The following is a 284,969-nucleotide window of genomic DNA, read 5'->3' on the forward strand; positions in this document are numbered from 1 at the left end:
GAGGGCTAAAAATTGACTGAGAGGGCAGGACAAGGCAGGAGCAGAGAGGCAATTGTGGAGGCTCAGCAATAATCGGGGAAAGAGGAGACAGCTTAGTCTGGGGGTCAGCAGTGGGGAGATGGCAAGATGGGTTGAATTCAAGACATGTTTTATACTTTATTTGGTTTTTATTTTCTATTGAAGTATAGTCAGTTTACAATGTGTCAATTTCAAATGTGTTTTAAACGTGGACACCATGGTGTTTGCTTACATTGCCAGAGGATATGGGACTGAAGGTCAAGAGTGGAAGATGACTGGCCTGAGAAGGTAAAGGATGGACTCGCATTAACTGAGATGGGGAAGACTGGATGAAACAGATTGGGAAGAAGAAGACCAGAATTTCCATTCTGGACACTATCAGATTAACAGGTCCCTGGACGTCCAGATGGATTGTGAGAGAGGAAGCTCCCTGACTTGCCACCATCCAGAGAGCACTGGTACTATAGGAGTCAAAGGCAGAGGCCTGGAACTTTATTTAAAATTATTCGGAGACCACGGATTCACTCTCTTCCCAGGATAATGCTGATGCCTAGTTACATAAAACACTGTGTCCAACTCCAGGGGCTCATGAAACACTCTGTGTTGTGTCTATGGATCGTTCTAACATTTGGGGAGTCTGTGACAACTTTCCTAACGGCCCCTTCCAGCCCCACTCTGACCTTTCTGCCCCCACCCCAACATGTGCCTGCGGCAGTGGAGGGAAGACTAGCTCCCACTCAAGCCTTCGGCTCATCTGCGCTGTTCTGTGCACGTCGGTTCCTTCTTTGCACAGGGACTCAGGAGGGGGCTGAAGCTATTCTCTGTATGATCCACACCTGGTGCAGAGCCTGCCTTCACGAGTTTCACAACTGAAACGTCTTTGTGATTGATTGTTGACCACATAATGGCCTCTCCGTGAGCAAAAGAAGGAAACGTCTACTTGGGCAGCAGGGAGAACAATGGGTACATTAACGAGCCTCAGAAAGGTTTGTGTGCATTTGGGAACAATGTTTATTCATAATTTTATAAGCCACTGTGTTGCCCACAGATTTCAGTGCATTTATTGAGATTAGATCTGAGCAATGATAAATAAGATGTGAGAATTAGACCCGTGAGAAGGACAGCAGGGCTTCCTTGTACTAGGCTTCTGCCCCAAGGACAGCCTAGTTCAGGCCTCCTTCCAGGCCTGGGGCTGAGGCATAAAGGTCAGGAGACACGGACAGTAGGAACTCCGCTGCCAGTGGAGGTGCCTCCAGCTCTCTGCCCTTTGCCACTGCTTACAGGAAGATGCTCCAGCCATACTCCTTGCCCCGCAGGGCTCACGGGCTGTCCCTGCCCTGATGCCTGGTGCCTTCTTTCCCCACTCAAATTCTCACGGCTATCAGAGTGCAGCCCCCTCCAAGAAGCCAAGTCACTGCACCTATGTGACCTCTTCCTTCCTGCTGCCCAGGGCCCCGCCCAGATCATGCTTCAGCAAATGGCCCTACAGAAGTAGAATTTTCTTAGGGACTCTTTTGCAGACAATTATCAACCAGCCTGTGTCAGCTAGTTTGCTCATCCATGGCCTTAGATTCTGGGAAAATGCTGGTCCTGAAATAGGATTACAAAGCACAGCAGAATTTTGTTTAAAACCTCACCAACAGACATGTAAATGGGTACAACCACTTTGGAGGAGTATTTGGCAGTATTGGCTAAAGCAGAATGTGCCCTATGACCAGGGCTGAGCTGCTCAGTGCTTAATTGGCTCTGGGAGTGTGGTTCCAGCGTGACTACTGTTTGATACATTTGTTTATGTTAAAGAGCAAGATGGAAGGAATGACTAGACACATGTCAGAACTTCACTCATTTGTTAATGATGTGAGCAACTTCTTCCCTGAATTCAATACATCACCATTTTCCAATACTGGAGAAATATTTTCTCAATTTCTTGTGCTATTTACAATGTTATAGAGATGACAGATTTATAAGTTTCATCTGCATTATTAACATTTTCTCTATCACTTTCTTAAGTTTAATGCTAGACAGTCAATAAAAGCATAATCTGTTAAGCCCTGATTTGTAACATTTGCCAGTTTCCATGGTGACTGCTTTCATGTTACCAATGTGGATGGATGTCACTGAACATGGAGTTGGGAAGAGATGAGTAATAACACATTATATGGTGTTCCTGCCAGACAGATATAATAGACATAAATAACATCAAGAACAACAGGAATTCGAGGGAAGGAAGGTCAGAGTAGGGAAGAATTTTGCAAACTCCTGACAATCTAACAGCTGGCCTTCATGACCCCAGATGAGCCAGCTCCAACACAGCACTGCGTAGGTGGATGCCTGACAGAAATGTGTGCACCAAAAACACAAAGAAGAATGTTCACAGGAACGTCACCCCAAACATCCAAAATGTCTCTTAGTGGTAGATGGGATAAATAAATACCATAAGCTAAGCACTGAGAATTGCTGCTACCCACTATCACGTGACTGAATCTCACAAATACGATGCTGAGTGAAGGAGTTTGGATGCTAAGCTGCACCTGCCACCCGACTGCTTTTATATAAAGCTCAAGGACAAGTCCAATGGGCTTATGACATCACAAGATAGCAGAGTGGAAACTTTGAGGAGAGGCGGGAGAGTGACTGATGGGGCAGGAGTGGGGCTTCCAGGTGCAGGTAATGTGGAGGATTTTTTTCTTGACTTGGGGGGCGATTATGTGAGGGTGTTCATCTTGTGATAACTCACCTAACTGTACATATATTAACTGTATCCTTCTCTACATATATATTATGCATCAATAAAAAGCTTGGTTTAATTTTTTTTTGCAGAATTTTTTCTTTTTTTTTAAGGCTGTTTTTGGTTTCTGTGGGGGGCAGTAATTAGGTTTATTTATTTGTTTATTTATTTATTTTTAATGGGGGGTACTGGGGATTGAACCCAGGACCTCATGCATGCTAGGCATGCACTTTACCACTAAGCTATACCCTCCCCTCAAAAAGTTTATTTTTTAAAAAGAAGGAGCACGAAGACAAATGACTACAACCCTCAAAGGGGATATGTTAAAAAATGCTGCTCTCTGAGGCCCTCTGGAACCAGCAGTGCAAAACTTCCTTTGAAAAGCAACCTCCTCCTCCCTCAAATATCAACCCTTGACAATGGCTGAGGAGAGAAGGGGGAGGGGAGAGGAAGGGGAAGGATATTTGTAAATGGACAAAAGCCGCGGTTGCCCAAGCCACAGTGGGATGCTGTCTGAGCTGGGCATGGGCTCTGAAGAAGAAGGGAAGGGAGGGACGGAGGAAGGGAACCAGCATGTTTAGCAGACCCCACCCAACACCTGAGCACTGAGCCAGGTGCTGTTCTGGACGCCGTGTGTGCTTGACTCATTGTCCTCAGCCACCCTGCGAAGTGGGTCCCGCCATCATTCCGACCATCTCACAGATGCGGATGTTGCCGGTTGGGAGCGAGGCGACGACAAAGCGCCCTCTAGGCAGCCTCGGACCGCAGGGGCTGTTCTCTCCTCATCCCACCCAGCGCCGACCACTCCCCTAGGAAACTGTGTCCCCCTGCTGGGAAGGCAGTGCCAAGAAGCGCCTGGAATGTTCTGCTCCAGAATGTTCTGCCAATGTTCACCTTGCTCCCACGCTGGCACTGAGCCTTCATAATCTGGGGCCCCAGCGTATTGCTATCAATCAAAGTCAGCCGTGGTCGATGAAGCAGGGACATCAAAGAGGCCGCAGGAGGAATAAGGAAACAGGGAAAACTGAGTCAAATGTTCCCAGCAAGTGTTTATACCTGGGGCTTTGCCATTTGTCTCATCTCTCGCCCCCACCCCCACCCCCGCCCACCTCGGGTCCCAAAGGGCGAGAACCTGCCGCCTTGGGGCAGAAAGGCCAACTCTCCCGCGGCCCTGGGGGCTGTGCGTGAGCTCTAGACTGGAAAGAGTCTCCGTGACCTCCGGGCCTGGCCCCTGAGCCCACGCTTCCTCCTTGACCAGCCTCCTGCTCTCCCAAGTCCTTGCCAGACCCAGGGGGGACGAATCTTCTTCCTTTCCTTTTGTGGAGTAAATTCTGGGTTAAGTCGGGCCTCACTTCAGCACCCAGCTGGAGTCTGGGGGATCAGGGAAGCCAGGAGCAGAAAGCTCAGGGATGCGGGCTGGCTGAACCAGAGGTAGGGAGCCTGGAAGGTGATGACGAGGTCTGCTGGCTGGGTGTCAGGCTTTGTTCTCCTGGCTTCCGGCTGCGCTTCGGGCCCAGACTAGCCGGGACGGTTCAGACGGTTTTCCCCTGGGGAAGGAAACAGCTGGGGAGCAAGAGTGACCAGGAATGGGGGTGCGGGGCAAGGAAGGGGAAATGGTGGGAAACAGGGAGTCCCGCAGTGTAGGATGTCCCCCACGGTTTCTGTGACAGCGGCTAGTGGCAACAGAGGACCTGCTTGCTTAATGTCAGTCACTAAGCAAGAATGTTAAGGTCAGGAACTGAGGCTGGTGTTGCGTGGGTGGAGATTCCAGGGACCCGCAGGGCTCGGAGGGAGAGTAGGGGGCCTCCTCAGAGGAAAGAGGCTGTAGGAGGTACCTACTGCCTAGAAGACCCTCAAGACACACCCTCCCTGTGCCCAGCCCCTTCCTCCTCACAGAACCCACTCATGCTGACTGGCTCCTTTGCTGCCATGGGTTTTGGCAGTCACACCTGTGAAGTGTGTGTTTTTCCTACATCATCTTCCTCAAAGCTTCGGGTAGGGCTCATTGCTGTGATGCTGGCGGTTTGCGGTGCATTCATTGTCACTACCATCTGCTAGGTGGGAACCAAGGCCTGTCAGGTGGGTCAAGGCCCCAAACGGGGTCAGGGCAGACACTGGTGACACTGGGTGAGACGTGTCCACCTCGTGACTGTGCGTGTGTGGGCTCCAGTCCGCACCCCGGGCTCACCTCTCGGGGTAGGCGGGAGCCAAGGCAGCAGATTGAATTGAAGCTGGGGGCTGCAGTCAGATAGGCACCACAACTGGCCCCCTCCACACAAAGTGCTCAGGACGGAAGAGAAAATGTATTTGGGAACCTTCCTCAGAATCTTTTAAGGCCTGTCACAGCCGTGGAAGACGCAGGACAGAAAGGCCACAGGAGGAGGCTATCCTGTGCACTGGACGTGAGAGGAGTGAGCACAGGTATTTGGGTTCTGTGAAGAGAACACCCCCTCAGAAGAGCTCGTTCGCAGGGAAACCCCTCCCTCCTACAGGCCAGGCAAGAACAAGGAAGCAAGTAAGGTTTCTAGCTTCCTTACCCACAGCGGCGCCCTTTCGAGTAGAGGGGAGGCCCAAGGGAGAACTGATGCCAGGATTCGGGAGGGAGGGATGGTCCCAGGTGGAGCTTGAGGATACAGAGACCAGCCATAGGATGAATGGCAGCCTTCATCTTCCAACAGTGTACCTGGGCTGTAGGAAGGGGAGGTAATTAGTTTTATTTCTTCCTTTTATTTTTAGAGGAGGTACTGGGGAACCCAGGGCCTAATGCATACTGAGCCCATGCTCTACCACTTGAGCTATACCCTCCCCTAGCCAAGAGAGGTATTTCTAATTCATCTCTTTGAACCTCAGTTTTCTCATCTCTAAAATGGGAGTAATAATCTCCCAGGGCTGTAGAGAGGATTAGATAATTTATATTTCTTTATAAACTTGGCATAGTGTCTCACCCACTAGAGAAATGTTGGTTCCAGCTTTGGCCATTGGGATCTCTTTCAGGTTGGTTCCCCCGTCCCTTTGCCATGCCCTCTCCTTTTGTTTTTGACAACTGTCTTATTTTCTGGAACTACCAGATGCTCCTGGCTCATCTTGTATGTTCCCTGCCCCAGGGCTAGAATCAGCTCATTTACCCAGGAACCTCCATTCCTTCTACAGGAGAAGGTCATTTTTCTATTGGATTGTTCATATTTTTATCACTGATTTGTAAAAATTCTTCATTTATCAGTTAACCTTTTTTCTTTTGTGCAAGTATGTTAAAAATAGCTTCTACTTTGTGGCTTCTTTTTTCCATTTTTAAGAGTGTCTTATGAACGAAAGGTTTTAGTCAAATGTACAGCTCATCTTGTTGTGTCTTCTTTAAGCATGTAGTTGAAAAGGTTTTGAAATTTTGCTTTTTATATTTAGGTTCTTAATCCACAGGGAATTAACATAGGGGTTCCGGTGAACTTACTGGATGGCCTGGAAAAAATTGATAGCTCCACCTTTTCCTCAAAATCTTAGGTGCTACTTCTCTCATGTATCATATTTCTAGATATAGGTGGGTCAATTTCTGGACTTTTCTATTCTAGTAAATTTGGCAATTTTTGCACATTGCCTTGACTACTGTAATGTGTGTGTATGTGTGTGTGTGTGTGTTTAATGTGTTGAGATCTAGTGGGGAGAATTCTTGCTCCAGCTTGATTGTATTTAAGATTGTCTTTAAAATTGTCTTGGTTATTTTGGCCCTTTCTTCTGTACAAATTTTAGAATCAGACTTGTCAAGTTCCATAAAAAGTTCTGTCAGAGTTTTGATGGATGTTGCATTGAGTTTGTAGATTAATTTGGTGGGAAATTGACATTTTAAAAATTGAATCATTGGGCCCAGGTCCATGGGGTGAGATTCGGGGTTTTTTAAAATATCTTTTATAGAGTTATATAATTTTTCTATAACATTCTTCAATATCTTTTGTTAGGTTTGTTTTTAGGTCCCTAAATTTTGGGTTCTTATTATTGCTGTTGTATATGTCACTTTAAAGGGTTTTTTTGGTTTGTTCTTTAATTGTTTGTTGTTGGTGTCTAGATATGCACGTAATTTTGATCTATGCATCCTATATCCAGAAAATTTGTTGAACTCTTGATAATTCTTATCGTTTATCTCTAGATTATTTGGGGAATTTTTTTCCTATGTGAACAATCATGTTGTCTATGAGTAATGGAAGTTTCTCTTTTTCCCTTTCCAATTCCTATAACCATTTCTTTTAACAACTTATTGGGCTGCCTAGGACCTCTATTACAAAATTAAATAGAAGTTCACATGTCTCATGATGGTAAGTACTCTTGTCTTATTTCTGATTTTTAAGGGGGAGCTTTTATTGTTTCACCTTGTGGAATGATTTTGCTGTAGGATTTTATTAGATACTCTATCTGGCCAAGTAATCCCCTTCCTTTCCTACTTTACTAAGATTTTTTTTTTTGTCTTACATAAATGGATTCTTCTGCATACTGCTTCTTACTTGCATTTTTTTTTCATTTATTCTGAAAATTATGTTAATATGATGAATCATGATTATATGTTTTCTGTTAAAACATTCTTGCATTGCAAGAATTCCTAACATAAATTTAACTTGGTCAATATACATTTTAAAGTACCTTGCTAGATTAACTTGGCTGGGGTTTTTTGTTGTTGTTGTTGCACAGGTTTTTTGTTTTTGTTTTTGTTTTTTAATAAGTTAAGTTCTTGGTGACATTGGCCTATAATTTTCTTCTTGGTTGCTTTTTGAATCAAAGTTATACTATACTAATAAAATGAGTTATCAAATGTGATCTCCTTTTCTATGACATGTAAGATAAAACTGTGTAAGATTGGAATTACATTTTCCTTGAATGTTTTGTATAACTTACCTAGAGCACAAACCTAGATCATATAACCTACACCTAGTTTTTATAGTTTTCTTTAATAATTATGGGAACACTCAGCGAAAGGTTTAATGTTCCATTTTAATGTTCTATGATTTTAGGAAGCTATCCATTTCTTCTAGGTTTTATTTTATTTATTTTAGGTAATAAGTATTTTATTTTATTTTCATTTATTGCTATAAAGATCCCCAAAGTAGAAAGGTGAGGCATACATCTGACACATGTAACTGAAAAGGAGCCAATATAGAAAACATATTTTTAAAATTCCAACAAACCAATAAAGAAAAGATAAACAGCTTAATTTTTTAAGTGAGGAAAAGACTTGACCCAAATACTTCACAAATAGAGAATATCCAAATGGTCAATCAACATTATGAAAAAGTACTCAACTTTAACAATAATCAGGGAAACATAAATTTAAATCGTAGAAATCATAGTGTTATCTCCATGTGCCCACCAGAAAGGCTAAATTTTAAAAGAATGACAATACCATGTGTTGGTGAGGATTGGAGCAGTTGCAACACTCAGAAACTTTGAAAAACTGGCTTATCTACTGACGGCTAGCACGTGCATACCCTCTGACTAGGCATTTCCACTCTTGGTTATGGACTCAACGAAAAGGCATATAAAGGTGCACAAGAAGACATGTGTTAAGAATATGCAGAGCCTGTTATTCATAACAAGCAGACACTGGAACAACCCCCACAGACAACCACAGTGGTGTAGATAAATATATTGCAATTTTCATTCAGTGGAATATAGAAGATTGGGAATCAATAAATCACTGTAGCACGGCACCACACGGATGAATCTCACATACAAAAAGAAATGTTAAAAGATAAACTGAGGCACATTCAAATTTTTCAAGCATTTCTTTGAGCACATACCAGCTGGAATCAGGCAGCACCAGAGTGAAAGTGGCTGGGTGTGCTCCACCGGCAGGAACTGCGGGAGAGGCTTTTTAGAGAAGACATGGCAGCCAAGCAAGGAAATTGTTTGATTGTCTCTAGCTGACGTGGTTGCCTAAATTGGGAAAGCACAGTTGGCTGTTTGGGACAGGTTGTTCTTAAGTTTCATTTTCTCGGATTCCAGTGCATTAATTCTGGCTTAGTTTTCTGTGTGCTTACAAAAGCTACCCAGGCAGTGGAGTCACCTCAGTCTGATGGACTAATTGTCTAATTACTTTAACAGAAGCGGGGGCTGTGTTAAATGTTTTAATAATAACATTTATTTTAAAATAATGGTCATTTATGTTTTCACTTTTTAAAACACCATTAACAACAGAATTATGAAAAAAATCCCACCTCAAAACATAAATAAAAATGCCCCAAGAGAGGATAAAGGAACTGAGCAGTGAGGGCCACCGCCCAGTCTGGGAGTCCCCCATTTTCATGGCCAGAGCAGGCTGGGAACTCTGCTGTCGGGTACCTCAGGCCTCCGAGCACTCCTGAGCATCACTCTAGCCAGTACATCCCATCCAGAAGTTGGCAGGTGCCACTGTCTGAGCTGCCTCAACTCCTGTGCCGAGGAAGGGATTCCTGTGGCCAGTCCCTGAGTTTCACATTCATTCTGGATTGTTCATTACATAAGCCTGGTCCAGGCTCTGAATTTTAACTCAAAGGGTTGGTGAATTTCAAACAATAAACAGATGGTTAGTAATGGGAACGTTTATAGTATAGAGAGCAAGTCGTCTTAATGAGAAGTAAAAAAATTCTCAGTTGAATGTTAATAAAAATAGAGGTTCAAATGGAATTTTAAAAGTCCCAAAGATGGAAAATTCTGCTGTTAGGAATTACTGATTAGGAGACTTATTACAGTTTTCTCAGTCTCAAGGAGGAGCTAAATTGGTTTATAAAGTGGTTTTTTGTTTATTTGTTTGTTGTTTTCTCTCTCTTGCATTCAGCACAGGACAGGGATAGTGTAAAATGAAAGAAAAATAGTGGAAGATGTTTGTATTAAATTTGACTTAAACAGCAATTTCCAAGAAGGTATAGCTCAGTGGTAGAACACATGCTTAGCAGACATGAGGTCCTGAGTTCAATCCCTAGTACCTCCATTAAAATAAATAAATGAATAAATAAATAAATAAACCTAATAACCTATCCACCCAAAAAATAAAAATTAAAAAAAGCAATTTCCTTGGGGAATTAAATCCTAGAGGCTAAGGAGGCCAGATTTGAAAGAGAAAAGAGGCCTGTCTTGACCCAAAGGCTCTTAGTAAAGTTGGGGCTCTGAAAGAGGGAGTTATTTGGGGATTGGGGATGATGACAGGTCCCAGCAAGACCCAACAGAAAAAGAGGCAAATTATCAGAGAGGAAATGGAAATGATCCCCCAGAGAAAAAATAGATCCAGAAACCGTGGATAATTGCCCTCTAAAAACTGTGATAAGAGCCACTGTAGGACCATCCCCAACCCCCTTCACCTCCAGCCCCATCCCCAGACTCCAAATTGGGATAGTTTTATAGAAAGTCAGTGACAGAATCCGGACAGAACTCATTCAATATTCATTCAAGGAAATATTGAGCACCCAGGCACTGTTCCGGTGAATAAAAATTTCCTCCCCTCCTATTTCAGACTGGTCATTTCCTAGAAACTCAGGCTGTGTCAGGACATGATTTAAAAACAAACAAACAAAAAGGGCAAACAGAATGGTGAGAGGGAAAGAAGGTGTGGGAGGGGAGGAGGGGCTGGTATTCAATCTGGGGAGATTAAGGAAGGGCTCCCTCCCTACTGAGGTGACATTTGAGGGGCAACTTAGGAAGAACTAACTTAATGGAGTGAGCTGTGCTCCAGCTGATCGTGTTCAAGGAAGAGTGAGGAGGCCCTGCCAGGGGATGGCATCTGGATTTTTAAAAGAGTTCTATGGCAGCTCTGTAAAGGCTGAATTTTGAGAGAGAACACTAAGGGAAGAATATGAGTTAAGGGGCTATCAAAATTGTCCAGCCAACAAATAACGAGGGTCTTTTCTCATCATTCCAACAAATAACGAATTGGGAGTAGGTAGGGAAAGAAAGGAATGGACCATATGCTGGAGTTGTTCCCCGCCCCTTATAGCTGTTGGAAAAGCAGGCAGGTGGCCCCAGCCCTCAGGACCGCTGGGAGAGCCAGGAGAGTTTAAACACCCTGACAACCCCCAACCCCTGTATTCATTTCCTCACATACTACCACAAGCTGGGTGGCTTAGAACAATGAAAATGTATTCCCTGTGAGTTCCAGAATCAAGTTGCCAGCACGGTGACTCGCGTCTGAATGAAGCTCATCAGGCACATGTGTCCTCTCCACAGGGTGCATCGCAGGGCACATGTGTCCTCTCCATAGGGCTCATCGCAGCCTTCTCAAGCGCGAGACAGCACTTCAGCATGACACCTCCAGGCCACTTTAAATGACAAAATCACCAACAAAAAGCACAAAAATTCAAAAAACGTGACACAAATAGACCATGAAAAGGACACTTGTTTACAGTATGAGAGCTGAAGCAAGAAGGCAGTGTTGTCAGGTTCCATCTCAGCTTGGAGCATGGGCACCAGGCGCTTCAAACTTTCCCAACTCTGTGCATGTCCCAGGCTTTCAGAGATGGCCTCCTCCGAGCAGCTGACCCACAGCCCAGCCAGTGTTCAGCAAGAGTGTCAAGGAGTATCCAGGCGGAGCCCTGACCCAGTACAAAAGAGAATGGCCTCTGGGTTAAGAAGCTGAGATGAGTGTGCTCTAGCTGGTTCCCGCAAGGGGGAGACAGAACCCTGCCATGCCCTGGCCAGTGATGCAAGCTCTTATTTATGCATGTAAATTTCCACTTCAGGAGTGCATAGGTCCCTGTGAGAGTTTAGGATGTTCCAAATGAAGTCCTGGAAATTGCTTTTGTCAGGCTTACCAGACGAGACACCAACGTGGGCTTAAAGGCCCTTCTCTGCACCAGGCACGCAGAGCATCCTTCCACAAAAAGGCACATTTCATCTTCAAAAAGCCTGAAGTGACTTGTCTACTGTCATACAGTGGGTCAGAGCCCCAGACCAAAGACCCCGCCCTTCCAGTCCAGACTCTCTCCCCTGTAACCTCGCTCCCTTTATAAATCTTCTCCCAATCTGTCCAGAAGTTGATAGTAGGTGGCAGGAACACAAAAAGAGAATTTGAAAGAGAAAAATTGATTAAGAGGGCTCCCCAAATCCAGTTAATTTATGATTTAAGCGAAGTAATACAGACAAACAAAATCGGAGGGTGAGGAGAGCAGCCTCAGACTGCCCAGGTTGGACCCACTCTAGTAGGAGCTGAACTCTGGTGTAGCAGCGGGGAGGGCGGGGAGGGGGTGGCTGTGAGGTTGCCAAACGCTGCCAGGGCCACCCCTCCCCCCACTCCTTTCCTTTTCCTCCCCGCCTCTTCCTCCCTCTCTCCCTCTTCTGTCCCTTCTCTTTCCTCCTGCAGCCCACTTCTCAGACTGCCGGTGTCTGACCAGAAGGTGGAGGCCACAAGGCAGCCCTAGGACTGGTTCCCCCCAAAGCCGACTGTAAGGCTTGCTGCTTCTGCCACTGCGTTGCGGAAGGGAGGGACACCTCTGGCTGTGAGTCAGTCTCCCAAGTCTTGGCTGATTACTGGCCATGATCTCTCCAGATTTCCTTCCCTTTCACCTCCTTGTGTTTTCACCACCATAACTGAACATAAGAACCACTTGGCGGGAGCTTTTTAGAAACGCTGATGCCCAGACCAACTCCATGAGAGCTTCTGGGACTGGGACTGGCAGCGTCCCAGGGATTCGCGAATGGAATAGCCAGCTATCTGCAGTCCCTCGGGGTCTCGCAGACCTTGGCACCCCCACCCCCACCCCAGAAACCCAGAATTCTCTGGAAAACCAGGTAAATGATGTCACTCATGATGGTTAGAGAGAAGACATTTAGCCTGTGTTAATCTAAATGTGACAAACTCCCTCACACTCTTAAATACTTGTATTCAAATGTGTGTATCATTTAAGAGCACAGAGTTTTTCAATTCGAATATTCTCACTAGAGTAAGAGGCTAAAGGTAATCTTTACATGACCCCAAAACACTATCTGGGTATCTTTCAAGCTCTCCTTTCACAATTATTTTCAAAGGTGGTTTTAATGAAACAGAACTGGATATGACATTTTCACACAAGATTTCACACCAACTAGAAAGTCGGACAGATTCTGTTTAAATATTCTCTGGTCACTACCTTATCTGATCTAGCTTTATGATTCAGAAGAGCACCTGCATTTGTTCAGCTGTAGGGGGAAAGGGAGGAGGCCATTCTCCCTTCCAGAGGTTTCTTCCTCCAGCAGGAATTTCTTCAGTTAACACCAGGCAGGACCAGGAGGTGGACGATGGAGCAGGCACTGTGCGGCCCTTGAACTTGAAGGTGAGCAGGAGCCGTGGGAGGGAGGGAAGGCAGGTGCTCTGGGTGGGATGGACTTGAGTACAAGGCAGGAGGGCTGGGTGGGCAGGAGTTGTCAGAGGACGGCTCGGAGTAAAGGGCTGGGGCTTAGGGTGGAGTGGTGGGTATGGACTCGGGGGAGGATAAGCTTGGCAGAGCTGAGGCTGGTGGGAAGGCAGGGCTGGGCTGCGAGGGATCCGAATGCCCTGCTACAGCACTGTGTAGGTGGGAGTTTCCGCCTCTGGAGAGACCTGCAGCCGCAGTGTGGGGAGTGGCTCAGCGTCGCGGGGCCTGGGAGGCCAGGACAGAGGCTGTGATGCAGGCCTGAGCTAAGCCAGAGGCTGCCAGCCTGGAGGACTCGCTGAGGGCAGGGCTTTCCTCCTGGAAGATGGTCAGCGACGCAGGTCAGCGCCAGACTGTCTGTGCACGGGGCTGTGTGATGCAGACACTCAGAATCTTGCCCACCTGGCCTGGGCTGTCGCCTGCTTCAGCACCCACCACGGAGTCAGCCCCTCCACTCTCCTCCCTCCTTCCCAAGCCTTTCCTGGAGGAAGTAGGGGATGATGAAGCACCTCTGGGTGTGGCCATGGCCTCCCACCCACATGGGGACCTAGTAGCCTCATCTCCAGGGCACAGGGACTGCAACAGCTTTGGTTTCTAATGGGTGGGAGAGTGGGCGTGGGCATCGCCTTGAACAGCTTAGTGTCTGTGAAACACCGTTCCGCAGAGACTTGGTGCAAGCAAAGGAGTCAAGTGCCAGAGCGACGATGCAGAAATTCAGGTGAGGTCCCAGGATGGACTGTGTTCGTCTTTGCATCTCTCCTTCCACATCGTGGGCACAGCAGCCCAATGGATAACGATTTTCAAAGGTTAGAACTAGAAAGGGCAACTGCAGCCTGTCTCCACCATTTACAGGGCTTCAGAGGTAATAAGGTGTGTTCCCAGTTAAAGGTGGGCAAACAGCAGAGCCTGACCAAGATCCCCTCCTCCTGACAGAGTCCGGGACCCTTCTTTGGTTATATTCTGCTGCATGAAACCATGCATTCTGTGTCTCTTTCAAGATTCCCTGTGGAGTCTAGTACTGTTCTCTGAACTTGGAACCGGAATCAACTGACCTTTGTCCTCAGGACAAAGACCTGGTTTACTAGCCCAGTCCAGGGACACCAAGGGAGAGTGGGTCTGAACTCTTGCTCTCTAAAGTGAAAAACTTCACATCCTGCTCCACAGCCTGGGAGACACTGGCGCCCAGCTCACCACGGCAGCAGTGAAGGATCAGAACATGGAAGAAGTCTGGAAGCAAGTGTTCCAGGAATTAATTAGGGAAGTGAAACCATGGCACATGTGGACCTTGAAACTAGACAAAACCCTTCTTCCCAACATCCTGAAGCCAGAGTGGATACAATACCAGCATGGACCTGTGCCTGGTGAGTGGGGAATGTGACGGTAATATTGCAGAAAATTCTTGTTTATTTCTCACCGTGTGCACTTGTTTCTTTTCTTGTTCTGCTCATGCTTGTAAATTGAAGATTACAGAAAGTAAGGTGCCCACCATCAAAGACATTAAAGATTTTTTCCTTATTTACACTCTACCCCAAAACAGTAGCAGGACTGGACAAATGCCCAGATAGAGAGAAATCAGGGTGCGAGGGGTGAGGGTGAGAAGCAGTGAGGAAAAGAGAAAGGGAGGAACGGAGGCTATTTTCTACCCAAGTTCAGATCCTTTTCCACATGCACTGGAGTGAGAGGGAATCCAGGGGCCAGGTGAAATGAGAGTCTTTTCCCAGAGATGTCAGAAGTGCTCCCAGCCTTCTTTTGAGTTTCCTGAGTTCACAGAAAAAAACATCTCAAGGATCCTGAACAGCTTGGTGCGGATTCTGAAGACATGCTATAGGGAAGGATTTATGTTGGTGGAGATTCCTATGATTGAGGAAATCTCTCCTGAAGGGCCGCATGACAGAGACAACTGTGAGGCATGTCTGCTGGGCTTTTGTGCCCAGAGTGGCTTAGGTCTGGTCGTGCGATCACCAACGTCCCCATCACTTCCCACAATAAGCTGACCCACTCTCGGGTCTCAAATGTCTTCTCCCCCAAGGAGTAGTGCCACAGCAGATGCAAAGAAGTAAAAGAAGGTATTACCCAGAACCTGGTTTTCTGAGCCCATGCAGGCTGAGAGCCTCCCCACATTCTGGGGCCCTACAGCAAACACCACCTTCCAGGAGGAGAGAAGAGACCAGGCCTCCCCCTCCAATGAGGATTTCTACTTCCACACAGCCCAGAATCACATGCACAGGAGCTTAGGCGTGTGTTGCTGTTGTCTCATCCTGCTAATCATTGTCATCGTGGTTGCTGTGAAAATCACTATCTGAGCCTCGAAAACATGATGCAGAGTTTAAAAAACTCAGACTCAGTCATCCATTGTATAATCCCATTGATGTGAAATATTCAGAAGAGGTAAATCCAGAGACAGGAAGGAGGTTAGTGGCTGCCAGCCATGAGGATTGAGGGGAGTTGGGAAATGGGGAGCAACTATTTAATCTGTGTCAGTAGCCTTAAGTGAACAGGCCATGGGGCCCAGGCCAAAGTTCACAATAGCTTGCACCTGGTAAGGAGGGCATACACGCATGCGCCAGCTATGTCAGCCTTAGAAACAAAGAAGTAAAGGTACGCATTCGCTAGTAGCATTCTGTAAGCCTTAGGAACAAAGAAATGAACAACGCGAATGTGTGGGCAGAATAGATAAAAGCAGGACAAGTGCGCCATGCGGGTGGCACCATCTTGTTAAACGAAGAAAGTGCTGAGCGCCGCCGCTGCCACCGCCCCCCACCGCGTGCGCCACCCGCTTGTACTGCAATAAAGGGCTACTTTGCTCCATGTCAGCTCCTCGTGCATTTTTCCAGTTGGGCAACTCACCTCAAATCCCTCTTCAGCCCCCCTCAGCTGACAATCTGTATGGGTTTTTTGGGGGGAGGGTGATGAAAATATTTTAGAGATGATTGTTGTGCCACACTGAATGCACCAAATGTAAGTTGAATTATTCATTTTACAATGGCTAACTTAATGTAAATTTCACCTCCATTAGGTAAACACACACACACACACACACACACACACACAAATTTCGTTCATTCTGTAGAGAACTGAGACTGAGGAACTCTCATGAAATCCATGGCCCTTTCACCGGAACATTTCACACAGACCCCCTGATCTCAGTCTGTGGAGGCTTTTGCCGTCCAAAGCATTAGGCTGAAAACCCGGGTTCTAGAACAGTGGACTCCACCGCAAGGCTCCACACAGCTGAGGGCTGAGGCCGGACCATCTGCCGAAGTGGGGCGATATCCTTACAACTGTTTAATTTTTCTTTGCACTTTACTTTTTCTTGTCACATGTTTTATGATGTACGTTCATATATTAGTGGACTGGTATAGTGATGTGATGTACGAATAAATAGACACCCACCTGCAGTGCCTGCTTATTTCTCACTGACAGGGTTACACAATCAAAAACATTGGGGTGAGGGGGAAGTGTAAGTCAGCAGGGCCCTGTGGGGCCTTCCCAGGACAGACCCCTCCCCCAGATCGTCTGCAGTAACTCCTCTCTGAAAGGCCCGGATAATAGTATCTCAGGCATGTTTCCTGAGTTTGCCAAATCTAAAAACCACCACCAAATGGAATAAATTAACTACTTAATGATCATGAGCACGGAGCCCCCAGGCCTCCTGACATCTAAGGACTGATCACTGTCAACCAATCTGAGAATTGCGGGCAGCTGATCACAGACCCTGGGATGCCACGCCCTCCACTGAGCCTTTAAAAAGGCTCAAAAGGCCCACCTGAAACCTCTCAAGGAGTTTGGGCGGTTTTTGGGCAGGAGCCACTCATTCTCCTTGCTCAGCTCTGCAGTAAAGCTTTCTCTGCTCCAAACCCCAATGTCTCAGTATTGTTTGGCCTCACTGTGCATCTGGTAATAATTTTGACAAAGCCAGCCCAGGAGTGGTGGAGCTCATGGCGGGTTGACCCCAGATGGGGGCTGCCCTTTTCCTGGGACCCCAGCAGCTGTTGGAGCTCCCTTCACTCCAGGGAACTGGGAGAGACTCCCCCTGGCAGATGCCGGCTGCCCTGGGATGAGGCTATTTGGAGCCGAAAACATCCAGAGCTGCGGTCCACATTCAGCATGTCCTGGAGGTGAGTTGCTCCAGCTTGTCCAGCCTGGGGATTGTCTCCCCTCTATCTGGGCTCTTTCCCTTCTGCGTAGTGAGCCACTGTGGTCTCACTGGGAGTCACTCTGGGTACATTCTCTTTTGGGAGCCAGGCCACTCTGTTTGAGAGTGGACATGGAATCCTTGGCCTACACCTCGCCTGATGTTTTGTTTGTGGGACTGTTAGCAGGTGGAGGGACCCCTAAATTAGGAAGCCCACCAAAGTGTGGGTTCTGCCACCATCTGTGAAAGATTTCACACGGCAGGGTCAGAGGGACGAAGTGAAGAGCTGCTTTATTGCTCAGAAGGGGAAATGGAAGGAAAGTGCTTGAGCAGGGAGAAGGGGAGAGTCACTCAAATGAGGAAAAGGTGCTAGAGTGGGGAGCCATCAGCCAAGATGGGCAGTAGGGACTCCTCCAGCCTGTGTCGGGCCACATGGACTTTTATGAGAGGCTTCCACCATCATGTCCTAGTTCTGGGTGTGATGGAGGCCCCTTGTTAGTTTTTTTCAGTCCTTGTACGCATTTTTCCAGTTGTCATGACAATCGTCAACTGTCATGGTGCTGATGTGTCACTTAGCATGCTAATATATTACAATGAGTGTATAATGAGGCTCAAGGTCCACTGGAAGTCAACTCCTCCACCATCTTGGACTCCATGGGGTTCTAACCAGCTCTTGCTGCTTCTCTGCAGCTGCCTCCTGAGACTTCGATAAGAGTAATTGGTTTCTGTTTGAGGGAGGGGCAGGGGTATGATCCTGGGGGAGACAGCTTTGGTAACAAAAAGGAAAGTTGCTTTCAGTCAGAATGTCTGCAATCTAGTGCACCCAGCATTCCTTCCTTCTCCCCCAAAATCTCCAAAGATTCTATTCAGCCATGAAAGTTTTATAGGGAAATGAAGGAGTCGTCTCAGTAAATCATTGAGATAGGTGGTCAGAGTCCTTACCATCCCCTAGTGCCTGCAGGCTTGTCCTAATCAACTGCTGAACCTGTTCTTCTGTGATTCAGGGAAGCCTAGGAGACTTCAGCTGTTCTCTAAACAAGAGGCAGAGGTTGGGGTGGGGGGCACGCAGGGTCCCACTCCCTTTCAGGACTGTTTGTTGTTTATGTGTGCATGTCAGTACTTGCACTGGCCTGTTGAGATGTCTTCGGTGAGTAACGTGGCTCACCTGTGATGACACCAGGGTATCCTTCCCTATTGCATTGGCTGCAACGCAATGCTGTGTCGACTGAAATAAAATGCACAACCTTAAAGTTGAGAGTTATGTTTTATTTGGGGACATTTCTGAGCACTCAAACCCCTTCGAGCCTGGGATGACAGCCTCCCAGATCGCTCTGAGGGACTGCTCCGATGAGGTAGGAGAGGAGACAGGATATATAGGGGTTTTACAACAAAGACCAGGTAGTCAAAACATTAAAAGATTACTGTTAACTAAAGAAAACCAGACACCTCAAGTTAAAGAATTTAGCACTTTTCTATGTATGGGAGCAAATATCTGGGCTCATTGAAATCATTCCTTTGACAAGCACCTAGCTATCCAGGGCCAGTGTCCTGTCCTTTCACATACTGTGTACTCTCAGGATGCACCATTAGGGGTGGCTACAGAGGCTGGGCTGCCTGCTTATCTGCACATCCTGAGCTGGCAATAAATGCTGATGACTGGATGGATGCAGCGTTCTTTGTTTACTGATATGGCTTGCAGTATCTTTTGTTCACAGTTGGAAATCTCCCTTTTAGGGTAGGGAAACTGTGACCCTGAGAGACTGTTCCAATTGCTGATTGCTTGATGTTTGATAACACTGGTCATGAATAATTAAGTATAGATGGTAAGGGCTCTGTTCTATCTTACACTTTCCATCTTTTGAAAAACTGGTAGATCTTCAGCTATACTCCCATAAATGAGAGAAAATTATATATTTTTTCCTTTTTTGTTTTATTGAAGTATAGTCAGTTAAAATGTGTCAATATCTGGTGTACACAAAATGTCCCAGTCATGCACATACATACATATATTTGTTTTCATACTCTTTTTCATTAAAGGTTATTACAAGATATTAAATATAGTTCCCTGTGCTATATAGAAGAAATTTGTTTTTTTAATGTTTTTATATATATGGCTAACATTTGCAAATCTCAAACTCCCAAATTTATCAGTATGCACCCCCTTTCTGCCAGTAACCATAAGATTGTTTACTATGTCTGCAAGTCTGTTTTGTAGATCATTAGTGTCCTCTTTTTTCTTTTCTTAGATTTCACATATGAGTGACATCATATGGTATTTTTCTTTCTCTTTATGGCTTACTTCACTTAAAATGACAGTCTCCGGGTCCATCCATGTTGCTGCAAATGGCATTATTTTATTAATTTTTATGGCTGAATAGTATTCCGTTGTATAAATATACCACAGCTTCTTTATCTAGTCATCTGTTGGACATTTAGGTTGTTTTCATGTCTTGGCTATTGTAAATAGTGCTGCTATGCACGTTGACATGCATGTATCTTTTTGAATTAGGGATTCCTCTGGATATATGCTCAGGAGTGGAATTGTTGGATCAAATAGTAAGTCTGTTTTCAGTCTTTTGAGGAATCTGCATACTGTTTTTCCATGAGGGCTGCACCAAACTACATTGCCACCAACAGTGTAGGAGGGTTCCTTTTTCTCCACATCCTCTCCAGCATTTATGGTTCGTGGACTTTTTCATAATGGCCATTGTGACTGGTGTGAGGTGATACCTCCTTGCAGTTTTGATTTGCATGTCTCTGATAATTAGTAATATTGAGAATTTGTTCATGTGTCTATTGGCCATTTGTATGTCTTCACTGGAGAATTGTTTATTCAGGTCTTCTGCCCATTTTTGGATCGGGTTGCTTGTTTATTTGTTATTAGGTTGTATGAGCTGTTTATATATTCTTGAAATTAAACCTTTGTCAGTTGTATCATTTGAGAATATTTTCTCCCATTCCACAGGTTGTCATTTTGATTTGCTTATGGTTTCCTCTGCTGTGCTAAAGGTTATAAATTTAATTAGGTCCCATTTGTTAAGTTTTGCTTATAAGAAAATTATAATTTTATTGTAACATTGTGTGGGGTCAGCACTCCCTGAGATCTGGAGAACAATGGCCCCTAATTGCTCTGCTATTACATCAAAGTGGGCCTTTTGCAACTGGTTTTTTATCTTTGTGGGGGTGTGTGTGTATGTCTCAGTACTTGAGTACTGTTCTCTCTTCCTGGTTTTGCTGAAAGTGAGGCATGCAGATGTGAGTGAATGATATATATGTATTATTGCCTAGTGGATATTTGGGAACTAGAAAAAGAAGTTCCTGAAAATAGCCAAGATGGATTGGTTTTGTAAAAAGTTGATAAAGGAGGAATTAACATTTCTCTTTCTGTGCCTTTGACATGTAAATGAATACTTTTGCTCTCAGGGGGAAAAATTAGACTTTTGAAACTCAGGTGGAGAAACTTTGAGCTCTCTGGTTCTGTGTTTACCTGGGCTCTTAAGAGAAAAAAGGTTTCTTAAAACTCACATGGAAAAACTGAGATCTCTGGTTCTGTCTGTCTTTATGTAAAAAATTAACTTGTAAATGAGCTCTATTTCATTGACTTAAAAGTAAGTCACTTACATATCAAGTACTTCTAAGTATAAAAAGCTAGACAGATTTCAGGGTCACGTGATCTGGGAAGTATTCAATATTGAGTTAACATCTGTTATTAAAGCTAGCTTAAGCTTACTGGTATAGTCAATACAGACATGTCATTTATTGCAGCTAGGTTTACTGAAGGTCAGTAAGTTCACGTTGTTATTGTTGCAAAGTTTGTCAGCAGAAAGAAAAAATTAAGTTGGTATGATGAAATTCTTATCAGTGAATTAAATGCAGATGTTGCCACAAAACCAATCTCGGCAGTCTGAAAGCCAACTTGAGACTCAGACACAGAGTTTTTGGAGAAAAAGAACAGATTTTTTGCTTTGTCAGGCAACAGAGAGTCACAATAGGCTAATGTGTTAGAGACTGTGAATCCTTCTTGGAGGTGGAACGTTAAAGTTTTACAGAATAATTGGGTGGATCAGAAAAGATGGTAACAAGCAAGGGACTTAACAGAGTGCTGCAACCTTCCTCTTAACGTTGGTGTCTTGGGGAAACTGTGGAGGGTCTGTCCATATTTCTGAGATTATTGGCATATTTTCCTCTTCCTGAAGCACAGCCTCTGGGTTAAAACTATTGTAAAGAATGTAAGAAAGAAGTTTAGGGGTTGCTTAGCACAAGCAGTAAGGGAGAGAAGACAAATTGCAGGATTTCTTAGTCAGAAAGAATCAGTGAACTGTTTTAGCAGCAGGGGAGGTAGCTCCTTTCCTTCTCCTTCACAAGTGAGATGGAAGCTTTTGGGAGAACTCCTTGGAAATGATTGTATTTTAGGAATGGCTACCCAATATCTCGAGACATTTGGTAGCTTGAAACTTCGGAGCTGGCCTGAATTAGGTTGAATGATGGAGGTCTGTTGAATAACTGGGTCGTTCCCAGGTGTAATAAGATGCTGAGAAATTCATTGTTGAACACTGGCTTCCTTTTGCAGAGAATCTAGAAGTATTTAGGGTTTTTAAAAATTGAAATATAGTCCGTTACAATGTATCAGTTTCTGGTGTACAGCACAATGTCCCAGCCATGTATATATGTATATATTCATTTTCATATTCTCTTTCACTAAAGGTTACCGCAAGATATTGAGTATACAGAAGAAATTTGTTTCTTATTTATTTTTATATATAGTGGTTAGCATTTGGTGTTTAGGACTCCTGATGGATATTTGGTGCCACCCTGAGATATATTCTGTAAATAGCACATGTTTTTGGAAGTTATTAATGGTGTGTATTTGTCAATCTGCAGAATGCTAATGTAGGGGACAGTTCTTGGTTTTTATTAGAAATTAAGATTTGTAAGAGTTGAAGATTCTAATGTAAAATTGCCAGAAAAGCTGCTGAAAATAATAAGGGGAACACTTCAGTATTCAGTAGGAAAGTAGAATATGTGTTTTGTGTGAAGAAAAGTATGAAGAGAGGCATTGCATTTGGTTAAGGGAAAAGAAACTGATTTGGTCCTGGACTGGTTGTTTTTGGATGATGAAAAAAATAGTGGACAGACTCATATGGACATAGAAGGTTGGTGGTGGGGAGGTTGTGGGAAAGGAGCCCTAAAAAAAGAGTCCTGTGCATGGTTGGACAGAGATTAGATTAAACTTGATTAGGTGAATGGATTTTGTTACTAAAACTATTGCCAGTGGAAGCACCCGGTGTTCCAGGTTCTTGTCCTGTCCCAGAAAGAATTCAGAGATGATGTAGTGGTTAAAAAAGTAAAGTAAGAATTTATTAAAGGATGGATAGTACACTCTCAAGAGGAGAGTTGGCAGTCTTAGGTGAGCGGCTGCCCTGTGTTTCTTTGGCAAGTTAGTTACATAGGGTGTAAAAATGAATGGGTGGAATATTCACTGGGGAGGGGAGGGTTGGGGGTCATATTACCTGATTATCACCCCAACTCCACCTTTCCAAAGGGAGGAGGGATTTTTTTCCTTATTTAGTCTGGGTCAGAAGTGTCATTTTGTTGGTGCATGATGGGTACTTCATCTGCAAGGCTAATTTTATTGAAATGAGGGCATAACGAGGAAAAGGTTACATTTGGGCCCTGGAAATTCCTACCTTTTCTCACCTTTCTTTGTCGGTCTCCAGGCCACTCATCATGCCAAAAGGTGTGACCACTTTTCAATCCAAAGATTCCTGCTTTTCTTTCTCTGCCCAGGGATCCTTGGTGCTTACATGATCTATGGTTTCCTGCATTTGGCCTGTGCCCCTCCTTCCTGCCCAATTCCTGCCATTGATCTGTGTTGCCTTTTCTCTGCTCATATCTAGCTACCTGCCTGCTCTAACAAAAGTAGGCTGGTGCAGACCTAGATTTGATTCCTCTCTGTTAAGAGAACAAGTTTACTTAGAGTGCTTCCAATAACACATGGTGTGAAACTTTTGATATTTTTGACAAACTTCCTATCATATCCTAATGAAAGTTCTTTTGACTTCAGCTACCTTTGGGATGCTTCAGAGGGCCCCTGAGACATCTCAGAGAAAAATGTTCCACTACTTAGGATGGGTTAGTATGTTGAATTGCACGGGAAGCACTGTGAAATGAGTGCGAAGCCTCCTCAGGAGCTATGGTATGGGTGAGTGTAGTTAATGTGGGTATTCTAGAAGTTGTGGGATTTTGGGAGTTGAACAGGTCCTGGTATAAAGCTGTCAGTCCTGGTTGCCATTGTTGTTTTGCAATGTTGTGTCACAGCAACTTGATGGAGCTGCTTTGTCCAGGATCTTTGGCCTGGCAATTTTGGGTCTCTTGTCTCTCATGGACAGTTGGGCTGACTCTTTGCAGGACAGCTTCTGTTGTGGGCACACTGAGAGAGCCAGTTGGTGCCATGGTGACCCGTGGGTTGGTAAAAGAACTTACTAGAAAAATTGTGTTCTACACTGGAAATTGACATAACATTGTAAACTGACTCAATAAAGTAAAATAAAATAAAGAATTGACAGAGGTAAAATATGGGAATAGAAAAGGAGTTTATTAGGTGTGCCCTGCCATAGACAACAGGAAGGTTGTTGGGGTCTTTGATAAGGTCGGGTCACAAGGTGCCTGACTGGCTTGTGCACAAATCTCTGATTGGTTGTAGGTGAGGTAAGATGTTCAGGGTCTGTGAAGGGTTGAGGGGTTTGATTCTGATAAGGTGGGCTGAAATAAGCCAGCCTGCAACTATTGTGAGATTAGGCATTACCTAGGGCTGTTAGCTTGTTAGGGGAAACATGTCCAATAAAGAATGTACTTCATCTGTTGAGGGATCACAGGCAGACATCTGAGAGCCCAGAAATGGGGGTTGTTAGACTTTGAAGCACATCACTTGGCCCAGTATTGCCCCTGACAGATTGGCACTGATGAATGTTTGAAATGCGGCAAAGGTCTCTTCTTCCATATCTACTTTCTGCTGAACTGTGGGTGTTGCACTGTCCCTGCCTATGGTGCCAATCTGCCAGGGGTTATGGGGCCCCAATATCCTTGCAGCCTTAAAGATGGGAGCAGAAGTAGACATGAGCGGCATCCAAGGACTGTATCACCAGGATGTTGGCTTGGCTCATGGCAGTAATCTTGATAGGAGGGGTGTATTCCTACATTCTCAGATCTTGGACCTCAAAGGGAGACAATTGTTTTTGTATACAACATAAAAGTAGGCAGATGCCAAGATAAATAGCTAAACCCAGTAAAATCAGAGAAGAAAAAAATGTCTGAAAAGAACTTATCCTTTCAGGGATCTAGGAAAAAGCATTGGAGAACCAGCCAGAGACCTGTTTAGTGATGAATTCGCTGTAAGCTTTGATATACCTAACATATTGGGGATACAAGTACAGCACTCAGTACATACAACTGTGAGTGAGTGGGGTAAGGTGTTAAGAGCCTTGTGGTTTTGTAAGACAGCTCTCCTTAATGGCCAAAGAAGATGTTACCACTAATGAGCTTAGTGCTTTTCTAGATTGTGAAGAGATGCAAGGATTTAGGCAGATAAAATCTCCTGAAAATATCTAACTATCTGAAAGCCTTTTTTTTCTTTTTTTTTTTTTTTTTTTACCAGTTTTCTCAGAGCATCTAGTGCCTCATTCCCAACTTCCTCTCTGGGCTCCTTTCAGCATGCGCTGAAGGTCAGAGACATCAGTGGCTTGTGACTTAATTGTTGTAAAGGCAGGTGGCAAGTGCCCTCGTGATCATAAATTTGATCATGGTTTAGGAGGCATTTCATGACAATTTGTCCCACATTGCTAGGAGTGCTCATTCCTGGGTCAGGCGAGGATTACATTGACAGACCACTCCATGTGTTATTATGGCCTTATCAATAGCAGCAAAAGTCTCTGGATCCCCTGTCTTACTAGTCTGTTATGGTCCAGGAAAATATTCCCTCTTGTTGCTTCTTCCCGTATCTGGACTTACACCATTATAATCACAAACCTATAGAAGTATGTATCTGGTTTCTTTAGAAGGAAATTCATATTTTTTGGCCAGGATTAAAGCAGGTATGAATTGGCCAGGTGAGGGAATCCCACCTAGTATATTACTAGGGGCCTGAACAGAACTGTAATTTCTTTTTCTAGATTAAATTTCCTAAGGGCCTACCAATTAAACCCTTAGAGTGGAGAAATCCACCAAGGGAATCCAGAAATACTGGATATAGGTAGTTGACCATAAACCTAACAATGGGATTGACTTAAGTCTGCATAAGATCATGAAATATATCTAGATTACTGAGCTTTAGAAATAAACCTAGTTTTCTTTTAATGATTTCATTAAACTTTGTAACAATCCCCAGAGACAAGGCAGCTTCTTGTTGGCTGAGCCTTGCCCCCTTTTCAAAATTTGCATTTTGAAAAAATGGGGAGGTAAGAGTTCCTGGAGAAGACCAGGTAGAACATTTGCATCTCAAAGGAAAGTTCCTCCCAGAATGACTTTGTTCCCTTAGAATCAGAAAAGGGTTTTTTTTCTTTTTCTTCTTTTTTTTTCTTTTCCTTCTCCTCCTCCTCCTCCTTCTTTACTTAATTCGGGGAGGTTTGGGGAGTGGAGAGGATAGGTGGGCTTTGGGTTTTTTCTGGAGCCACTTCACTGGTCCTGGCATAGAAAGAGCAATGGCAGCGGCCACATATCTGGCCTGCCTTCTGTCTCTTTTCTTGTCTCTTTGCTCCAAAGAATGTTTTTGTTTTCTCAGGGTCAGAATTTTGAAAAGGTCTCAAACTGGTGTTTTGTTTGTTTGTTTGTTTTTTGCCTAACTACATATGCAAAAAGAACCAGTTTGGAATTTTTCTCTGGAATCTAAAAAATATTGTTATAATACCATCTTTTTCTTATTCATAGGCTAGTAACTAAAATCTTGCCAGTCAGACAATTTGCCCAAGAGGGCTCCATGGTGGAACAGAACAAGAATTTCCCATTGCACAAGACAGGGCACAAGGTACAAAACACATACATGCATGAACGTCACAGACTGACCAGTGCAAGTTCTAACCAGACACTTTTACAGAACCAGATCTGAGTTTTGAGAGCCATAAAAGCTTGGGCATATGGGACCTCAAACCATTTGCCCAAGTTGTGACAAGGGACTAGGCTGAAAGATGGTGTTACAGTTTAGGGTTCCATGAAGGGCCAAGTCTCCTGATCTGGAAGTTGGTCTTGGGGCCAAGCGGTGTTACAGAAAAAGACAGGGCAATGTCTCTTTAAGGTCTGGGGAATTGAACTTGTCCCAGTGTTTTAAAATGCAATGCAAAAATGAGTCCCAGGGAATAGAAGAAGTAAAGAGAGAAGGAAACCAGCACAGACTCTATTCAGTAGGGGTGTGTCCCCCAGAAAGAGAGGCTAACAGTGCAGACTCTATTCTGGGACATCCCCTAGAAAGAGACAGGCTAAATTTCTGGTGTCCTCTTACTTTGAGTGTCCCCCAAGAAAGAGAAGCCAAGATCTGAAAAGCTGTCACAAGGGACTGAAAAGCAAAGGAAAAATGGGGAGACTCACCACCGGTGACTTCTACTTGGTGCGGTGATGGAAGGCAGGAGGCACAGCCAATCTGGAGGCCTGATGCACAAAACAGTAGAGAAGGCACAGAGGTGCACCACGTGGTTGGGCCCGAGAACCAAGGAGTATCTCAAGGGCCAGAGTCAGAGGAAGGGAGAGATGGAGAGAAGGGTATTTAGAAAACATGCCTTTCCCAAGTGCATTCACTGCCAAGGGCCAGGGGTCATTTCCATCTGTCAGACCAAGTTTTCAAAGCCTGCTGAGAGTAGCCCAGCCAGGGTTCCTCCATCCACAGCAAGATTTCTGGGAACCTGAATGCTAGGGAGGAGCAGGAAATAATGAGAGAGGAAAGGAGAAAGGAAAACAGAAGAGGAAAGCCAGACTTGACGATTCTGGCCTTCAGAATGGAGCATCTGATCAAACCTAGGGGAGAGTCACATAGAAAGGGGCAGAGAGAGAGAGAGAAGCCCAAAGGGCTCCCCTGAAGCCCTAGCCCCATATAAGCCACCAAATACACAAAGACAATGTTTTATGACACAACAGCGACCAATCAGTGACATGGTGATGCATGGGTTGGTAGAAGAATTTACCAGAGATAAAGTATGGGAATAGAAACAGAGTTTATTAGGGGTGTGCTGCCATAGACAGCAGTGGGTCACACACATGAGGGGCGTCTGTGTGAGCTCTAAGGGATGGTTTGGGGTTTTTTATGAGGTTGGATCACAAGGTGCCTGATCGGCTTGTGCACAAGTCTCTGATTGGTTGTAGGTGAGGTGAGAGGTTTAGGGTCTGTGAAGGGCGGTGGGGTTTATGACTCTAAGGGGGGCTGAAATAAGCCAGCCTGCACTATTGTGAGATTAGGCGTTACTTAGGGCTATTAGTTTGTTAGGGCAAATATGCCCAGTAAAGAATGTGCTTTATCAGTTGAGGGGTCAGACATTTGGGAGCCCAGAAATGGGGGTCATTGTACTTTAAATCACATCAGTTGGCCCAACAGCTTCCTGTTCAGGAGGATGCTTGGCAGAGACTTTTTGACAAGCGCAGGTTCCTTTTGGAACATGCTGCTGAGCTGGGAAAGATATTTAGAGCCTGATGAAAACTCTGATTTCATAAAGCTGTTGGTAAACAGGATTGATTTCATAGGAATGAGTGAACTGAGGATATAGTTATAATTTTTTGGTTGTATAAAAATCTTACTGGCTTTGGATTTATGCTTCCTAATTGAACTATTTACCAAACGTTTGTCTCCCTATCAATATTGACCCTAATGTTTAAGATTAAAGAAAGAGAATTCTTGGGGTGAAGGGGGGAGGGTATAGCCCAGTGGTAGAGCCTATGCTTAGCGATCATGAGGTCCTGGATTTCAGTACCTCCATAAAAATAAGTAAATAAACCCAATGATCTCCCCCCCAAAATAAAATGAACTATAAATAGAAAATAAAAATAAATATTAAAAAAAAGAAAGATTTCCATAATGGATTTATCAAAGAATATAACTACTCATGAGGTATAACAATGCTCGCTTTAAGTTGATTGCTAAGAGCGCATGTACGATGCTTGTGTAACAATTGGGTGTAAGTAATAAAATGTTTGGCTTGTAAAGTGTTTCCCCATTAACATACCTCTGAGCCTGTTCCCGATATGTGATATCTGCTTTTCCCCCAATGCGGATAACTAGGCAGATATAAAGGAGGCCTAGCACAGAGGGACACGATCTAAACCAGGGGCAAGAGGCACCACCCCAGAATTGAGGGATAGATATTTTAATCTGTTGAAAGATATAGAATCAAAAGAGGAAATGATGGGGAAATCTGCACATATTGAGATATGGGGAAGTCATTCTGGCTTTTGCATGGTTTGACTTAAACTGTACTCATTAAAGCAGCCTGTCTTATGGCCTTTTGTTTAATTTTTTTTTAAGAGGAGGAGGTAATTAGGTTTATTTCTTTATTTAAGTGGAGGTACTAGGGATTGAGGTACCAGGACCTTGTGCATGCTTGGCAGGCACTCTACCACTGAGCTAACCCCTCCTCCCCATCTTATGGTCTTTTAGACATGCACTATACATCTGCTTTGGCCTTGAGAAGGGAAATGCATCTGAAGGTTGGAATGGAGTGGCTGTGGTTCGGATGTCCAGGGTGGAACTGGGTAGCCATTATAAGCACGATTTCCAACATGTTCCTGTATTGAGGAGGACTCTGATTTTGTGGGCTGTGTCGTACTCTGTGTCATACTCGGGATGCCACCAGCCACTCTCAAAGCAATGTCTGCTGGCAGCTGCAAGCTTATAACCTCAAGCTCTCTTCTTGTAGCTATTAAACTTTTAGATGATGAAAGTACTTTAGATCAGATGTTAGCAGAAAAAAAGGAGACATGTAGTAGCCAATAGCTCCTATTATATATATATTGATACCACATCAAAAGTTAAAACCTACTCAGATAAAAGTAGACATCTGGGTACCTGGCTACAAGTCTCCCCCAAAGTGCCAGATCCAGACTGGTTTTCAGGCTCAGTCTCCTGAATTCCTCAGGGAGTGAGAGCTTAATCATACAAGATTAGGACCCAGGACTGGGAACTCAGGAATATTTCCAACCCGGTGTCCATTCCCCAAATCGAGGTATTGCCGAAAGATTAGCCCCTGTCCCTGATGAGCTCAGTAACTCAGAGACACGGTCTTAGAAATTAGAGAAAAAAAAGAGACAGTTTTATTAATTTGCCAGGCAAAGGGGATCCACAGCAGGCTGCTGCCTTCAAAACTGTGAATCCACATCGGGGATGGGGTAGGGTGATTACATAGTCATAGCTCAAACAATATAGCATAGATAACAATCAACAAAATCATTTTCTTGTCATAAGGTGTAGAGTGGCATCATGGCGTCTCCAGGTGACCAATGCTACAGAGGCTAGTGATTGTCACATTCTCAATCTCTTCATCTCACAAACACCTGCCATGTGGGTTTCTTTTGTTCTGTTTTTGATAATTTAGCCTATTCAGTAGGGGTACAGACCTATGACCTTCTCCCTGGAGAACAATTCAGAAGCCAGGCATGATCATTACTTTTGATTACTGGAATAAAATAGAAAGAGTAAAATTGATAGCTTTGGTTTTAACAATGGGCCTGGAGCTATGAGTAGTAACTGGTCAGGTTTGTTGACCATTTTAAGGGCAAGCATAAAGTAAGAATTTGTTAGCCTAAGTGCAACCATTTTATTATTTATTCTTCAGAGATAGGACTAAGCCCCATTTCAGGAGAATGCAGTCAGAGCAGTCACTGCTATTTTACTTGAAAGATTTGTGGAAGGATGAAACAGGATTGAAGATTGAAACTATTTACCAAACTCTGAGTTTATGATTAAGCTCTCTGTACAAAATATGACTCCCCTTCTTGTCCAACACCTATTCTCCTCAAAATTGAGGCATGTCACAGAAAAGGAGGGAATTGTAATGGAGCAGGGCTCTGTGGGGCTTTCCCAAGACAGACTCCTCCCCCATATCCTCTGCTGTAGCTCCTCTCATGCATGTTTCTTGAGTTTTTCAAATGCTAAAAACCACCACCAAATGGAAGAAATTAACTACTTGATGATCATGACCAAGGAGCCCCCAGATTTTCTGGCACCTAAGGATTGATCACCATCAATCAATCTGAGAATTGTGCACAGCTGATCAGACTCTGGGCTGCTCCACCCTCCACTGAGCCTTTAAAAGTCTCAAAAGGCTCAGCTGAAACCTTTCAGGGAGTTCTGCGTTTTGTGGGCGGGAGCCACGCATTCTCCCTGCTCAGCTCTGCAGCAAACAACCACATTTCAGCATTGTTTGGCCTCACTGTGCCTCCAGTAACAGTTTTGACAAAGCCAGCCCAGGGGTCTATGCCTGTGGCAGGTCAACTCCAGGCGGGGCCACCCTTTCCTGGGTCCCCAGCAGCTATTGGAGCTCATTTCACTCCAAGGAACTGAGAGAGACCCTCCCTGGCAGACGCCAGCTGCCCTGGGATGAGGCTGTTTGGAGCCGAGAAACATCCAGAGCTGTGGTCCACATTCAGCGTGTCCTGGAGGTGAGTTGCTCCAGCTTGTCCAGGCTGGGGAATTCTCTGCCTTCCATCTGGGCTTATTCCTTTCTGGGTAATGAGCCACTGTGGCCTCATCAGGAGCCACTCTGGGTACATTCTTTTTTGGCGGCCAGGCCACTCTGTAAGCCTCTGTGTGAGAGTGGAATTTTAGGGCTACACCTCATCTGATATTTAGTTTGTGGGACTGTTACTGGATAGAGGTACCCCTAAATTAGGAAACACACCAAAGTGTGGATTCCTGCTGCCGGCTGTGAAAAAAATTCACACAGCAGGGTCAGAGGGTTGAAGTGAACGGCTGCTTTATTGCTCAGAAGGGGAAATGGAAAGAAAAGTTCTTGAGCAGGGAGAAGAGAACAAAGTAACTCAAACAAGGAAAAAGTGCTCGAGCTGGGAGCAGTCAGCCAAGATGGGCGGTAGGGACAGCTCCGGAGGCTTCCACTGTGAAGGAAAAGCCCAGCTGGGCTAACGAGCTAAGTCACAAATCTAAGTGTGATAAGTGTCAGTTTACTGATATAAGTTCTGCCGGGCTAACTCGTAAATCTGAAGTTTAGTGTCAGTTTACTGGGCTAACAAGCTAACTTGTAAATCCAAGCTCAACAAGTGTCAGTAACGTGATCTGTTCCAAATTGAGAAGTTCCAGTGTACTGATTCCTTGCTTTTTGTTGTTTGAGCCTTATTGGCTAATAGCCCCATACTTGTAATTAACCCTATAAAACCTCATGCGCACGTCTTGGAGGTGCTCAGAGCTTCGGAGCAGAAGCCCCTCTGAGCCCGCCGGCGTAATACATCTGAGTACTCCAACCCTCCGAGTGGTGCTTGTTTCTTGGCTGGCCTGTCATTTCCATAACACCACCATCACATCCTCCTTCTGGGTGTGATGGAGCCAATTAGTCCTTTGAATTTTTCAATCTTTGTGTGGGCTTTTCTGGTTGTTGTCATGGCAATCATCGACTGTCATGGCACTGGTGGGGGTCACTTAGCATGCTAATACATTACAATGAGTGTATAATGAGGCTCAAAGTCCACTGGAAGTCAAATTCTCCACCATCTTGGACTCCATAGGGTTCTAACCAGTTCTTGTTTCTTCTCTGCTGCTGCCCCCTGAGACTTAGATAAGGGTAATTGGTTTCTACTTGAGGGAGGTGCAGGAGTATGTTGACTGAAATAAAATGCACAACCTAAAAGTTGAGAGTTATGATTTATTCAGGTGGCATTTCTGAGGACTCCACCTGGGATGACAGCCTCTCAGACGGCTCTAAGGGACCACTCTGGAAGACGTAGGGGAGGAGCCAGAATATATAGGAATTTGACAACAAAGACCAGATAGTCAGAACATCAAAGGATTACTGTTAATTAAAGAAAACCAGACATCTTTAGTTAAAGAATTGAGCACTTTTCTATGTATGGGAGGGAACAAATGTCTAGGCTCATTGAAATCATCCTTTTGAGAAGCACCAGTGTCCTCTCCTTTCACATTCTGAGTCCCCCCAGAGAGCACCATGGTGGGTGGCTGCAGAGGCCGGGCTGCCTGCTTGTCTGCACCCTGAGCTCACTATGGGGGTGGTGGTAGTGACTGATGGCTTGATGGCTTTTGCATTCTTCGTTTACTGATATGATTTGCAGTATTTTTCTCCACAGGTATGATCTGGGGAAAACAGCCTTGGTAACAGAAAGCAAAGTTGCTTTTAATCAGAATGCCTGCAATCTAGTGCACCATGCATTCCCCACCCCCCTGAAAAAAATCTCCAAAGTTTCTGTTCATCCATAAAAATTTTAAAGGGAAATGGGGGAGTCATCTCAGTTAATCTTTGAGATAGGTGGTCAGACCCCCCGCCATCCCCCAGTGTCTGCAGGCTTGTCCTAATCAACTGCTTGAGCCTGCTCTCCTGTGGCTCCGGGAGGCCTGGGAGACTTCAGCTGTTCTATAAACAAGAGGCAGGGGTTGGGGTGGGGGGCACGCAGAGTCCCGCTCCCTTTCAGGACTGTGTTTGTTTTTCATACGTGTGTGCGTGTCAGTACTTGCACTGGCCTGTTGACACGTCTTTGGTGACTTCTGTGATGACCCCAGGGTATCCTTCCCTGTTGTATTGGCTTCAGTGCAACACTGTGGCAGAGCATTGGGTGGGACTTTCCCTGTTAGGACTGGCCTTGGGCATTCATTCAGCTTCATCTTTGATGGAATCTTGGTTGGGGGTTCTCCCCTTTTGAATTGTTGGAGCAGTTGTTAAAAATCTCCCTTTTGAGGCAAGGAAACTGTGACCCTGAAAGAGTGTTTTGTTTCCTGTTTGACGTTTGATTAACATTGGCCATGAATAATTAAGTATGGATTGTCATGGGCACAATGGCTGGGCGGGAGGTGAACCAGTGACACTCGGGATGGCAAAAGAATTTATTAGAGAAAGTATGGGAATTGAAAGGAGTTAATTGGGGTATGCTGCCATTGACAGCAGTGGGCATGAGGAAGGACACGGGAAAAGTGTAATAATTATGCTGCTATCGGCAACAATGGTCCACACAGAGGAGAATTGCCTGTGTGAGCACCGAGGGTCAGTTGTTGGAGTTTTTCTTGAGGTCAGGTCAAAAGGTGCTTGTTCGGCTTGTGCACAAGTCTCTGATTGGTTATAGGTGAGGTAAGGTGCCCCTGGAGGGCGGTGGGGTTTATGGCTCGGATAAGGAGGGTATTACCTGGGGCTATTAGTTTCTTAGGGAAAACTTGCCAGTAAAAAACATGTCAGACATCTGAGAACCTAGGAATGGGGGCCTTTGTACTTTGAAGGATGTCAGTTGGCCCAACGTGGGTGATCAGACATCCGCTCCTTCATGTAGTCCCTGTGGGGTATATTTTGCAAAACTGGGAGATCTTCAGCTATGCTCCCATAAATGAGGGAAAAGTATATTTTTATTGTAACACTGTGTGTGCCCAGTACTCCCTGAGATCTAGAGAACAGTGGCCCCTAATGACTCTGCTATTATATCAAAGTGGGTCTTTTGCAATTTGGCTTTTATCTTGGTAGAGGGTATATGTGTCTTGGTACCTGAGTCCAGACCTATTCTCTTCCTGGTTTTGCTGAAAGTGGGGCATGTGGATGTGAGTGAATGATATATATGTATTATTGCCTGGTGGATTTAGGGGGACTGGAAAAAAATTCCTGCAAATAGCCAAGATGGATGGGTTTTGTAAAAAGCTGGTAGAGGAGGAACTTGCATTTCTCTTTCTGTTACTTTGAGATGTGAATGATATACCTGGACATTCAGGGTAGGGGAAATGGTTTTTGAAACTCTAGAGGACAAACTTTGAGATCTCTGGTTCTGTGTTTACCTGGGTTCTTCATGTGAAAAGGGGTTTTGTTTTATTTTTTTAAACTCAAGTAGAAAAACTGAGATCTATGATTCTGTGTTTATGTAAAGAATTAACTTGAAAATGAGCTCTATATAATTGAATTAAAAGTAAGCTCTTACATATTAAATACTTCTAAGTATAAAAATCTGGACAGAATGGATTTTGGGTTCATATGATCTGGGAAGTATTCAATATTGAGTTAATATCTGATATTAAAGCTTAGCTTAAGCTTACTGGTATAATCAATACAGACATGTCTTTCATTGTGGCTAGGTTTACTGAAGGTCAATATGTTAATGTTGTTACTGTCACAGAGTTTGTCAGCAGAAAGAAAAAAATTAACTTGGTGTGATGAAATTCTTACCAGTGAATTAAATGCAGTGTTGCTTCAAAATGGGTCTCTGCACCCCAAAAGCCAGACTGAGACTCAGAGGCAGAGTTTTGGGAGATTTATTGCTTTGTCAGGCAGAGAGGCGTCACAGCAGGCTAATGCATTAGAGACTGTGAATCCATCTTGAAGGTGGAGTCTTGAAGTTTTGTAGAAAAACTGGATGGATCAGAAAAGGTGGTAACAATCAGGGGGCTTTACAGGGTGCTGCTACCTTCCTCTGAACCTTGGTGTCCTGAGGGAACTGCGGAGGGTCTGTCCATTCTTCTGAGATTATTGGCCCATTACCTTCTTCCTGGAGCACAGCCTCTGGGTAAAAACTATTGTAAAGAATGTAAGGAAGAAGTTTAGGGGCTGTTTAGCACAAGCAGTAAGGGAGAAAAAGTAAATTGCAGGATTTCTGAATAGAAATAATCAGCAGTTTTAACATCAGGGAAATTAGTTCTTTTCCTACTTTTTCACAAGTGAGATGGGAGCTTTTGGGTGAACTCCTTGGAAATGATTGTGTTTTAGGAATAGTTACTCAGAAATGATATCTCCAGATATTTGGTAGCTTGAAAGTTTGGAGCTGGCCTGAATTATGTTGAATGATGGAGCTTTGTTAAAAGGCTGGGTCATTCCCAAATGGAATAAGATACTGTGGCATTCATTGCTGAGCATTGGCTTCCCTTTGCAGAGAAGCTAGATTTATTTAGGACTGCTTTTTTTGTTTGTTTTAACTGAAGAATAGTCAGTTACAATGTGTCAATTTCTCATGTACAGCACAATGTCCCAGTCATGCATTTATATATATTCATTTTCATATTCTCTTTCATTAATTTTTACTGCAAGATACTGAATATAGTTCCCTGTGCTCTACAGAAATTTGTTTTTAATTTATTTTTATATATAGTTGTTAACATTTGGTATTTAGGACCCTTGAAAGATATGTTTGGTGCCACCCTGAGATATTTTCTGTAAATAGCACATGTTTTTGAAAGTTACTGATTGTGTGTTTGTCAATGGGCAGAATGCTAATGTAGGGGACAGTTCAGAGTTGCTTACTTCTTGGTTTCCACTGGAAATTAAGGTTTTTAAGAGATGAGAATTCTAGTGTAAACATGTCAGTAAAGCCACTGAAAATAATAAGGGAAACATTTCAGTATTCAGTGGGAAAGTAGGATATATGTTTTGAGTGAAGAAAGGTATGAAGAGTGGTGTTGCACTTTGTTAAGGGCAAAGAAACTGATTTGGTCCTGGAGCCGGTTGTTTGTGGATAAGGAAAAAAACAGAGGACAGGCTCATGGGGACACAGAAGATTGTGGAGGGTTTATGGGAAGGGAGCCCTAAGAAAAAGGAGTCCTGTGCATGGTCCTGCAGAGATTAAGCTTAATTAGGTGAGTGGATTTTGCTACTAAAAGTAGGTTGGTGTAGGACTAGATTTGGTGTCTCTCTGTTAAGAGAACAAGTTTGCTTAGAGTGCTTGTGATACTAGACGGTGTGAAACTTTCTGATAGTTTTTACAAGCTTCCTATCACATCTTGTTGACTAAAATAAAATTACACAACATGAGAGTTGTAGGTTAAGGTTTATTTGGAACAAAATGAGGAGTATAGCCTGGGAGACAGCATCCCAGATAGCTCTGAGAAACTATTCCAAAGAGGCAGGGGGAGAACTCAGTATTACATATGATTTCACTAAGAGGGGCATGTGCAATCAGGCACACGTTTAGGCAGAGGCTTGCTGCTAGTCACCAGGAGCAGATGTCACCGTTAATGATTTTAGTGCTTTTCTAGGTATGAGGAGACATAAGAGTTGATAAAATCTTCTCCTGAAAAATAGCTATCTGAATGCCTGTTCAGTTTTCCCAGAGCACAGAGCGTCTCATTCCTGACCTCCATCCTGAACACCTTTCAGGGTGTGTTGGAGGTCAGCGGCTGTAGTGGCTTGTGATTTAATCCAAGCAGAGTTAGATGGCAAGTGCCAATATTTAGTTAGCAAGGCTCCCTCATGGTCATTAATTTGACCATAGTTTGGGAGGTATATCATGGCCATTTTGTCCCATGGTGCTAGGAATGCTTATCCCTAGGTCAGGCGAGGATTTTGTTGACAGGCCACTCACTGTGGTGTTCGGGATGAGGCCTTTTTAACAGTAGCACCAAGTCTCTGGATCCCCTGTCTTATTAGTCCGTTATGGTCCAGGAAAATATTCCCTCTTGTTGCTTCTTCCCATATCTAGACTTACACCATTACAGTCACTGGCCTCATACAGAACTCTGTATCTGGTCTACTGCTTCAAGTTGTCTAGTCATTATTTTATCAGAGGCTCAGTCATATATTTGGTAATGCAAGAAACCACAATTTTGTAAAACAGGCAAAATACAAATAATTTAGTTAACTGTATTAGTAAGGTCATAAGTAAGAATTTATGCCAAGAACTTCCATTAGGTGTGGCCCAGTGTATCACCAGTTCATCTGACTCAGCCTTTTCTGTACCAATCCTTATCTTTTGAGTAAGATGTTACACAGGCATCGTTCATAGGGCACCCAGCCAAATTTTCTAGCGTTATTAGGTTGGTTACCCTTAGTCTAGTTTAATTTTTCCCAATGTAAGGGAGCCTTTACACTTAAATGTCCACAGCCTGGTGTTAACCATATAAGTCTTTCCCATAATTAAGGGAGGTTATAGTCTTTCCCTGAAATTTTACTTGTTGCTTTGATTGAGCTTTAGTGATCTTATAAGAAAACTCATATTCATGGCCAGGCCCAGTGTGGGTATTATTAATTGGCCGGGTGAGGAGATCCCACCTAGTAATATCAATAGTGGCCTAAACAGAACTATGCTTTCTTTTTTTTAGAATAAATTTTCTAAAGGCTTGGAGTGGGGAAACCCACCACGGTAACCCAGAGGTACTGGATATAGGTAATTGACCTTAAACCCAACAATTGGATTAAATTTAACTCTGCATAAAATTGTGAAATACATTTAGCTCATAAGCAAAGGCATGAGCTATTATCAAAGTAATGGGTATACAGGCCTGGACCAGTGTCTTGGGTCAGCTGTCTACCTCAGATGTCGTCTTCTCATCCTGGTCTGGTAGCTTCTCTTTTGAGCATTGTTTTGGAGTGATTGTGATGTCAGTAGTCCTCTATATAGGTTAGTCTAGTGCAGAGGCCCTTTGTAATTGGAAATATTAATCCAAGAGTCAATTCCCTTCAGTTTCACTAGCACGAGCTAGTTAAGAGTACCTGATAAAGGTTCTTCCATCTCGGTTGGAGATAATCCTTAAACTGTCTTTTCCAGTGTGCAAAATCTTTTGGTTGCAGGTCATGGGGCATCAGATCTTCATCCAAAGACAGATTTCTGAGATAAGCTTCAGAAACAAACGTACAGTGTCCTTTTAATAATTCAGTTAAACTTTACAAAACAACAAAGATCTATCTGGGAAGTGAGTCCTAGGCAGTAAATGCAGACCTCCATTAACAAAACTAGAATTTCATATTCACCAAAACATAATTTTTTCTAAGTTATCCTCATTTTTATCAAATACAGCAAAATCAATATTAATTTGTCTGCAAGTTAGTCTGATTATTTGATCATATAGGCTCTTTTATATTGCCTGTGTCAGAACTTTTCATAAGGAGACTCAGGCCGAAATTTTAATAAGGACTTCTAGGTCCAGGAAAACCACATCAAGGGCTTGTCACAGGTTTTGCTGTACAGATCTTTTGGAGGTCCTCAAAATACCTTCAGAGTCCTATGTTAGGAGGTGGTCTTGAAGCCACTGGGGACCTAAGAGTCTCCCATCTTTAGAGGGATCAGATAGAAAAGATGACTGTTCCAAGCCTGCTTACTGCTTACATAGGTGTAATAGAGCAGATGGCCCTGAGCCATAATTAGCTTAAGGAGAAGGGTTTCTTTATATCTGGAAAACACAGGTTAAACAGTAATGTTTCAGACAGGAACCATAAAAATTACACCCATTATCAGCCAGTTCACTCAGTCCTATGTAACTAATCCTTTTTTGTTATTAGTTTTACAAAGCCATCAGATTTTCCATTAGAATTCTTTAATTTCTTACCAAATTCAACATTAAGGTCTGAAAGTTAACAAAAACCTGTACTTATCAAAGAAGTCTTTTCTATAAAAGCTTCTTGAAGAGGAGGAACCTTGTAAAGGCATCACAGTAAACCATAACTATCTATGAATGGTAAAACAAGGCATGATTAAAAACTTGATTACAGAGCAGTTGACAAGAAACTTGGGTACTGCTGTGACATAACATTTTAAGATAATAACTAGAATTATGACTAATAGCATTTTACCAGGATATGCCAGATTTTTAAGAGTTCTATATACTTTCTAGGATATCTATATTAATAACATTTTTCCATGCAGTATAACCTAAGAAGATTTATTATTCACTGGACAATAGTTCCCATGTAATTTAACATACCAATGAAACTTACTAGTTTAAAATCTCTCTTTGGGATGTTCAGGGACCCTCTGAAACATTCCAAGGTTAGATGGAGGTCAAAAGAACTCTGATTAAAATTTGATAGTTGGGAAATTTGTTAAAAAGCTTGAAAATAATTGATGAAAGCATAGGTCACTATGGAACAATACTTATCCCCAAGATAACAATAAAATATTTCAAAGGCAAATGCAGAACAGATCCCCTAAGGGGTAAAAGAAAGTTCACAATCTGTTACTAAAAGAAGATTGACATTTTAAGAAAAGTTTGTCCTCTTAACAGAGAGAGAAAACTGAATCTAGTCTTGTACCAGCTTACTTCTAAGATTCATTTACTCAACTAAATTTATTGTAAACTTAGCTAATCCCAACTATTTACAAAACCCATACCTTCTTTTACACACTCATCTTACTATCCCTAGCACACTGAGATGTTTCCCTTAATAACAATATTTCAGGGTGGCACCAAACATTTATTAATATTTCTAAATACCTTTAGTTTCTCTATGAGAAGTCAATGTTCAGTCATTAACATTTCAATATCTTATATTATCTGAAAATGACCTAGCTATTTAATAAACTTTCATCATTTAACTTAATTTAGCACAATTCTAAAATTTCAAGTTACCAAATATCTGGGGAGACCATTTGAGTAGACATTCCTGAAATAATCATTCCTAAAGATTTTAGCCAAAAGCTCTTTCTCATTTGCATTTAAGTCACTTATAAGAATATTATACCAAGTTATTTTTCTTGCAGACATATTTGTAATGGATATGACAAGGTCTTATTGGACTTCTGAACCTCAGTACAATAGAAGTTTTCTGCTTAACATTAATGAATCCAAAGACATGTCTATATTAATCAAACCAATAAGCTTAATCTAGCTTCAAATACCAGGTATCGATTTACTACTGAATATTTTCTAGATCACGTCAGCCTGACTTTCTTTCTTTCTTTTTCTTTATTTTTCTCCTGGGGTAACTTTCTTTTTTATTGAAGTATAGTTGATTTACAATGTGTTAGTTTCTGATGTTCAACAAAGTAATTCAGTTATACTCATATGTATACATCTACTCTTTTTCAGATTTTTTTCCATTATAGATAATTACAAGCTATTGAATATAGTTCCCTGTGCTGTACAGTAGGACCTTGTTATATATCTATTTTATATATAGTAGTTTTCTATCTGTTAATCCCAAACTCCTAATTTATGCCTCCCACCCTTTTCCCCCCTAGTAACCATAAGTTTGTTTTCTATGTCTGTAAGCCTTTTTCTGTTTTGTAAGTAAGTTCATTTGTGTCTTTTTTTAGATTCTACAGATAAGTGACATATGATATTTGTCTTTCACTGTCCAGCTTATTTCACTTAGTATGACAATCTCCAGGTCCATCCATGTTGCTGCAAATGGCATTGTTTCATTCTTTTTATGGCTGAGTAGTATTCCACTGTGTATGTGTGTGTGTATGTGTGTGTGTGTGTATACATACACACATATATATGTAGATATATGACATATATGTAACATATTCTTTATCCAGTCATCTGTCAATGAACATGTAGGTTGCTTCCATGTCTTGGCTATTGTGTATAGTGCTGCTGTGAACGTTGGGGTGCAGGTGTCTTTTTGAATTGGAGTTTTCTCTGGATATATGCCCAGGAGTGGGATTGCTGGATCATAGGGTAACTCTATTTTTGGTTTTTTAAGGAATCTCCATACTGTCCTCCACAGTGGCTGCACCAATTTACATTCACTGAGTTAGCTTTTGTTTAAATGGTGATTATGTTAGACTCAAAAGAAACAGTGCCTTCCCATTTTAGCACTTCCCCCTCCCCCACCCCAGGCGTAAGCTTTGTTGTTGTTGTTGTTGTTGTTGTTAGGAAGTGTGGGGTGAGCCAGCTTTTACTTAGATGACGATGATGTGCAGGCTTAGAAAAATTTATGAAGTTCAAGGATGATGACTACTTGGTTTCTCACCAGCAGGGCCACAGCGTTAGGGCATCTTCTCTGTCATAGGCAGGAGATCTGACACACTTGGGAACCAGGAGCTGGATGCTGTGCACAGGGCTGCTTCTGGCAGGAATTTTATTATAACCACTTCAACACACCTCTCTGCCGCTGGTCCCTCAGGAAAATAATGATGACGTTGTTGTACTGATTGCATCTTTAACTGCATCTTTAACTCCGTTTAGCTTTAAGGGAGTTTCCCTATGCCTCCAAGATGGAATTGTCCCCCTAAAGAGCATAGAAGGCTTTTCTTGGTGAATTTTGATACTTCACTAACATTGTAGATCAGCAAAGGCTGGGCTTTCTGACTTGTACGTCAATCTCAGGTTCCATTTGTGACGGGGAGAGGTGGGCGTTAGGCGGGAGGGAGAGTGAAGACTATAGAAATGGCCTCAACCAAATGAGTAACTAGTTGTTAAAGCTAGCCAGTTTCTTCCCTAACTCTGCTGATCGGCAGGGTGTGTGGCGTGTCTCCTGGCTGACGGCAGCTCCTAGGAGATGCATTCGCATTCAACCCACCCATCCTGCTGTCTTCTCTTCCAGGGAGCTATAGATTTCACTGCCTCCAGCGGAGACCCCTGAAACAGCTGTTCCCTGCAATACATCTGCCCTGACCAGCACAAGGAGTACCTAAAGAGGTTTGCCAAGACTGTGACAGGTAGGAGACTGCGTTGGCCCCAGCCTCACCAGTGGCTCCTGGCTGACCCTTCGCAGAAGAATAGAAATTTCAGTCTGGCACTGACTCACACTGAAACTCATGAAAGAACAGAATAAAACCTTGCCCCAGATGTGTTATCCTCTCCCAGCCTACAGAACTGAGTTTGTGCCTGCTCACCCGGGTCACCCAAATAATTCCTTCTCCATTTTCTTCTCTTCATTGGCCGTCAGGACCACTGGATGGTGATTTGGGTTTCCATGTTGTAAAGTTTTAGGAGGTGTCTTGTTATGTAAAGTCTGGCCCATGGACCAGTGGCATAATATCACCTAGGGACTGAGAATGTCAGGCCCAACTCGAGACTCTGAAGCAGAATCTGCATTTTAATGAGATTCCCAGATGACCTGTGTGCACTTTGAAGTTTGAGAAGCACCAATTTATTGGGAACTATTCTCTCCAACCCTTGCAGGGACCCTTCTGTAGTAACGGGAGAGGAAAGCCATGCAGGAGGGAAGGCAGTCTGGGCCCTGCCCCACCACGGAGGCAGATTTAAACCCAGCTTAGCTCACTCCGCAGCTGAAGCTGGTAATTGTGTGGTCTTGCTGACCACAAAAGCTGTTGGTGACTACAGCAGAGGGTGTGTGTCTGCCTACGAGCACACGTGTACGTGTGTGGATTTAGAAAACGTGATTTTGAGGTCAGCTCAGCATTATATTTATTTTTACTTGATGGTAAATATTGACCTTTCCAGCAAGAGAATTCCTTGTAAGAAGTAATTTGCATAAATTACATTAAACTGAATTTATTCTGCCTTTCCAGCATTTCCAGGTTGAGGTGAGGTCATTCACCTGTTTGTTCAAGAAGGCTCTTTGAGGTAGAAGCAATGTAAACATAAATATGGGTGAATCTCAGTTGAGTCCTGGTGGGATTGTAAAACAAGGCTGGTTAGTAATGAGCAGTAACAAGCTGACCTGTTAAACCAGGAAAACAAAGAAAGCGACTCTGTCTTCCAGTTTCAGGAGATATTATAGGATAGCCTGATTTCTGCTTTTTTAGCCTCATAATTAGTGATAACTGTATTAAAAACCTGGTATACAGGAAGTGACACAACCTAGTGACCAGAATGTGCAGAGAAACCAACAGGACAGGTAACAGGTAAGTTTCCATCAGGATCCTTCCCACTGGTGAGTCCCTGAACTCAACTTGGTCATTGTCAGAAACAGGTGGACGTCCAGCCAGTTGGGGATGAAAGAACAGGTCCAGTGAAATCAGACTGCTTTGAGCACTAAGGCCCTTATGCATTTGGAACAGAGGGCAATAAATAGCACTTTAAATTATCTTGTTGAAGTGAGCCTTACACTTAACCATGAGATACTGACTATGAAACGTGAACCCGATTTTCATTCTGGCCAGCTTCTTTTATATTTTTGAGTGTTTATATATAAGCATTTAATTTTCTTTAAGCCAGTGAAATAGAGCTCTTTTACTAATTAATTTTGGTTATGCCATACATCTATGACACACAAACACACAAAGCACAAAGACCTCATAGTTCTCATTCCAACACTCTAGCCATGAATCGGGTACACAATGTAAAACCCATCAGTTACAAGTGGTTGGATTCAGACTGGGTTTCTGGCAGATGGAACAAATCAAAGTTGCCTGTCAAGATAGATAAACATTTTTACTAAGTTCTATGGAAGACATGTAAGACTCTTTGTCCTTGACAAGCCAAGTTCCAAATTACCCCCTTTCTCAAAATTTGCAATCCAGAGGTTGTAACAGTAGTTGAGTCATTGGTACCCCCATAATTCCCGCTACTGGGACAGAAGTTTCTGATAGTGTTCCCAATTTACAGTTCAGAACTGAGTATGCCACTCCAGTATTCACTAGAAAGTCCACTAGTTGAGACCTACTGTCAGTTGTACCTGAGGCTCCTGGGTGGCAATTGTTACGAGGGTCTTTAACATGCTAGGAGCCCTGGGCCCCATCAGTCCTCACCATCTTCCTCATCTATGGTTCCTTGGGTGACCAGTACATTGGAAGGTACTTGTTCTTCATTTTCTTTGATTTTAGTTTGGGGCAATCCTTTCTGCAGTGTCCCTTCTCTTTGCAGTAGACACACTGATTAATCATCACAGCTGGCTTTTTCTTATCTCCCTCTTGCCCTTTGGGCCTTTGTTGACTAAAGGCCCCTGGGTGAGTTGCTATCATGACATTAATTGGCTTTCTGTTTCTCTCTTCTCTAGCATTATAAACCTTAAAGGCAATTTCCAGTAATTCTCTGGGGGTTTTTGGCTCCTGCTCCTTCAATCTTGTTTAATTTATGCTTTATACCACCTGAGCTCTGGCTGATGGAAGTCCCAGTTACCACGCGTGCATCTTCAGGATCATCAGGATTACGGTGCTGCACTTTTCATAAGCCTGATGGGTCCATCCCAGAAAAGTGGACGGTCTTTCTGTTGGTTCCTGTTTCAGGGCTTGCACCTTGTCAAAGCTAGCCTGTTTTGGGAAGCCCTTTCTGAGGCTAGTTAGGACACATTTTCTACCGTGGGCATTTGTGTGTTCCTTTGATTTAGACATTGGGCCTCCTTCTGAGTGGCCTCTGAAACCATTCTTTTTCTTAGTCGTAGGTGGATAACTACAATTAGACCAGTCATTCAAGATCTTATCCAGTGGGCTACCAGATGGACTAGATGTCACACCCCCCCCATAGTACCTTACTTCAAATATGTAAATACAAATACACATTTCAGATTGTAATGTCAGGCCTTTGTCAGTAAATAGAAGCACAATCTTACAAATGACAGGTTAGTCAGTATGGATACAGAAAAAAAGAAAACAGATTCAAAATCTACTTTTGCTTCCAATCTCTTAGCCTGAGATCTCAGTTACAGATGAGTGTCTGTTACTCAAATTCAGACAAGGAGTCCCCCACCTGTCTAACCAGAGAGCTCCCAATGGGAGGTCAAGGGGCCTTGGTCATCACCAGGAACTTACCCTAGACCTGCTGATCTGATGTAGCACTTCAAAGAAACAGAGCCATCTTTTCTTCCTCCAAGGGGTTAGTTTGGGTGACTGCAGTCCATTGATGGGTGGAAGGGCGAGGGATGAAAGGATCCCCAGAGCAAAATTGGCCCTGGCAGCTGCTGGGCTCCATTCTCCATCATCCCTCCCATCAGCACAGAGGGGCAGTTATTCAAGCCTTGATGGCCCAGCAATGGGGTGGAAACTGAAGCTCCTCTTAGAAAAGAGGGTGGTCTCACACCTCACATTGGGTGCCATGAATTTGTTGCCAAAAGATTGGCCCCTATCCCTGATGAGCCAAATTGAAACTCAGAAACAAGGTCTTAGAGCTTAGAAGAAAGAGACTGCTTTGTTGCATTGCTGGGCACAGGGGACTCACAGCAGGCTGGTGCCTTCAAAACTGTGAAGCCGGGGGGAGGGTATAGCTCAGTGGAAGTGTGCCTAGCATTCACAAGGTTCTGGGCCCAATCCCCAGTACCTCCTCCAGGCATAAAGAAATAAATAAAACCTAATCCCCACCCCCAAACAAAAACAAAACAAAACAAAAAACCTGTGAACCCAACTTGGGGATGGGGCAAGGTGATTATATAGCCATGGCTCAAACAATAAAGCACTGATAACAATCAACTGAATCATCTTTTGTCATAAGACTTGGAGTGGTCTCATGGTGTCTCCAGGTGGCCAGTTTTATACAGGCTAGCAGTTGTCACTTTTTCAATCTCTTTTTCTTGTAAGCACCCATGGTGTGGTCTTGGTAATTCAGGCTATTTGTAAGTTTACAGTTTCATGACCTCCCTGGGGAACTCAGAAACCAAATATGATTATTACTTACAATTACTAGAATAAAGCAGAAACATTATAATTAATAGCTTTATTTTAACAATAGGCCTGGAGCTGTGAGTAGTAACTGGTCAGTCAGGTTAGTTGACTGTTTTAAGGACAAGCATAAGAATAAGCAATCTATTAGCCTAACTGGAACCATTTTATTAATTCCCCTTCAGTTAGAGAATGATCCAGGTGCTGTAACTGAGCAGGACCCTGTGGGGCCTTCCAGGGTCAGACCCCTCTCCCATATCCTCTGCTGTAGCTCCTCTCTTGAATGGCCCAGATAATAGTATCTCATGTATATTTCCTGAGTTTTCCAGATGCTTAAAAATACCACCAAAGGGAAGAAATTAACTATTTGATGATCAAGGGCACACAGCCCCAGACCTTCTGGCACCTACGGCTTGATGGTGTTGACTGCCCTGTTACCTCCACATCAATCAGATAACTTCCCACCTTCTTTACCTGGCCTTTAAATATGCTTTGCTGAAATCCTTCAAGGAGTTCAAGGTTTTCTTGGGCATGAGCGACCCCATCCTCATTGCTTAGCTCTGTAATAAACCTTTCTCTGCACCAAACTTCAATGTTCCAGTTTGTTTGGTCTCATGGTGCAGCAGGCACATGAATTTGCCTTCAGTAACAGTTTTGTGAGCCAGCACAGGAGTCTGTGTCTGTGGCAGGTCAACCCCAGTCAGGGGCAGCCCCTTGCCTGGGTCCCAGCAACTGTCAGAGATCACTTAGCTCCAGGGAACCAGGAGGGACAATTCCTGCCAGGTGCCTGGTGCCCAAAGGCATGAGGCTATTTGGAGCCAAGAAAAGTCTGGAGCTATGGTCCGCATTCAGTGTCATCTAGGGGTGAGTCTTTCTAGCGCATGCAGGCTGGGGAGTCTCTTCACCCACTCTGGGCTCACTCCCACTGGGAAGTGAGCCACTCTGGGTCCATTCTCTGCTGGGAGCTGGACCCATCTGTTTGGAGGCCTCCATTTGGTAGCTGAAGTGGAATTCTTAGACTACGTCCCCTCTGATTGTCTGTGCAACTGTAGCTTATTTGTTGTTTGGAAAATTCTACCCTCTGCATCTGGGTTCCTTCCTTTACTGAGAGTAAGCCCCTCTGGTCTCACTCTGGAGTCACTCTGGGTCCATTTTCTTTTGAGAGCTGAGCCAGTCTGGGAAGCCTCCATCTGGGAATGGAAGTGGAATTTGGGGCTACACCTTGTCTGATCTTTTGTTTATGGGAACATGTCTGTTGTGTATAAGTGTATGTGTCAGAACTTGCACTGATCAGCCGAGATGTCTTTGAGTAATGGGGCTTGCCTGTGATGACACCAGGGTGTCCTTCCCTGTTGCAATGGCCTCACTTGTGCAGAGTGTTGGTCAGATTTTCCCTTTCTAGCCTTGGTCTTTCATTTTGCTTCATCTCTGATGGGGCCTCAGTTGGGGTTCTCCCCTTTTGGATTGACGGGGCATTGGTTAGGCATCTCCCTTTGGGGCTAGGGAACTGTGACCCTCAGGGACCATTTTGAATTGTTTGCTTAACATTTGATAACATTGGCCATGAATAACTAAGTGTGGATGATCAGAGATCTTTTCCTTCTTATATATACAGTCCTCCTAGAGTATATTTTGCAAAACTGGGAGATCTTCAGCTATGCTCCCATAAATGAAAGAATATGACATATTTATTGCAACACTGTGACCTCAGCACTCCCTGAGATCTAGAGAACAATAACCCCTAATGGCTCTGCTATTATATCAAAGTGGGCCTTTTGCAGCTTGGCTTTTATCTTGGGGGTGTGTGTGTGTGTGTGTGTATTTGAGTGTCATGGTACCTGAGTCCAGATCATATTTTCTCTTCCTAGTTTGCTGAAAGTGAGGCATCTGAATGCGAGTGAATTTTATATCTATATATATGTATGTGTGTGTGTGTATGTATATATATAATTTGTATGAACATTTAGAGGAGGACTTTATATTTCTCTTTCTGTGCCTTTGAGATGTAAATGATCTACCTGGGCTTTCAAGGAAAAAAACTTTTTTCCCAAACTCAGGCACAAAAACAGATCTCTGGTTCTGTCTTTCTTTATGTAAAATTAACATTAAAAGAATTCTATTTAATTGACTTAAAAGTAAGCACTTACAACGTAAATACATCTAAGTATAAAAGAAGCTAGACAACAAATTTCAGGCTCGTGTGATCATTCATGTGATCATATTGAAATTTTCAACATTAAATTAATATCTAATATTGTCTAGCTTCAGTTTGTTGATATTCGTTGTGTCTGGGTTTACTGAAGGTCAATAGGTGCATGTTATTTGTGCTGCAGAGTTTTTCAGGAAGGAAAAATTTCCACTAACTTGGTATGACATAAGTAAATCAAATGCAAATAACATAATAGCTATTGGGTGAACTCTTTTGAAATAATTCTGCTTTAGCAATGTCTACTTAAAAATAACGTCTCCAGATATTTGGTAACTTGAAATTTTAAGAGTTGTACTAAATGTGTCAAATGATGGAAGTTTGTTCAATAGCTAAGTCACTCCCGAACAAAGTAAGATACTGGAACACTATTGACTGAACACTGGCTTCCCTTTACAGAGAAACTAAAGGTGTTTAGGGCTATGATTAAATATGTTTGGTGCCACACTGAGATTTTTTATAAAAAGCAGATGTTTCTAAAAATTATTATTGGTATTTATGTTTGCCAACCTACAGAATTCTAATGTAAAAGGCAGCTCATAATTGCTTACTTCTTGGTTTTCACTAGAAATTAAGGTTTTTAAGAGTTGAGGATTCTAATTTAAATGTCATTAAATCTAGTAAAAATAATAAAGGGAATATTTCACTATATGTTATATAGTAGGAAAATAGGATATATGTTTTGAGTAAAACCTATGAGGAATGGAATTGCAGTTTGTTAAAGGAAACGTTTGTAGAAAGGGACCCCTAAAAGAGTTTAGTGTATGGTCGGACTGAGATTAGATTAAACTTGAGTAAATGGTAGATGCTTTTTAAATTATTATTGTTATTTAAAAGAAACTGGTGCAGGACTAGATTTTGCTTCTCTCTGTTAAGAGGACAAGTGTACTTACTTGTAATAACAGGTGCTTTTGAGAACAGATTTTGTGAAACTTTTTGATGTTGTTGATAAACTTCCCAGCAAATTCTAATCAAAGTTCTTTTGACTTCAGCTAACTTTGGGAAGCTTCAGAGGACCCCTGAGAAATCTCAGAGAAAGATATTAAGACAACTAGGATTGGCTGATACGTTAAATTACATGGCACTGTCAAATGAGTGATAAGCCTCCTCAGATTGTATGATACTGGTAAATGTTATTAACATAGACATTCTGGAAATTATGTCAGGTTTCTGAAGTTTAGGTATGTCCTGGTATAATGCTATCAGTATTAATTCTACCAGGTTCTAGTCATAATTCCAGTTCTGGTCTACTTGTTATCTTAATATGTTGTATGCCACAGCAACTTGAAGCTTTTGTCCAAAAAGTTATCAGATCTTTAACCTTTCCTTTTTTAGGTCTTTTGTCATTTATAGATAATTAAGGTAATGCTTTGCAAAACTGCTTCATTTCAGTAAGATTCATACAAAGAACTTTTTGATAGTACAGGTTTCTCTTAAATCATACACTGAACTTGGGAAGGTGTCTAAAATTCTAATGAAAACTCTGATTTTGTAAAACTTAGTAAAAAGAACTGATTACATAGGATTGAGTAAACCAGTGAATACAGTTACAGTTTTTTGTTTTGTCTGAAATTTTACTGGCTTTTAGTCTACATTTTCTAATTAAATTGTTTATCAAATCTTTGTCTATCAATATTTAAAGTTACTGTTTTTTGTTTGTTTGTTTTGTTTGTTTGTTTTTTACTTCCAACCACACTGTGGCCCCAAAGTTTAGGAAAGAAAGCATCCTGTTGCTAAAAGCACGTGTACGATGCTTGTGTAAGAATTGATTGTAAGTGATAAAATAATATGGCCTATACTGTTTCCCCATTAACAGACCTCTGAGCCTGTATAAGTTTATCTGATTAATTTTCTCCCAATGTGGTTAACTAGGCAAATATAAAGGAGGCCTAACATCAAAAGACATGATCTGAACCTGGGGCAGGATCCATCACCAAAACACTGAGGGACAAACATTTTGATCATCAATGTTTTCTGTTGAAAGATTTGCAATCAAAAGGGGAAATGATGGGAAAATCTGCATATAGTGAGAAATGGGGAAGTCACCCCAGCTTATACATAGTTTAACTGAAATCCTGATGGAAGCAGCCTGTTTTATGGCCTTTTGGCCGAACATTGTACATCTATTTGGCCTTGGGAGGGGAATGCATTTGAAAATCAAAATGGAGTGGATGTGATTCAAACATTCAAGGTAAAACTAGGTGGCCATTGGAGTGTGATTTCAGATATGTTCTTGTATCATTGAGAACTCAAATTTTCTGAGCTATGTCACATTTGGGGGAATCCCCAACCATTCTTGAAGTAGTGCCTGCTGGCAGCTGCAGCCTTATGACTTCAAGATCTCCTCTTGTAACTATTAAATTTTAGACAATAAAATTGTTTTAGATCAGACGTTAGCAGAAAAGAGATGAGTAATGGCCAATAGCTCCTGTTGTGAATATGTTAATATCACATCAGAAGTTAGAACCTGCTTAGATAAAAGACAAGAGGCTACCTGGCTACAATTCTCCCCTAAAGTGCCAGGTGCAGACTGGTTTTCAGGCTCATTCACCTGAATTCCTCTGGGAATGGGGAATAAGATCTATTTTGTCTATTAAAGTTCTGGTTGTCACTCCTCCAACTATTTCTAATTAGGTCTGCTGGCACCACAAGGGTGGACTAAAAGATTATGATCTTAATTATACAAGACTCAGATCAAGGACTTGAAATTTGGAAATATTTTCAATGAAGTGTCTACTCCCCAAAGTGAGGCAGGACTGCACCCCATTTCAGCAGGAAGTAGCCAGAGCAGTCATTGTCCCATTCCTTGAAAGATATGGGGAAGGATTAAATAGGATTGGAGATTGAAACCAAGTCCCCCTAAAACAGGGTCTTCTACTGAGTTTATGGTTAACTTCTGTCCAAAACATTATTTCCTTTCCTGTCCAACACCCATTTTCCTCAAGATTGAGGAGTATAAAAGAAAGGGGGGAGGTTGTAACCTAGCAGGACCCTGTGGGGCCTTCCAGGGTCAGACCCCTTCCCCATATACTCTGCTGCAGCTCCTCTCTAAAGGGCCCAGATAATAGTGTCTCATGTACATTTCCTGAGTTTTTCAGATGCTTAAAGCCACCACCAAAGGGAAGACATTAACTACTTGGTGATCCAGGGTGCATAGCCCCCAGACCTTCTAGGGCCTAGGGCTTGATGGTGTTGGCTGCCTTGTTACCTCAACATCAACCAATCTAGAGAACTATATGTGAGCTGATCATGTACCCTGTGACACCTACCCCCTCCCTTACCTGGCCTTTAAATATGTTTTTCTGAAACCCTTTGGGGAGTTTGGGATTTTCTTGGACATGAGCATCGCCGCCCTCCTTTCTTGGCCCTGCAATAAACCTTCCTCTGCTCCAGACTTCAATGTTTTAGTTCATTTGGCTTCATTGTGTGGCAGGCACAGGATTTTGCCTTCAGTAGCAGTTTCATACCTGAATATTGTTTAAAAGTTTTCTCAAACTTCTCATAGTAATCTGGAATTGATTCATCTAGACTTTGTTTGCATTGTTGAATCTTTGACCAATTTACAGCTTTTGGTAAAAGTCTGAGTAATTTAGGAGCTAATTCCTTGCATTCAGCTTGAGCCTGCAGGGTATGTACATCAACATCCATTCAGGCATCTTTCCATCCTGCCTGCTCTATCCAGTCCTTTCCTTTATCCTCAGAAACTAATAGCTGTATTAATTGATATAGATCTGAAAACCCAGGCTCATAGGTTCAGGTGTTTGGCTGACATTTCTTAGCAAATGGATCTTGGCTAGGTCAGGAAATTCCTTAGCTTGGGTCCAGGCTGTATACATAAGCACCAAGGACAGTTCCACTCTTCCCATAATGAGTTTCTCCTTAAAGAGAACTATGATTACTTCTGATTTTCTGTCTTCCTTTCCTGAGGAAGGGAAATGGGCAGGAGGCAGGATGGAAGAGAGAGGGAGACAGCCTCTGGATTAGACAGCTCAGATAAAAGAGTACAGAGGAGGAGCAGAGGGAGAGACAGGATTAATAGCTGGCTGCTTTTTAAAATTCTATCATTTCAAGCAAACTTTTGTTGGTTTCCTGCAAGCAAGTTATCATTTCCCATCTTAGAATCTTCTAAATACCAATCAAAATAAGCATTCCATTCAGTCTGTTTGATTTTATGGCTGGCTTTTTCTAGCTGTGTATGCAAAAAAAAAAAAAAGTTTTGGAATCTCCAAAGAGCCCCAATTTGGCCATTTTAGGTTGAGATCTCCTTTAGTATAGTTTCCCCAATCAAGTAAGTATGTGCAAGTAGAATTCCCATATGTATTGTACATGAACCTGGCTGGGGTGTTGTTTAGAGGCTGGCAAACTGTTGTTTCCTTTTCTTTGGTTTTGAAAGCCTTATTTCCCATTGTGAGGTCGGTATGTTGAAATAAAATGGCTAGTGATGATGGTGTGATGCACCCTTGTGCTGCTTAAGAGATTGATTCCTCTAGGTTTTTACTCCAAGTGGTCTCTGCTCCTTCCTGTGTGTCTTGGGTTCTCCCATTGGTCTCCTTGGGAGCAATTCTGGGTGCATTCTCTTTCAGGAGCCAGGCCACTCTGGAATCCTCCATGTGGGGTGGAAGTGAAATTTCGGGGATACATTTTGTCTGATCTTTTGTTTGTGGGACTGTTAGCCAACGGAGGGACCCCTAAATTAGGAAGCCAACCAAAGTGTGGGTTCTGCCACCAGCTATGAAAGAATTCACACAGCAAAGACAGAGGAACAAAGTGAACAGCTGCTTTATTGCTCAGAAGGGGAAATGGAAGGAAAGTGCTTGAGCAGGGAGAAGAGAAGAAAGTCACTCAAATGAGTTAAAGGGGCTCGAATGGAGAGTGGTCAGCTAAGATGGGCGGTAGGGACAGCTCTGGCCCAGGTTGGGCCACATGGACCTTGATGAGAGGCTTCCACCATCATGTCCTCATTCTGGGTGTGATGGAGCCAATCAGTCTTTGTTTGAATATTTCAGTCTTAATATGGGGTTTTCCTATTGTTGTCATGGCAATCGTCAACTGTCATGGTGTTGGTGGGTGTGTCACTTAGCATGCTAATATATTATAGTGAGCATGTAATGAGGCTCAAATTCCACTGGAAGTCAACTCCTCCACCATCTTGGACTCCATAGGGTTCTAATCAGTTCTTGCTTCTCTGCAGGTGCCTCCTGAGACTTAGATAAGAGTGATTGGTTTCTGTTTGAGAGAGGGGCAGGGATATGTTGACTGAAATAAAATGTACAGCCTTAAAGTTGAGAGTTATGACTTATTCTGGTGACATTTCTGAAGACTCAGCTTGGGATGACAGCCTCTGAGATCACTCAGAGGGACTGCTCCAATGAGGCAGAGGAGGAGACAGGAGATATAGGAATTTGATGACAAAGACCAGGCAGTCAGAACATTACAAGATTACTGTTAACTAAAGAAAACCAGACATCTAAAGTTAAAGAATTTAGCACTTTTCTGTGTATGGGAGGGAGCAAATGTCTCAGCTCATTGAAATTATTCCTTTGAAAAGCACCAGGCTATCTGGGGCCAGTGTCCTGTCCTTTCACATTCTGATTCCCCCTAGAATCAGAATTTTGTGGGTGGCCACACAGACCCGGCTGCCTGCTTGTCTGCACTCTGAGCTTGCTGTGGGGGTGGTGGTAGTGGCTGATGATTTAGTGCTTTTTGCATTCTTTGTTTACTGATATGACTTGCAGTACTTTTCCTCCACAGGTATGATCCTGGGGAAAACAGCCTTGGTAACAAAAAGGAAAGTTACTTTTAATCAGAATGCCTGCAATCTAGTGCACCCAGCATCACCACCTCCCCCCCCCCCACACACACACACACAAAACAAGCAAAAAACCTTCAAGGATTCTGTTCAGCCATGGAAGTTTTATAGGGAAATGAAGGAGTCATCTCAGTTAATCGTTGAGATAGGTGGTCAGAGCCCTTGCCATCCCTCAGTGCCTGCAGGCTTGTCCTAATCAACTGCTTGAGCCTGCTCTTCTGTGACTCAGGGAGGCCTGGGGGACTTCAGCTTTCCTATAAACCAGAGGCAGGGGAGGGAGGGAACAGGGTCCTGCTTCCTTTCAGGATTATGTTTGTTGTTTGTATGAGTGTGTGCGTCAGCAATTGCTTTGGCCAGTTGAGATGTCTTTGGTGGGTAACAGCTCGCCTGTGATGCCAGGATGGTGTCCTTCCCTATTCCATTGGCTGCAGTGCAATGCTGTGGTGGGGCATGGGATGGGATTTTCCCTGTTAGGACTGGCCTTGTGTATTCATTCAGCTTCATCTTTGATGGGACCTTGGTTGAAGAGTTTCCCCCTTTGAGGGGGAACTGGATGGATCAGAAAAGGTGGTAACAATCGGGGCTTTACAGGGTGCTGCTACCTTCCTCTTAACCTCGGTGTCCTGGGGGAACTGTGGAGGGTCTGTCCATTCTGAGATTATGGGCCCATTACCTTCTTCCTGGAGCACAGCCTCTGGGAAAAACTATAGTAAAGAATGTAAGAAAGAAGTTTAGGAGTTGCTTAGCACAAGCACTAAGGGAGAGAAGACAAATTGCAGGATTTCTTAGAATCAGTGAATTACTTTAGCATCAGGGGAGTTACTTCCCTTCCTTCTCCTTCACAAGTGAGATGGGAGCTTTTGGGTGAACTCCTTGGAAATGATTGTGTTTTAGGAATGGTTGCTCAGAAATGATATCTCCAGATATTTGGTAGCTTGAAAGTTTGGAGCTGGCCTGAATTAGGTTGAATGATGGAGCTTTGTTGAAAGGCTGGGTCATTCCCAAATAGAATAAGATACTGAGGGGTTCATTGCTAAGCACTGGCTTCCCTTTGCAGAGAAGCTAGATTTATTTAGGAATATTTTTTTTTAACTGAAGTATAGTCTGCTACAATGTGTCCATTTCTGGTGTATGGCATAATGTCCCAGTCACGCATATACACACATGTATTTGTTTTCTTATTCACTTTCATTAAAGATTACTGTAAGATATTGAATATAGTTCCCTGTGTTATACAAAAGAAATTTGTTTTTAATTTATTTTTATACAGAGAGTTAACATTTGGTATTTAGGATTCTTGATGGATATGTTCAGTGCCACCCTGAGATATTTCCTGTAAAAATCACATATTTTTGAAAGTTACTGATTGTGTGTTTGTCAATGGGCAGAATGCTACTGTAGGGGACAGTTCAGAGTTGCTTACTTCTTGGTTTCCACTGGAAATTAAGGTTTTAAGAGATGAGAATTCTAGTGTAAACATGTCAGTAAAGCCACTGAAAATAATAAGGGAAACATTTCAGTATTCAGTGGGAAGGTAGGATATATGTTTTGAGTGAAGAAAGGTATGAAGAGTGGTGTTGCACTTTGTTAAGGGCAAAGAAACTGATTTGGTCCTGGAGCCGGTTGTTTGTGGATAAGGAAAAAAACAGAGGACAGGCTCATGGGGACACAGAAGGTTGTGGAGGGTTTGTGGGAAGGGAGCCCTAAAAAAAGGAGTCCTGTGCATGGTCCTGCAGAGATTAAGCTTAATTAGGTGAGTGGATTTTGCTACTAAAAGTAGGTTGGTGTAGGACTAGATTTGGTTTCTCTCGGTTAAGAGAACAAGTTTGCTTAGAGTGCTTGTGATACTAGACGGTGTGAAACTTTCTGATAGTTTTTACAAGCTTCCTATCACATCTTATTGACTAAAATAAAATCACACAATGTGAGAATTGTGGGTTAAGGTTTATTTGAGGCAAAATGAGGAATATACCCCTGGAGACAGCACCTCAGACAGCTCTGAGAAACTGTTCTGAAGAGTCAGGGGGAGCACCCAGTATTATATATGGTTTTAGTGAAGCAGGTATGTGCAGGCACACGTTAGGCAGAGTCTTGCTGCTAGTCACCAGGAGCAGATGTCACCGTTAATGATTTTAGTGCTTTTCTAGATACGAGAAGATGCAAGAATTGGGCTCATAAAATCTCCTGAAATAAATCTATCTGAAGGCCTGTTCAGCCAGTTTCCCAGAGCACAGAGCGCCTCATTCCCGACCTCCACCCTGAGCTCCTTTCAGGGAGTGCTGGAGGTCAGCGGCTGCAGTGGCTCATTATTTAATCCAAGCAGGGGTAGATGGCAGGTGCCAACATGATCCAATCCTTGTGGAGGCAGATGGCAAAGCCAAGTTTTAGTTAACATCTTAATTAAAGTTCTTTTGACTTTAGCTACTTTGGGGATGCCTCAGTGGGCCCGTGAGACATCTTAGAGAAAAATGTTCTACTAACTAGGATTGGCTGATATGCTGAATTACACGGGAAGCATTGTCTAATGAGTGATCAACCTCTTCAGATGATATGGTATGCATAAATATTGTTAATGTGAATTTTCTAGAAGTTGTGTGGAGTTCCTGAGGTTTGGACAGGTCCTGGTATAGAGCTACCAGTCCTGATTGTCATGGTTGCCTTGGAATGTTGTGTCACAGCAACTTGATGGAGCTGCTTTGTCCAGGGCATTGTGATCGGATCTTTGGCCTCACCTTTTTGGGTCTCTCGTCACTTGTGGACAGTGGGGCTGACACTTTGCAGGGTAGCTTCCCCTTTCAGAGGACTCATGGCAGGGACTTTTTGACACGTGCAGGTTTCTTTTGGATCATGCTGCTGAGCTGGGTAAGTTATTTAGAGACTGAAAACTCTGACTTCCTAAAGCTGTTGGTAAAAGGGATTGATTGCATAGAAATGAGTGAACTGAGGAATATGGTTATAATTTTGGGGGGTTTTTATAGTGTTACTGGCTTTGGATCCATGTTTTCTAACTGAAGTGTTTACCAAATGTTTGTCTCCCTGTCAAAATTGTCCCCAGTGTTTAGGATTAAGGAAAGAGAATTCTCTAATGGAGTTGTCACAGACTATAACTACTCATGAGGTATAACAATGCTCGCTTTAAGTTGATTGCTAAGAGCACATGTATGATGCTTGGGTAACAACTGGGTATAAGTGATAAAATGTTGGGCTTGTAAAGTGTTTCCCCATTAACGTACCTCTGAGCCTGTTCCCAATATCTGATTAGCTTTCCCCCAATTTGTGGATAACTAGGCAGATATAAAGGAGGCCTAGCACCGAGGGACATGATCTAAACCTGGGGCAAGCGCCACCACCCCAGCATTGAGGGACAGATACGTTAATCATCAGTGATTTCTGTTGAAAGATTTAGAATCAAAAGAGGAAATGATGGGGGAATCTGCACATACTGAGGTGTGGGGAAGTCGTTCTGGCTTATGCATGGTTTGACATAAACTGTACTGACCAAAGTGGCCTGTCTCGTGGCCTTTAGGACATGCACTGTACATCTGCTTTGGCTTTGAGAAGGGAAATGCCTTTGAAAGCATACATGGAGTAGCTGTGGTTCAGACACCTAAGGTAAAACCAGGTGGGCACTGTGGATGTGATTTCAGGCACATTCCTGTATTTTTAAGAACTCGATTCTTAGCTGTGTCTTACTTGGGGTGACACCAGCCATTCTGTCTGCTGGCAGATGGCAGCTGCAACCTTATGACCTTAAGGTCTCTTCTTGTAACTATTAAACTTTTAGACAATAAAAGTACTTTAGATCAGATGTTAGAAGAAAAAAGGAGACATGTACTGGCCAAAAGCTCCTGTTATATATATGTTAATACCACATCAAAAGTTAAAACCTACTCAGATAAAAGTAGACAACTGACTACAAGTCTCCCCTAAAGTGCCAGGTCCAGACTGGTTTCCAGGCTTAGTCTCCCAAATTCCTTAGGGAGTGAGAGCTTAATCATACAAGGCGGACCCAGGACTGGGAACTTGGGAATATTTCCAATTCAGTGTCCATTCCCCAAGTTGAGGTGGGACTACGCCAGTTTCATCAGAAAGTAGTCAGAGCAGTCACTGCCCTGTCCCCTGAAAGATTTGGGGAAGGATGATACAGGATTGGAGATTGAAACAGAGTTCCTCTGCTGAGTTTCTGATTAAGCTCTCTGCCCAAAATATGACTCCCCTTCTTGTCCAATACCTGTTCTCAAGATCGAGGCATATCAAAGAAAAGGGGGGAATTGTAACCAAGCAGGACCCTATGGGGCCTTCTCGGGACAGATCCCTCCCTTCATATTGGCTGCGGTAGCTCCTCTCTGAAGGACTCAGATAATAGTATCTCATGCATGTTTCCTGGGTTTATCAGATGCTAAAAACCACCACCAAATGGAAAAAAAACTAACTACTTGATGATCATGAGCACGTAACTTCCTGGCACCTAAGGATTGATCACCATCAACCAATCTGAGAATTGTGCACAACTGATCACAGACTCTGGGATGCTCCACCCTCAGCTGGGCCTTTAAAGAGGGTCAGCTGGAACCCTTGGCACAGGGTTTTCTAGGGCCAGAGCCTCTCATTCTCCTTGCTTGGCCTAGCAATAAACCTCTTTCTACTCTAAACTTCAGTGTTCCGATATTATTTGGCCTGACGGTGCACTGGGCACAGGAACGTGAGGTAACAGGGGGACCCCTGTTCTGAAGGACCGACCATGGAAGTCTGTGCGTGGGTTCTCATCAGGATTCTGAAACCAAGTTACTTTTTTTAAGTTTCTGTTCTACTTAATAAGAAAAATGTTAAGATTCATTCTCACATCTTTTTAAATTTAGAATTAGGAATCCTGTTTCCATGGCTAAAATGAAAGCAGAAGTTGTTTACAGCAACTTTCACTCACGCCTGGTCCCCTTCTCCACCCACCTGCCCAGCTTATCGCCTCCAGTGGTTCCCGCAGGCTCAGGGCTGGTCTGGCCGAGCCCCAGCCTGCAGGCTGCTCCCTCGGAGGCAACCTCTAGAACTTTTTCATTTTACAGAACTGAAACTCTACAGCCATTAAGCAACAACTCCGTTTTTCTTTCCCCAGGCCCTGCTGACCAACATTCTTCCTGCTTCTTTAAACGCTGACTATTAGATACCTCATATAAGTAATGATCCAGTATTTGTCTTCTCGTGACTAGCTTGCTTCACTGAGCATAATGTCTTCAAGGTTCATCCACGTTGTATCGTGACAGGACTGCCTTCCTTCTTGAGGCTAAATAATACTCTGTTGTGCATTTTGTTTATCCAGTTATCTGTTGATAGACACTGGGGTTGCTTCCATCTGTTGGCTGTTATGAGTGGTGCTGCAGTGAACATGGGGGTACAAATATCTTTTTTTTTTAATTGAACTATAGGTGATTGATTTACAGTGTGTTAGTTTCTGGTGTACAGCATAATGGCTCAGTTGTACATACATATTTTTCATATTCTTTTTCATTGAAGATTATTACAAGCTATTGAATATAGTTCCCTGTGCTATAGAGTAGGACCTTTTAAAAATCTATTTTATCTATAATAGTTTGCATCTGCTAATCTCACACTCCAAATTTATCCCTCCCTCTCTTTTCCCCCTTTTTGTCTTCTGTATCTGTTTCTGTTTTGTAAATAAGCTCATTTGTGTCTTTTTTAAGATTTCACATATAAGTGATATATGATATTTGTCTTTCTGTGACTTCACTTAGTACAGTAATCTCTAGGCCCATCCATGTTGCTGCAGATGGCATTATTTCATTTTTAATGGCTGAGTAGCATTCCATTGTATAAATATACCACTACTTCTTTATCCAGGTTTCTGTTGATGGCATTTAGTTTGCTTCCATCTCTTGGCTATTGTAAATACTGCTGTTATGAACATTGGGGTGCATGTATCTTTTTGAATTAGAGTCTTTTCCAGATATATGCCCAGGAGTGGGATTGCTGGATCAGATGATAAGTCTATTTTTGTTTTTTTAAGGAATCTCCATACTGTTCTCCATACTGACTGCACCAAACTACATACCCACTGACAGTGTGGGAGGGTTCCCTTTTCTCCACACCCTCTCCAGCATTTATCATTGTTTTACAATATCATATTTTTTAAATTGAAGTATAGTTGATGTACAATATTTTATGTTACAGGTATACAATATTGTGATTCACAATTTTTATAGATTACACTCCATTTATAGTTATTATAAAATATTGGCTATATTCCCCATGTTGTACAGTACATCCTTGTAGCTTTTTTTTATCTTTAAAATAATATTAGACATTTACTATATGTTAAATATTAAATGCAAATTAGGTGTGTAGCAAAGGTAGATTAACATAGATTTGTTAAATATGAATAAACTGAATTTCCTCTTAGAAATCATGTTGAAACATACTACCTTTCAAAGCAAGTAGTTTCAGACTTGGCTTCTCAAATGTATACTGAGAAGAAGTTAAAGAAATATGTAGGGTGTTTTTACATGCATAGATAACATTTTTAATGAAAAATACCTATTTTCCAAAACTTCTCCAAAAATGTCTGTGAGAAGAATGACCTTATGGAGTTTTTTCCCTTAGGTTTTCTTTTGGGGGTGGGGAGGAGGGTTCTTTTTTTTTATTTTTTATTGTGGTAAAATATGCATAAAATTTACCATTTTCATCATTTTTAAGTGCATAGTTCAGTGGCATTAAATACATTCACATTGTTATGTAATCATTATCACTACCCACCTCTGGAACTTTTTTATTGTCCTAAACTCATTAAACAATAACTCCTCATTATCTCCTCTCTCAGTCCCTGGTAAACCCTATCCTTTCTGTCTCTCTGAATTTGACTATTTTAGGTACTTCATGTTAGTGGCATCTTACTGTATCTGTTCTTCTGTCACTGGTTTATTTCACTTAGCACAAAATCTTTAAGGTTAATCCATGTTGTAGCATGTGTCAAAATTTCCTTCCTTTTTAAAAAAACTTTATTTTTTATTTATTTTTAGTTGAAATACAATATTATTAATTGAAATACAATTATTATGTTAGTTTCAGATGTGCTACATAGTGATTTGACATTTACATACATTACAAAATGATCACTGTGATAAATCTAGTAACCATCTGTCTCCATACAAAGTTTTTACAATATTATTGACCATATTCCTTATGATGTATACAGTACATCCCTGTGGCTTATTTATTTTATAAATGGAAGTCTGTATCTCTTAATCCTCATCACTTATTTTGCCCAAAGTCCCCCACCCCTCCAAATCTGGCAACCACTCATTTGTTTTCTGTATCTATGAGTGTTTTCATTTTGCCTTGTTTTGCTTTTTAGATTTCACAAATAGTGAGATTATGTGGTATCTGTCTTTCTCTGTCTTATTCCACTTAGCATAATACTCTGCTTCCATCCATGTTGTTGCAAATGACAATTTCATTCTTTTTTATGGCTGAGTAATATTTTATTACACACACATCTCCATCCATTCATTTTAGGTTCCTCACATATCCTGGCTACTGAAAGTAATGTTGCATACCAGGTACATAAATCTTTCTGAATTATTGTTTTTGTTTTCCTTGGAAAAATATCCAGAAGTGGAATTGCTGGATCATTTTCAATTTTTCAATTTTTTGTTAAGTCCCCAAACTGTCTTCCATAGTGGCTGCACCAATTTACATTCCCACCAACAGTGTGCAAAGGTTCCCTTTTCTCCACATGTTAAACTTTTATTATTTGTGTGGTTTGGGTTTTTTGTTTTGTTTTGTTTTTTTGATTATAGCCACTCTGACAGATGTGAAATGATACCTCATTGTGGTTTTGATTTGCGTTTCCCGGATGATTAGTGATGTTGAGCAGCTTTTCATGTGTCTGTTGGCTCTCAGTCTGTTCTAGGAAAATGTCTGTTCATGTCCTCTGACGATTTTTTAATGAATTTTTTTTCTTTTGATATTGAGTTATATGAGTTTTTATATTTTTTGGATATTAACCTCTTATCAGATTTGTCATTTGCAAACATCTTCTATTCAGTAGGCAGCCTTTTTATTTGACTGATGGTTTCCCTTCTCTGTGCAAAAGCAAGTGGGTCTGATCTGGGCTCCTGTCAAATTGCCACCTCTGCACTGGGACTTGGAGCATGTGAGATTCTGCATGTGTCCCTTAAGAAAATTTTCCTTTTTAAGTCTGAATAGCATTTCATTGTATGGCTATACCATATTTTATCTATCCACGCATCCATCCATGGACACTGGGTTGCTTCCACCTTTTGGCTGTTCTGAACAATACTGCTATGATCATTGGTGGGCATATATCCATTTAAGTCTCTGCTTTCAATTCTCTGTGGTATATACATAGAAGAGGGACTACTGGATCACATGTTCATTCTGTGTTTAATTTTTGAGGAACCACCATACTGTCCTCCACAGCAGCTGCACCATTCTATACACCACTGACAAAGCACAAGAGTTTCAGTTTTTCCACATCCTCATCAGTATTTGCTTTTTGGGTTTTGTTGTTGTTTTTTAATAAGAATAATCCTTGGAGTGGCATTGTCTTGCACTTTTATAAAGCAAATCTCTGACTTAATGAAAGATAGTTGGATTCTTACATCTGCTTCTGCATTTTTTTTCTGTTTTATTGAGGTAAAGTTAACAAATAAAAATTAGATATATAAGGTAAACAACATGTTGATTTGGTAATGCATATACTTTGTGAAATGCTTACCACAATCAAGCCAATTAACACATCTATCACCTTACATAGTTACCTTTTTGTGTATCTGGTGAAAACACTCAAGGTCTACTCTCAGCAAATTTCAAGGAAATAATACGTTATCATTGTTGTTGTTATTATTTTAAATCACTGTACTTCAATTAAAAAGCAATCAACAAACCAACCCATTTAAAATATGGGCAGAAGAACTGAACAGATAGTTTTCCAAAAGAGGAAATGCAGATGGCCCACAGGAACATAAAATGTTGCTCAACATCACCAATATCAGGGAAATGAAAATCAAAATCACAATGAGATATGATCTAACACGTGTCAGAATGGCCAACATTAAAAAAAAAACAAACCCACAAATAACAAATGTTGGTGAGGATGTGGAGAAAGGGGAACATTTGCACACATTGTTGATGGGAATGTAAATTAGTGCAGCCACTATGGAAAACAATATGGAGGTTTCTCAAAACCCCAAAAATAGTACCACCACATGGCCCAGCAACTCTACTCCTGGGCATGTATCTGAGAAAAAGAAAAACATTATTCAAAAAGATACATACACCCCACTATTAACAGCAACATTACTTACAATTGCCAAGATATGGGTGCATCCCAAGTGCACAGCAATAGATGAATGGACAAAGAAGACATAGCACATATATGCCATGGAATACAATTCACCCACAAAAAAGTTTATTTTGCCATTTGTGGCCCTTCATTCACTTTTTTTTTTCACTTCCAAAACCAGAATTTTATAACTGGTGTTAACATTTCCATTGTATCAAGAACAATAAAATACCTAGAAACAAATTTAACCAAGGAGGTTAACTGCCCTCTGAGAACTGTAAAAACACTGATGAAGGAAATTGCAGATGATGCAAAGAAGTAAAAAGACATCTTGTGCTCTTGGATTGGAAAAATAAACATTATCAAAATGGCTCTACTACCCAAAGCAACCTACAGATCAAGTGCAACCCCTGTCAAAACACTCATGACAATTTTCACAGAACTAGAACAAACAATTCCAAAATTTATATGGGACCATAAAAGACCCCAAACTGCCAAAGCAATCTTTTTTTTTCCCCCTCTCTTTCTTCTTTTTGTTCTCTTTTCTTGTGGTTTGATGACTAGAGAAGGTCCTTTAACATTTGTTGTAAAGCTGGTTTGGTGGTGCTGAATTCTTTTAGCTTTTGTTTATCTGTGAAGCTTTGATTTCTCCATCAAATCTGAATGAGAGCCTTGCCTGGATAGAGTGTTCTTGGTTGTAAGTTTTCCCCTTTCATCACCTTATATAGATCGTGCCACTACCTTCTGGCCTGAAGAGTTTCTGCTGAAAAATCAGCTGATAACATACAAGGGAACTCCCAGAAGGTTATTTTTTGCTTTTCTCTTGATAATTTTAATATTTTCTCCTCATCCTTTTTGTCAATTTGATTACTATATGCCTTGGTATGTTCCACTTTGGGTTGATCCTGTGTGCAACTCTCTGCACTTCCAGGACTTGCGTGAGTGTTTCCTTTCCCAAGATAGGGTAGTTTTCGTTTATCATCTCTTCAAAAATTTTCTCAGGTCCTTTCTCTCTTCTCTTTCTGGACCCCTATAATGTGAATATTAGCCTGCTTCATGTTGTCCCAGAGTTTTCTTAAACTATCCTTATTTCTTCATTCTTTTTTCTGTTCTGCAGTAGTGATGTCCACTAGTCTGTCTAGTTCACTGATCTGTTCTTCTGCCTCATTTAGTCTATTCTTGATTCCTTCTAGTGTGTTATTCATTTCAGTGATTTTATTCTTCAACTCTGTTTGGGTATTCTTTATATTTTCCAACTCTTTGCTAAAAACTTCACTCTGTGCATCTATACTCCTCTTGAGTTCTCTGAACATCTTTGCCATCATTATTCTAAACTCTTTCTTGAATAAATTGCCTATCTCATCACTTATTTCTTCTGGGATTTTATCTTGTGCCTTGGCCTGGGAGCTATTTCTCTGCTGCCTCATATTGCCTGTCTTTCTTTTGGGGGGGGGTAGGTTAATTATATTTTTTGACCTTGGAGCAATGGCCCTCTGTGGAATATGTCCTATGCATCCCAGAAGTACATTCCTCTCTTGTCACCCTAGGGCAAGGGCCCAGCCTGTCCCAGCGTAGAGTCTGGTCTGCATTTGTGGATTCCTTCCACAGGCTTTAGGGTTGTTGTTTAATTACTTCTGGTATCTGCCCCCTGGTGGATGAGGCTGGACTAAAATCTTACTTAGGTTTCCTGGTAGGAGTCGAGTCATTGCCTGCCCACTGTTGGGTGAAGCTTGTTCCTGGACCTCTGGTGGGTAGGGCTGTGTCTAGAGGTGTTTGTGGCTCAGGAAGCCTGCTGATGGGTGGGGCTAGGTCTTGGTGTTAATGATCCAATCAAGATAGCTTCCAAGAAATCTCATGCAGATGAACAGTCCCGGAATGTCTGCCACCAGCTTTTATGCCCCCTGGGTGAGCCATATTCGTCCCCAACCTCCCCATGAGACCCTCCAAAACCAGCAGGCAGATCTGGTCCAGGTTCCTCTGAAGTCATTGCCTCTGCCATTGGAGCTGGTGCACGTGAGATTCTGTGTACACTTCCCAAGAGAATGAAGTCTTTGTTTTCCCCAGTCCCATGGGCTCCTGGAGTTAAGCCCCACTGGCCTTCAAAACCAGATGTCCTGGGGTCTCCCCCCACCAATGCCAGAACCCTGGGCTGGGGGACCTGACATGGGGATCAGAACTCTCACTCCTGTGGGAGGGCCTCTGTGACAATGATTCTTTAGCTTGTGGGTCGCCCACCCCAGGGGTAATGGGGCCTGATTTTATGATTAGAATGCCCCTACTACCATCCCACTGTGGTTCCATCTTTGTTTCCACTTGAAGATCTTTTTTGCTAGGTTCCAGTCTTTTTTTTTTTTTTCTGATGGTTGTTTAGCAGTCAGTTGTGGTTTTGCTGTAGTCGTGAAGAGAGGCAAGCTCGTGGTCCTACTACTCTTGTCAACTTGACTGGCAATCCTATTGTTTGTGGACTTTTTAGTGATGGCCATTCTGATCGGTGTGAGGTGATACCTCATTGTAGTTTTTGATTTGCATTTCTCTGTTAATTATTGATACTGAGCATCTTTTCATGTGCCTGTACGTATGTCTTCACTGGAAAATCTATGTTTTCATTGGCATTCTGTATGTCTCCATTAGAGAAAAGAGAAATGCCTGTTTAGGTCTTCTGCCCGTTTCTTGACTGGTTTTTTATTTTGTTTTGGTTTTGGTGTTGAATTGCAGTGGCTGTTTGTATATTCTGGAAGTTCAGCCCTTGAGGTGGCATCATTTGCAAATATTTTCTCCCAGTCCGTACGTTGTCTTTTCATTTTGTTTATGATTTCCTTTGTTGTGCAAAAGCTTATAAATTTAATTAGGTCCCATTTGTTTTTGCTCTTATTTTTATTGCCTTGGTAGACTGACCTAGGAGAAAATTGCTACGATTTATGTCTGAGATGTTTTGTCTATGTTCTCTACTAGATGTATGGTATTTAAGTCTTTAAAGCATTTTGAGTTTACTTTTGTGTATGGTGTGAAGGAGTGTTCTGACTTCATTGATTTATATGCAGCTGTTCAGTTTCCCCAATACTGCTTACTGAAGGACTGTCTTTACTCCACTGTATATTCTCGCCTCCTTTATTGAAGGTTAATTTGACCATAAGTATGTGGGTTTATTTCTGGGCCCTCTATTCTGTTTCATTGATCCATGAGTATGTTTTTGTGCCATTACCATGCTGTTTTGATTACTGTACCCCTGTAGTATTGTCTGAATTCTGGGAGGATTCTGCTTCATTTTCTTCAGAATTGCTTTGGCAATTCTGGGACTTTTGTGATTCTATTTAAGTTTTAGGATTACTTATTCTATTTCTGGAGAAAAAAAAAGTCCTGGGTAATTTGATAGGGATTGCCTTAAATCTTTAAGGTTGCTTTGGGGGGAATGGCCATCTTACTATTAATTCTTCCAATCCAAGATCATGGGGTATCTCTTCTTTCCTTCTTTTCTTCTTCTCCTTTTTTTTTTCTTTTTTTTTTTTAATAGACTTTATTCTTTTAGAGCAGTTTCAGGTTCACAACAGAACTGAGGAGAAAATACAGAGTTCACACATAGCCCTCGCCACCCACACATATATACCCCCCTACCCTCAACATCCGTCAGTAGTGTGGCATATTTGGTACAATTTATGAACCAACAGGCACATTATTATCAACCAAAGTCCGTAGTTTACATTAGGGTTCAACTCTTGATGTACATTCTGTGGGTTTTGACAAATGCATAATGACACGTAGCCATCACTATAGTATCATACAGAATAATTTCATTGCCCTAAAAATACCATTTGCTCCATCTATTCATTCCTCCCTCCCTCCCTCTCCCCAAACCCCTGGAAACCATGATCTTTTTATTGTTTCTGTAGCTGTGCCTTTTCCAGAATGTCATTTGTTTGGAATTGTACAGTTTGTAGCCTTTTCAGACTGGCTTCTTTCATTCAGTAATATGTCTTTTAAGTTTCTTCTACGTCTTTCATGGCTTGATAGATTTTTTTTTGATACGCATATATTTTTAAATTTACACATATATACTGTTCATTGTTTCTAAGAACACTTAGAGCTTTAGCTTTTTAAACTTACATAGTTATCAAAGGAATAAAGCCAACCACAATATAAGAATTAACTCCAAAAGATACATACACCCTGCTGTTAACAGCAACATTATTTATAATTGCAAAGATATGGAAGCATCCTAAGTGCACATCAATTGTTGAACAGATAATGAAGATGCAGCATATATATCTATGTAATGGAATACAGCTCACCCATAAAAAGGACATTTTGCCACTTGTGGCTCTTAATTCCTTTTTTTTTTTCCTTCACTTCAAAAACCAGAATTTTATAACTGGCAGAGACATTTCCATTACATCAGAAACAGCAAAATACCTAGAAACAAACCCAATCAATCAAGGAGGTTACCTATACTCTGAAAACCAAAATGACACAAAGAAATGGAAAGATTTCTTGTGCTCTTGGATTAGAAGAATCAGCACCATCAAAATGGCCACACTACCCAAAGCAATCCACAGATCAATGCAACCCCCATCAAAATACTCGTGACATTCCTCACAGAACTAGAACAGACAATTCCAAAATTTATAAGGAACCACAAAAGACCCCAAACAGCCAAAGCAATCTTTTGTAGGTCTCTTTTTTTTTCCCACCCTCTCTCCTTTTTCTCTTTTCTTATGGTTTGATGTATAGAAAAGGTCCTTTATCACTTGTTGAAAAGCTGGCTTGGTCGTGCTGAAATCTTTCAGCTTTTGTTTATCTGTGAAGCTTTTGATTTCTCCATCAAGTCTGAATGAGAGCCTTGCTGGATAGAGTATTCTTGGTTCTAAGTTTCCCCCTTGCATCACTTTGTACTTTGCCACTCCATTCTGGCCTGAAGAGTTTCTGCTGAAAAATCAGCTGATAACCTTATGGGTGTTCCCTTGTATGTTATTTGTTGCTTTTCTCTTGATAATTTTAGTATTTTCTCCTTATCTTTAATTGTTGCCAATTTGATGACCATGTGCCTTGGTGTGTTCCTCTTTGGGTTGATTCTGTGTGGTACTCTTTGCACTTCCAGGACTTGCGTGACTGTTTCATTTCCCAAGTTGGGGACGTTTTCAGTTATTATCTCTCCAAAATTTTTCTCAGGTCCTTTCTCTCTCTCTTCTCTTTCTGAGACCCCTATAATGCGAATATTGGAGTGCTTCATGTTGTCCTAGAGTTCTTTTAAACTATCCTCATGCCTTTTTATTCCTTTTTCTTTTTTCTGTTCTGAAGTAGTGATTTCCACTAATCTGTCTTCTAACTCACTGATCTGTTCTTCTGCCTCGTTTAGTCTATTCTTGGTTCCTTCTAGTGTGTTATTCATTTCAGTGACTTTATTCTTCAACCCTGGGTATTCTTTATATTTTCCAACTCTTTGCTAAAAACTTCACTCTGTGCATCTATACTCCTCTTGAGTTCTCTGAACATCTTGGCCATCATTAATCTCTTTCTCAGATAAATTACCTATCTCCTTATGTCTTCTGGGATTTTATCTTGTGCCTTGGCCTGGGAGATATTCCTTTGCTGGCTCATATTGTCTATCTTCCTATGTGTTTTGGATTCCTTCCACAGGCTTTAGGATTATTGTTTTCTTATTTCTAGTACCTGCCCCTGGTGGATGAGGCTGGACTAGAGGCTTATGCAGGTTTCCTGGCAGGAGGAGCCAGTGCCTGCCCACTGCTGGGTGAAGCTTGGTCCTGGACCTCTGGTGCATAGGGCTGTGTCTAGAGGCCTTTGTGGCTTAGGAAGTCTGATGATTGGTATGGCTGTGTTCCTATCCTGTACGTTGTCTGGCCTCAGGCTTCCCTACAGGCTGTTGGGTGGGGCTAAGTCTTGGTGCCAATGATCCAATCAAGATGTCAGCCTCCAGGAAAGCTCATGTAGATGAACAGTCCCAGAATGTCTGCCACCAGCTTTTATGTCCCCAGAGTGAGCCACAGCCGTCCCCCACATCCCCAGGAGACCCTCCAAACCCAGCAGGCAGGTCTGGCCCAGGTTGCTATGAAATCGCTGCCTCTGCCCATGGACCTGGTGCACATGTTTCCGTGTACGCTTCTCAAGTGAATGGAGTCTGTTTCTCCCAGTCCCATGGAGTTAAGCCCCACTGGTCTTCAAAACCAGATGTCCTGGGGTCTCCTTTCCCCAATGCCAGGACCTGAGCTGGGGAGCCTGATGAAGGGCTTAGAGCTCTCACTCCTGTGGGAGGACACCTGGGACTTAACAAATCTTCAGCTTGTGGGTCACCCACCTGAGAGGTATGGGGTCCAATTATATCATGAGCATACCCCTCCTACCATCCTTCTGTGGTTCCCTCTTTATGTTTTCAGTTACGGATCTTTTTTGCTAGGTTCGTCTTTTTTGAACGGTTGTTGAGCATCCAGTTGTGGTTTCATTGTAGTCGCAAGGAGAGGCAAGCTCGTGCTCCTACCACTCCACCATCTTGACCAGAACTCTCCAAGATCATGGGGTATCTTTTCATTTCTTTAAATCATCTTCAGTTCCATTTACCTCAATGTTTTAAAAAGTTCTCGGTGTATAAGTGTTTGACCTCTTTGGTCAGATTTACTCCTAAGTATTCTATTTTTTATTTCTGGTATGATTTTAAAAGGGATTGTTTTCTGACATTTCATTGTTTCTGTATGTTAATCTTGTATCCTCTTACTTGCTGAATTCATTTATCACCTCTAGTAAGTTTTTACATGGAGTAATCTTTAAGGTTTTCTATATAGAGTATCATGTTATCCACATATAGTGACAATTTTACCTCTTCCCTTCCAATGTGGATCCCTTTTAAAAAACTGTCTGATTGCTATGACTAGAACTTCCAATATTAGACTGAATTGAAGTGGTGAGAATGAGCATCCTTGTCTTGTTCCAAATTTTAGTGGGAAGGTTTTGTTTTACACTGTTGAGGATTATATTGGCTGTTTGTTATAGCTTTTATTATATTGAGATATTTTCCCTTTATACCTACTTTAGTAAATTTTCATCATGAATAGATGTTAAATTTTATCAAATGCCTTTTCTGCATCTATTGAGATGATCATGTGGCTTCTGTCCTTTTGTTGTTGGGGTGTATCACATTGATTTGCATATGTTTAACCATCCTTGTAACTTTGGGATGAATCTGACTTGATCATAGTGGATGATCTTTATGTGTTGTTGGATTCAGTTTGCTAATACTTTGTTGAGAATTTTTTGTATCTATATTCATCAAAGATACTGGCCTGTAATCTTCTTTGGCAGTGTCTTTGTCTGGTTTTGGTATTAGGGTGATGGCTTCATAGAATGAGTTTGGGAATGTTCCCTCCTTTTCAGTCTTTTGGAAGAGTTTGAGAAAAGTCCGTATAAATTTTTCTTTGTATGTCTGGTAGAAAACCCCAGGGCAGACACCTGCACTTTTGTTTGCAGGGAGGTTTTAAAATTACAGATTCTATTTCACATCTAGTGATCTTGTCTGTTCATCCATTTCTTCTTGATTCACTTTTGATGGGCTATTTATTTCTAGAAACTTAGTTATTTTCTAGGTTGTCCAATTTGTTGGCATATAAATTGTTCACAGCACCCTATTTTTTTTTCGTACTTTGTGATATTGGTTGTAATTTCTCCTCTTTCATTTCTTATTTTGTTCATTTGAGTCACCTCTCTTTTCTTCTTAATGAGCCTAGCCAGAGGCTGTTGATACTGTTTCCTCCTTCAGACAACTAGCTCTTGGTTTTATTTTTTCTGTTGATTTTTGAATGTCTCCTATTTCCTCCCTGACCTTTATTCTTTCTTTCCTTCTGGTAACTAAGTTTTGTTTGTTCTTTTTCTTATCTAAGAATTATATTTCCTTCTTTCATTCAAATTGACTCAGTCCATATGCAGCTTTGAGATTTTCATCTCTTATTATTTGTACTAAGGTGCTTATTCTACCTTAGAATCTTTCTGCATTGTTGTATTTATGTGAATGGTGGGGGGAGGATACAGCTCAGAGGTAGAATGCCTGCTTAGCATGCACAAGGTCCTGGGTTCAACCTCCAGTACCTCCGTTAAATATATATATAAATAAATAAACCTAACTACCTCCCTAAAAATTAAAAAAAAAAAATTTACAAAAAATTAATAGTATTTCTACAAGCCTCGTATTTAAACAATATATTTGTTTATGGGTATTATGTAACATGAAATGATTATACATCAATGTAGAACTTTTTCATTCATTCTTACATAGATAACAGGCAAGGTTTTTGCACAAAAGATTGGTTTTATTGAAATTTTACATAACTTATTGACAGTCAATTTATGTGGAAGCCCTTATTTCTCCCCTTCTCAGATATTTCCATTTGGCATGAAATAAAATTCCAAATTCATTCAAGCTGTATAACTAAATTTAAGTATTTTTAATGTGTTAAAAAGAAAAATACAACTGAGGTTCAATTAAAGTGATTTCTTGTTTTCCTACTCTTTTCATCTCTTAAAAACAAACTCTGAAAAGTAGGTTAAGTTGAAGCAGTGCTCTACTGAAGCATTATCATGTTTTAAAATGTTCTGCTTATTTTATGTCTGTTAAGAATAAACTATTCAGAATTATGATTAAGTCAATCAAGGCAAATTATTGGTTGTCAGTATTAACCCCTCTTGGGGTAGGCTAGTTCTTCAGATAAGAAAATAAAAACCAAACAAAAAATCTCCCTTCATTTCTAGCACAGATTAGCTTCCAAAAAACCCAACTGGCTAGACCTGTGCTGTCCAATATGAAAGCTACTTTTGGCTACTTAAACTTAAATGTAACTAAAAATTCTTCAGTCATACCAGACATTGCTCAGGAAGCACATACATCTGGTGATTACTAAATTGGACAGCATAGATGTGGAAAATTTCTATCACTGTAGAAAGTTCAACTGGACAGCACTGGACTGGACCATACAGGAGCTGACTCATCTATAACTATGAATATATGGGGTTTTTTCCCTTCTTAATCACAAAAGCTACTCGTTTAAACAAACTTTAACAGATTGGCAATCTTGTTTATTTTAGCCCCAGGTAATAGTATAAAAATAGATATTTGTACAATTTCTCCAAATCATACAACACAATGGAAAAGTCCAAAGCCCTGTAATAAATCCCTTCTTTACTAACGTAAACCCAGTCTCACAAGCTCCCTCTGGGCCGCAGCATCTTGGCCAGGGGCAGAGTTCTCCTGTGGCACGTGCAGGGAAGCCTTGCTAGGGACTCCACATCAGTGTGGACTAGTCACTCCCGCTGCCTTATCTGGCCTCCTTGGAGGATGGGTCCCTAGCAGCACCACCTCTGCTCCTTCCTTTCAGGGACGCCCATGGTGCCCACTCAAGGCAGGCTGACCATCCACGCAGGGCACACAAGGCTACCCATGACCAGCTAGGCCCACACCTCCTCCACTCAGGCCACCAGCACACCATCTGAGCCCAGTGCCTGGGCAGGTAATCCAGCCCTTCTACCTTTAAGGCCCAGATTATATACCTAAAAGTCTTTCCTGAGAGCCTCTCTTGTAAAATATAACTTAAAATATAAGAAAATAGCAATCTGTATAACAAACCCAAAGAAAGCTGTTCTCAGTTAAAAGACAGAAATGTATTAAACTCTTTAAAAATAAACTCTCATTTGACTAGTCCAATATCAGTATTCTTTTCACAACCCCCTTTTCCTTGGATTCGTGAAAACAATGCAATCAACTTCAAAATTTGGTCTTTAAGTGATACTTTTAAAAAACAACACATTTTCTAAAATATTAAATGTATATTATTTAGAAACAGGTGTATGCAAATACTTTTAAATATCAATATATAAACCCATTTATCAATTCTCCAGTTAACAGAAAGAGGTATTCACATGTTCGAAATTTGAAAATCATTTTTCCTAACTATGACCGTGGCTTCTAGACTTTGCCCTCAAGCACAAGCTATTATTCCTCTACGACATGACCCACAACACGAAGATTTATAGCCTCACAGGGTAGGAAGATTCTGTAGTCTTCCGCTGGATGGTATCAAAGCTGAAGGCTGAAAGATACTTTGGTGGTATAGCTGGGAACAGATTCTGTAACAAAAGGGAAAAACATACTCAACCATTCCATTTTGTTTTGAAATATAACTACATGCCCTGGCTATGTCACAGCCTATCAAAATTATGCCATTTTATATGCTTCAATTATAGAGATAAATGTATCTATCATCAAGTCAGGTGCAGTCATGCTTTAGAGAGATCTGAATCTAAGAAAAATACACAATTATTAACTCAATTCTTTTGCAATCTTCTCAGCTAACTAACAGCTACATCAGCATCCTGGAAACTCTATGACCCTAAAACAATAAAAGTTGATAAAAAAGAAATAGATGGCCAAGGACTGGGCACTGTGGATACCAGGTCAAAGGGAATATGGCTTGTAAGAGAACTTTGAGCTATCCCTAAACCAAGCAGAAGCTTAGGAAGTAATCCTTTTTATCAGTCTTGCTCTTCCCACTCGTTTCTCTCTCTTCCCCTCTCCCTCTCTCTCGACATATACAATGTGTCAAAGGATTGTCTATACCAATGGTTCTCAAGATGTGTTTCTCAGGCATCAGTATCACCTAGAAACTTGTTAGAAATGACCATTCTCCAGCCCCAGACCTGATGACTCAAAAACTCTGAGGGCAGGGTCTGTAGCTGATTCTTACGTTGATTTATAGTGTGAGGAACAGTGAGGGGCTTCACTTTGCCATCATTCTTGAATCCACGGTTGGAAGTCCATGTGGACTCCCTAAGTCTACTTTTGTTCCTTATAGAGATTAGTCTGACATTAACTCAGACATTAGTCTGATGGGGAGAGAAAAGAGGAAAGACACTAAAACAAAGAAAAAGGAAAAACAAATAATTAAAAGCATATGGCAGACCACATATTGATTGAACTATTGAGGAATCATTTTTGTAGGTCCAAACCAGCTGAATATTGGCAAGATCATTTGGTTCAACCTGATACAAATACATGAAGGATAGATTATAGTTAATTTAGAAATAAGTGAATAAACTGGAAATCTGTCATGACTAAAATTAACTTTTAAAAGCAAATTATTTTACTGTTAGCCACACAGATTCAAAGCTTAATATCTATTTTCTCTAATTGGTTTTTTTATATATATATATTTTTTATTGAAGCAGTCAGTTTACAATGTGTCAATGTCTAATTCATTCTTGAATCTTATTTAATAGCACTAAAATATAAATAAGCAATGAATACAATAAAGTTTTTCACAGGAGGAAATTTACAACCCAAAGATAAATTTTGGCAAATAGTTGTGCTATTTCAGTTTTGGAATTTCTAATTTATTTCATGATATTTCAGCATTCAAGATTAGGGATGGCCAAACAGATTAGATAACTGTATAGAAACTTTGTTTAATGGAAAAAAATTTGCCAATGAATGGTATTTCTCATTAACATCCTGAGACATCTGAATACCTGAAGGTGACGAATCATCTTCAGACATCTACCGACGAGGGAGGAGCAAGGTCACCTGTGTGATATTTTCTGAGGGAGACTGAGGGAATCTGCCCTCAAGAGCTTACCTTCAAAGTCACGGGAGTCAGGGCTCCCTCCTCCCTAAACCCACATGCAGGACATCTTTCTTTCAGGTCTGCCCCCAGCATTATCAACAAAAGAGAACTGAAAAATTAAGGACTAACTCGCAAGCATCCACACCCAGAAAAGAAATGTGGGATTAGAAGAACAAAGACTAATTTTCATTTTTTCCTGTGTCTGCGTGCGTGTCACACAGGAAGGGGCTCTAAGGCTTCAGGAGCATTTTGGAAATAGGCACGGGGGGTGGGGGGGGTGGCTTTCATCCTTTCCTGAGGTCCTGTGACTGCCCTGTTTCTCTGTATCGTCATCACCACCCTTTGGGAAACCAAAGCCACATGATCTGTTTACTAATCTGCCATCCTGGTTTCCCCTTTGTGCTTTTTATATAGATGTAGCTTGATTATACAAGAGATTACTTTTTCTAAAATGGATTTTGAGATGGAATCTTTCCCCATTAACTAGAATACTATTTTATCAATATCATTTTGTCAAAAACCCATGTAAAGTTAGTAGTGCAACCCTCACATTTTAAGTGTTATGTTTTCCAGCCTCTCTGTCACATAGTCAATGATGTGGTAAGCATTCTAGCGCACTAGGAAATTTTGATTATTTTAAGGAAGCTTTACTTTTCCATTTACCAAAAAAAAAAAAAAACAAAGTAGCCTATCCCTAACCAATTAACTTTTTATCAATTTGACATATAAATGTATTACATGAGTACATGGATTTCTATATATTCGTTTTAAATAACTTTAAATGAGTAACCTACCTCTTTCTTTAAGATCTTCAAGATAGGCTTTCATAAATTCTTTATCAAAATGCTGGCGATCTCGTTCACTTTCTATCATATCATCACCATCTTGATACTGGGTATTCTCAATGGGATTGTCCATAAGGCTTACAAATCTATTCAAGAGAGTATGGGAAATGTCATATTTTCTCCTGTGCTTTTGTAACCTTGTGAAATTTCTCTCAGAAGTCAACATTCGTGGCAGTAAATCTCAAGTTCTCACTTATTCTTGAAAGACACAGCCAACCGCATAACATTCATGTCACCAGTGGAATTCCACCACACAGTTCTCCAACAAGATGATGGAGTCAGTTTATGGCACAGACTATGTAGAGGTTTGATGGGGAAACGAGGGCAACGTAGCCACGGGCAGAGGGCAGAGAGCAGCCCTTAGTCTCCCTGTCACGTGTGCTGACTTACTGTGTTTGACAGCACTCCCAACTGGTGATCTCAAACTCTAAAGTGATGTGGCTACATTGAAAATGGCTCAGATAAAAATCCCCACCACAGAGGTATTTAAAAGATGCACTACTCCTGTTAAAAAAAAAAAAAAAAAAAAGCTAAAGGAGAGAAGCCAAAATGGCACTTAATCTCATTTCTTCATAACTTTAAAAGATCTCTTGATGTGAAAAATTATACAAATTTTTCAATTTAAAACAGGAAATCTTTCAAATAGTCTTTGGTTGCAATTTTAGGCCCTACTCAATCTTGGGGTGTTGGAGTTCTCTTCGGTTTGTAGAAGAGACGTCATATACATATAAATGATATGAGCCACGTATCTCAGATTTTAGTATGTGTATTTCCCAGTTCATTTTCATTTTAGCTTTATTTCACGTCTAAAAATGGGGAAAGCAAAAATGTTTTAATTCTTACATAGAAAGACTCATTCAACTTTTCCTTTGCAATTTATTTAATTGAATTTTTATTGCCCTTCCTATCCAAAGCTAAGAAATACTTCTTTTATCATTCTTCAACTTTTTTAAATCAATCATTGTCCATATCCTAAAATTTGAACAGAGCAATGATATTTTTTATGTAAAGCAGCAGTCTCTCGCCCTACCCCTTTGCATCCTCTTCCACCCAGAGAAATCTCTTTCATAGGTCAATCACTATTTTTACTTAATCTATTTGAAATGTCCTTTGTCACAGGACAAATGCTTTAATGTTGTTCAATCAAGTGGAAGTCCTCCCCTGATTTTCAACTCCTGCTACCTCCCTAACCCTTCCTCCTTCCAATTTTTACCTACACTTTACTTTTTAAACATTTTATTTGGAAAGTTTTCAAAATTCAGGGAAGTTGAAATTTTTTTTAAAGTGAACACCCCGGTACCCACTGCCTGGGTTCCACATTTAACACTTTACTGCACTTGCTTTATCACATAACCATCCCTCTATCCACCCGTCAAGCCATCTAATTTTTTGATGCACTTCAGAGCACATCACATACATTGTGAACTTTATTTTTTATTGCTGTAGATTTTATTCTAGTACATAAATTTTTTTATTGAAGTATAGTCAGTTTACAATGTGTCAATTTCTGGTGTACAGCACAATGCTTCATATTGGAACATTTATATATTCATTTTCATATTCTTTTTCACCGAAGGTTACCAGAAGCTGTAGAATATGGTTCCCTGTGTTATACAGTATAAACTTGTTGTTTATCTATCTATATATACATACGCACACACATACAGTAGTATCTGCAAATCTCAAACTCCCAATTTATCCCTCCCACCTCCTTCCCCCTGCCCCCAGTAATCATGTTTATTTTCTGTCTCTGAATCAGTTTCTGTTTTGTAAATCAGTTTGTTTGCTTTTTTTTTCTTTTTTAGATTCCACATATAAGTGATATCACATAGTATTTTTCTTTCTTTTTCTGGCTTGCTTCACTTAGAATGACAATATCCAGGCCATCCATGTTGCTGCAAGTGGCATTAATTTATTCTTTTTTATGACTGAGCAGTATTCCATTGTATAAATAAAGCACAGCTTCCATATCCAGCCATCTCTTGATGGACATTTAGGTTGTTTCCATGTCTTGGCTATTGTAACTACTACTGCTACGAACATTGAGGAGCAGGTAGGTTTTTGAATTAAGGTTCCCTCTGGATATATGCCCAGGAGTGGGATTGCTGGATCACAGGGTAAGTCCATTTTTAGTCTTTTGAGGAATCTCCATACTGTTTTTCCACAATGGCTGCATCAAAACTACATTCCCACCAGCAGTGTAGGAAGGAGGGTTCCCTTTTCTCCACCCCCTCTCCAGCATTTATCCTTTGTGGACTTTTGAATGATGGCCATTCTGACTGATGTTGAGATGATACCTCATTGTAGTTTTGATTTGCATTCTCTGATAATAAACATGGTACTGAGCATTTTTTCATGTGCCTATTAGCCATCTGTATGTCTTCACTGGAGAATTGCTTGTTTAGGTCTTCTGTCCATTTTTGGATTGGGTGGTTTGTTTATTAAGTTGTATGAGCTGGTGATATATTCAGGAAATTAAGCCCTTGCCGGTCTCATATTTTGCAAATATTTTCTCCCATTCCGCAGGTTGTCTTTCTGTTTTGCTTATGGTTTCCTTTGCTGTGCAAAAGCTTGCAAGTTTAATTAGGTCCTATTTGTTTGTTTTTGCTTTTCTTTCTATTGCTTGGGTAGACTGCCCTAGGAGAACATTGCTGAGATTTATGTCGGATAATATTTTGCCTATGTTTTCTTCTAAGAGGTTTATAGTGTCCTGTCTTATGTTTAAGTCTTTAAGCCATTCTGAGTTTATGTTTGTGTATGGAGTGAGGGAGTGTTCTAACTTCACTGATTTACATGCAGCTGTCCAGCTGTCCCAACACGACTTGCTAAAGCGACTGTCTTTGCTCCATTGTCAAAGATTAATTGACCAAAAGTTTGTGGGTTTATTTCTAGGCTCTCCATTCTGTTCCACTGATCAACGTCTGTTTTTGTACCAGTACCATGCTTCTGTGATTACTGTCGCTCTGTAGTATTGTCTGAATCTGGGAAGGTTATGTTTGGGCACTGTTTATATTTTCTGACTCTTTGCTGAAACCTCTGCTCTGTGCATCTATACTCCTCTTGAGTTCCCTGAACATCTTCACCATCATTCTAAACTCTCTCGGATAAACTGCCTATCTCCTTGTCCTCTGTTCCTTCTATGATTTTTGTCTTGTGCCTTGCTTGGCCTGGGAGAGATTACTCTGCCTCACACTGTCTACTATCCTTCTATTTGCATTTTGAGGTAGGTTAGTTCCGTTTGTCAACCATGGAGAGGTGGTCCTCTGTGGGAGACGTCCTATTTGTCCCAGCAGTACACTCCTCTCTTGTCGCCCAAGGGCCAGGGTCCAGCCAGTCCCAGGGTAAATTCAGGCCTGTGTTTGTGGATTCCTTCCACAGGCTTTGGGATTGTTTTCTTATTTCTGGTGTCTGCCCCCTGGTGGGTGAGGCTGGACCTGCACTTTCTGCTGGTTTCCTGGCAGGAGTGGGTGCATGCCCACTGCCAGGTGAAGCTTGGTCCTGGACCTCTGGGGGGTAGTGCCGTGTCTAGAGGTATCTGTGGCTCAGGAAGTCTGCTGATGGGGGGGGGGGCGGGGGGGAGCTGGCTATGTTCCCACCCAGCATGTTTTTCTTTAACTTTATGTATTTATTTTACAGTATCACATTTTTTTAATTGTAGTACAGTTGATGTCCAGTATGGTATGTTACAGGTATACACTATAATGATTCCCAATTTCGAAAGGTTATACTCCATTTATAGGTACTATAAAATGTGGCCTGTATTCCCCCATGTTGTACAGTACCTCCTTGTAGCTTATTTTATGCCTGATAGTTTGTACCTCTTAATCCTCCACCTTGCCCCCGCTTCCGTCTCCCACTGGTTACCACTAGTTCCTTTTCTTTTCTGTTATATTCACTAGTTTATACTTTTTTAGATTCCACATGTAAGTGGTATCTTCCAGTATTTGTCTTTGTCTGACTTACTTCCCTTAGCATCATGCCCTCCAAGTCTATCCCTGCTGTACCCCAGAAACTAACACAACATTTTAAATCAACTGTACTTCAATTAAAAAGCAAACAGCCAACCAACCCACTTAAAAGATGTGCAGAAGAACTGAACAAACATTTTTCTAAAAGAGGAAATGCAGATGGCCCACAGGAACATGAAAAGTTACTCAACATCACCAGTATCAGAGAAATGCCTGCTCAAAATCACAATGAGATATCATCTCAAAACTGTCAGAATGGCCATCATCAAAAAGAACACAAGTAACAAATATTGGCAAGGATGTGGAGAAAAGGGAACCCTTGTACACTGTTGGTGGGAATGTAAATTGGTGTCCTGGGTAATTTGTTAGGGATGACATTAAATCTGTAGACTCCTTTGTGTAGTATGGCCAGTTTAACAATATTCTTCCAATCTAACAGCACAGGATATCTTTCCATTTCTTTAAAGCATCTTTAATATCCTTAGTCAATGTTTTGTAGTTCTGCATGTGTAAGTCTTTCACCTCCTTGGTCAGATTTATTCCTAAGTATTTTATTTTTTTGGATGCAAATTTAAAAGGGATTGTTTCTTTACTTTCCTTTTCTGATATTTCACTGTTAGTGTAAAGAAATGCAACTGATTTCTGTATGTTAATCTTGTATCCTGATACCTTGCCAATTTCTTTTATCAGCTCCAGTAGTTTTTGTGTGGAGCCTTTAGGGTTTTCTATATACAGTACCATGTCATCAGCATATGACAACTTTACCTCTTCCCTTCTAATTTGGATCCCTTTTATTTTTTTCTTGTCTAACTGGCTAAGACTTCCAATGCTATATTGAATAGAAGTGATGACAGCGGGCATCCTTGTCTTGGTCCACATTTTAGCAGAAAGGCTTTCAGCTTGTCACCGTTGAGTACTATGCTGGCTGTAGGTTTGTCATAAATAGCTTTTATCATGTTGAGTATACTCTCTCTAGTCCCACTTTGGTTAGAGTTTTTATACTTTCACATTAATGTCAAAAACACTTGCGTTCTGATCTGTAACTATATTTAATGTTTCTATCCTGCCTGCAGTTTGATTCTAGAAGTGCAAATCAATACACAGCACTTAGACATTTTTGCAACAATTATCTGGTAAGGCCTGGAGATGCAGGCAGTGCTTGCCTAGCTGCCAGCCCTGCCGCGGGTGACCTCTCAGGGAGCAGGCCAGCACCCTGGGGAATACCCGAACACAAAAGCCGGCATCTTTGCTTCAGGGCCACCCCTGGTCGTGGGCTGGACGGCTGGTGCTGACTGATCTCCCGAGGGAATCAAGGAAGAGAGTGGAGGGCAGGGGCTCACCTGTTTCTAAGAGATTTTCCTTTCATTCCTTCTGTTTTTAGCACCAAAGTCTACACACCTCCCTGTACCTGGAATCTGACCACCACGCTTCTTCAGAGTCTTTTAAGTCAGATGACTCGTTTCTTGGTTTATTCTGAGCTTCAGCCTATTTCATCCTATTTCCATGAGCTACCACTGTTCCGGCTGCTGCATATGTCCCCAGAAACGTACTGGGATCTCTATTCTGTGAAGGCCTTCCCTGTTTCCTCCGTCATCATGGGTTTATGTTTTTAATTTTGTTCCCTCATTTTAAGGTGGGGGGAGGTCCTCAAGATGGATAGGTGTTAAGTACACAGTCAACCCCCTCATCAATACCATGGCATTTGATACTCTTTTTACAGTTTCTGTATTTAATTTGTGGCTTAATCCAGATTTCTTTTTGTGTACTATTTATGATATATAGTCTACAGCATAAGAAAGGGAATGAAGAAAGGCTTTATCTTTGTCTACCTGGCCAATTTCCACCATGCTGTATTAATATTTCCCCACTGGTTTATGAGAATTCCTGTGTCATGTATTAAGGTCAATTTCAAGACCACCTCTTCTAATAATGTATCTGCAAATCTCTGCCTAATATCCCATCATTTATTCTAGGCAAATTCTGTTGCATTACTCTTGTTTTCCAAAATTATCACTGCCCTTCTTCCCTTTCAGAGACATTTTCAAATCAGTTTCTCAGTTTCCAAAAAGGAAATCCCACCGGAGCTATGGAATCACATTATACTTCAGCCTAATTTTTGGAAGAAATCACCTCTTGACTGCTTTTCCAACCAGAAAAGATATAAGTACCTCCCAAAATGCAAGCACTCTTCGATATTCTTTTGGAACACTTCTTGGCTCCCTTCATATAAGGGAGTCATTCCTTCTAGGGTTTTTCCTAGATATTTTTTATTGTTGGTTATTAGCATTACTGCCATGATTTCTTCCATTGTTGTCTACAGGTTATTCCTAAGAAATCAGTAAGCTATTGAATTTTTAATGCAAAGTTTTTTTTTATTGAACTGTTATTAATTCAAAAAGCATCTGATTCTCCTAGATTTCCAAGTCCTACAGTTGTATCATTTGAAACAACTGTAGTTACCTGCACAGTCAGTTTTACCCTGACCAGAGGTCCTCCTCCTCCCCCTGGACGTGAGACTGCTCCATCTGCTCCCAGCTGCCCAAATCGGGAAAGGGTTTGAGGGGTGAGTTCTGTTACCCCTTCTCTTCCAGAATGCTGTCTAGGTATGAAGAAGTGGGCCTCTTCTAATCTAGACAGCATTCCTAAGTCAGCCAAGGACAGTGGATGGCCCATTCCGACGAGAGGAGCAGGGTGGAGCAGATGTCTTAATCTTGTGCTTCTACAGGACTGATTTTAGTCTCTTCTTTGCAGTATTTAACCTCTTTACTTCTGTTTGCTATGTATCTTATCACAGAGACTGGAAGATAAGGAAGACTCGTGCTAACAGTGAGCATTTGCTACTGTGAAAACTGGGAGTCCCGGGGAAATAAATATTCCCTCAAATGGTGGTTTTAACAAACAACTGGTGTTCAAAGCAGGTGGGACCCCAGACACAGTGAGGAAGTGGCTCTCACAGGAGTGGCCTCATGAGAAAGTTCCTGGGAGGCTTTGAGCTGCTGGGGGTGGGCCAAAATGGTCTCTGGGTGAAGGTGATAGGGGAACCCTAAAGCCCCAGATTCTGGCAGGATGGTAGTAGCAGGGAGCTGAGGGGACGTGCCTCAGGCGAGGGTAGAGCTGGGGCTTTTCCACTCCACATCTGAGGTAAGAAAGTCTATTTAGTTTCTTACCTTAGATTGGAGTCTATCACCTTAGTATGGATGCTTTTTCATAGTTCTTGGTGGTTTGCAGATACTTCCAAGGAAATCCAAAGAAGGGTGAGGCACCGAGGGAGGATTCAGCAGCCACTGACCCATCTACCCTGGCCAGCGGTGACGTGAGTGCCCAGTGACAGACCAGGGCACCCTGGGCCTTGGCACTGCGTGCCTTCAGCCAGCAGGCAGCATTTGCCCTGAAATCCTCTGAGCTTTACCTCCCCAGGCCGTTGGCCAAAAACTTCAATATCCTGTAAAAAGTACGAGAACGATCTAAACGGTTCCTGAGAAAGGCTCCAGGCGATTCTCACTCTTACCTTGTGTCCAAAAGGGTCTCTATTGGGGATCCTGGTCTACTCACTTTAAAGGTGTGGATGAGTCACAGAGGGCCGTCGGGAGCTCCACCAAGTGGTCCCCGCTGACAACTAACAGGGTGAGCTTCTTTAGGTTAAGCAGGGCATATGGAAGGTATGTCATCTTATTCTTATACAGGAGGAAGGTCTCCAGTTCCTCTAGCCTAAAGAAGACGCAAAAGAGATTAGAATAGAAGGATTTAGCCTCACAGCTAAGAAAACCAAAGTGGATTACAAATGAGGATTTCTTACTAGAATTTACCTAGTTAATTTTCATATGTGATCGTTACGAGAATAAACTATTTAAGTAATTTAAAGCCATGCCACTATCCATGACATGATTTGGGTTTTCTTTTAAGGTTTTGCTGACTCAATTGCCAACTGAAGACACAGGTATAGCAGAGGCAAAATCAACACGTCCCCATACCTCTACCAAAGTGTCTACTGTATTCCCAAGGATTAACGGGGCATGGGAAAGAAATCACATTAGAATTAGAGAATAGACAAATTTTGGCAACATATTTCTTTTGTATGTCTTCAAAACAGTTATTCTCCCATCATATTTTCAAACTTTAAAATAGGAATAAACCTGCAGAGGGAAAAGAAAAGGAGCAATATGCTCCAAAGGTCTTCCTCTGTCTTCCAGAGTGACCCTCTCTAGTTTTTTCATTCATTTGTAGAATTTTGACTGATCTCACAAATGCTTCACCAAGTTCCCCTTGTGTTTCAAACTAAAACAATTCCCACTTTGTCTCATAAACTTGGAAAGCATCTATCCACAGCAATCATATGAGAATGCACTCAGGACCAAGCCATCTTTGGCTTCTGCATCTCGACAGCTGACTTATGCTACCTTAAGAAGACTGGATTTCAGAAGGCTGGAGAGTTTGTTTCATCCACCACTCTCCAGGCCTGCCATGTGGGAGCCCAGTAATACTGGTGGAATGAATGACTCTTACATGAGTGAGTATAGTTATTTTTTAAACAAGAAATAGCTATGAGGATATGCTTAGGTTTTCTATCAATTTTGTTTAAAATGTTAGGTATAACGAATCAACAAATGAAACTAATAAAAACAAATGATATGTTTCTATTCCATACATAATGAATTTACTTTTCTACCTTTGGGGAGGAAGGGATAAATTGGGAGTTCAAAGTTTGTATATATACTACTATGCATAAAATAGATAAACAGGAAGTTTAAAATAAATATAGCACAGGGAACTATACATTCATTACCTTGTAGTAACTGATTATGAAAATGAATAGATGTGTGTATATGTATGTATGACGGAACGATTGTGCTGTAGGACAGAAACTAATATATTGTAAACTGTACTCCAATTTAAAAAAAAAGTTAATGGTTCCATTCTGTTGGACTGAGGTAAAGTTCACCAAGATGACAAAGATGTGTTCAAATGCATATAAACATACACACACACACATGTGTACACATACACATATATAGTTGACCTTTGAACAACACAGGCTTAAATTGTGCAGGCCCACATGCACGCAGCTATTTTCCAATAGACGTATTGCAGTACCGCGTCAGTCTGTGGTTGCTCGAATCCGCAGAGAAACCCCAGCTACGGAGGCCGACAATAAATTACGTGCAGATCAACCCCCTTGTTGTTCAGGGGTCAACTGTACATGTGTATGTGTGATGCAAACTATTCTATTCTATAAAGAGCCAAACTAATTTCCTAGAAACAAGAAACTCGAGAACATCAGTCGATTTCAGAGAGCATTCATGTGCTGTGCCTGTTTAAAATGTAAGTGATTCACGTACTTCACCTTCAGAGTGCAAGCAGCTACCTGTCTATGTCTTGGGGCAGATCGTTCAGGTTATTGTTGCTGATGTCCAACCACCGCAAATTAGACATCCGCAGCACACAGATCGGGACGCTGGAGAACTTGTTTACTGAGATATCTACGAAGGAAACTTGCTTCAAATTACTTAACTAGAAAGGAATCACAAAAATATTCGGATTACTTTTTAATAGGAATGTCTCTTCCCAAAGGCATTTCTATGAACACACGCAAATCCAATCAGCATTACAGGTATTCTGAGCACCTAATATGTGTCCTTCCCTGTGCTACACACTGGGGGTGCCACAATAAATAGCACACAGTGGCTGCCCTCAAGCCATTTACACTTTCATAAATAAGCAGTGCCATTTTATGTAGTAAGAACTAGTGTGAAGAAGTTTCCAATTTGCCACGTTCGGTAACAGAGAAGTAAGTGGTTAATCTGTCCAATAGGAGTGACTTACGTAGTGGACATGGGGGGAGGGATAAAAAGGTCAAAGATGAGTTGTCCCACTTCCAGCCTGAACATCTGAGAGATTACTGGGCCGCTTTCTAAAGTGGGGAGGACTGGGGACTGAGCAGCTTGTGCAGGGAATTGTGAGCCCTGGCTGTGCACCCGCACCGGGACTACCGCCCGGCGTTTCCTGGGGTGACATGGTGCTAAGAATAGAAGCAGCCACTTCCTCCCACCCTGAAGTTTTCAGAAATGGAGAATTAATATGCCTTCTAGGACTAGACAGAATCAGTGGCCAAGGCCTTGTCAGAGCCTCACCAGTGATACTATTTTCAGCTGATTCATTAGCAGGAGGATTTGAGAGATCCTTCTCTCTTCAAGCACAAGCAGCGTGCTGAGTTTTATTTGGCAGCAAAAACTGTTCACTTCCATCTGCTCATTTTATCAGAAAGTGATTTAAAATCATTTCTCCATTGAATATAATGAGTATTTTTTAGTTAATGGACTTCTCAATTCCTCTCTGCAGGACTGTATTAGTTACCTAAGTTTTGCTATGAATATATGAATGTTTTGAATTTTATCCCTTTATTTCAACTGTTTCCAATTTATTTAACCATTATGGATAAATAAATCAAAATCTGCATTGCAGAAAACTGACATCCCAGACATTAAATAAAAATATCTTGCATTAATATGATTTTTTGCCTAGTTTTCCTTTGACAGCATTTCTGAACTTAAATTCAGGTTGTGGACCAGTATAGTGTCATTTGTAAAGACTTTATAATAGCTGGTTTAGGGTGATTAAAATGTCAGGAAAATGTGATATAAATAAAAATGGATTTCATCTTTTAGAGCTTCTCCCCCATGTTATAGACCATTCCATGTCACAAACCAAATAAAAGCAAATTACAGTGCAAAAATGTTTCTTACCTCAAAGGGGAGCTCAGTTAATTCTAGATTTCCAGAACAGTCCAGTTTCTCTAAGCCTTCACAGTCTCCCAGTTCTGGAGGAATGCTTTTCAGACGGTTGAAACTCACATTGAGTTCCTTCAAGTTCTTCAAACAACCTGTCAGCAGAAAAAATTAATATCCATGGTGCAGGTCCTTTAAGATTTTTAAAGAACAAAAAACAAAACAAAGATGTATAAGACAGATGTAATAAATGATGGTAGGGAAGGCATTAAAAATAATTTTGCATTTCCTTTTAAGCACTTTTGCATTAAAAGTCTGCTCATCTTTTATCCTGAGCACTTTGGACTGTGATCAGAGCATTTTCTGCTTTCTTTACCTGTGTAGCCCTTCATCAAACTACAGGCAAGGTGACTGTAGGGGATATGGCCTCCATGTAGATTGGGTCAGGCCTCAGCAGCCAGAAAGTGCAAATCCCCTTGAAATCATGATGAATGAAATGACAGGCAATGGCTTTGAAGTGGTCCAGTTCCTAGGAAGGATGGTGGCCAGCTGTGGCCTATCAGTGGACTCTAATGGGATGGAGCTAGATATTGAAATATGCACAAAACTTAACTTACAAGATAAATGACTCAAAGTTTTTTTATAGACTGTATAAAATTCATTTATCTATGACTTCATATTTGCGTTGATTTAATTATGACCTGCGATGCTTAAATAATATGCTTTAAAAAGGCCTAAGTCCCTTTTACAGGCAGGAAGTGAACACACGAACAATATCACACAGTAACTGGATTGGTGGAGAAACATTGCATCCCGATAAACACACGACCTGCTCCCAACAATCAACCAGCACAAGACAAAATATTTTAATATTCTAAAAATCGTTGTCTCGCATGTTCCAAGGCATTAAATACTTTAACACTCAATCTAATTTTTAAAATTAGAAAACCAGAAGTATTGTTTACTTTTGGAGAGCAGGCACTCAAAATACAAATATCCTGCCATTCTATACGTGAAAAAGGGAAACTTACAAAGACAGCATATTGGAGGCAGGGTCATTCCTGAGTCAATTTTGTTCATCTCACTGTAACAAGTATAATGGTGATGCTGTGGAAATCTGGACCCTCTAACTTACCTACCGGGTACACTCTGCAACCTTTGTCAGCTACTGGTATCAAAACAGCTTGATGGATAAGGCGGGGTAATACAAAATGAGAAAAAAATTTCTCTTCTGGGGAGGATTGGGGAGCATGTGATCTAATTAATGCTCTCCGGAGCTCCAGATTCTGTAAAACACTGTATTACAAAACACTTCTTCAGTTTAAAGAAGCAAAGTAGAAGGTTGGCATAGATGGTGTGAATATTCTAAGCAGTCTAGTTTTCAGATACAGGAAAGTACATGTATTTATTAAAGTGTTACATAATCAGGTGGATGGAGGCATTTGGTCCAGTACATTTATATCAACTATATCAGAATTTGTTTATATAAGGGGATGCCAAAAGAAAATGAGATAACCCGAGAAAAAGGTGTATACTAGCTCCTCGTAAGCTCAAAGAGAAAGTCAATTTTTCAGCTCGAGAAGGAAAAAAAAAGTACTTTAGAAAGTATACCTCCAGTATAACATTTCAACAACTTATAGACAGAAAGAAATCATTTATGTTTGTATTCAAATCACTCTTCTTGCCATTTATTTCACCATGCCTAATCTCCTTCGATAAACACGACTTTTCCTTTCTCAGTATCCTGCTGAGAATTGGGCACTCCTAATAAAAACAGCATCATACTGGCATAAAAACAAACATATGGATCAATAATACAGAACAGAGAGCCCAGAAATCAACCCACAGACCTACGGTCAATTGATCTTCCACAAAGGAGGCAAGAATATACAATGGAGAAAAAGACAGTCTCCTCAGCAGATGGTGTTCGCAAAACTGGACAGCAGCATGTAAATCAATGAAGTTGGAACACTCCCTCACTCCACACATAAAAATAAACTCAAAATGGATTAAAGACTTAAATATAAGACACGCCATGATAAATTTCCCAGAAGAAAACATAGGCAGAACATTCTCTGCCACAAATCTTGGCAATGTTCTCCTAGGACAGTCTACCCAAGCAATGGAAATAGGAGCAAAAATAAACAAATGGGGCCTAATTAAACTCAAAGTTTTACACAGCAAAGGAAACCATGAGCAACAGAAAACAGCAACCTACAGAATGGGAGAAAATAGTTGCAAATGATGTGACCAACAAAGCCTTAATTTCCACACTATGTAGCCAGCCCACACAACTTAATAACCAAAAGACAAACAACCCAATCCAAAAAGGGGCAGAGGACTTAAACAAGCACTTCTCCAATGAAGACATACAAATGGCCAAAAGGCACATGAACAAATGCTCAATATCACAAATTATCAGAGAAACGCAAATCAAAACACCACGGAGGTATCACCTCACACCAGTCAGAATGGCCATCGTTCCAAAGTCCATGAACGATAAGGGGTGTGGGCAAAAGGGAACCCTCCCACATTGCTGGTGGGAATGCAGTTTGGTGTATCTGTTATAGAAAACAGAATGGAGATCCCAAAAATACCTAAAAATAGACTTACCATATGATCCAGCAATCCCACTTCTGAGAATATACGCGGAGGGAACCTCAACTCAAAATGCTACATGCACCCCAAGGTGCATAGCAGCACTATCTGCAGTAGCCAAGACATGGAAACGTCCATCGACAGATGAGTGGATAAAGAAGCTGTGTATATTTATACAACGGAATACTACTCAGCCATAAAAAGAATAAAATAATGCCATTTGCAGCAACAGGGATGGACATGGAGAATGTCATTCTAAGTGAAATAAGCCAGAAAGAGAAAGAAAAATACCATATGATATCACTTACATGTGGAATCTTTAATTAAAGAAAGAAACTTATTTACAAAACAGAAACAGACTCACAGACATAGAAAACAAACATGGTTACCCAGGTGGTGAAAGAGGTTGGAAGAGTAAATTGGGAGTTCAAGATTTGCAGACCCTGATATATATAATAGATAAACAACACGTTTATACTGTGCAGCACAGGGAAGTACATTCAATACTTTGTGGTAACCTATGGTGAGAAGGAACATGAAAGTGCATATATGCATGTTCACGTACAACTGAAGCATTGTGCTGTACACCAAAAATTGATACAACATTGTAAACTGACTATACTTTAACAAAAATATATTTAAAAACACAACACTACACACGGGGTGCAGCTAAAGTACAGTGAACCTGAGTTACCCACTCCTCTATAACAAGTGGTCAGCAAGTCTGCTGCTCGTCTGGGGGAGACGTCACCTAATCCTAGTCTGGGTATACAGGTGGTCTGGGCTTTGTAGTCTTTGCACACCCAGCAGGACGTGTACAAGAACCACTGTCCTGACGGATGGTGCATTTCTGGTCCGAAGGTGTGCATCGTGAGCGTGGAGCTCCATGCAGCCCCCAGACCTCTGCCTCTCACACCCAAGAGAAAGAAACAGTTACAATGATCACTGTGATCTTCACTTAAAGTGAAGCAGCTGAACAACAATATGACTGAAAATAATAAAATTTTGACCAAAATAACATAAGCTAAACTGACTTTATCAACTAATATGTGGACGCAATATAGTGTATCTTATGTTTACAGTAAACATACTACTGCATGTTTGTATTTCTAAAACCAAAAGGAGAAAAAGTTGCTAAACAGAGCATCACTCCCTCATGAGTCTTCTAGTTTCTGAGCACCTGGCAGATGTCAGCACGTTCCAGGTTAGGCAGGTAAGACTGTGGCATCACCACCCAGAGGGGACACTGTGAACCTGAAGCTCTGGGAACACACAGAACAGCCCTGCCCAGCAACTTCCGGGGCAGCGGGAAAAGGAAGCATTCCCAGTGTTACCTGCTTCCCAGACAAGGGGCCTGAAGCCTCCGGCTAAGGAACATACCAATTTCAGCTGGAAGACGGGAGATTTGGTTTTTTGGCAGATCCAGAATCCTCATGGCTTGAAACAGCTCGATATATGTAGGAATGATCTGAATCAGGGTATTGCTTATGTGCCATTCTTTCAGGTGTGTCTGCTCCTTCAAGGAATCTGGGAGCTCCTGGAACAGAATGGATTCCACCGATCAGAACTAGGCCCTCTGTGTGTTGGATTTCGGAGGCAGCGTGCACAAAGCAAAGGAAAACTGTGCATTTATTTCAAAAACAAGAAGCGAGGGAGCATGCATGACAGCATTAGCCTTAACTGCCAGCTCTACAGCCATTCCAAACAAAGCAAGACAATGCTGCTGTCATTAACTAGCAGATCAGCCCAAGTTCAAAAGGGCTGTGAATTCACGACAGTATTAAAATCAAATGCTGAGTAAATGCTGACAACCAGGCTCCCACCCAAAGCCATGACGTATTATTTATTTACAACGTACTAATTTAACATCTTCTAAAAACACCATCTGCATCTTTTCATTCCTCCCTCCCTCTCTCTCCCCAGACCCCTGGAAACCACTATATTTTTATTGTTTCTGTAGCCATGCCTTTTCCAGAATGTCATTTGGAGCACAAGGGATTTTTAGGGCAATGAAACTATTCCATATTACAGCGGTGGCTACATGTCATTATGTATTTGTCAAAACCCATAGAATGCACAACATCAAGAGTGAACCCTAATGTAAACTATGGATTTGGTTGATGATAACGTGTCCATGTTGGTTCATCAACTGTGCCAAATATGCCACACTGACTAGGGATGTTGACGGTAGGCGAGTATGTATGTGTGGGTAGGGAAGGCTATGTGTGAACTCTGTATTTTCTGCTCAGTTCTGCTGTGAACCTGAAACTGCTCTAAAAGAATAGTCTATTAAAAAAAAAGAAGAAATAAAAAAAAGTCATCTGGCCATACCCTTAGATTTTAAAATGTGTGCTGCATTTCCCTTCCTCCGAACTAGCGACTTTTAAAAAAATACTTGATGCGGGGAAGGTATGGCTCAAGTAGCAGAGCGCGTGCTTAGCATATACCAGGTCCTGAGTTCCATTCCCAGGACCTCGTCCTCTAAAAGTAAATTAGTAAACCTAATTACCTCCCCTTCCCCCACACAAAAACACTTGATCAACATCTAGTATTTGTTAATAAAGGAAACTTCTAAATGGTTTTAATGAGTCTACAACAGGGAAAGAGCCCAGAATGACACTGAGGAGACCCAGACACCAGGCGCAGGCTCTGCCATCTTCCAGGGACACCACCTCCCTGGCCCCTAACTTCTGAAGTGACAGAGAGGAACTCAGCCATATCCAGGGCCTCCCCTGGCTCAAGTGCTCTGGGATAAAATTGTAAAGGTGCTGAGAAGTGCTTAAGACTTCAGGGGGGCTATTTGTCCACTTGAAGAAATTCAGCTCATGAGTTTACAAGCCCCCACTGCAAGCAAGTTGTGCTGTGCATTGAGGGACACGCGTATCCCCTGACTTCACAGAGCTGACCACAGCGCACCATTAGCAAAGTGGGGCAGGAGTGCAGAGGGGAGAGGTCAGTGGGGTGGAGGCAGCAACCAGAAAGTCCACAATGACCCTTTGCTCAGTACCCAGTACTTGTAATGGGCTTTAAGATCATTGCTATTGGATATGTGGGTTAAGATTTTAACTTGCAAAAGTGCTTTCACCTTAAATATACTTTCACATAAACGTACCCTTTAAGACAGAGTGGGCATTATTCAAGCCCATTTAAAAGAGGAAAACTGAAACCCACAGACATTTAAATGGGTTACTTAGGGTAAGGGCAGACGACACAGCTTGACGAACTAGTACAAAATGAAAATGCAGGCCGCTTGCTAAAACTTATTCAGAATGTCAAGACGGTGACAGTAGAGCATTAAACCAAGCCCGCCCTGGGTGACAGGCCCCAGCATCCAGGCCTGGCAAACCCACCTTGGCACCTCCTGACCTGAATGCAACCCACACCAGACCAGAGGGTTTCCTCCTGCAGCTGAGACAAGATCATGAGTGGGGACATCAAGGAGCTGACCCCCAGTCATGACAACATTCTCTTTATTGAGGCTTCAACATCGAGGGCCTCATAACTAACTTCTCTCATATCGCTTTCAATCATGACATGTCTGGAAAGTTTATTATGCCTTCTAAAATTATATCCATAACTATTTTTAATAACATGAGGAAACTCTTAAGATAATGTGTTCAATAAAAATAAAAGGGACAGGGTGAAGATGGCAGACTGAATATACACAGACATTTGCTCCTCTCTAAAATTCCATGTGAGAGGACAGGAAAGGAATTCTTTTTTGAAGGCATCCACCTCACCGCAGGGCTAAGAGAAAGACAAGGGAGGCGGCAGCAGCAACGTGCTGGTAGCTGAAAAGTTGGAAGATGGTAACCCAGCTCCCCCAACCCACTCAATCCTAGACCAGCAGCAGCAGGAACGATCAGATACACCCCAAACTTCACACCAGATGCCCCCGAAGCTCAGGTAGTGGAAGACAGGGGCACGTCTGGAAGTGGAAGGCAGGGCTAAAAGGAGGAGGTCAGGTTCAAAGTCTGAGGACCAGATTCCCTGACCCTATCCATGTCACAGAGCCATTGCCCCTGTAGGAAGGCTTATTCATTGGACGGGTTAAATGGAATCCCTGGACTGGGGATCAGCAGGCATCTCTGAGGGGAAGGCAGCAACCACAGGATGCGTGAGGAGTGCTGAGACTTGCCCACCCCGGCTCTCCTCTTGGCCCCAGAGGCCTGCCCTGCCTGGAGGATGTGTGAGGACCCTCCTGTGCGAGCTCTCACCAGCTGCAGACAAATCATAAATGCCCACTCCCAGGGGGAGCACGCTGGTTAAATGGGGGCTCCACAGCAATGCCCTCACAAAACAAAAATAAAGCAAAACAAAAAGGAAGCCCCCACCTGACACACCCCAATCAGCGTGTCAGTGCTCCCAGTATCTCCAGAAGTGCGGGAGAGCCCCAACGTGCGGACCAAAACAAACCCTAAAAGAAAAAGGAGACTCTGAAATACGGAAACTTCCTCCAAAAAAGCTATTGATCCCAAGATAGGTAAGAAAAGCCCCCATGAAATGAAAACATGACACAATTTTTCAAGAAAAATTTAAGAGTTATCTATAAAAGTAGAAAAATAAAGCCACATCATAGGATTCATTCATTCCCAAAACAGGCAGCTCTTGGAAATTAAAAACTTGATAGTAGAAGTGAAACTATCCATTGAAGCACTGTTAAATAAAATTGGGAGAAATATCCCTGAAAGAGCAGGGCCCGGGGGCTTCCATCTCACAAGGAATGACCAGTCTGCCCGCAACAGGTACCAGAAGCCATAGATAAAGGTCCCACAGCCAGCCCTAAGTGACCTCAGCAGAGCTCTCACCACCCAGTCCCCAAGGTCCCAGAAGCTCCACCACGCTGTCCAACCCTTGGTGACCTCTTGCAGCAGTCAAGCAGGCAGCCTGGTGTGATGTCAGAGGCCAGAACTGCCTCACCACCAGGAGCACTCTAAGATGGTGAATTTTTCACTCCTTAATTAAAGATAAGGTTGAAACCAATCTCTCTGGGGGAGGAAAACAGCAACTGACATTCATACTAATGAATGCCTGAGGCCCTGGAGTCCTCCCTGGGGTGGGTACCCATCAGGTTAGAGCACCGGCTCAGGGAACCCAGTGGAGGGGATCAATAGGCTGTAAGTAACGAAGACAGCGTCCACACAGTTCCCCCTGGGGTCTCCTGCTGACTCATAACCTTCTTTCTGTCCCCCTTACCACACTAGGCACTCACTAAATGCTCTTTAAAATGCTTTTCCAAAGCCGCTGTGAGCCGAAGAGATGCAGCAGGTTCCTCAAGTGGGCTGGGTGAGCCGTCCAGCTGGGATCACGGTAAACGACTACACCTGAGGGTGATTTACCAGTGGTATTTATTTTGTTTTACTTTTTAACCAGTGGTATCTAATTAGAAATCCAGGCAGGCCCTCCCTCGCCCCCTCCTCCCCGCCAAAGAGGCAGTGTGCGCATATCCACTGATCTCACTGATGGCGATGCAGGAGGACCACCCAAAGGGTTTCACAGTCATAATCTCTCCCAATTTTAGAGGACTGTGTCCTAACAAGCCAGTGTCATAGAATATTCGCTCATTTCATCCTCACAACAGCCCTCAGAGGGGGTCAAGGCAAGCATCACATGACAGAGACGGGCATAAAATGTATACCAGTGGCGTCAACTGCCCTGGTCACACGGCCAATAAAGAAACAGCCCCAAATATTTGGCCTCCCAGTCCAGAGTCCTTTTCCCCACAAAATGGTGGGATAAAAAGAGATGGAGGGCAGATCCCTGAGAACCCATCCCTCTGAAGGGACCACAGCCCGAGCTCATCGGCCCTGGCCCCGCCCCCTGCACACCTGGTACTGCTTCAACCATGAAACGTCAGAATACGGGCAGCCCTGAGATGCCTCTCCAAGCCAAGCTGTAGCTGGAGGAGTGAGAATAGGAAGCACCTGAGGATAGAAAGAGGCGGCACCTTGGTCCTGGCGTCAGCCTTTCAGAGGAAAACTGGCTAAAGGGTTTGCGAAATTCCTCTGCTGCTTTACACCCTGTGACGAGCCAGCCAAGTCACGGCCCGCAAAGGGGTGTCAGAGAAGTCATATGTTCAGTGCATTAAAAAAAAAAAAAGTCGAGTTATTTTTAATGTAAGGCGCGGGGGGAAGGCAGCAAAATTAAGCATTTTAAAGGCTGTGCCATCCTGGGGGAGCCGCTGGTTCCCAATCCCTCGCAGTCTCGGAGGGACTCAGAAGGATCCCGCTGCTCCTTTCCGGACTACACAGTCCTTTACGGCGGAGGAGACGCGGGAAGCCCCTTAAGAGCAAGCAATGGCTCCTTCGTATCCAGGAGAAAGCTCTCGAAAGACAAGAGCGCGCACGGGGCCAAGGTCAACGCCCCGAGCTCAGCCTGGCAGCACACGCCGGCCGCCGCGCTGCACCGAGCCTCCACCTGCTGCAAGCACAGAAATGCATCGACTCACCTGCCAGTGCTCCCCCGAAAGTTCAAACACGAACTCACTGCTCCGTTTGTCTCTCTCCTTGGAAAGCGAACTCTGTCTTGCGAGAGACTTCCTTTCAATCTTATCCAGAAGCCTCACGCTGGTGTCTACGAAGCCATTCTTGCAGTACGCAGCCTGGGGGATGCCTTTCCTCCTGCACTCGGCCACGAAGTTCCACTCTTCCTTTATCCTAAAACGCGCAGCAGAAGTGGCAGTGACCTCCTAGTGAATCGCCATGTCTGCCGGAGACGGCGGGCGAGCCACCTCCGCGCAGGCGCGGTTCTCACGCCAGCCAATTTCCGGACAGCGGGAGACAAGCCCTCCCCCACTTCCGGCCCCGCCCCGCCCCGCCCCTCTTTCCTGCGTCCTCCGCTGTGGAACGGAAGGGGGTTGTTGAACCCGCAGAGTTGTGAATTATTAGCAACTCTAACTAAAAACGTAGAGGAGGTGAATTCGATGGCTAAAACTTCTACCAAAATTACCTATGTATTTGATTAATTACCATTTCTTTTGATACTATGAGGTGCCAACCCAAAATCTTTAAAAATACAAGGCTTAAAATACCTGATTTTAGAATATCATCCATCAGCTGCCTTGGGAAACTTCACTCCTGCAGGTGAACCTGTTATTCATAAACTCCAGTTCCAATCAGACACTGGAGCTGGCCCAGGACTCAGCCTCCCCACCACTCCCAGTACCTTCTGGTCACTACTTCTCTGATCTATCATTTTACAGTTTTCTGCATTTATGGCGTATTTCCCCAGCATGGTCATAAGCTCCATGCTGCCCCTCCAGATGCCCATGCAGTCGTTAGAACAGTGTTTTGCACCAGGGAGCCTTTCTCCATTTTGAGATTTGATATCTGCTTAGAGTCTAACAGGTGAACATCCTGTGCAGTACACAGAGTTCACTGTGGTTTTCCTTCAAATCTGTCACAGAGATTTTGTCTCAAAATAAAGTTAGCCCGCCTTTGATAGGAACTTGGTGCATTCTACACTCAGGAAGGCCTCTGGTCCTACTCAGCCCAACTCAACTGGGATTTGGTGGCAGGCAGGATTAGGGGCTTTAGAAACAGGCTGCAGATTCAGCCCTGATCTTTCCATGGTCTGAGGCAGTACAAATGCTAAATAAATGGAAAATAAACTCCGTAGTAGAGGGTCAGTCCTAGGATGGAAACTCTCGGCTAGTTCCTGAAAGAAAAGTGGGCTAAAATGAGTCAGCTCTGGGGTCTCAGGCATGCCTAGGACCCTGTGGTCAGGAGGCGCAAGAACAGAGGAAAGAGTCTAGGGCAGGAACATCTTTGAGGATTGGGCACATGAGACGTCCTGGCCTGGACTACCAGGCACTGTCAGTTGTAAGAAGAAATATAAAGCTGAAAAAAACAAAAGACTGCTGGATATCCTTTTTCTGGAATGCTGAAGTCTTGAGGATTTTATCTGATCCTATAGAAGTGTGCACCTTTGTCGCTGACTAAGCTATTTTACAACCCTGTGGAGACTGAAGTTAACTTGTAGAAAATTGACAGCAATGCAAATCATTCTTGTCTACAGACACCCAGGTCAATTCTGTCCAGTGGAGGGACTACCCTCCCTCGAACTCTGAAAAGCCAGTTTGTCCCATTTGCAAGTTCAGTTCATTATGACTGAATCTCTAAATGTGTCTGTCCTTTGGATTCCCCTTTGAACTGGTTGCTTCCATCATGTAAATTATGAGAAAAACAAAATCTTTAACATGCATTCCTTTCATATCTGCAACAGAATCATGATTTCACCTTTTTAAAAAATTATGCTTTAACATGAGGTAGGTGCTCTGTGAACACTCAGGGTTTCAGAAGTTGGGCAGGGGCACTGTGAGGTGGGGAGAGACAGCCCAGACCTTCCCGCCATGTCCCTTCTAGTCTTGGGATTATGTTCACCTCCTTATGGATGGAGCTTCAATTACGTTCGGTCCTGTCTGGTTTTTGTTTCAGCCACCGGGCACTCAAGATCAGTTCTTTGCTTCGTGCACTCATAATTTCCCATTCTTAACTAAATGCGACATGCAAATACTAAAAGAGAATGAGTCAGGAGGGTTACGAGAGGAGCAAAGCTGCCAAGACAGCAGGTAGAAGACAGGGAGCCAGCCAGAGATTTGTGATGCAGAGCTGGGACCACGCTTTTAAAGGAAATCACACATGTTGAAACACTCTACCAAGTGCTTCGTTGACTGAACCTTTCCTCTAATCAAAAGTTAGGAGCAGGACTAGGGTGTAGTTAAATGTCAGTAACTGGAGATAAAAGTAGACTCAATTCTCAGGTGTGCTGTGGGTGAGGGGTGGGGGGTTTGGGACACAGCTGAACCCTGCCAGTCACCAACCCTCTGCATTCTAGTGGATTTTGTCAAGATAATCTGGGTACCATATGATCCAGGCATTCCACTCCTAGGTATTCACAAGAGAAAAGAAAGCATATGTCCATACAAAGACTTGGACATATGTTCATGTTAGTTTTATAGCCCCAAACTGGAAACAACCCAAATGTACACTCACAGATGAGTGAATGAGCAAACTGTAGTTTATCCATACAATGGAATACTGCTCAGCAATGCAAAGAAATGAACTACTGATACACTCTACAACATGAATGAATCTCAACATCATTAGGCTGAATGAAAGTGTCCAGACCAAGAAGGATGATCCCATAAATGATTCTGCTTATATGAAACTCTAATAAATTTAAAAATCTATAGTGACAGAAAGTAGTGATAGCCTGGGGCTGGGTGGCTGGGAGGTGAGGGAAAAGGATTACAAATGATGAGAAGGAAGCTTTTAAGGTGATGAATATGATCATTATATTGACTGTGGTGATGGTTTTACAGGCGTATAAGTATGGGGAACTTTTCAAATTGTACACTTTAAAAAAAATACCGGGGTCTTTATTGCCAATTCTTTTTTAAATCTCATCCTTTAGATTTTTTGAGTAGGTTATATAATATGTTGTTACATGATATAACATGTATGATACTGTTACAGTTTAGTATAATAGTTCATATACAGAATTATGAATAAATTCACATATTGGGGGATACTTGGACAACCTTGGGCAGTTGCTTAAATGCTTTAAAAGTCTCAGTTTTTTCATATATAAATAACCCTGAGAGTTCCTTGTCCATAGTCACACAGTAAGTGGTACATAGACCCAGGATTTAAATCCACATCTGTCTTCACCTATTAGCTCATTTAATTTCACAGCCCTACAAGTAGGACATTATCTTCATTTCACACTTATGGAAACTTCTGGGAAGAGCAGTGACTTGCCCAAGGTACCACAGGAGGTGAAAGGCAAAAAGGCATTCAAACCCAGGAATGCCTGACTTCCTCTGTTACTCTGGCTGCTTCTCCGTTGGGCCTGCAAATCACTTGACTGTATTAGTATTAAATTTTTCTTCTTAAGTGGCTTTATGTACAAATGCCACTTCACATGAAAGTTGAGAGTTATGGATCTGGAATAGTCATGATATGGTACGGGAGCACTACAATGCATTCTCACACTTCACTTGAAGAATGAAAAAGAAACCCTGCTTAGAGAAAACCTGTTTTTTATTTTTTTAAGTTTTTTTTGTAAGGCTACTTAATATGCCCTCAAGTCTGCGTACAGACTTTAGCTGTTTTCCATATTACTTTTCCCTTTTATATACAAACAATACTAGTGTGATCAGTCCTATTTTCTAGTATTTTACAGGAGTAATTGGTGAGAATGACTTTTAGGATCATGTTATGAAGCCCTGCCTGTCAGAAAATGATTGAGCTTGCCTGTTCTGTGTCCTGTATTTGGTTTCCCTCCTGGCTTGTGTATTCACCCAGGAAAGTTGCTCCTCCTCTATTTCCTACTGGCAGCAGCACTGGGCCAAGTGCTGTGCTCATGGTAGAATTCAGTCATATAAATTGCACACTTTACTTTAAATATGTGTAGTTTCTTGTATGTCAATTACTCCTCAATAAAGCATTTGTAAAAACAAATTTTATGTTCTCATTTAATCACCTGCTGGTATATTCCCTCAACGCTCTTGCCCCTCTTGCTTTCTGATACTCACGGGCGCAAACTTCCATTTAGTTTACATCCACTTCTCCCCCTGCTCTGCCCCTGCACCCGCACGGTAAATAAGCGTGGAGGAAAAGTCACAGCCTTGCAGACTGGCCTCCTGTGAATTGATGACAACGAACCCAGCGTCCTCACTCTTGCTCATCAGTTTTATCACACTTCCCTAGTGCACTCCTTTGCTGGAGGCCCTAGATGACTGTTGGACATTTTTTCCCTTTCAAGCCAAACTCCATCACCACCTACCCCATCCTCAGCCTCAGCTCATGACCTGGCTTCCTAGCTCGGGGAGAAAAGAAATGAGAGAAAAATAGAACCTCACAGCCTGCCAGCACCACATCCATGCCACCTACTCGCATCCATTTGCGCGGATGCTGCCTTCCCCTCGGTTCCATGGGAGAACTCGCGATACCCTAGCCATGGGCGAGGTCCTAGCTATGGGCAGCCCCTCCCCATGCTCGCCAAGCCCGGCCTCTCCCTGACTCAGAGACTTGATCCGATGATGGTTCCTCTGTCAATGTTTCCCTCTCATGGATCACTCACGTCAGTGGACAAGCACACATTGCTTCTCACATCGTAAAGGGAACCCCACTCCAGCTTCATGTCTTCCATCAGCCTCGTTCCTCTGCTCCACTTTACAGCAAAACTCCACCAGAGTGTCCTTGTTTGTACCTGTGCTTCTCCTCCTCTTGCCCATTCTCTGATAAACCCACTTCCATCACCCTCACCACGCTTTTGAAACTCTTCTCATCAAGGTCATCAAGGTCCTCCACTTCACTAAGTCCCATGGTCAAACCCAGTCCTCATCTCGTCTGACCCATCTGCAGCATTCGGTGCAGCCCATCACATCCTCTTTGAAACCTGTTTGTCACTTGGCTTCCGGGACACCTCCCTCTGCTGATTACCCTCCTGTCTCTCTAGTCGCTGTGCCACCACCTCCTCATGCTCCCAATCTTCAAGGTTAGAAGTGCCCCAACACCCCGTCCTTGGGCCTCTCCTGAGCCCTATCCACACTCATTCTTTTCATGCCTTCTGGTCTTGTGGGTTTAAATACGTCTATACACTGGGAATGCCCAGTTATAGATCTCCAGCCAAGACTTCTTCATTGAATTCTCCTAACATCTCCACCTGAATGTCTCAAAGCCATCCTCAAGTTAACATGTTCCCACCCAAACTCCTGATCTCCACCTGCAAAACTTTCTTCTTCATCTCAGTAAAAGTCTTCCAGTTGTTCTGCCCAAAAACCTCAGGGTCATCTTTGACTCTGCTTTCTTTCATCTCTCACATCAAATCCATCAACAAATATAGTCAGTTTTACCAGAATCTGGCCTCTCCTCTCCATCTTCACTGTTCCCATCCTGATCCAAGTCACCAGCATCTTCTTGCAGGCACCACTCTTGCCTTCCTACAGCCTAACCTCACCCAGCCTTTTGAGTGAGCTCGTAGCAGTGTCAGTCACACCATGCCACACCTCTTCCCATACCTCTCATGGGTCTCTCATTTCACTCAGTAAAAGCAATGCCTCCCCATGCCTGTCTGACCTCGCCTACTACGCACCTCACTTACTTTTTCTGGCTCAGTCACTCCAGCCTCCTGGCTCCTCCCTGAACCACCCAGGCAAATCCCTGCCTCAGAGAATTTGCACGTGCTATCATAGCTACCTGAAGTGCTCAATCCTCGATTTCTGCAGGACTGGTTCCCTAGGACTGTGTGCAAATGTTTCTCTCTTAACCAGACTTTTGCTCTTCAGAAACAACTTGGGATATCACTGGAGTTTCCTGCTTGCCACTAAGCTAGGGGAAACAGGAGCATTTGAAAAAACTATCTTGCTGATGGCGTTGGCTGGCACGGCTCCCACCCTACCCAGGTCCTAGTCACGGGGAGCTGAGCTGCGGGAAAGCACTGGGTAATCAACTAGCTGGGGCTTCAGGATCTACATATGAAGTCTGTAAACAAGGTAATAAGGGTGATACATTTTTGAATATCAGCATGTGGAGAGATATGAATTTAATACCAGAAGAATGTGCTGGAAGAGTTAGAAGTGCTGGGAAATACTGGCAGGGGCTTGGGATGGTTTGCTTTCCATTATTAGCTCTTCTGTGTCATTTAAATATTTTAATATCGTATGATAATAAATAAATATCTACCTGTAGCTCTAGCTCTGTCTGAAGCAGTCAGGGATACAGGGCGGACCTGAGAGCCAAGACATGCTGATTGAACTAATAGAAGAAATCCTCCCAGAATTTTAACAACCAGCAGCACAGCCACAGCAAGTTCTTGTGTTCACTGAGCACGTCCCAGATTGACGTCTCTAACTTTTCTTTCCTCATTTCTTAGACTGAACCTGAAGGCAGAGCCTGGCAATGTAATAAAATGATACCCATTAAGCACTACATAACACGGCTTTCCTATGTCACAAATTACAAATCGATGTAACTATTTCACATATCTCGGCACAGCCAACATAAAATGGAGAAAAAAAGGAAATTGGATACCATGCATAAAATATATTTAAATACCAAATCTTTTTCAGATTTCTTTTTAAAATGTTTTGTCTTAATCCCTGTGAAACCTAATGATAGGGAAGGTTACAGTGAGAATATCAACTGTTTTTACAGTTCCATTCTCTTCCTTGAGAGTGGTTAACATAAATAAAATGGCATTGTGTTTCTATTTTATCACCCGTATAATTGAATAATCTTCCACCTGAGTTTTAGCAGAACTTCAAACACACGATAAACATACAAAACAATGCCCTTAGAGTTCTATTAATGAATTCAGTAAATGTGTAAATAAAATACTCTTTCCATAAGAATTGAGCCCACAATCTTAGCCTAGATGGCAAAAAGCCTCATTGGATGAAAAGTTCCTCACTTAGAGCCCAACAAAAGCACGCCTCTCCCTGTAAATGACTGAGTTTCCTTCAGGTAGAGCAATGTTCTGTATTTTATCTCTACTTACAAGTTTTAAGTGTTGGTATATAGCTCATGGAACAAATACAGAATTACAAAACTGAAATACCATGAAGTGAGGTAACAGAGCAAGTTAGAGGGATTTGCCTGGTTTAGTACATTTAAATTAACCAGATCATTGCCTTTTCTTAAAGCTTTCATCAATTTTTCAATATATTAACTTTCCCACAGGAAATAGATTTTGAGGAACTAAAGGTTAACCTTCCAACAGTCATAACAATCACAGTATGAATCATTTTGTGGAATTTCAAAAATACCTGCAAAAAAAGGGGTGAATTCATTGCATTCACTTTTGCAGGTCCTGGGAAACTAGTAAGTTTCTTCCCAAATCCCACATTCCTCTCCCCTCCTCCCACTTCCTCCTCACTGCCCAGCCAGCTTGGAGGCTGTTTTTCTTATCTTGAGCTAGAAAAGCCTAACAAGTTCCCAAGAAGTTTTCTGCCTCAGGCTAAGGTAAGACACAGCACAAGCCCCGTGGCACCAAGGCTGAAGTGGGTCCCAGCCTGCGTCCATGAGGCACGTGAATCTGGACACAAGCCGTTTGGCACCACAGGCGAAGACAGAGGTCAAGAGGCAATGCCACGGCAGAGAGGCTTACACAATGTGGTTCTCGGCCCCTGGCTCCTGCAGGTGCCTCCTGTTCCAGGAACTCTCAGGGGGTTACCTCGGCTACAGACACCTCCATAAACCTCCCAGGGCTTGGGTCTCCGCTCAGCAAGTTGTCCCACCCTAGAGTAAGCCGGGATGCTAGCAGTGGGAGGACGCTGGGGCAGGGCTGAGAGACACCTTGGCTCGGGGCCCTGAGACCTGTGTATTTCCTGCTAGAGCAGATCCTTCCGACCCACCGTTTCGCGGGTCGCCAGTTCCAGTTCTTAAATTCAAGGTTCACATCATATTGGATAACCTCAGATTAGTGGTAAGTGAAAACACATTCCAACTATCTGTGATTTCAGCATTACATAGAGGGAAAGGCCTGGCCAAATCCTTCATATACCAGTTGTGTCAACTTGGACAAGTTACTTAGGTCCCAGCTTTGTCTTCAGACTGGGGATACTGGTAACCACCTGAAACACCTATGATGCTTACAGGAGCAGCTGAATTACCAAGCAGGAACAGAACTGGTATTTGCTCAGTCAAAATATTTCATAGAAGTAGAGAACCAAGAATAAAGAGACATTCACACCCTACACATTTTGTTTTTAACTTAAAACATAGACATATGTCACCATTTGTCAACTTAATGTAGGGTCATGGACTGCCTTCAAGAGTGGACCTGCCAATCAGATCCCATTCCACCTTTCTTCTATAAACCACACCTATAGTACCGCACCCAAGAATTCCAGTTTTGGTTTCTTCAAAGAGAATAAAAATTACAGACGTGCAAAGCCACCGGATTATGCAAACTTACTAGCTCACTGTACTTTTATCCGTCTTGTGCAGTGTTAATTCAATCATGTGGTTCATGTCTATTACAAAGGTAGTTTTTCCAAAGCACTCTACTTAGTTTTCACATACACAATAACTCTTTTTGACTCGTGCTTCATGAGTTTGCATGACAGGAATCAAATCACATCATTTCAACCCAAGTCAAGATGGCATCAGCATAATGAATCTTGGCTAGCATTCAGCTCAACAGGTAAGGGTTGAGGGCATGACAGAGAACAGCCATCACATGGCTGACATGGGCGGAGAGCATCAGACAGCCTGCTGAGGGCAGAATTCACTGCACAGGAGTTCATCATGTCACTGCTATCTTTTCCGAGCCCAGCACAGCGGTGTCTGGAATGTGGGTGGCTCTTTAGAGCCATAAGTATTATCATTATAGGAATTGAATGTTCATTGTGGGCAACAATGTAAAGATTCTGAAGTCTAGGTAGTTAATTATCAGTGACAGGGAGAAATCTCAGAGGAAAGGCACCCCCATCCACAACACAGCTGCAGCCCACCCGAGCCCCTACTCGCTAAAGAAGCTATAGGACAAGTACAGAAAACACATACTTCTCCAACGCGCTCTTCTCGAGCCTTTCTGCCTCCTTCTTCTGCCAAGCTTTGTGCTTCTTGACACGAGTTTCCCACAAGGCTCTGACGACAGAGATGTCGAATACGACCACTTTATGTCCCATCTTGGGAGCATGAAATTACCTATTTAAAAAATATACATATGTCAGCTTCATGCACACACAGAAGAAAATAGTTTGAACTTGAAGTTTAAAATAAAATATGAAGGAATCAAGTTCACTGATAATGATGAAATGCCTTGTTACTGCCAGGATGATAGTTGCTAATACTCTTAAGGTCTGAGAGTGCTCTTGTCTGTAAGTCAGAGTTCAACACTCATCTGGGGTCATCTCCTTCAGAATGTCACACTTGTCTCTCTACCCTGAAGCTGAAACGTGGGTTCCCAAAGCCCCCCGGGCATTCTTCAGGCTTCATGTTTCCATATTCTATTCGATTGACTGGTGTGTGATCTTCCCCAGTAGGATGTAACATACTCAAGGGTAAGTTTGATGAGTTAATCAGAATTCACACACACACACACACACACACCGGTTATCTGAGGCTAACCACCAGCCACCCTTAGGTAACAAAACCAAGCCCTGCCAAGCACTTTCCCACCTAGGGCTGACCACACATCCTGGGCATTTGTCCTATGAGGTTTGCCCTGCGACATGAACCCTTACAAGCTGCTGCTCGCTGCTTATGTGGTTTATGCGGTTTTCTAAGCACGAGGGAAGTCAGACTCAGGTACACCTTGGTCATCACCTCTTAGTGAGACCTCACACAGTCCAGCACATAGTAGGCCCTCCATAAATATTCATTGAAAGAAGAAGTGAGTAAATGAATGAATGAAATAAAGACTTGCACCCAGATTGCTTGACTCTCAGCCCACTCAGTGAGCTTTCTCTCTTATTTTCCCACCTTATCTTTACTGTTTAAGTGTCTTTGTTTTCCTCGCTGCAAAAAAAAATTATTAGGACATAAAAATGCATTTCAATGTTCATTCCGCTAAGCTATGTTTATCTCTCTTATTTAAGTAAAATATGTTTCTAGATATTGTTTTAAACTTCCCCTACCTACAGCATCGAAATCTGGCTAAATTCATTTCCTGATTTGCATAAATACACAGAATGTCAGTTGGCAAATTAGTAGGACTGCTGAATATTCTCTGTTCCAATTCCGGACACTTCTACATAGCAATCAGTGGGGACACAAAACCAAATGTTTAATCTTCTGACTCAGGTTTGTGTTCTCCATAAATGACTTGCCGTTATGAGTGGAAGAACTGGTTCATGTGTGTGCAGCTGAATATTTGAGGCCCATAATTTTAGTCTGAGGAGCCAAAGATGCTGACCCCAGTTGATTCCCCTCTTTCCTTTAATGTCTGACATCTGGGACTGTCTTTCATCTCTCCTAAAACTCTTTTACCTAAACCTAAAGGGGATTTTTGAAAAAGATACAAATGGTGCACCTTTTTGTGTGGACATATGTTTCCAATTCTCTTGGGTAAATATATAGGACTGAAATTGGAGGGTCATATGATAACTCCATGTTTAACCTTTTCAGGAACTGCCCGACCGTTTTCCAAAGCAGCTGCACCATTTTATATTCCCACCTGCAGCCTAAGGATTTGGGTTTCTCCACATCCCCTTCCACACTTGTTACCATCTGTCTTTGTATTATAGCCATTCCAGTGGGGGTGAAGGGTATCTCATTGTCTTGATTTGCATGTCCCTGATAGCTAATGATGTTGAGCATCTTTTATGTGCTTATTGGCTATTCGTATACCTTCTTGGGAGAAATGTCTATTCAGATCCTTTGCCCATTTTTAAATTGGGCTATTTGTCTTTTTACTGTTAAGTTGTAATAGTTCTTTATATATTCTAGATACAGGTCCTTGACCAGACATATGACTTGCAAAAATATCCCATTTTGTGAGCTGTCTTTTCACTTTGATTCCATCCTTTTACTTTTAACCTAAATATATGGTTATAGTCACTGTGAGATTTTATAGGCAGAACCTTGTTAATTCATTAATTCTACATATTCTGATGATTTCTGTCTTTTCATTGGTATGTTTAGGCAATTTACATGTAGTACAGTTAAGGATATGTTTAGACTCAGGTCTACCATTTTATTGTTTTCTGTTTGATCCCTCTTTTGGTTTTTTTATTTTTCTTTTACACTTTCCTGCCTTCTTTTGTGTTATGTGAGCATTTTTACTATTCCATTTTATTTTCTCTATTGTGGTTTTGACTGTTTCTTTGTGTGGTCTTTTCTTCTTCATGGTTGCCCTAGTGAGTATAAGATTCAGGCTTAACATCTCAGTCTACTTAGAAACAGTATTTTACCACTTCGGGTGAGATGCAGAAAACTTACTGTCAGAGAGGTCCCCTATGCTCTCATCTTTACGTTGTAGTCGTCCTATGATGATACCAATGTTATCTTTTTTGGTTTCGGATCATCAAACTTATTTCAAAGAACTCATGAGAAGGGAGTGAGCCCATCATATCTACCCTGATATTTATCATGTCTGTTGTTCTGCCTTCATTCCTATTTTTCAAGGTCCCCTCAGGTATCATTTGCTTTCTGTCTAAATAATTCTTATAAAGGAGGCCTGCTGACAAATTCTCCATTTTCCTTTTGAAGGAAGGCAGGAGGCCTTCAGAACACACAGGCTACACAAAGGCTCTGTTTTCTGAGTCAAGAGAGCTGCAGAAAGGGTTATTGCCAGCTAAGGCTGCTAGGTTGCAAAGGGACTACATTCTGTGCCCGTGGCTGGGGCAGGCTGCTAGATGTCCCAGACTCCTGATGCACTGCCCACACTGCGAAAGGCAGGACACCTCTTCCTACTACACTGTCCCTCCAGCATCCTCTACTGACAAAGTTTAACATGGTATTTACTTTAAAGGACAAAGACTTAAAGGAATTCCATTGTATGTCACAGAGCACACACACCAAAGAGTGCATTCCCAGCAGAGAGGTAATAGGTTGATAACGGACACAGTAAATGATCCGTTTGGTTGGATTCAGACTTCATATCCCCACCTGCCCGCTGAGGGGTGCGATTCCCACATCAGATCAGCCTCCTGACTTGGCAGAGCAGTTCAGCTGTTCCACGGGCGCCACCCAGTGGCCATCTGCGAAAGGGGTGATGGTTCGGTTCTCAGACTTCGGCGTGCTGGTTAGTTAGGGTCAGAGCCACACAGGGCAGCTTGCAGCTTGGTGATGAGCCCACGAGCTCATACACAAACTTTTGGGGCTGTTCTCCCAAGACCTTCCCTCTCTGTGGTCTCCATGGTCCTTCTAGATTCCTGGGGCTCCCTTTTCAGTCCTCTGCCCGGAAACCTGGGGCTATAGCTACCTGGCTTTGCTGTACATGTCCTACAACTGCACCATGTCAGGGCCAAGCAGCAGGAGGACTGTGAGGAAAAAAGCAATGAGTTTCCTCCCCCTCTGGGGACCACAGCTCCTCTGTTCAGAAAGGGAGGATCCCCTCCCCAAAGTCTGGATGACTGAGGTCCTCCACTACCAACCTTCTCGCCACCACCTCTCACTGCTACTGCCCCACAGTCTTCTGGGGGCTCAGGCATGAGACGGTGGAGAAAAGAAAAAGAAAAAAGAAAAACAAGGATTTACCCCCACTCTCTGAGCATCAGGAGTAGACTTTCTTACTCCTGAAGCAAAATGAGATGCTTTGTGCTCAGTTCTGGGTTTCAGGCTGCCTTGAGTCCAGGGTGGGGATTACCAGGGGGGAAAATAGGGAAACACACCACAGGTTCTGTGCTGCTTTGGATTCTGGTGTCCTGCCCCTCTTCTTGTGCAGCTGTTTACTTTTCAGGGTCTTCATCCTGCTGGTCTGTGTAACCTGCCCAGGTTTTACAGCTGCATTTAGTGGGAGAGACGGGGTGAAATGTGCCTACTCCGTCCTACCCCAAACCAGAAATCTCTGCATTTAAGCTTTCTTTTACCACTCTTCTTGCTCTGTTATCTTCAGCTCAGGACACCTGAGCTGTAAAGGTCTTAAGGCTTTGACTTTTGACATAAACGCCTCCCTAAAGGACTGTCAAGCATCAGCCTGAAAACAAATGATTAAAGACTATAACCAGTGATGGAGAAAAGTTTTAAAAAGAGAAAGAATTAGGCAGCCTAGTTTCTTTAAGGAACTCTCTGCACATAATCCAAGTGTACACATAAAAGCAAACCAGAAAGCCACAGTAAACTGAGCTACTTGATTGCATTGTGGACAGTCATCCAAGCGGAATTCAAGCTGGAAGCTTCGCTCGCTGTCCACAGCGTGTGTGTTCTAGATCAACCAGTGCTGGCTCCAACTCTCTTGTTGAGTTTCTTTTATTTTCTTAGGCCAATAAAATCCTTGAGAAGTAATCAGCTCTGTTAATCTGTACGTTAATTGCTATGCACTAATTTGGAGAAGTGTAACTCAGTTTCCCGTCTTAGAGGAATGGTCTCTTCTTGGTGCCTTGGTATTCTGTTTTTTAATAGCTGTAAACCAACATTAGTCTCAGTACTTTGGTGGTCTATCTTGTCATCCAACCACGTTCACTATGTTCCCTGGGTTTTGCCAAAGAGAGAAAGAGATTCTATTCTTCAGCTAAGGCGGGGGGAGCAGGTTGAATGTGCCAGGACTTAAATCACAGTTTTGCCTAGCAAGTGTTCTGTTTGCAAACGTGTGTGATGAAAACTAGAGACTCTAAGAATGGTAAGCGGTGACCATGTTTGCTGGGATCTACATGTAACATCCAGAGGCCCTGGGAAGCTAAGGAATACCGGCTCCTAAATCCCAGGTCCAGCACTGCTGCCAGCATCCTGTGCAGAATAGGGCTGAGCCCAGGCCTCCCTAGACAACTGGACAGGTTCACCCTTAACCCAGGAGGCGGTAGCCCCATGGGTGGGAACTTAGATTGGGAAAGCGGTTTTATTGTAAGAGTCCATGAATCATTCCACCCAGGGGAAAAAGTCTCTCTTTGGGGAGCAGAGAGGAGGCAGATTCAGGGTCAGATGCAGGTGTCACTCACTTAGCAGCTTGGAGGAATGAAAGTCTGCAAATTTACAAAGCTGATCTCTTTTTTGTAGCATGAATTCCATTCAACTCATTCTTTCAGACGATTACGTAAAATGTAATTTTCTAAGCATCAACTTTCTGCGGAACTATAGAAATATTAACCTCTTCAGGATCCAGTCTGGAAACTCAACACAAATAAAGCATGAGCCTCTTAGAGAAAACTTTATAGCCAAGGAGCCCCTCCTTAGGCAGCAAAAGAATGCCGAGTTTTGCTTGGACCCTCAGTGCACTTGACAGAAGTTCCCTGGTTGCAAGAGGGCTCTGATTCCAATTCTCCGCTGGAGATCTGGCTTCCCGTGGTTAGAATAGAATTACGAGAACAAGCCTCTCTAGATTTGTCTACACTGTCCACGGCCAAAGAGCATCTTCCAGAGAGAAAACACCTGGGAGAGGGGAGGGAGCCACGGGGTCACCCACTGCAACAGAAAGGACACCCGCACAGAATGTCCTCAGGCTTGGTCCCCTCCAGGGCCTAGTGTTCGAGGCCCTGAGTGTAAATGTCAACAATCAGAAAATCTCAAAGGCTGGATTCACAATGGGAAAAAAATTCCTCCTGGGAAAACCTTTTGCTTTACTGCAAACTTTCTCATAAAGAGCAAAATAGCAAATACTTTAGGTCTCAAAGACTGACAGACAAAATGGAAGATATTATGTAAGTACTTACATAACAAAAGAGAAAACCCCTAGCCTGCCCCTCCGTGCTCGCCTGGGGTGGGCCTGCCCGAGCGGTGGGGCTTGGGTCCACTCTTCTGCCCAGCTGCCACCTCCTGCAGGCATTCTCAGGACAAGAGCGATCGGTCTGAGGGGGAAAGGCCTGGCAGGCCATGAGCACAGGGGCAGGGGGACCTGCTGCTGTCAGTTCTACTCTCTGCCTCAGTGACACCCAGATGCCTGCGTGTCCTCCCAGCCATCTCAAGTTGGGCAGCTGGCTGGAAGCTAGGCGACTTGCTAAGTCACCAACTCCTGAGCAGAGATTCCACTGCTTGGTGCCCGGCGGCTGCCAACAATAATGTCTCCAATATGTGAAGGGCAACCGAGTGGACCTTGGGCAGCAGTGAAATACACCTGGCCAGGCAGATAGGTGCTGAGAGATGAGGGGGAATCAGGAGAGAGGGGGTTACTCCATGGCTCACGGTGGCAGCGGCAGCGTCCACTGTGATAACTGTGGGTTATTGTTTGCTAAGCCCAGCTTTCGTGAATAATCAAATATAAAACTTTTTGCTTTGGTGGATAAGTTGGCTTTAAATTATATGCACAAATTCTTAGACATTCTTCCCTTAAAAAGGTAGAGATTAATTCCTGTCTCCCGGAGCATAGGCTGGACTTAGCGACTCACTTCTAACAAATACAACGTGGTGAAAGAGATGGCGTGTGACCCCTGAGACTAGGTCCTACAAGGTACTCCTCTCTCCTGGAAAGTTAGCCACGATGACATGCGGATGCTCAAGCAGCCCCTGTGGAGAAGCTTCATGATGAGAGAAACTGAGGCCTCCTGCCAACAGCCATGTGAGGGGAAGCTGCCTTCCAAGCAGGTCCTAGAGCCCCAGGCAAGCCTTCAGATGGCTGTAGCCCTGGCCAGAATCCCAACTTCATGAGAGACCCTAAGCCAGAACCATTCAGCTAAGCCACCCCAGGTTTCTGACCCTCAGAAACTGTGGGATAACAAATGTTTATCGTTTTAAGCTGTTAAGGACTGGGGTGATTTGTTATGCAGCAATAACTAATAAAGTGGGCAGTACAGTAAAAGGTATTTGTAAAAATTAACCTTAATTTCTAGTGACATCTGGAGTCTACCTCCAGCTGCTTCCTTGACATACCTACTTGGATATCTCACACTTGTCTCAAAAGAAACATGGTTCCCTCCAAACTTACTCATTTAGAATCTATCCATCCCAGGCTGCCTCAATTCCCCATCTGGAGAACGACTCCATATTTATCTGGAGGTCACTTCCTTATGCTTTGTTTGCTCAGCCTGACCACCCCCTGCACAAACACACACACACACACACACGCTCATCCACACATATGATTTATCCCCTGCGTCTCAGAGGGCACGTGTTTCTCACCACCAATTAGTGCCACATCTGGCCTCAGTTGTGCAAAAGCCTCACAGCTGTTCTCCAGACTTCTCACTCACCCACGTCCCATCCATTTGCTACACAATAATGACCCCCATCTTCCAACCAGAACTAGATCACACTGCCACTTGGCCCAGGTCCTCCAGAGCCTTCTCTTTGGAATGAGAGGGAGATCCCAGCTCCTCACCTTCAGCCAGCCTCTCCCACTTGCCCCCACCGCTCTTGTCCTCAGAGCCCGTTCGCCCCCGGCTTCTGCCCACCTCAGACTCAGCTCCCTCTGCCTGGAGGCTCTCCCCTGACTCATGTGGCTTCCCCCTCACATTCCCCGGACTCAGCCTCAGCGTTCACTCCTCAGAGTGGCCTCCCCAGCCTCTTCATCTAAGGTAGGGCCCTCTCTTACTCCCTCTCTCAGACTCGCTTATTTGCTTCATATCACAACACATAACACAAGCCGAACCATCTGACCATTTGTTTAATTTTACTTTATCTGTCCATGGACCAAGCCACAGGAACAGCCACCTGAGGGGCCCCTTGACCTAGGCTCAGAGCCTGGCCCCTCAAGTCAGTCACACCATCACCCAGTCACCCAGGAACTGGAGGGGCTGCGGGGGCTACAGATGCCAGGCTCCCGCTTCTGAACCTCAACACAGAAACCCAGGGTGCAGAGCCAGTTTCCCTGGTGTGTGTTTCTGTTCTTTGATTCCTGGGAACCCTAAATAACTGACATTTAGGGATACTCATTAAATGTCGAAAGACGAACGCCCTTGCCTCTGGGCTCTCCATCTGGCGGGGAGAGCAGATGCTTGAAAGGATACGTTTCAGTGCAGCGTGTGGAACTGACAGCAGAGGCAGAGGAGGAGGGACGCCCTCAGGTGTGTGTTGAGGGTGGGGTTGGGGATAATCCCACAGGGACCCCCAGGAAGGGGAAAGGACTATCAGCTCAGGTTTGGTTAAATATTTTTCCACGCTCCCTCCCCAAGCCAGGTATATCAGAATCACTTTACAGAACCCTCTGCTACCCGAGCCAGAGGGCATGACTGGAAAAACATGTCCTCTGGCACCAGAACACTAGTCTCACTTAGAAACATATGCCAGGGTTCCAGGTGGGAGGGGGGACTTTCCGGTCACCTAGTCTTCTCACTTCTTGTCAAGTGACAGTTTGGACTGGAGGGGGGCAGAGGGCTGGGTACAGGGCTAACATCTCAAAGAGTCTAAGGTGGGAAGGATCTGGGGGAGTCTGGGAGGAGAACAAACAAAGTCCACAGGACACATGCCAAGCTGTTCCTAAATGCTCCCTCTGCGAGGCAGGGAGAAGGATGGGGTTGGAGGTGGGGTGGGGAGGGGAGAAGGGCAGGAGCTGATGCCAGAGGGTCACCTGGACCAGACATGGGGAGAGAGGCTTGGCTCCCCTCCTCCCCACCGGCCCCTCAGAGCCCTCCAGATCCCTCTTTTCCTTGGACTGATCAGCCCCAGGCCCTCCACAGCATTCTTGCAGGTGTATCTGCCAGGTGCAGAGACACCTACCATCAGCCTTGCTGGATCCAAGAGACTGACTGTAACCCATGGGAACTTCTGGAGACAGCAAAGGACGTGGGGGCAATAATAAGGGGCTTTAGTGGCCCACAAATTCCATTCTAACCTCACATATGGCCACTGCCTGGACCCCGCAGTTGGAAGACAGTGAGTTTTCTGATAGGAACAGTGGAGTAAATAGGAGTTAAATATTTAAGTGAGGTCAGTCTCAACAGTCACAATATTTCAGCCAAATTCTAAATTAAATTACATTTTATATCAGCTGATCAGTTTCCTTGGGGACACTCATTATTTTTATGGTAATTTGTTAAGTTAGAAAAATCTGTCCAGGGGAGGCAGCTGCTACAGATAGGATTAAGAGGACAGTCTCAGAGTCAGCCTGCTGGGATGGAGTCCTGCCTCCTCCTCTTACTACTGTGTGTCGCTGAGATGACTACCTAACCTCTCTGAACCTCCGTGTTCTCATCCGGACAGGATGTAACAGCGGTGGCGAGCTCAGGATTAGTGGGACGATCACGTGTAATAACGTGTCATGTTCGTAAGACCTGGCACCTACTGAAGCTCAAAAAATGTGTTATGCTAAGAAAAAAGAAAGAGATTAAGACATTGTCCCCAAGGAAATGTTAGATAAGAAGAAGAGGTACGTGAGCATCTGGGGATTTTTCTCTACCAGGCATGGTTACAGAGGTTCCTTAGAAGAACACCCAGCCCCTGAGTTATGGGAGAGGATTTGGTCCATCAGAAGGGCCACCAGCACTGTGGAACTGCTTACAAAGCCAAACAATTCTCCTCTGGGTCTCCAGTCACTTTCCCACCCTCACCTCCAAGCCTCTCCAGGAGTGCAGACTTCCCCTGCCAGATATCAAATCATCCCTTTCAGGGCACTGAAGAAGCACAAACAAAGTTGATTTATCTCCCCTGGACAGCACTTTGGACTAGAAAGTTTTGAACTCAGCCTTGGGCACCGGGACAGCCCGCAGGGAGCAACCCACTAAACGGGAGCGGGAGGATGGGACCCTGCGGCAGCAGCAGCGGCCGCCGCAGCCCGGACCTGCTGCGCACGGGCCCTCCTTCCCCATTCAATTCCAGTCCCCGCCCGAAAATGCAGATAGATGAGTAATCCTCAGCTCAAGCTGGTTGGGGAGGTTCACCCCCGCGTGCCTCGGCCCAGCGGGGACAGACATAAACAAGGCGGCACTGTCCGCCACCCTCGCCTTCCCGGCAATCCCCCCAGCGCCAGTTTCAGGAGCCGCAGCGCCCTCGCCGCCCACGCCCTCCCCGAGGGCCACCTACCTGTGACTGAACTGCAAGCCCCGAGCCCCTGCCCGCTGCCGCCCGACTGGAATCCGGGCTACGAAGCCTGTTTACACCCCAGCAGCCACACACTGGGGCCGGAAGCGCTCCAACTACCCGAGCCTCCCTGCCGGTGCGCTAACGGGCTATATTTGTAAGCTGATAATATGATCTGCAGGACATGTGCTGATAAACGGTCTATCTATTCTATGTGACTCAGCCCGGCATGAGACAAAACAGACTTGGGAGCGGAGGGCTTGGCACAGAGCAAACGGCGAGCCAGCCAATCTGAGCCCTCTACCCCTGGATTATCTGCACCTCCCCACAGACGGCGGGGCCTTTTGACATTGGAAATCCTCAAGTGTGTTGAATAAAACAAGCCAGAGAAGGCAAAGTGTTCTGTGTCCTTAGCCCACGAAGTTAGGAACCAAACAAAACGCAGGGTAGGAAAGCCATATGACCAAGGGAATGTAAATTTTCCCCCAGTATTCGAAGCAACAGTTGTCCAAAGTATTGATTTCATCCTTACATTTTTTTCTTTTTAATTTCCTAAAACATATGGGAGTTTAGGTTCCCTTTAGAGATTTTACTAACTGGGCAAATACGTTTTTCTGATATCCAACACTGGGACAATATGACAGTTAATAATCAGTAACCATGTCCACACTACCCTCAGTGCCCCCTCATGGCAATAGTTCCTCCCATACCTTCCTATTAGAACAGAAAAACTCTTTTTGTCTAATATACACCAAGTTAGTAGAGCTCAAATAAATTTCTGACGGGGTGCTTTTTATTACTTAGGATAGAATTTTTATATTATGTTTCTCTTTTGATAGATAATTTAGTAGTTAATGTTTAGTTTGCGTTTTGTTTTTTTCTGTATCCTGAACCAAACAATACATTGAAAAAGCAGTTTCAGTTCAGATTCCACTTAAATACTATTTCAATTTATGAGAGCTAAATATTCAAAAGCTTAATCATATTTAAGTGGAAAATATCTTTTTCCTCACAAATGCATTCAAAATACAATGGGATGCTTTATGAGGCTGGTCTTAGAGGAACGGGCCATTGTGTAGTCCAGACTCCTCAGACTAGAATGTGCACTCAAACGGGACTGAGAAATTTTGCAAATAAAAATAACCTTCAGTTACATTTGAATTTCAGATGAATAAATAATTTTAATACAAGTGTGTCTCAACTATTACATGAATCATAACTATATTAAAAATTTCATTGTTTATCTGAAATTTAAATATAAGTGAGTGACCTGTATTTTTATCTGGCAACCCTCTACCCAAACCACTCGGGATCTTAATATGATGCTGGGCCTGATGTAAGAGGCCAGAGGCGGGCTGAGAGTCTGTTATCACCAACAAGTTCAAAGTGATGCCAAAGCTGCTGGTCCAGAGACCACATCATGAGCAGCAAGGATGTAGAATTAGCATCATCTGGTGCAGTGGTACCCAGGACTGGCTCCTCACTGGCATGACCTGGGTGGACCCCTCTGCCCCTCGGCAGTTCTGACTCCGTAAGTCTAAGGTAGGGTGGAAGGGACGTTCAGGGGTCAATATTTTCAGCATGCTCTACAGTTGCTTCTGATCCACATTCAGAGATGTGGACCAGGAAGTATTTTAAGATACAGAATGTACCATGTTCATGCAAGGAATTACTATTATTGTATTAAATTCATCGCTAGGCTAAGTGTGTCCAGAAAGATCTTCCAGTTTCTGAGCTACCAAGGGGCAATGAATAGGATTGTGCCCTGTCTTCTATTTCCAGGGTCCCCTTAAAGCTAGAAGGACCCTAGTTCCTGCACAGCCTTAGTGTTACCAACCCCATCCAGCTTCTCAGAGCTCAACAATTCTTTATGCAATTTGGCTCCAGCTGGGCCTGTAGCCTCTCATGAAATGCAATCCACAGACCACACGCTTTACATCTGCCTCTTGTCCAAAGGGGTTCCACACACAGGCTCCCCCAGACATCCACAGGGGACCAAATGCTTTCTGACAGCCACTGTGAGTCCAGGACTCCTGTTGGCACATTGAGTTACATGCACCACGAAGCTTTCTGCCACGTAAATCCCTGGTCTCATCAGCCAGTTGCTCCTGTTTCATGCCATAATTATAGAAGAACGAAAAAACCCGAAATTTTATAAACTGTTTCATTCGACTTCAATAACCATTACTCAGTGTTTCCCATCGAAGTGGGAGAAAGTGGTGAAAACTCCTGACTCACCCCTTCACATTTCCTGGCTGAAAGTCCCAAGCACCACACCCTCAGTTGAGGGGGGCTGCACTGGCCCTCATATTATATTAACTTATAGTAACTACATGATCAAATGATAGTATTTGGGATAGTCTGGGTTAAATTAAAACACATTATGAAAGTTAATTTCACCTGATTCTCTCTACTTTGTTAATGTGGCCACACATGAGGCTGGCATAGTATTGGGCTGCACTCCCCAAGTCATGGAGTCTAGACTTGGAGTCTAGACTTGGATGGAGTCTAGATTTGTCATCCAAGTCTAGACTCCATGGGCAATCCTGACAGCTGCTCCCCTCACCACCAAGACGGGCCACTAGGAACACTAAGAACCCACGATCAGAGCAGAACTCTGCACCCTTCCTTCTATGACATGTTTATCTAGTTTTTCTCTAGAGGAAGCCAAACCTCTTCACAAATAGAACTTTTTGCAACTGGAAGAGGCTGGAACTCAGATCTGTGCCAACTCCATCGCTGTGAGCAATGCCATTTGTATCCTGCAAGCTAATGACACATCTGGTCCACAGGCAGTCTTGACACGATGCTGACCAGCGCCTCCTGGAGTATGAGTTCACAGATGGGTGGGCTCTATTAGGAAACCCAGGGATGTTTTGGTCATTCCCATTCAGCCAAACTGTAATTATCAAGAATACCAATCCTAAAATTCCCATTGGAAACTTTTCATGTTTAGTGATACAATTGTGGATGGAAAGCTATTTTTGTTTTCAAGTTATGGTACAACCCTTGTAAGATTAAAATGAAGCGTGCACACACAAAGTCAAAACAAAACAACCCCCCCAACACACACACAAATAATAGCTAACATGCCATTTTTTTTTAAAAAAGGCTGGCAAAACTATAATGAGATCACACAAAGTACAGTTTAAAGAATATGTGCTAGAAATAAGCCTATTTCATACTAAAAAAACAATCTGGAAGCCATCAGGAAGATATAATAGTTCTAAATTTGTAAGAAGCTAATGATATCGTCTACATACATATAAAATGAAACTTCAAAAACTAAAAGAGAAAATGGACGAATCCACAGTGGGGTATTTTGACAACTTCTTTCAGTAAATGAAAGAAGACAAACAAAAAATTAGTAAAGGTATAGAATAAGTTAACATGAAATTGATACAATTAACCAAATATATATAAATAGAACACTGAACCCGAGAACAGCATAGCACAATTATTTTAAAGGACGATTTTTTAACTGAGTATATGCTGGGTCATAAAACAAGTCTCAACAAACTTTAAAGGATTGAAATCATACAAACTGTGGTTTCTGACCACAGAACAATTAAGCTGGAAGTCAATTTAAAAATTAATGACAAAATATCCATTTAGTATAAATTGATAATGTGTGGATCAAGGAAGAAATCACAATGGAAATGAGAAAACACTTTATAATTAACGGAAATGAAAATTAACTAATGCTATGCTGGTACAAACCTTACTTGCAAATAGTAGAAAAGAATAAATCTAGAGTCATAAATGAGTCTGAAAAATCAGTGACTAGGGGAGGGTGTAGCTCAGTGGTAGAGGGTGTCCTTAGCATGCACAAGGTTCTGGATTCAATCCCCAATAACTCCATTAAAAAAAAGAAAGAAAGAAAAAGAAAATCAGTGCTCCGAGCTTTCAAGTAATTCAAACAAACAAACAAAAAACCAGAAGAAATCCAAAAGAAGTAGAAGTTAGAAAACAATAAAGTGCAATGGATAATGAGGTTTAAAAATAAGCATACAGTGGAAAGGATCCACAAAGGCAGAGTTGTTTCTTTTAAAATAGAGATAACAAAAATTACATTTAAAACAAAAAGGAGCCATCATGACAGATCCTGCATACATTGAAAAGTCCTGAGATAATGTTATTAACGTCTTTATGCCTTAAAAATTTGAAAATGTGGTTAAGTGGACAAATTTCTAATAAAAAATAACACACCTAAACTGACAGGATGAATGGAAAATGTGAACATTGTTACAATTTATGAAAAAAAAGAATTCATAATTAAAATTCATCCCACTCCTCCCCAACAAAGCCAGGCCCAGATGGCTTCAGTGATGGATTCTACCATAGAGTTTGTGAAGAAATGACCCAACACAACACCAGCTCTTTCATCTAACAGAAAAAGGGAACAAATGCAAACTTATTTTGTGAGGTAGAGATAACCTTGAAACTAAAATGTGCCGAAGACATTCAAATGAACGCAAAGTTACAGGCCAGTCTCAATCACAAACGTGCATGCAAAACTCCTAAGCAAAACAGCAGAAAGCTGAATCCAGAAAAATATAAAATGTGCCCACACAGAAGACCACGGGAGGACGGAGCAAGAAGGTGGCCATCTGCGAGCCAAGGAGAGAGGCCTCAGAAGAAAGCAAATCTGGTGATACCTTGATCTTGGACTTCCAATCTCCAGAACTGTGAGAAAGTAAATTTCTGTTTTTTAAGCCACCCAGTCTGTGGTATTTGTTATGGCAGCCCTTGCAAATCAATATAATAAATAAATTTCCTAAAGGTACTGGATACAAGATCAATATAAAAATCAGCACCACAAAATTGGAAGTAAAAGATACCATTTACTTTAACATTAAAAAAAATAAATATTTAGGAATAATCCCCCCAAATTTGTTTTATATAGAGGTATACTACCTCTATATAAAAATACTAAAAGAAATAAAACAACACCTAAACAAATCTCATGGACTGGAAGGTTCAATATGATACAGATAGTAATTCTAAAGAACCAATGGACTCTAATCAAAATTCTAGCAGAAGTTTTTGGAAATTTAGAAAATGGTTTAAAAATTATATGGAAATGTAAAAAGTCAAGAATAGTCAATATAATCTTGAATATGAAGAACAAAGGGAGAGGACTTATCATGCCAAATATCAAGGACTTTTATAAAATACAAAGTACAGTACTGAATACAGAATGGTATTGGTATAAGAAGAGACAAACTGACCAACCAAACAGAAAAAAGCATTTGGAAAAAAAAAAACATAAAACACTCACACGAACATATGAACATCCCTGACGAAATGGCATGGTGGAGCAGTAATGCAGGAATGATCTTTTCAATGAGTGGTGCTGAATCTTTGTATAAATTCAATGCATTGGAATACTATATTGCAATGAATATGAGCAAACTTCTACAACAACATGGATGACTCTCAACAACATAAAGCTGAGCAAAAAGAAGTAGACCCACACACACACTGATAATTATATGAAGTTCAAAACCGTGGAAAACCAACCTGTGGGATTAAAAATCAGAAAAGGAAAAGCTCTGGGGTAGAGGGAGTGGGCAGTGATTGTGGAATAGCAGAAGGTAGACTTTCTGGGATGCCAGGAATATTCTTTTTCTTGACCTGGATCATGGTTCCATGGTACTCACTTTGGGATAATTTATTAACCTGTAAACCATATTATTTGTACACTTTTATGAATGCACAATATACTTCAATTAAAAAGTTTTGAAGTGTTTGTATTCAGTTTATACTGCCGTGTAACAAATTCTCACAAACTTAGTGGCTTAATACAACACCATTTTTATCTCATAGTTCCCTTAGGTCAGAAGTCCATCCTGGCTCAACTGAGCTTCCAGAGTTGGGGGCACTTCGAAGTGCCCAGGGTCATTTGCATACAGGAAATCTTCTCCCTGGAGCACTTTAACCCATTTCTCTTACAGCTTGGGTTTTGCACTTTGGCCTCCCTCCGTCCCTCCACATGCATTTATTTCATCCATTTCAAAACCATTAAGAGCTGTGAAAATGCCTGAATGCAATCAGATACAAAATCCACTTAAGAAGCACTTTTAAATGAGATCCTCCAGGTCTTGTGAAACCAAGTGAGACCCCAGCTTTCCTTCCCAGGTCTCACTCTCAGGAGTCTGCTCATCCACCTGTCTGCCCAAGGAGGGGGGAGCACTGACCTTGACCTGGTCAGCGGGCCATCAGGAAGTGACTGTTCCCTCCCTATCAGCAGTTTTTGATAACACTAAAATGTCACTTGGCATAGATTACTGGGTTTGTCCTATCTGGGGGGAAGAGGGGAGGGAACAGGAGTCCAATCTTAGAGATCTCTGTCTCCCACAGTATGCTCAGCACAGAGTAAATTTGATTGGAAGGAGAAAAATTGGGGTGAGCATTCTAAACCTCAGCCACGCCTAAAAGTCTCAATCAGAATTCCCCTACCCTAACATGGTTCCCAGTAAATGCAGCAAGACTGTCTTGTCTTGTACTTGATGGACTCTCCTGAACAAACTGTCCAGAATTCAGCGCTGCTTGGGGTACTTGAAATTCACTTTTTCTTTCCCCGTTGGAGGGAGAGAATATTCTTTGTTGTATTTCGTGGCTCAGGCTAGGGGGCGCTATTTGCTTTCCTTTGGAGCTTCTTGAAGACCTTGCCCTTGCCTGCCCCACCCTCCCTTTTAGAAAGTAAGGCTGAAACTTAATGTTTACTCAGTCACACATGCAGCAGATGGAATAAGATTCAGCCAAAAGGAAACCAGCACAGACAGACACTGCACTGGGGAAACTGAGATTTCAGGAAGACCAGGTTTATGGATCTCCTAATCTGGGGGATAAGGCATGGGCGGAGGGCTGGTGAAAGACAACAAAACCAGCAGTTTACAACACTGTTGACAAAATGAGGGAAACTCCAGTTCAAGTTCCTTCTAAGAACTACCTGTCTGCTCATAGAAGAAGAAATACAGGCATCCAATACACCTACGAAACAATGCAAATCCAAACAACCACGGGATACTATTTCACAAATAGAATTAGCAAAAAGTAAGATGCTTGCTGCAGCCAGCTGGTAAGGACCCAGGTGATGAGCAGGGAACGGAGGAGAAGGGAAGGAGGGGAGACTGGTGCAGACTTCTTGGAAAATAATCTGGAAAATATCCACCCTTTAACCAAGCAATCCCAGTGCTAGAAATTTACCGGCTAGGTATGTTCCCAAGCACTCACCACGACAGACATACAACCGAGTCCACTGCAAAATGCAGCAACACACCAAGTGTTTCTTGATAAGATAATTAATGCTATGCCTATGTAGGAATTCATACGATATAGCCCTCCATACACACACAAACGGAGTCCTCTCCTAAGCTCTTCTGCGTCCCTCTTACCCAGTTTCTGTAACAGTATGGCTCTGAGCAGTCTTCCCACTGAGACTGCAGATTTTTTGAGAGCAAGAATCTATTCTTCTAAACCCTGCACAGAGGTCGGTAGCAAACACAAAATAGGTTTCCAGTGGCTGTTAAGTTTACCAGTAAAAACAGAAACCAGTAACTTGCCAATGAATGCATGGCCCCACCTCTGCCAGAGTGCTGCTCAGGTTTTATCAGCAGCTTTTGGGCACTGAGCTTGGTGGGATCAAAGGCCCCGCAGCTGGAAGGGTTCCCCGGCCTGGCTCACCTCTCCCCCTCATGCCTGAATGTTGAGGGGACACGGAAGAGATAAGACACAATGTGTCCCTACGAGTCCTAGGATAGAAGTTGGCTTTAACCTTAAAACCTCATCTTTGCGCTGCAGAAATGGCTGTTCTTTTTTATCAACTATTTAATTGGAGTTTCATTCTAAATGGTCTCAACCACAGAAATGTTTGAATTGGTTTTTTAAAGCTAAAATCGATCCTATCTCCATATATGTTTTCTTCCTTGCAGTTGAGACAGACCCTGGAAGTTTCTCTTTTGATTTTGATGTTATGTTGGCTGGATGGTTTTAAGTCAGATTCTTATTTGTATGATTTTAAACACACAACCCTGTCTTTCTTGCCCCAATTTTTAACACAGGACAGCTCAGAGTGTCGTCAAACCCAAGATTCCTGAGACTGACTGATGCACATTTCATTCTGTTTGGCCGCACTGGGCCTCAGGCACACCAGCTTGGGCTGAACAAGAGGGCGCTACTGAACCACCCTGAGACCAAGAGCATTTGTCAGTACCCTTCATCAGGGAGGCGATGCGCTGCCAGAGACCGGGAGTCTTCTAATCCGAGGCCCAGCCCTCCTTGGGTCCCTAACATGGCATTCACGGCCCCGAGTCTGGGTGGCCATTTTCGGCAGTGAGCCAGCAGTGGTATCCAGTGGCCGTCCCAGAGTCGCCAATCAACTTCCCCACCCAGGGGCAGCAGCACAGCCACAACCATTGATGACTGTCCTTTCTCCCCCACTACGCGGTGGGGTCGCCTGTCACCACTATGTTCCCATAGCCCAGCCCTTGACTGGCAACATAGTAGATGCGTTAAATACTTGTTGAATCAATAGAACAGAATAGAGAGTCCAGAAATAAATCCACAAACTTTTGGTCAATTAATCTTTGACAAAGGAGGCAAGAACATACAATGGAGTAAAGACAGTCTCTTCAGCAAGTGGTGTTGGGACAACTGGACAGCTGTATGTAAATCAATGAAGTTAGAACACTCCCTCACACCGTACACAGACATAAACTCAAAATGGCTTAAAGGTAAACATAAGACAAGACACTATAAACCTCTTAGAAGAAACCAAGGGCAAAACATTATCCAACATAAATCTCAGCAATGTTCTCTGAGGGCAGTCTACCCAAGAAATAGAAATAAAAGTTAAAATAAACAAATGGGACATAATTAAACCTATGTGCTTTTTCACAGCAAAGGAAACCGTAAGCAAAACAAAAAGACAACCTGCGGAATGGGAGAAAATAGTTGCAAAAAGATCAGACTGACAAGAGTTTAATTTCCAGAATATATAAACAGCTCATACAACTTAATAACAAAAAAACTAACAGCCCAACCCAAAGATAGGCAGAAGACCTAAACAAGCAATTCTGCAATGAAAGCACATGGATGACTAATAGGCACATTTAAAAAATGCTCAATATCGCTAATTATCACAGAAATGCAAATCAAAACTATAATGAGCTATCACCTCACACCAGTCAGAATGGCCATCATTCAAAAGTCCATGAACAATAAATGCTAGAGAGGGTGTGGAGAAAAAGAAATCCTCCTACACTGCTGGTGGGAATGTAGTTTGGTCCAGCCATTATGGAAAACAGTATGGAGATTCCTCAAAAGACTAATAATAGACATACCATATGGTCTAGCAATCCCACTCCTGAGCATATATCCAGAGGAATCCTTAATTCAAAAAGATACCTGTGCTCCAGTGTTCATAGCAGCACTATGTACAATAGCCAAGACATGGAAGCAACCTAAATGTCCATCAACAGATGACTGAATAAAGAAGCTGTGGTGTATTTATACAATGGAATACAACTCAGCCATAAAAAAGAATAAAATAATGCCTTTTGCAGCAACATGGATGGACCTGGAGTTTGTCATTCTAAGTGAAGTAAGCCAGAAAAAGAAAGAAAAATACCATATGATATCACTTATATGTGGAATCAAAAAAAAAAAAAAGACAAATGAACTTATTTACAAAACAGAAACAGACTCACATAGAAAACAGCTTATGGTTACAGGGCAGGGGGTGGGGGGTGGGAAGGGATAAATTGGGAGTCCGAGATTTGCAGATACTAACTACTATATATAAAATAGATAAACAACAAGTTTCTACTGTATACCACAGGGAACTATATTCAATATCTTGTAGAAACTTATGGTGAAAAAGAATATGAAAATGAATATATGTATGTTCATATGTATAAGTGAAGTATTGTGCTGTACACCAGAAATTGACAGAACATTGTAAACTGACTATACTTCAATAAAAAGATTTTAAAAAAAAATACTTGTTGAATGAACAGCCTGTGTGTCCCCAGCCCTAGAGCAAATATCTGGCCACTCAGGTACCTCAGCCTTTTCCCTCCCCCTCATCCTCTTCCCACCCCAAAACTTTGCCCAGGTTCTGTCTACTACAGACCCTTGAATTTCTCTGCCCTCTGTACCTGTGGGGAACATAGATCTTTTCAGTGAATTCCCGTTTTTGGCTAAGAAGAGATTCTGTGTGGCAGAAAGGCTGCCCTCCTTGGGTTGCAGGCTGAACTCATCCTTCCCCTGAAAATGGGGAGGTGATTTCTAGGGGTCCTAATTCAGATGTAAAAGTTCCACAAGAGCCCCTTTATTTATTTTTTTGGAGGGGGGAGAGAGGTAATTAGGTTCATTTATTTATTTACTTATTTTCAGAGGAGCTACTGGGGATTGAACTGAGGGCCTCGAGCATCCTAGGCATGCACTCTTCCATTTGAGACATACCCTTCCGCTGGAAAGCCCCTTTAGATAAGTGTCAATGCAGGGATGCTGTCCTGCTGCCAGTTCTGCCTCTGTGGAAAAGACAAGGAAGTCCACAGATGGGATTCACTGTGTCATCCACAAAGTGAGACTCATATTGCCAACGCTCCTTCTCTACTGAGCACACTGGACTATCAACTGTGAAGCACAAAGTGCACTATGAATGTATCATACTTTCCTGTAATGTACTTTCTTCAAGCCTCCAGCGCAGCTCCTGTGGTTGGGTGGTTAGCCTTCTCCTTGCCCTCTCCCACATCCAGCTTCTAGAGCTTCAGGCCACGTTCCCCTATTCTCTCCGAATCTCTGTGTGACACTTGAAGCTTTTTAACAAGTAGAAAGGCCACCCGGGAAGTTGAAGTATAGCAGGAATTAGTCAGCTGCTTTGGAGTAAAAATGCTACCAGCTCTAAGTAAACATCCCACCGTTGCTCTGATGGGGCCCTACCTCCCAATAAAAGTAATTTGAAATTTACTTCTCCCAAGACACAGCTGTAGAAGAAAATCACGACTCCTCTTTAGCACACGTGGACCCGTCACATTCACACAGGTAGATACTGATGCTGAAACGGCCTCGGATGCTGCCAATTCATTCTTCTATGGTGTAAATCCAATGAAAAGACAGGGGACAATAAAATTAAATAAAGGCTGCCCGCTTGTGCACCGAGATAGGTAAGAGTGTTACCAAACTCAGGCTCGGCAGCTTGTTGCTCAAGAATCCAATACTGAGAGACAAGTGTTGGGTACGAGAAAAGATAGCTTTATTGAGGAAGCCGGCAATCCTGGGGTAAAGGTGAACTCATCCCAAAGAACCAACTCCCAACTCTCCAGGTTTTGCTCAGAGATTACACAGAGAAAAGAGGAAGGGGCTACGTGCCGGGGAGGGGCAATCTTCTATTTTCAGAGATGACTGTCTCCATTATGTGGTTCCAAGTAGACGTCAGTTCTTGCTTGCAGTTGGAACATTATCTGAGTCATAAATCTTTGGCCAGCTAGTCCTGATATAAGGACTAAAGCCCAAAGAAATAAGGAACAAAGCCTATAGAAAAAGGAATCTTCAATCTCGATATGCATCAACAGCCTTCTCCATCAGCAGCAAGCCAAGTGAATGGCAGACGTCAGGCATAGTAATAATTAAGAAATAGATTTGGAACAATGCTGAGTTACTGAGAGTCCCTAGTTACCGTCTCACTTCCTCAGTTACAACCCCCACTGTTAGATTTTCCTTTCATGTCTAAGGGGCAAAAATACGTCTTCAGTAACTTCTTCAAGCTGAGCACGGGCGAAATATTACTTGCTTTCTTTACGTGCCAGTTGAGATTCCAAAAGAGGTACCTCATTACTAACCTTTTTAGTAATTGTTTTGCAAAGAGTTATCATGCCAAGTATGAACCCCTTGACTAGAAGGAAAAAACCCACAATAATTAGTAAAAGAGTTAGTCCCAATTTCAGGATTCCTTCAAGCTTTGACTTAATCCCAGAGGGAATCCAAGAAAACAGGGTAGTAAACCAATCCCATCCACCTTGAAATCTAAGGTCTGTTGGAGCCAGGTGACCTATTGTGTCAGCGTCATCTTGATTGTTTTAAGCACAGTTAACCTTAAGCTCTAGGGTCAGTTTTTTTTCCCATTCTCTTGAGGCCTGTTCTTGGAATTGTGCAAGCCATAGATTCAGTACTGCTCAAGATGGAGCAGCTTCAGTATTTACAAGAACCAAAATGTGGAAGCCACCTAAATGTCCATGGACAGATGATTGGATAAAGAAGTTGTGGCATATATATACAATGGAATACTACTCAGTCATAAAAAAAAGAATGAAATAATGCCATTTGCAGCAACATGGATGGACCTAGAGATTGTCATTCTAAGTGAAGTAAGCCAGAAAGAGAAAGAAGAATACCATATAATGTCACTTATATGTGGAATCTTTAAAAAATGACACAAATGAACTTATTTACAAAACAGAAACCAACTCACAGACATAGAAAACAAACTGTTGACTAAAAATTGGCACTTGCCATCTGCCTCTACAAGGACTGAATCACGTTGGCACTTGCCATCAAGCCCTGCTTGGATTAATCACGAGCCGCTACAGCTGCTGACCTCCAACACACCCTGAAAAGAGTTCAAGATGGAAATCAGGAATGAGGCATTCTGTGCTCTGGGAAAACTGGTGAAACAGGCTTTTAGATAGATACTTTCAGGAGAAGATTTTATGAGCTCAATTCTTGCATCTTCTCATATCTAGAAAAGCACTAAAATCATTAACGATAACATCTGCTCCTGGTGTCTAGCAGCAAGCCTCTGCCTAAACGTGTGTCTGATTGCACGTACCCCCTTCACTGAAATCATATATAAATCTGGGTTCTCCCCCTGCCTCTTTGGAACAGTTTCTCAGAGCTGTCTGGGATGCTGTCTCCCAGGCTATAGTCCTCACTTTGCCCCCAAATTAAACTTAATCCACGACTCTCACACTGTGATTTTATTTCAGTCGACAAAACTTATGGTTACCAAAGGAAAAGGGGGAGAGGAGGGATAAATTAAGAGTCTGAGATTTGCGGATACTAATTATCATATATAAAATAGACAAACAAGGTCTACTGTATACACAGGGAACTATATTCAATATCTTGTAATAACATATAATGAAAAAGAATATATATATAAATGTATAACTAAATCACTATGTTATACACCAGAAACTAACACAACACTGTAAATCAACAATACTTCAATTCAAAAAAACACCTGGAGCAGCATATGTCATGGCTACAGTCTGGTCCTCATGCAGCTTTTCCCCTCTGGCGGCAGTTACAGCATTGGCAGCACAACTCAGGAATGTGCATCAAACACTGTTATCTATGTCTTCCAGGGAGGAATTGAAGATTCTGTGACTCTATTGTCCTAATCATTAGCTGCTTGAGCCTGCTATTTTGTGACTCAGGGGAGGGCTGGAAAACTACAGCTTTTCTACAAAAAGGAGACAAGGGACATGGAGGGGGTTTGGTACCTGGGAGGGCCCCTCAGGATCTTGGCAGGGTTTAAGAGGACTCCGGCTCAGGAACTCCGCCTCCAGTGGCGGGGCCTGGGGCCTCAGGAGAAACCACCAAATAAATAAATGCTTTTAGGATAACACAGATTAATGCTGGTGTCGTTGGGGGTGGGGCAGAGAAAGGATGCGAGAGGCCAAACTACAGACCCTGGGAGGCTGATAAAATGCAAGAGAAACCCAGTGGCAAGGCTGAAACGGCCTCCCGTACCAGACTGCCATGTTTCCAGAACTTTCTCCCGGGGCAGGCCTGGCACCCTGATTGCAGACCCCCAGGGGTTCTCCAGGGAGGCGCAGAGCCTGGCTGCACATGCACATTTCCCAACCCGCCTCCCCTCGCCCCGCACCCCACCTCTGGCGCCGGCTCCCGCTTCCTTCCAGCCGCTGCTTGCAGTTCAGGTGCGCCTGGAATTTACACCCTCTCACTCCCCGGGAGCTTGGGACTCCCCTCCAGACCCTAAACTTCTATCTGGATTACCCGCGTCCACGGCGGAGCACAGGCTCAACACAACTTTTCTTGGAAAACCAAAGATGAAAGCAAATTTTGAGAAATAAAACTTTTCAATAAAATATCAAACGCCTTGAGAGACCCATACGTGGGGTTTAGGTTTTCCTGATTAAAGCAATACTTTCCATCATTCCTCCAATCTGGAATTACTATCCCGATAAAACAATTGGTTTGCTTTATTTTTTTCTTTAAAAGAATAAATCGGATAAGTTTAACCCCAACTAATGATAGAGACATTAGGGCTAATTAACCACAGTTTTACAAGACCCAGCCTTTTCTCTCTTTGGCGGCTTCACCACCTCTCACCTCCACCCCAGTGTTTAAGCATTGTAATGCGCACGGGTCTCCGCCTCCCCGCCCACCAGAGGGCTGTCCCCGCCGCCACCACCCTCCACCCCCGGGTCTGTGGCTGAAGAAGGAGAATCTCCCTAAAGGCTAAAGTCAACGCGTTTATTAGGACCGACCTGTGTGAGGAACTCCCCAGTTTCCTGAGACATCCTGGCTCCTGCTTCTCCTAAGACCTTCTGGGGAAGACATAATTCTCATCTGGGATATTTTTCTTTTTAAATTCCCACTTTCACTTCAGGAAATTAATGTTTTCTTTTGGGTGTTTTGGCAATGACTGAATTAAAGCTAGGCTAATATTTTTTCCTTCTAAATTGTCAGGAGCTATGGACCGAAGGAAGATGGAGCACTTCTCTTCCAGGTATGAACCGATCTTAAGTGTGAATTTTGGATTACTAGAGCTTGCTAGCTTAGGAAATAATGTTCTACACCTCTCTGTTGTTTTATTTCACCTTGTTCAAATTTTAAAGAGCTCCCAACAGTGCTGCTGCTCTTCCTGAAAGACCTGAAACTTCACACTTAAAAGTTACATCCACCTTTGCCATTGGCTTTTAAAACTTTCCATCAGGTAACTGGCTCTGTCTATGAAATGATTACTGTTTCCTACACTTCTGTGTGAAAATGTTAGTATTACAATGAAATTTAAAAATCTGCTTCTGAGGAAGCTAAAGATATAGACAGGTTTTCAATATTTGGGAGCCATTAAAAATAATGGGAAAATTTTTTAAACTTTGAAAATCCTTTAAATGACTGATTTAAATGAAATAGTTTGTAAAATGTGATTCATGAATTACATAGCATGTCATCCAGCCATTTAAAAATTCCTATATGGAAAGTATGTGCAGAAGAAAAATATATCTATGTGACATAGAAGATAAAAGATTTGTACCTACTTAAAATTATGTGCAGATGAGGACAGAGCCTGAGAAGTAATAATATGTGTTAAGAGTTGGAGATTGGGTGGATTTTAGTCTCACCATTTTTCTTTATGTTGTTACATGAATTAATCATCCATTTAAAAAGAAAGAGAAAAGAAAAATGGTGTTCTGTGACTTCTCCCTTGTGGTCTATGGTCTTGTCCTTGTGTTGAGGAGACCCAGGTGTTGTTTTGTTTTGCTAATGGAGGCCTGATTTCCTCTTCCTAGTGTGATTTTGATCATGACCTTTTCCAAAGCGTTTGAACTGGGATTAGTTGCTGGTAAGGGATTTTTTTTGTTCTTTTGATCACTAGCAATTTTCACGTGGCCCAAAATACAGATTCCATACATTGACTTTGCCATTCAGGGCTGAGCCACCGTGAACTTGCCCCTCCGTCCCAGGGAGCCCTGGCCTTCGGAGATGACAGACTTCAGTCCCAGAAGGAGCCTGCAATTCGTCATCGGCTTTCGCAGTTCATACCATCCATGGGAATCCAGAAGAGTAAGACCCATCTGCCTTAAATCTGCAATGTGGTATCACTGTCCTGGTTTTTTGGCGTTTCCCTAGTATCTTTTTGACACTTTTGCCTATGAGAGTGGGCATCTGATTCTGGAGCTGGGCAGATGGCTGGATTTTTTTTTCTTTTTTTTTTGGGCGGGGGTTGGTGGGTGGGGAGGAGGTAGACTGGTTTTGACTATGGAAGTGAGACAAACATTGCGTCCTTCAACCCCCAGAGATGCAGTTTCCCTCTCCCATCCCACTTCACGCCCACCACTGGACTGTGCATGAAAAAAAAGATGTCTCTGCTCAAAAGCACAGGTAGCAAAAGGAACACTTAAAAAGCAGTGTCTTATTCTGTGACGTTTACAATGTTTAGACTTCCGGAAACACTTTGGGGAGATTAAGTCCTTACCGCCCTATTAACCTTTGCTTCCTGGAACTCAGCTTTGAAACCCGTCCACCTTCTCAGCCGCCTCTTAACGTTTCAGGTAAGGAGCTAAACAGAACTTGCTGTCTAAACGGGGGCACCTGCATGCTGGGGTCCTTTTGTGCCTGCCCTCCCTCCTTCTACGGACGGAACTGTGAGCATGATGCCCGCAAAGAGTAAGCCATCGGGAGGGGCTGGGGGCGGAGAGGGGAGCGAAAGAGAGGCGGGGATTTAAAATACGTGTGTCCCTTCATCGTCAGGAACTGCGGGTCTGTGCCCCATGACACCTGGCTGCCCAGGAAGTGTTCCATGTGTAAATGCTGGCAGGGCCAGCTCCGCTGCCTTGCTCAGACGTTTCTACCTGGTTGCGGTAAGCCGAGGTTTTCCTTTTTCGCCCTTTAGGTTCGTTAACAAGGTCTCTTACCTCTTGGCTTGCTAGAGACTGGCAACCCAAAATCCGCTTGTAAAGGCATCCAGGACTCCAGATGGGATAGTCACCTTGGCATCCTTGCTATTTAAGCCGTTTTGACGGTTTATAGTTTGTTAAACTCTATAGAGGAAAACAAACAAGAAAGGACTTCGCCTCTTAACACCGAGAGAGACGCTCTCTGGTGTTCCTTTCTTGAGGCGGGGAGACCCAGACAAGCCCAGGGGACAGTTAGTGACCACCCCACAGCAGGGTTGGGGGCGCCCAGCTCCAATTTATCACCCTTAAATTCCAAGGAGGCTTGACCCTACTTCTCCTTCCTTAGGAACTTCTTCCCTGATCCTAAAAGGCTTCTGTATGGCGCCCCCTGGTGGTTGGTCTCAGAACCCTTTCACCTTAGCTGATTTTCACTATGGGAAAGTGTGACAGGAAGGGCAGGGACATCGAAGAGAACCAGATGGGGGGAGAGTACAGCTCAAGTGAGAGCACATGTTTAACATGCACAGGGTCCTGGGTTCAATCCCCAGTACCTCCTCTAAACATAAGTAAACCCCATTATCACCCCCCCAATAAACCTAAATACAAAGAGAACTGCAGAAGAGGGTTTGCTTCCCCAACCTGAGCTAGATTCTAGGGTCACACTAGTTCAGAAGCCTCTCCTCGTCCTGACCCTGTAGATGTTAGAAACTGAATATATGTTCAACAAATTGAAAATGAAAGTAAATGTTTCACTGAGTACAAGGTGGGACCCCTGGTCCAGTCAGGGACTGGCTTTTCCGTTTGCATTGGGTATCAGGCCCAGGACAGGCGATTGGTAAGTGTGGGTGGAATGACTGGATAAGTGGGGACTCTGTTTTCTCCCTGGAACTTGGGACCCAAGATGTGTTCCTCACTATCATCAGAACCTAACCAAGTTCTGACTCAACGCCTGCAATTGCAGGTGTCACTGGCTGGGGTAGGCTACCAGATGTGAAAGCATGTATCCAGGAAAGAACAAGTTAACAGTAGGCCCCTGGCAACTTTTATTGAACTATTTTTTCAGGGGAGTCTGATTCCATGTAATTGGTACTGTTGATCCCATAAGCACACTGCACTCAGCAAATGTTGGGCCCTAACTGATTCTTGGCTTGTGTAGATGTGCCACTTGTGTAGGCAGCAGGATCAAGTGCCAGAGGGATTTCCTTTAATAACCAAATGTCCCTGCCTTCCAGATGGCCATGTGATGGATGATCAGCTCACAGCTTCCGGGACTCGAAAATTCGCACTGTCTGCATGCACTCTTATGCTCCCTGGCATCTGCCTTGCTATACAAAGTTATTATTAATCCACATCTGCATGCAACATGTGTCATGCAAATTTCATGACCAGTAAAGGCTGTCTTTCCAATATCCTAACAGACAGTCATTTGTTAGTCGCCTTGAAATAGTGAACAGATTTCCATATGGTCTCTAACATTTCCTTAAAACTATACGCTACTTTCCTCTGTCCTACCCTCTCCAAAAAACTGCTTTAAAAAAAGTCATCTCTTGTGCCCAAGTCTTATGTTTCTTGATACATCTAACTCTACCAAGGACTTATTATTATTTTCCTTTAAATTATTGAATTCTATCTTCAGATTGTTAAGGGTTACTCCTAATATGGAATTGAGCACAAAGCTTTGAGTAGAGTTCATCAAAATCAATTAAAATAGTATTTTGAAAAGGAAGCATCTGTAAGGGGAGCAAAGGAGAAGGGAGGGAGCAGATATTAAAGGTGAGAGATAGGATGCTGGAGTAATGCAAGTGTACGGGTGTCCCTAGGAGACTAGCAAAGTGGGAGCAAATAAGAGAAATTTGAGGGAAAAAAAGGGGATTACTTGATCGATGATGACTGCAGGTGCACAGAGAAGCAAGTTAAAAATCTAAGTTGAAGGACAAGTTTCTATCATCTATAGGAAGCTGTATAAGACAAGGACAGCTCTGTCTTCAAGGAATTGTAAAGAGAGTGAAATTTCCTTGAAAAAAAAATTCTATCTGAATTACCCCCATGAGAGTGCTTAATAAATTATCTTTTCTCCATACTATGCAATTATTTTAATGGTTGTAAAAGAAAATGTTCACAGTAATACTTAGTTGTAAACCTATATACATTAAATAAATGTTAAATGTATAAAGCTATACATTGTAAAGGCCGTTTTAAAACCACATTGTGTATATGGTATGCCCAGTAAAAGTGGGGAGTATGCTGACCGGTATGTGAACTGTGGTTATTTCTAGGTGGTGGGATTTTTTGCCCCCATGCACTTTTCTGGTTTCTATGGTAAGGGTGTATGACATCTGTTTGCACATGGTACATGATGACTACAATGGGCTTAAAACTGATGGATCTGGAAGAGCCGAGAGCTCAAGCCAGTTTTTTTTCCTGGCTTTGGTGTGTGTGCTTTGCTGGAGGGACAAGATTTGCTTCCATTATTTAAATCCTACTAGATGCACAATTCAGGTTTTTCCAAATTAATGCCCTGTAGATGCAAAATTCCAAATGAGTGGATTTTTTTTTTCAATGTCCAATGGACAGAAGGTGAAATAGGATAAGTAGGGAAACAGTGAGAGACACCCCAGAAAGCTCAGAGCCTGAGGGTGGGCCACTCAGGCTGGAGGGCTGTTCTGGCCACTTACTGGCAGTGGGGCCCAGTTTCCCATCTGAACCTGGGCTAGTCTCTACACTACCGTGTTGTTAGAATTAAGTGAACGAAACGGAACACTAGCACAAAGAGTTTCTCAACAAATGTCACGTTTCTTCTCTTTCTACCTTCCTATTTACCACAAAGTGCTTTAAAACATTTTTTGGCCCGGAAATGGAAAAACGTTTTAAAACAAAACAGTATTGAAAGAAGACTTCTCTTTCACTTGCATGCAGCTGCTGTGATCTCTAAGCACGCCAGGCTGGAACCACGTTTTCCAAACTTGGGCACTCACATTCCGCCTTGATTCGGGCCACGTCATCTATGCTTAATTTTTTTCTTTACATCAACTCATTTTTGTATTGTGGTAAAACACACATAACATAAAAGTTAACCATTTCAACCATTTTTAAGTATAAAGTTCAGTGGCATTCAGTACACTCACATTATTGGACAACTATCACCACCATATACTTCCAGAACTTTTTCATCTTTTCAAACTGAAATTCATCAAACAATAATTCACCATTCCTCCTCCCTGCAGCCCCTGGCAACCACTAGTCCACTTTCTGTGCCCATGAATTTATTCCAGACACCTTACATAAGTAGAATCATGTATATCATTTTGTGCCTGGCTTATTTCACTTAGCATACTGTCTTCAAGGTTCATCCATGCTGGACCACAGGTCAGATATTCATTCCTTTTAAAGGCTGAATATACTCTATTATATGAATATGCCACATTTTGTTATCCGTCCATCAATGGCATTTGGGTTATCTCCACCTTTTGGCTATTGTGAATAATGTGCTATGAACATTTGTATAGAAATATCCCTTCTAGCCCCTGCTTTCAATTCTGTGATATGTGTACTCACAAATGGAATTGCTAGATCAGACTGTAATTCTATGTTTTAATTTTCTGAAGAACCACCATACTGTTTCTCACTACAGCTTCACCATTTTACATTCCCATCAGCAGTGCACCAGGGTGCCAATTTCCCCACATCCTCGTCAACACCCATTGCTTTCTGGGCTTTGCTTTTTTCTCACAATAGCTATCCTAGAGGGTGTTGTGTAGTATTTCATGTGGTTCTTTTTTTTTTTTTAACTATTTTTTTAATTGAAGTGTAGTTGATTTATAATGTTAGTTTCATGTGCAGAGCAGAACAATTCAGTTTCATGTGGTTTTGATTTGCATTTCCCTAATGATTGGTGATGTTGAACATTTACCCACTTATTTTTTTTAAAAATGCTTTTTACTCATAAGAACAATAGCATTTGTGAAGTCCTGGATAATTTATACCAGTCTTGAAATTTAAAGAAAATAATTATGAGTAATAGCTTTCACCTGTATGCCATCTAAGATCATGAACCAGAGGCACATTTTGGAAAATGGTATCCAAGGGGATGTAAAAGATTCTATATTCTACCCTCAAAAGCCTTACAGGCTTTTCAAAGCAATGTGTCCACATGGGAACCACACCTGGGTCCACACACCTGGGTCCACACTGGCTGGAAAGCCTTTTACCCTTTGACCTTGTCACTCTGTGTGGGTGGACTTGCCCTGGTTCACTCAGAACAGTGTTGCTGACCCGGAGACCTAACATCAGAGAAGAGTTTACTGCACAGGGACTCAACCTTAACCTTGGACTATGACCACCTTTAATATGCCACCTTTAGAAAGAATTTTTAATGACATGAAATGTGTAAAACCCAATGTCAGGTAAGAAAGGCAGTGTGGCTTCAACTAGAATTCTTTAAAAGTAGGAAACATGAAAATATTGAAGTGGTCATTTCCAAGTGGAGGGATTATGGGTAACTTTTTATCTTTTTTTTCTCAGCTAAGTACAATTACATTCAATTAATTTTATAATTGGGAAGTTAAGATTTTGTAAAGAGTAAAGGCAAGGTTTATTTGTGATGTTTGTGCTTGTGAGGTCACAGGTGATCCCAGTGGGGTCCATGGAAGGGCTCATGGGAGAGGGAGGCACTTAGCCTGGGGCCAACTATGAAATTACAAGAAAAAAAAATCAACTTCAAGATAAGTGGCTAAATGTACAAGAGCTGTCACTGTTTCAGTGAAATTCATGATAGTTATGCTATAATGACATCAATAAATAAAAGGAAACTAGAGGAAACTGTGGCCTCATAAAAAAAAAATTGCTCTGGGATGAGCCTTAAGTCAGGTTCCCAGGAAGCTGACTTGGGGGGAGCTGAGCTGTCTGTGCACAGGAGGGGCTTCCCCGCTCCTGGGAGCAACACTCACAGGGTAAGAGAAGTTACCTGCCGTGTCGCAGCAGCAGCCGTGCTGGGGTGAGTGCCACAGAGCTGATGCCGTGGGAGGTCCGGGGCTGGTGTGACCATTCAGAGTTGTCCCCACCTGCAGCGAGGGGGCGGGCCTTCGGACTCCCAGTCAGCAAGTCATCGAACACAGGCTGCACCTGGGAAGGGGTGAGACCTTGGGTGAGTGGGCTCCCTTGAGACAAGGGCAGTTCCACCCAACGTGCGCAGCACCTGGGAGACCAAGTGCCGTGGTCCTGAGGGGGGAATCCAGACATCCATCCCAGTCAGCCCGTGTGATGTGGTTGCCACCTCCTCCAGGACTGCGATTGGTCCATTTTCCCCAGGAAACTTAAAGGGGGACAGGCTGCAGTCCCCAACACGGCAGCCCATCTCAGGGCACAGCTGATGAGTGACATTCCTCTCCTTGCTCCTCTCCCCATTCCACATCCCCCTAGCCTGAGCCAGCGCCTCTGCTGTTTCACATGGCTGGCTTGGTGGAGTCTGTGTGGATTCCTTAGGGGTCTGCATCCCTGATCTGCTGGCCCTTCTCAAGCTGTGGCTGCGGTATCTGCCCGCTGACCATCCAGGTGGGCAGGGAGAACCAAGACATGCCCCAGGGAATCCCTGCAGCAAGCAATTGTTAGGGGTTCTGTCCAGGGGAGGAAGCATCTCCTTGGCCTAGGTTCCCTTCAACCAATGGCCATTTCCAGGGAGCCACAGTTATGAGCCTCCCACAGCCAACACTCTCTTCTGATTCATCCGCCAGTGAGTCATGCCTCCCTGGGGGCCACTCCCCACTGTCTTTTCACACACTGACTGCTCGGCTCCTGCTGCTTCAATAACGATGAACAATCAGCTTCCATACTCCCAACTCCTTGATCCATAATCACTCATTCTTTTGCCTTATGTGATTTTATGAAACCTGTATACCGTTTCACACGCCACTGTAGCTGGCAGTGTTCTGCGAATAATGACACAACTGTTAATGGTTAACTGCTTCCTTCTTTTCACAGCTTAGACATTCATCAGGCATGCTGAGGAAGTCCCATTTAGTAGCGAATATTTTCCTTTAGGGGACTTTCTTTCCCCCTAATAAGATCCTATAACAACCAAAAACAAAACAGGAAGGGAAAAGGGGAGGAAACGAAACTCAGGGAGCCTGACTACCAGACACTTTGCCTGCAAGACTTCCCATTCTGAACCCAGATTAATCAGTACAGGTAGCTCACAACACACAATAGGAAAGCACCCTGGGCCCTGCTGGCCAGGCACTGGCCACCCAGGACTGACAACTTCAAAGGCTGGTCAAGGAGCACAGCAAGTATAATCCCCACAGTTTGAAAGCTGGCATAGATGTCCAGGCCTTAAGAAGTGGTCATGAACCTTAAGAATGTAATGCCCACTTTGGCAGAGGTACAGCTGGGCCTGTATATGCAAGCATTTTGCAACCAGGAGGATAAACACAGTCTGCATCTCCCCCTCCCACTTTTCTTATCTCCCCACCCCTCACCCAACCACTGGAGCTGAATCCCCTCACGGGTCTCTCACAGATTGCATGACACTCCATCACCCAGACTTGTTTTCATGTCTGTCTCCCCCACTGCTCTGTCAGCATCCTTGGCACCTGGGTGCCAACCGCTGGGGACCCTTGATCAGCTCCAGAGATGCTGTAGATGGAGGAGGGAGGGGGTGTGGAGAAGGGAAGAAGGGGAGGAAGGCAGGAGGGGGACTGGTTCCTTATCTTCTCCTTTCTCATTAACAGCTATGTTATAAAACAATTAGCACTTCTTGAGACCACTTCCACATCCCACCCAGAGGGAAGATGATAAAGGAAGAACAGGCAGCAGGCCCTTTGACAAAGGCGTCCTCAGCATAGTCTGCGGCTCCTTCAGAGGAGAGGGCCCTCTCCAGTTCTGGTTGCTTCCAGGAGCCTCTGCGTCTCCTGGCAGACCCGGCCAGCTTCACCCACTAGGTCAACTCTAATCAAGGGGGAAAAAAGGGGGCGGGGGGGGAATGAAAGCAGAAGAGGTGTTATCGAACACAAGTTCCCATGCCCAACTCACCGTGAGGCCAAAAAACAGCGAAACGTCGGAGTTCAGAGCGGAGAAAGGTTTACTGCAGCACGGAGCAAGGCGAAATAATGGCTCCTGCCCCCAAAAAACCCTCAACTCCCTGAAGGCTTTCAGCTGAGCTTTTTTAAAGACTAGCTGAGGGCGGGGCATCCCAGGTCTGTGATCAGCTGTGCACAATTTTCAGATTGATTGATGGTGATCCATCCTTAGGCACCAGATGATCTCTGTGCTCATGATCATCAAGTAGTTAATTTCTTCCATTTGGTGGTGATTTTTAGCATCTGAAAAACTCAGGAAACATGTATGAGATACTATTATCTGGGTCCTTCAGAGAGGAGCTGCAGCAGAGGATATAGGGGCTGTCCCAGGAAGGCTCCTTAAGGGTCTCGCTGGGTTACAGAGGGAGCTCACATTCTTCTCCTAAGTGATATAGGACTTGGAGGTCCCACAATTATTTCTTATGCTGACTGTGTGATGTAAATTAACCCTTCACAGATAAGTTCCAGTTGCATAGGGAGCTCTCCACGCACTAGGAATCAAAAGACAAGTGAGGAATTACCTGATTCTAAATCACTCAGTTTTGTTTTTAATTGGAAAAGGAAAAAAAAAAGCTAAGAACTATAGACTAGATAAATCAGAATGTAATCAATATCGATCAGAGAAATTGACATCAACTATTTTAGGATTTACCAGACTAGCCCATCAAAACAAAGCCCATGTGTTATGAAAAGAAAACCAAATCTTGTTTGGTATTGTGAAAAGTGAGATGTTCATTTTTCTGTAGTACTTGGAGATAGTTGGATAAAAGGTGATTCCCCCTCTAATGTGTGTCCTGGAACCATTGGTTGTAGAAATGCTTCAGTTACAAAAGCGTCCACAGCTCGCCCAGACAGAAGACGACCTCAGATAAGACCCTTTGCAAAAGATCCTTCCCTTAAAGCTTAAGGTTCTCTCTCTGCTCACAGTTGCTGACAGTGAACACCACCTACCCTTGGACTTAGCTTCATCTCAGTCAGCACAGGCATAGCTTAGCCAAGGGTCTTTGTTGCCCCAAGTCCAAGACTCCTCCCTCCCTGGGCAGAGGAAGGAGGAGGGAAGTCCACAAAGGGAGATAAGGCCAATTGCTCTGCAACTCCATGAGTCCCATAAAGCCCCAAGTGAGAAGCATCAGATGATGGCAACTGGGGATGTGCCCTCCTCACGTACCTTCTGGCACAATCCCTGTCTTTCCCTCCAGCCTGAGAAACACATGGAAGTTCATTCTTTTCTCTGCCAGAGTGACTGAAGGCAGCTCACTCTGAATTCACTTGTGTCTCATCTCGCTTCTTATGTGAGGGAATAACAGCTGCCTGGGTCAGGGAGGGTGGGGTGGGGGGAGTAAATTAGGAGTTAAGGATTAGCAGATACAAACTACTATGTATAAAATAGATAAACAAGGTCCTGCAGTTATAGCATAGGGAACTATATTCAATATCTTATAATAGGCTGTAAGGAAAAAGAATATGTATGTATATATGTATGACTGAATTACTATGCTGTACACCAGAAACTAACACAACATCGCAAATCAACTATTCTTCAATTTTAAAAAAGCTCAATTTTTGCTGCACCTAGAAATCAAACAAAAAGTTTCTAAGACAAAAAACAAACAAACAAACAAAACTCAGCTGCCCAGTGTATCCAGGGCCCACAACTACACCTAGTGTGCAGAATTGGAAAGATTGGACCCTCCTCCCAGATGGCCATGCTCCCCGAGTCCTCAGCCTCCTTCCAACCTGAAACTGCTGGGTGGGCAGAGCTGACTGCTGTTCTTTGCAATGGCTGTGGCCTTTCCCCTGGCGTCTGTCAATCATTGGGGCAGGTACTCACTGGGAAGTGAGTTGTCCCAACTTTCCACTTAGAAATGGCCAAAAGTAAATTGGGAGTTTGAGATTTGCAGATACTACTATATATAAAATAGATAAACAATAAGTTTCTTCTGTATAGCACAGGGAAATGTGTCTTGTAATAACCAATAATGAAAAAGAGTGTGGAAACAAGTATGTGTATGTATACGTATGACTGAAGCAGTGTGCTGTACACCAGAAATTGACACAACATTGTAAACTGACTATAGTTCAGTTTAAAAAAAAAAGAGAGATGGCTGAAAGGAGGCTCAGAGCTCGATATATACACATATGCACCCATTCAACATGTTTCTGGAGCTCATGCAGCAGCTCAGATCATTTTTATTGAAGGGCCAGGAACCCTTGGACCTGGAGGAAGCCAAGTGAGCCCTTTCCTGGCACATGGGGGGAAATCTCCTTCTTGGGTGGGGCCTCTGCTGGGAAGAGGAGTGGTGAGAAAGATGGGCCTTTAAAGAGGACTGAGAAGAGCAGGAAACCGCAGATGCACCTTCTCAGGCTGCCAAGAGCCGGCTGGCCAAACCTTGGTTTCTTTCCCAACACAGAGGGTTTGGACTCCCACAGCCTAAAAGGAAATTTCAGCCCCACCCATTGCTAGCAAGTCACCTAAAGGCCTGTGCTGCTGGCAGAATGAAGGTGCGGGCAGGCTGTTCATCACCGTCCCTGCCAGCATTGGTGCCGACATGGGAGTGGGGCTCCAGAAAAGTTTTGGAAGGGAGAGGGGGGCAGTCCTCCCACTGTGCTTCCCAGTAATCAGCTCCCTCCCTGTAAGGCTCTTCCCACCATTTCCCCTGGGCTGCCTCATACAGTGTGTGCTCAACGCCCCTCACCAATCACTGCTGAGCACGGGCCCCAGTTCTAAAGCAATGGCTTTAGAAATTGGGCAGATTAGGTTCTCGTGTAAATGGATTATTAAGAGGGTTATATTCCTCTCTTCTTTCCTTCCCTTTATTTATTTATTCTTCTGCAGTCATTCTAGCAAAACATTTCAGAGTCCCACCCTGACACAGTAGTGCTGAGTAACTTGAGTTCACACCTCAGGGCAGCTCACCAGTTCCCAGGGCCCTTCAAGGGCCATGGCGGGAGGTGGCCAGGCTCACCCAAGCCTTTCTGTGCCCGGCCTCTGCCTTGGGAGATATTTGGATTAAAAACCAGTAGATGATTCCCCCAGAATGTCAGGGGTAGCTCACTCTTCATTGTTCTTGCCTTAAAACAATGTTTGCTCCTGCCCAAGCCGGCAGCCCCAGCAGGTAGAGGGGTTCATCCTTCCCCAAGGTGAAGGTGAAGACCAGGCCAGTCTCCTGGCTCCCAGGCTGGAGGCAGGAGGAGCAGCAGCCGTCTGGGGCTCCGCTCTCTGCCCCAAGCTAGCCTCTTCCGACCTGCCAGGACAGCAGCCCTGTGACCAGGAGTCTGAAAGCTCAGCAATTCCTTCCCTGAACTCAGCCCCCAACTGTGGGCTCCCCAACTTTGACGTGAATGGGATGTCCCCTCAGTAAGGGCTCGCCCTCACCATTTGGGGCCCCACTGAGAGCTCTTCTTCTTAGAGAAGCTGGCCGCTCTGAGGTCACCCCTCCCAGGTACCCTCCATTACAAGGTGTTTTTTGCCCTGGTGTTGGCTCATTGTCATCATATTTACTTGCATGTTGTCTCTGTCCCTCCACAGGCACAGGGATTTGAGCTCCATGAGGCTGAGGTCCCCTGTGCTTTGTTCACTGATATATCTAGAAAATGCTCAGCACATAGCAGTAGAACTGAGCAGGGCATTCCCAGGACAGATCCCCCCGTGTCCTCCTCCTATCTCTTGTTTGTAGTAAAACTTTAGCCTCCCAGGCCTTCCCCAAGTTCCAAAGAGTACATTTAATTGGAGAAGTGGGAAAATGCAGAAACAAAGGAAAACAAAATAATAATAGTTTAGCCGTTAAACAAAATCAAGGACATTTAGCTCTTTCTCAAGGGTTATAGATAATATTCTTAGCCAAACCCTTTGAGCTGTTTTGCAGATACTGAAAGCTCCACCAGCAGTTCATTATACACTGCCCACAAGCCCGAAGACCAGTTGGAACCAGAAGGTTGATGCTGTTGACTCCCGATTACCTTACCACCAACCAATCAGAAGAACGCCCACGAGCCGATCATGCACCCTGCAACCCTCTCCTTCCTTCACTCTGTCTTTAAAAACCTTTCCCTGAAAGCCACCCAGGAACTGGAGTTTTTGAAGCACTGGCTGCCCGAATGCCTCGCCTAATGCCCTTCACCACAGTCCAGAGATGGCAGACTGATTGGCTTTACTGCATGTGGCCGAGAGGACACAGTTCAGTAACAGTAGGTGACAAACAAATCCTTGAAAGTAAGTGAAGGAGCCCTGCCTTGTATTGTTACATTGAAAGGTTTTGAGAATAGATAAACAAGATTATATGGTATAGCACAGGGAAATACAAGATCTGGTGGTGGCTCACAGCAAGAAAAAATGTGATAATAGATATATGTATGTTCATGTATAACTGAAAAATTGTGCTCTACACTGGAATTTGACACCACATTGTAAAATGACTATAACTCAATAAAAAAAAGTTTTAAAAAAAGGTTTTGGGTTTAGGGCTCTTCTTTAACCAGGCTTTCGGCCGTTTATTCAGCTACATTATAAAACTGTTAGAGCTGCAGCCCCCACCGGAGCCCCCATCTGAAGGGGGAGGCAGGTGACCTAAACTCACACACAGAGTCACCCGTTACCTTTCTTCCAGCTGATGTCATGACGACAGTACAGCAATGACTGGCACATGCCAAGTCCCGTGGGACCCAGGAGCGGCCAGGACCAGGCACAGGTGAGGGGCAGTGAGCAGGGCCTGGAGCACAGTGACCGCCGGGCTTCCAGGGCTCGGCTCCGCCTGCTGCTTCGGAGCCGAGGGACTGCGGGTGACTGCTGGAGGCGCTGCTCTCAGCTGCAGAGGGGAGAGAAAACGTGCCCGGCGGGGCCTGCGTGAGGCTGAGACCCGGGTGGAAAGTGGCTGGAGTTGCCATCGGCCCTCAGGAAGCCAGCTGTCCTTGTCTTTATCTTCACCGCACAGAAAACCAGTCTTTACTAGGCAAATGCCAAGAATAAAATGTGTCGCATCACGAATATATAATTTGGGTGTACTGCCAAAGAGGCATCCCGTCACAAGGGGCCAGGCAGTGGTGACTGGATTAGAGTTTCAAGTGTGTACTGCTTGTATGGAAACTTTCTTAACAAGGCAAACCACCGCTAGAAGCTCTGAACCACGGAGGGGCTCACTGTGAAGGAAACCCAGTGGCTCTATGACTGTGGGTGGACATTAACTGTCTAAATCTCACGTTCCTTGTCTCCACACCAGGGTTAGTATCAACACCCATGATCCAAAGATCGTTGTGGGGATGAGAGAGAGCGGGCAGGGGCCCTGCTGGATGGAGTCCTGCATCCAGAAAGGACACAATGCCTCATGCAGAGCCAGGACTCAGGACAGTGCGGGCAGGGACTGCATGCCCAGCAACGCCCAGGACCCACCTCCAACACAAGAAATGTGGGGGCGGGAGGAAGTGACTCAAAACCAAAAAAAGGGTTCATGTCCCCTCTGTCCCTCCCTGGCCATGAGGCCCCGGGGCACATCACGTCACTTCTCAGTTTCTTACCAGCGAATTGAGACTGGCTGACACATGGGCTCCAAACTCTGTGGCTCTGATTTTTCGCGTTTCTCAAAGCATTTGGAACTCGGTGCAAGATGGTTTCAGATTTGTCGCCTAAAAGCGCAAAGCCCACACCTTCCCAGACGACGGCCACAGACCTTTCTCCTACCTCTCCTGGAGTTCTTGAACCTGACTGTTTTCTCGAAGCTTCTCAAGGCTTTTTTCTCCCTGTTTCCTTCCTGACTTCTTAGGCTGCTCACTTTTTCTCCTTACTGTGCTTTTCCCAAGCTCACATGTTAGCACCTTCACAGCCCCAACTCCTCTGGTTGGAATTTTCCATCTGTATTACACTTTCCCCCTCATTTTCAGAGCGAGATGGAGAAGCTGCTCTCACCTTTAAGATGCTGTCTCAGCTCTTCGACTGCTCCTTGTTCTCCAAATGCCTGGCATTCGGACCAACCTCAAGGAGTCTCTGGCTCATGCCGACTCCATTACGAGGTGTTGTAAAATATGAACTAGAAGGGCCTGAGCCCACCCAACCAGTCACCAAGCGGTGGCCCCTGATGGCTGATGTGGGCTCCGCTGGGATGGCCCCCTGCCCCCATCTCAGCATAAGGGGCGCAGGGCATATGCAGGGAGAGACACAGAGGTCCGGAGATTCAGTGAGGTGGGGCGCACGGAGGGTAAGATGTACGGGCTTTAAATACCTCCTCCCTACCCTGGGGCTCTCCTGACCCATCTGAGCATCCTCACTTGCCACAGAGCCCAGGCTTCAGGAATTTTTAACCAATTACCTTTCATGGGGAGGTTGGTCTCCAGCTCTTTACTGTCTCTGCAAAGATCATCCTTATGCCCATATATTTGTACACTTGTGTAATTGCTAATTGCTTTAGTGGAATTGTAAAATTATGATACAAACTACCAAATTATCCTTAAAAAAATATATATATATATTTTTAAATTCTAAAAGTAGGCCCTCATAAGCTTGTGGTGAGAATAAGTCAGGACAACCTGACACGATTGCCTCCAACTGACCTGGGCTACACTTTGAATTTATCCCCCCGAGAAGAATTGCACGTGTGCACAAAGGTGTACAGATAAGGGTGGCATAACTCGTAAAGGCAACATTCTAGAAACAACTAAAGGCCTATCTATAAGGGAATGATTAAACAAGAATGGTGCATCCGTAACAAGGTAGATAGCCCATCTGAACACGCACCTGTTAAAATGACGAATCTGTGCATGAATCTATATGCACAGACCTGGAAAGAATTTAAAGTTGAAGCATGCATGTAGAACATTGCACTTATATTTAAAAAGCCACATGTCTTATTTCTACATAGATCTGTATTCGTACCTAGAAAAATGACTGGGAGACACATCAAACTCGGGAGTGGCTGTACCCAAAAAGGCAAGTGAGACTGAGTCAGGGTGATAGGATATGGTGCTGAAGGGAGGTGTTCGTGTCTAATTCTAGGTGTCTCTGTGTTCTTGCAACTTTTTATGCCAAAAACAAGAAAACAAACAAACAAAGAACTCATCTATTACTTATTATAAAAGTAAAGCAACTCATGAATCCTCATACATTAGCATAATAGGATAAGTTCTAAGTGTACATTTCCACCAAATGACTCTGAAAGTGCCCGTTTACCTACATCATCTCCACACTGGGCATCAGCACTTTTATTCGTCAGCAAATGCTTCAGACTACTATTCCATTACTATTGTCATTAGCGTTGTTTGAAAATGACGCTGAACATCTTTTTCTGTGTTTATTGGCTACCAGTATTTCTCCTTCTAAGACGGCCTCTTTGTGTCCTTTGCCTAATTTTGGATTAGACCGTTATCTCTTAAGGATTCACATTAACCTTCCGTCTGTGTATACATAGCCGACAGGCCTGCGTGGTTTTTCTATTGGCTTTTTTCCCCCACAACATAGTGTAATAGAACAAATACTGCTCACTGCATGAACTGGGGCAACTCATTTAACCCCTCTGGTTCTTAATGTTCTCAAAATAGCGTCCAGTACATTCATCTACTGTGGGCCTACTCTGCTGGGAACTTTGCCAGAAAACTTGTGCATACGTGATCCCACTTGATGCTTTTCACCATAGTGTTGGGTAACTTCACAAAGACATTGAGACTCAGAGAGGGTGACTAACCTGCCCAAGGCCACACAGCCCATAGGTGAGGACAGATTCCAACACCGACTCCACATTCCAGGCCCTTAAATCCCATGCTACACTGTAACTCTCCATCCCTAGCCCCATCTCATCCCAAAAATGTGGGTTTGGATCAAATTAAATCTAAGGTCACTGACTTTCTTTAAGCTAACATTTACTAGTGAAAAAAAAAAATGCTTGCTATATGCAAAGCATTTAGGTGCCCGGGGCAAATACACCAGGATGCACAGGACATAACCCCCACAGACAATGGTGCCCATAGCCTGGGGTGTGAAGAGACAACTAAACAAAGGGAAAAAGCACAGAACAGGAGGTGCTAAGCATGGAGCAGCTGGAAATAGTCAAGTTCACCACTCAAATCCGAAACAATAGTGTTATCACTCTGTGGGGTATGAATCCCCATTTTATGCAGCAGGTCACATCTCATCACTACAGTGAGCAGATCACTGACAGGAAATCCTGGAGAGCACAGGGTCCTGACTGGGTGGACGGAGGCCCTTGGGTCCAACTGCTGGCATCCCCGCTGTGCAGAGGCAGCCCTGGCTGGATGCTCACTCGTGAGCAACAGCAGCACTGCAGACACCAGGCATCAGCTCATCGCCACCTGCACATGTGTTCTCACCCACCCGTGTGATGGGGGGAGTGGAGGAGGAGTCCTGTCCCGCTGTCACCAGCCTGTCCCCTTCTCCACGCAGCCTGCCTCGGGGCTGGTCAGAGAGCTGCTCTGTGGGCCACCTCTGCCCTTCCTGAGCTGTACCCTTGAAACATAAGGACATGCTTAGCCAGACGTGCCTGGATGCAGCAGCCTCACTGACAGTGTCTGGAAAGACCCCAAAAAGTCCTTGCCCCAAATAATCTTCCTCACTGCACTGCTGGAAAATCTTCCCCCGTTCTCATTTTTCTTCAGAGAATGACAGGGAAGACTCCGGTGAAAATGCTGGTGTAATCCAGGCAGCTCACTCCCAGGCATCCCCCGCTCGGCCAAGCAGGAACGGTTTATCCAAAGGTAATGGAATATGGATCAGATTCATAAGGGAGTGGAAAAGGTCAGGCTGAGAGAGACACAAGCCCAGGGCCTGTTGATTCTGCAGCTCTTATCTTTTGCAAAGCACGATTCTAAAGAGGTTCTTAAAGATAAATCTCCAGGGGAACAAATTCATGCATCACAAAGTGGTCCCGTGGGCTGATCACACCGTGACACTAGAAGCCTCTGGAGAGAAGCTTCCATCAGAGTTTGCCAAGACTATCTCCCAGAGAAACTCAAGTTCCTGGCTCGGGGCTTGGGGTGTCAGTTGGGGTATGCGGCGGGCAAGGGTCTTGGAAGACAGGGCCTGTGCGTCGGTGATTCTTACTAATTTTACACTCTTTCTGACTATGAAACAATGGGATAACTAATACGTCACGTGTAAAGCATTGTGAGCTCTTGGAGGGAATGGAGCTCACTTTATGTTAACAGGAAAGTTTGGTGCTACCAGACCCTCTCAGTCTTTCCTCATCCAATCACCTTATGCCAGAAAAGCAGCTGAATGAAGGCTAGAAACACCATGCAGCCCATATAAATACCTCCAGTGTTGAAAAACCCACACTAGTAAGAAGTTGGTATCAGCTAAAGAAATGAGTTGGCTCTCTGATTTCTGTCTTATTGACCTTGAACTTGCCTATAAAAGGCCTAACGTTGTTGAGGGGCAGCACTTGCAGCTCAGTGTTGAATGAAGAATCTTCCTCTAATGAGGGGCTCCTCAGAGCCCCATCACAAAGGGCAGAGACGGCCCTTCCCGGGGCTCTGCCACTTCCTCAGTCTGGGTGCAGGCGTGTGTCCTGCCAGCCCTCTTTTGACCAACGACTCATAAGCTCTTCACTTCCACTCAGCCCCCAAGCTTAATAAAGCAGCCCCACCGTTATAAATGGGGTGCCTCACAAAGTCTCATTTGTGAATGTGCTGCCTGGATCAGGTCCCCACCTGCCTGGAGCTCAAGGACTCTCGGTGGCTAGGATTCCTGGTGTGCAGACTGGTCTCATTAGCCAGGTTCTCTGTGGCCCATTTGGAGCAGGGTTATCTTCTGCAGGAGAGCCCTGCTTTCATGCTCTTTATTTCGCTCTCTCCTTACCCACCCCCACACACATCTAATAGCTCAGCTCTCAGAGCCAACAGTGTGCACTGTGCTGCAGGCAAACATCTCAAGATCCAATGGGCCTTGGCAACACCTGGAATTTCCCTTCGCCATTTCGGGACAACCCACGGTCAAAAACTGAATCAGCATAAATCCCTTATTTCTAAGAAAGGAGAAAGAAGACTCTAGGATGACAGCAATATCAACAGTAACAGAAGCAACGATGTCTCCATCCGTCAGGGTCTCCTCTGGCCCTGGGAGGAGCGAAGCAGCTGTATTTTCCAAATGCTCTGCCTGGTGGGCATCGCATAGCTTCTCCTTGGGCTGTGGCCCCTTCTTCTCTCCTGTCCTCCAAGGCCTGTTTCAGCCCCACGGTCTTGCAGCTGCCCTAATCGGTCAGGCTGAGCTCAAGGAGGGAGTTGTCGAAACCTTCAACTCAGAAAATGTCCCATTTCCGGGGGTAGGGTATAGCTCAGTGGCAGACCACATGCCCAACATGCACAAGGTCCTGGGTTCAATCCCCAATACTGCTATTAAAAATAAATAAATGAACTTAATTACCACCCCCCAAAATAAAAATAAAGTAAAATTTAGAAAATGTCCCGTTTCCCCTGCAGTGGACTGTCTTAGGAACAGACTGACTAGAAAGCACCCAGGCAGCATCAGTTCAGCAGTGTCCCCACAATTCACTGTAGGAAGCCCAAGACCCAGGTGCCGAGAGGACTCCTTCGCTGCAACAAGCACACCCAGCACCCGGCTCTCGGTGTATCAACACCTTTCTCCACGATGAGGAACCAGGGCTCCAAAGAGAAATGGCTAATTCCAGGGCTGGGGCAGGAAAGGGACAAGATGAGCCTGGAACATCTTGCACCAGAAAGTAAGGAGGTGTTCGAAGAAGGATGGGGACCTGTCACAGAAGCCAGCCTGAAGTGGCTTCCCCTGGCCACATCTGCAACAACTGGGGCATCAGAATTAACAAAGGTAGTAACGGGCTGTGATCCATTGAATGAAATAATAATCTCTGAGTCCATACTGACAACACACAGACCAATAGACTGATAGGTAGTTGAGAAGAGCAGGCTCCTCTCTACTGTGGAATGACATCTAATGGATGCAGAAGGAAGGACGGAAATAGAAAATTACATTTGCAACCATCATAATAAAAAATGTTGCAGGCAGGAGTCACAGGCGGATGCCAAAACTGGAGGCTGAAAGTTTCATGAGCAACAAGATATTGACATAGTCTCATATTAGCTCCCCACAAAATACTTCTTAATTATGAAGGGAGAAATAACTTGACAGTGGCTAAAGCTGGCAGACACCACCTTAATCAATGATGGACATCGACACCACCAACACTGGAACAAATGGTTATCTGTGCCCCCTGCTAGGATGCCCTGAGCGGGAAATGTCACTTCAGGGGTGCTGATGCCAAAAATCCATAATCTGACTCTAACGATGACAAGCCGTCAAACAAAACCGAGTTAAGGGGTCTTCTACAAAATACTGGCCTATAATATTAAAAACTGTCAGTGTCATGAAAGACCTAAATAAGTAAATAAACAAAAAGGTCAAGGAAGTGTTCCAAATGAATGGAGACTAAAGAGACGTGACAAGTGACTGCAACATATGATCTGGGATTGGTTCCTGACAGGGGTGTACGGGAGTGAGGGTGGGGAACTGCTATAAGTTGCACTGAGAAAATTTGAAAAACGTGTATATTAGGTAACAATTGTTAAATTTCCTAACACCACTATATGGTGTTTATGTAAGTGAACGTCCTTGTTCTTAGGAAATGCACGCTGAAATACGCAGCATTTAGGAGGAAGAAGGCATGATGCTTGCAACTTACTTTCAAACAGTTCAGAAAGGACATGATAGATGGATGGACAGGTAGACAGATAAACAGAGAGGGTGCCAGGTGTAGAAAGAGAGATGCAAGAAATGCTACAGCAAATGTGGCTAAATTAACATTTGGTTACTCTTGGTGAAGGATATGGAATTCTTTGTACTATTCTTAAAACTTTTCTGTTAAATGAGAAGTTATTTTAAAACAAAAAAAATTTTTAAACAAAGAAAAGCATGAAAAGTGAAAAGGAAGATACTAAAATATATATATATATATATGCAGGATGGGAATATAATATGGTACAGCCACTCTGGAAGGTAGTCTGGCCGTTTCCTAGAAACCTAAACATGTACTTACCCTGTGACCCAGCAGTTGAACTCAGGTTTTCAGTTTCATTCCGGAGAATGAAAACTTCTGTTCACAAAAAGCCTGTACATGGATGTTCATAGAAGCTTTATGTGTAGTAGCCCAAAACTGGAAACAACCAAAACAGCTTTCAGTAGGTAAATAAAGAAACCGGTGCATTCACATCACGGAGTACTACTCAGCCAAACAAAGGAACAAACTACTGATACACAAAATCGTTTAAATGGATCTCAAGGAAATCAGGCTGAGTGCAAAAAGCCAATCTCAAAAGGTTACCTACTGCATGATTCCATTTATATACATTCTTGAAAGGACAAAACTGCAGAGGTGAAGAAGAAATTAGTGGTTGCCAGAGGTTGTGGGTGGAAGGAAGGAGGGATGTGGCTATGATCATAAAAGGACAATACAAAGGATCCTTATGATGAAACAGGTTTGTATCTTGACTGTGATGTGGACACACAAATCTACGAATGATAGAGCTGAATAGAGCTACACCCCCACCCCCACCCCTACATACACACACAAGTGCACATGACCCTGGTGAAACTTGAACAAGCTCTGTGGATGGTCCCCACGTCAGTCTCCTGCTTTTGCAATTGTGCTATAGTTATGCAAGATGCTAACTCGGGGGGGAACTGGATGTAGGATGCACAGGACCACCCTGTACATTTCTTTGCAACTCTCTGTGAAAATCTAATTATTCCAAAATAAGAAGTTCAAACCAAGAAAACAGCAAGCCCCAGACAGAGATTGTGTGGGCTGCCCTGCTAACACTGCCGTGACCCCTGCTCCCAAGAGATGTCCCCTGGGGAGTCTGGCCCGAGTGCTGTCCTCCCTTCTCACTTTGTCTGGCAGCCCCCACAGCTTTGCATGAAGTCTTGACCCCGTTTCCCATGTAACTTACCCCTGGGGCACTGATGACGGAAGCACAGGGCAGAGACCCATAGGAGTCTGGGTGTGACAGTTAAGCATGGGGTCAACTCTCCGTGCTTAAGAGCACACTGGGTTAAGGGTTTTGAAGTTAGAATGCTTGGGTTCAAACCCCGATCTGTCACTTAGTATCGATAAGAGCTCAGATAAGATGTTTACCTTTCTGTGCCTCTGTTTTCTCATCCATGAAACAAGGGGCGTGTTAGTCCCCGATCATAGGTGTACGATGTATGTGTACATATACAGCTTACAATAGTGTCAGACACCTAGAAAGAGTTCATAAATGTTAGCTGTTACTTCAAATACCATTTACCACCATTATATCTCTCTACAGGTCTGATCATCCCTGTTTTACAATGGAGAGGCTGAGACTTAGCAAAACAAATTAACTAGTGTGGGCCAACTAGTGACAGAGCTGAGATCCAAACCCCGAGCCTCAAAGTGTATGTCCTTTCCAGTATGCTTGTCTCAGTCAGTGAGTGTGGAAGCCTCACCAGAAAGAGGAGGGGGAAAACAATTCAGAAGGCAGAGAAAAGGAGAAAGAATAGATTATATTTTAGGAAGAAAGATGAGAAAGGACATCTCAGCTGACTCAGATTATAAAGGAAATTTACGTTCTCACTTGTTCTGAGTCCTAAGGTTGGGAGCCTCTGGGGTTGGTGAATTCAGTGGCTCAGCAATTTCCTCGCTCACACAGGTCTGTCTTTTGACTCTATGTTGGCCGTTCAAAATTCAGTGGAATCAGGAAAATCATAAATGTTTGTCCTTTAAAGTAAACAAATTATGGAGGCCGTGAAATTCCATGCTAGGGGATTAAGTAGGTCTGCAGATCACTTGTAAGCCCAGGAGGAGTAGCGCCCTTCAGAAGCTTAGTTTGATAAGTTTTTTCTTAAAGGATTTGCTAACGGCGTCAATAAAGTTGGAGGAACCTCTTGTAACCAAAAAGCCTTTCCCAGCATTTAGCAGGCTGGTGAGAAAAAAAAAAAAATCTTTCAAGATAATATTTCACCTATTAAATATTGTTCCACTGTGGATTTCTTTTCAAGATGAAAGCGGTATTAAAAACTTTCAGGGGAAATATTTCGGTCGGTTTTTTTTAATCCTATCCTTTCTGTTTGCATATAACATGTATCAGCAGAAAAACACTAAAAGCAAAATGGGTATCTTTACCTTTACGTGTAGTCCGGCAGTATCAGTGTTGCTCTTGCTACCATTTTGAATAAATGATGCTTTGAGGAGTGGCTTCCAAATCTACGCCTCTCTTACCTCAGTGGAAAAGCCCCCACTGCGTGATCTGGCTCTGCTATTCCGTTAGGCATTCACATTAAGAGGGGAAAGGCTATTAAAATACCCCTGCAGATTCAATGTCAGCTATTCCATCTTGCTTCACTGCCCTCGGACTTTGCGATGGAGTGTTTGGGCTTTGACACTGAAACTCTGTAACTAAGTTATAAGCAGGCTTGTTAGTGGCCCAGCAGGGTTTAATGATGACCTGACTGTTCTCAGACAGGCACCAGCCCAGATGTCAAACCCAAGAACACAATATGCTCCTTGAAATGACTTGAAGGTCCCTCTCAACTGAGAAGCCTTTCTCGGTTTAATGCCCGATGGTCACTGGTGTCTGGTTCCTGCTCTCGCTGAGGGAGAACTAAGCAGACTGCGAAATGTCATCACCAAGACCCACGTGTAGATTAGCAGCTCCAAAGAGCAACACGCCTCTCTAAGTCATCCTGTAAAGTGACCCCAAAGTGTGACTTGTCACACCATCCCGGGCTCGTTTATACTCTGAAGGGCAGCTCTGCCTGATGGACAGCAGGTTCAAGCTCATGGATAATCCAGAGCATATTCTGAACAATGACTTTGGTTCCAGCCAAGTCACGGGCCCTGCAGGGTCTGCCCAAGCAGAAGCTCACCTGCCCTGGGGTGGGTAGAGGGCATAGGTCATGGGGACTATTTTCCACCAGGAAGGAGATCACCATGTCCCTGGAATGAGATCTTTGTGATTCTGCTACTAATTTGGTGCCTGTAATCTTGAAAGGCTGAGGCATTTCTGAAACTCCTCCACCCTGCATATAAAGGGCTGAGGCCCTAAGGTTTCAGGACCAGGCTGTGGGCTTTGCAAACCTCAGAGTTGCAATACTCACCCTCCTTTACATCATATCAAGACAGCAGCTGATTCATCACAAAGGTAAACATGCTGAACTTGAGTGGGCCTGGGATGGAAGCTCATCTTGCTCTTCTCAGGGGAAGTGAATGGATAGACTCTTTGTAACTCTGTCTTTTTCAGCCACTAGGATTCATCTTTTGCTCTAAATCCTTACCTTTCATCTGCTTAGGGATGAATTAGAAACCTTAATGGAGCTTTTTCATATCTAATTTATATATTTAAGTGATGCAGGCAAAACAGGCTAGAACTCTATGAGAAAGCCAGAAATCAGTGCCAGTGTTCACTTAGCAAGGCTCTGATGAGATGAAATTCTATAAGCAAGAGCAGTGCATATTGAGGGAGAAATGCTGAACCCCCGGAGGGACCAACAAACCTCAAGGAATGTTCAAATGGAGACGCTCAACCACAGTGGGATTCTCTGAAGACCGATGTTTCAGAGGACGTACTAAAATTCTGGTCTTTGTAATTCTGAAGCAGAGCTTCTTAAACTTTCCTATGCACAGGAATCATCTGGGGGATCGAGCTGAAATGCAGATTTTGATTCAGATTTCGGTCTTGATAAATTCTGCGTTCATAACAACTCCCTGGTGACGCCCATGCTGCTGGTCCGTGCGGCAATGGAGAAGCAGGTTCAGTGGTGTGTCAGGGACGGTAAATAACCTTTAGACTTTTCAATGATGGCACTTTACCGAATCAGCAAAAAAGTCAAAATACATTTTACTAAAAACACTTCTATTTAAAAATCTTTGTTTTTACATTAACATATGGTGAAATGACTCCTCAATGTGTGCTCAGTTCTATGAACTTATCACACATTCAGCTCTGTGTAACCACCATCACAATCAGGACACATAACTCCATCCCCTCGTCCCCCAGATTTCCTCCTGCTGTGCTTCTGTCATCATACTCTCCCCAACCTTAACCCCAAGCAATTGTTACAGCTTTGTCTTTTCAAGAACATCATTTGAATGGAATCATAGCGGGTATATGCTGTTGAGATTGGCCTCTTCCACACAGCATGATGCCTTTGAGATTTAGCCAAGTTACTGAAAGTATTACGAGTTTTTCCTTTTATTGCTGCATAGGATTCCATTCTTTGGATGTCTGATAGTTTTTAATCCATTCACACGTCATCCCTACTTTTTGGCAGTTACAAATAGGACTGTGTATGGGTGCACAGGTTTTTGGTAGAACGTTAAGTTTGCAATTCTCTAGGCTAAATACCTAGGAGTGGGATTGCTGGCTCATATGGTGGGTATATGTTTACCTTTGTAAGTTATAACGTATGAGAGTTCCAATTGCTCTACACCTATCTTGTCTAGCACTTGATATTGTCAATATATATATATTTTAATTTGGGCCATTCTTATAAGGAGGTAGTGGTATCTCTGCATTTTTCATTTAATGTATATTTCCCTAGTGTCTAATGATGTTCAACATCTTTTAACGTGTTTATGTGATATCTGTGTATCCTCTTTGAAGTATTTGTTACAGTGCTTTGCCCACCTTTTAATTAGGTTGCTTGCTTTCTTATTGTTGAGTTTTGAGAGCTCTTCATATATACTGGATACAAATCCTTTGTCATATGTCATATGTCAAATGTTTTCTCAGTTTGTGTCTTGTCTTTTCATTCCCTTGACAGTGTCTTTTGCACAGTAAAACTTTTTAATTTTGATAAAGCCTGATTTATTAATTTTTTTCTCTTATGGATTGTGCTTTTGGTGTCATATCTAAGAATTCCTCACCTAGCTCCAAGCCACAAAAAAATTTCTCCTATGTTTTCTCTTAAAAGTTTTAAAGTTTTACATTTTATGCTAGGTCTATAATCCATTTGAGTTAATTTTTGTATAAGGTGCGGGGTTTAGGGTCTCTTTTTTTTGCATATTATTGTAGCTTTACAGTAGGTTTTAAATTAGATAATGTAATTCTTTCAACTTGATTCTTCATGTTCAAAAGTGCTTTAGTTACTCTGTCCTTTTGCCTTTCCATATACATTTTAGAATCAGTTTGTCTTTATAAAAAGCCCAGTTTGGGTTTTTATTAGAGTTGCAGTAAATCTATAGATTAATTTTGGGAGAACTGATTTCTGTGCCATGTTGTCTTCCAATCCGTTGACATGACAGGTCTCGCCACTTATCGAAGTTTTCTTTTATTTCATTCATCAGCATTTTGCAGTTTTTAGCAACAACATTTTGTTCACATTTTGTTAGATTTATACCTAAGTATTTAATTTGAGGGAATTATTGTAAATGGTATTATGTTTTTAATTGCAATTTCCAATTGTTCACTGGTAGCATATACTAATTTCCACGTATTAAACTCATATCCTGCATCTTTGCTAAACTCACTATTATTTTAGGAATTTGTTTGTGATTTGTTTCATGTGCACTTGAAAAGAATCCGTATTCTGTCACTGCTGGAGAGAGATCTATAAGTTACACTCAGGCTTAGATGGCTGATGGTGTTGCTCTGGTTTCCTATACCCGTGATAATTTCCTCACTATGAAGTTCTGTTGTTTGGGATCAGATCCACACATGTGCAGCCCAGAGGCCAGCCTAGGTGCTCAAGAGCAATTTTGAAGAAGTCTCTTTCATAAGGTCCACCTACCTCTGTGGTATCCCTGGTAATTTCCAGCTCCCTGAACTCCCCCTCTTCAGACCTTTGGCCAGAAACTTGCGGCTTTAGTTACCTGTTCTGCTGTGCACTTCTGGTGGCCAAAGTCACACTGGGGTAGCGTGCTGAGATGACAGAGAGAGAGAAAAGCAGCGAGGGTCCACTCCGCCCAGCAGGGCTTTGCGTCTCTGCCGGTCCTGCTGCCAGTCAGTTCCATTGCTGCTGCCACACTCCCTCACCTTGGAATTTCCTGGAGATCTGAGAGAAGAGAGAAAAGGAAAACAAGTGATTTCCCTCGTTCTCTGAGCATTAGGCATCTCCTTTCTCCCTAGAATCAGAGGACTCCTTGAAGTTCTCTCTGTCCACATTCCCACCTCTGGGTTTCCCACTGCCTTGAGTCCAGACTGGGGACACCAGAATGAAAGTAGAAAACTTAGTGCCATTCAATGGTAACTGGAATTCTGGTCTTCTTCTCCAATCCAGCTGCTACTGTTTACCTCTCAGGGTCTGCAAACAGACACACTGAGCAACCTGGCCAGGTTTTAGAGAGGCAGGGTAGAGTGTGCGTCCTTCATTTTGTCTGGAACTGGAACACTCTGTTCTGTTTCAAACCATGATCTTTATGAAGCTTTTTGAAATGTTGTAAAAAAACAAAATCACAAAATAGTTGCTCTTTTGAGGTGTTGGATATGCAAGAAGTACGTTGTTGGCATGCACGCTCAGCTGGGACGTAATGAGCCACGCTAGCCGAGAGTCATGGGAATAACTGGCATAAGCCAAAATTCTTACTGGAAAAAAACCTCCCACATTCTTCAGTTTGGATTTAGTGCTCTGAGTAACCAGAGACTTAGGAAATTAAGCGGTTGGCGCAGCAATCAGTGCTCACAACGGACAGATGTGCCTTTGTTTCAGTTGACTTACTAGCCTTAGTCGGCCCCTTGGTCAGCACAGATGCCTCACAGACGGCACCAAGTTCAGCTGAATTCTGCGGAGGTGTTCCGCGCTGCCGTTCTCTTTAAGCACTCGCTCATTTCGTGATGGAAAGTTCATAACTGTCCCTGAAGCTATGGCTTTGCTGTGTCAGTGGTGACCCCTGGAAGGAAGCCCTCAGTCTCCCCGTGGGCGCACAGGCCGGTAGATGGCGTTCCCGGCCAAGTAGGTGCAGGTAGAGGCCTTACTTAACAAGGACGATCCCCGTGTTTCCAAAGGGCTTTCCAACTATCAATATCTTCCTCGTCACATTCCTGCAAGGTAGCGTAGTTGTCCTCATTTCAGAAGCCAGGAAACCAAAGCACAGATGTTCCCAGACACATGTGCTACCTGTGAAGGAAAGGGCTGGACCCTCACAGTGAGATGTCGAGTCTCCCAGGAAAACAGAGCCAGAGAACTTGGATGAAACTCTAGTCCAAAGACAGATGACATCTGTTTCTCTACATTTATTGGGGCATAACTTATGTGTAATAAAATCCCCTATTTTAAGTGTACAGTTTGATAAGTTTCGGCAATTGTATGCAGCTGTGCAGCCATCACAAGAAACAGATACGGAATATTTCCACATCCCCAAAAGCGCCCCAGGCCCCTTTGTGGTCAGTCCCCTCCCCGCCTCTCAGCTGAATGCCAGAAACTTCACATGAATTCAAAATTAACAGTATCAGGGTCGTTTTGTAAGAATGCCCTCCGGTAAGCAACCATGCAAATGGGACTTCTCTCCTTTGCCCCCCCTGAGAAGCATGTCCCGGCCTGCCAGGTCCACAGGGACCAGGGTGCAGGCCAGGTCGTTCCAGGGTGTCCCTCACTAGCCCCACAGACTTTCCCTCAATGCCTGAAGCACTGCCAAAGGGACCACTGCCACTTTCAGGCCAGCTCTTCAGGATAAAGATAATTTGGAGGCCAGGGTAGGGGTGGGGAGCATTTATTCAATCCAACAAATATTTATTGAGTAGCAGTACATGCTTTGAGATATTTATTTGTTTACTTATTTATTTTACCTATTTCTTTTTTTTTTTAATAGAGATAGTGAGGATTGAACCTAGGACCTTATGCGTGTTAAGCACTCACTCTACCACTGAGCTATACCCTCCTCCATGCTTTAAGATATTTAAATAAATCATAAAATAGTTTCCATTTCTGGGGGGCTCACTGCAAAGTAAGTTGGATCTCTGCTATTCTGCTAGGAAAGTATGACCACTGAGCACTTTTAGGAGGTAAGAAAGTCACTCTTCTCCTCCCTAGGGGACAGTTGGGAGCAGGGGATGGGGCCTGGGCACTGAGTATGACAGCTGCCCTACTTACCAGCTTTACGACCTTGATAAAGTCAAATTGCCACTGCTGAACCTCAACTTTCTTACCTGCAAAACAGGAAAGTAGTGCCCACCCTGCAAGATGGCTGTGACTGTGACATCCCTATGCCAGCCCTCCCTACCTCAACCTCCCTGGGGCCAGCTCTGGACCAGACGTGACCATCGCACAAGAGGACAGGAACAAAGACCACATTTGGGACCTTGGTTGTGTGTTAGAATCAAAGGGGGAGCTTTAAAAATTCCTGATGCCCAGGCCACATCCCTGGCTGATGAAATCAGACTCCCTGGGGGAGGGAGCCCTGACATCTGTTTCTTGTAAAGCTCCCCAAGTGATTCCAAGGTCAGCCAAGGTCAACAGCCATGATCCAGAAGGAAAGAGGAGTGACACGGATTTATGTCACATCTATAGAAGGAAAGTTGGGGGAGGTTGTGATGATTCCTTACTGCGAATTACAGTATAACGTCCTGTATAACTTGAGGTTTTAGACTTACAAAAGTTATGTTCATTCAGAACTTTATAAACTGCAAAACACTTTCACATTCATGATCAAATGCAACCTTCAGAGAAAATTTAAAGATGAGGAGACTGAGGCCTGGCAAATAGAAGGTGCATCAAGTTAATAGACAAACGGGTCTGGTGTAAGCGTCTGGCTTCAAACTCCTCTCTGCTTCCTCCCTGTCCCCTCTGCCCCCGTCAGTCCCTCTGGGAGAGCTGTGACCCAGACCTTTATGATTTCAGACCCAGGTGTCCAGACACCCCTTCAGTTTTTCCCCTTGGATGTTAGCGCCCAGGCAACTCAAACTCTGACCAGCACTGCTGAAGGTCGCCCTCCACGGCCCTCCTCCTCTAACTGCCCACCCTTGCACGGGCACAGCCAGCAAAGCCTCCACTGACGTCCCCCATCCTCATTCCCCACGTGGAGCTGACACCTGCAGAATACCTGTGAACCTGTCCACTCTTTGTTAGCCTTGATCTACCACGGTCATAGTTTCTCCCTGGACATTTGCAACAGCCCGCTGACTCCTTTCCCTACACCCACTCTCACCTCCAGCCTCAGCTTTGACCTGTCTGCTGGACCCACTGAGGTCTGGGAGTTGGGCAGGGGTTTCTTCATGTAAAAAGAGTGAGCATTGAGTGTCTGATGTGAATAACTCCATACACAAGCGTGCACGCACACACACACGCGCACACACATCTCAAACCTCACACACCTCGTTTTCTGTGACAAACCCCTTTAGTAAAAGGCTTGAAAACATTCAGAAGTGCACAGCCTGCCTTCTGCCAGCTATACCTGTGGGACCACGAGCAAGTTCCATCACTCCTCAAATGTCTCACCTGGAAAATGAGGGAGGAAATGACAACTCCCGGGGACGTGGTGGTGACTAAAGGGACCGACAGCCTAAAATGCCTGGCACACACTACCTGCTGATAAATAGCTGAGAAGCCGCTCTTCTGTGAGGAGGAAGGAAGGACAGAGGTATCTGCCAGGTGCCTGTGACATGCAAGCTCCAGTGGGGAACTTCTGCATTCACATCCCTGTATCCTGTCAACAAACCATTGTATCCCCCTCGTGAGGTTCTGTGCCTGGCTGGGGTCGCCCTCAGATAAGCGGCAGGGTCTGGATCCAAACTGTCTGTACCTTCCGGAGTCCGAAGGACCGTGTTCTACGGGGGTTCAGCTGATATTTTCTTTTTCAGGGGATGAACAATCAGTACGTGCGCCGGGAGGTCTTCTGCCGGAACACCTGTCACGAGCTCAAACGCTTCTGGGAAAGGGAAATCGGCAAACAGACTCACTACCGAGAATCAGAGGAGTATCGCCTGGGAAGAAGTGCATTGAGAAAGTATGTGGCTTGTTTGTGTATTTTTTGGTGAATTAACTTTTTTAAAAAAAGACTAACTTTTAGAGCAGTTTTAGGTTCACAGCAAAACTGAGCAGAAAGTTGAGAGTTTCCATATCGCTTCGCCACACACAGCCTCCCCCACCAGCAACGTGCCCCACAGGAGCGTACACGTGTTACAATCTGTGAACCTACATGGACACGTCATAATCACCCTTGCTTGTCTGTTTTTTAAAGGCAAAATAGATTTCCCTAGAAGAATGCCAGGTGGGCATCCTAGAGGATGTAATTATTTTAATTTTCCATACACGCGGTCCTGCCACCATATGGTTATGGGCAGTAATTTAAAAATTCTTCTAAGTTAACAAATGTACACTCTAATTCTTATCTTTATAAACAGAAAAATCTCTCCTCTCCCTCATCATTTCTAGCACATGAGGGTTACCCTAAATTTGGGGAGCAGGTCAGCAGACATGTCTGTGAAGAGCAATCAAGCAAAGGAGACGGTGACCAGTTCTCAGTGCTCACCTGGGTAAAGTCCCAGGCTGCCTGCATGGATCTGGGTGGCGGGGAGGGAGACTGCTGTGCATCCCTGCTCTAGCCAAGGGAGTCGAGTGGCCAGCAGACCAGGGTTGCTGTCTCTGTGGAAACAGCGGCATCTCACCACCCTCACACATACTGCCTCCCAGTGGCAGCAGGGAGCCACCCACAGGCCACAGGGAGGGACCGCTCCAGTTCTCTGTTCCCTCCTAGGGAACAGCTCCACCACTGTCTGTTCGCTAAGACCACAGCTAGTGTGTGACCCAGGAGTGACAGGGCAGGTGTGTGCTGGCCTGACGGCAGGGCCCGTGACTCCATCCTGTCAGCCCATGGCTGCTGGGCTGAGAATATGGATAACTCACAAGAGTTAAACTCACTGTTTTTCTTCCAAAACCCCATCCGCAGCCCTAGAGGGGAACCCAGCCTCTCAGCCACATTCCTGGTCAGAGGCAAGAAAAAGCAGGCTGTCCTACCTGCTGAGGCGTTGTGTTAGGGCGTCTTGTCCGGGGATTCTCGGAGAAGATGAGTTGGGCAGCCAGTCATTTCTGCAGTCCCTGCCATCTTCCTCCCCCAGGCCAGGCCACTCAGCATGCTGCACACCAGAGGCCACGTTGAGTCTTACGTCCCTTGTGTCCCCCAGGGAGTACACAGAAGGCCTCAGGTGGAGGGAAACTGGCCTGAGAAAGATGCAAAAGCCTTGCCTCCAAGAAGGGAGCAAGCCAAGAGGTGAACAAAATAGAGTCTGACATAGAAAACAAACTTACGGTTACTGAAGTGGGGAGAGGGCCAGGGAGGGATAAATTAAGAGTTTGGGAATAACAGATACAGACTACTATATATAAAATAGACAAACAACAAGAACCTCCTGTATAGCACAGGGAACTATATCTTTTCCTATAATGGAAAAGAATCTGAAAAAGAATATATCTATATCTATCTATCTATCTCTATCTATCTATCTATATGTATGTATGTATGTATAAATGAACCACTTTGCTGTACATCTGAAACTAATACAACATTGTAAAGCAACTACATTTCAATTAAGATAAATAAAGTCATATAAACACACAAACAAAAAACAAAATAGGCTCTGAAAACAAACTGTGTGGTTTGTTAAAACATTAAAATATATATGTGCAGTATCTGTCTGTGCACATAACAGAAGACTGCAGGGAAGAAGCTTTCTGGCTGGTGGGATAGCAAAACTGTAACTTATTTATCCTCCTCCTGCCTCTTCTGATTTGAACCTGGATAGTCTGGCTCCAGAGGGTCTCTGCTGTTAACCATTCCTCCATGTTGACCCTTCACAAATTGGAAAAGACAGTCCTGGTTCATTAGGTTGTTTAAGAAAATGTGCCTACAGCATCCAGCATGGTGCAGGGCTGAAGGTCAGGGCTCTCGAATGTCAGTTCCCCTCCCTCTCCCATGCTCCCACTTAATCCAGGATTGAATAGAGCAACAGCGAGATGCCAAAGGAAGAGCCCTCTGGATGAGTCAGCAAGTCTTCCTGTGCCTCAGTTTCCTCCTTGTTGTTTGCATCATTGAGAAACAGACACAAAGAGAATGTAAGAGGGATGGTGGGGAGTTACTGTCTTTAATTAGTGGGGGGGGGAGTTGGTTGACAGTGTTGTTCAACTATATCCTTATTGACTTCTTGTCCACTTGTTTCACTGATGGTTGAAATATGGGTATTGAGGTCTTCAACTACAGTTGTGGATTTGTCTGTTTCTCCTGACAGTCCTGTCACATTTTGTTTTGTGTATTTTGAAGCTCTGTTATTAGGTACATAAGTATTTAGGGTTTTAATATCCTTTTGATGAATTAACCCCTTTATTATGTTAAAACAACCCTTTTTCTCTTGAGTAATATTCTTTGCTATGACTCTGCCTTGTCTGATGTTAGTATAACCACTCCAGCTTTCATTGATTAGGGTTAAGATGGGACATTTTTCCATTTTTTTACTTGTAACCTACTCATATCTTCATATTTAAAGTGAGTTTCTTGTAGGCCACATATATTTGAATATTGTCAATCTGTCAACCTTTGCATTTCAACTGGATTACTGACATCATTAACGTTAATTGGTAAGATTGGGTTTAAATCTAACATTTTGTTATTTGTCTCCTGTTACTCTCATCTGTTCTTTATTCCCTTTCTTTTTCTGCTTTCTTTTGGATTAAATATTTTTTATGGCTCCATTTTATCTCCTCTGTTTGCTTTTTAACTAAATCTGTGTTATTTCAGTGGTTGTTTTAGGACTTATATATACATCTTGAACTTATCACAGTCTACCTTCAAGTGATTCATCATTCCCTGTAGAGAGTGAGAAGCTTACTATTGAATAGTTCCACGGTTCTCCTCCTGGCTTTTGTGCTATTGTGCAAAGTACAATTTGACTTCCATATATGTTATAAACCCCAGATTACATCATTAACAGTTTTACTTTGAACTACTGATTAAAGAAAAAAAGTGTTACTATGCACACACACATTTGCCTTTCTTGGTGCTCTTTGTTCCACTGTGCAGATTTCCACGAGGTGTCATTTTCCACCTGCTTCAAAGACTTCTTTTAACATGTCACGTAGTGACAGTCTGCTGTTGATGACCTCTTTCAGTTTCTGCATATCTGAAAACAACTTTATTTCACCCCTGTTCTTGAAAGGTAGCTTTGCTGGGTAAACAATTCTCAACTGACAGGTTTTTTTCTTTTCTCCAGTACTTTAAAGATATTGCATGTTCAAAAGGAAGTTCAGAGACTAAGACTAGAATACCACTTGAATAGAAGTGAGACTTCATATATGTATATATTTAAATTTGCAAGTCCCCTGCATACCTTTTAAAACCTGAACACCCACACATACACTCACATGTACACACATGCATACACAGGCACCTTCAGAGTAAAAAGGAAAGGAAGCTTCCGTGAACCAAAAGCCATGGAGATGAATGCTCCATTTGTGTGTGTTCTGTTTCTATTTTCAGGCTCAGAGAAGAATGGAAGCAGAAACTGGAAACAAAGCTGAGACTACGGAACAGTCCAGATGAGACAGAAAAGCGGGCAAGCGTTGGCCAAGAGCTTCATTGACACAAGAGGACACAAACCATTGAAGTCACTCTGCCAGGAGAAGCCAGTGCAAACCCCTGAGTCCTTTTCCTACACCAAACAGATCCCATACTGTTGTTTCCCCCACCAGTGAGGGATTTACCTGTGACTCCTTCCCCAGTGCTAAGTGGGAATTATTAGCCAAGTCAGTCCTCTCTGCATGGGGGCCAGAATATGATCCCCAATTCTCTAAAGATGTCTTTTAACATCAAAGCTCCATGTAGCATACTTTATTTCCATATAATTATCTTCTGACTTTGAAATCCCAGTATTTGAAATCCTAAGCACATCAGGAGGGATGATCTTCATGGTCATCCATTAAATATTGCATAGTAGTTGTGCTCCACATTTCTCGTAGGAAACAGCATCATGTAATCCTTTCTCCTGTTTTCTTTTTATGAGAAGAAAAATGCATCTCTTCACAGGAATAGAAATAGTGTAAACAGTCATTAAAATAAGGCTTGCAAATTAATTGCTCTAATATTTTTCTTCACATGGATTTCATCAGCTTCTTCAAAAACCACTTAATAAGATCAGGATAATTTTAATAAAACTTGGTTGCCATGCCATCACTGGTATGTGTGCTCATTTTATTGCTTTATTTTAAATCTCCACATGCTGGCTAAAGTATATCTGGCCACTCCAACAAAGCGACTGCCACAAAGATCCTGGACTTTGAAATACCATTGTCACTGCCCAGCCATCTCTCAGGTCCTCATACAGGGTCGTTGCTTCTGAAAATGCAAACCATAATTGGGCCTGGGGCAACAGTTTCCAACCAGAACAAGGGAGTAGAAAGATGCATATTGTAAAGTACTTGATAGTTGTAAGCAGCACCTGCAAAGCCATATACATTCAGGGAGCAATGTTACCAAACGTAAGGGCTAAAACTATAAAACTCTTAGAAGAAAACATAGGGGGAAATCTTTATGACATTGGATTTGGCAATGTTTTCTTGGCTATGATAACAAAATCAAAAATAGATAAATTGGACTGCAGCAAAATTTAAAACTTCTGTACATCAAAGGACATGATCAACAGAGTGAAAAGGCAACCTGTGGAATGGGAGAAATCATTTACAAAATATATCTGATAAGAAATTTATCCAGAATTTATAAAGAACTCCTATAACTCAATGACAAAAATAAACAACCCAATTAAAAAATGGGTAATGGACTTGAGTAGCCATTTTCAAGTAGAAATTCAATAGAAATATCCAAAGAAGACATGCAAATAGCCAGCAAGCACATGAAAATATGCTCAACATCATGAGTCATTAGGGAAATGCAATCAAAATTACAATGATACGACCTCACGCCCATAAGATGGCTACTATCAAAAAAACAGAAAATAACAAGTGTTGGTGAGGATGTGGAGAAGTTGAAACCCTGTGCACTGTTAGTGGGAACGTAAAATGGTGCAATTGCTGTGGAAAACAGTGTATCAGTTCCTTAAAAAATTGAACATAGAATTATCATATGACCCAGTAATTCCACTTCTGCATATACACCCCAAAGAATTGAAAGCAGGATCTTGAAGCAATGTCTGCACACTCATGTTCATGGCAGTATTATTCACAGTAGCCAAAAAGTGGAAGCAACCCGAGTGTCCATCGAAAGACGAATGAATCAACAAACTGTGGTCTATATATACAATGGAACACTGTCCTTAAAAAGGGATGTCTGACATACGCTACATGAATAAACTTTGAGGACCTTACATTAAGTGGAATAAGCCAGTCACAAAGGGACAAATACTGTATGACTCCCATCAAGACTACATGGAATGGGGAAGGAGCAGTTTCTTAAAAAGTGGAAAGTGTACTGAGTAGAAAATCATTAGTCCCTACAGATCCAAGGGGACTATAACCAAATGGCAAAACTCATAGGTCCTCAACAGATCTCCTTGTTGGAGCCCAGTCACGCTCCCGCACTTAACTATTCTGAGCAGCGTCTGCCCAGAGCTAAACTCAGAGGAGAAGTTTCTTTTTGGCTATTTCTCTCCAAATCTGCGGCCCCCACCACAGCCACATTTGTACCCACAAAGCCCTGTCCTGACTCGGGTTCATAAGAGAGCATGGTGGACCCAGCAGAGTTTGCCAGGAGTCAGGTGGAACCAAGAAAGAATCCATTCTCTTCTGAGCATCTGAACAAATACCATGGAAATCTGAGAGCTCCAGGGGCTGCCACCATGACTAGAAAACAGAGAAGTCTAACTGCTAGGAAATAAGAGGGAAGCAGACAGCTGGAGAAAAACACGGGAGTGGCAAGTGTGCCCTCCAGGGTTCTCGGCAGCCTTCCACTCCCAGTTCTGGTCCTTCCTAGGGTCTGGCTGCTGGGGTTGATTTCTCTTACTCACAAAAAAAGTCACAAATAATACAGATGAAAAGGGGATTTCAGGGTCTGGATCTGGGAGTGGGGCTCTTCTTTAGAGACAGGGCCTCCCACGTCACCTGTGAAGTCTGCTGGGACCAGAGGCCGCAGATGTGGGCAATGCTCTAGAATGCCAAGCTACACCTCTAGCAGAAAGCGGCAGTCTGAGAAGTGTGGTTATGGGTTACTTACTGGGAGGAGAGCGCCCAGAGTCCACTCATCTCAGGACCAAATTCTGCAAATGAACCACTCACAGTTCATCTCAACGGCAGCCTAATAACCTGGGTTCTCCAGAGCAGTCCCAATTTCACATGTGCTGCCAATATCTGATCCTGTGTGAAGAAATGTGGTCATCATAAGTATACTCCAAAAATTTTTCAAAGACATCTCTCTCAGATGTACTTTTTTCAGCAAGTAAGTACTGTGCACTGCTGGAGAAAGGACCTAGTGATCAGGAGAAGCTACTGGACAGGGACACTGCTTCACAGGGACCAGGGAGCTGGTACTGTTTGTTCTGAAGTCACAGAACAGCAGGGGAGGAAATAGCTCACTGGTAGAGTGCATGCTTAGCACTACCTGGGTTCAATCTCCAGTACCTCCAATAAAAAAAAGAAAAAAGAACAGAAGTGATGAAGTCACAAAACACCTACAGTGTTGGGCTAACTTTCCATATAACACAAATATAAGAAAAAGAATTCTACCCTGCATAATTGTAGCTAGAGGCCCTTAGTCAAGTTATTTTAAGACCTGAGCTTCATATAGCATAAATATACAGAAAGAGAATTCTTCTGTGCCTAATTCTAGCTAGATGATCTTAGTCAAATTATTTAAGGTCTGAGCTTCAGCTTCCTCATCTTTATAATACAGTTAATAATAGTACCTTCCTTATAAGTAAAATACAGTGCCTGACACATAGTCACAGGAGGCAAACAGATGGTGTAAAACAACTGCAGAGGTAGCTAAGCTTCTATGAATGATAATTTCTTAGTTACAAATGGGCTTCAAAGGCATGCACTTAAAGGCTGTTCCTGCACTTAGACTTTCAAGATCAAGCATTCTTTCTGCTAAGATGTTTCCCGAAGGCTTTTCCATACCCACCCACAACTTCCACCACCCCTCAAGCTAATTATCGCCATGAATGGTGCCCCATTTGCTCGTGACTCAGACCCAAATCTAGTCACCCCGACTTCTCGCTTTCTCTTAAACCTTCCTTCTAAGCCACTCACAGATCCTGCCAGCTCCGCCCTCAAAATATCTGTTCTACCTTCTAAAGTATACAGGGTTTACAGTCAGACCACTACACCCTAGTTCCAGGGTGACAGCAATTTTAACACAATTAAAACTGACCGTCTTTAGACTGCCTAATTTATAAGAGAAGGTCAGTGTTTCCCATCCTTTCCAAGGTTACCTCCACTGGGCAGCTGCGACAGCTCACTCAGGGTAGGTGCAAGGGAGCGCGGGTTGTAGGTCACTCAGGAAGCTTGCTGCAAGTGGTACTTTTAAATGGAGTGTCAAATGGAGACAGAATTCTATTCCCAGGTCACTGCTCAGTTGTTGACGGTAAGTGGTAAGATATCCATTTTTAGAGTATCTGAAAAGTACCCTGAGGAGGTGGTGATTTGAGATCCCACTTCCATGGGGAAACGGTTTATGGGTGTGCTGGCCCGTGAAACAGTCAGTGAATGTCTCGTCTCTGCGTATTAAAAAGGGATGCCTATCTTTTGAAATACCCAAGTGTTGCTCTTGGGGCTCTATCCTATTTCCAGGCTGGATCTGTACTGAAGAGGTTTTTATTGATCGGTGTGTTTTGGTTACAAATGTTTTAGTTTAGTGTTTTTGTAAAGAGCAAGCAAAATGAAATTCTTCTCTTAGGACTGATCATAAAGTCAGCTTTTCATGCCCACCTGTATGGATGCAATTCATCATTTTAAAGCTCTAGTGGAATTCTCTTCTAGGAAAAACATGTATTTATGGAAAGTTGTTTATTCCTGGAAAATAAGAGATGTACAGATGCAACGTAGGGTTCGTTTGGTCAAGGCCAAAAGAGCCTTAGAGGATAACTCAGGCCTTGAAGCTCAGCTCTCAGTCCAGTCTGCCCTACTGGCTCAGTGTCCTCTCAGAGAGCCAAATTGTCCTGGTTGTGCTCCTTGGAAATGAGCAGAGACTGCTTCCTTTTCTCTAATCTATGCAAGGGTCACCAGGATAACGCATCCACTGGGTTGGAGGCTTTGGGAGAACGTGAGAAATGCAATGGGAGAAGATGGTGAAAGGAAGGTTCCAGCTACACGGTCTGGCTGTGGGGAAAGGAAAGGTAGGATAAGTTAGGGCCAGGGAGCCCGAGACCCCCTCAGCGGGCTCAGAGGCTGAATGTGAAGGCAGAAACCTTGGCCCCCTCGGCATCCCGTACAGCCCTAGGGTCTGGAACAACACTCATAATACGTTGTAAGACACAAAACTTATCTGTTGGATGAATGAATGGAGGGCTCGCATAAGGACACTGCTCTATGAGAAACTCCTCAACAACACCCCTTTCACAGCAGGGCTGAGGAGACTGAATAGTTGTCACCCCAGGCTTATTTCCTCCCCGTTTTAGCAGAGAGCTAGCTCAGCTTGTCTGAATTAGCCACACAAAAGAGGCTAATGTCAGTGGCTAAGCTTCAAAGGCTTCTCCCTTTCACAAGGGCACTTCCTGACCAGGAAGATTTCAGCATCTCATAGCTGTCCAAGCGTTTCCATTCAGCCTATAAAATGAAAGGCACTACAGGGCTGAGGTGCTTCTGCGACCTTCCCACACATGCCCGGTCCGGCTGGGCCAGGCCTGAGCCCACCTCCGGGTGTGCTCTGTGGCTTCTCAGCTGGTAATTTCTCCTTGATAAACAAAATTATACATTTGTGCCCAGATAGGATGGAGATAGGTGTCTGCATCCAACAGAACCATGGAAGATTAGGTCCTTTCCTTCTCTGAGTTTCCCCAGAAACGTCTCATGGAGAAAGACAGACCTCTGCCCCACCCCTAAGAATCTTTCTCCTTAAAGGAGCGGGGGCAGGGGGGGTGAGGACAGAGGAGGCTGGAGGGATCAATGCCTTGTCTCACTGATTTACTCCTGGTCTGCGGGTTTCCTGTGGTGGCAATCTTGGTGGTTTATTGACATTATTTTCACAGATTCTTAAATTCTATACTGTGTTTTCTGATGGATTCTTGAGTGAAAGACTGAAGTAACCATACATTGATTGTCAAGTGCATAAATTATAAGCAGAATTTTAGGTGTGTAATGTGCAAAAGACATAAAAGACGGGAAGCAGTGTAGGTAGACAAACATGAAATAAGTTAATAAAGTAAGCCTGTCTTATTATGTCAATTTATGACAGGCAACTTTAATAACTACAAAACATTGATTAAGGAAATTAAAGATGACTTAAAGAAATGGACAGATATCCCATGCTCTTGGATTGGAAGAATCAACATTGTTAAAATGATCATACTGTCCAAAGCAATCTGCAGATTTAATGTAACCCCTATCAAATTACCCAGGACAGTTTTCACAGAACTAGAAAAAATAATCCTAAAATTTACATAGAATCACAAAAGACCTAGACTTGCCAAAGCAATACTGAAGAAAAAGAATGAATCTGGAGGGATAACCCTCCCAGAGTTCAGACGATACTACAGAGCTACAGTAATCAAAACAGCATGGTAATGGCACAAAAACAGACATATGGATCAATGGAACAGAACAGAGAGCCCAGAAATAAACCCACAGATCTACAGTCAATTAATCTTTAACAAAGGAAGCAAGAATATACAATGGAGAAAAGACAGTCTCTTCAGCAAATGGTGTTGGGAAAATTGGACAACTGCATATAAATCAATGAAGTTAGAACACTCCCTCACACCGTACACAAAAATAAACTTAAAATGGCCTGAAGACTTAAACATAAGACAAGATACTATAAACCTTCTAGAAGAAAACATAGGCAAAACATTCTCTGACATAAATCTCAGCAATGTTCTCCTAGGGCAGTCTACCCAGGCAATAGAAATAAAAGCAAAAATTAACGAATGGGACCTACTTAAACTTATCAGCTTTTGCACAGTAAAGGAAACCTAAGCAAACCAGAAAGACAACCTGCAGAATGGGAGAAAATATTTCCAAATGATACAACTGACAAAGGCTTAATTTCCAGAATGTATAAACACCTTATACAACTTAATAACAACAACAACAAACAAACAACCCAATCCAAACATGGACAGAAGACCTAAACAAGCAATTCTTCAATGAAGACATACAAATGGCCAATAGGCACATGAAAAAAATGCTCATTATCACCAATTATCAGAGACATGCAAATCAAAACTACAAGGAGGTATCACACTGGTCAGAATGGCCATCATTCAAAAGTCCACAAATGATAAATGCTGGAGAGGGTGTGGAGAAAAGGGAACCCTCCTACACTGCTGGTGGGAATGTAGTTTGGTGCAGCCACTATGGAGAACAGTATGGAGATTCCTCAAAAAGCAAAACAGACTTACCATATGATCCAGCAACCCCACTGGGCATATATCTGGAAAGAACTCTAATTTGAAAAGATACATGCACCCCAATATTCATAGCAGCACTATATGCAATAGCCAAGACATGGAAGCAAGCTAAATGTCCATCAACAGATGATTGGATAAAGAAGCTGTGGTATATTTATACAATGGAATACTACCAGCCATGAAAAGGAATTAAATAATGCCATTTGCAGCAACATGGGTGGACCTGAAGATTGTCATTCCAAGTGAAGTTAAGCCAGAAAGAGAAAGAATAATACCATATGGTATCAGTCACATGTGAAACCTAAAAAAAGAAAAGAGGACACTAATGAACTCATCTGCAAAACAGAAACAGACTCGCAGACATAGTAAACAATCTAATGGTTACCAGGGGAAAAGGGGTAGGAAGGGATAAATTTGGGAGTTTGAGATTTGGAAGTGTTAACCACTACATATAAAAATAAATAAAAAACAAATTTCTACTATATAGCACAGGGAACTATATTCAATATCTTGTAATAACCTTTAATGAAAAAGAACATGAAACGAATATATGACTGGAATATTATGCTATACACTGGAAACTGATACATCGTAACTGACTACAATTTTTTAAATGGTCATTTTTAACCAAATTTGAGGATTTATTCTTCTGTCTCTTCTTCTAAAAATATTTAGAGTTTTATGTTTACCTTTTAAGTATTCAATTTATCTGGTATTCATTTTTGTGAAGATTTGTGGAGGAAGCCACAGCATCCCTTTCTGAGAGAACTGGAAGTCGTATGGTTTGTTACCTGCCCTGAGTGAGCTGGGTCCACATGACCAGAAGGACCTAACATGTAAGACTGAAGATGGTTTGGGGCTAAAAGTCCCAGCTTTAGAGAGGCTCTCCGTGATGACAGGGGAATCTATGAGCTTAAGATCTCCCAGCAAGGAGGAAACAGAATTTTGGCTTCCCAGGAGCCTGGAAATCTGCTGGGATCTGTGCCATGCAGGGACCAGTTACAGGTTATACAAGATCAGAGACACACAGAGGCTGCGTTGAAGACTTTCCTGCGAGTCAGAGCAGGTCAACGCGAGAGATAAAGGTGGGTGAGGTGGGGCCCGCCTTGAGCTCACACTGCTCACCATGTGAAGTGACGGGAGCACGCAGGACGTGAGGGTGTCTCTGCATTAGCCAGGGATGGGGAGGATGAAACTTCCCCAGCTACATTAACAAAGACAATTTAATATAAAAGCATTTACCAGTGTATGTGTTCTCTATTGCTGCTATGGCAAATTATCACAAATTAGGTGGCTTAAAACAACACAGATGCCTTATCTTTCAGTTCTGTGGGTTAGAAATCTGACACGGCTCTCACTGGGCTGTGTTCCTTTGTGGAAACTCAAGGAAAGAATCCATTTCTTTGCCTTTTCCAGCTTCTTAGAGGCTCTCACCTTCCTGTGCTCACACCTCCATCTCTCAGCCCTTCCTCTGTGGTCACGTCTCTGATTCTCTTCCACTTTTAAGGACCCTTGTGATTAGATTGGGCCCACCCAGATAATCTAGGATCAGCTCCCTAAACCACACCTACAAAGTCCCTTTTGCCATATAAGGTGACATATTCATAGGTCCCAGGGATTAGGTCTCAGATATCTTTAGAGGACAATTTTTCTGTCTACCACACCCAGCAACTGAAGAACTGAAAAGTCGAAAAAGGAATGCTCAGTTACAGAAAGCAGCTTCCTCCTGCCCTGTGCTTCTGTTCCCTTGGCTGATTTGATCCTGTATCCTTCCCCTTTAATAAACTATAACTGTGGGTATAACAGAAAAAGAAAAAGAAAAAGAGAAAAGAAAGAAAAGAGGAAAGAAAAGAGGAAAGAAAGGAGGGAAGGAAGGAAGGAAGGAAGGAAGGAAGGAAGGAAGGAGCTTCCTCGCCCTAGAGCTGGACGAAGACATGGAAGAGGCTAAAAATAAGAAAACATAGAAACCCATGGAAGATGGGCCCCATGAGGCAGGAACCCAGAACTCTGAGAAAAGGGTGCATCCCTCTGGCAGTCAAGGAAAGAATCCTAAATGTGCTGCTACATAGCTGAACTCCTTGAATACAGTCCATCAGACAATGACGCAGCCCTCATGGTCTCTGGCAGCAAGCAGCAGCAAGCAGCAGCAAGCAGCTCTCTGGCATTCATGGGACATTTCATGCCCAGTATCACCCACAGACAACAGGTTCCACTGAAAGATGAAGTGGACTCTTCAGAAATAAAAACTGGAAAGAGTAAGTGGACTGTAATTGTGGCAGTTCCGCAGAAAAGTACTACCCCTTTAAATACAATATTTAATTATGAATTGGGGAGAGGGGATAAGAAAAGTCCCACACAGGCTACAAGAGACCCCAGCCACATAACGCGCCTCCTTCTGCTTCCCCTTTTTCCCTCCCATGCCTACCTTCAGGAAGCGGGTGATGGGGCCTGTGGCTGGCAGAGTAGAGCTGGGGATGGGAGATGCTAGCCTGGGGCTTCTCTCACCTCCTGCCTGCGCTCGCTGGATCGGGCAGTTACAGATATTGCTGATACCGAGCAGGAGTACATGGTGACAACTCCTAAAGTGGACCCCCGGGCATGGCCACCACATTCTGACGTGCCGGAGGTGCAGGGCTGCCTGCAGAAGCCCCTTCCAAGCCCAGAGCCCAAGCTGCACTTCTTGCCTGCTCTCCCCAGAAGGCGTTCCGGGTCTCCTCCTCCTTCTGGGACGGCAGAACAACAGAGCCTGAGCTGCAACCTTCCTCACACACAGCACACAGGACCCAGTTAGCGGAAGGGCTTGGCAAAGGTCATCGATGAATTCACCGAGGCCTTGGCAGCCTGGCTCCACCCCTGGTTCTTGTTCACGACAAGAGTAAATGCCAGCGCTCAAAGCCTGACCAAGCCAACCAGGAAAGCCCCAACCGCACTTGGACCTGAGCTGACCCAAACCTGACCTCGACTCTCACTCTAATCTACCTCATCCTAAACTCTCACCCTCACTTCAGTCCTAACTCCTAACCCTAATCTGACACTGATCTTGACTCTGATCTTAACCCTAATCCCTAACATTGATCTTGACCCTAACCCTGAACTTATCCCTTCCCCAGTGCCCACGGGAGGGCAGTCCCCACCATCTGCTGACCCCACAGTGGGCAGCCATCCACCTGGGAGCGCCGACAGCTGAGGCCAGGTGGACTTCACTCAGGTTCCTGCTCAGGGAGCATTTGCTTCATATACACAGCATAGCCCCTTCTCTGGGGCTGCGGGGGGCAAGGGGCTGCCCAGGCTACCCTGGCTCCCAGCACCTCAAGGGTGGTCTGAATAAACAGCCTTTGGTCAGAGCTCTAGCTGTTCACCAGCCCCTACTTTGGATTAGCCATGGACTCAATTTCTTCAGCTCCCCCTCCTCTCTGCCCAGCAAGCACAGGCAGTCTGCTGGTGCCTTTTTGGCAGAGGAGAGCCAGCCCTTTTCACCTGAAGAGGGCTGGGATCTCATTTGATGTGTTCCAGACCATACCCCATGCAGGGAACAGGGCTGGCATCCAGGAGGCTCCTGGCAAGGCTCACTGACTGCAGGAGGGAGGCAGGACTCTCTGGCCCCCGTCCCCTTCAGGAGGATACCAGCTCCATCAACCACAACTGGGTTAACAGCTGAAGCCTGGCTACCACATCCTGCAGTGGGAGCTCAATGGCCTGCAGCAGATCATTGCATGGAGACGCCTGCCAGACCAGCAACGTCGCTGCCAGGTGTGGAAGGGGCCCTGGGCCAGGAGGACCAGGCCCGAGCCCCTGGTGCCCTGGAGAGCCTCAGAGACAGAGAGGACATCTGTCTTTTCTTCCCTTTCTGCTGAGGCTTTGGCATCAACTTCCAGTCTGTTCCTGGCACAAGTTTGACCGGGCCTCCATTCCCCTGTGGATCCCTGCCTGTCCTGGTCATGCCTGAGGGGCTTCTGTTTGCACAGATGCTACAGGCGCTGCCAGCCTTAAATGCAGACCTGCCCTGGGGACCAAGGACCTTCAGTCTGGCCTCTCCTGAGTCAAGCTGTTTCCATTCTTGGCTCCCACTGCTATTGACGCCAGCCCAGGGAGAGGTGGTGAGCAGTGTGCCTGCAGAACAGGGGAAAGCGGGCACCCCTCTGTCACACACCAGTAAGGTGATGGGGCTGGGGAAGGGGCTCTGGGGAAGAGCTGGGGAGTGAGGAGGCTCCTGCCTTGGGACACGGGGCTTCACAGGAGCTGGGAATGTGAGGACAGAGCAGCCTGGGACCCAATGGCACTGGAGGAGGACATTTCTGGGGACAGAACATTGAGAGGCAGGAGCTGGAGAGCAGGGGGTGGCAGCAGATAAGTTTGACTGTTGAGGGGGAGCAGTGGGCAGGGGAAGCCGAGGTTGAGAGGTTGCCTGAGCCTGCACACAGGTCCAGGGCTGCAGCTGGCGGCGGGGTTGGGTCACCAGGGCAAAGGTGGGTCTCCAGGGCCAGAGCTGTGAGACTCGGACACGTCTGCTCACTGAGAGGTCGTTTAATAACTCTCAGTGTCTCTGTCTTTCTCAGCCCCAAGTCCAGGCCCTTGAGGGCAGGGCAGGCGTGGTCCTTCATAGCCTGTCAGAACGCCACCTGTGGGCTGCCAACAAGCAGTGTCACCCTTGGCCTCTCTCCTGTCTGGCCCTGGTGATCCTCAAGTCCTGACTGAGATCTACTATGAAGAATTTTACCTCTTCCTCACGATCACTGCTGAAAGCCAAGTCCTCACTCTGGAGAAGAGACAGGGACCAGAAAGATGGAGGGCAGAGGGGGCCTGAACTGGGCCCCTCCAGGCTGCTTCTGATGCCAGCCAGCTCACGGAGGTGCTGGAGTCCCTGGTTACCAACCTGACTTGCAGAGCGGACACCAGTGCTCTCACTGTGGCCGAAGGGGCTCCTGCAGCAACCGGAAGAGATCATCACTGGGGTGTGGACTCGCCTGCCTGTGGGTAGTTATTTCCATCAGCCTCCCAGAGGCACCCACACGGCAGGTGGTGACCTGGCTCCAGGTGTCTCTTCAGTAAAGAAGCACTGCCCACAGCTGTCAGTTTGCTCACTCGCTAATGCGAAGGCTCCTGCCAGCTCTATTGTTTTGTTGAAAGGGTTCGACCCAGCAGCCTGAGCGGCCCTGGAAATCTTCTGAGGGCCTGTCCAGAGGCCCCAGTTCAGTAGGTGCAGGAGATGCCCAGAGAGAGGGTGGGTGGAAGGGTCCTGGTCAGTCTGAACTGCAGTGAGCTTCTGCTGATCCTGACGGAGGCCCAGTAGCATGTGGGGCTCTCTGAGTGAGGTTGCAGCATCGCACCAACTCAGGGCTGCCTTCAGGCACGGCTGTTGTCACTTGTCAAGGGACAGAAACTAGCTGATAACCATTGGAGAGGGCTAACATGCTGGTGAGCTGCCCACAGCATTCTGGACATCCTCACTCTTCATTAGTTCGACTCCCTTCCAGGGACCTCCATGGGACCACCACAGGGGTCTCTGACAAAACCAGAGCCCAAGACCTTTCTGCATTCAAGCTGCCATATTTGGAGGAACCAGCCAGAGAAAGCTCTCCCCCACCCCTTCCCCTGGGGGTGGAAGCGCAGTGGGCCAGCTGAGTCTCTCAGCCCACTGCCCCACATTGTCTCTGAGGGTCTTTGGGACACTGTCCCCGCTAGGCTCCTGGAGGGGATTCAGCCTTGGGCTCAGGAGGGCTGGGCTTTCTCAGAGACCCCCGCAGCCCTCCCCTCACAGGCCGAGGTTGGGGCTTCATTTATGGAAGGCACACCTAGAGCCAAGACAGGTGACCCAACGTGCTTACAGTCCAGGATGGGCCTGTCAGCTGGGCCCAGCTTGTCCTCCAGAGCTATGGCCCTGCATAAATCCACCCTCTCCCCATGCTGTGCCCCTGGACCACCTCAGAACAGTCACCCTGCCAGAACACTCACATCTCCCGTTAGGGCAGGGGGAGTCCCTGCAGGTCACCAGGCCTATCGGGAGGAGACACTGAGGCCCGGCAGGGATGAAGCGCTCCCCCCCTCCCCCGACAAGACCCAGCTCTTTTGGTCCCACACTAGACCCACTAATTAAATAAAGTCCTCCCCGCCCCAAGGCACCTGAACCCCCATTGCCTCCCTCCCCGACTCCTGGCAGGTCCTAAACCAGAGGCGCTTGACAGTCAGAGCACAGGCCAGCCTTCTGCCCCTGCTGTCCCTCCTGCACAGAGGCCCACAGAGGTCACAGGTGTGTAATTCCCATGGCACCTGCTGGGGTGAGGCAGTTAAGGTGCGTCTCCTCCCCCCACCTCCGCAGCTTGCTCCAGCACCGCCATGATATGTGGAGCGCAGGTCAGAGACCTCCAAGCCCACCCCCTCAACTGCATACCCGACGAGGGGCAGGGCTTGCCAGAGGCCACCCAGTAGGTCAGGTGGAGCTGGAGCTGTTCCTGCTTTGCAGCCCTGAGAGGCCAGATGGCCTTGGGGCAGAGTCGGGAAGGAAGAAGGTCCACAGGAGATGACTCGTGGGAAAAAGGCTCGATAAACAGAGTGGTCACTAGCAGCTTGGAGCCTCTGACCAGGAATGGAAAAACGGAACGACATGGACTGTGACATGAGAACTTCAGTTACAGCCCAACAGACCAAAGGCAGTCTTCCAGAAGGATGCTAGAATTCAGCAAGATGGATGAGAGGTCCTTTACAGACCATCTAGTCCACCATTTTACAGATGGCAACACTGAGGCCCAGAGAGGCTCAGTAACTTGGAGGCAAGGCTCAGGCAGAGGATGGGAGGAGGGGAAACCATCAGTTCTGGGGCCACACCCGTCACCCCCCACCCCTCATCCCAGTCAGGACAGCAGCAGCATTTCCTGAGAGAAACCTCATCTCCTCCAAGAGACACACCCAGAACCCATCCGGCCCTCTGCTCCCTGGGCCACAGGGGCCACGCTGGGCTGTGCTTGCTCCACGAGAATTCTATGGCGGCCCCTCTCAGTTCTGCAGTTTGTCCAGGAGAAGTCAAGCTACCAGGGCTCCTTGGAGTTCCAGCAGCCATATAAGCGGTGCAGCTTCATGTCCTTCTGGATGTGCTCGTAACAGGACTGGCGGGAGAGAGGCAAGGCTGAGGCCAGCTGGCCCCCCTGCTCCCAGCCACGGGCACAGGCCTGATACTGGGTTGCTTCCAGTTGGGCTCAGGAGTGTAGGGCCTGGACTACTATGTCTCCAACTCAGGCCTCAGCCACAGTCTGCAAGGAAATGGGGTCTTCCCTCTCCTATGGGGCTCGGGGATGCAGCCTGGAACACTCTCAGCCCCGGGGAGCTGAGAGCTGGGATGCACTGTGCCCACATCCCCGCACCCAGCCCCTTTTAACAAGGGCAGGAGCAGGGGCTCTGTGAGGACCCTTCCCATGGAGACACACATGAGCTGTGAATTTGAGCTTATCCCACGATGGTGTCTGGGGCCAGAAAGGGGTCTGCCCCAGCGGCCAGGGCTTTTCTGCCTGGGCCCACCGCCTCTGCCCCTCACCTCCAGGGCCGTGAGCAGGAAGTCATACAGGCCTCCTGTGTGCATGGGGTCCATCATATCACGGATCAGGTGGATCTCAGCTCCTAGGTGCTGGATTCTGGAGGACAACCGACCCACAGTGAGAGGGAGAAGGGGACCTCTCAGGGACAGGCACCCAGCAGATGGGAAGGAGCCCTGGTCTGGGAGGTTGGACACCTGGGATGTGGTCTCTGCTCTGCATCTGGCACCCATGGGACTCTGGGTGGGCCACTCTGGGCCTCAGCTTCCTCAACTGTACCAAGAAAGGCTCTGTCCATAAACCCTGACGTTCAAAGATTTCAGAGTGGGCCTTGGTTGAGGGTGGACAGGATGGGAAGGGAAACTCCTGCAGCCCACCCCCAGCTCCCAGCCTGGCTGGGACTCACCGGGCACGTGACACCACATAGATGAGCAGCGGCAGCAGGTCATCCATGGGCAGCTTGTGCTCCTGGCCCAGCACCCGCGACACGGTGGCCTCTATTTCCCCATACGTCCTCTCCAGCACCTCCAGCTTCTCCCGGGGGTCCATGGTGGTGCTGCAGCAAGGTAGCTGGCTCCAGATCAAGGCCCTCAGGTTCAATCCCAACCAGGGGCCTCAACACTCCTGCCTCCCACCCCACCCTCCCCAGGGTATAGACTCACATCATCTTCTGCAGACACTCCGTGGCTGACAAGAAGCACTTGTCCCTGACCAGGGAGTATCTCTGTGGTGGGGAAGCAGGTTAGATGAGGTCCCAGTCCCCCAGCTCTGTCACCTCCTCCCTCCCAGGGTCAAGGCTGGCCCTGAGCCCCTCATCACCCACCCCTTCCCCATCACTGGTTTCAGCATAGCTCTGCCCAAAGGGTTGAGTGACCCAGGGTAAGTCACAGCTCCACTGTAAGCCTCAGTTTACTCAACTGTAAGGTGGGGTAAATGGTCTCCAGGAGGCTGAGCGAATCAAAATGGATAAACATTCTGGTAACATGGATAAACAAAATGGTAACAGCCAATGGTCACTGGGTGCCACCCAGTTCTAAGTGCCAATGTCAATGGCTCTCGAACCCCAGTGCTTGTTGAAACACAGATTCCAAGTTCATTACCTGAGTTTCTGACTCAGTAGGTCTGGTCTGCGTTTCTAACAAGATCTAGGCTGATGCTGCTGGCCTGGTGAGCACACTTTGAGAACCACTGGCCCTTGTGTTCTGGCCTGCTTCCCCCCATGATAATTACATGAGTATTGCAACAGGGAGTACTACCACAGATGGGGAAACTGAGGCATGGAGATCGAGTATCTTGCCCGTGGTCGTACAGCCAGTAAAAGGGGTGAAGCCCACATGTAAGCCTGGTCACAGTGGCTGTGCACTCACCCACATGGGAGTCAGATGGCACAGAAAGCCCGCCATCTCCTCCATCACCCACCTCTGCCCTGCCCCGGCTCCTCTGCAGCCTCTGACCAGTGACCATGAGGCAGGGAGCTGCTTGGAAGCCCAGGCGAACCTGGGGGCCTCGCTCAGGCTCAGGCCTCCCTCTCCCGGGCAGGTGATGGGCTCACTGTCTCACCTGATTGGTCGTCAGTGTGAGGTCCTTGAGGGGCCACAGATGCCTGAAATTTAAGAAGCGAGATGAGAGGTTTTACCAGGATCAGGGGGCAGGGTCTAAGGTCAGAGGGCAAATTTCCTGTGTCCCCATGTCCCCCCACAGGGCTGAGCACAGGGAAGGGGCAGGGGATAAACAATGACATCCCAGAGAGCTTGTGTGGAGCCCAGGAAAGGGGAGGCCAGGAGGGGCTCCTTGAGAGGGCCGCCCTCCATGTGGCCCCAAAACACAAGCAGGACTTGGACACAGTGGAAGATGAAGGCTGTAGGCCAGAGGACCCTCAAGGGCAAAGTCCTGGGGGTCGGGCCAGACAGCAAGGTAGACTAGAGATAGACCAACAGAGAAAGAGAGAAGTTGCTTCCCTTTATCATGCAGTTAAGCACCTAGATCCAGCCACACCTGAATCTAGTCACACCCAATACACTCTAGAACTTCTTGGGTACATAAGCTAATTAACCTACCCCCCCCCTTTTTTTTGCTGAAAACAATTTGAGTTGAGTTTGTATCCTCTGCTACACAAGAACTCTGGCAAACGTGGTGTTTGAGGGGTGGGAGGGGTGAAGCTTACTTCTGCACGTCCAGGAACTCAAGTAGCTTGGTGTCGGGGAAAAGGCTCAGGTTGGCGATGCCCTGGCTGTAGAGACTATCCTCCCTCTCATGAAGAAGTAGGTAAAGAGTGAAGAGCTCCGAGTAGAAGCTGGGCAGCACAAGGGGCAGCACCAATCTATGCACCTGCAGGTCCCTGAGTGAGAGCCATCAGGACAGGTCGGGGTCAGCAGGGTGATGGTGAGGAATCTACTTGGGTTGCCTTTCAAAGAGCCCACAGAGCTTCTCGTCCACCACAAACAGTGTCCCTCCTCCACTCCTGAGAAGACCCTTCCCAGCCTGTTCTTAGTCACATCACAGTCAATTGATATCCAAGACCACTTCATTCTCTCATTTAATTTTGAGAACCAATATGGCAGGTGGGGCAGGATTTTGATCCCCATCTGATTGAATGCAAAACCAGGGCCCTAATGGACAAGTGACTTGTGGCAAAGCTCTCAGCAGCCATTCCAGGTGAGTTCGGTTCTGCCTCCTAGTTTTCTGTGATTCCTAGGACTTCGGGGCAAGTGCTCCCTAACGTCTAACCCCATTTCCCATGCCTCCTGCAATGCAATGACAGAACGGCCTCTCCGATCAGGAACTCCAGGCCTGGAATCTGAAGGTAAATTTTAAGGTTTGGTCTGGGGGGACTGGGAGAGACAGATTTAATAACCCACTTAACTCCTGCCCTGTGTGACCTCCGGCTCAGTCCCTGCCAGACCTCAGTTTCCCCATCTGTGCACAGGGAGAAGAAGGTGCCTGGGGCAGCTGCTCACCCTCCGTGCACCCAACAGAGGAAGCTGGGACAACATGCTTAGAACAAAGATGCATTTGCTGTATCATGCAGTGCCCCCTCCCAGGTTGATCAAGGAACTGAGGTCATGGGTCCTTCTGATCATCGAAGGGTCAATGAACAATGTTTGGTCAACAGCATGAACCCCAGCACTTCCCCTGAAATGCCCCTTTCCCCTGAGGGAGGCCCCAGGAGCAAAAGTGTGAGGCTGCATCAGGGGAGAGGACCTGCAGACTCCACGGGGGCGGTCACCTTGTCTCTGCATCTTCATCTTCCTCTGGGGCCTGGCCCTTGCGCTCTAAGGCAACCTGCAGCAGACCCCTGCAAACCAGAGAGAGAGGCGGTGAAACTGCTGTCTTCCACAGAATGCGAGTCTACCAAAGGCCAGGCAGGTGGGCTGCACCCCCCAGAACCACGGAGCATGAAGTCTGCAGAGCCCAGCCTCCAAAACCTCAGCAATCAGGAGGCTGGAAGTACTGGATGTCCACGCAAGAGTCCTGGAAAGCCATAGCAGAAGGAACTGCAGCGTCTCGAGCTCCTGTGTGTAATGTTTGATGACATCATAGCTCAGCAAGGACTGGAGATGGGGTCTAAGTCCAGGGTCAGGCTCAGCCTGCAGTGGCGTTAAGAGTTCCCCTGGGGTCAAGGGCCAGCCTAGGGCCTAACTGGGGCTTGGACTCTGGTTGCAGGCTGCGGTCAGGCCTTGTTATCACCTCTGACCTCGGTGTGCACCAGCTGCATGCTGACCAATCCACCCTCTGGTTTTTTCTTGATCCAGACCAAAGGCAGAGGCTCCACTCCTGCCCAGGCACTAGGAAAGAGCAGAGCCCCACCCTGCTGGGGTCACAGGGCAGTGGCTGCCCCCACGTGCCACCAAGCTCACCTATAGGCAGCCCAGAGTTCCTGGGCGTGCTGCTTCACCTCCTCCTGCGCCAGCCCCTGTAGGTGCTTGTTGGCCCCGATGCCTGTGTATGTGGCCTGGAAAGTCAGCATCAGCGTCTGGAGCAGCTTTCCCAGGGGGTGCAGTGAGTTGCTCAGAGCCTGGGCAGGTGAAAAGGCAGCAAAGAGATGCTCAGCACTAGGGGCCACAGCACAGCATACCCAGGCAAGACCACAAGACTGCTCCCATTTCTTAGATGGGAACACCGAGGCCCTCTCAGAAAGGGCCCACAGGCCTGTCCCCTCTGCTCAGTAACCTCCCCTGGAACCCTCACCTTCCTGAGGTACTGCTGCAGGGCCTCAGGCTCCCGGTGCTGCAGCAGCTCCTCCAGGATGTCCTCCATCCTGCCCACGCGGTCCTCGGGGTGGGTCCTGGGGCACCACGCACACGTGTCTCTCACTGATGCCCGGGCCCACCTCCTCTGGGAAGCCTTCCTCCCTGGCCCACTCAGAGTCCCACTGACCCCAGCACCAGCTCTCTGGATGCCCCATGGATACACACGCCCACACACGCCTGGGCCTCACCTCTCGCAGCACAGGTACTCCTGGGACTTGCGCAGCTCCCTCGAGCTCTGCACGTGGAAGCCCAGCAGGGCCTCCCGCAGGTCTCCGGGGCAGCCAGCACGAACAAAGTCCCGGAAGGGGCCATAGACGCCTTGCCAGCGGCTCTCCACAGGGAAGGCACCCAGACCCAGCTGCCTGCGATGGAGGTGGTGGGAAACGGGATAGGGATGGACTCACGTTGGGCAGGACCCTGTCCAGCCCTTGGAGAGATGGGGGTATCCCACCCAGCCTAGAGTCAGGGCCTGGGTAGGGTAGATGAACAGAGGAATGCAGAAGGGCCTGACCTCCAGGACTCCAGGAGGAGAAAGGACAGGCAGAGAAGGGACAGAGAGAATCTACTCCATGATAGAGAAGAGGGAGGGGGCACACAGAGCCCTGGAAATGAGAAAGAAAGAGCTGCAGAGCTGGACACCAAGCCCAGAGAGTGGGGTCTTGGCCTAAGAGAGACCAGGGCCTGAAGCCCAGGATTCCCTTGCCACAAGATCCCACTCTCCCTCCCACCACACCTGGTTCCTTCCCGAGTTTGGCCAACAGGCCCAGGGGTCTGGCTTTGTGTGTGTCTAGTGAACACTGCCCTCCATGTCGTGCTCACAGATTTTCCTACACCTGCACCCTACCCGGGCTGGGTAATGTCCCTAGGGTTTGCCGTCCACTTCTATGTCCTATCGTCAGGGAAAAGAAACATGCAGGGACGATAGGTCAAGTAATCACCTGTATCTCCTCCCCACATCCGAAATGCTAGCTGGCACCATTAGAACCACCACCCACACCTCAACAACATAACAACAGTCACCACTTGAACACAGTTTTCCAAGGAAGAGCCCTGTCCCTATTCTATCCCCTTCTCAGATATCCTATGATAGGGACAGTGATTCCACTTAACAAGTTTCCTTCTTCATCTTGTCTGCCAGGGAACTCAGAGCCAGGCCAATACATGGTCATAACTGTCGTAGGGCCTATCTGCGCTTCCCTTTCTTTTCAGTTCAACTCAGACTTTTATTTCCTATTTTATTCTTGTTTGTCTGTTTTGTTTTATAAACTGCCTTGTACCCTTCCTGGAAAAAAAGTAAGGTCTAAGCAAAGCCTACACATAATATTTTACTCCAGTTTTATGGCATATGGAGTTATCGCCACCCAGCCCTCGATTCGGTTGCATGACCTGAGCTCCCTGAACTCTCCAAAGAGCTAAGTGGAAGAACAGAGGAGCCCTTCTAATGAGACCTGAGTCCTTGGGGTGGAGACACAGACACACACAGACACACCCCCAGACAGGCTGTGGAATGCACAGCCAGGCTCTCACCTCTTGCAGGTGCTGCTTGGGTCTGGAGGGAGGGCAGCTGTGTCCAGCACGCCCTGCGTATGCAGTCCTCTCCCTGCCCCAGTGCTGAAAGAGCCCTCCAGGGTGATGCCATTGGGGAAGGTGACCTTGCCCTGGAAGTCAGGAGAGGATTACAGGAATGTCTGTCCATCTGTCTGTCCACCTGCCCTTCCATCCAATCATACCTGTCCATCCTGGGTCATAGAGGCTAGGGACTGGTGGGCAGCCTTCCCACGATCCATTCAACCTATCCCACCCTGAGGGGCCCATAATCCTCCACCCCTGCAGAAGAAGCTCCTGACCAAGAGTTGTGCCCACCACCAAGGGGCTCATCTCTGAGGTAGGAGATGGGAAGGGAGACAGAGAAGGGACTCAGAGGTCAGAGTGGAGAGGACCACCACTGTGGGGCTGGCATGAGGGTAAGTCCAGAAGTAGGCAGAGGCCTAGGGAGGGCAGGAAGTACGTCTGGCCTTGAGGAGGGCAACTCCTTGCTGCACGGGGCTATCCCATTCACAGCATTCCTGGTCTCCACCCGTTAGACGCCACAGTGACATCCAGTCATTAGGAAACCAAAACAGTCCCCACATTTTCAAATGCCCCACTAGGGACACAATTGCCTTTTGCTGGGTCAGCTTGGGCAGGAACACACTGAAAGACAATGCCTCCAGTCATTGATGGTGGTGATGCAACGGGGTGGATCCCCAGCTCGAGGGCAGTAGGGAACACAGCCAGGAGACCACCAGCACCCTCTATACCCAAGGCAAGCCCACCTGTCCCCTCTTGACTCACACCGCATCAAATCACACCTCCGCAGCAGGGAGGGGGTCGCTGCACCTGCCTCCTGGATGTAATGGAGATGGGAGAGCTCCTCCCCTACCTTCTCCACCCTCAGCCTGTACCCTCAGCCCTGGCTCCAAGCAGGGAGATTAGACGCCAGCCAAGGCCTGGGCAGGGAGTGGAGTAGGATCTCAGTGGCTCTCACCTTCCCCAAGAGGGTCAGGTCCCTGGTGAAGGTGCCCTCATACAAGGAGTCATCTTCAGAGAGAAGGATCCCTGGGCCCTAGGGAAGGAAGCCGGGGAGAGAAGCAGCAGCGGGTTAGGGAGGGCCAGAGACCAGGGGTTGGGGGTCAGGGAGGCAGGCAGTGACCCACAGCACAAGGGTCCTGAGCCCTGTCACGCCTCCCAGGACTGTGCCTACGTGGGATGTAGCCCTTGGCCCAGCCCCATGGACCTCGTCCCTGGGTTACCTTGACCAACACCCGGGGACCTGGCTCTCCCCTCCAGTGGTCTGTCTCAGGAAGCCTCCTGGGGGACCCTTCCTTCCCACCTACAGCTCAGGAAGTGCTGGGCTTCTCCTGAACCATCCCCACTTCCCTGCCGCTGACGCCGGGGACAGTGGAGCTGACCAGGCTCCCTTGCTGCACTGGATGCCAGAAAGCTCAGAGCCAAATGGGATCCAATTTGTGTTCTACTCACTTCTGATTCTATTTTATGTACCTATTCTTGTCTCTTCTTCCTCCTTTAATCCTTTCTAGAACAAAGTATAGATAAACAAACAAGCCACAATAACAGTAACAGCCATCAGGCCAGAGCCCCACCACGCGCCAAGAACCTGGCAGGGTGTGGGTGATGCAGAAGGTGAGGGCTCGTGTGCTGGCGGCTCTCAGCTCTGCCACTCAATAGAATGTGACCTTGGGCAGGTTCTCGGACCTCTCTGAGCCTCACATTTATCACTGACACACTAGGGACAACGACATGACCCCAGGGCTACTGGGAGGATCCCACGAGACCATGCTGGGAGGCTTAGCCCAGAGCTAGGCATCTAGTTAGGGGTCTGGGAAGGTCAGTTGTGGAGGCTGCCAGCATCACCACCACCATGCACTTTACCACTGCTATCTCAGTGATTCCTCACAACAAGCAGTTAACCTGAGCTACCTACGGGAAAACTGAGGCTGGGAGGGGCAGGGACTTGATCGAGGACAGGGTAGGCAGGTGGCAGAACTGGGCTCCTGCCCAGGTTCTGGCTCTGTCCAGCACCTGCTCCATCCACCCCTGACTGGCCCCTGCTCAGCTTTGGGACCCCCCAGAGCAGGGAGGCTCCAGAATTCAGCCCGGGTGGAGGGAGAGAGTACCTCACATGGGTCACGTCACTCACCACTATCTTGTCCGCCTGGAAGGTCCCCTGGTAGCAGACGCCTGCCTGGGTGACCATGACCCCTGGGCCATGGCGCTGGTTAGCCTGCCACATGCCAATATAGCGCTCACCCCTGCGGGGGAGTATGGCCAGAGTTGGACCAGAATTGTTCCCATGCACCTTCTCTGTGCTCTGCTGGCATGGGGCTGGGGTTGAGATGGGGGTCAGATAGGAGCCATGGCATGGCCTGAATCCACTCAAGTCAGACATAGGGCGGGTGAGAGGAACAGAGTGTGGAGGAGGGAGGGAGCCTGGCAGGGGGAGGGCAACCTGGCAGGCTTTCTGCAGGAGGTAGCAGGAAGTACAGATGGAGTGGGGGTCCATTTACACATGTGCAGAGCCATGGAGGCAGGAGTGTACAGCTGATATGTGGGGACGCTCAGGGCTCTAGAAGGCCGGGGATGCACAGGTGGCACAGCAAAGGCAAGGTCAGAGGAGCAGGCAAGGCCTCAAATGCCAGGCGAAGGACCCCAGGCTTTGTCTCACAGCCCAGAAAGCCTAGAAGGGTTGTGATCCTTTGATGGGAACAGATCAGGGGATCAGAAACTTCTCCAACAGAGCAAGGAGAGGCCAGGAGGTGGGAGGGCTCCTGCAGTCAGGGAGGTCAGGGGTCCCTCATCCTCAGCTCAGCAACAACCAAGGAGTGGAGAGGAAGTGAGGGGCTTCAGAGAGACCCTGGGGACAGACAGAGTGGACCCACTGACTACAGGGAACCCAGGCCCTGAGGCACTTGGTCTGCAAGGGTCCTCTCTGCCTCCTCGGTCCCATGGGGGAAGTGGGGAGCTGCGGGGCGCTCACCTGTCACTGTCTTCCTCGATGCCATAGCCACTCCTCTGACCCCTCTCCCAGTGGCCTGTGTACTTGCAGGGCTGAGGGGCCTGAGGGGCGCTCTCGAGGACCCCAAATCCATGCCGTAGGCCCTCTTGGAAGTAGCCCTTGTACACCTCGTTGGTGCTGTACCTGGAAAGGACCACCAATGGCTCGCCCTGCCTCCCAGAGCTCAGCCCAGGGGATGTGCCTGTCCCACGAGCCCACCCTGCCATCAGGCCGGGGGTCACTTACTCACAGATGCCATAGCCGCACATGGTGCCTTCCCGCCAGTGGCACTTGTAACAGTCAAACTTGTCCTCGGAGGCCTGGGGCACCAGGCGGATGCCAAAGCTGTCAGTGTGGGTGGGTGGGGAGGGAATTCAGCACAGGGCCTGAGACACCCATCACACCCCCTTTATGCCACCCAGAAGTGTCCCTGCCTCCAAGGGGCCTCCTCAGATAATGAGGAGAATCTGACAGGTGCTCAGACCCTTTTTCTTCCCAAGGGCCCCTCAGGACACCTCGCCTCCACCCCACCCACCCAACCCCCCATGCACCCTGAGAGGGCTTTCTGGCCCTGGGCCAGTCCCTCCATGACCCGTCCCCTCCTCAGGGCTTAGTTTCCCCTTTCGGACAGCGAGGGGAGCTGGAACAGATGGCCTCTAAGTTCCTGCCTGAGGTTTGGGAATTTAGGACAGGGCCAGGCTGGTGGTGGCAGTGGGGGAGGAAACCACTGCCTGCCCAACACAGTCCCGCATCAGCCCCAGCCTTACCCGTGTTCCAGGCCCTGGCAGAAATCCCCCACATGATTCTGCCCATCTGGCCACTTCAGGGTTCCCCTGGAACACAGTTGAGGTCCACAGGCATCAGGCCCACCAGACCCATCCTTCCACACATACAGGATCCCCAGCCAGCCTCCACCCTCTCTGAGACCTCAACTCCCCTTGGACTGGACTCTCTGCCCCTACCTGGTCCTCTTCTCTGAGCTCTATGACCCCACAGGGGCTCTCAGCCCTTTCTTACTCCTGCCATAACTGACCCAGCAGCCTCACAGAGCACACTCCACACCCAACAGAGGGAGTTCTGGAAGCAACCAGGTTCCCTTATCCCCTTGACCAAAAGGAAGCTCAGAGCTAAACTTCAAGCTCAAGCCAAGTGCTAGTCAGTGGGATCCTTACCACCCTCTCCTTCTATGACATGGCATTGCTTTTTCTGTGTTTCTGCTCACAAGCTTCCTTACACCCTTTCTGGAAGCAGGCATGGTATCAGAATCTAGTGGAATGCTTGCAAGTGTAACCTCAGTGAGTCCTTTCTGCTTTCTGGGCCCTGGTTTCTCTGGCTGTAGCACAGGGTGGTGCCACACGTTCTTCAAAAGCCTACCTGCCTGTGGGGTCCTGGAGACCTGCAATTGAGACCAGGCTTACTCTAGAACCTGCTCTGAGATCTTGGGCAAGTCATGCCAGTCTCTGGGCCTCAGTTTCCCCACCTCTAAAGGGGGTGACAACACACCCCTAGAGCATTCTTATAAAGATTACTGAAGACAGAATGTCTGCAAACCATTTCTACCACCACCAGACAATGCTACGTAGACGTGAGAATTATTCTTTCACCCGCCTGAGAACAGAACGGTAACTGCAGGTCCCGCAGGCCGGCTACCTGATGTCGGCCCCACGCTCTCCAGCGTCACCGCCAATATGACTGTGTTTGGCACAGACCTACTATGGGCCAGGTCCTGTCCAAGAGGACTTTAGAGAGACTCTGAGAGACAAACAGAATTGACCACAGGGAATAATAGCCTTTGGTTCATGTCCTGAGGCAATCAGGCCCATCCGGGTCCCATCTGCCCCTCAGACTCCCAGAAGGATCCAACACTGCCTTGCCTGGCCCAGAGCCTCGGTCACTCACTTGCCATGGGGCCTGCCCCAGTACCACTCGCCCTCGTAGGTGGCCTGGCAGTAGCGGCCCTCTGCGTAGAAGGTGTATGCTCCACAGCGGCAGGTGGGGGGTTCGGAAGGCTCGGGGCCCGCCCCCAGCACCGGGAAGTCCTTCTTCCCACGCAAGGCCTGGCACACAGCCTGGGTAACCTTCCACTGCCAGGCCACCTGGGGGGACAGGGAAACACAGGACAGGTCACTGCTGCTGGAGGCAGCCTCTCTAGGAAGCTTTCTGGGGTGGCTCCAGGTACCCCCCATCGCCTTCTGTCACTTGGGGGAAACTTCAACTGCTCCACGCTGTTCCCTAGGCTTCATCCAGACCTGAGATGCTTGTCTGCAGTTTCAGAGCCTGCCTAGAGGGGCCAAACAAAACCACTAGACAGGAGTCAACAAGGCCCCAATCCTGGCTTCACAAAGAAAAACACCTGTTCTCTGCAGCATTCTGATGCCTGAGCCTGGGCTGACTGCTGACCCACTCTGACCATGACCCCAGAGGCCTGACACTCCCAAGGAGCCTCCAGGGTTGTCCCCTGGAGCCGCCTTCCTTCACTCCCCTCAACCCACTCCCCAAATTCATAGTTCACCCACATTCACCTGGCCCTCGGGGTCCTTGGAGCAAAAGGAGAACGCTTCCTCGGGTGTGAGAAGGTGAAACGTGCACCTAGACAGACAGAAGTGACGGGTAGGCCCCAGCTCTGTCCAGGAGGGTGCTGGGGAGGGCCCAAGTCCGAGCCCTGGGGTGCGGGCAGGTTTCAAGGGGTGGAGGGAGGGAAGGCCTGGGTGTCGCTGGTTAGGAGTGCTCACCCGTCCTGCCCAGGTTCCACCCACATCAGCTTCAGATCAAAGGTCTGGACATTGTTGCCCTGGAAGAAGATGGGGCACAGGTGTCGTCCAGAGCCTAGATATTCACCTGCTCCTCTGGTCTGGCCTTGCTCTCATGCACCAGCCTGCTGGGCTGTCCCCAGGCTGTGCTCAATCCAGCATGCCCAGCACTGAGTCCCTCACCACCCCTGCCTGTTCCCTATCTTCAGGAGAGCACCTCTACCCTCCCAGACAGCACCTTTATCTCCCTTCCCACCTGAAGGCCTGGTGGGAAACCCGGGATCAGTTCCCCCCACATTCCCCCACATCCTGCTCCATCAGGGCCACCAGAGTAGTCTTCTGGAAAAGCAGCTTGGACCCTGTCAGCCCCTGCTGGAAACCTCCTTAGGGTCCCTACTGCCTGGGGGACAGAGACCTCACTGCGGAGCCTGACACCTGAGCCTCACGAACCACTCTGGCTCACGTGCACCCCACCTCACCTTCTCCGCACATAGCCACACCTCCAGCTCTCCCCAAACTCTCCCCAGTCTGAGCCTTCGCTTGCGCTGCTCCTTCTACTGGAGTGCCATCCCTGCTCTGAGAACCAGACTGAATGTCCCTTCCTCTGGGAGCTTTTGTGGAGCAACCGCCTGCCTGCCCCACTGCCACAGGCAGAGGTGACACCAGGCCCAGGCCTGAAGAGGAGGAGAAGTGCACCAGACATGAGCCATAGACAAGAGAGGGTCCAGCAGAGACAACAGGGCATGCTAAGCTCCAGAGGTGGGAAAGGACTCAGGACCTTTAAGTGGCAGTATCTCCTCAGTGTACCTGGAGCACAGAGGGTGGAGCCAGGAGTGGAGGGAAACTCAAACTGAGTCAAAACCCCAAAACCAGGCTTTGGGAGATACAGGTTTGGTAGAGCATGTAGGGGAGTTCCAGGTTGACATTCCAGGGGACCAGAGAAGACACTGCTGTGGCTATCACAAGGGCGGCATGAGTTCAGGCGGAACTGAGCACAGTCAAGGTTACAGGCCACATAACAATGCCAAACCCCAGGCCTGGCTCTCCTGACTTCTGTAATGCCGAGAGCCCAGGCCCTGTTGCTGCTTCTCTAGAAGCCTTGACGTGCCCTGAATGGTTCGTCCAGAACCTTCTCAGCCACTACGGGCCACCCATGATCTCCATCCAGGATTCCTCTTCTATTGTAGGAAGAGAACTGAGAGTTGTCCAGCATCTGCTGAGGGACAAACTCATTCACAATTATCCCATTTTCCAAATAAGGAAGCCAAGCTGAAGACATTTAGCAGGGGCACCAGCTGGAGAGCGCTGAGGATGGGTGCCCCTCGAGCAGCCTCTCCCCATGGCCCACACTGCTTCAGGGATGGCTCCACCTGCTGCCCCCACCCCAGCACCCTGCCCTTCCGCCCCATCACCCCCACCCCGGGCCCAAGTTCTCACTCCCACTTGCATGTCTCTTCCCCACTCCTTTTTTCCACCAGCCCCTAGACCCCCACTGTGGTCCCAAGGCCTCTGGCCAGCCCCCGCCCTCACCTGCAGCAGGACAAGGGCATCATCAAAGAGCAGTGCGCGCTCTGCCCGCAGCGGGGTGACCGTCACAGGTGAGTCCTGGCTATCTTGCAAGAGTCGGCGAGCGGGGGTGCAGAGCACATCCTGGTGAGGCGAGGAGGGAGGTGCAAGAATCAGGGACCCCTGTCCTGGACACTGCAGGCCACTCCACTGCCTGCCTCTGCCCCAGACACCTCCCCCCGCACTCTGAGCAACTCCTGGAGGCCCCCAAGTCCGTGATGGGCACTGGGGCTCTGAGGTAGGGGGTGTCATTCCTGGCTCCTCCCAGCAGGACAGCACAACATCTCTTGAAGCCTCATTTTGTCCTCCTCCACCCCATTTGAGCCACGGCCCCAGTCAATCCCACCAACCCTCATTCAGGGTTCTACCATCCCTGCTTCTCTCTGGCTAGTCTTATCCCCTTCACTTGTCCTCCTAAGAGTCGGCACTGGGCTCCAAGCCTGTTACGCCCACTCAGGGCACCGAGAACTCTCCCCCCTGCAGGGACAGTACAGGCCGTGGTGGGCAGTGATGCAGGGGTGTGATCATTCAGCGATATCCCAGGAGAGAGGGTGAATTCTGCTGACCACCCTTCCCCAGAGCCTGCAGCTCACATCCTGGCCCAGGAGGCACTCAGCAAATGGGTGAGGATGGCTGGACAGAAGGAACTCAGACACCTGCTTCAGCCCCCACCCTCCAGATGGGGAGGCTCAGGTGCAGAGAACACAGCAGGAAGCTCGAGCCACCTGGCCGGCCCCTGGCCGACAGGAACCTCTTCCTTGACCGCCCCTCAGGCTTCGAACTCACCCTCAGCCGGCTGCTCAAGGTGTGCCAGAGGGCCTGTGTGGCCAAGGCCTGGTCCAGCGCCTGCCTCATGAAGGACTGCAGGTTCCCAAAGACAGTGGCTGCATGTACCACCAGCTCTCGGGCGGGGTCACGCTGCGGGGGGACAGAGCAGCCAGGGCAAGGGGCTTATAAGAACCTGCCCCCACCCTGTGATGGCTGCCCCATCCTTGGCCTGGCCCCAGCTGGTCAGGAGGTCTGGGTCTAAACCAAAGTTTGCCTTTTTAGCCTTCGCAGCTCCTCCTCCAGGGAGGGGCCAGTTGGAGGATGCTCCCAGGGGATTCAGAACTATTCGATGATTCCCCCAGCTGGGTCCTCTTACCCAGTACATGATTCTACATCTGCTCTCTGGGCCTCTGTTGACTCACGTACCTGAGATATCCCAGGGCAAGGTCACATCCCTTCAAACCCCCCAGAACAGGGCTCTGTCCCCAAGGCATGGTCAGGTCCTTCTCAAACCAGGGTTCTGGAGTAAGGCAGGTCCCCTGAGCCAGGGCCCCATTTCTGCCTCCCTTAGCCTCAGCTTTCCCACAGGAGATAGGCCTGGTAACCAGTACCCGCCCCACCCCCAACCTCGTCACCCCTGCTACCTACCTCGCCGACAGCGTCCCCGAGGCTCAGCAGGAGGAGCACGTACTGCTGCACGTGATGGGTAAGCGGCTGGCGGAGGGCCTGGCCCAGCGCCGTGCCCACCGAGCCCTCTGAACTCATGCCCGACAGGAGCTGCCGCAGCTTCTTCCGCTGGCTCCGCCAGTACTCGCTGAGTGGAGGGAAGGCCACACACCCCTTCACTCTCCCCTCCTCCGTTTCCGCACCCACCACCTTCGACTCCCTGCCTGGCTAACGTCCCAGATCCCAAGTATCTCTCCCACAAGGAAAACACAGTGGCTGAGTCACCCCCTTGGAGATCTGGTAGCAGTATCTCAGAGTTTGAAGGGATCACTGATTACAAATGCCCACCCTGAGTGGGAATGCTTCCCGGCCTCAGGGTCGCTCCTCCCCAAGCTGGTATCCAGATTCTGCTCAAGGCCTCACTAGGCTTCCCTCCCTCTCTTCCGATGTGGATCAGCATGGAGCTGATAGAACTGGGAGTGCTCAGGACAAGTCCCCAGGGTCATGACACTTGCTGCTGTGGGAATGGGGCTTCCCCAAGCCCTCCCTCCCAAACACCCCCCAACTCAGAGACCCACTACAGCACCCCCATGCTCACCTCCTCCTCTTTGCTGCTTTCTGAAAGGCCTGCACCGCCACACAGCTTGTGTAGGAATCAATGTACCTACAGGCAGCACAAGGGACACCTTGCAGGCCCAACCCCCAGATCCAAACCCAAGTCCCTGCCCTTCTTGGGTCCCCAGATCCCACCCACTGAGTGGCTGCAGCCCTAAGGACCTGGCTCTGGGCACTGGTGACCTTGAGTCCTGACTGACCCAACTAGACAATTCTAACTCAAAGCCTTTCTTCCCTGGGAGACCCCCAAGCTCAGATCTGGGGTGTCTGAGCCTGACGCCAGCCTAACATCCAATCCCAAATCTTTGCGGAAGCCCGACCTAGGTGAGTCCCAGTGTCAGCCCCACCCCCGCCTCGGCTGTCTTACTCCTTGTGGGCCTGCAGGACGCGGTCAGCGCTGTGCAGCAGCAGCAGGGATTCCAGACCAGTAGAGTCCGGGTGGTGCAGCCTCTCCCGCAGTGACTGCAGGCTTTCCTCAGTCACCTTGCACAGTTGCTGGGAGCTATTCTGCAGCTGCTGCAGGAGACGGAGGCACTCTCTGCCCCAGGAGTCTGAGGGGTCTGGGGCTGGGGCAGGAGCACAGGCACACTGTGAGGGGAACAGGGCTGCTCCACCTTCCAGGGAGCACACAGAGGCCCCGTGTGGCCACCCAAGGGCAAGCAGCACCCATAACCCTGGAGCTGCAGTCAGGGTCCCACATCCCTTGGAACAGGACTAGAAACCAATGTTCCCCCTTGAGTTCTGCAGGGGACGGGCAGGCTGGAGCAGTGGGCGGCACCCTTGTGAAGTAAACAGGGGCACGTGTTCACCGCCTCACTAAACAGGGACAGCACTGATGACCTAGGGCCACCAAGTACACTAATTTCCCAAGTCTCTGAGCTTCCTCAGGTCTGGAACATTGAGTCATAGGGTCCGGTAGTCCCCTACATTCACAGATGCACCAACAAAGCCCCCAAGAGGAAGGCACCTGCCCAAGGTGACTGGTCACTTCACAAGTGAGATCCCCGCTGGAAGTAAAACCTGGGCATCTTGCCTTCTAGTCATGCCCTGGGTGAAAGCAGGATGAGAATCCAGGCCTGTGCCCTGGAAGGGGTAGAATATTGTCTCCATTCACAGTAGGTCTGGCCTAGCATGGGGTTCATGACCTGGCCCCTCAGGGTCCCTTTGAGAAGGGAGCAACCAACAACAACCAGGGCAAGGGCCCTGGTCACATCAGAAAATGGTCATACCAAATGTCACTGCTCCCATTACAGTTGAGAAAGCTGCAGCTCAGAAGGTCCAACAAGGGGAGGATTCCTGTTGGATGGTTCCTGCACCCCGCACCCTCCCCACTGGAGAGCCGAGACTCACCAGCTGTGAGCAGGGGCTGGAGGACAAGGCTGTTGATGCGGGTAAGGGCTTCCAAGAAGACCTCCTCCAGCCGCAGCAGGGCTGCCTCCTCAGGGCTGCACATGGCCAGGGTGCCGGACTCAGGCCTGTGAACCGGGCGTAGATTAGAGTGAATAGCAGTGGTGGGAGCAGGTTCAGTGCCCATCCTCCCAGGCTATGCTCAGAAGCAAGGCCCATGATCACTGTACCTTGGAATTGAGCAATGAGCCTAGGTCATCCCAAAGGGGAGTTCCTGAACTGGTCAGTGACCCCTGCCTGCTCTCCACCTGAGTCCAGATGAGGGGAGCCTGAAGGAGTGGGAGAGAGGGCTCAGAACTGCCAAAGGAAGCATTCCTTTTTACCCCAAAAGGCAGGTGCTCTTCAAGCCTAGTTCTGGCCGGCTAATTCCTGTGCTCAAACACTCACCAAGGTTCCCAATGGCTCAGAGTGAGTGGTGCTCTGACCTAGTCCCCTCTCCACTGGATCTCTGGAATGTCAGAGGAGCCCAGCCTTTTTCTTAAGGCCATGGCTCAGGAGCCCCCATCACCTAGTAGGGCTGTGTAAGCAAGGAGAGGTCTGCGGGGAGAGGGGAATAGCCTACTGGAGCCTTGAGCATGGGCAGGAAATAAAGAGGCAGAGAGGAGGCAAAATGTGCAGGTGAAGAACTATGAAAGCAAAGTCTGATGGGCATGAAGTCCACAGTGGGCCACCAAGAGCTGCCCACGCAGCTGATGGAGGAGCCATGGAGGGCCTCAGAGTGAGGGAGTGGTGGGATCCAAAGTCAGATCTGGGGAGATGGTGCCAAGCAGTGAGAAGGTGAGGTCAGCACGGGCAGGAGACAGACCCTCCTGGCTGACCCTGCAGGATGGGTCCCACTCAAGATGTGGGGGCCGTGGGGGTGGACAGGTCTTTGGACTTTCTGCCCTGGAGAGAGAGACCCTCCAAGCAGACAGGATCTCCTGGGAATGCAGCCTCCTGACTGGAGAGAGGGGTAGCAAGGGGCCTGGGTTCAAACCCAGCCCCCACAGCCAGGTTGCAGCCTCCAATCAGATACAGCCCTTTCCTATCCGACCTGGCAAGAGGTTATCTGCCCAGGTGACCAAACCATATGCCTCGGGGTTGAGAGTTAGAGAGTCTTTTAACCCAAGACCCTCAGGTTCTGCCTCTCCCTGGCTCTGACACTCTGAGGCTCCAAGTTAGTTGACCTAGGTTGGGCTGGAGACAAAACTGAGGCAGCCAATGATGGGAAGGCGACACAGATAGACCAAAAGAGCAAATGGGAAGGGTTCTTATCCCTCCCTCCCCACCCAGACTCAAGGACACCAATGAGCATTCTAGGTCCCTGGCAGAGCCTGCAGTTCCTAGGGAATTGGCTCTGGGGCAGAATGGGGCGGGTGCCTGAGAATTCTGGCCAACAGCCCAAGCCCAGACATTCCTGCCCCACCTTTCCTGCTGCTGTTGCTTCAGGAGGGTGAGGCCTTGGGAGGGAGAGGCAGGAAGGGGAAGCGGCTGGACATCCAGCTGCAGCCTCTCTCTACTGGCCCCTGCAGCAGCCCCAGCCCCCTGCGGGTCTCCGGGCAGACCAGGAAAGCCAAGCCAAGGGGTCAGTGGTGCAACAAGTGTAGCCTGGGCCCACTGCCTTTCACCTGTGTCTCCAGAAACCAGTGGAATGGAAAGGCCCTTTGGGAGGTGGCCTTTCCACCCTCAGCTGGCAGTCTGCTGGGGTCTGAGCTGAGAGGTGAAGACACCGGCTAAAGGTAAAGGGAGGAGGGTAAAGCCAGGATGGGAGGTGCAGACTAGGAACCAGATCAGGATGAGCTGAGAGGCCTTGAATATCAGATCCCCTACACTCACACTTACCTGGGGCTCATCCCAACCAATGCCATGCCCAGGGTGCTCCTCTCCCTCTCAGGCTTCCTCCCTTTCCCCCCAAGGGGCAGGCAGCTGCTCTCCTACCCCTGACCCATGGATCACACCTCAGCAGCTCCCAGACGGCCTTCTTCTGACCCCCGCCCAGCTATTCAGCCCTGGCCATGCCCCAGCTTATCCACAGCCATGCCTTAATCACCTCCTCTATGAAACGGGGTCTGACTAGACCACAGCTTTTCCAAATATTTCAGTCTTCCCTAGAAAGGATAAACTGGCAGAGAGGAGCTGCTCTAGGTATGGAGATCTGATCCTCAGCCTCCCTTAACTCTCAACGCAGCCAGGGGCCCCTCAGGATGAGTCTTACAGACCCAAACTGGCAACACTACTCTGGGACCCGTCCAGGTCTGTGGCCCCAAAGGCATCCCTAACCCTAGGGAACTGAGTCACATTGCCCAGAGGAAAGGTCAGAGGTTAAGCGTGGCTGGTGAGGTGGTGGGTTGGGGGGAAGACTGCAGTTGAGGCTCAACATCTGGTCTGGTGGCCCCAAGAGCCCATGCTCCAGGCTAAGGAGTTTTGGGGCTTCATCCTGGAGGCGATGTGGAGAGTGTGAGGGCAGGGAACAGGCCAAGCATGAGTGTACCTGAGTGTATATGTTGTCAGGGGAGGAGGAAGAGGTGCTGAACCTACCACAACAGGGACCCAGCAGAAGTCTCCCCCCTCAAACCCCAGTCCCACCTCCAACCCACTCCTCTCTGGTCAAGAGCATGGCCTCCTAACCCTTTTGCTCCAACCAGTTTTAAGGTTGCTTAGTAATAGCTGCACATGATGTACTTATGAAACTGAGGCCCAGGAAGGCATGAGGGGGCCCAGAGATACTAGAGCATGTACAGAGCTCAGATCCAGGCCTCTGGCTCCCAGTCCCACCAAGGTCACTAGAGCTAGGTGGTTCAAGAAGGCTCGGCAACTCACCCGAGGGCACACAGCAAGTACGTAGGCTCTCCAGGCAGCCTTCATGTTCACCATGGGGCGGGTGAGGATAGACCAGCTAGTCTTAACGTGCCCAGGTGAGTCAGCTGCCTGTCCCTGTAGCAATCTAACCAGCAGTCAGACCTGCTCTATTCCTTGCATTCCTGGCCTCTGACCATGCTAGATCCCTCTCAGGCAGGGTCACTGAGGCCTCCCCCGCCCTTTCCAAGGCCTGGCCCCTCAGGCCCCTTGGCCACACCCTGTTATGGCACCCACTGTTATTTCCTGGTCTGGACAGGCAAGGAAGTGCTGCTTTTCCTGAGCTGTGTTTTAACCCCCTTGATCAAGCAGAAAGCTCAGTGGTAGACAGAGGAGGGAGGGGCTGTCCAAGGGAGGGGGCGCTGAGCTGTCATAGCTCACCCCTCACAGTCTCCACCTCGACCTCTCCTCTGCACCCTTCCTCTGCCCCTCCTTGACTCCAAGGCTTCTTGTCCTAGACCCCATCCCTCACCCTCCCAATCTCTCCAGTCGCATTCTTCACAGCTTTCTTTCCTTTCCCCGGCCAGGCACACGCAGTTACTCTAATTTACCAAACATGGGGTCCTGTTCCAGCCATCGGGCATTTGCCCATGCCGTTCTCACTGTAGGCAACACCAGTCGGAGTCATCTCCTCCTGGCAGTCTCTCAGGCTGGGTGAGGCCCCGCGGGGTCGCCCTACGGCCCAGGCCAAGTCCTTAGGCACTACCTTCGTGCCAGGCACGGCACTGGGGCTGGGCGGGGGGGTGGGGGGAGCTGTCCCTGCGCTGCCCCTAAAGCGGAGCTGGGTGACCGCTGGGCGGGGAGGACGAAGCTGAACCCCGCTGGGACAGAGGGGCCTTCGGACAAATTCAGACGGCTCTGGGTGTGAGTGCCGCCGGGGACCGAGGAGTCGTGGAGAGCCGGCTACACGGCGGCCCGGGGGGGCACCGAGGCGACAGTCCCACCTGCAGCGAGGAAAGCGGGGGCAAAGGAGCCCGTCCCCAGACGCGCGACGTCCACCGCGCCCTTACCTGTGCGGTGCGGGGCCCCGCGCCGGGAGTGCCGCTGCGGTCGCTCGCTCGCGGACGCCCGCCCTCCGCCGCCCGCCCCGCCCCCGTGCCCGCCGGCCCCGCCCCGCCCCGCCTGGGGGTGTCGCTCGGGGTGGGAGGCTTGGGGCCCGCCTAGGAGGGGGCGGGAAGTGGCGTCCGTCCGCCCCGCGCACGAGGTTTCTCCTGCGGTCTCCGTCTGGCGTCCTCCAGGATCCCTACGCTCCTGCGACCCAGTGTCGGTGGGGAAAGGAGGAGAGGAAAGGGAGCTTAATCTCCCCACCCCCCGCTCTCCCACCCTCCCCGCCACACACACACACACACAGACACACACACACAGACACACACACACACACACACGCTTACGCCCAGGAGAGAAGGGCCATGTCTGGGAGGCGACCTCGGTTTCCCTGTCCTAGCTCCCTCGCGCCCCTACCCCCATTCTGACGTTCTGCCTGCCTGGGTGCAACCCTGTGACCTCCTCGACCCCCACCAGTCACAAGAGTCCAGCAGAAGAGGAGCGCCGGGTAGGGTGGTGAAACCTGTGGCCAAAAGTGGCCGAGGCTGCCCCCGTGGGCCTGGCGTCCGCAGTCAGCCGCCACTCCTGCCTGAATGACCTTGGGGAAGTCCCCTGCTCCCACTCCTGAGTCTCAACATGGTCCCGTGGAGCGTGAAGCCAGCGGTTGTCTGTGCCAGGGCCTGCGACCTTGGAAAAAGGTGGCGGGAGTCTAGTCCCTGCGGACCTCCCAGGAAGGGGAGGGGCCATGGTTCAAGCCTATAACAAAGGAGCCAGCTGTTAGCCGGCGGGTCCCCCATCACTTTGCTCCCGCATGCAGGTTCCAGGCGATGACCAGCTTCAGTGCCCCTTTCACAGAACAACACTGAGGCCAAGAGGCCCCGTCCAGAGACTGGCAATGGAAGAGAAAGAAGGGTGGCCCACCAAAATTCAAGTCTGAGGCGCTGGGAGGCATGCCCCATTCTGCCAAGCTGAAGAGAGATCCCCAGTGGAGGGGTGTACATGGAGGGTGTGAAGGGTCTCCTGGCATATGAGCAGGGTATTGGAGGGTTTGTGGATCCCCTGGCTCATGGAGGTGGGCAGGCAAAAGGTCTCTGGGGCTTGGGAGGAAAAGTCAAGGGCTGGCCACATGTGTAGAGAGCAAGTTTGTCCAGGAACATGTGTTCTCACCATGGGTGATAAATGGGACAGGGAGGCCAGGCCCTGAGAAGGAGGGATCCCATTTTGTGCTGGGTGTCTCTGGGCCAGCCCTTTCCCATCTCTGGGCCTTAGTTTCCTCCTCTGTACCTGCAGCCCAGGAAGGCAGTGCTGCCTGGACTCCAGCATGAAGGGAAAGGCCTTGTTGGCTTCCTCCCCAGAGCCCAGATTTCCTGTTCAACCATATATAGGGGAATTGGAAGGCTAGGGACAAGTCTTCCCTCACCCATTCTGTACTCACCAGGTGACATCACAGTCACTGCCAAGTCCAGTTTCACTATCTACCAGATGGCCCAGACTCTCTCCCAGCATCACTGGTAATTTGTTATGCCTAAAAGAGTGCCTCCACTGGGTCCACCTGCCCTTGGCCCCTTGCAGCGCAGCCAAGGGCCCTTGCCCAGTCCTATGACAGATGTGCACCTCTCCCACATCCCCCACACACATATACAATTCCACAGTCACGAGAATGTGGTGGTGTGTACGCTCACCTGTGCCACAGGGACCCATCTGTTATTGAACCCACTGGCAGAGCCTCCACGTTGCACAACTTGGGTGGCAGCCCTGTACATGTGTGCAGCTTCACAGACTCACACACTCCTGCCTGGAATACAAACCAAGACTCACATCTAGACACGCACAAAGGCAGAGTGCACATGCACTCCCTTGCACTCCAGTGCCCTGGGATACAAACATATGCTTATGCACACACAGGTCTCATCCAGGCCTGGCCCATCCCCAGAGCTATTCTGGGCCAGGCCCGAGCCCAACAAGGTCAGAGACTGCCAACTCCCAGCAGGCCCCAGCCACTGTGTCACAGGCCTAGACTGCCCAGCCCCCACCCCCAGTCCAGGCTAAGTCCAAGATGCACCAGATCCCAGCCTGGCTCTGAGACTAGGGGGATCCTTGCTCCCTATCCCCTGCTTCCCCAGAGCTGAATCTTGAGCCCTAGGGTTTCAGGCTCCAGAAGAGAATGTCCAGGAGGGTCTCCTGGCCACTGCCAAACTCTACCCACAGCTTCCAAGCCAGAGGCTGTGGAGGCTGGACTAGATCCCTACAGGAAACCCATAGGAGCTAAAAATATTACACAAGGGACAAACAGCATTCTGCAGGCCAGCATTCATGCCACCATACATGGAGGAGACACTGTCTTCCAGGAGAACCAGGCTGGAGAGCTTGACGCTCCTGAGCTCTGCCACCCTAGAAATGATGGGCCCAACTCAGGGTTGGGGTGCAGGGATATATGGAGACCCTCATAAGAAGTAGAAACTGTACTGGAAGGTGAGAAGAGCCCTGGGTTAAAAGCTGAAAGCTGAGTTTGAGGCCCCATTTCCTGAGTGACCTTAGGCAGGGCACACCCCCTCTCTGGGCCTCAATTCTTCACAAGTAAACAGGGGAGAGGAATAAAAAGATGGAAAAGGCTTTAACTTTCAGGATGTTCTCTCACGGTGGTGTTTAACATCGGAGAAATGGAAATATGAAAATGTTCAAGACTAGGGCACTGATTGAACAAGGTACAGTTGGCTTTTACAGAGTGTAATTTCACACTGCCTTTAATAATGACAGCAATAATCCTAATGACTCACATTTACTGAAGGCTGATGCCATGATACTGCAGTTACATCCATTTTACAGATGAGGCATTAAAGCTTGGAGCGGTTAAGTAGCCCACAGAGGGGTCACAGCTGTCAATATGATCATATCCAGAAGTCTTAGATTTAAGCTTGAATAATTTCAGAAGTTATAAAGTATAAAGCTACAAATTTATGAGAAACAGAATTTGAAAATTTCATTGCTTATATTTTCTTTATGCTAATTTCATTTTGTGAATTTTGGATAACTAATTTTTTTGTGTCAAGTTTTGCCATCTTCAGAGGGCAAAAAAGGAAATTTAAATAATTAAACTTTTAATTGTGTTTCTTATAAGTTTGTAGCTTTATACTTCTGAGGTTATTAAATAAAAAACTGAGGTTATTAAAGCTTAAAACTGCACTAAGCCTTGCAGGCCATCTTGTTATTTTAAGTCAGTTTGACTCCAAAGCCAGTATTTGATTCCAAACCTACAAAACTCTGGATCTGCAGGGTCCCCAGTTCTGAGGGTGGGCCCAAGACCCAAAGCATCCCAGCCTATGCAGGTCTCCACTGGTGCTTTTGGTGATGAGGAATGCAGGGGTCCAACGCTGGGCTGCTTCTGCAGCATTCAGCAGGCAGGAGATTAATAATAATGGAAGGAAGGAAAGGAGAGAGGGGAGGATGGACCAGAACAGTCCCCCTACCCAAGGCCTCCCTATTCCTCTTCCAAAGTCCTCCCCAGGTCTCTTCAGCTCCTCAGATCTTCCTTCAATCCCTGGGTTGTCAGGGCTCACTCTGAGATTAGGACCAGAGTGCAATGTGGGCCGGGTTCAGTGTGAGGTCAGAGTTAAGGCTCAGACTGGAGTGAGAGTCAGAGCTCAGGCTGGGGCAGAGGCTGAGGATCAGCCAGAATCAGAATATGGTCCTTCAGCCCTTCCCCGGGGAGCTCACACTGTCCTTTGGGGCCATAGATGCTGGCTCCTTCAGGAAGCTTCCATAGCACCTGCAGCTGGCTGCTCTGACCATACCATCCCCTGCTCGCCATCCCCCTACTCCTCTGCTGTGGTGTCCGGGTGACCAGAGCTGCCTCTGGGCAGGAAGCCAGCCCAGAAAGCCCAGGACATCCCTGAGTGACTGTCACCATAGCAACCTGCCTGCCTCCCTTCTCACCCACCCCAACATGGGTCCAGTACTGGTTTTTCTAATTCAGAACGTCAGAATGGGAAGGGCCTCCCGGATCAGCAGATTCCAGCCCCTCCCCTTGTCCCAATGGATAAACAGAGACCCGAGTTGGGAAAGGAGGATGGGACCTGTTGTTTGAGGACCTGACCCCAAACTGTCCTCCCACCCACTCCCACCAGTGTTGGTCTTGGTCGAGTTAGAGGTGGGGGTGGGGGCAGTCTGGAGTCTGATCTCCCGACGGGGGCGGGATCTCCACCCGCAGAGATGCGGGAGGCGGGCAGCAACAGGAACCAGACACCTACGATGAATAAATGATGCCCACTCGCAGCCTGCGACCAGATCGCCACCGCCGAGCGCCGGCTGCCCAGGGAGCAGTCACCAGGCCAACGCGGCCCGGCCAGTATCCCTCGGCTCCCCCGACCTGTGGCCGAGCCCGAGCGGCGCTGCGGGCACGAAGATGGCGGGGCAGCTCTGGGCGCTGGGCGGCGCCGCGCTGGGGGTCTGCCTCACGGCGGTCGCCGGGCAGCTGGTGGAGGTGAGGCGGGGCGGCGCGGAGGGGCTCGGGGTGGCTGTCACCATCCAGACAGAAGGTTGGGGGCGCCTTTCTGACCGGGAGCTGGCGTTTCCCTTCCTCTTGCCTTAGGAGACCTGTTTAAATGGAGACACAGCCCTGTCCCAAGCCCTTCCAGGCTGTGGGAGAGACTCAGCCCCCAATCTTAGTGTCCCTGGTCTGATGGAAGGGCACAGCCCCTGATTTCAGGAACATTAGTTTGATAGGAGACTTACCCTGACCTTAGGGATTCCCAGTCTGATTGGGGATACAGCTTGGCCCAGCCTAATGGCAGACACTTTGCCCCTATCCTTTAGTTTTTGGTTTAGTGGAGTCAGAAGGTGGGGGCGGTGGGGAGTGGTGCTGCATAGTGCCTTGGCTTCAGTGACCCCTAATCTGATAGGCGAGATCTAGTCATTGACCTTAGAATCTGCTGGAGGAAACAGCATCTGCTCCAGAGATCCTCCAGGGTCCCCTGGCTAATAGGGGAGAGACAGCCTTGGGAAGGACGTGAGTGTTTGTGCTTTCCAGGCAGGAGGATGAGAATACCCTTTATAGAGCAGCCGCGTGTTGAGTTTGATTACATGGGGTGCACTAGGCCCTGGAGAGGAGGGGCAGGAAAGGCAGGGCCCAGGGACTCAAGGGTCTTAACTTGGTCCTGGTGACAGCTGGGAGCTAGCAAATGTTTATGAGCAGGGAAGAGTCATGATGAGTCTTGGTTTGGAAGGAGGAGAATTAGTTGGAAGAGGACGCATAGTTGGGAGAACTGGGAGGAGCTGCTGAGACAGCCCAGGAAGAGGTAAGGAGGATGGCTGGGGGTTGGCCAGGAGGCTGACTGGGGCCAGGAAGGGAAGGGTGGGGGCCACCTGCAGGACCAGGGAGGAGTAGGGCTGGAGCCTGTGTAGGCAGGGGCAGAGTGGAGAAAGCAGAGAAACAAGTGTAAGAGATGGCAAAGTACTCAGGAGAGCCCTCGAGGTACTGGGGGACAGAATGGGAGAGGGAGAACAGGGCCTTATCCTTGGGGTGTGAGGGGACAAAGCCTTGAACTAAAGGGTCTAAGGGACATGGGGACAGAGTCCTGCACTCTCCATGCTAGCCTGCCTCTGCTGCTGACCAGGGGGCGTGATCAAAAGGCTGAGCTGGAGTCAGATGTCAGCTCGGGTCCCTGTAAGGAGAGCCAGGCTGGCTTCAGCCCCATGCAGTGTACTTGGGCCCCTCACCGACTGCCCTGAGGCCTTAGGTGCAGAAACTGAGCTGGTCGGGGTGCAGGAGAAGGCTGAGGGTGGGTATCTAATCAGTTATGAGCCAAGGACTCTTCCCCCAGTCCCTCAGGAGCACACCTTCTCCCAGTTTATCAAGGGAAATTGCATTTGGATTCTATCTGCCTGCCATCTGCCTACAGTCTGAGCAAGGGCCTGGCTGAGCCTGGGGGATCCAGGGAAGCACTAGAAAGATGGGCAGGGTGGGGTCCATGACACCACCTATCCAGCCCCTACAGGCATCATCTTCCATCAGCCTGTGAGGCTCTGATGCAGGCTGGGCCTCCAAGCTTCGGAGTCCAGACCCCTAGCAGTACTCACTACAAGGAGATGCCCGACTGTTACCTGTTACCCTCTACCCAAGACCCCTTTGGAGGTGTCTTGAACAAAGCTGGAACAAAAATGTGTCAGAAGTGAGCTCTTGGCTGCCCAGGCTCTGAATCTGAGATATTTACTCTGGCCTTGGAGTCTTCTAGTCATACAACTCAGCTGGGCCAACTCACTGAGCCTTACAATCAGGGAACCCTGCCACTACCCAGACCTTGGTCCTGACTCTACAGACATGTGCCAACCATATGCATGTGTGCCCCAACCATGCATGTGCCCTGTACCAACAGTGCCCAACCCCAGCCCCATGTGTGTGCCCCAGCCCCCTCCCATCTGCCCTGAACCCACACATGTGCTGGACCCCATATACATGTGTCTGACCTCACAAATGGATCCAGGCCCCAGAGATGATGCTGAGGAGGAGAGTCTTCTTATCAATTTTACCACTTAGACAGGGTAGAGCTTCCCAGAGACCCCTGGAACCACCTCAATCATGTTACAGATGGAGAAACCAAGGCCTAGAGAAAAGAAGGCTCCCACCCCAGTCCACCTTGGTTAAGAGAAAAGAACCAGGGAATCACATACCAATCCTGGGGACACAGATCCTCTGGGTTACCTAGGACAGGCTGCTGATCCTCTCCAAGCATCCCCAAAACATGCTAAAGGGTGGTGCTCATCTGATGACGAAGTATCTGGCTTTTGGTGGGTGCCCCATCCATGCTTATGGACCAGGGAAAGACTGGACAGGTGGTTGAGCTGTGGGTTGCCTTTCCTTCCCAGAGAGCTGGAAGAGATTCTTCATGTCTGTCCTTATTTGGTTAATCAGGGGACAACTCATTGCACAGATGCCCCAGGGTCCTCTCTCCCTCCAAGTACTAACCCCCATCCACACCCCTCAGCCAAACCTGGTGAAAGAGATAGGGTCATATCCCTCTCAGCCCCGCAGGTCAGGAACAGGTCTTGCTCAGACCCACCACAGCAGAGCCATGTCCACTCAGACCCCCAGAACAGGGTAGCTGGTGTCCCACTGGGAAGGTGGGAAGTGGCTCACGGCGCTCTACTTTTCTCCAGCCATGCTTATAACTTTTGGCCTCCAGGTGTCGCTAATGCATTTCGGACAAATTATTTAGCTAGTCCTGTCCCGTAAGGAATCTGGCCTAGCCTTCTGGTCAGAGGAGGTGACTCAAGTAGGACAGGCAACTACTGAGGCCACCTGGCGGGGGGTCTTGGTCAAGTAACAGTCACAGGGCCCTGGCTCTAGCTCCACACCTCACCCCACTGGGGGTGTGTGAGAGCAAAGTCCCCCAGGATAGTACAAGCCTTGCCTTGTCTCTGGCCTTGGTCCTGAGACCCCATCTGCCTGTGTGGGGCCCAGCACTGGAGAGGAAAGGAGGGGACTTGAACTTGATCGAGACAGACCATTCATGTTTGCCCCTTGGGGCCTTGGTTTCTTCCAAACATCAGCCACCCTTGTACTCTAAGTTCCTGGCTCCATGGTTCTGGGCCCTGCCCTCTTCTCTTGTTCTAAATCTGGAACTTCCCAAAGTTTGGGGCATTGGTTATGAATGTCTAAGTCACTTGATTCTAGGAGATTCTGAAATGCTTTTCCTTGTTGAGACCTGGGTCCCTCTCGGCCTCGGTCCTAGCCCCTGGCCTCTGCCTGGCTCACTCTGTTCTCTCTTGACCTGCAGCCCAGCACAGCTCCGCCCAAGCCCAAGCCACCCCCACTGACCAAGGAGACGGTGGTGTTCTGGGACATGCGCCTGTGGCACGTGGTTGGCATCTTCTCGCTCTTCGTGTTGTCCATCAGTGAGTAGCTGCTCCTCGCTCTCCCTGCCATAACACAGTGGGAGCATAGCATCCTTTTCCCCCTCAGCACCACCCCCAGGGGCTCAGAGCAGCAATTCCGGGCAGTGCAAGCAGGCCAGGCGCCCGCAAGAGGCCCGTTGTGGTTTCTGGCACCTCCTGAGCCACACAAAGTCCCTGTGGAGAGCTGACAGACCGGTGGTGACCTGAAGTATTCTGCCTGATCGGGGATGCAGCCACATGGCAATTACGGTAATTACAGGGGACTCCACTGAACCAGGACGAGGACGTGTCATTTTTCCCTATCACTGGCCTCCTGATGCTTTTCCTGTAGTTTGGCCAACTTAAAGTGCCCAAGCCCAGGGGCCCCAGCAAGGCCACTGTTGGCCGCAGTTCAGTCCTAAAGGCTCCCCAGTTCAGCCCAGCACACGTGGCTCCCAGGCTGCAAACCCTGCATTGTCAAATAACATTTCCCCAGAATGACTCACATCCACTTCAATTAAAAGCAAGAGACCCCTTTCTCCCTTGGACCTGGGAGTTGTTTGATGCGAAGTCATAACAGAAGCAGGCTTGGCATGCTCCCTTGAATTGTCCTTCCGGAGTAGGCGTCTGGAGTTAGAGAAAAGGGGGCCAAGAAATGTCAGCTGGATGAGGGAGGCCACCAGGGTACAGAGCATAGACTGATAGAAGTTCCTACAGGCCAAAGGGAGGAGCAGGGGCACAGGCAGTGAAGGAAAGGAAAACCCACGCCCCCGAAAAGGCTTCATGGAGGACGGGTCCTCTGAGCTGTAGATTGGTAGGATGGATGGGTGGTTTTGTCAGGTAGGCAGCTGGAAAGGCACCCTAGACAGGATAGTGTGGGCAGAGGTGGGTGGAAACAGCCTCCACCCAGGTCTCAGATAACCCCTGCAAGACATTTACTGAGTGTACCCTGGGTCAGGGGCTAAAGGGGCATTTAAGTTCCCAGAGGGGCAGAACTGATCACAAGGGCCCATCCAGATGTGAGCGCACCAGAGACAAGGACATCTAATTTGCATGTGCTTCTCCTGGCACCAGAAGTCCCCTACCTGCAAGAAAATATCCATTCCCCCCACTGCCATCGCTTCACGGCTAGGGTAGAAGGATCTGAGCAAGAGGCTTCATTTTGTTCCTAGCCAAGGCCAAGAATCCATCAGGCTTCTGAGTGGAGGACCCCACAGACAGACAGGTGTGGCTATAGCCCCAGCCCAGGTGTCCAGAGAGGGGAACAACCCCCAGTACCGAGGCAGGGTTGGGGGAAGCATCTGCCCTGCAGAAGCCACAGAACCATCCAGGGTGCAGGTCCAGGGAGCAGCTCTGGGGCACCCTGGGGAGTACAGGTAAGGGCACTGTGGGGCTTCAAGACACACAATGGTTTCTCCCCACCTCTGCTTGGCCCTAGATGGTGGAGGTGTCTGGGGCCACACAGGAAAGTTGCAGTGTCAGACCCAAAGAGGCACCTGAACCTCAACTACACAGATGAACTTCCACTCTTAACCCCATTTACTAGAGAAGGTAAAGGCCTCTGAGCAGCAGGTCAGCACTTGTTACCCTCCATGTAGGGCTCTAGGGAGCAGGGATGACACAGCTCCGTCTCTGGGGAGGAAACTTCTTTCTCGCTTCCCAGTCTGCCTGGACCTGGGTGGTACAGCTGTTAGCAGAGCAGCACCCCTAGAACCTTGTGGAGGGGCTGGAGCTGGACAGGGTGCTTCTGGAAGTCACCTCTACCCCCAGGGACTCCTATCCCAAGCCCCTGACTGGGCCCTGGAACTTGATTCAAGGAACTCTATTTCTCTGCTTCTTTGAAGAGAAGTAACCAGGCCAGGCTGGATGGGGCAGACCTGGAGTGAGGGGAGGTGCTCGCGTCCTGCTCTGGCTGCCAATAGCTGCCTCTGAGTTCCCCTTAAAGCCCAGGCCTCCCAGGGACTCCAACCAGCCTTTGCAGAGAGCCTGAGTGGGCATGGTCCTGAGGAGGTACCTGGTAGGGTGGCTGGGAGAGGTGGCCCAAGCCAGAAGAGTGGGGTTGGGGGCCAGACTTGGGCCTCAGGCATACAGAGGTCTGGAAGGGGGCAGAACCCAGCTCTTTGGATAAGAAAGGCCTGCTGTCTTCTCAGGCCTATCCTCGAACTGCAATGCACAGTCAGACTTGCTGCTGGGGCCCTCGTGCAGCCCCCCAGCCCAGATTGCCCCTGGATGTCGATGTCTGCCTCATCCATTCATTCAGGAACCCAGTCCTTTAGCAGTAAATTCTGTGATTCTGGGGGAGACTCAGTGGGGCCACAATACTGGCTGAGGGATTGCACAAGATGACCTCAGGGGGTGCTCCAGCCCAGGCCACGTAGGTCTGATCCATCTTCCCCAAAATAGGACTGGCTTGTCCTCCCTGGCCCTCCTGCTCCTAGAGTCTGCCATGAAGTTATGTCTGGTCATCTGATTTATAATAGGAAGCAGCTCCATTCCCTCCCCTGAGGCTAGGGCCAAGGTGGTCAGACTGTGGGGGCCTTAGAAAAATAAACTCAGTCCAGCCGGGTCCTGGCAGCCCTGCCCTGCCCACCCCTAGACAGGCCAACTCCATGCCCTGTCCCAGTTTGTGTGGGCACAGCTGCCCTGAGCCGGAAAACCACTCCTGGAATAACTCTGTCTGATGTGAACACCCCAGGGCAGGGTCTATGCCCTCTCCTAGGTTCTCACAGCCAGGAGGAGCCCTGCTAGTCCTTAGGGAGGTTGAGGAAGATGAAGCCACATTCTCCAAGGTCTGATGTGCTCTCAGGAGTCTTGGAAGAAAAAACTAGGATGCACCAGGAGCCCAGAGGCCTCGGTTGGAAGCACAGGGCAGCCTCCAGGAGGCTGTAGCCTGAGTCATGGTGCAGCCCAGTGCCCTGCCCTCCAGGTGCTCTCAGGTTAGTCCTCAGGACCAGGACTGATGACATAACATACAGGGCCAGTACACAAAGAAAATATGAGACCCCTTGTTCAAAAATTATTAAGAATTTCAAGATGGGGACAGCAGAGTGTTAACCAAGCACAAGGCCCTTCTGAGAGTGGGGCCCTATGTGAAGCCAGCCCTGCTCAGGAAACACATCTTGGGTGAGACACACATGGGTAGATGAAGGCAGGCCTGAAATTTGGGTACCATTCCTGGGGTGTCTGAGCACCGGCTCTGGCCAACCCTGCTCTGCCCTCCCTCTGTAGTTATCACTCTTTGCTGTGTCTTCAACTGCCGTGTGCCACGGACCCGGAAGGAGATTGAAGCCCGGTACCTGCAGCGAAAGGCAGCCAAGATGTACACAGACAAACTGGAGACTGTGCCACCCCTCAACGAGCTCACGGAAGTCCCCGGAGGTGAGCAGGCCTCGGCCCTCAGCCCAGCCACTATTTGACCCTGTCACGCCTACCAGCTCCTTGGTCCTGCTGCCTGGAGTTGCCCTATTCCTCCCCTGCACCTGGTTGAGGGCCAGGACCCTGCCCTGTCCCTGGAGACTAGAGCACAAATAACGGGTCAGAGTGAGGCAGGGAAAACAAGGAGCTATTCTGCAGGTAGGAGGTTTGGAAGGAAGAAAGAATGAAGGGCTGGACTGGGAGGCTCTGGCGTGGACCCTAGGACCCAATCTAACCCCTGTTGCACGCCTCTTTCCTCTATCCTTCAGAGGATAAGAAGAAGAAGAAGAAAGACAGTGTGGATACAGTGGCCATCAAGGTAGAGGAGGATGAGAAGAATGAGGCCAAGAAGAAGAAAGGAGAGAAATGAGAGATTCCTCATTTCTGGAAGCTCTGGAAGCTGGCCGGCCCTGGGGCTCATAGTCCTGGCCAGGGTCCAGACATCTTAGACTCTAAGCTCATACATGGACCAGAGGTGGCAGAACATCCTCTCCCTGCTCAGAGTGGGTTGCTGAGGCCCAGGACAGGGTCCTAGGACCTATCCGGGCAGAGACAAGACTACATCAGGTATGCTGCCCCCCAGCCTGGACTCCACTCCTTCCACCCATCCATGTGGCCACTCCGCAGAGGTAGTCTTGGGCCACTGTCCCTCTGTAGATCCAAAGTGGATCCTGTACTCACCCAAATGTGCCTCTGGCCCTCCTCTGCCAGGAACAGCAGTGGCTAAAGGGGCAGTGGGATGAGGGTTTCGTTCTGGAAGGGGAAGGCTGACACGGACGGGCTAGATATAAGGTCATACCGGGCTGGCCACAGAGAGGGAGAGGGTCGCTGGGGGACAGCTGTGGATAGCAACCCTGGTGGTGAGGGGACTGCCCCAAGCCTGGAAAGGGTTCTGGCCCAGGGCGGTGAGCAGAGGGTGACCAGAAGCAGAACCCCCAGCCCAAAAGATACCAAGCTCCAGGTAGTAGATGCACTTATCTTACACGTTGCTATACAGCTGAGGCTGCTGGGGGGCCTAGCACGAGGCCCGGGGGCTCAGGGCTGGGGGCTGCAGGGGTGGGTCAGGGTGCAGAAGGCTGAGGCCAGTATGCTAGAGGGAGAAGGGAAGAAAGCTGGCACCTGGGCCCCATCTTGGGAATCCAGGGAATATTTGAAAAGCCAAGGGAGACCTTGGGCTGTTCTGGTGGCCCTTTCTATGCTCAACTGTGGTGGGAGGTGTCAGGGCCCCAGGAGGTCACCGCTGCAGGCAGTGAGAGATTGAGGCAGCAAATAGCCTTCCATCTGCTGAATATAACAGCACGCAGCTTCCTCTTCTACTCTCAACTCCAGTGCCTAAAAGACGCACTGCTGCCCAGAAGGTGAAGGCCCAAATGCCACCTGGGGACTGAATCCTTGGGGAGGGGAGATACAGAGAGGGGTTTCTAGATGGCAGTGAACATCAGCTGAGGAACTCAGACCTGGGCCTGGAGACACCAGAGGTTTCCAAGCCAGGTGGAGCTGCTGGTAACGCTCACACTGCCTCTGCAGCCTGCAGAGATTCGTAAATAAAGCTGAGTGACTGGAGATGAGCCCTCAGATGCGCCATCCCTGGAGCATTTATGTGGAGGGTGATGCATTGATCAGTGATAGGGACGTTCCCTCCCCTGACTTTTCTCCCAGCCTGAATTCAGATGAGCTGGAGGGAGAAATGGTGGCCAAGAGGCAGAGGGTCAGCCGCAGCCAGCGGGGCCCGGCCCTAAGGCAAGGCATCAGGACCGGGGAGGAAGCTGCCTGCTCTCCACTTGCCTCTGCTCCATCCCGTGGGTTTCAATAGGCAGGTGCTTGGGACACAGAGGAGTCAAACCTGGATCCTGATCTGGACCCAGATCATTATTACACAAGGAGAAGGACCCAAGCTGATAAAGGGGAAGGAGCACCAGGTCTTAGAGCCATCAGTGGGCAGAGAAATTACAGAAGGCCCTGATATGGAAGCTGAGTACTCACCGTCAGTAGGTAGGAACCCTGACTCTGCCCTCAGGGACAAGCCAATGGGCTTCTCATACATATATGGTTGTGGCAAAGATCATTCTACCCACACAGGGCAGAGCCTTCCTGTTGGCTGGGCAGGAGAAGCCCAGAGGAGCAGGGGCCACTTGAAGTCAAACAGCAGCTGGTAAAGTCTGGGAGAAGTCCAGGCCCGAGCTCCATCTGTCCTGCCAGCTGCCTCTCTGACCTCTTACCTGGGCCTCCACTAGCCCTTTATGGACAGGCATGTCTGCTGATGGTAGGGATAATGTCTGATCCCAGTGGGCATCTGCCCCTGTCTCCAGCAGGAGGCTGGGCTAGAAGGTCAAGGTCCATTGCAGTGTTTCAGGGCAATGACAGGATGTGTTCTAGCCACTGGCAAGGAGACGGGCCAAAGTCAAGGAGACCATACTCACCTCCCTGGCGCAGACAGAGCTGCACGCTCACCCCCAGCCTCATGCTGTGTCCTGGCAGCCCCAGCTTCAGCCTGGGCAGTACATTCTAGGCCCTCCATCATCTGACCCCAATATCATCCCTACACACTCCCTCCACCTTCTGCCGGAGCCACCCTGGACCTTTGGAGGCAGATCCTGGGACTCTACACTTTTCAGTATAAACTTCCTGAGTCACCCATCCTAGCCATCCAGTTCTCTCATCTCCCACTTGAGCAGGACCAGGGAACGAGGGGCCGCCGAGGCCCAGGAAGGAGGAGGCATGGGGAAGAGAAGTGTTTAATCGAGCACCTACTCTCCACCCTGCCTTGTGGGGCTGTGAGAGCTGCACCTGTGGCAGTCTGGGCACAGAGGGTGAGGAGGGGCCTCGGCAAGGGGGGGCTCACCCAGGAACAGCAAGAGAGTGTCAGAGGACAGCAAGGAGGCTGAGGGGCAGCAAGAGTGCCACGAGTAGGACCCTGGACGGGGCTGGCAGAATCTGCCCATTGAGGCGCTCCCAGATCCACTGCTGGTAGGAGGAGATGTGTAGATAGACGGGTGGGAACTCGCTCTTCTTGCAGCCTGGGCCCCAGCTCACCATTCCCACCAGGTACCATATTCTCTCCACAGGACAGGCCAAGGGCTCACCACTTAATTCCTGTGGGGAGGGGTTGGGGAACAAAAAGGGTCAGGGAGGCTAGATGTGGTCCAAGGGAGACTTGATCCAGCTCAGGGACAAGCAGGGAACCCTCACACTGGACCTTCCCCACAGTCCCCTAGTGTCACACAGATGAGAAGAGGTGCCCTCGAGGTCCTGACCCAGGAGACCTTCCTCCAAGGGCTCCATCTCCCATCTCTCTGCCAGTCCTCCACCCACCATCTCTTTAACACCCACCCTCCACCTTCTCACCTACCCCCATCCTTCTCCCTCATCACAAACCTCCATCCCCAATCCCCATCACTCTGACCCCAACCCCCCCATCTCTTTCCTCCCAGTCTCCATCCCTCATCCCATCTCCCACCCCCGTCTTCCCATCTTCCCCTTCGGTCACCCCTGCTCATCCCCAACCCTCCATTTTCTGTTCCCCCTCCCTTCAGGTCCTGTCTCCCCTGTGCCCCATCCCACTCCTGGCCAGGTGCCCTTGGAGGCAAGTGAGCGAGTGCGAGAGGTGCTCACATAGCAGAACTGCTCCCTGTCGACGTCCTTTGCACAAATCATCTGGGAGTTGATGATCTGAATCAGAGAGGGGATTTTGGAGAACCTGTGGTAGAGGCTGTCACACTCTGTGCTGTTCAGGATGGTGACTTCCTTCTCCTGAACGGTCCGGAACTGGGGCCATACACCTGTGGGACAGGGGCCCCATTCAGGCTTGGCGGTTTCTTTCCTGCCCACAGCCTCATGTCCATCCTCCCTCACCACTCCTCCAGCCTCTTTTCCTTGCCACACAGCAGTCCTGGAGATCTATCCAGGCTTAGCCCACCCACTATTCCAGCTGACACTTCCCAAGGGCCCCTCAATATAGAGACCCTGGAGCAGGCTACCAATGCTCTGGCCTTGCTAGACCTGGTCTCACGTCCATTGATTGAGTCCATTCTGATCTCAGCATCTTGGCTTCTGCATTCCTTCTATCCCAAATGCCTACCAAGCCCATCTCAGGTCCAAACCCTGCCTTTTCTTCAAATCTTCCCCAAAGGTCTCTTCTGTCCCTAAGCTTCCCCAGACCCCCCTCTGTGGCTCCCAGGCACTCCTCACTCCCCTCCCCACTCTCCCAAGTGTGTCTGTCCCTAGTCTGAGCTCCTGGAGGACGGAAGGCTTCAGACTGTTCCCAGCCAGTCCCCAGACAGGCCATGGCAAGGAAGACAAAAAGCTGCCCCAGGCTGGAGACCCTGTGGGCTTTTTCAGGCACCGCGAGGCCACAGGGAAGGGCACCTCTTTTGTGGGAAAGGGAAAGGGACTCCCTGAAGGGGATGGACATTCTTGGGGCTCATAAGGAAATGAACTCTTGGATGACCCTGGGACAACACTCCTCGCTCTTTGGTCTTTGCTCCTAAATCAGGATAATGAGGGATTGAGGGCCACTGGCGGGGGAGAGAGCTGAGTAGACCCTCACTGATATCCATCTTCTGGGTGCACACTGCCCTTAGCCAGCCACGAGGGGGATCTGGGGAGCTTTTTACAGACACAGAACCCTGCTCCTCTCACCTTGGGTGTTCTGCTTCATGACATGGATGCCCTGGGATTGTATGCAGACAGCAAAATATTACTCTGTGCCCCCTCTGCCTTCAAGGAAGTCCTGTCTACATGCCCTGGCCTGGGCCTGAAGTTTCAAGGGCAATTTGGGTCCCTTAAGGTCTGAATGGCCACAATGCATTCACTGCTGAGACTCTCAGGGGGAAAGAGACCTCAGATATGAGAGTCTGACAGCAAGTGAGGGGGCAGTGGACTCCCTAGGGAAGGTGTCTCAGAAACACCCGTTCGCTGTAGACCTGGGCCTGCACCCAAGTCCTCTCCCACACCACCCACCCTGCTGTGGGAAGGCTCCAACTCACCGTCAAGCCTGGGGAGTCCCCAGCCTGTCACAGTGCACAGGGTGTGGTCCTTCACCTCATAGTCCAAGCCGGGCAGGCAGATGGGCCAGACATACTTGTTGTACTTGAGTGGTCGCTCAAGCTTAAGGAGGGCAATGTCATTGGCCCGGCCAATCCAGGACCAGTACCGATGGGACCGGTAATGGCGGTTCATGATGACCTGCTGTGCCAGCACGTCGACAGTAGTTTTCGATACCTGGTCAATCTGCGGACTTCCCGCCCGCACTGAGTAGGTAACATCACTCCTAGGGGAATAGGGAGGGGAGTCTGCCATCAGCTCCAGGAACCCCACCCCAGCCTGTACCCCCTACCTTTCACCCCACAGTTGCACTCTGAGCTAATCCAGGCAGGCCACCCACCTGCTTCAAGCCCCTTGAGCCCACTCCTCACAACAGATGTGAATAGGGCTCTGCACACACACTGCGTGGTCCAGTCCTCACAAAAACCCTTCATTTTATGGAAAGGGAAACTGGGGCCCAAGTGACAAGTTCAAGGCTACACAGCTAAGAGGTAGTGGAGCTGGGACGTGGACCCAGCTGTCTCTGGTTCCAAACTCTGGACTCTGTCCAGCATCCCATGCTGGGCCCTGGAAGTGACAGAGGTCCTGTGCAATCCATCAGCCATGCCTTGCCTCTTGGTCTCCCTTCTTAGTGCCCCTGGAGTCTCTATGTCGACCCTTAGGCTTGGAGCATGCTTCTCCACTGGCCAGCCCTCATGGCCAACACAGATGTGGCTCTCAGGCCACTCCCTGGCCCCAGAACATGAGCATGCCTGCTCTCTTGTCCCCCATAGACCAGACTCCTCTGTGAGCATCTATCTTCTTGTCTGTTTTCCCCAGCTACCCAAGAGGAGTGGTGCAGCCCCCTTTTGCCTCCAGTGCTCAGGCCAGGGCCTGGCTTCAAAGAGTGTCAAGCTGTTGGTTGAATGAAGGAAGGAAGGAATAAGTGAAGCAAAGGGTGTGGAACAAAAGAATATGGACCTTCTTTCCGTGGATAGGAGGAAGGAGGCCTAGACAGTGGGTTGCAAGCCTCCGCTTCCTATCTGTGGAACGACTGCACAGGACTCGGGGGCCAGGAGAGGGGAGCAAGTTTCCGGCTCCCAGCAAGGAATGTGCAGGGCTCAGCCCCCACCTGCTTGGAGCTGGGGTGAGGGGGGCTGGGACTATGGGGTTCTGCAGAGGACTGATAGGCCAGCTGGCAGGATGACTGGGGCCCCAGTGGCTCCAAATGTCTTTCCACCCACCCATCTAGGCCCCGACTCACTGGGTCATGCAGTGGGCCACGGTCAGCACCCAGTGGGAGGCAATGAGGGTGCCTGCACAGATGTGTATGCCATTGGCCCGCACACTGACCATCCATGGCCACCGCCGAGCCATGGCCTCCGGATCCCTGAGGGTGGGGTCCAACTCATAGGAGAAGCCACAGGCTGAGGAGGAAAGCAAAAGGAGCCTGATGAGGAATGGGCCTTTCCAGCCACACTCCATAGCACCTCTCCCTCCTCCCCTACCCCTCAGCCCAATCTCCCACCTAGCTAGCCACTGGCCCGCACCCATCCAGTGATTCTCCCTCAGCACTGGTCATCACATAATGATGCTGTCCATGTGAGGACGGGGGTCTCCAGCCTCGGAAGGGCCTCAGCACTCCCCAGGTATCTCTATCTCCCTGATCCCACAGACCAGGCCTCAGGGTCTTCCCAGTAGACCAGCCTGGTGTGCCACTGGCCCCTGTGTCCTGGCTGAGCAGACTTCAACTTTGGCCAGGCCCCTCACAAACTCATCTCTGTTTCCATCTGGTTCCCCTACTTCAGCCAAGGCAGATCCCTTCCCCTCTAAGATCCTCCTCCTCAGTGAAAGGAAAGGCAGATGACCTAAGAGGGAAAACTGGGCAATGTGCACAAACACACACCTCTAAGGATGAAACCCTAGCAGCAAATGAACACAGAAGATGCTCAGCCCCATTAGTCATCAGGGAAGTACGGACTCAAATCACAGTGAGGTTCTGCTCACCGCCACCTGCCAGGTGAAATTAAATGTCCCTGATACCAAGTGCTGGTGAGAATCACGGCCCCAGACTGCTCACTCACTGCTGGTGGGAGTGTCAGTGGGTGCAGCCACTTTGGAAAAGCTTTTATGGAAACGTTATTTAAACTGAAGATGCACATATACAACGTCACAGCAGCCCCACTCCTATGTGTTCCAAATGGATTAGCGGATTGTGAGATCAGTAGCACCAGGGGCACCACGACTAGCAGCTGTAAAGGCTAACACAGGAGAGGGAACAGCAGCACGCACAGCAGAGTGCTGCTGGGTTGTGTGTGAGAGACTTTCTGGGGCAGTTAAACTGTGTACACTGAGTTCCAGGGTGAGAAATATTTATGTGGACCTTACTTAAACATGTGTTAAAGCCGCTGCTGGAGAAAACATCTTGTGGGTGTGCCCCCGAGACACCCAATGGAAGGCTCCCTGAAAGCTATGCTGGAGATCCCTAAAGGCCTTGGCTGGGAGCCTGGGTCAGGGCCTGGCGCGGGCTGAGAGGCGCCGGCCCCACAGGCCATTCAGGGAGGCAAGACCATGCAGCCCACCCCAGGCTCTTTCCACCTTCCTTGCCTCCTAACTCACCAGGATGAGAGGCCTGGCCCACAAAGGTACTCAATAAACACCGGTAAAAGGAAGGTCTCCTCTCACTCTCCCTGCCCCCTCTTTCTCGGTCCCTTAAGAGCCTCAGGACTGCTCGGGCACCTTCCTCCCGCGTGGAGGGCACAGTCCTCACCAGGAAGTAAGTCGTCGTCGGCAGCTTTAGAAGCACTGTACTGCTGGGTCGTCTTGGCCTGTGGTGTGGTCCTGGGCGGCGGGCTGGTCCTGGGCGGGGGACTGGTCGTGGACTGCGGGCTGGCCGTGGGCGGGGGACTGGTCGTGGGCGGCGGGCTGGTCCTGGGTGGGGGACTGGTCGTGGACGGCGGGCTGGCCGTGGGCGGGGGACTGGTCGTGGGCGGCGGGCTGGTCCTGGGTGGGGGACTGGCCGTGGGCGGCGGGCTGGTTGTGGGCGGTGGGCTGGTGGACGCCTGCCGGCGGAGGCGATGCCCGCCGGAGGGACAGGTGGCATTGGAAGCACAAGGGGCGCCAGGTTTGGCCGGGGCAGCCATGGACAGTGCCGTCGACGCTTGGCCAGCGCCCAGGCAACCTGTGGAAGGACGCAGAGAGGATCAGAGGTGGAGGCCGGGCCTGAGCGCGGAGGGGCGGGGGCGGGCCTCACCCGCGGGCGGCGGCGGCAGCAGCAGCAGCAGGAGGCCGGCGTGCGCGAGGGCGAGGGCCCGGGCCCGGGAGGGCGTCTGAGGGCGCTGGGGGCTGGGCCTGCCGGCCCGCGGCCCACACCGGGATTCCATCCGCGGGAAGCAGCAACCGCTCCACTCCTCTTGCGACGGCTCTCCTGGGACCCGCTCCACGACGGCGCCCCCCACTGGCGGCCGGCGACGGCTTCTGTGGTGTGGTGGGCCCTGGCGCTCCCGGTCCCGCCCGCGCAGCGCCCCCCAGTGACCCCCCGCGATGGTGCTTCCGGTGTCTGGGCCGCCCTCAGGCCGGCTGGACCCGTGTGTGGCTTGACGGCGCCCATGACTGCCTGGCTTCTGGCCAGCCCTCTCCCCTCCTGGGACCCCGTCTCTCTCAGTCGGCCTGGCCAAGCAGTTTCCTGGAGACTCTTAACCTCACCTCGGCTGGTTCCTGCACCTCCTCCTCCGGCAGCCCATTTCCATCCCTACTGGATGAGAGGGAAGCCCAACCCCAGGGGCTGACATCCAGGATTTCCAAGCGGCCCCGCTTGCCTTCCAACCTGATGACTACAGTGGGGCCTTGCCCCAGGGCACTGAAATTAAGCAGACTGATATGTTTTCGATAGTGATTTTTCAAGAGTGCAAAATTTTAAGCAGCGTCTCCCTCAGCGTCCATTCAGCAAATACCCTTCCCTTACAGATCCACCTTTTTGGGAAAGATGGTGCAGGTGAGGTTTCCATTCACAAAGAATGCGTGATGGTAACCACTGGGCCCTTTTGGGAGCAGAAGGCCACTTTATATGTTGGAACTGGGGGAACATTTTGATGGCTCAGTGACACAGATAGATAATACAATTAAAAAGTAGTGTGGGGAAATCCTGTGAAATGCTTTGGTTCAAAGTTGTTAAAATTCTAGCCTAATAAAAGATAGGGTGAAAGTTAAATCAAGTCAGGACAATCTAACTTTTGCCAGGGCCTGCTGTCTTGGGAACGACACTAGGGCTGGTCATTCAGTGCTCCAGTCTCCTGCAAGCCATATCCACCACCCTCTGGAGCCCTTAGCCACTGTGAACCTGAGGCCCACCAGGTCTGAGGGGCCCCCACGCTACCTTTCACACCGTTGGCAGGGCTCTGCCCTCACAGTCTGGCTAGCTTGGGCTTGTCCTTGCTCTTCAGAGTTTGATGGAGGCCACTGAAGCAGCCCAGGAGTTGAGGATGCAGTCACCTCACACAATCACCCAAGCAGGTACTCTGCCTTGCTCCTCCCTGCCCCTCATCATCACCCACCCCTGCCAAGGATGGAAGAGGAACCAGTCAGGTTCTGTAGGTGATATGAGGGGTTGGGAGAGGTCCACAGGTTCCGGTCCACAAGTGCAGGTCTGGTCATTGTGAGTTTCGTGGGAAGAGGCCAACCCTCATAGTAAGACCTGAGGGAAACCATTGGTCAGAGACCCAAGGAAGGGCCATGGGGGCCTGGGGATTGCTGGAGTACTGGGATGACTAAGCAGAGAGTGGGGATCACAGAATCCAGCTCTATGTTTGGCTGAAGAGGAAACTGTAGCCCAGAAAGGGAAACACATTGAGCACAAGTACAAGGAATACTGTCGGGGAGGCTTCCCTTGAGAGGACAGCCAGGTCTCTTGGGGGTGGGGAGGCTTTGAAGGGTCTGGCCAAAGTCAAGAATGATGACTTCAGTGGTACAAAGTTCAAGAGCATCTTCATTGAACTACTGAAAAAACAGTGGCTCTGGGACCCTCCCCCAGGGTACTCTGCCTGATGTCCTGTTCTCTGCCAGTCTCCACTTCTCCTGAGGATGGACAGAGAAGAAGAAACAGCCTCCTGGGGGACTGCCCTGGAAACATCACTCACAGGAGCCACAGGGAGCCCAAGGAGAGCAGCAGAATACAGCCGGTGAGGAAGACTGGGCTCAGGAAGGCGGGCCCAGCCCTACTGACGAACCTCACGTCACCGATCTGCTTTTTGATCCATTTAGTGAAGTGGGAGGTGCTGGTGTAGAGGCCCGGGAAGCGGTGCTGGTTGCAGCTAAAGCTCCAGCTCATCACCCCCATTTGAATCCAGGTTTTGTTCACTTGGCAGACAAGGGAATTGCCAGATTTACCCTGCGGAGGGAGGGAGAGAGGGAGGAAGGCATAAGGGAGGCAGCAGGAGAGCCTCCCTGCAGGTCTTGGATAAATAAACTTGCACCTTCCTCGGCCATATCCTTAGCATGAGCTGTGTTAGGCCCGTGCTGTCCCTGATAATGAGGCTATGAACCTGCTCTATGACATGGAAGCACTGCATGGGGCCCATGCTCAGGATCACACTGGCCTCTCTTCATTCTCCTGCTAACTCTCTGACCGTAACCCTGGTTCCCTCCTCTGCCCTCCCTTTAAATCATGGTGGGCCTCCAAGGTGTTGCCTTTGACTTTCTTCCTTCCTACAATCCTGCTTGCAGAATGAGCTATTTGAAATGTAACCTTGCCCCCAGCTCTTTTTGTACAAAGCAGGTATGAGAATAATATTTACAACGCATACGTCAAAAGGTAATAGCTGTTATTTCTGCTGGTGGTGGGTTTATGATTTTTTTAAAACTTACTTAAACTCTTCTGTGTTGCTGAGAAGTTTTAAAAAATCAGAAAAACAGCTTGCACCTTCCTTTCCTCTCTCTATCTCTCTGTCTCTCTCTATATATATGTATTTTAATGTAATCCAAGATTTGTAAGACATAATCTATGAAGACTGCATACATGTAGGGAAAAAATGATAAAATTATCCCTAAGAACATAAAGGAAGACCTACATGAATGTACAGATATACCGTTGTTCTTAGAGGAGGCAATTTAAAACAATGCAAAAATGTCAGTTCTCAGCATTTGGCTTCCTGCAGTATGGAAGACTAGATCTCTATCCCATCTTGTTGAAGATAACTAAACGTGATTTTTTTTTAAATTATCATTTTAAATGCATGAGTGAGCTGGCAAGAATATAAAGACTCCTCAGAGTCCAAAACCCAAGGGAGGGCTGAAACCCAGAGAGCTGTCAGCAAAGCCCAGAAGATGGCTTTTGCCCCAAAGCCATTGGCCAAACCTAGTGAAACTGAGCTTTAGTTTTCACAGCCTCATTCATGAGTGCAGGAGACAAAAGGCAAAATCCAGGGCCTGCCCAAGGAGGGAAGCCTAAGAGGAAATCTACAAAAAGCTAAACCTCCCAAAAAGGACCACACCTTCCAAGTGAGGATAAACTGAGAACCTGCCCTCATGTGAACTTGCAACTTGAATTCACACTGTCTGGGTGGTTCAAAAAACCCAGCCAGGAACGTCACTTAAAGCAGTCCTGGGTTGGTCTTGTGCCCAGGTATCTGGCAGAAGCAAATATAGATTCTGTCTGAAGGAACCCACTTTTCAAGCCACACTTTAGCAAACTCCAACAAAGAACACTCTACAGAACATGTCCTCACTCTTAAAACATCACCCTGCACACAGGGAAGTTGAGGCACCAAGAGCAGATGCCAGCCAGCAGGAAAACCAAGAGCTGCATCAGAGCCTTCACAGTTTAAGATTTGGAAACTATCACATGGAAGCCACGAAGTTTCCGGTAATGCACTATTTTGTAGGCTTGGTGGTGAAGGTATGGGCGTTGGTTGTACTATTCTTTATTCTCCACACATATTTTATAAATATTCTTTTATCTATTCAATAGAGGGTAATACAATAAAAAATCATAACAATGTCAGTTCTCCTTACGTTGACCTCTAAAGTTCAAGCAATTCCAGCAGGATTTTTTCAGGACCCTGACAGTCTGATTCTAGAACTGATATTGAAGGATAATAATAGTCCATGAATTCTTGGAACTTCGTAGCTTTGTTACTTGAAGTAGAATAAACGTCTACAGAAGGTTAAAAAAAAAAAGTCCACGAATTCTATGACAGGTTTGAGAGAAAAACAAAGAGTAAATGGAGAGGTTGGGGGCTTGAGATACATCTAACCAGAGAGTTAGAAATATTTCCAAGCTGTAATTATAGAAACCATGATATTAGCATAGAAACAGAAAAACAGACCACTGGGGCAATAGAAAGCCAGCCTGATGCCTCCAGGTGAGGAGACTTGCCCCAGAAAGGGTAATGTCTATGGGAAAGGAGGTCTCTGTTATAGATGGTAGGGAAAGTGATGGAGAAAAGTGAAGTTGATTCCAACCATAACAAAACTCCAGAGGAAATAAAACTCAAAATGTGAAAAGTTAGAAAGACAAGCTAATTAAAAACACAGGGCCATGACTGTATGACTTGGGATGAAGCCTATGTTTTAAAATAAGATCGAAACTCACAAACCTCAAGAGGGTAAAGGTGTTAGTCTTAATTACATCATAATTAAAAATATCTGTTCTGTGAAGGACACCAAATCTCATTGAAGATAGATGATGAATTAAGATAGGACACTTGCTCTGTCTAAAACCAACCAGAGGTCAATGTTTAACATATCTAGGGAAATCCTGAAAATCAGCAAGTAGAGAAAGAGAATTGAGGGAGATCTGAGGGTTTCCATGTCTAGGCGATTACCCAGTTGCCAGCTCCCAGTGCCCAGACCCCCATGCTCCAGGAGTACCAGAGGAAGGAGATGGAGTGGCGCTTGGTGCAGTTTAAATCAAATCCATTTTTAAATAGAGACTTATAATATGACAAGGTATTTAATAACTGAAACTAACTGAAAATAATGGGCTTTACCCAAAATGATGTTTGGAGAACAGAGGAAGATTTGACATAGGGCATGTGGGGGTGATGACTTGAAAGAATAAAACCGTTTAATGTGAATTCTCTAACAAACTGAGATTCCACAACAAACAAATACAGTAGGGGAATGTAGCACAATATCATTTATGCAAATTAAAATACACATATAGCAACACTATGTATTTTTCAAAGACACAGACATCTTTAAAGCTATCTATTAAACAGATTTCAGTAGGTGCCTTTTGTAGGGACAGAAAATGGAAGATGAAGGGGAAAATCAAGCCAGTGATAATCAAGACAGTAATGACAGTGTGTAGGTCCTTACCTGAGAGATATGGTTGACGGGACTCTGGGAATCCAGAGAAAAAGAGAAGTCAGAGAGAGGGGGAGAGAAAATAGAAGAGAGAGAGAAAGATCTCCTATGTGGACATTCTCTTACCACAGTGAAATAAAACCAGAACGCAATAACAAAATGTGAACCACCTCATCAACAGAAAAAAAAAAACTTTCAAAAGTGTTAAGGAAAAACAAAATTAAAATCTACAGCTAGAGTGTAGAAAGATAAGAATTCCATATATTGCAGAGCCCATGGGATATGGGCCTGAATTGCACACAGAAGAGTCTTGGTCTAAATACTTTTAATATCAAGAAAGAATGAAAATAAGTTATTTTTATTGTCAATTATTTATCACTGCACATTCAGCTGAAGACGCTTGAAAAAGAATAAAGACACAAAGCAGATGTCATGTGTTAGAAAACAGAAAAATCATAGACTTGAGGGAAAAAAATCAGTAAGAGGATAGATAAGCACCTTCTAAGTCCTACCAAGAAAAACTGAAAGAGAAGGAAAATGCAAATACTTTGTGGTATGAGTAGAAAAGAGACTAGAATCACATCCAGGGAAAATACGCTTTCTCAGAATCTGAAGAATGTTTATAACTCCCTCTTTATGGATTTAAATTCTGGCTGAAATGAATAATGCCCAAGAAAACACAAACCATAAGGCCAATAACCATGGACAAAACAGATTAAAATATTGCCCAAGAACTACTCCTTCAAAGGAAAACAGGCCTATAGGGTTTCACAGGCAACTTCCATCCAGTGTTCAAGGAGCAGATAATTTATGTTATATCAAATGTTCCAGAGCACAGACTAAGCTTCTAAGTGAAGCATAGTCCTGATTCTGCAACTTAACAAAGGGGGTGCCTTCCTCAACACACCTTAAATGGAGCCCAGCTTCACTGGAGGAAAACAGAACGCAAAGGTTGCTTGGATTGTGTCTCACAGGACTGCTGTTCCTGGGCCAGTACCTCTCCTGGGCCGTGCATCAGCACTGTCCTGTGCCTGGCCCAGGGCCCAGAACAGGGTGTCTGTTGGATGAACAAATAAATTAAACATGTTCTTAAAAAAGGTATCATTAATCTGAATTCAACAGATGAATGAAATCAAAGCATACCATGACCAGGGAGGGCCAATCCTGGCTGGCAGGGTAAATGGACATGAGGAATCTGTTCATGGAACCAACTCAGCACATTGAGTTAAAGAGTAGAGTCATCTTGATAGCTGCAGAGAACACATTTTATGAAGCAAGGCATTCTTTCCCCAAATCAAATGCCACAGTGAAACTGAAAGGAACGGCTCTCTCCCTGACAGATGATGTGCCACATCAGCACTGAGCTTCGTGGCGAAGTGTGGGAAGCACTCCGAGGAAGGTCAGCAACAAGGAAAAGCAGAGCTACAATTCCAGGTTGCTTTGGGGGAGTGGTACCCAAAATAATGAAAAAAGTAAAAATCATGAAAATTAAAGAGGCAAAATCATCATGAACTGCAGCTCCTATATGGGTATACACCTGGAAAGCCCAAGAGAGCCAACTGAAAACTCTTGGATATAATAAAAGGGTTCGGTGAGTGAGCTGAACTCCCAGATGTTTTCAACAAGAGGATGAGTCTGGGGGATGAAAATGAAGCAAGAGAAAAGGAAGGAAAGTTCTTGTCCTGCTAAGGAGGAAACTGTAGACACTGATTAACTCTAGATATTAAGTCAAGTTTAAATGCGTGTGTGGAAAATATCAGGTGACCAGCAGTAGAATGACACTGAGATATGACAACTTCTAAACCAGTACAGGGGAAAAGTGGAGTGGAAAAAAAAATCAAACCAATACGTAAAGTGAGGGGTTAAAAAAGCATTCTTCTTGGTAAATAGATTAAAGGAAAGCCTCCCAAATATGTTGGAAAATATAGTATTCACCATTACACTGTTTATAAGAGACATACCTAAAACAAGTTAGCACAGTGTCTCCTGGAAAGACAGAGTAATTGTTCTGGAATATGATTCTTGATATTGCGATAAACAAGAAAAAGAAATAAGAGGCATATATATTGAAAAGTAGGAGACAAGTTTATCATTGTTTGCAGATGATATGTCTCTGGACCTACAAAATTAAAGAGAATCCACTACATCCAAGAAGGTTGCTTATTATAAAGTAAACACACAAAAAATCAATACATAATACAAACAGAAAATACACTGAAAAAAAATAGCCATACTGCTCATAATAGAGAATTTAAAACACCTAGGAATAAAGTTAAGAAGCAGCATGCCGTCACTACATGGAGAAAGCTATAAACTCCTGCTCTAGGGGTATAAAGAAATAGAGCAAAATAGAATCTACTTTCCCTAAATCAATCTATTAATTTCCACCAAAATCACCACATGATTTTTTTAAAACATGATACTAAGATTGTTCAAACGACAAACAGGAAAAAAATGAACACCTGGAGACTAGACAACAATGCCACTAAAAAACAAACAGGTCAACGGTGAAATAAAAAACAAAATCAGAAAATATCTCGAGACAAAGATTGTTCAGTTAGAATGAACATGGGAGAACAGCCTGGTAAATTCTTTAAAAGAAGAATAATGAAGGAGGACTTGCCTTACCACATACGAAAAGGAATTAGAAAGTTACAATAATTTAAAAAGAGTGGTGGTGGCATAGGAATGAGACTGCAAAGGGCAGAAATAGACCAAAATAAGATGAGACTGTAGAATATAATAAGCAGGGCATTTCTTAATTCATCGCTAAAAAAACCCCTGTAAGTATTCAATAAAAATCATTTATATAACTGACTACATTTGGAGAAAAATGAAACTGGTTTCCTCTCACACCCTTCCAGATGAATCAAAATTTAAATACTTAAGGAAAAGAATGAAGAACATATATGAGTAAAGAATTTTATAATCCTAGGGTGGGAAAGGTATTTCTAAGCACTGCACAAAAACTACAGTCATCAAGAGAAATAATGATAAATATGAACACATCAAAATTTTAATTAACTCTATGGTAAAAAATCCACACCAAAAAATGGTAAATGATGGACAAGTAGGGTAAAATACTGTAATGAATTTTACAAAGGATTAAAACTTCTGGTTCCCAAAGTTTTTTTTTTTGATAACTTTTTATTTTGAAATAATTTAAGACTTACAGAAAAGCTGCAAATATGATATTTTTACCCAGGTTCACTAACTTAATGTTTAACCATATTTGTTTTATCTTCTCTCTCTTCCATACATATGTGTATATACACATATTTATGAACCACTTAAAATTAAGTTGAAAAAGACACGATGTTCCTTTACCAGTAATTACTATAGCATATAATAGCCACAGTTTTCACAAGTCCATAAAAAGAAAAGTAGTTTAATAGAAAAACATGGGCAAAAGACAGGGAAAAGTATAAATGGTCTACTGAACACAGCAAGCACCTTCATCTGAACCCCCTTTGTCCCTTTAAAATGTATTTAAGGGGTGAGTTCTTTCCCTGACCCTGGGTAAAAACTTGAGCACAGTCAGAATGTTTTGCTAAGATGATTAATGTAATCATAATCACTATGATTACACTGTCACATAAACATCTCAGTTCAGAAATCAGAATATCCTTATCCATGTAATAATCACAAAGTTAGACTTGATTTAAAGTTACACTTCCCCCTACTGCTGTCTAGGGCTTTTGGCATCAAGAGGCTTGGGAATGAGGAAGCAGGCTCTGTTCTCTCCTCTTCCCTTCCTTCAGCTCCCGCTTCTCCTACCCAACCTTGCTGGACAGTCTTGTGAACCTACCAAGGTAAAGCAGGGGGGTAAAGAGGCAGGAGAACCAGCCTACCTCTCTCAGCCTGGGGGAGATTTACAGCTGACTGTCCCCTGACTTCAGGGGGCACACCTTATACTGTCTGAGTGATCCTGCTGAAATCCCTCCCAGGAGAACAGGCAGCTCTCACCCAGCCCCTTACAGGGGAAGGGGTAAGAGCACAGGAGCAGCTGCTCTCTCCAGAGAAGCTCTCACAAAATCACCTCCATTCTACCTTTTTGACCCTTTGATACACACATGTAATGAAATGTCAGTCACACAACTCTGAATCCTGACAGATAGTGTGTCTGGATGCCTTTGTTAATACTTCCTATTTAGCATCCTGTTACACAAGCAATTTACAAAATTGCTCAATTTTATTCCATCAGAGCAAAAATAAATGTTTTATCCTACCAAAAAGAGAAAAGTTAAAATAAAAATAATACCTAATGCTAGTGATGATGTGGGGAAATAGGCTCTCATATACTGTTGGTATTAATATAATGGAACAAATTTTTCATTGGGCTAATTTATCAGTATCTATTAAAATTTTAAATGTGCATAAACTGATCTTGTAATTATCCTTCTAAAAATTTATTCTAGATAAATACTTGAACAAATGTACAAAGGTTTATGAACATGGATTTTTACTCTAGCATGATAGAAAAATATTGAAATGAGCTCAAATGTCTACTGAAGGGTTAAATAGCTTATGACATAGCCATACGAGAGAATTGTTACTCAGTAGTTAAGGAGAATGGAATATATTTGTAAATACAGACACAGAAATAGTCTAAGATACATTTCAAGTAAAAATTTTAAAGTTAGAGAATAAAATGATATTACAGTCCTTGTTAAAAATCAAAATCCTAACATTTATTTAAGGTTTTATATATGTATTGAAACAAATGTTGGGGATATAAACTACACAACTTAGAGTGGAAACTTCTATGTAGTTTGATTACAGAAAAGTGCCATTTACTAATTTCTGCATTTACATACTACTTTTTTTAAAGGAAATATGTGTACTTCCTTCCAATCACAGAACATAGTATTTTTTAAAAAGATAGTGTAAATGGAATCACAACAGTACAACATTTAAAGATGCATCCACAGTTTAATAATTAAAAGATGATTTCAAGGCTTTAAATACTTCAAACACAAAACTCGAAAGAGGAAATCTTTTTACTCCAGAAGACAGAAACGGAAAAACAAATCAAACCAAGAAAAGCAGAAGAAAAATTAATAGAAATAGAAAATAATGAAATAAACATTAAAAATTTTAACTACATACCAGGCCACCTAACAAGTCTCACCATATTTTATATACTAACTGGTGTCACTGTAGAATGAATTTTATGGCTATAGGGAAACAGAGTTGGAAATCCACAGCAAAAACAAACATGCAAACATGCAAATGTAAAAAAATACATTTCTAATTAAGTCACAGGTCAAAATGAAATAAAAGTGGGAATTATATAAAATATTTAGACATAGATGATAATAAAAACACTATATATTAAAATATGTGGCATTAAGCTAAAGCAATATTTAGAGAGAAATCTGTACCTTAAATACTTGTATTAGAGAGAAGGGGATCAAGATGGCAGAGTAAGAGGTCATGGAGTTCACTTACCCCCACAAACATATCAAAAATATATCTACATGTTGAACAATTCTCATGAAAAACTAAATGGAAACTGGCAGAAGAACCCCTATATGACCAAGGCTGCAAGAAAGATAGGATGGGCATAAAAAGCATCAGGTCAGAACTGTGCCCCTGGGTGGGGCCTAAAAGGAAAAGAAAGACCACAAGGGTGGAACCTCACCGAGGGGAGTGAGTGGGTTGAGCCACAGACTGGGTGTCCCAGCACTAGGGTCCTACACAGAGGAGACAAGCCCGCTTGGCTGCTGGGAGAACCGCTGGAACAGAAAGGCTGGAGATGCCTAGACTCCACTCCCGAGGAGTGCGCTGGTGCTGGCTTACCAACAGACAGAGTGGACAGAAGTCTGCTCTGGCGGCTGCTGCCTTGCTGCCTCAAACTGGGCAAACACCCTGGCCTCACCCACTCAACACCACAGCTTGGCACAGGATCTAGGGCAGCCAGGTCCTGGGAAAAGACTCGATCTAGCGAGGCAGAGGCAGCACAGGGGTCTGGGGTTTGGTCCAGGTGGGGTGGCAGCGGCCATTGTTGGCACTTACTCAAACAGCCCAGAGAGGCAGCCCAGACCTCCAGTGGCATCACAGCCCCTCCAACCGGGACAACCAACACCATGATCCCCACTCCCAGCCTAGCGAACACTCCCACCCCGCCCACTGCACACCACAACATAGCCCTAGATGTGGGACAGCCAAACGAGAAAAGACCCAACCTTGGGCTGCATCTGAGCAGAGCCCAGAAGTCTACACAGGCAGCACATCAGACCTCTGTAAGTGCACAAGCCTCACTTACCTCAGCAGTCCCCTCCTTTGGGGCAAAAGCCCCAGTGCAGGGAGAAGGAAAAACATGCACTTAAAGGGAACAGAGCCTGCTCTAGGCCAACCCTCAGTGCTTCCTCTCCAGCAATTTGGGAGCAGACCTCACCCTTGACAGGGCAGCCATAGCCAGGGAGCAGAGAGGGAGTCCCACCTTACACCCTGCACTGTCTCTAGCTCCTCCAGCACCTGCCACACTCCCTGTCAAGGTGACTGTAGCCAGCATCCCCCGAGGAAAGACGTGGCTGGTGTCAATGTCAAAACCAGCCCTCACACCAAAGGCACTGGGTACATGCAGTCTACACTGGGATGCTCCTGCATAAAAACCTTCCTTAACTTAAAAGCTTTGCACAGCAAAGGAAACCACTGACAAAACAAAAAGACAACCTACAGAATGAGAGAAAATATTTGCAAATGATGTGACCAGCAAGGGGTTAATATCCAAAATATATAACAGCTCATACAACTCTATATCAAAAACCAAATAATCCACTCAAAAATGGGCAGAAGACCTGAATGGATATTTTTCCAAAGAAGACATACAGATGGCCAACAATCACATGAAGAGACATTCAACACAGCTATTTATTAAAGAAATGTAAATCAAAACCACGATGAGGTATTACCTCATACCTGTCAGAATAGCTATCATCAAAAAAATCAACAAACGACAAATGTTGTCGTTAATGTTGGAGAAAAGGGAGACCTCGTACACTGTTGCTGGGAATGTAAACTGGTGCAACCATTATGCAAAACTGTATGAAATTTCCTTAAGAAACTAAAAATAGAGCTACTAAATGATCTAGCAATTCCACTCCTGAGTATATATCCAGAAAAAGTGAAAATGAAAAAATAAAAAAGATACATGCATCCCAATATTTGTAACAACACTATTTACAATAGCCAATACATGGAAGCAACCCAAATACCCATCAACAGATGACTGGCTAAGAAGATATGGTATATAGACAATGGAATATTACTCAGCCATAAAACAAAGAGTGAAATACTGCCATTTGCAGTAATGTGGATGGATGTAGAAAATATTATGCTTAGTGAGATAAGTCAGAGAAAGACAAATACTATATGATACCACTTATAAGTGGAATCTAAAAAATAATACAAATCAATGTATATACAAAACAGAGTCACAGATATAGAAAACAAAATTGTGGTTACCAGAGGGAAGAGGGAAGTATGGAGGGACAAATTAGGGGTATGGGCTTAACTACTATATGTAAAATAGATAAGCAACAAGGATATACTAGATAGCACAGGGAATTACACCCTTTATCTTGTAATAACCTATAATAGAATATAATCTGCAAAAATGCTGAATCACTATGCTATACACCTGAAACTAACACAGCACTGTAAATCAACTATACTTCAATTGAAAAAAACACAAAAAATATTTGCTTTCAAAATGAAAAAATGTATGAAGGTGTCCAGCTAAGAAAATTAATCCCAGTATATATAGAAATTTGATTTTATGAGAGAAGTGGTGACAGACAGCACAGGAAATGGTTTTATCAATGAATGGCACTAGGACAACTGGTGGATCATATGTAGAATTAAATAAAAATAGATCCCTAATTTATACCATTCACAAAATAAACGTATGTGGATTCAAGACCTAAATGTGGAAACCAAAATTCCCAAACTTTCAGAAAAAAGAAAACATAGAGAAATATCTTTATAACCTCAGGAAAAGGAAGGATTTCTTAAATAAGCATAAGCCAAAAAGGAAAAAAATGAACATATGTTTGAGTAAAATAAAACCTAAACTGCTGTCAGCAAAGGACAGTATATACAAAAATGAAAAGGTAAATCAAAAACTGAAAGAAAATATTTACAATATATACAATGAACATAAAATCAGTATCCAAAATATAAAAATATAATAAAAGTGAAAAGGCAAACAATAGAAAAATGTGTAAAATATCTGAACAAGTGACTCACAGAAGAATTATGAATTGTGAACAAACATAGGAAAGGGTGCACAGCTGCATTAGTAACTGGGACATGTACACACAACCACAATGGGAACTATTTCTCTGGTTCTCACTCAGCAGAATGCAAAACACTGTGCAGTCTGGCAATACCAAAAGTTGGCAAGGACATAGAGCAATGGAATTCTCAAACACTGCTGTAAGAATATAGATTAATACAATCAGTTTGGAAGACAATTTGGCAATGACGATTAAAGATGAAAGTATGTACAGCCTGTGACCCACCAGTTTCTTGCAGGATGGACCACGTTGAGAAATTCTGGAACATGTAAATAGGGAGGTGTGTGTAAGAATATTCAGAGCAGCAGAGTATGCAATATGAAAAAATTAGAAGCTACCTCAATGTTTATAACAGGAGAATGAATAAATTGTGGCATATTCACAAAAGAGAATGTTGTAGATTGAGCACTTAGTGAATCAGAGCTGCATGTATTGATATGGATAAATCTTTAAAATGATGTTGACTAGAAGATGTAAGAAGCAGAAGCACGCTTACAGAATGATGCCATTTATGCAAACCTGGTTCTACCAGCACCTGGCCCAGATCTGGGCATGTGACTGACATTCAGAAGTGCTCAAATACCCTGAGAGGTACTATCATTAATTATTGTGGACAGGAGCAAAAAATATTTGCACCCTTATTTTACAGATTGGGGAAACGGAAGCCCAGGGAAAGGAGATTTTCATAAGGTCTCCCAGTGCCATGTGGAAAGGAAGGCATGACCTCTGAGAGTCCCCTTCTTGCCCTGGTCCAAACACTGCGCACCTGACACATGTCCATGCCCCATTGTGAGGCGGCACACATCATGTCATTCCCGATGAACTTCTTCTGGTCCTTTAAGAAGAGGAACTTGTACTGTTGATGGCAGATCTTCTTGTTTATGATCTTGACAGCCACCTCCTGAAGACTGTAGGAGGGCTGTGGGGTCACTGGAGAGAGAGAGATCCTGCCACATCATCCCTTCCACTCTTTGGCATAGTTCCATCTTGGAGTTCCAGATTCGCAATGTGGGAGGCAGAGCCATTTCCTGGGATGGTGATTTATAAAGGCCCCAACCCACAGCCTGACTTTTGAAAAAGCCCAAGCTCAGTAAAAATTCTAAGCAAAAGTCCCCTGAGGGGCTCAGACCAACATGCAGGCACTGAATGAAGCCAAGGAGAGACTGCCCCAATAATTCAGGGTCCATGAGGGTGAGTGGCTGAGCACTGCTCCATGGCTACTTGGGCAAAACCCTAGAGCCCGGAGTGAGCAGCCCCTGGAGGGCAGGACCCCACAAAGGCTCCTCGATTCTAGGACCTCAGGGTGGCAACAACAGGGGACAGGAATTAGTGGTGCTCAAGGTAACAAGTGTGTACAATGGCTGCCCAATGCCTAGGTACCTCCTGAGACCATCGCTTTTGTTCCACCTGCAGACAAGGAATCCCACTAATAGCCAAGGATTAATTTCCTACCATGCTGCAAGGTGAGAGCTTGACACTGGATTTAACTTAGCTTTGGGAACTGAGGTCCATACAAGCCATGTGTGTGTTTTACACTAGGACACTGTGTATATCTTTCTATCAACAGAGATCAGGATGACATGCAGCACATGTAGGTGCTCAGGAAATGTTTGCTGATAGAGTGAATAAGTGAATAAAATAATGGACAGAGGAGCCCGTGGTGGAGTTGTGTTCTGAAGAGGCAAGGGTCTTGGGACCTCTGCCTGCCTTCACTTACCTTTTGCATCTGTTCGGGCCCACCCGATCACCCAGCACATGGATCCGAGAGATGGCTCGAGTTTGGCGGTGGGTAGACAGACAGGCTGGATGAGGGGGGACCAGGAGATGGAGTCTCCGAGCTTCAGAAGGGCAATGTCCTGGGATATGAGGTTGTTGAAATCCTCATGAATTGCAATGTGAGTGACAGAGAGCTCAGTGCCATCTTCGGAGATGCGTTGAACTCCTACCTTCACAGAGTATGCTTTGGGGTCTTTGGATCTGCAGGGCCATGGGTAGGAGCAGACCACCAGCAGTGAGGTCAAACGTGGTATGGTTGGAAAGACACAGGCTAAGCACAGGGCTACCCATCCAGGACCCTACTTCCAGATCCCCACATTCAGCAAGGCTTCCCAGGCCAGAAAGCAAAGCCCTGGAGGCTGGCTGGCCACCCTGACTGACCTGTATAAGCAGTGTGCAGCTGTAAGGACCCACTGGTGGTGGATGATGGAGCCGCCGCAGATGTTCATGCCCATGAACAGGATGCTCACCTGCCATGGCCACTTGCCTACCTCCACCAGCTTCCCCTTCACATTCTTGCAGGAGATGTTAGTCTGACCACAGGTCCAGAACCAGGATCCTTAGGAAAAGGGTAGGGGGTGGGCCATGCCAGCCCCTTGCAGACTCTCAAGCAGCAAAGGGCAGCTCTCAGATTTCCATATGCACATGTGGGGAGGGGCTTTTCCCATTACCCCCAAAACAGCAACCAAAGGCAGGAGGAGACTGCTATGAAGAGAGACTCCAAACAATGGGGATCAGACAACCCCTCTAAGGCTTGTTACAAGTCACCAACCCAGGATTCATCCCTTCCCCTTGTTTACACAAGCAGATACTTAGGGGAGGGAAGGAGGAGAGAGAATCATCAGAGGGCTGAGTTGTCAGTCAAGGGCTAAGTGATGGGGCACAATGAGCAGGACTGCTAGTCATTTGTAGCCAGAAAACAATGGACAACAACGTCACATTGTACAACTCCAGGGCCGGCCTTCACAGACTACCACCCCTGGAGGCGCATCCTCTGTGACCAGACCAGAAAGTGAGCAGAGATGCTTGTCAGCTCCCTCCCTGCCTCTCACTAGCACTGACAGCAGGAGTGGGAGGAGGGGACACTACACTGAACTGGACATGATGGTTGCTATTTTGAACTGGACCATCTTGGACTGGTATTTGATAACCGAATATCACTGAAGACAGGAAAGAGAGAAATTCTACCACAAAGGTTGGCGATCAAGATTAAAGACAAAATAAAAGGTTTCTTATGCAGAGCTTGCTGTCAAGTTTGGGCTGGCCAAGAAGTTGTTATATGTCATCATGGACCTCCTCATGCAGGCAGAATTGGGTATGTGTTTACACTGTCTCAAGCAGACACGGTTCCAGAAAGTGTTTCCCTAGGCAGTTCAGCATACAGTGCCAACCAGAGCTTCAGGGACTCAGCAGCAGCAACCAAGGCTCGTCCTCGTCTGGGGTGGGGGTGGAGGTCTGTGGTGGTGGTGGAGGGGCCCAACAATAAACAGACAAGGCTAATAATCTATTGCAACCAATACACATGAGCAGAAACATCTACTGGGCCTGACTCATGGAAATCCCTCAAGAGGGTCACAAACCATTGATGTCTGGGCTTGTTCCGCCATGCCCCAGGGCCCCGGTACTACCATTAGATGTGGATCGTGGGTTCCCTTGCCACACACGTCCACGGCTGGTCATCTTTACCCTCAACCAGTGGCTCCCCACAGGGATCCACAGGCACCAGCACAAGCCCCAACACTTCCATGGAGTTTTGTCTGCCTCGGCCTCTCGTTGCTCCATTCTTGCCCATATCTCTGCCCATTGGCTTGCTGTCTTACTTTCCATCTCCCCTAATGGGGAGCCACATTTCCAGCCCTTCTCATATGCTGTGTGTACCTTGTTTCAGATCACAGCCTTCTCCAGTCGAGACCTTGGGAGCAGTGAGGGCTTCCAGAGCCTTGCCCTTTCATTTCTTACAAAGCTGAGGCCCTGGGGAGCTAAGGTCCCGCAGGATGAACTTCCCCACTTAAAAAGTTACAGCTCTAGGAGGCAGGTTTGGGCTTTGCCTCTGTGCTCCACACCCTCAGTGGGTTCCCCAGTCTCAGCAAATAGCATTCTTCACAACTGCCACCCAGGACAACGATGACTCTGATTTCCTTCCCCAAACCCTACACAAGATTTGCAGGATTCAGCCTGGAGATGCCAGCACCAGGTACAGCAGCTGAATTTGGGGGGCGTCATGATAGATTATTTCGGGGCATGATGTGTTTCAGATCAACCCTGTCATAGGCACAGTGATACCATTCCATTCTACTGGGGACATTCAGTGGCTCAAACAGATTCCACTGCAGACCACCTCTACCACTTCTTGGAGTCCCAGAGTCTAAGCACTCTCACTCACAAGCTGTACTCTGACATCACCGCCTGCACTCACACGTGGTGATGGGAACACCTGTCCTGGCTCGTAACCTCCATCCAAGGTCACAGCCCTCCACTCCCACATCATCACAGGCACAGCAGTCGGCCATGAGGAGCAGCACACATCCTCAGCACCCGCCAAACGTCACAGATGCCTGAGAGCAGCGCAGAGCAGGACAGCACTCATTCATCCACTCACTCATTCAACCAGGCACTGGTCTGGGAAGAAGGGTCACACAGTGGGGGAAAAGGATAAAGTCCCTAAGTTTGGGGACACACCCCTACTAACAGATGCCATGTCAGCATGTTTTCTGCCAAGTGGGAGAACAGGCAGCTGGCAGATGACCCGAATCAAAGCTATCACCACAAAATTATATATGATTGATTACAGTGGGCGCCCTAAGACGTTCTGTCACATGGGGTCCCAAACTTTTTACCGCCAAGGAGTCTATTGAAAACTGGTATTGAATCCTGGCTCCACAAGCACTTTGTTCTCTGGGACTTGGGTTCCTATTGTGAAATGGGGATACTGGTAAAGCTCACTTCACAGGGTGCTGAGACATAAAGGTGTGTGGATGAGCCTTATGGGGTGAGCAGTCATCCATGTATCTCATTGTCCTCATCACAAGTCCTGGTTCTCCTAGACTGTGCCTCCCAAACAAGCTTATCCATTCCACAGATGTTAGTTTGTTCCCATTTTTAAAATAAGGCTCTTCCCTCATGTTCATGGTCACCCCGCAAACAGGAACCACCTTGCCACCGTCTGGGTCCCCAGGCTTGGCACACCATTCAGTCTCATGAGGAAGCACCCATCAGGAAACAAACAAATGGAGGCCCTTCAGGCATGAAGACAGCTGACACAGGCACCCAGGCAAATGGATCCCTCCTGCCTCTCTCCCATGTTCCCAGAGGCCTACCTTCAACATAGAGCCTATTGTCAGCTCTGGCAGAAGAAAATGGAGATGTAAGGCCCTGAAGATCTCCTGACCCACATGCCATAGCAAGAAGGTACACGGCTCTCACTGGTCCTCGTAATGGGACTTGGGGGCAGGGTGGGGCAGGGCATCTCCACTGTGCGAGAATTCTAGAACTCATGGTTTGTTTATGCAGGGTAGCAGCTGGGGCAGCAGCAGGATGCCAAGGAGACAGTGTGGTCATGGCAAGGCCCTACCAGGACCATGAGGTGATGCTGTTGCCAGGCACGTCTCTGGAATGGTGCTTCTGGTGCCTAGTCCTGAGCCTGTGACAGCAGTTGGTGGCTGGCCTGTGACAGCATCTCCTAGACTCAGCCTTGGCCTTGATGATGCCCCTGTATGCTTAACCCTAAGCCTGTGATAGCACCAGGCATCTGGTTTATGACAGTGCCTGGTGACTGGCTTGGAAGGCACCCCCAGTGCCCTTTTCACAGACCCCATGGAAGTGTGGAAACTGAGGCTCTGAGACGGGGAATGGCTAATTCCTGCTGTGAGTGATTGAGCTGGAACTGGGGTTTTTCCTTTTTCCCACAGGTTCTGCATTTTCAAGAGAACAGTTCATGGGTAGGGCAAGGCCAGATATTTTTGGCCTGAGAAGGTGGCTTCCTGGGACGAAGAAGCTTGCAAGCCTGGGTCTTCATCAATCAGCACAGTAAATGACATCTTGGGACCCCTCCCCACCACTCCATTGAGGTCCCCACCCCAAGGATCCCATGTTCCTCACACTGTCCATAAGGACAGTTCACTCCTACCCAACCCCGTTGCTAGTGTTGTCAAGGACATGGGGAAATGAGATCATTTACACACTGCTAGGGGAGATGGACTGGGGCCAGCACGGTGGAAAAGTTTGGTATCATTTAGTAAAGCAGACAACGTGCCTACCCCCAAACCTGCAGTTCTACTCCTGGCTGTGCGCCCTAGAAACCTCATCACGTATGCAGCAGGAAAGAACATGTGAGCCTGCTGACAGCAGCACTGTTGGGTACAGCCCAAACTGGAAACCACCCAACTGCCATCAAAGGTGGGATGGAGACACAGAATAATCAAGAGCAATGAGGATGGACGCAGCCACATGGTGAATCTCATAAACATATTGTTGAGTGAAAGAAGTCAGACACCAAGAGGTACATACTGCATAAAATTCAACACAGGCAAAACATTATTTTTAGGGATACATGGTAGAAAATCAAGAAAATGTTTAGCCCTTCAATCTGATTTCCTTTGGAGAAAGAAGGAGAAAGTGGGAGGGAAAGAGAGAAGAAGGAAAATCCAGAGAAGCAAAACCCTCTCTACTCTTCTGCCTTTGTGAAAAGTACTGCTTTGGGCAGCAGCAGGGGACAATCAACCAATGAACAAAACAAGATAACTGAATAAAGACCAAGCATATCCATTATCACCACCAATGTGAACACAAAAAAAACTCTACTTTTACAAGTCAAAGATTCTTATATTGAATAGAAAAAAAAAACCCACTCAGATGCTACTAGAGACCTACCTAAAACAAAGTGACACAAAGCAGCTGAAAGAAAAGATGGGCAAAAATATATTAAGCATATTCAAGCAAAAATAGAACTGACAATTTTAATCTCTAAAGATGTAATTCAGGACAAAAGCTTTAAACAGAAAAAGAAAGTTACCTTTTGTTGAAAAAAAGATAAAAATTACAACAACCGTGTAACATAATAAAGTTCTGTTCATCAATAACATAGCATCAAACACGTGGTAACACGAGAAATTGAAAACCCTTACTGGCGGTGGGAAAGTCTTCTCCAACTCTATTTTTGAGGAATGAAACATCTATAAAAATCATCTGGGGGACGGGGGGTGGGAAGGGACAGACTGGGATTTCAAAATGTAGAACAGATAAACAAGATTGTACTGTGTAGCACAGGGAAATATATACAGGATCTTGTGGTGGATCACAGCGAAAGAGAATGTGACAATGAATGTATGTATGTTCATGTATAACTGAAAATTGTGCTTTACACTGGAATTTGACACAACATTGTAAAATGACTATAACTCAATTTAAAAAGAAATCACAAAAAAAAGCTAAAGCTCTAAATATTCTTCGAAACAATGAACATACATATATATAAATTTTTAAAATATGTGCAGTATATTGTGTATATGTATTTACATGCAGTATATTGTATATGTGCAGTCAAGTTTTAACAATTCTACCTAATAAAACTGAAAAATGAAAAAAAAATCAACTGCATACTAGACTACTAAGAAAATCACAATAACTTCCCTAAAAGTTGAACTAATCTGGGCCACATTTTTTACCATGATGCAATGAAACAGGGCTTTAATAACAATGAGCAAGCAAAATAAACCAAATGATTTGAACATTTTAAAAATAAACTTGGTTAACTTATTTCAAGAAAATAAAAACATTCTATAAACTATTCAGGAAATAGTAATAATGAAAGCAATGCATTTTTAAAAACTTATTGGGTGTGTTCAAGGCAAATCCATGAACCTTAAACGTATTTATTACTGAATAACAAAGAATGAAAATAAATGAATTAAATGCTCAAAGTAAGAAACTATAAAGGTACAAAATAAACCCGAGGAAAATCTGTAGGAAACATGTACAAAAATATAAAATTATATCCTGAACAATTAGGACAGCAGAGCTAGGAATGAACTCTATGATCTGGATCTTTGAAAAAACAAATGATATTAAATGGGACAACAGCCGTATTTTACACCGATAGGGTATAACCCACCAAGATGGCACAGTAGGCAAGAACCTTGTACTCCTAACAACAAAGCTTTCAAACATTAAGCAAGAATTGTTAGAACTGCAGAAATAAATAGACAAAGTCTTAATTCTCATGGTAAACCTCTCAGGAATTAATGGCATATATAGGCACAGAATATTTGAAGTATTGAGAGGATTTGAATAACACAATCAACACAGCTTGATCCAATCAATTATAGCTAGAACTCTTATTTCAGAATACACACTTTCATTTCAAATGCACATAAAATATTCACTAAAACTGACCAAGTACTAGGCACAAAGAAAAACTCAGTAATTCTAAAATGCAGAAGTAATTAAATCCATATTGTGATACAATTTTTAATAGAGAAGAAGGAGAAGCCCCTCCTGTTAGAAGAGGCTAGGATAGCAGTGACATAGAACTTGAACAAAAAGGAAAACTGTAGGCCAATTCAACACTGGGACAAAAATTCTAAAAAAATGCTAGCAACTGAGTTTACAGTGTATTACAGGATTTACCTAAGAAATCTATGGAGATCTAGTCAACAAATTAAATAAGAATAACCATATAATCATCTTAACAGTTCACTACTGTGTCACCAGGGCCCAGGAACAGTGCCTGGCACAGAGGAGATTCCCAATAAATATCTGTGGAATGGATGAAAGAATGAAGGCAGAGTCGGCACACGTGCTCCCACATTATCACTACTATCTCCTATTATGCTGGGGTCTCCGGCAATGAGATAACAAAACAAATAAACGGTGTTACTTTCAAAAAGGACAAGAGGTAGCTGTCACCATTTGAGATGATTTGATTACCAAAAAACAAGCCAAGAGAATCAACTGAAAAACTATTAACTTAATAAGACAGTTTTGCAAGATAATCAGGAAGCAAGATCACTATTATTAAAAAATCTATCAACAGCTTTAAAATACCTACAGGTACAATTAGAAAAAGTGTAATGGGAAAAAACATTATCCAAAACAAAGATAACCAAAATTTGTAAAACACTTAGAAATAAACTCAATAGTTTTCCAGACATCCATGAATAGAAAAGCTGAATGAATGGAGACATATACCATATTCCTGGTTAGGAACTCAACATGGTAAAAATGACAGCTCTCCACAAACTAGACTGTGTATTTAATTTCAATTAAAATACCAATCATATTTTTAATGAAAACTGACAAACTGATTCTAAAGTCTACATGGAAGACAAACTTTGCAGATTGGGCTTTTTTTTTTTCAAGAAGAGGAGAGATTTTGCTATCATTTAACAAAACATAACACAAAGCTGACTGAAACAGGGACAGACACAAAGGTCAATGGGGAAATAACTGAGGTTTCAAAAACATATCCATGAATATACCGGGATTTTGTTATTACAAATGTGGACATTCAAATCAGCATGAAAAGGATGGACTTTACAAGAAATACTGTCAACCAAGTTGGTTCTCCAGCTAGAAGTAGAGTTAGATCCCCACCTCACACTATACATAAATAGAAATTTCAAATGGGTTATAGTTACACATAAAAAATAAATTAATCAAAATATTAAAAGAAAAATGTGAAGATAGCTTTATGATCTGGACATGGAGAAGGCCATGTCAAGCAAGTCACAAAATTCATTAAAAAAAGTAAAGACTGACTGATTTCACTCAATAATAATTTTAAAAAGTCCTTAGGGGAAAATTCCCATCAATTCCACATATTTCTAAAAGAAAAGTGACAACAACTGGAGAACATATTTGTAAAACAACTGACAAAAACTTAATATTCAAAAAAGATAAAGACCTTCATGAGAAAAAGATAAGCAACCTAATTTTTAAAGTAGGCAAAGTTTATGAACAGAGGATTTACTAGAGAAAAAGTACACCTTTTTTTCAGTAAACACACAAAAACACATTTTTCCAATCAAGAAAATGCAAATTAAAACAGCAATGTTATAGCTTTCCACCACTGAATGGGCAAAATTTTTGAAGATTAGTAATATCCATTTCAAGCTTAAAAAGGAGAAATTCCTTCTCATATGCTATAGGTGTGAATGTAAACTTGCTCAGCTTTGGGGAGGGGTAAATTGGATAGTATTCATCCAAAATTATTAAATGTGTGTTTTCTTTGATGATCCTCCCTGAGCCCACTCCTAGAAAGACAGCTGCAGAAATGCTTCGGAATGTGTCCTCCCGCCCAGCATGCAAGGATACGTTCACGGAAGCACTGCGGCAATGCTGACAAGTCAGAAACAGCCTCAAAACTGGTGCTACTTAAATAACATACATTACATGCATACAGAACACATGCAGTAATGCAAAATTATGAAGAGCTCTAGGTACTACCATAGAAAGGTTTTCAAGGCACATACGTTTTTAAATGTAGATTATTAATAATACATATATAAGATCCCATTTACTTAAAAACATCAAAGATGAATTATTTAAGGATGCTAACAATGATTACTTCTGGGAAGGGGTCAGTATGAATGGTGGGGGTGAATGAGCAAGAGGGAGTTTTAACATGTATCTGAATTTTTTTAAGTAAATCATGACAAAAATGTATTCAGATATTTGTAATTGTTTTTAATTTTTAAAAATTTAGAAAGTCAACATGCAATACTTTTGTAATCAGTTTTAAATGCCATTTAAAGAAAAAAGGAAGCTGATTTTGGAGCACTATGTGTGGGTCCTTCCTACTGTCACCTACGGGGTGTGTCTCAACTGCTCCCCACAGCACACCCACTTTACAGTTGAGGGAACCGAGGCCTCAGGCCCAGGCCCTTTCCCTATGCCCCAGCCCAAGTACTACAGCAAAAGCTATCAGCCCCTACCCTGATGAGTCTCCTGGCAGAATTAATTTCAGGATGCCTGGCCCTCTCACTGAACCCCAGCCCCCAGGGCCACCCAGAAAAGAGAATAGAGCCAGCATATATTTGCACACATTTAATCCCTACTGTTCTGGCCCCAATTCCAGAGCGCTTCTAGGCCACACTTCCCTTCTCCTGGTCACCCAAGGCCTAGTCATCCACCATATCCCTCCTCACTAGGAGGCTAAAGCAAGACCCAGTCTCCCAGGGGCCACTCTTTCCCAACTTTGACTCTTGTTGAAAACAGAATCATGACCTTGGTCTAACCTTGATCTGGCCAGAGATCAAGGTTGATCCAGCAGAGGCAAAGCATGGAGAAGAAGGGAGTGGGGAGATCAGGGGTCCATTAGGGGCTGCAGCAGCCAAGACAGGAGTAGGAGCCAGGGAGAGGTGCGGGGTCCAGAGAGAACCCCGTTGCTTATTTGCTTCTTGATCCACTTGCTGTATTTGGTGACACGGGTGTACACATCTGGATTACGTACTTTGGCGCAGGCCTTTTCCCAGGACAACACCCCAGCCAGAATCCATCTGCCCTCGACTTCGCAAGCCAGTGGACCCCCAGAATCCCCCTATGCAGAGAGAGAGGACTGATGGAGGCTGTGGCCTAGCTAGGACCGAGGGAATTGGGGGACCCAGAATGCCCACCCTCTGAGTTCTGCTTGGAAGCTTTTTTCATTTCTTAAGGATCTCACTACCTGGAGTCTTCCTTCACTCCTCAGTTGAGGACCCCATCCCAGAATATGAAGCAAAATCAAAGTCACTGGGAAGGGAAATGGGAGCACTGCCTGGTAATGATGACAAAGAGGAGGCCCAGCAAACCCCTCCCCAGGGAACTGGCCCCCCACTGGGAGTCATCCCAACCAAAGCAGAGCTGCCAGAACCTCCCAGAAACTCACATAGCACATGTTTTCTCCATAATTGGTGGCACAGATCATGTCCCCTAGCACAAGGGGGACAATTCGGGGGACGAGGGAATTCTTGCGGTAAATCCGATCACATCTCTTGTTGTCCATGATAAACACCTCAGCCTCTCGCAGCTCTGGCATCAGCGTGGAGTTGGCTGTGGAGGAGCCCAGTGGGGTGAGAACTGACTCCTCACTCCACTTAGCCCTGCCTCTTCCCACGGTCTTGTCCCCTCCATCCTTGAGACTCAGCTACACCCTTTCACGTCTCCATGCCCTCCTTCACTTGGCCCTTACCCCTGCAGTGTGGACCACATCTGGCAAGCACCTCACCCTCAGAGGCTCCGTTTCAGGATCCCTTTCTCTGGGAAACTTTTGCTTCTGAACCAAGCAGGCTACAACTCAAGTTTCAAAGCAACCACTTAGAAATCGAGACCCCCAACCACATGCTGCTTCTCTCCAGCCTCTGAGCTTTGCACCAGCTGTGACCTCTGCCACCCCATCTGACACCCACTCCTCCTTCAGGCATCTCAGGCAGACTCTTTGCCCAGAGCTCATCCCGGATCCTTCAGACGTGCTCTCAAGTTCGCCTGACAGTTTTTGCCTCCTTCCTTGTCAGCCTACGTCCCCACCCACACTCAGTTACGAGTTCCCTGCAGGCAGGGCATGCATTCACAGTGCCAAGGGTTTGGCGTGTGGCAGATGCTTGAACATCAAAAGTTTGTCAGGTGAACAAATAAGTGAGTGAGGAATTTATGAATCCCTGACTCTGAGTTTTTGTAAGAGGCAAATGATCATGCCCAGCCCAGGCTTTGCTGGGCCTGAATGAAGTGCCCACAGCAAACGCAATGGTGTAAACCATAACAATGCTTCGCATATGAGGAGCAAACCCAATACATCCAAAGAACCAAGGGCCAGCAGTAACAGCCACAGCTTCCTGAGAGGCACCATTCGGGGATTCAGCAGCAAGGTTCCAGAAGGAAAGGAGTGCACCCTCTAAGGTACCAAATCTCACCCCTACCCCGCCCTGCTCACCTGAGAAGCGCCGTTTAACCTGGCCCCAGCCAGTCACCCAGCACTGTGTTCCAACCTTCAAGTTGTAGCTGGGTTCCGGGAGGCAGATGGGCTGCACGTACTTGCTGAAGACGGCAGGAGTGTGAAGCTGGAGAAGGGCAACATCGCCCATGATGAAGGTCCGGCCCCAGTACTTGGGGTGCAAAATGATGTCCTTCACGGGGATTGAGAGGGCCTTCATGGCGTCCTTGGGCTTCAGCTTGGAGGTGCCGAGAATCACTGAGTACTCTTTGGTGCTACAGGAGACACAGAGCCCCACCTGGTAGACATAAGGTTCCCAAGCAAACCCTAGGCTCCTACCTCAGACAAGGACCCTCCCCTTAGCAGAAGTCCTGCCTGATTTGCCCTGCTCATGTCATCTTGCTCATCCAGTCTGGGGGCCCCTGGGGTCAGAGATATAGCTGCCTCCTCATTCATCAGCTAAACTGATTCAAGCAGCTTGGTCTATGTGTTGTGTATTTGGGCATGCAGCTGTTAGTATGCATGTGTGTTCTCATGTGTGTGAGGGGTGGAGTGTATGCTGGGTTCTCCTGTTGCCCTGGTTAGGATAGTCTTTGTTGCTTGGGGGTCCTGCCCCAGCTCAGTCATAAGCATGATTCTTCCCTGTCCTGGACATCCCTTCCCACCCTCTCCACTGCCCCTACTCCCACCTTGTTTCACAGAGGAAACCTAGAGGCTAGGCTGAGCCCACTGCAGCCCTGGGTCTCCACAGGCCACACTCACCTTTGGATGCAGTGGGCGGCAGTCACCACCCAGCTGAGGTCGATGAGGGCCCCTCCACACACGTGCTCATCTTCTACTCGGAGGCTTACTTCCCAGGGCCAATGGCGGGTCACGTCCAAATTCTCCGACCACCAGGGTTTGCCACAAGCTTCAGGAACAAGCATGCCAGGAAGATACAGTGGCCACACAGAGAAGGGTAAGAATGACAGAGACCAAGATACCTCCAGGGCAATTTGCACAAGGCTGTAACCCGGGGGCTTGTTCCCACTTCAAAGAAGGGGAGACTGAGGGTGAGAAAAGACCAGTGGCCTGCCCAAAGGCACTGAGCGGGACAGAAAATGACGATGACAGAAATAAAAAGCATCAAGACAAAGATAAAGAGACATGACAGGAGGAGGAGAGAGATACTGAGACACAGAGGAAGCAAGCAGCACAGAACCTCACGACAAGGGAGAAGCACAGAAGGAGCCCCACGACAGGAAATGTATTTCCTTGTGTCTGGTAAGTCCCTAGGCCATGGTGCTGCAAGGCTATAATGCTTGCTGCATCTCTTGAGATACAAAAGGGCTCTGTCCCCACACTACTCAGAGTTAAGAAAAGCTCCAAACTTATGTGTCAGAAGTCTTTTCATAGGCCATTCAGAAAACAAAACAAAACAAACAGAAAAACCCCTAGCATGGAGCCCACAGAGAGAGGTTCCCCCTCCTCTCACAGCTTACACACTATTAGTTTGCAAGTAGCTCCAACAATCAAGTTGGACAATTGTATGAACGTGAACATAGATGCAGAAATTGTAAATAAAATATTAGCCAACAGTATATTTTTTAAAAATAATGCACCATGATCATGTAGAGATTGTCCCAGGGGTGCAAGGGAGGTCCCACAATGGAAGCACTCTTAGTATATTCACCATATAAATAGGGTTTTTTTTTCCCTAAGGAGAGAAAGATCGCCTGCTTTTCTCAATAGACACACACACAAAAAAAGGCATTTGAAAAATTCAACACATATTTATGACTAAAACAACAACAAAAACAAAAACTTAGCAAACGAGCAACAGAAAGAAAATCCTTATTTATAAAAGTTATATATCATAAACCTTCAGCAAACATCACATAACACTAAGGAACAGACTCCAAAAATTACACTGACAGAAGCCAGGAATAATGGTACTTCGTAGGAGGAGGACAAAGGAAGTAACTGGGAGGGCGGAAGGGAGTTTCTGGATGCCAGTACTGCTCTACTTTCTGACCTGAGTGGAGACTGCACAGGTGCCTTCATTGTGTGGTAATTTCTTGAGCTCGACAAATAATGTGTGCACTTTTATGTGTATATATAATACTTCAACAACTCACTTTTAAAATCAGTAACATTTCTCTACCTCCAACCAATCTGAATACAACACAACTATATTCAAAATAAGACATTTCTGATAGCTAAAAATTAAAAAGTACAAAGGAATTAACATATACAACAGTATGCAAGATTTCTGCAGTACTGTACTTTAAACTCTAATTAAGGACACTGAAAATAATCAGCATAAATGGAGAAAGATTCTTTACTTTTAAATAGAATATTTCAGAAGTAATTTTTTCCAAAATTAATCTATAAACTCACTTTCCCAGTTAGAATTTTTAAGAAATTTGATATACTTACTCTAAAAGCAAAATAGAAAAACAAAGTTCCATGAATACTTCAGTCTTTGAAAAAGTAGAGCAAAGAAGGGACACTTATCCTAACAGATATTAAGATACATACAATGGCCATACTATCCAAAGCAATCTACAGATTTAATGTGATCCCTATCAAATTACCCAGGACATTTTTCACAGAACTAGAACAAATAATCCTAAAATTTACATGGAATCACAAAAGTCCCAGAATTGTCAAAGCAATGCTGAAGAAAAAGAATGAAGTTGGAGGAATAACTCTTCCAGATTTCAGACAATACTACAGATCCACAGTAATCAAAACAGCATGGAATTGGTATAAAAACAGACATATAGATCAATGGAACAGAACAGAGAGCCAAGAAATAAACCCACAGACCTACAGTCAATTAATCTTTGACAAAAGAGGCAAAAACATACAATGGAGTAAAGACAGTCTCTTCAGCAAATGGGGTTGGGCAACTGGACAGCTGCATGGAAATCCATGAAGTTAGAACACTCCCTCACACCATACACAAAAATAAATTCAAAATGTCTTAAAGACTTAAACATAAGACAAGACACTATAAACCTCTTAGAAGAAAACACAGGCAAAACACTATCCGACATAAATCTCAGCAATGTTCTCCTAAGGCAATCTACCCAACCAATAGAAATAAAGGCAAAAATAAACAAATGGAATAGCCAAGACATGGAAACAGCCTAAATGTCCATCAACAGATGACTGGATAAAGAAGATGTGGTATATTTACATAATGGAATACTAGTCAGCCATAAAAACCAACAACATAAAGCCATTTGCAGCAACATGGATGTTTCTGGAGAATGTCATTCTAAGTGAAATAAGCCAGAAAGAGAAAGAAAAATACCATATGAGATCGCTCATATGTGGAATCTAAAAAAAAAATAAATACAAAACAGAAACAGACTCAAAGACATAGAATACAAACTTGTGGTTGCCAGAGGGACAGGGGTTGGGAAGGGACAGACTGCAATTTCAAAATGTAGAATAGATAAACAAGATTGTACTGTGTAGCACAGGGAAATATATACAGGATCTTATGGTAGCTCACAGCGAAAGAGAATGTGACAATGAATGTATGTATGTTCATGTATAACTGAAAAATTGTGCTCTACACTGGAATTTGACACAACATTGTAAAATGACTATAACTCAATAAAAAAAGTTAAAAAAAATAAAAAATAAACAAATAGGATCTAATTAAACTTATAACCTTTTTCACAGCAAAGGAAACCATAAGCAAAACAAAAAGACAACCTGTGGAATGGGAGAAAATATTTGCAAAACATGAGACTGACAAGGGCTTAATTTCCAGAATATATAAACAGCTCATACAACTTAATAATAAAAAAAAAGCACTCCAATCCAAAAATGGGCAGAAGACTTAAACAAGTAATTTTCCAATAAGACATACTAATGGCCAATAGGCACATGAAAAAATGTTCAGTACCACGTTTATTATCAGAGAAATGCAAATCAAAATTACAATGAGTTTATCACCTCACACCAGTCAGAATGGCCATCATTCAAAAGTGCACAAATGATAAATGCTGGAGAGGGTGTGGAGAAAAGGGAACCCACCTACACTGCTGGTGGGAATGTAGTTTTGGTGCAGTCATTATGGAAAATAGTATGGAGATTCCTCAAAAGACTAAAAATAGACTTATTATTTGATCCGGCAATCCCACTACTGGGCATATATTCAAAGGAAACCTTAATTCAAAAAGATACATGCACCCCAATGTTCATAGCAGCACTATACACAATAGCCAAGACATGGAAACCACCTAAATATCTATCGACAAATGACTGGATAAAGAAGTTGTGGTATATTTATACAAAGAAATACAACTCAGCCATAAAAAAGAATAAAATAATGCCATTTGCAGCAACATGGATGGACCTGGAGATTGTCATTCTATGTGAAGTAAGCCAGAAAGAGAAAGAAAAATACCATATGATATCACTTACGTGTGGAATCTAAAAAAAAGACAACTGAACTTATTTACAAAACAGAAACAGACTTACAGACATAGAAAACAAACTTATGGTTACCAGGGGGAAAGGGGCTGGGAAGGGATAGAATGGGAGTTTGAGATTTGCAGATACTTACAATTATATATAAAATAGATGAACAACAAGTTCATACTGTATAGCACAGGGAACTATAGTCAATATCTTGTAGTGACTTATAATGAAAAAGAATATGAAAATGAATATATATATGTTCATGTATGACTGAAGCAGTATGCTGTACACTAGAAACTGACACACAGTAAATTGACTATACTTCAATAAAAAAAAATACAAAAAAAGACACATCAAAGCCATAATAACAAAAACAGTGTGTTATTAACAAGGATTGACAAATAGACCCTCCCCCCAGAAAACTTCTGCTTCTACAGACCCCAAAACACTCTCTCTGTGACCTTCTTCAGAACATACCCTCCCAGGAACTGAGGTTCTCCTGAAGCAATGGCTCACCCAACCCACCTGGTTTGGTGTTGTCTCCTTTGTAACCTGGAGGAGAAAAAGGGGACAGAGATGAAGAGGTCATAACAAGATGACAATGAAGAGGTGTGTCTTTTCACTAATATGTTAATTCATTCATTCACCAAATATTTTCTAATCTCCCACTCTATTTCCAGCCTGGAGCCCAAGGCTGGGGGTAGAGGAGGACAGAAATGTATCAGACAGATACATCCTGTATTTGCCCTTGAGAATCACATTGTCCAACAGGGGAGACATAAGTAAACACACAATCACCTGGGTGAGATCAATGTAGGGACCAGGCCACAGGTGTCAGGTAAGTCCAGAAGTGGTAGACAGAGAGGCTTCTGGGAAGAGGGGTTACTGTGCCAGGTCTTAAATATGACAAGGTAAAACAGAAATGAAAAGTGACAGTGACATTCTTTATGATACAAACACCATGGTGTAGGTGGGAGACTCCAGAGGATAAAGGGTAAGACCTGTGATGGCAAGAAATGATGTCAGGGTTAGAAGGCAGCCTCATAAGCCAGGCCAAGCCGCCTGGGTGAGACACTCTGGGAGGAAGGAGGCCAATGGAGGTGTGCAATGGTCAGGCTTGTATTGTGAAGGCAGTATGGAAAATACGTAGGGAGGTAGCAAGACTGAAAGCAGTAAGCCCACCAGAGGCTCTGCAGACCCCAGGCAGGAAATGAGGAGGTCTGAATAAGGAAGCAGCAGTGAGAAGAGACATGGTGAGCTGGATGTAGGACTTAGGGAAATGGCTGAGTCCAGGATGACCCTCAAGTTTCTGATTTTAGAGAAGCTGACCACTATTGGCTGAGTTAGAGGACAGAGTAAGAGAACCCAGTTTGTAGGAAGAAGAGAGCCTCAACTTTCAAACCCAAGATGCTGAGACAGTTCTAGGTCATTCAGATGTCCAGTAGGCGGCTGCATATCAGACACGTTGCTTTGGGAGACAGCATCACATAAATGGCAGCTCAACGCCCACAGCAAGTAAGTTCACCCAGGGAGCAGTGAAGACAGAACCAAGACAGCACCTTAAGGAACATCAATATGTCAGAGACAAACAGAGCACGGGTGGGTAAGGGCACAGACCTGCCAGGAATGGGCTAAGGATTAAGTGAGAAGTGAAGAAGCTCTGGAAGGAAACATGAAGTGAAGGCTTACTTTGAGAAATCTCAAAATAGTGAGGCAGCAAGGGGAAGAGACAGAGTGAAGAAACAAACCAGACATAAAGAGAGAGGATAAAGAACTATGAGAGAGGAGGACGGAAGGAGCAGCACAGGGAAGGCCCAGAGTCCAGAGCAGGGCTGACCTTGAACTGGAGGCCTGTCTCTGATTCCGACAGAAAGTGGGGAGGGTGGCGATGAATAGTGAGGTTCAGAGGCGCCTCTGGGGGCTGGAGGGAGTCAACGGAGACAGCACCTGATGGCCTGGGTTTCCTGAGGGAAGGAAGGAGCTGCTCGTGAGGCACACTGGGTAGGAACGGGCAGTCTGGGAAGACGGTGAATTTAAGACTATTCGTTTAAGTGGATGGAGTCCACGAATTTGGCCCGGACCGCCTAACCGAGCAGGGTCTCCAGCGGTGCCCAGCTACGTGGGAAGATCAGAGAGCCTGGGGTGGAGGGGTAGAGAGTGAGAGGCCTGAGGACGCTTAAGAGGATGGTTCAGGTCTCAGCCGTGAGGTTCATACGTTCACACCTCCGGGAGGAAACGCTGGGGTCCCCCCACCACCACCGCTGGCTCCCAGGAGACTGCAGGCTGGCGGCCTTGAGGAAGGAGACGGCGGGTGGAGAAGGTGGGAGTTCGGGACCCCTGGAACCGCCCTGGGAGATGCCGGGAGGGGCAGTGGAGGAGAAATGGCTGCGGATGTGCGCCGCGGGGCCTGTCCAGGCCTCGAAGAACCCGGAGCGGAGCAGACGTCGCCTCACCTGAGATCAGCAGCAGCAGCTGCGGCAGGAACAGGAGGCGGCAGCTCGGGCCCGAGGGCCTCGAGGCTGCAGGCGCCACGCTGACGCGGGACAGCGAGGCGGCCATGAGGCTCGGACGTGCCCCCTGGCAGCGAAGAGGACAGCTCGCACGAGCCCCGGATGCCGCCGCGACGGCGTCTCCCGCGCCTGACGGCACTTCCCGCCGCAGACGGAGCCTCGGGCACGTGACGGCCCCTCCGCACGTGATGACGTCGCAGACGTGCGACGGCGCCCCGGCATCGTGAACGCTCCGCCGCGCGTACCTCCACCTCGTGCCGGTGCCTTAAAGATGCCTGGAGAGCTGCGGCTCTGTCGCTGCCTCCGCACCTGTCGCTGCCTCCGCGCTGGCCAGTCCCATGAAAGCACCCCGAATTGCCTTCAGTTGGTGACTGTGTCTCAAAACCTGGCCAGCGTAGGCACATACAAATCCCAAGACTGGTGTTGGCATCTTGTCGCCCACCTTCTGACCACAAACTTGTTTACCTGGGCTTCGTGCATTGGAGGGTGTCACAATTTATATTGATTAGAAAATCTGAAAAGAGGTAGAAAGCACAAGAAGAGAACAGTAAGGCTATGCAATCAAGGAAGATGTCTTTGTGAAAGTGGCATCTGAGCTGGACCTAAGACTTGAACAAGGAGTCCTGGCGTAGTCCTGAGAAAGAAAAGGCATTTCTCCTCTTCCATGGACCACCAGTAGGATGTTGGAAACTGAAAGAGGTGGTGGTGGATGCCAGGCCTTGGGCTTTCAGGGTGTTTCTGTAGAAGGATGCAGTCTTTGGACCTGTTTGGTGTGTCCCAGATTAGTTGATAACAACCAAGATTACTGCTTCTTCTGTCTAGTGTGGGGGAATCCAGCTCTGGGGACCACATTCCTCACCGTAGCATCTAAAGAGGTCCAGGTGAAGCGTTCCACCAATAGGTGAGTAGAAGTGACATGTGCCACTTCCATGCCAAGGAAGTCAAGAGGAGGTTGCCTTCTTTACTTGTGTTAATGCAGAGGAATGGTTCTCAACGTGTGGTCCCCAGAGCAGCAGCAGGATAACCTGGGAACTTGTTAGAGATGTACATTCTCAGGACCCACCCCAAACCTGCAGGATTGAACACTCTGGGAGTGCGGTCAGCAATCTGTATTTTAATAAGCCCTCCAGGGAATTCTGAGATTCTTATTCTAAAGCATGAACCACAGGGCTGAGTGGAGCTTTAAGATGGAGAAACGCCACCTGCTGACCAAGAACACCTGTTTGGAATGTTATAGAAACAAGAAGTTAAATTTATTTTTTTAACTCGTGAATATTCAGTGGCTTCTAAAAGCAGCTGATTCAATACTTATTAACAGACTAGATCTGATGCAAGTTCCTAGTCTCTCAACCCCAGCCTTCCTTAGACAACACATATGACAAAACCTACACTTGAAGCCCAGGGATATCTGGGAGCTGAAACATTAACCTCTGGAAGGGCAGGTGACAGGAGATGGAGAGGAAGTTAATTAGCAGCAAGACACAGAGACTCTGGGACACTGTCCTACAATGAGGGTAAAGAACCAGTACCTTGAGGAGTGGGGTAAAGTGCAGTGGTAGAGTGTGCGCTTAGCATGCATGAGGTCATAAACATGTGCTTAGCATGCACCATTAAAATATTTTAATTAAATTTTAAAAGGAACCAGTACCTAATATAGTGAATCTCTCTTATACTCCTCTCTGTGGGAATACAGATCTTTGGTAACAAAGTGGAGGTGAGCAGCAAGTAGAAGCAATGGAAGAGGAAGAATATTGCTTATGTCCAAAATATATGTATTCTCAATTTGAGTCTATCTCCATCTTCTAATCTGAGTTACGAAGGCTATGAAATTAGGCTACAAAGCTCCCTGCAGACACGCTGATGACTATAACAGGAGTACAGGGAGCAAAACCCAGCTGAATAATACCATCCTTAGGACTCACACATGAGCAGGTGGGGACTCACCTCTCCCTCTTGGGCTTAATATAAACCATGCATAGTTTCTTAGTCAAATGGGAAAAAACTAGTTCTCTAGAGTATATTATACACAACCCACAACCTCCAGGAAAACAAAGATCAGAACACAAAACAACAAATTCCAAACATTTATTCCATGGATATCAGAAATATCAATACTCCATAATCACCTCACACAACTTAGGGTGGGCCTGGGTGTGGCCACTGGAGCCCTGGGGGTGGAGTTTCCAAGACTGGGTAGCACCTGGAAGGCTTGTGTGCCAGAAGCTGGCCACTGACAGATGGATCCACGCTGGTGAACACAGGACCTTGTCCCAGTGCCAGAGAACTGAGTCAGATGTGGACATGGTGATGCCACCACAGTGCCTTCAAAAAATCACCAAGATGCTGGGTTTGAGAAAGTGTCCAGTCTAGTGCTGTTTCACCATTGATGCTGTCTCTTCTTTGCTAGATGTTCCAATAGATGTTGAGGACCAATCATGCTCCACCTGGTAGGTCGACTGCCCATCTTGCAGGGATGGTTTCACTGCCTCTTCCTGGCAGGCAGAGCACAGCCAAGGTGTAGGTGTGGATGAGGCAGTGAAAGGGGCACCAGGCTGGAGAACTTCTCTGCTACCTCTCTTGCTGCAACTCTTTTGTCAGGTGGATCTCCACTGGGTCAGTGAATCCAACAAATTTAAGGAAAGGGCACTGAGTAGTTGTGGGAGATCAGAAGCAGGGCTACTGAGAGACTCAGAAACAGGAGTGCTGTGGGCCAGGTAACCATGGGGTCACCAGAATGCCCAAGGGCAGCACCAGACACAGAGGTGGGAAAAAGAAGCCTGCTGAGCCACAGGAGGACACCTTAATAACTTGATCAATAACCCAATCTTTGTAGGAAGTAACATCTGTATACACTTCAGGCAATCCTGTGGCACCACAGGCAATACCCCAGCTCACAATCCCCACCTGGACCCATAAGTCATTAAATTCACAGACCAGAGGACCCCCAGAATCTCCCTGCAGAAAAAAAAAAAAAAGATAGAACACAGGAATGGAAGATCAATGTCAGAACAGGCTGATTGAGAGCAAGTTACTAGTGACACAGACACCCAGGTCCTTCCCCAGGTACCCACCAGAACCAGATATCTGTCAATGAGATTGGAGAGCTAAAAATTTTAACATCATCTGAGAAATACCACTCCTTCTCAGGTGCTCCAGGATGCACAGGAGCAATTAAACCAACAACCCCGCTACATCAGGACTGCGGCTGATATACACACACTATCTTCGAGTGCCCCTTAGGCTTCCACTGCCCTGACTCCTTCCCCAGGACCCTCTCCAAACATCCCATCACCTGGAAACTAACCTCCAACCCCAACCACTCAGTCAGAAACTCAACAGTCCTCAGCTCTCCCTCACCCCTTGCCTCACCTGCAGTCAGTCACCAACACCTGACAACTCTGTCTCAAACACAACCCCTTCACCCACCCCTCCACCCCAGGTCCTGCCTGGGATCAACACCATCGCCTACATAGTGAAAACAACCTGCCCCCAGTCCTGCACGGACAGCACCTGCAAATACAGCACAGGATTCTGAGCTACACATTCTATACTCCAAACCTCTTCTCTGTCCATATTTGAAAACTCACTGCTCCAGATCTCTATCATGCTCCCTAAACAAGACAAGTTCCCTTCGATTCTGAGCTGCTGTATTTGCTGCTCCCTCAGCCAACAGTTCTGTTCTCCTCTTTCCAGAATTCAAATACTCCTGCTCTAAGACCAAGTCAAATGCTCTCAGCTCAGGATGGCAGCCTGGTGCAGAGGAGAGAGTGAGGGCCCAGGAATCCTACCCCTACTCCTAGGGGGACCTTGAATTAATGTCTCTGGAGGGAACGCATCTGTATAATAACACGTATAATGTTTATGTTGCATGCATATATGTGGATAACTGAATAATGTTATCACTGGCATGGTACGTGCCCCATAGGAGAAACTCAGTGATAGGAACTTCTATTATTGTCTTCCTCAACTTCACCTTCCCTGGCAGCCCTGCCCCAGAACGTTAGGGCTGCTCCCTTTGAAGGAACAAGCCAAGCCAGCTCAGGAGAGCCATGAGGGATTCTCCCCTGAATCTCCTTCGCTAAAGTCTGAAACAAGGAGGTGGCAAATAACCTAGGCTCCGCCCCTGGGAGATGAGAGGACTTTGAGGAGACCACATCAATGCAGAGCAGCAAGGGACCCACAAACTCACCTTGCACGGACTTTTCCTTTTTTCGTGATAGCCACAGATCATCCCTTTTCGAACTAGTGTGCGACGGACTCTTAATTTTGCCTGTATCCTCTGATTACATTCTTTGCGGTGAAGAAGAATTTGCTCAGTCTCCTGAAGAACATCTGGCAGTACTGATGCTACAGAGAGACAAGTCAGGAGTAAGACAGCCTGCATGAGTGGAACAGGACGGGAGCCCCCAGAGCACACAGTGCATCATGATCAGCGCAGTCACACCCTGATGCCTCCTGAGATGAAGGAAGGACAGTGGATATTGTCCCTATTAGCTCAGAAGGAAACAAGCCACATGTTGGCATGAGGAACCAAGGAGGTGAGAAGCAAAGCCAAGACAGGAGGAGGAACACTTCAGGACAGGAAGAGGCAAGGCCTTACCACCTGATACAAACCCAGGTGTCTGTCACTCTGAGTATCAATAGTAACAGTGACAGGGCCCTGCACGCAGCAGGTTCACAGACTCTAGGACAGCTAGTGACCAAAGCTGCCAAACCAGCCTCCCTCCACATAAGGGGCCTCACAGACACACCAACAGGGCTGCTCTGGCTACACCTACACCCCAGGCACAACAAGCTCCCTGCCCCCTGGCAGGTCATTCCAGAGAAGGACAGCTCTGAATGGGAGACCTGAAATCCACCCTGGAGAGAACCCACCCTACCTGGACCCAGGCCCCCAGGTCCTAACACAACTACAGAAACTGCTCATGCACTTCAGTCACAACCCACCAGCATCCCCTCTGCTTCCTCCCGCACCCGCCTGTTAGAGAATCAGCCTCGCTGACCCTCCCTTCAGTCTGCAACCCAATCCCTGGGCACCAGGCTGCCCCCCACCCCAGATCCTGTCTGCCAGTCTCACCGTTTTCAGTTGTTCGCCCCCATCCAGTCACCCAGCACCGGGTCCCAGTGTTTGCTTCAAAATCCTTTTCTGGGAGGCACACTGGCTGGATGGATGAGGAATAATTCACAGAGAAGGCCAGCAGAGCAAGGGCAATGTCATTACTCAAGGTTCTAACATCATAATGGCTATGGCAAACGATGTCCCGAACTGGAATGACCATTGCATTCTTGGGATTCGAACGTAAAAATATGACTCCCAGCTTCACCGTATATTCCTCATAGCTGCAGGAAGAGGACAAGACCCTCACGGAGATGCTGGAGGGTCTACACTCCCCTCCACCCCTTCCATGTTCCTCCCAGCCTCATCCCATCTCCTGCACCAGCCATAAGCCATTTCTCCCTCCAAACCCCATCCTCTCCACAGACACTTAACCACTTGGGTTAGTAATTCTTCAAGTGAGGTCCCAGGATCACCAGCAGCAGCACCTGGGATCTTGCCAAAAATGCAGACTTTCAGGTCTCATTCCTACTGAACACAAACTAGGGGCTGTGACCTTTTTTTCAGATAAAGAGGAGGAATGGGACAGGGATGGCTCCATTGCAGACAACCTGACCAGGAACCCAGAGCCAGAGCCTGAAGCACTCACCCGAATATGCAGTGGGCAGCAGTCAGCACCCACTGTGGGCCAATGAGGGAGCCTCCGCATATGTGTTGATCATTGATCTGCAGGCTCACCTGCCAGGGCCACTTTGTCTCTCTGGCGGGCATTCCACCAACTATCCTCGAAGTCCAATGGCCACATGCTGCTTGGCTCAGTAAAAGGAGGACGGAAGGTGAAGCTGTTGCCTCCCTTCTCCACTCATCGCCACCACCTCCGCCTCCACGACCACCACCCCGCACTCCCAGGGCAGAGCCACGCTTCCTCTCAAAGCCTCCAGAACCCTCCGACCCTTCGACCCCTCCAGGCCAGGCCGCATGCCCCACTGGATCCCAGGCGGGCCTGTACAGCCCTATGCAGAGGTCTTACCTTGAGGGGGCCCCCCTCCATTTACAGGTTTCTGGCTGGATTCCAAAGCCTCTCCCGCTGTGGGTGTGGGCAGCACAGGAGATAGAGTGGGTACTGGAATCTTCGGGGATTTCGGGTGTCCTGGAGCTGAGGGGGCCTCCGGGACTGCCCGGCTCATTGCAGAATCCTCCTTGAGTCGGCCAGCCTCACCTGGGGAAGATGAGACACCAGTGAGAAAGGAGCTGGCCGGAGCTCCCCCCCCCCCATCACTGGCCTCTTGCCAAGGAAATTTCCCCATCCTCAACTCCTACCGCCAGCCCCCAAGCGAGCAGCCCAGCCCAGCCTCCTCTGACTCCTGCTCTTCTGGACCTCACTGAGCCGGGGCTGAAGGAGCAGGAGCCAGAGCAGGAGGCCCAGGGAGACGCCGCTACTGCGGGGAACACCTGGGGACGCCATGGGACCCTCTGGCCGCTTCCGCTCCCTGTGGCGCCCCCTGGCGGCCGCTCGGCGCCTGCCTCCTGTTGGCGGGAGCCCGGGGCCCAAGGCAGAACCGGAAAGCTCCTCCTCCAGGATCTTCACCTCCTGCAGATTCAACCAAAACCTATTCTTGGTTGTGCTCTTAAGACCCTTGAACATGAAATTAATTTCTCCACTTTGAAGTACAGATATTCCGGATTAGATACTTCAGCGCGATCTTTAAAAAATGAAAAAAATAAAAAAGAGAGAGAGAGTGAAGGAAAATGCAACATGCGCAATGCCCAATGAAAAAGAAAAAGAAAAACAGAAGTATGGGAAATAGAAAACATAGAATAAAACGGAAGTTTAGTGTTCGACTATAGCAGTGTCTATAATGAGCATAACTGGGGGAAACACACCAGAAAAAACAAGAACTTTGAGATTGGAGGGAAAGTGAGCTCCAGAAGTAGACTCTCTGAGAAGACAAATTTACAAGAAAGAGCTACAGATACACATGTCGGATAAAAGGGACAGAAAGCAAAAAGCTAGGCCGATCTGGAGCAAACCAAAACTGCGATAGCAATTTGGTTATCAGATCATAACATTTAAGGCAAAGATTGTATCTAGGACAGAGGGAGTCCCATACAGTAAGAACAGGACACCAGTGAGAAGATGCATGACAAGCCTTTAACAGGTAGAGCAAAGGTGACCAACTTACGGGACACTGACGCTTTGATACACTTCTCTGGGGAAGCTGATCGCTTACATAGCCAAAAGTAAGCATTAATATAGAATATTCGACTCTCAAAATTCATCATCTTGACTTAGTAGCCATATGATCAGTTTTACAACTATCAACAGAGAACACTCATTCTGAATAAACACATTGGACGTATTCAGAATCAAGGCCACAACGGAAGACTAGTTATCTCAAGGAATCCGTGTGATACACATTCTCTTCATGAGCCACGCATCATCAATATGAAAATCAAGTTTTAAAAATCTCATATTTCTGAAACAAACTCAAAACCATACCCAATGGCCCTCCTTTAAAAAGGAAATCAGGAAGGAAACATGACTCTATAGAGAGATCATTGCCAACAAAAGCACTACCTGTGCAACCCTACGTGAAAGTAATTGATAGCTTTCACTATATCAGAAAATAAAGAAAACTGATAACAAATGAGCTAAAAATTCAGATAAATGGGGACAAGATCAATGAAATGATCTCAAAGAAAGGGTTTGGAAGAAGGGAGGAAGTCATGGAAAACAGAAGCAGAAATCAATCAATCAACAAAAGTCAGTGAGAGGACTGACACAGTCAGGACTCTGAGCTTTGAAAAGCTTAGTAAGAGACAACATTCTAGTAAGACTGAATGAAACACTACAAGCGAAAAACCAAATCACAGAATAAAAAGGAAAAGCAACGTAGACATATGACTGACTTTTTTTAATTATTAGAGAACATTATTAAATGAATATGCTGCCTTCTCCTAAAGCTAAGATACATTAATAGGCATTATCCTTCCCACCATTTCAAACCAAAAATGACAAAAATATGAAACAACAGTTTTCAAGACACTGGACATCAGGCCACAAGGAGCAAGACTGCTGATGGATGGGGTGAGCCCTACTATTGCCTCTGCTTACTGCCTGCAGAGAGGTTCCAGGCCACAGTGCAGAGACGGAGCCTGGGCAGAACCCAGCAGGCTCCCAAGGGGAGCAGATGAAGCTGAGGCAGGGTACACGCCAAAGTACCTCTGCAGACAGAACACAGGACAGAGGGAGTTACGCACAGAGAGACAGCCTCAGAGATCAGGGGAGGCACCCCCTTCAGTGCTGACCTGAGCACTGGTCAGTGCATGAATGTGAAGAAGCTCCCTGAAGCCAGAAAAATAACCTCCTCAAAGGATTCGAGTAACAATGCCTGGTGCTCACCCGCGACCAGGAACAGTGCCTGTTCCCGTCAGCCAGACTGGAAACCTCCAGATGCCCAGAATACTCTGTAGCCTGTACAGGAAGGTCTTGCCTTAGCAACAGCGAGTAATCATCCCTAGGCTGAGTCTCAATCCAACCCTTCCAAAAAAATATAAAAAAAGATCAGAATATATCAGTTTCCTAGTAATTTAACTGCATCCCAAAATAAAGCCCAAGACTATTTCTAGGAAAATATCAAGCACCAGGTAAAGGTCACAATGCCTGGTACCTAATCAAACAATACTCACCATTCAAGGAGCATGACAATACAACCCATAAGAGGAACACTCAATCAATCAACATCAACCCAGAACCGAGAGAAAGATCAGCAGCCAGTCCAGGTGACCATGGGACACTAGGTGTGCTGACTGGGACAAAGACGCTGTACACACACACACACACACACACAGAGCCAGGCCCTCCCTACACCCTCCCCCCCTTGTGGAAACTCAGCTCTTTGGGCTCAAGGGGTCTTGACTTCAGTCCCACGGGGTCTCCACCAGGCATGCCTGTCACGGGGCACAGAGAGGTACAGGACGGTGAGGGGGCCACGCCCCAGGCTCTGCCCTCTTGCTCCTGGTCTCCTGATTACAGAGGCTGCCAAACTCAACTCCATCAGCCCCACTACAGAGACGCTGATGCCTAAACAGAGCACAGGCCGCAGGACCCACCCCCTAACACACACATCAGACTTCCGTCCTGGGACACAGGCTTCCCATCTTTAAACTTCTAGAGCTTCATGGATGCCAGAAAAGCTCCCTCAGCTAAAGGAGAAACTAGTTCTCTACAGTATGTTATGTGCAAACCCCAAACTTCAGGAGACCTGAGCTTCAGAACACACAAGAAACTCCAAGCATTTATTCAGTTGACATCCGAAATCTCCGCACTCCTTAATGCCTCAACACAACCAGTGGTGAGCCTGGGTGTGGCCACTGGACCCCTGGTTGGGGGTGGTTTTAAGACCGAGTTGCCCCTGGAAGGCTTGTGTGGCAGAAACTGGCCACTCACAGATGGATCCATGCTGGGGAACACAGGACCTTCTTCCAGCTCCAGAGAACTGAGTCAGATGTGGACATGGTGATGCCTCCTCAGTCTGATCAAAAAAATCATCGAGATGACTGGTTTGAGAAAGTGTCAGGTCTAACACTCTTTCACCGTTGATGCTGTCTCTTCTTTGCTAGATGTTCCCCTAGATGTTGAGGACCAATCGTGCTCCACCTGGCAGGTCACCTGGCCATCTAATTAGGATGGTGTCACTGCCTCCTTCCTGGCAGGCAGAGCACAGCCAAGCTGCAGGCGTGGACGAGGCAGGTTCTGGGAGCTCCAGGCCGGGACAATGTCGGGGCTCCAGACTTGCTGCCAGTCTCTGTCGTGTGTATCTCCACAGGGTCAGTGGATCCCAAACAGAATCAAGGAAGGGCATTGAGTAGTGTGGAGGTCAGAGGCAGGGCTAGTGTGAGACTCAGAACTAGGAGGGCCCTGGGCCAGGGTGATCATGGCGTCACCAGGATGCCCAGGGGCAGCACCAGACACAGAGGTGGGATAAAGACACCTGCTGCGCCACAGGAGGACACCTTAGTAACTTGATTAATGATCCAGTCCTTGTAGAACCTAACGTCTGTATAAACTGCAGGCACTTCTTTGATACCACAGCGAACAGCCCAGCTCACAATCCCCACCTGGACCCATGAGTCATTACACTGACAGACCAGGGGACCCCCAGAATCTCCCTGCAGAAAAAAAAAGAAACACAGGAATGGAAGGCAACCAACATCAGAACAGGCTGATTACAGCAAGGCACTTGGGAAACAGTCACCCAGGTCCTTCTCCAGGTACCCACCAAGCCCAGGTTTCTGTGAATGAGATTGGAGAGTTGAAAACTTTAACATCATCTGAGAAATACCACTCTTTCCAGGTGTTCCGAGATGCACAGGAGCAATTAAACCAGCAGGCCCTGGTACATCAGCATTGTGGCTAATATACTCACACTGTCATCCAGTGCCCCCTAGGCTTCCACTGCCCTGACCCCTTCCCCAGGATCCTCTCCAAACATCCCACCACCTGGAAACTAACCTCCAACCCCAACCACTCAGTCAGAAACTCAAGAGTCCTCAGCTCTCCCTCATCCCCTCCCTCACCTGCAGTCAGTCACCAACACCTGACGACTCCGCCTCAAACACAACCCCTTCACCAGCCCCTCTACCTCAGGTCCTGCCTGGGATCAACACCATTGCCTACATGTTGAAAACAAACTTCTGGCCTCCAGTCCTGCATGGACAGCACCTGGAAACACAGCACAGCATTCCAGGCCACGCATATTCTGACTCCAATCCCCTTCTCTGGCATATCTGCCCCCTCATTGCTCCAGACCCTTAACATGTCCCTAAACATGACAAGTTCCCTCCAACCTCTGAGCTGCTGTACTTGCTGTTCCCCCTCCCAACTGTGTTATTCTCTCTCTCTGCAGAATCCAAATCCTCTAAGACTGAGCTTAAACACTCCCTGCTCAGAAAGGCAGCTTGGTGCAGAGGGGAGACTGTGGGCCCAGTTGTCCTAAATCCACTCACAGGAGGACCTGGAATTACTGTCTCTGGAGGGACCACATCGGTATGATAACATGTATGATGTGTATGTTGCATGGTTGTGACATGATTAACTGAGCTAATGTGGGTGAATTCTCACACTGGCACAGTAAGTGCCGCAAAGAAGGAACTCAGGGACAGGAACTTACATTATTATCATTATCATCCTCAATCCCACCCACCCTGGCAGCACCCCCAGGATGTGAGGGCTGCTCCCTTTTGGAGGTACAGGCCAGGTCAGCTCAGGGGAGTGATGAGAAGTCTCTCCTGATCTCTCCTAATTAAAGGATGAAATGAGGAGGTAGCGAATAACCCAAGCCCTGCCCCTGGGAAAGAGGGAATTTTGAGGGGAGACATCAATGCAGATGCAGCAAGGGACCCACAGACTCACCCTGCAGGGACCTCCCCTCTCTTTGTTATGGCCACAGATCATTCCTTTTCGCACTAGTTGGTCAGACTTATTCGCTGCTTCCTGGGCCATCTCATTACATTTCTCCAGTTGAAGAATGGTTTGCTCAATCTCCTGAAGATCAGGTGGCCTTGATGACGGTACTGAAACAGGCAATTCAAGAATAAGAGACCCTGCATGAGTGGAACAGGACGGGAGCCCCCAGAGAGCACAGTGCATCATGATCAGCGCAGTCACACCCTGATGCCTCCTGAGATGAAGGGAGGACAGTGGATATTGTCCCTATTAGCTCAGAAGGAAACAAGCCACATGTTGGCATGAGGAACCAAGGAGGTGAGAAGCAAAGCCAAGACAGGAGGAGGAACACTTCAGGACAGGAAGAGGCAAGGCCTTACCACCTGATACAAACCCAGGTGTCTGTCACTCTGAGTATCAATAGTAACAGTGACAGGGCCCTGCACGCAGCAGGTTCACAGACTCTAGGACAGCTAGTGACCAAAGCTGCCAAACCAGCCTCCCTCCACATAAGGGGCCTCACAGACACACCAACAGGGCTGCTCTGGCTACACCTACACCCCAGGCAAACAAGCTCCCTGCCCCCTGGCAGGTCATTCCAGAGAAGGACAGCTCTGAATGGGAGACCTGAAATCCACCCTGGAGAGAACCCACCCTACCTGGACCCAGGCCCCCAGGTCCTAACACAACTACAGAAACTGCTCATGCACTTCAGTCACAACCCAGCAGCATCCCCTCTGCTTCCTCCCGCACCCGCCTGTTAGAGAACCAGCCTCCCTGACCCTCCCTTCAGTCTGCAACCCAACCCCTGGGCACCAGGCTGCCCCCCACCCCAGATTCTGTCTGCCAATCTCACCGTTTTCAATTGTTCGCCCCCATCCAGTCACCCAGCACTGTGTCCCAGGTAGTACTTCAAAATCCTTTTCTGGGAGGCACACTGGCTGGATGGATGAGGAATAACTCACAGAGGAGTTCAACTTAATAACGGCAATATCGTGAATGTAAGCAGTCCGATTATACCCACTATGGCGATAGATGTCTTTGGCTGTAACGACCACTGCATCTGGGGAATCTGCATGTAACCACGTACTTCCCAGCTTCACTTCGTATATCTCATAGCTGTGGGAAGAGGACAAGCCCCTCACAGAGATGCTGGAGAATCTGCACTCCCCTCCACCCCTTCCATGTTCCTCCCAGCGTCATCCCATCTCCTACACCAGTCATAGGCCATTTTCTCACTCTAAATCACATCCCATCGATAAACCCCTAACCCCTCAAGGCAGTGATTCTCCACTGATATCCCAGAACCACCACAGCAGCACCTGGGATCTTGGAAGAAACACAAAATTCATCTTTTACTTCTACTGAATACAAGCTAGGGGCTGTGATCTGATTTTAAATGAGGAAGAGAAAGCTCAGGTAAGGGTTAGGACTGGCTCCATGTCGTGCAGCCCAACCAGTAGCCCAACCTACATCCCCAAACACTTACCTATTTACCCAAACACTCACCTATTTACACAGTGACCTGCAGTCAGCACCCACCGTGGGGCAAAGAGGGAACCTCCGCATCTGTGAATTCCTCCCGTCTGCAGGCTCACCTGCCAGGGCCACCTTCTTTTCGGGGCTGGCATTCCATCAATTATCCTCATATCTCGATGGATACATCTTCCTTGGCTCAGTAAGAAGAGGGACAGGAGGTGACACCGCTGTCTCCCTCCTACCAATTCCTCAACCTCCAACTCCACCTCCACCTCCTCCAACATCACCACCTCCACCACTTCTACCTCCACCCTGAGGATAGAGCCAGGTTTCCTCTCAAACCCTTCAGAATCTTTTGACCTTTCAAACCCACAGCCAGGCAGTGACCCCTACTGGCTTCCTAGGCAGGCCTTACAGTCCTGTGTAGAAGCAGTACCTTTAAGAGACAACCCTTCAAATACGGAAGTCTGGCTGGATTCGAAAGCCGCCCCCACTGTGGCTGCAGCTGGCCTTGGAGCTACAGTGGGCACTGGAAACTTCCGGGATTTCAGGTGTCCTGGAGCTGAGGGGGCCGCTGGGATTGCCAGACTCATTGCAGAATCCTCCTTGGGGCTGTCACCCTCACCTGGGGAAGATGAGACACCAGTGAGAATGGAGCTGGCCTGAGCCTGCCCCTTCGTCGTGGCCTCTTCCCATCTCACCCTCCCCACCCCCACCCCCACCCAAACTCCACCTCCCAACCCCCGCCCCCGAAATTCCACCTCCCCTCCCCAAGCCCAGCGCCCAAGTGAACAGCCAGGCCCAGTCCTGTCCAATCACGGTCTGCCCAGGTCTCACTGAGCTCAGTATGAAGGACCAGGAGCCAAAGGACCAGCATCCAGACCAGTACGTGCATGGAGCCTCCACCCCTGCAGGGCACGCTTGGGGACGCCATGGGCACCTCTCGCAGCACCGCGCTCTCCGCGCCCCCTCGCGGCGGCTCCGCGCCTGCCTTCCTGTTGGCGGAAACAGGGCCTCGGCAGCATCGGAAAGATCTTCACCTCAAGTTTATCCAACCAATCTGAATTGTGCTCTTAAGGACCTTGAACATGAAATTAATTTCTCAACCCTAAAGTAGAGACCTTCTGAATTATATATTCCTCACCAGCATCTAATAACTGGAGTCATAAAAAAAAATAGAAAATCCAATCTGCCAGGATAAAAGGAAAACGAAAGTATGGTAAATACAGACTACTGAACAAAATGGCAGTTTTGAGCCCGGATATATATCGCATCTGTGATAAGCGTGAGTGGGTTGATCATACTAAACAATATATGACTTTCCAATTGGTGGAAAACATAAGGTCTAGAAATAGACTTTCTAGGAGACAAATTTACCACAAAGAGATGCACATACCTGGGAAATAAAGGCACAGGGAGCGACATGCCAGGTCATACTGGTGTAACAGAAAGATGGGATAGCAATTTGGTTATTAGATCACAGCTTTTAAGGCAAAGATTGTATCAAGGACAGAGGGAGTAACATATATTAAGGAAAAGACACCAATGAGAAGATGCAATGACAAGCCTTTAAGGTGGAACAAAGATGACCAATTTATGGGAAACTGATGCTATGATACATCTTCTTCAAAGCTAATAACTTACATATGCAAAATTAAGCAAAGGTGTAGAATGTTTGACTCTCAGAACACATTATCTAGACCTAATAGCAAGATGCTGCATTTACAACTGTGAACAGAGAACACTCATTCTGAATAAACACATAGGGAATATTCAGAATCAAGGCCACAACGGAAGACCAGTTATCTCAAGGAATCCATGCAATACACATTCTCCTCATGAGCCACACATCAATGATATTAAAATCAACTTTTTAAAAATCCCGTATTTCTGAAATAAAGTCAAAACCCTAGCCAGTGGTCCTCTGATATAAAGGGAAATCAGGAGGGAGATATGACTTTAGAGATCATTGCCAATGAAAGTACTACGCAGGGAGAGGGTATAGCTAGGTGGTAGAGTGCATGCCCAGCATGCATGAGGTCCTGGGTTCAATCCCCGGTACCTCCATATTAAATAAATAAATAAACAAACCTAATTACCACCCCCTCCAAAAAAATGAAGTTTCTAAAAGTAATTAAATAAAGTGAATTAAAAAAAAAAAAAGGAAGCACTACCCACGAAAACCAATGTGATATAGCCATTGCATTCTTGGAAAGTAACTGGTAGCTCCCACTATATCAGAAAATAAAGAAAACTGATAACAAATTAGCTGAAAATTCAACTCAAAATGAGGGAAAGATCAAAGCTGTAATCTTAAAGAAAGGCTTTGAGAGAAGAGAGGAAATAATGGGAAACATGAGCAGGAATCAACAAAACAGAGAAAAATTACTGAGAGGATTGACACAACCTGAATTTTGTTCTTTGAAAAGCTTAGTAAGAGACAACATTCTGGTAAGACTGAATGAAATACAAGACAAAGGGATATTACAGGGTGAAAAGGGAGAGGAAACAAAGATATGATAAACTTTTTTTAATTATTAGAGACTCTTATTAAATGCGTATGTTGACTTCTCCTACGGCCAAGATAGACTAACAGGCATTGTCCTTCCCTGTGTCACCTGAAACAACCAAAAATGACAAAAATATGAAACAGTTTTCAAGACACTGGACACCAGGCCACAAGGAACAAGACTGCTGTTGGATGGGGTGAGCCTTACTATTGCCTCTGCTTACTGCCTGCAGAGAGGTTCCAGGCCACAGTGCTGACAGAGAGGGAGCCTGGGCCGAACCCAGCAGGCTCCCAAGGGGAGCAGGTGAAGCTGAGGGGCGGGACACGCCAAGGTATCTCTGCAGACAGAACACAGGACAGAGGGAGTTACGCACAGAGACAGCTCTGGGGATCAGCGGAGGCACCCCCTTCAGTGATGACCTGAGCACTGGTCAGTGCATGAATGTGAAGAAGCTCCCTGAAGCCAGAAAAATAACCTCCTCAAAGGATTCGAGTAACAATGCCTGGTGCTCACCCGCGACCAGGAACAGTGCCTGTTCCCGTCACCCAGACTGGAAACCTCCAGATGCCCAGAATACTCTGTAGCCTGTACAGGAAGGTCTTGCCTTAGCAACAGCGAGTAATCATCCCTAGGCTGAGTCTCAATCCAACCCTTTCAAAAAAATATAAAACAAGATCAGAATATATCAGTTTCCTAGTAATTTAACTGCATCCCAAAATAAAGCCCAAGACTATTTCTAGGAAAATATCAAGCACCAGGTAAAGGTCACAATGCCTGGTACCTAATCAAACAATACCCACCGTTCAAGGAGCATGACAATGCAACCCAAGATTACTAAAACAGCTATTAGAACTGTAGTCATACACACACCCACAAACGTTAGGTAGAGATGCTGAAGACGTGAAAGGACCCAAGTCAAACGTGTAGATATAAAAACAACCCTTTGTGAGATGAGAAAACACACGGATCATGGGATTGACTTTACATAAAACATTGCAGTACAAGAGATTAGTGAGCTCAAAGGCATGACAACTTTTTTAAAACTCTAAAATCAAACAAAGAGAGAAAAGACAATAACAAATAGAGCATGTGACCTGTGGCCTAATATATGTGTCCCTAGAGTTCACAAAAGCAAGTTGCAAGGCCGGGGTCGGGGGTGGGAGATATTTAAAGAAATAAAGGCCAAATATTTTGCAAATTTGATTTAAAAAACTATAACCCCAGACATCCAATAAACTCAACGATCAACAAACAAAGAAACATGAAGAAATCTAGACCAAAGTACAACCTAATCAAGTAGGTCACAACCCACAATAAAGTAAGAGGAAAAAGATAAAAATGACACTACGTTTCTCAGCAGAAACAATGCAAGCGATGTTCTCAGCTGAGGTCAGAGATGAGTCTCCTCGTTTCAGCTCTCATGGTGTAATCAGATGCCCTGTTCCCAGTCCACAAAAGTAATGCCATGTTTGTGCATTTTTCTGCTTTTTGTTGGTGATTTCACTGTTTAGCATGGCCCCCTGCAAATTGCTGAAGTGCTGTCTGGTGCTCAAGGACTCCAGCCTGTGATGCGCATTGCAGAGAACACAGATGGGTCAGGTCAGGTCAGCTTCCTACAGGCATGAATCGTACCGCTGTTGGCCATGAGTTCAATGATACTGAATCAACAGAGTGTATGAAATTAGGTGTTTTTATCCAGAAACAAACATAAAATAAGGATCCACGTTGATCATAGATCCTGGGAAATACATGTGACTTTTCTGCAACAGGGATTTAGCGGGAATGCCACCCATCACAGCAGGTACCTGAGCCAACCTGCTCCTGAGTCCCTATGACATGATCCTAGTCATCTGGATACCTCCGTTACCATCTGACAGGACATTTCAGGCTGACTTTATACATTTCCTGCCCAACACCTGGACATTTTTCAAGCCATTGCTACAAGGAGCCCTGGTTTCCTTGTGTGTGAAATCACATTTCAAGACCACAATCTGGGTAATAGGAGTGTTCACTACTATACATCACTTCTCCTAATGATGTGAATCCATCAGCATTTTTGTTGGTTTTGTTTCCTTTTCCTTTGCAGTCCAATATTTTAGGTGGAACTCAATGCCCGCTTCTCAACCTCCTCTTCTCTCTGTGCTATCTGTCTCTTTCAGAGGGTGGTTTGCCCAGCCACCAGCCCCCTGACCTAAAGGTTATCCTAAGGACCACTTCTTCCCTCCCACCTGAGAGCCACACCTCATTGTGGCCACAGCCCAGTGCCTGATTCACAAAAGAAACTCCACAAATAGTTGGAAGGAGTGAAAATGGCTATCATTTACTTGGAGGTTAGTGTTCTGCTTTCTGGGAGACCCTGCCTGACTTTTCTGGTAGCCAGAGGCTGACCCTCAGTTACTAAGCTGCTTAAACTGAATTCCTCTCCCCCACCACAAGAAAAGGACATTCTAGTATCAGCATAACAAAGGGCACCCCCAGTGGGACCATAAACTTCCCAGAGCTTTGGACTTTTCCTGTAACTCTTGCTTCCAAGTTGAGGTTTCCCCTCTTTGCCAAGTCATCCTGGAAAGAAAAAAGGGGACAGAGCAATGAGCTGAGAGAGCACTGACAGAAAGCAGTGAGGTGACAGAGAAGGTGTGAGTAGTCATTTTTCCAGCCTTTCACACATTTGACAAATATTTCCTGAAGTCTTGCTCTGTTCCAAGCCTGGAGCTGGAGGGAAAAAAATAAAAGGATGATACAGATTTCAACCTTGAGCAGAAAAGTCACCCAGTGGAAACAAGATAGAAGAAAGGGCTCAGGACCACGAGAGTCAGGGGAGCCCAGAATAAAGCACATTACACAGCCCAGGGTAGTCCACAGGAGATGCCCTGGGGAGGACTGACTGCTTCTGTTGGGTCTTAGCCAATGAAGAGGAAGAGAGAAGGAAATGAGAAGCCATACTGACATTCCCAGCAAGAGAACATCACAGGAAAGAACAAGGTGGCTTGTACTGAAAGAAAGCTGCACCTGAGAGTGCAATGTAGCTAGACACAGGCCTCCAAGTCTGCCCAACTGAGCATTTCTGTAAAACCACAGTAGTGTTTACTAGGATTAACGATAACCTACTGGCATTTGAAAAGCACAGTGTCCTGCCCCAGCCTCCCTCAGGCAGGGTGATCCCAGACAGTCTGCTGAGGTCCACTGGTATCTGGCAGCTTGAACACTGGCCAAGGAAGGAGGGGTGAGCAGGGGACAGAGGCTGGGAGACCAGCAGCCAGTCCAGGTGACTATGGAACATTAGGTCTGCTGATTAGGAAAAAGAAGCTGTACGTACGTACACACACACACACACACACACACAGAGCCAGGCCCTCCCTACACCCTCCCCTTGTGGAAACTCAGCTCTTTGGGCTCAAGGGGTCTTGACAACAGGCCCACAGGGTCTCCACCAGGCATGCCTGTCACAGGGCAGCACAGAGAGGTACAGGGATGGTGAGGGGGCCACGTCCCAGGCTCTGCCCTCTTGCTCCCGGGCTCCTGATTACAAAGGCTGCCAAACTCAACTCCATCAGCCCCGCTACAGAGATGCTGATGCCTAAACAGAGAACAGGCCGCAGGACCCACCCCCTAACACACACATCAGACTTCCGTCCTGGGACACAGACTCCCCATCTCTGAACTTCCAGAGCTTCATGGACGCCAGGAAAGCTCCCTCAGCTAAAGGAGAAACTAGTTTTCTACAGTATGTTATATGCAACCCCACAAACTTCAGGAGACCTGAGCTTCAGAACACACGAGAAACTCCAAGCATTTATTCAGTTGACATCTGACATCTCCACACTCCTTAATGCCTCAACACAACCAGCCTGGGTGTGGCCACTGGAGCCCTGGGGTTGGAGGGGGGTGGTTCCAAGACTGAGTTGCCCCTGGAAGGCTTGTGTGGCAGAAACTGGCCACTCACAGATGGATCCACGCTGGGGAACACAGGACCTTCTTTCACTTCCAGAGAACTGAGTCAGATGTGGACGTGGTGATGCCTCCTCAGTCCGATCAAAAAATCACCGAGATGACTGGTTTGAGAAAGTATCAGGTCTAACACTCTTTCACCGTTGATGCTGTCTCTTCTTTGCTAGATGTTCCCCTAGATGTTGAGGAGCCATCATGCTCCACCTGGCAGGTCACCTGGCCATCTAATTGGGATGGTGTCACTGCCTCCTTCCTGGCAGGCAGAGCACAGCCAAGCTGCAGGCGTGGACGAGGCAGGTCTGGGAGCTCCAGACCGGGACAATGTCGGGGCTCCAGACTTGCTGCCAGTCTCTGTCGTGTGTATCTCCACAGGGTCAGTGGATCCCAAACAGAATCAAGGAAGGGCATTGAGTAGTGTGGAGGTCAGAGGCAGGGCTAGTGTGAGACTCAGAACTAGGAGGGCCCTGGGCCAGGGTGATCATGGGGTCACCAGGATGCCCAGGGGCAGCACCAGACACAGAGGTGGGATAAAGACACCTGCTGAGTCCAGACGAGAAGCCTGACTCACTCTAGCAACGACCCAATCCTTGTAGAAACTCACTTCTGTATAAACTCCTGGATACCCTCTGCGACCACAGCCAATGCCCCAGCTTACAATCCCCACCTGGATCCATGCGTCATCAATTTCACAGACCAGGGGACCCCCAGAATCTCCCTAGAGATAGAAAAAGAAACAAACACAGTGATGGAAGAGGATCAACATCAGAATAGGCTTATGCACTGCAAGCCCTGGGGAGATGGTCATTCATGGGCTCCCCCAGGTACCACAAGACTCCACCAGTCCTAGGTTCCCGTAAATATGAGATTTGAGCGCTGAAAAAATTTAACCAACAAAATTTGTGTACATCATCAAAAAACTGCGTACAAAAAACTGAACATTCTTAAAGAAAAGGTGCATACTCTGAGGTACTAATAATGAATAAAGTCCTTACTTGTGTATATTGCTTGTCACTTAGAAGAGGTTATAACGTGTGACTTGTATTATTGGTATTTCATGCCTGAATCTCCCCTCCTCCCCTGTCTCCCCCTCAGGCAGCCTCAGGTCCTCTCCACTGAGGGATCAGGTCAGGCCAGCCGGGCAGAGCCTTGGCAGCTCGTCCCCTTGAATCCCCTCTACTTAAAGACAGGGTGACTGGAGGCACTGCTAGATAACACAGGCCCCTCTGCCTGTGAGCGAGCAACATCTGGAAGGACAACCAAAATCAGGATCAGCAAAGGGCCCATGAACTGACCTGGCAGGAATCCTTTCCTTTGGAGCTGGAACCACAGATGGTCCCCTTCTTGACCATGTCCCTGTAACTTCCCAACTTTTCTTTGAGCATTTTGTTGCATTTCTCATAGCGAACAATGGTTTGCTCAGCCTCCTGGAGCGGGGGTGTCGGTGAATTTGGGTCTTCTGTAGAGATAATTTAGGAGTAAATTAGGTGGATCTGCTTAGTGGGACAGGACACCAGCCCCGGCACCTATTCTGCATCTCAGTACAGGGTGTTCACATACAGACACCCTCTTAGGGCAGTTGATATTGTCCCCACTAGGCACTAGAGGAAAGGAGGCTCAGAGGTGACATGGTAAGAGGAGGTGGTAAGAATCAAAACCAAGTGTCTGTCACTCTGAGTATCATAAATAATAGTGACAAGTGCCCTGTACATCAGTGAAGTGCCTTTAGTTTAGAGAAGGATCAGATTCTCAGGCAAGTAGTGCCCCGAAGGTACCAATCCAGCCTCTCCCCAGGGATAGGAGGCCCTATATTTCACCAAGAGGAGTTCTCTGGCCTCTTCTCAATCACAGGAAGCTCCTTATCCACCAAGGCAGGTACTTTAGTTTGCAACAGCTCAGATTAGCAGACGGATTAACACCCTAAATTAAAATCCACTCCCGACTTTGCTTGTCACCCAAGCCCCCAGGTCCTGACATACTAATAGAAATTTGTAACACCATCCAATCACTCCCTCTCAGCATCTCTCCACCCTCCTCCCTTACCCACTTGCTAGAAAATTTCCTCCCTGTCTCTCCCTTTAGCTTGTAGGCCAACACCAGGGCTCCAGGCACCCTCTTCCCTGGCCTGAGTTTGCTGCAGTCTTGCTTCACAGTCTCACCTCTTTCATCCAGTTTTCCCCATCCAGTTACCCAGCACTCTGTACCATCTTGGACCATGAAAGCCTTTTCAGGGAGGCACACAGGCTGGATGTTCGAGGAATAATTCACAGGGAAGGCAAGCAGAGCAAGGGCAATGTCATGTTCAGTTATTCCAACAGGATTATAATTTTTGTGGATAACGATGTCTTGGACTGGGACCTCGATTGCCTTTCTGGTGTGCATCAAACGTATGTCTCCCATCTTCACTGTGTATTCCACATGGCTGTAGAGAGATCCCGGAGGTTCTACACTCCCCTTCCACATCTTCTGGTTCTTCCCAGCCTAGTCCTATCTCCAGCACCACTCACCAGACACCTCCCCTCACTCCAAACCACATACGTTCCCATACCCCAGGCTGCCCTATCCAGTGGTTCTCAAAGTTTGGACCCCAGATAAGCAGGATCAGCATCACCTGGGAACTTGTTAGAAATGCAGATTCTCAGGTCCCACTCCTGATCTGCTGAATCAGAAACTCTGGGGGTTGGGGACAGGCAATTCTTGTTTTAACAAGCTCTGAAGGTGTTCCCATGCTCATTAAAGTTTGAGACCACTGAGCTAGCCAGACTGGTCAACTACAGTCCATTCTCCTTAACTATTTCTCCTTGCAAGTCTTTGTCCACAGTCTCCCAACTAGCATCTCTCCCCTCTTCTTGCCACTTGGCTTGAAGGCTAATCAGCCCAAGCTTAAAAGAAGTAGCTTTGAACCCAATTTTAGGTCTTGACTTTCCAGGCTACCAAGGGCTCTAACATCACCTACCTCTGACGGCAACTTGAAGAACAGGGACTGTGACCTCCTTTCCAGATGAGGAAGAGGAAGCTCAGGAAGGGGTCGGGACTGGCTCCAGGGCACACAGCCTGACCAGGAGCCCAAGCCAGGAGCCTGGAACACTCACCCGTATATGCAGTGGGCCGCAGTCAGCACCCACCGACTGGCAATGAGGGAGCCTCCACATATGTGTTGATTATTGACCTGCAGGCTCACCTGCCAAGGCCACTTCTTCTCTCGGGCTGGCATTCCACCAACTATCCTGGCCATCCGACGGCCGCATACTAGAGCAAGTCAATGAAGGGAGGGGACTGAAAGTAAAGCCGCTGACACTGCCACCACCAGGGCCAGATAATCCTCAGAAGTCTCAGAACCCTCAGACCAACAGCATGTCCGCTGTGGCACCCAAGGCAGATCTGTACCCCTTAAGACTCCTCAGAGAATGACCACAGCCTCTCAGATCTCAAGGGCAGGGCTGGGTCCACCCAGAACTCCCCAGGGAAAACCACGTCCCCCTGAGAGCCTCCTCCCCCAGGGCAGGGGCCCCTGCCCCTCAGACCAGGCCAGTTCCCTGAGGCCGGGCCTGGCCCAGAAACATCACCTGAAGGAAAGAGCTGTTTCTCTTTGCTGTCTTCTGGTGCTGGTGTATTTGGAGGGATCAGAGCCTTGTAGGAATCAGAGTCACCCAGCGTAAGCCCCACTAAATCGGGGACTACCGCAGCAATACGGGATTCCAGGGCCCCCGACGGTCCCAGAACCCCTCGAGGTGGCAGCTTCCACGGGCGCGCCCGGGGGACCTCGCGGCCGCCCTCCGGCGGGGCTGGAGAGGGTGAAGGCGGCGCCGACCTGCCCTGCGCCCCCTCCCCGCCCGCCTGGGCCTCCCTGAGCCGGGGCTGAAGGAGCAAGAGCCAGACCAGGAGGCCCAAGGAGCCGCCGCCGCCGCCGGGAACGCCCGGGGACGCCATGGGCACCGCCGGCCGCCTCCGCGCTCTGCGGCGCCCCCTCGCGGCGGCGCGGCGCCTGCCCTCGGGTTGGCGGGAACGCGGGGCTCGGGGTGGAAGCTGGGTCCGCTGCGCCGGTGGGGTCATCTGAGGGTCAGGGCCCGGGCTGGGCGGGACGGCGGAGTCGTGATTCGACGACTCTTCTCTCTTCCCGGCTCTGCGTGGACTCATTAATAGCGTGCCTCCCACGGGCTCGGCGTCCCCTGGCCTAGGTCCCTGGCCACAGAGAGTGGCGCCGAGGCCACCGCCGCACAGAGGTGCATCGACAACTCCCTGCCGGGCTGGTTTAGGCCTTCCCCGGCGTTTCCCTCCCCTATTTGTTTGCAATAAAAATTAAAATTCCTGAGTAGAAATGCTGCACTGAATATCACTAACCACTGAGTTAGAGATGATACTGATTGATGCCTTTTTAAAAATCGAGATCCACATGAAAAGATACATTAGTGAAATGCAAATTAAAACCACGGTGAGATTATCACTACATACGTAACAGACTGGCTAAAATTAAAAAGTAGTGACAACGCCAAATACTGACACGGATGCAGAGATATCAGATCACTCACACACTGTGGTAGGAATGTAAAATATTATAGCCGCTATATAAAACAATTTGGCAGTTTCTTATAAAACAAAATATGCAATTACCATATGACTCAGTAATTGTACTCCCGGGCATTTATCCCAGAGAAATATTTATGTACACACACACACACACAAATACCTTTACAAGTGTTCACAGTGTCTAAATTCGTGATAGCTAACATCTGGAAGCAACCCTGTAGTAGACAGAATAATGCCTTCCCAAAAAAGTTCACGTTCTAATCCCCGGAACCTGTGAATATATTACCTTATATTAGGGGGAAAAAATGATAAAATAAAAAATCTTGAGAAAAGGAGATTAACCTAGATTACATACATAAAAGTGGCCACAATGCTTTGCAGTTTCTCCTGTCAAGAGATAAAGTCAGACTGTGATAGAAACAGGCATGTCACTTGGTCTGCATGACCTGGCAAATGCTATGGTGCTAAGAGTTTGCTGTGGTGAGTTAAAATGCTGTAAGGAGTCTCTGTTATGTCCTAATCAGAGTCACAGTATAGATCCCTACAGTTCTGGAGCCAGACCATATACTGTCTTCTGCAAAGAAACTGTATATTATTTGACAAGTAACTCCTGGCACACTACTGAATCCTAAAAAGAAACTAAGTGCCAAACCTTGGGACATTAAGTGACTAAGAGACCAGCGCTTCCTATCATAAGGCGGATATTTAGCCAGACTCACCAAGTCATAAACTCAGTTGGTAAAAGAAATTCATCCCTCAATGGAAGCAGTACAATTGGGACTGGATCATGGCAGGTCTTAAAGACACAATGAAGTTGCACAAAGAAAAAGTCTAGGCCCCCACGCCACTTATTTATATTGAATTGAAGCTTCTCCATCAGTTCACACCCATAACCTAATAGAGAGTATCCTATGACCAGCTGATAAAAGAAGAAAAAAAAAAAACCTGGGCCTGGTTCACAGACGAGCTCAACATCTTGGTTCCAGCTGAAAATAGACTACTGTTGCACTAGAACCCCATTCAGGGGTGGCCCTGGAAAGACAATGATGAGGGCTTCAAAGACAGGGTGTGTAATGCTTCAAGCAGGGCACCTGGTGCATCACCTTGGTGTAAAAAGAGAGATGGCCTGAGTAAGAATATATATGGACCTGTGAACAGTAGTAAACAGCTTTGATCATGGACTTAGAAAGGAAATGCAAAAGACCTGAAGAAGCAGCAGCACATAAATGGACCTATGGGAGTGGAAACAAAGGGTACAGCTTTTTCCATCACATGCCAATGTCCACCAATGAGCATCCGCTGCAGAGAAGGCACTCAACAACCAGGCGGATAAGACAACTCTTCCTGTAGAGGTCAGCCAACTTCTGTCCTTGTCAACATCATGCTTTGCACATTATGCCCAGGAACACAGTAGCCGTGTTGGCAGCATTGGAGGCTGTTCATTCATCTAATAAAACAACACGGGCTCCCTCTTGCCAAAGCTCATGTAGCTACTACTGCTGCTGCTTGTCCGATAGGTCAGCATCAGAGATCAATGCCAAGGCTCTGATATGTCACATTCCCAAAGGAGAACCACAGTTACTCGGTGGCAAGATGATTATATCTATCTCCTTCCACCCTGGAGGGTCAGCAATTCATCCCTCCTGGGATTCATACATATTCTATATGTATTATATTATATATATTATATATATGGCTAGCATTGCCTGCCTATAATGCCTTTGGTGACACCACTATCAGTGAACCATTGGAATAGCTGACTTATAATGGAATCCTGAATAACATCACCTTAGACATAGGGACCTGCTTTTTAGTAAAGAAAATGTGAAGTAGGTACCTTATTAAAGGATCCACTAAAATTATCATAAATTTAATCACATAGAAGCTTGATCAAATATTGGAATGGCTTCTGTATTCGTTTTCTCTGCTCTGTAACAAATAATCACAAACTCAGTGGCTTAAAATAACACACGTGTATTACCTCACAGTTCCTGTGGGCCAGGAGTCTAGGCCCAGCTTAGCTGGGTCTTCTGTAAGGCTACAATCAAGGTGTCAGCCAGGACTATCTGCTGGGAGACTCGATGGGGGAAGAGTTTGCCTCCAAGCTCCATTAGCTGTTACCTGAATTTGTTTCCTATGGCTGTAGGACTCATGGCAGCTTGCTTCTTCAAAGTTAGCAAGGAGAGGAAGACACAGAGAGTGAGTCTGCTAGCAAGACAGAGTCTTACATGCTGCAACATAATCTCAGGGGTGGCATCCCACTCTCCGAATCAATCAACCCAAATTCACCTTTAAAATGTCCTCGATGGAGAAATAAGAATTGTTAATTTTATTAAATATTGACCTTTTAGTCCACGTTTATTTAAGAGTTTGTGTAATGAAATGACAATTAAGTATGAAGCACTTCTGCTGTATACAGGAGTAGGACGGTAACTCAAGCAAACGGTACAACTGTTTGACTTGTTAGCTGAATTAGCTGCTTTTATCACGGGATTCCATTTTTACTTAAAAAGAATGACTAATAATCAAGTCATGGTTATTTAGACTTGCATATTTGGCAGACACGTTCTCAAAACTAGTCTGCAAATTTTAAGAAAAACAATTGACAGTATTTGTTGCCAATGATAAATTTTGAGCTTATAGGTGAAAATTTGAATTTTGGAAAACTTATATTTGCTATCATGAGCTCAACAGCTTTCCAATACTTAAATACTTTTCTGACAACAGTAGTGGTAGCATGAGAGAATGTGATTTTTTGATACTGTGCAATGAAACATGTCAACATTTGGAAACTCTGCCTGACTAAATGAACCAATATTTTTTCAGTGATTTACAAAATTATGCATGGCAAAAAGATCTATTTGAAGTGAAAGACAGACCAATGGGTTTTAACGCAATAAGTATAAAAAGTTCAAAAAGTTTTACACTCCACATTGCAAGAAACTACTACTTGTCAAGTTTTGGTGTATTAGAAAATGATTTTTTTAAATCCACAATTGCTCAAAAAGGTTATTAAAATACTCCTCCCTTTTCCAGCTGTCTGTGTGAACCTGGGATTTTTTTCAAATACTTCAACCAGAACAATAAATTTCAGAAGAGAAGGATAACCCTTCTATTAACTCTTCTATTCAGTGTGCCTTTACTCTAGGGACATCTTAGCCTTCATATTGAGGTGTGAGCCTTGCGGAGTCTCTACTGATTAAACGGAGTTTTCAGTGAGGTCCCACCTCTCTGGATGGATGAAACTGGAATGTCTCCCAGCACTGTGTGGGCTCTGCGACTTGTTCACCTTATAGTTCCCTGCAGATGTGCTTTGCCTGGCCTCCTGGAAATTTAACCTACACATGTGCAGCTCACTATTCAGCCAAAGACTAAAATGGATTGCTCTGCAGAGTTCTGGAGTTCTTTCTCTGCATATCAGCAGGGATCACTAAACTTTATCTGAAAGTGACAGATAGTAAATATTTTAGGCTTTGCTCTGCCACATAGTCTTTAAAAAACACCTCTTTAAAAAGGTGTAAATCATTCTTATCTTAGATCAGTACAAAAAGAGGCTACGTCTGGAACTGGTCCGCAAACCATAGTTCACCAACCCCTGCTTGCTCTACAGTATTCTGACCTGCGAATTCCAGATACCTGGCTTTCCTGAACTCCAATCTCCTTAGCTTTGTGATATCATCATGCTCTGTTTGGGTTTCTCTCCCTGGGCCACCTGCAAATTGCCTCTGCTGAGGAAGCCCGGATAATGACAGGGTTTCTCTCACTCGTTTCCGTCTCTCTCAGATCACTACCCTGTGCTGATTATTGTCCTGATGTCTGAGAAATTACTTCTATTCTGTCTACTTTTCTGGTTGTGTTTAACGGGAAAACAAGTCCCCATGATATAAATTCCAGATTTTTTTTTTTAAATAGCAGAAAGCTTAAATTGATCTCTAGGTCTCTAGGTGTCCTAAAATTTCTACTTCATCACTCTTTTTGTTTAAAAAAAAAAAGCCTAATTTAAAGTCTGGAGTTAGCCCTGGTTTTGACAAATTCTTAATAAAAACTGGTAATAGGATTGAAATCTGAATCTCCTTGGTGACTCCCTTCTCTTGCCGTCTCCCCTGCTGAGAGACACCTGACTTTCTTAGAGAGGCAGTCACTTAGAAATGCAGGGAAGGAAAAAGGTTGGGGAGTCTTGGTCCTTTGCTCCTTTCTCATTATTATTCTGATTACTTAAGACACAAGTGCTTGGTAGTTTTGAGTTAAAAATTCTCTCTCTGCTTTGCAACTGGTAAATGTGCCTGAAAGGTTAAGGCAGCTTTAAAAAAAAAAAATCTGTTTATTCTTTTTTTTTTTTTAAGAGGGAAAGGCAATTAAGTTTATTTACTTATTTTTAATAGAGGTACTGGGGATTGAACCCAGGACCTCATGTGTGCTTGGCACACACTCTCCCACTGAGCTGTACTCCTTGCACACCCCCAAAGCAGCTTTTAAAGCACATACTGTTGGCCCATGAGAGGTGTCTTAAAGGCTATTGAATAAAGACATAGCACTTGCATCAATGAAGTCACGAAGGACTGCTGCGTGGAGAGGGAGTGTTCCCCGCCAGCATTAAAAAAGTCCCCAATTGTTCTCCTAACTGGGAAGATTGCTTACCAGTCTAAATTGAGAGGGTGTACCTCATTGTGCCTTTAAAGTGATCAAGAATTCTGATCTGACAGGAGAAACTAAATACGTACTGAGGATGTTAGAGGCAGGAAGTGTAAGAGTGTAGCACAGAGAAATGCTAACTCTTAACAATTCCAGTTTTTCAAAAAAAAGCAGAACAACTGGTTTTCTACAAATAGTCATGGTATATTTTCACTTTTGATTATGAGTAATTCTGTTTCAATGGATGTCTTGAATTACCTGTGTCTTTTGAAAGAGTTATGACCTTAGATGTCAATGATTCAGGTATAAATACAATCATTTTTATTTTTTAGTTTATAATGCCAATTTCAAAAATGATGGTACCATGATCGTATGATGGTACAAAAATACACTTACAGCATCAGTGTATGAGTCTTTCTATTAATCCCCAATGTTCTCAACTTATTGCCACAATTCTGTTTTTTCCCACATGGTGGGCATAAAATTAGATCTTGTTACAGTTTTAATTTTCATTTCCTTGAAGTTGAGTGTATTTTCATATCTTTACTTACCATTTGTGCCTTCTTTCCGTAAAATGTTTGTTTATAACATCTACCCAATTTTATATTTGAGCATCTTTTAAAGAAACTTATTTACAAAACAGAAATGGACTCACAGACATAGAAAACAAACTTATGGTTACCAAACGGGAAAGTAGCGGGGAGGGATAAATTAGGAGTTTGAGATTAACATATACATGCTACTATATATAAAATAACTAAAAAAGACCTACTGTGTGGCACAGGGAACTATATTCAATATCTTGTAATAACCTATAATGGAAAAGAATCTGAAAAAGAATACATATATGTAACAATCATTTTGCTGTACACTTGAAGCTAACACAACATTGTAAATTAACTATACTTCAGTTTAAAAATGGTTAAAAAAAAAACCTTTTTCCCCTTTCCTACCCTGCTTCCCTCACACCCATACAGGTTTCTCCTGAAAATAACGCTCTTAATAAGTTACTTGAACATGAATCCCTGTCTCAGTATTTGCTTATATGAGAATGATCCAGTGGTTGCTAGAGCAGGCTTGTACCAGCTCATAGGAGCCAGTCGTTAATTTTCAGGAATTTCATGAGTTGGCTGTTAAAAATTATGATGATTATTAAAAATTAAATAACAAAACTGACAATGAAAGAGATTACAAAGGTAAGAAATACTCACAATTCATCACTTCCTAACTATTTTACTGTATTTTATTATTACCTGTGCTCTTGAAGTTAAGTCTACTGTAGCTGTATGGTAGAAATGCCATACAATGGTGCACATCTCTTCCCAACTCTGCATTCAGTAATGTCATGTTGGTAGCTTAAATCAGCCACGGTAGAAGTATTTATATCACGGAAACCAGCAAATGTTACAAATCAGGACTTTTTTTTCCCCTACAGAGCTACTTGGTAAATATCTGTAGACAGACCATTAGAATGACCTAAGATATCAGGTCATTGCATAAGACATCTATTATTATGGAAGGAGAGAAGGATAGACATTGGGGCGAACTAGAATGTGTCACATTAATCTATTTTTTTAAGCTGAGGCAAAATTTGCATACAGTGAAATACACAGATCTTAAAAGCACAATTTAATATTTTAATAAATAAATAGACTCTGTAACCACCACCTCAATCAAGACATAGAATGTTTGAAAACTCCAGAAAACGTCTTTGCGCCCTCTTCAAATCTAACATAGGCAACTGCTGATCACTTGTTTTGCCTGTTTGGTCTTCATATAAACAGAATCAGAAAATTGCACTCTTTCAGGTCTGGCTTCTTTCACTCAACATAAGGTTTCTGAATTTCATTCATGTTCTTGTGTATAACAGCAGTTTATTCTTTTTATTGCCAAGTAGTATTTCACTGATTATCACTTCTCTGTTGACAGACATCTGAGTTGTTTCCAGACTCAAGCTATTATGAATAGAGATGCTATGAACATTCACATACAAGTCTCTGAGCAAACATTGCTGCTGTTTTCTTCCAGTCTGTGGCTTTTATTTTCACTTTCTTAACAGTGTCTTTCAAAGAACAGAAGATTTTCATTTTGAAAGGATCCAATCACTTTATTTTCTTGTATGGTTCTTGCTTTTTGCGTTCTATGCAAAGAATCTTTGCCCATCAAGGGCCACAAAGATTTTTCTTTGAATTTTTTTATATTTAGCTCCAAAACCCATTTTGAGTTCATTTTTCTATATAATGCAAGGTAAGGATTGGGGTGCCTTTTTTTTTTTTATAGGAATGTCTCATTGTTCCAGCATCATTTACTAAAGGGCATTCTTTTTCCAATTTAATTATCTTGGCACCTTTATTGAAATCAACTGGCCATATATGTATGGATCTACTTCTGGACTCTATCTTGTTCCATTGATCTATATGCCTGCCCTTATGCCAATACCACACTGTCTTGATTGCTATACTTTTATACTAAGTCTTGGCATCCAGTAGTTCCTTGTTTTGGTTATTCTAGGTCCTTTGCTTTTCCATATACATTTTAGAATCAGCTAGTCAACTTCTACAACATAGCTCAAGCTTGAAAAATATGAACAAATTTGGAAGTATAACACTACCAAATTTCAAGACTAACTATAAAGCCACAGTAACTAGAACACTGGGAAACTGGCATGAGAATATACACATAGATAAGGAACTAAATACAGTCCAGAAATAGATGCACATATACACTGTCAATTTTTCATAAAGCACCAATGCAAATCAATGTGAAAATAAATGTATTTTCAACAAATGATACTAGGACTGGATAAACGTTAAAGATAGACAGAGTTATACCTTGATCCCTATCTCACACTGTGCCCCAAAATCTGTAAACCATAGACGTAAATGTAAAAGCTAAAATTTTAAAGCTTCGAGGAGGAAAAAATTATAAGAAAAATCTTTGCAACCTCCAGTTAAAAAGTGAAAAAAGCAAGTCACAGACTTAGCACTCTAATCAGAATATATGAAGACTACTTACAAACCAGCAATAAAAAGACAAGCATCCTGACTAAAAATGAACAAAAGAACTGAAAAGATGATTCACAAAAGAAAATATACATACGACCAATAGCACATAAAAAGGTGCTCAGTATCATTAGTTACAGGGAATTGCAAATTAAAACCTCAGTGAGATACTACTTCATAGCTATTAGAATTGGGTAAATAAAAAGAACAAGTATTGCTGAGGATGTGGATCAACTGGAACTCTCATTTATTGCTAGTAGGAGTATCAAATGGTACAACTAATTTGGAAAACTCTTTGGAAATTTCTAATAAAGTTAACCATGCATCTCTTCTACAAACCAAAAGTTCCACTCCTAGGTCTGTTCCGAAAAGAGACAACAGCATATAAGCACCAAAAAAATCTTGTACTAGAATCTTTATTGGCATTCCTTTTTTTAATTACTAATATTTTTAATAACTAATGTTTATTAGTTATTCATTATATATATATATTTATATATTATATATATCCTTTATATATATATATATATATATATATATATATATATATATATATATATATATATATATAATATATATAATGGCCCCAAACTGGAAACAACCCAAACGTCCATCCACAGAAGAATAATCAAACTGTGGAAAGTTCATGCAATGGGTAACTATTCAGCAATAAAAAGTAATGAACTGATGATACACATGACAACATGGATGAATCTCAAAAACAATATGTAGAATTGAATAGAGGAATCAAAAGGTACAAAATTCCAGTTATAAGATAAATAAGTACTAGGGATGTAATATACAACATGATAAATATTATTAACACTTTTGTATATTAAAGCTGTTAAAAAGATAGCAAATTGCAAGAGTTCTCACAAGGAAAAGTATTTTTTATATTTCTTTAATTTTGTATCTATGAGATGATAGATGTTTGCTAAACGCATTGCAATAATCATTTCATGATATATGTAAGTCAAATCATTTGCTATAAACCTTAGACAGTACTGTATGTCAATTATATCTCAATAAAATCAGAAGAAGAAAAAAAGACAAAAACAGTATGAGGAAAGTAAGAAGCCAGACACAAAAAAATCTCCTACTGTATGAGTCCATTAATGTGACATACAATAACCTGCAAATCTAATCTGATAGTGAACAGAACAAAGGTTACGTCTGGGAAGGGATGATGGAAAGGAATAAAAGAGAACATCGTGGATTGATGGAAATGTTCTCTATCATAATTTGGGTGATGTTAACATGGGTATACATTTGTTAAAATACAAAATTGTACACAGCAATGTGTGTGCTTCACTGTATATAAATTATTCCTCAATAAAGAAAATAATATGAAAATGCATTGAGATAATACATTCATAAACATAAACTTAATCTTATCAATTTTTAAAATATGAATAAAGAAGGAAGCAATGGAATATAGCAAAGTAGGAATAAAGAAGAATTTAGTCTAAATAAAAACTTAAATTCCTAACAATCCAGAAATACAGCTCCAGATGCTACCAACTGAATTAGTTAGGATGAGGTTCTTCTTTGGATAACTGAGACTGAAGGTGATGATTAGCTTAAAAAGAAGTTTATTTCTCTTTTACATAAAGAGCTGTGATGGCAGCCCTATAAATTCTGGGGAGTCAAGTTCCTTCTGAATTTCTGTTCCATATGCATAACTTGTTCCTCATGTCCCAAGTTGGCTGCTCAAGCTCCAGTCACCGTGCATACATCCCAGTTAGGAAAGAAGAAACAAAGGGTCTCCTTTTAAGAATATTCTCCAAAATCCATACCCAACATTTCTGTTTATATTTTATTGGCCAGAACTTATTGCCATATTTAGGTATGTGGGAGGGTTGGAAATGCATTCTTTATTCTGATCCGCTATATGCCCAGAAGGAAGGGAATGAAAGGTGACAGAAGATCTTTACCCCAGCCTACTTCTTTATTTACCTAAATATTCACATGCACCTTCTTCCCATATGCAAAATGCACTAATCCCCTCCTAAAAGAAGGCAACTTCAAACTTGTATGAAAGAAATCAAGGAAGAGTGGAGTGCTCTGCATCATGACAACGAGCTAATCTGGGACCACATGATGATGAGGGAAATGAGCCAGCAGTAAACCCCCCAACCTGTCCCCTCCCTGAGTTTCGGTGCCGTTCTCCATAGCCTGGCCAAGGCAATGTGGTGCTCAAGGCTCCACATACCTAGAGGGGTAGTGGCAGAAACACATAGAAAAAGGGGTTGAAGTTTGGACACAATGATCTGACTGCTCTCTCCCTTCTATTCTCTCTCAATTGCTCCTTCCCAGATACACTGGCTAGCAAACTTATCCACAAAGCTCCCTTCAGAGAAGCTAATGGCTATGAGGAACACAGCAGCAGGACCCTACTGCTAGAGCCATCTGCCAACCCACATCAGGGTAGGCAAGGGCCTCCCGTTCACTCCACGGTTTAAAAAGCACCACGAACACCTTCCTAAACTCAATGTGAGATAAGTTCTCTTCAGAGTCCCCACGCGCCGGACCAGTGGAGATGCAGAACAGACAAGCAACTCTCCAAACATTTATTCATTTGACGTCTGAAGTCTCCA

The 284,969-nt window shown here is 45.7% G+C and overlaps 11 protein-coding genes and 1 long non-coding RNA gene across 22 annotated transcripts; 5 read left to right on the forward strand and 7 right to left on the reverse strand.

Annotated features, from left to right (window-relative positions):
• The first annotated feature begins 14,220 nt into the window (after nucleotides 1-14,220).
• On the forward strand, nucleotides 14,221-15,383 carry RTP3 (receptor transporter protein 3). The gene is given in 3 exon segments (XM_031686143.2): nucleotides 14,221-14,481; nucleotides 14,700-14,779; nucleotides 14,782-15,383. Coding segments are annotated over 3 exon segments (867 nt in total). The 5' UTR covers nucleotides 14,221-14,296.
• A 15,275-nt stretch (nucleotides 15,384-30,658) lies between these two features.
• CRIPTO (cripto, EGF-CFC family member) lies at nucleotides 30,659-133,019 on the forward strand. The gene is made up of 8 exons (XM_006200724.4): nucleotides 30,659-30,844; nucleotides 41,593-41,707; nucleotides 128,841-128,880; nucleotides 129,665-129,717; nucleotides 129,804-129,938; nucleotides 130,427-130,541; nucleotides 130,626-130,735; nucleotides 132,004-133,019. The coding sequence occupies exons 3-8, from the start codon at nucleotides 128,846-128,848 to the stop codon at nucleotides 132,114-132,116; spliced, it is 561 nt and encodes a 186-aa protein (XP_006200786.1). The 5' UTR covers nucleotides 30,659-30,844; nucleotides 41,593-41,707; nucleotides 128,841-128,845; the 3' UTR covers nucleotides 132,117-133,019.
• LOC140686565 (uncharacterized) lies at nucleotides 56,315-58,214 on the forward strand. Its single transcript, XR_012060393.1, has 2 exons — nucleotides 56,315-56,424; nucleotides 57,959-58,214. It is a non-coding gene; the product is annotated as an uncharacterized lncRNA (long non-coding RNA).
• LRRC2 (leucine rich repeat containing 2) lies at nucleotides 71,164-138,261 on the reverse strand. 2 transcript variants are annotated; one of them, XM_072941129.1, is made up of 11 exons: nucleotides 137,798-138,070; nucleotides 135,735-135,892; nucleotides 130,790-130,915; nucleotides 104,133-104,276; nucleotides 95,069-95,276; nucleotides 90,001-90,157; nucleotides 86,041-86,177; nucleotides 84,663-84,808; nucleotides 82,853-83,008; nucleotides 75,282-75,418; nucleotides 71,164-72,994 (listed from the first exon to the last, which is right to left on the reverse strand). In XM_072941129.1, the coding sequence occupies exons 4-11, from the start codon at nucleotides 104,255-104,257 to the stop codon at nucleotides 72,945-72,947; spliced, it is 1,116 nt and encodes a 371-aa protein (XP_072797230.1). In that variant the 5' UTR covers nucleotides 104,258-104,276; nucleotides 130,790-130,915; nucleotides 135,735-135,892; nucleotides 137,798-138,070; the 3' UTR covers nucleotides 71,164-72,944. The 2 variants fall into 2 exon arrangements, with proteins under 2 accessions (XP_072797230.1, XP_072797231.1); XM_072941130.1 differs by lacking the exon at nucleotides 130,790-130,915 and having other exon boundaries at nucleotides 137,798-138,261.
• Nucleotides 138,262-159,553: 21,292 nt separating this feature from the next.
• On the forward strand, nucleotides 159,554-163,543 carry FAM240A (family with sequence similarity 240 member A). Its single transcript, XM_015236227.3, has 2 exons — nucleotides 159,554-159,713; nucleotides 163,236-163,543. The coding sequence occupies exons 1-2, from the start codon at nucleotides 159,571-159,573 to the stop codon at nucleotides 163,336-163,338; spliced, it is 246 nt and encodes an 81-aa protein (XP_015091713.2). The 5' UTR covers nucleotides 159,554-159,570; the 3' UTR covers nucleotides 163,339-163,543.
• Nucleotides 163,544-172,915: 9,372 nt separating this feature from the next.
• Nucleotides 172,916-198,296, reverse strand: ALS2CL (ALS2 C-terminal like). 4 transcript variants are annotated; one of them, XM_072941132.1, is made up of 27 exons: nucleotides 198,217-198,296; nucleotides 194,542-194,640; nucleotides 194,315-194,439; nucleotides 193,332-193,530; nucleotides 192,948-193,013; nucleotides 192,332-192,497; nucleotides 191,702-191,833; nucleotides 190,880-190,999; nucleotides 189,332-189,390; nucleotides 189,122-189,188; nucleotides 188,499-188,695; nucleotides 187,367-187,432; nucleotides 186,850-186,944; nucleotides 186,582-186,743; nucleotides 185,745-185,929; nucleotides 184,572-184,649; nucleotides 183,572-183,702; nucleotides 182,233-182,406; nucleotides 181,983-182,079; nucleotides 181,652-181,809; nucleotides 181,021-181,089; nucleotides 179,959-180,132; nucleotides 179,355-179,397; nucleotides 178,457-178,518; nucleotides 178,201-178,350; nucleotides 177,797-177,893; nucleotides 172,916-177,371 (listed from the first exon to the last, which is right to left on the reverse strand). In XM_072941132.1, exons 3-27 carry the CDS (start codon nucleotides 194,415-194,417, stop codon nucleotides 177,294-177,296), a joined length of 2,928 nt encoding a protein of 975 aa, XP_072797233.1. In that variant the 5' UTR covers nucleotides 194,418-194,439; nucleotides 194,542-194,640; nucleotides 198,217-198,296; the 3' UTR covers nucleotides 172,916-177,293. The 4 variants fall into 4 exon arrangements, with proteins under 4 accessions (XP_072797233.1, XP_072797234.1, XP_072797232.1 ...); XM_072941133.1 differs by having other exon boundaries at nucleotides 175,145-177,371; nucleotides 185,745-185,856; nucleotides 186,846-186,944; XM_072941131.1 differs by lacking the exon at nucleotides 194,542-194,640 and having other exon boundaries at nucleotides 175,145-177,371; nucleotides 198,217-198,291.
• TMIE (transmembrane inner ear) lies at nucleotides 195,712-211,096 on the forward strand. 2 transcript variants are annotated; one of them, XM_072941139.1, is made up of 4 exons: nucleotides 195,712-196,089; nucleotides 206,023-206,140; nucleotides 209,348-209,497; nucleotides 209,803-211,096. In XM_072941139.1, the coding sequence occupies exons 2-4, from the start codon at nucleotides 206,089-206,091 to the stop codon at nucleotides 209,901-209,903; spliced, it is 303 nt and encodes a 100-aa protein (XP_072797240.1). In that variant the 5' UTR covers nucleotides 195,712-196,089; nucleotides 206,023-206,088; the 3' UTR covers nucleotides 209,904-211,096. The 2 variants fall into 2 exon arrangements, with proteins under 2 accessions (XP_072797240.1, XP_006200845.1); XM_006200783.4 differs by lacking the exon at nucleotides 195,712-196,089 and adding an exon at nucleotides 201,920-202,730.
• PRSS50 (serine protease 50) lies at nucleotides 209,123-218,054 on the reverse strand. 2 transcript variants are annotated; one of them, XM_072941137.1, is made up of 7 exons: nucleotides 217,809-218,054; nucleotides 217,326-217,736; nucleotides 215,820-215,982; nucleotides 214,519-214,802; nucleotides 213,146-213,312; nucleotides 212,376-212,626; nucleotides 209,123-209,415 (listed from the first exon to the last, which is right to left on the reverse strand). In XM_072941137.1, exons 1-6 carry the CDS (start codon nucleotides 217,936-217,938, stop codon nucleotides 212,396-212,398), a joined length of 1,386 nt encoding a protein of 461 aa, XP_072797238.1. In that variant the 5' UTR covers nucleotides 217,939-218,054; the 3' UTR covers nucleotides 209,123-209,415; nucleotides 212,376-212,395. The 2 variants fall into 2 exon arrangements, with proteins under 2 accessions (XP_072797238.1, XP_072797237.1); XM_072941136.1 differs by lacking the exon at nucleotides 209,123-209,415 and having other exon boundaries at nucleotides 212,251-212,626.
• A 1,465-nt stretch (nucleotides 218,055-219,519) lies between these two features.
• On the reverse strand, nucleotides 219,520-236,395 carry PRSS46P (serine protease 46). The gene is made up of 5 exons (XM_006200726.3): nucleotides 236,256-236,395; nucleotides 233,320-233,497; nucleotides 232,880-233,139; nucleotides 231,929-232,092; nucleotides 219,520-219,941 (listed from the first exon to the last, which is right to left on the reverse strand). Exons 1-5 carry the CDS (start codon nucleotides 236,335-236,337, stop codon nucleotides 219,687-219,689), a joined length of 939 nt encoding a protein of 312 aa, XP_006200788.1. The 5' UTR covers nucleotides 236,338-236,395; the 3' UTR covers nucleotides 219,520-219,686.
• A 5,570-nt stretch (nucleotides 236,396-241,965) lies between these two features.
• PRSS45P (serine protease 45) lies at nucleotides 241,966-250,880 on the reverse strand. The gene is made up of 6 exons (XM_072941138.1): nucleotides 250,717-250,880; nucleotides 248,789-248,815; nucleotides 244,604-244,751; nucleotides 243,842-244,116; nucleotides 242,801-242,964; nucleotides 241,966-242,473 (listed from the first exon to the last, which is right to left on the reverse strand). The coding sequence occupies exons 1-6, from the start codon at nucleotides 250,820-250,822 to the stop codon at nucleotides 242,240-242,242; spliced, it is 954 nt and encodes a 317-aa protein (XP_072797239.1). The 5' UTR covers nucleotides 250,823-250,880; the 3' UTR covers nucleotides 241,966-242,239.
• A 1,963-nt stretch (nucleotides 250,881-252,843) lies between these two features.
• On the reverse strand, nucleotides 252,844-264,885 carry LOC116283986 (serine protease 44-like). Of its 5 annotated transcripts, none has more exons than XM_072941143.1 (11): nucleotides 264,594-264,885; nucleotides 264,193-264,381; nucleotides 263,787-263,946; nucleotides 263,302-263,396; nucleotides 262,245-262,405; nucleotides 260,280-260,364; nucleotides 256,860-257,048; nucleotides 256,479-256,638; nucleotides 255,851-256,113; nucleotides 254,963-255,120; nucleotides 252,844-253,728 (listed from the first exon to the last, which is right to left on the reverse strand). In XM_072941143.1, the coding sequence occupies exons 1-11, from the start codon at nucleotides 264,688-264,690 to the stop codon at nucleotides 253,462-253,464; spliced, it is 1,824 nt and encodes a 607-aa protein (XP_072797244.1). In that variant the 5' UTR covers nucleotides 264,691-264,885; the 3' UTR covers nucleotides 252,844-253,461. The 5 variants fall into 5 exon arrangements, with proteins under 5 accessions (XP_072797244.1, XP_072797243.1, XP_072797245.1 ...); XM_072941142.1 differs by having other exon boundaries at nucleotides 256,479-256,635; nucleotides 263,134-263,396; XM_072941144.1 differs by having other exon boundaries at nucleotides 252,844-253,095; nucleotides 263,134-263,396.
• A 5,146-nt stretch (nucleotides 264,886-270,031) lies between these two features.
• PRSS42P (serine protease 42) lies at nucleotides 270,032-274,468 on the reverse strand. The gene is made up of 5 exons (XM_015236382.3): nucleotides 273,778-274,468; nucleotides 273,304-273,460; nucleotides 272,371-272,633; nucleotides 271,507-271,670; nucleotides 270,032-270,929 (listed from the first exon to the last, which is right to left on the reverse strand). The coding sequence occupies exons 1-5, from the start codon at nucleotides 274,346-274,348 to the stop codon at nucleotides 270,693-270,695; spliced, it is 1,392 nt and encodes a 463-aa protein (XP_015091868.3). The 5' UTR covers nucleotides 274,349-274,468; the 3' UTR covers nucleotides 270,032-270,692.
• Nucleotides 274,469-284,969: the final 10,501 nt, after the last annotated feature.

The sequence above is a fragment of the Vicugna pacos genome, chromosome 17, assembly GCF_048564905.1.
Source record: "Vicugna pacos chromosome 17, VicPac4, whole genome shotgun sequence".
Classification (NCBI taxonomy): Eukaryota; Metazoa; Chordata; class Mammalia; order Artiodactyla; family Camelidae; genus Vicugna; species Vicugna pacos.

Bases quoted from the DNA above. Each gene is read 5' to 3' on its own strand.
- CRIPTO (XM_006200724.4), top strand. From the start codon at position 128,846: ATGGACCGAAGGAAGATGGAGCACTTCTCTTCCAG. The intron at 128,881-129,664 runs GTATGAACCGAT...TCCTCTTCCTAG, and splicing joins ATGGAGCACTTCTCTTCCAG to TGTGATTTTGATCATGACCT. The intron at 130,542-130,625 runs GTAAGCCATCGG...CTTCATCGTCAG, and splicing joins GAGCATGATGCCCGCAAAGA to GAACTGCGGGTCTGTGCCCC.
- FAM240A (XM_015236227.3), top strand. From the start codon at position 159,571: ATGAACAATCAGTACGTGCGCCGGGAGGTCTTCTGCCGGAACACCTGT. The intron at 159,714-163,235 runs GTATGTGGCTTG...TTCTATTTTCAG, and splicing joins GGAAGAAGTGCATTGAGAAA to GCTCAGAGAAGAATGGAAGC.
- TMIE (XM_006200783.4), top strand. From the start codon at position 202,653: ATGGCGGGGCAGCTCTGGGCGCTGGGCGGCGCCGCGCTGGGGGTCTGC. The intron at 202,731-206,022 runs GTGAGGCGGGGC...CTTGACCTGCAG, and splicing joins TCGCCGGGCAGCTGGTGGAG to CCCAGCACAGCTCCGCCCAA. The intron at 209,498-209,802 runs GTGAGCAGGCCT...TCTATCCTTCAG, and splicing joins GCTCACGGAAGTCCCCGGAG to AGGATAAGAAGAAGAAGAAG.
- LRRC2 (XM_072941130.1), bottom strand. From the start codon at position 104,257: ATGGGACATAAAGTGGTCGTATTCGACATCTCTGTCGTCAGAGCCTTG. The intron at 75,419-82,852 runs GTGAGTAGACCA...TCTCTTGAATAG, and splicing joins GACTCATCCACACCTTTAAA to ATTTGTAAGCCTTATGGACA. The intron at 72,995-75,281 runs GTAGGTTACTCA...CTTTTGTTACAG, and splicing joins TGAAGATCTTAAAGAAAGAG to AATCTGTTCCCAGCTATACC.
- PRSS45P (XM_072941138.1), bottom strand. From the start codon at position 250,822: ATGGCCGCCTCGCTGTCCCGCGTCAGCGTGGCGCCTGCAGCCTCGAGG. The intron at 242,965-243,841 runs GTGAGCAGGGCG...GCTCCTCCACAG, and splicing joins GGTTAAACGGCGCTTCTCAG to CCAACTCCACGCTGATGCCA. The intron at 242,474-242,800 runs GTGAGTTTCTGG...CTCTCTGCATAG, and splicing joins ATGGAGAAAACATGTGCTAT to GGGGATTCTGGGGGTCCACT.
- PRSS42P (XM_015236382.3), bottom strand. From the start codon at position 274,348: ATGAGTCCACGCAGAGCCGGGAAGAGAGAAGAGTCGTCGAATCACGAC. The intron at 272,634-273,303 runs GTGAGTGTTCCA...ATCTCTCTACAG, and splicing joins GCGGCCCACTGCATATACGG to CCATGTGGAATACACAGTGA. The intron at 271,671-272,370 runs GTGAGACTGTGA...TTATCTCTACAG, and splicing joins GGGAAAACTGGATGAAAGAG to AAGACCCAAATTCACCGACA.
- PRSS50 (XM_072941137.1), bottom strand. From the start codon at position 217,938: ATGGAATCCCGGTGTGGGCCGCGGGCCGGCAGGCCCAGCCCCCAGCGC. The intron at 215,983-217,325 runs GTGAGGACTGTG...TTTCCTCCTCAG, and splicing joins CGACGACGACTTACTTCCTG to CCTGTGGCTTCTCCTATGAG. The intron at 212,627-213,145 runs GTGAGCACCTCT...CCCTCCCCACAG, and splicing joins ACAGGGAGCAGTTCTGCTAT to GAATTAAGTGGTGAGCCCTT.
- ALS2CL (XM_072941132.1), bottom strand. From the start codon at position 194,417: ATGTGCAGCCCTGAGGAGGCAGCCCTGCTGCGGCTGGAGGAGGTCTTC. The intron at 183,703-184,571 runs GTGAGAGCCACT...CCTGACTTCCAG, and splicing joins ACCTGACCCTCTTGGGGAAG to GGCAAGGTCACCTTCCCCAA. The intron at 181,090-181,651 runs GTGAGCTTGGTG...TCTGGTTTGCAG, and splicing joins GAACTCTGGGCTGCCTATAG to GGGTCTGCTGCAGGTTGCCT.
- LOC116283986 (XM_072941140.1), bottom strand. From the start codon at position 264,690: ATGGCGTCCCCAAGCGTGCCCTGCAGGGGTGGAGGCTCCATGCACGTA. The intron at 262,406-263,133 runs GTGAGATTGGCA...TGCCTGTTTCAG, and splicing joins GGGGCGAACAATTGAAAACG to TACCGTCATCAAGGCCACCT. The intron at 255,121-255,850 runs GTGAGACTGGCA...GTCTCTCTGTAG, and splicing joins GGGGCGAACAACTGAAAACG to CATCAGTACTGCCAGATGTT.
- PRSS46P (XM_006200726.3), bottom strand. From the start codon at position 236,337: ATGGCATGTGGGTCAGGAGATCTTCAGGGCCTTACATCTCCATTTTCT. The intron at 233,140-233,319 runs GTCAGTCAGGGT...ATGGCCCTGCAG, and splicing joins GCTGCACACTGCTTATACAG to ATCCAAAGACCCCAAAGCAT. The intron at 232,093-232,879 runs GTAAGTGAAGGC...CTCTCTCTCCAG, and splicing joins GGCCCGAACAGATGCAAAAG to TGACCCCACAGCCCTCCTAC.